The following is a 252453-nucleotide window of genomic DNA, read 5'->3' on the forward strand; positions in this document are numbered from 1 at the left end:
AAAATTGTTTACATACAGGTTTCGTATTTCAGCTCTGGCATCATCTAGTAAACTGTGGCCATAACGTGGAAGCAGACCATGAGGTGGACGAGCACCTATGTCTGCTTCTGCACTCCTGGTGGCTGAAAAGAGTCAGAGGAAAACGCACTTACTAACTTTAGTATTTTGCTCAAGAAATTTCCAAATAATCACAGTGTGACATTGTCAGGTTAGAAGTCATGGTTAAAAATGGTTACAGGTTTACAGGTTCAAGCCTCAGGTGGGAAAGGAAGACTCTCCCTGTGACAGGTCAACGAAACACTGCAATAATTCTGAGGCCATAACATGCACCTCTGGTCAGAGTGTTAGCAGTGTCTTCAGGCATGGCAGGGAAGTCATCCCTCAGCCTGCGGAGGCCTGTGTTGATCCGTGACTGGACGTGGCCATAGGGAGTGGGACGGCGACTCTGCACCTGAAGCTGCTGCTTGGCAGTTAGCAATCGCTGTTTGAGACCCTCATTCTGTTTTTCGAGCTGATGGACCTTCTCCTGAAGCTCCTCAATCATCTCCTCCAACTCAACATCCCGACCTGCAACCACGCCAGAGGACGTCTGCTCCATACGTTTACGGTCCTTTACCAGCCGGATGAGCTTAGTGGCCATTCTATCAGCATTCAATGATGATAAAAACAGACACACACAAGTCCAGACACTAATGCAGAGTTCCAATAACACTTGTCAAGAACAAAATGAAAACGAATGCATAAAACATTAGAATTCTAATAAGTGAACAAGTAATTCTTCACAGGAGAAAAAAAAATCATTGTTTCATATGAACTGAACCTATATAGGCTTTGTTTCATTTCTTTTATTGTTTATGGCTGTAGCCTGCAATGTATGTTTTTAGTTTTTAACACAATAGATGGCCCACAAATCCCACAAATGTGAGATGTTACTTAAAATATAGTAGGTGAAAGTTCAAGATCAGGTTCACAATGAAACAGCACTTCCGTGAATAATTTATCTAACAATCATTAAGACAGCACTTGTTTCACTCTCTAACTGCACTCTCAATTACTACAAACCTTTAAAACTCTAGCTGTTTGGTTGTAAACAGACGAAATTTAGCAGTAAAAAATATCTGCAGAGTAGGCAACCTCCTCAATAGCTTCAAACAACATGTATCCATGTACCTCTTGATCTTGTCCTCCTGTTTGTGGGTGTGCTGTTTGAGCAAAAGGTTTTCATCATGCAGACGGAGGAAGCGATCTTCCAGCTCCTCCCTGCTGACTTTTGAGACTGCTTGCCTTGCCTTGGCATTCTGAGTAGTCAGATATTCTGCGGAGAGGATTTCACTTAAATCAGTCAATCAAGTCTGGTGTGACCTAAGAATCACGTCCATCTACTACACAGAGATCACAACAACCCAGACCTGGCGTCCCAACTCCTGTGAGGTTCAACGACATGTCTCTGACTGGGGCGTCACCTGCCGTTTCATCCGCAAAGCTAGAACGTGACATATTTCTATAAAAAGAACAAAGTAAGTTACGTTACAGTTACATTGTTTCGAGGGGGTAATAGGGTAACTTTAACGCTACAGCACTAAATTAGCTAATTTGACAGGTCACTTGCTTTTCTGCAAATATACACTAACGTTAGGTCTATATAAAGCTACTACAAATACCTACATAATGTTGGTTAACTTACGTGACTTTCTTCTGTGCTGATCGTGAATTCGAATAACATTCAAAACAACATTAAAATCAGCGCATCGTCCTCCTCTCCTACATCAGCTAGCCATGACAACTAGACAGTCCCGAGGAGATTACTCTAAATATAAAAAAAGACACATTTATCAAGATTTAACCCTCCGCTCAGTTAACATTATCACGACAAAAAATCACATAAAAACAAACCAAACCCATACCATATGAGCAGAGAGGGTTAAAGCGGATCTTTGATATGAGTGCAGATCAGAACGCTACCGACCAACCAACAACAACCAGCCAACAACTGGCGCCTGTTATCCACAACAACAGTTGCTAACCAATTCTTCTCATTTTGATTTGCAGCATTTAGATTCTACTCACCGAAGATTACTGCCATCTACTGGCCTGGAGTATAACAAGAAGAAAACATGTTTTCTCATTTATAAAAGCCATCTCAGCATTGCTAGCTTAAATCCGGCCTAAATTTGTGCCTTTCATAAAGTAATGATAAAATGGTTTTGTAATATGCATGCAGATGAATGCACATTACAGATTATAATATATTTATTTTTGACACACCACCATCCACTCTGCATTTCTCAAATCAATCAACAACCCTTTCAACAGCTCACATAGTCTCTACCTGTGCTTGCTGATTTATGCAATTCTGAGTCACTAAGCCTAAAACCTGTGATGTCACTAAACTGGCTTGTTTTTTTTCCCTCCATCACTTTTCTTGCAACAGCAATTTATTTCCTGCCCAGTAGAAACTGTACTTTATGCAACAATTAGGAAGGCTGGTCTGTCACAGAGCTGTTGATCCAGTTCTACCTATCTTTTACTGTCTATTAGTTCTACACTGTGCCCACCCATCACTGTTTGGTGCAGCTACAAAAGAGGATAGGAATAGACTACAGACAGTGGGGAAATTTTGAGATTTGGAGATCTTTTTGAGTTCACACTCACATATACAAGGAATTTGGTTCTGGCTATTGGTGTCACTCTTAACAGTAGGCAATATATAGACAATAGACACCAAAACATTATTATAGACAGGACAACATAGGCCTAGCTACTTATTATAGACAACGTAAAGTAGGCTATGCTAATGTGGTGAGTATTATTAAGGCGAGACACGGCAGTTGAAAACATCGTTTTTTCATATGCACTGGTCAATTTAGAGATTTGGGCTAATTTGCTACCTTAGCATGTATTCTTTCACATTACAACAACAAAGTCCGATTTACACATTTAGGTGTTTATTTCATTACATTGTGTCTACTCGCGCCTGTATATTTCTCCTAAATTCACCAAAGGTTAGCCTTCTAACGTTTCATGCTCTACCGCGACCGTGATACGAAACATATGTAGTGGTAGTACCATGGGTAGTACCAGACATTCTCTGGTAGTACTGTTGGAAAGCTCTGTTTTTCCTGCATGACGTTCTGCAATCCAAATATGGACACTTCCTTTGTATCCGCAACCAATCGCGAAAGTTCAAAGGCGAGTCTAGGCTGAAAACGGAATCTCATATATCTCGCATATGTAGCACCTATTTAGCCTACACCAAACTTTCCAGTTATACACTTACTAGTATTCTGAAGATATTTACAGAGGGATTTGTTAATAAATTATTCCTGGCCTGATTTATGTGACATTTTAATCAAAAAAATATGGCAAAAATCTTTTTTTTAAGGCTATGGACAGTTTATTTTGATTTCCTAGGTAATGAAAGCAGATTTCCTGAAATCCCTCTGTAATCTTGTGTGTAAACAAAATGAAAAAAGAATGTTGTACCTGGCTTTATCAATGTTCAGATCTATCTACCGAAAATATATGCAAAATCGCGCATATTAAATGAGATAATGCCTAATTTGCATAATGAAACATTCGAATTTCAAAAAACTTGTAATACATTTTTTGTTCATACTTGTGTAAGTAATCAACTGAGGATGTTTAATGGTAATGTCTATCATTTTAAAATTGTAGCCTATTCACCTGTAGTGTCTCGCCTTAAAGAATTATTAACTGGGCAACAGCAAACATGAACTAAATTTAAGACACTAAAATGAGAGAAACACATAGGCTTCATTGTCCAAATGCTAGTCCAGTTGGTTAAGTAAGGTAAATAAGTTGTGGCACTGCCCGTCCCGAATTGTCCGGGACATCCCGTATTTTGGTCAGTCTTTCCTTCATGAGGCTATCTCCCCCACCAGGTTTACATCTAAGACACCTTACATTTTTATTCAACCTAGTTAGATAATTCTGCAAGTTAACCAATTATTTTGTGCATTTATTGGAGACGTGTATTTACTCTACTTCAACATCCTACCCAGAAATGCTTAAATGGTAGCCTAAGCCTACTAAAGGTGGGGTACTTCTGACACAAGCACACGTTACATACTCCTTTTACACAACCATCATAGACTTGGAGGATGTATTTGTCATTCCATTGGCTGATAGCGATGTCCTTTGTGGCTCTTACTGTGTAAACTGTACTTGGATTGGCTGTAACACTACATGCCTTATTCCAGAGAAATGATTGGATAAAAATATAGGTTAGTGTTTCGACAGTCATGACGAGGAGAAGAAAGTAGGTCACAGACCGATGCCATTTATGTCACACATTTTTTCAAGTAACGTTAGACTTCGCATCTGGGAAGTGAAAGCTACATGATATGCCCTAAAATCAGAGGCAAGTATGGTTTTTGATTATTGAGAATGTTAATGTGTTCTTGTGTCGTATGAAGTCGATGAACAATGTGTTTTTCCCCCAGTGACATAGCTGCTAGAACTATTGATTTGCAGTAGGAGGGGCATTCTCTTCTTCAGGGTTCTCCCTCTGTAGGTGCAGTAGGACAACTAGCTGAACTGGTATTTGCTGTGGGCTATGTTGCGATTTCTTAAATGATGGATAGGTCATTGTCACGGAAATGAGTACTTTGTCAACTCAGACCTAAGTCGATATAGTATTTATTTGATCCCCTGAAGGGACATACGTTATGGCTAGGGAGCCTTTGCATATCTGATTAGCTTCTATCCGCCTAATTTCTGTCGAACATATTTGTCAGATAGTTTCACAACCAGGTGTCGCTTTATTAACTATATCACGATATTGAAATCTGGCGAAGATCACAGTTTCTTTCCTAGCGGTCTGTTAGATGTATCCTTCATGGCATTCCATTTGATCTAGTCAAGTTGCATTTATTGTGCTTTAGCATCAACGTTAGCTTATGCTACGTTTCTGTTGCGCTGTGCCGAGCTGCCAAAGTCCATACGTAACGCTAGCTGACCGTAGACGGTCTAATCCACCATGGTTTAACTAACAACGTTACATGTCGGTAATGTAAATTCGTTAAGGTTAAATGTGCATCGTAATTTGTGGCGACGAGAATTAACTCAAAAATGTATTTAGTATTGAATGATGCCTCCCTTCCCGTCTGACGTCAGCCTGGAAGAGAGATGGGGGTGAATCATGAGTGATGTGGGTAGGTTATTACAGTCAGACACATTAACGTTATGCGGAAATATTAGCACGCTAACATTTAATGATTTTAATCAGAGCCATCTCTATGGCCCTATGGCTCTTTTAATGTTATGCTGTGAATTTCGAGATGGCTTCCTAGATGTCATCCACAAACGGATTATTAACTAAATTGTTTTTGTTGCAACTCCATGGTCATTACAGACACGTAAAATGTTGAAGATTGAGGGTTTTCATTTTTGTACCTGTCATGGGTGTGCATCGTACGTAGTTTCTTTGGGTAACAAGGACTGTCTTTCATGTGTATCAAACTGGCTTGTTTAGCTAAGACACTGCGGCGCGTGTTTCCATATTCAAATCGTATAGAACAGTATTATTCAAACACATAATGGATGACAAAGTTTTTTTTTGTATCCCTTCTGATATATCCATCAGATTCTCTACGATGCCACCGGCCCTGGCTATACGAGGACACCCCAAGCTTGTGTTTGCTAATTTGACTATAGAGAACTCAATTTTTTCACAAGCCTCGGATATTTAATATGTAACTACAGGTTGAGATAAAGAGTAAAGAATTCATGTTACGGACGTTCGTTTAAAGATGCATGCTGTTGTGGTAATTTGCCCAAGTAAATAAATTTCAAGTGACGTTAATGCTTCCAAAGATGAGGATTGGGTTACGCGTGGGTGTTCCGCTGGTTGGAGTATGTGAGTGAGCACAGCACAGCCGTGTGGGAATATGGCTCAGAGTCAAATAGGAAGATGCCATCTCCAGTAAAATGCACTATAATTCATCTTGCACTAATTTCACTACTGTGCACTTGCTGATAGACGAATAAGGGGCATTTGTACTCTTGATTTTTTCTTTACCCTTATCTATGATCTACACCAAGTAATAAAGGGTTTCCAGGGAACATGCACACTGATGGAAAAATGTAGGCCTATAGCCTATTTGGTGCACCTCAAATATTACATTTAAATTTAAGCTATTGTGAGGCGCTTAAGTGAAAAGTTACAGTATTTGTATGTAGCTTTGGACAAAAGCGTCTGCTAAATACCATAACCCTAAAAGCCTTTGCCTCATAAAAACTTTATGTATTTAAATGGGGTCTGGGGGCTATTGTTTGCCATCCTCTGGATGGCCTTATGATGGCAGGGATAGGTGCATGTGTGATGTTAGGCCCTGACAGTGCTTGAATTTTCCAGCATCTAAGCTACTGTATTTCAGCAGACTGGTGACCTTAAGTGGGATGCAGACTGACCAGCAGGCAGAACGCTCATGCTCAAAACCCACTTTTTGAAAACGTGTCAATTAATGCTGGTGGCAAGTGGTTAAAGTGTGAGGAAAATAGTTTAAATATTGGCTCACTTCCAAAAACAGTCTAAGCAGTGTCAGCTCTCTATAATTTATATAATTAATCTATAGTTTAAAGCATTTACTTTAAAGCAACACCAAAGAGTTTTTTGTACCTTAAAATAATGTTTCGAAAATCGTTTCAGTGGTTCGTCAACTCATAACAGGGTGAACGGCACTTTCTGTATTAAACTTCCAGACCCTCTATCGACTATAACCGCATCTATGTAAGTTTGCGGGATCGGTAGCGGATCTGTAGTTCGATGGAATGAGACATGAGAAACTACAAATTTGACTTGCATCTGATGTCGCAATACATCGTACTTTCATAAAATCATGCAACATATTCTACCTTGTCTGTGGACATTGTTATTTGCAAACAGGTGCTGGATAAACAAATAGTGCGTGCGACAGAGGAAAAGTTATTTGGTGTTGCTTTAAAGTTCTGAGTAAGCTTTCTAACACATCTCTACCCACTCAGCACAGCAGTCCGTACATTCAAAACAACTTTGATGTTTGTTCACAGTCCTAGGTCTGTTAATAGGAAACAAAACAAGCCATAAAGAATCCCAGCTGATCAACGTGATGCTTCAGGAGCACGGAAGGGAGGGGTGTCATTTGATTGGCTGTTGAGCACAAATATCAGCAATCTTTTGCAATACACAAATCGCTGACTGCATCCTTACATATGGATCAAGATAAGATGTGTTTTGTCAAGCTCATATCAACTTGTTGTGCTCCTTGCCTGTGTAACTAAGAACCCTACATAAAAATTAATGTTAACACTATAACTGTGTCACTTGCATCTTAATACATTGATTGGAAGGATTTTTTTTCCTATTCCAAAGCATATTTATCCTAATTTTTAGTCTACAAAGTTATGCATGAGTCAAGTACAAAGTAGTGAGCTAGTGGCTAATGTGCTGAAAAATAGTCAACTGTTGATAATAAAATGAAAAATGACCAAAATAACCAATGACCATTAAGCTAAATGGAAAAATAGAATGTATAGGTTTAGGTTACTAAATAATAACATTCCAGACTTAAAGGCTGCACTCAGTGAACACAGACCTCTGCTAAGGCTTGCCATATCTGAAAATGGGAACAAAAGTGAAAATGAATTCATTCAGGCAGCCCATGAGTCCGATCTGCTTGAACATTCAATGGGTTCTTCATTGGCCCAATTTTCATGAAAATAGAGCCAGTTTTTTTTGTGTAATCCAGCAAACACACAAACCACACCAAACACATAATCTCCTCTGTGGTAGAGGAGAAACATTGAATGTTTCGCTAGGCTACTTTACAAGTCATGGTTCAATTAAATTGTGTTGTCATTACAATCAAACTGCATAAGGGCTTGTTTGGAAGTTGGCAAATGCAATTTAAAAGAATAGATAGAAGAATAATTGCAACATTGCTTATTTAATATAACAACATTGTACTTTACAATAATAGCCAGCATTATCCCTCTGATTTGAATCATGAATTACAATACAACAGGGCGTCTCTCGCCTGACATAGCCAAATTCTAAAGTCTTATCAGAATTCTTAGTCTGGTAATACACATTTGGATTTGATTATGGGACGTGTTTCAACCTAGCCTTATTTGTGTAAAAGCGCTTTGGGTTGCCATTGGTATGAAATGTGCTATATAAATAAAATTGCCTTGCCTTGCCTTGCCTTGCCTTGCCTTGTCTAGCCAGGAAGCCAGCCTGAATGCGATAGTGCAATATCAACATCTCTTTTTCTCTAGTGGCAGCAATGTTGTAAACCAAATCAACTCAAGCACACTCAGGTGATGAGGATGACTGCTTCATTGTTGCTCATATGTCCATCATCGTATAAAGCCTGCCCAAACAATTTGATTGGCACAAATACATCTTAACTGGGCATATAGACTTACCCACAAAATTTGGGGGGTGGGGGGTAAGATAAGTTCTGGCTGGCTTTCAGGATATTAGCCATTAGCGGCGTCTAATAGACCTCTTAAGTTCGCCTACAAAAAGTGCCATCTTTGCCCATATAAGGGTGTTCATCAAAGCTAACTATCTATGGCAAGTTGCACTGAAAATTTGCTCTAAGTTTGCCGTGTTAACGTAAGTTACCGAAGATCACAGTACCTACTTGAAGGCAGAGGACAAAAGTGTGTAGAGCAAAATGTCTGCATTTCAGACTTCTTTGTCCCCGTGAGAGTTTAAAAGGTGAGAATTCAAAATCCCCATGTTATTTTCCCAGAGGAAAAATGGCAAGATTTCGGATCTCCTTATATGGGCAAGCTTTTTTTGTTGGCAAACTTCAGAGGTCTATGCAAAAAGCCTAAGGAGAAATTAGTCAGAGTATGTAATTTTGGGTAAGATTGTTGATATTTGCACTCAACAGCCAATCAAATGACTTGAGTTCCTTCCATGCTTCTTCTATTTACTTCTATGTATATACTACTGTTAATATACGTTTGATGGACGTTTTGTACAATTGTTGCTGTTGTTTTTGTTGTTTGAAGTTGATGGGTAGCTACAGATTAAACCAACACTATTCAACAGTTTGCCACTTTTTGAGGAATGCTTTTATCAGGAAACTAGTTAGTCAAAAGTAATTTTGATGGTATGTCTAAATAGGTCAGATAAATAGGCTGGAACACACTGCAAAAATGAAAGAACTTTTCCCAGCATGACATTGCAGGATAAATCTGAATGACACCAGTTAGCCTGTTAGCAAGTTTCTAGCTGTGGCAACAAGGCTCTGGGTGGTGTTTTAGGTAGCTAGCTAGTTTTAGGCCAGAACCCACATTACCGTCTGTAATAAACCTAATTTCAGCTCGAAGTGCCTAAAAACTATGAACAAATGTTTAAAATGTACACTTCTTTTTGTAGATCACAGACATTTCAGTGGATGGAAGGACATACTTTGATAACCTCGACCTGAATGAATCTCTGTGGTAAGTTTGCATATCTTGTTAACTGCCAAATCTCCTCTTTCCCATTTGATGTCTCTTTCAACTGTGATTCCTGCCTCTCCACAGCAGAAGTAATCCATATAAAGACAAAGTAGGAGATTGTGAGTGTCTGTGCTGCTGTTTCGTTTCAGATCTAATGGCAGACCAAAGAATGGACATTTCCTCAACAATGAATGAGTTCATGTCCCCCAGCTCAACTGATCTAATAAGCAGTTCCATCAGCACACCAGGCATGGACTACAACCGCAAGAGGAAGGGCAGCACCACGGACTACCAGTGAGTAAACACCATACAAAAATCACACACCATGTAGATGCTAACTTCAGTACTACTGTCTTCTGTTAGTGCACATTTTAAGAGTCTGTTTTTGTCTTTGTTTTGCAGAATTGATGGCTTTTCATTTGAGTGAGTATGGATAGTCATGGCACTTTTTATGGGAGGGGGTGTAGTTCTTTTTTATATACACATAGCCTACACACAACCTTAGTACATTTACAACCTTCTACAATTTTGATGTCCTTATGAAAACGTTTCTAAGTTTACGAGTTTAGTTATATAAATTGCTGTCATACTATGACTGCAGACAAAGCACTGGTGTATCTGTTCCCTAGTGTATAGCTCCCTCTAGAGGCTCAGTTTAGTGATGTCTTAATGATAACCTCTCACCCTGGAAATGTCCTCTGTGAGTTGTTTAATGTACCCCTGCAACTCTTAATGACAGTATTGGATTCCTCTAGCACAGTGTTTCCCAAACTGAGAAGGGCTGCGCAGGGAAAATATATATATTTTCTTCTTTGCCCTTAGTAATCATTAACAATTTGCCTGAAATAACAGGCTATTGAAATCTTATTTTATTCAAAGTGGTTCTAAACCTGACTTTAATCTGCTGTTTTGCACATTCACAGCGATGCCATTTATATTGGTCAAGGAATGTTGCACTTGTATTACACTTGCCACTTGCATGTAACTAACAGCCAATCACACCTCAACCACTTCCCAACAACATAACTTCATTCAGAAGTAGCAAAAAGCTGTCTGCTACATTTACAATTACATTTATTAATTTAGCAGAAACTTCTATCCAAAGCAACTTATATATATCAGTTATATTGCAAGAACTATTCTACCTAGAGCAATTTGGGGTTGAATGCCTTGCTCAAGGGCACTGGTGGGAGCCAGGAATTGAACCCACAACTTTTCCGGCTGTTGCATGCTAGCCTCAGGTCCTTAACCACTACTCTACCACTGCCCTATGCTTCATCACGCTGTGTGGATTATGCATCAAAATACAAAAACAAACACGTTTTTTTCGTGGCAGGGGCAATAATCCGCAAAAAAATTGCTTTGTTGTGGCTTTTGTATTCTTAATATCATGGTGGTGTGCATGAGATTTTCTCATGGGAAATAGTGTGTGCCGCAAGATAGAGAAATTTGGGAAACACTGCGCTAGCAGAAATGTATTTTTTGAAAATCAATTCACAAAGAGTTTGCTGGAATTGTGGTTATATCTCTGAATGTGGAATATTTTGGTATTATTATTATTTTTTTATTCCATCAAAAAGTTTGCCATATTTGAGTCTAAATATGGATTAAGAACAGAATAAAAAATGATTGCACAATGTTGAAAAATGAAATACATTTTCATTTTGGGAAAACTGAATAATGGAAAACATACATACATGAACATAAAAAAAACCCGACCTTACAGGAAACATGTTGTTGTTGTTGTTGTTGCCATAGATGTTGTCAAAACTGATAGATGCGTCAAAATGGGGAAATATCGTACACTGGCAATAAGCATGAAATAAACCGTCCTCACAGAATTTGATCAGGCTAGTCTGTGTACATAGTGAGTTCAATTCCTATTCTCAAGCTAATGTGAATGTATGTCTTTTAAGGGATAGCATGGACACAGACAAGGATAAACAGCTTGGGAGGTAAAATCATTAAGACCGTCGTCATTATAGAATACACAGTTATGTGGGAGATTTCAGTCGCAGTATAATGGGTTGACCGTAGTGTGACACTTTTTTTTTTTACATTTTTTAAGGATTAACATTTTTATGTGTTCTCTATTTTGCAGAGACTGTGCTGATCAACAAGGCCGGATTAAAAATGCCAGGTACATGACTGTTAAGGAATTGTCATTTGTGTTTAGGCTCAGCCTGGTTATACCAACAACGTGCTAAACACGCAACAAGTGTGTACAGAAAAGTGACGTGTACTGGAATATATGGAGGACAAAAAATAATATTAAAAGTGAAATCACAGGAATTTGTAGCTGTAATATATCTAAATAGTCAGCATTTCACAGTTACATATATTAGTTACTTATACAGGCAAATATGATCCTGTTGATGATTGCTGTCAGATAGTTTCTGTTGAGACTGTTTGAGAGACGAGCAGTGGTTTGGGAAGGATCGCCTCTTACTTTGTGTTATCCGCCATCTGAACTCAGGGAGGCCCACAGCCAGATTGAGAAACGTCGGAGGGACAAGATGAACAGCTTCATTGATGAACTGGCGTCTTTAGTGCCCACCTGCAATGCCATGTCTCGCAAACTGGACAAGCTGACCGTGCTGCGCATGGCTGTTCAGCACATGAAGACCCTCAGAGGTAAGACGGGTTATTCTTGCAGAGTCCGTGTTAAATATGTCTATCACTTAAAGCCTTTTGTCAAAGTACTACACCCACTGCACTTACAACCAGAGGATGTGCTAGGGTGCAGATATTTACAAAGATGCAGAAAAGTTTTTTTTTTTTTTAATTTCAGTACCAAGTTTACTAAGAAAAAAAATGATGTGTGAAATTAACAAGACCTTGTTTGCTACACTTCAAATGGACACAAAAAAGATTCTGTTGAGAACTTGCCTTGTTGAGTTCCGGCCACGGGTCATGTCATGGGTCATGTCATGAGTCTTCTGTGTCCCATGACCACAGCTGGTCACTGGTTGCTCTACTGTGTATCAGCCTTTGTGACCTTTGTGACCTCCCCGCAGCTCTTAACATTTGATATCCCACTTTCTCCAGGGGCCACCAATCCGTACACTGAGGCCAACTACAAACCTGCATTTCTGTCAGATGACGAACTTAAGCACTTAATACTAAGGGTGAGTTGAATCACCCACCAGTCGTTTTTTGTATGTGTTTCACTTTTGTCACAAGTGAGAAGATGTGACCGTTCCCTCTGTCTTCCCATGCAGGCCGCTGACGGCTTTCTCTTTGTTGTTGGCTGTGACCGTGGGAAGATCCTGTTTGTTTCAGAGAGTGTTTATAAAATCCTCAATTATAGCCAGGTACATATTGCAAAAGCTACAGTTGACCATAGAATGTTGTATAATCATCACGAAGTGTCCGCTCACTACTGTTTCTGTTTTCAGAATGACCTGATTGGCCAGAGTCTGTTTGATTACCTGCATCCTAAAGATATTGCCAAAGTCAAAGAGCAGTTGTCATCATCAGACACCGCACCGCGGGAAAGACTCATCGATGCTAAAAGTAAAGCTCAACAGATCTTCTAATGCTAGCATTAGATGCTCAACATGGTTAAAGGAACTCGACAGCTGTTTGGGAAATTAAGCAGATACATACTCGGAACTATATTCTCATGTTGGCAAAGCACCACTACTTGGGCGCAGTAACACACAATCACTGTGTCCAGGTAGCCGTGCTTTGCCTGCATGAGAATATAGTTCTGACTTTGTATCTGCTTAGAAAATTGCTGTGTCTCATTTTACATTGGCATATCTACATGTGAAAAATACACAAGTCACAACATGTAAATTAAAACATTTTGGAGTTGTTAGGAAGTCTGTTTTGTCACTTTTGGGAGCTATAGGCTAAATCCCACTTCCAGCTAATTATTTTAATCAGATACAGCCATGGGAAAACATTACAATGTCATCTCAACAAAACTGAATGAGACTCTTAGTCAAATGGAAATGTCCCTTGTTCTTAGCCATGCGTTTTGTACATGTAATATAAGCAGTATGGGAAGCAGTGGTGACACTGACTGTAATATAATGGATTCTCTCTCTCTCTCTCTCTCTCTCTCTCTCTCCTATCTCTCCTCTCTCTCAGCTGGCCTTCCTGTGAAGACGGACATCACTCCTGGCCCGTCCAGACTGTGCTCAGGAGCCAGGCGCTCCTTCTTCTGCCGGATGAAGTGCAACAGACCCTCCGTCAAAATGGAGGACAAGGACTTTTCCTCCACCTGTTCAAAAAAGAAAGGTTTGTTGTTGTTGAGTGAAGGGCTGTGTGCTTCTCATTATGAGTATGAATGAGATGCCGTTGTGTATCCCATTGTAGTGTTATGTAAATGAGGACATTACACAGTAATCACTCTTCGCTGAAGGGGACATTGTAGGTCATGCAGAACAGCAGACAAGTGACAGAGGCCTCGTGAAAAATTTAGACTTCATCATTATTCTATTTTGCAAGGCAACAAATAGTGATGTTTCTTCCCCCTTTTGAAAAAGATTAGATTAGATTAGATTAGATTAGATTACTGGTAGATTAGATTTGATTAAACTTTATCGTCATTGTGCGGAGTACAAGTACAGAGACAACGAAATGCAGTTTGTGTCTAACCAGAAGTGCAAAAAAGCAGAAAAGTGCAATGTGATATACACATATACAATATCTATACTCTTGAAAGTTTTAAATGTCTTTCCTATTTTAAACAAGATAATCCCTTTCTCTTTGAACCTTTAGCTGACCGCAAGAGTTTCTGCACCATCCATAGCACAGGATATTTGAAAAGCTGGCCACCCACCAAGATGGGCCTGGACGACGACAACGAGCCTGATAATGAAGGCTGCAACCTGAGCTGCTTGGTGGCCATTGGCCGGCTGCACCCTCACATTGTGCCCCAACCAATGAATGGAGACATTCGCGTTAAACCCACTGAATACGTCTCCCGCCATGCCATAGATGGCAAATTTGTGTTCGTTGACCAGAGGTGAGTGTGAAATGATGTGACATGGTCAGAGGTGGAACAGTTTAGATTTCAGCTTCACATCAGTGAGCCATAAACAGTATAAACAAATGTACTTGAGAGAAATTATTCAATGACAATTTTAATTCAATGGCACATCATTTTCCAAAACTGGCAAATCTAACAAGAATATCAAACAAGGGCATTACATGTCTCTTTTTTTAGGAAAATAAACAAAATAAAATAATTAAGGCATGTTGACCAAACACAAACCAAAACAAAACATGTTGCCACTCTTAAGAGAAGTAACTCTTGACTGAATTAATATGGTATGCTATCAAAACGTCATTTTAAAAGAGAATTGAAGACTCCTGACAAGAAACACCTTCAAATTGTATTAACTTAGATATAAAATATCTTTAACTTCATAATTCAAGTGTAATAAACGTCTTTTCTCTTCTCCACTCTCTCTCCCCTGACCTTCAGTGCAGAGATAGCTGTCAGAATGGTTGCTATCTGGGGCTAAGTCAGAGAAGATCTGTGCCTTATGGTTAAGTGTGTTAGTGTTTTCCATACTGCTGGTACCAGCAATGGTGCCCTCAATGGTGACCAAAGAATATCCTTTACCTTTGTGAAAAGGAGAGGAGAGCAGGAGAGAAGGAGTTGGACTTCAAACATTTAACAAAATCTTGGCTTCAGTTTAGTTGAGAATAGTTCAGTAAATCAAACAAGTTTGAATCCCAAGCAAAAAACAAAAATAATTCTCTTATTGAGAGGAAGCAAAAAAAATAATTCAATACAGTTAACAGTCAGATGCATCTTTCTTATGTGTATTCTCAGTTACAGATATGTGACCTTCATGCATATCAGCTGGCCAACACACACACACACACACACACTCACTCAGGGCTCATGTCGACTGACAGGAAGGAAGACGGACTCCGTCTTTAGTTGCAATACATACAACACATAACATGTAGCCTATAGTCTCCTAATTATTTGTGGTATATTTGATTGGCTGACACACAATGTTAGCAGCACTGGGATGTTTTGAATAGGTGTCCCCACCTTTATCTTAGTTGGGCCCAACTAATGCTGCTGACCATGTGTGGCTGCCACAGACAGACAAAGCTGCCAAGTAAGTTAACTTTCCCTTAACAACGCAGATGAGGCGGAAGTTTTCTTAGATTCAAATAGCTTTGCAGCTCCGAACAAACTATGCCAATTAGTAGTTCAAGCAGGGACAGGTTGACACTCAGACATGTTCGTATCAGAGAGTACCTTTAGCAGACAATTGCAAAGCACACATACACATAAAGTGACTCATGTTCCTGATTGGTTATCTTAAAGTGACTGGTCTCAAAATTTGACAGATAGACTTTCTTTGCCAGAGTCCAATTTCGCAAACCCAGTGATGGTGATCCTTCTCAAACACATAGACCCAGCCCGGAACAACTGACTCCTCCGGAGATTCGTTGACGTAGGCCAATCTGTGTGCGCACATAATCTGTTCCTTCTTTTCACGGGGCCAAAATGCCTGGGCCGGAGCTGCAACTCTTAATAGTCCATGTGACTAAATGGTCCACAACCAATCACAGCTCATCACCTCTCTCTATTTTCACATAAGAAATTCCAAAATAATTTCCAAAAATACCCTTTTAAAATGTGTTTTGATATCAGTTCATTCATATTTGAGTTGACAATAATGCTAATATACAGTCAGTTGTTAATCAAAGTTTTTGTCTTTGTTTAGGGCCACGGCTATACTTGCATATTTACCCCAAGAGCTTCTAGGTACTTCCTTCTATGAGTATTTCCACCAGGATGACATTGGACACCTGGCCGAATGTCACAGACAAGGTATCATTTCATCATTAGCTTAATTTGACAAAGACATGACTAAAACTGTAAGATGGTTTGCAGATAAGTTCTAAGTGGTCATTGTTGGAGTCTGATGAGCTGTCTCATGCATTGTTAGTGCTGCAGATGCGGGAGAAAATCAATACAAACTGTTACAAGTTCAAGATCAAGGACGGCTCCTTCATCACCCTGAGAAGCCGCTGGTTCAGCTTCATGAACCCCTGGACTAAAGAGGTGGAATACATCGTCTCCACAAACACAGTGGTCTCGTAAGTGCAGCCGCATTCTACTCTTCATTGCACATTCATATAAGGATCAGTATGATGTAGCAACTCTATTGTTAAAGGTACAGTGTACATGACCTTTTCCGAGTCGAGTCTAAATTTGTGCTTCCTAGTGGTTAAATATCAAGGATTTGTGAATAGTAAAATAAATAGTAATTGTCAACCAATAAATGGGTTTATGATGTTTGTGTTTGCGTGTCTGTGAATTTCACACCGGTCCTCTCTTCACAGAGGGAGTGTGCTTGATGGAGCCGATCCCAATTACCCCCAGCCAGCGTCATCGCCTCAGAGCATGGACAGTGTGTTAACATCAGAGGGTGAGCTTCATCAGCACCTCTCCTCTCCTCTCTCTTCTCTTTCTCCTCCGCTCTCCTCTCCTCTCCTCTACGTGCTCTCCTTTAGTAGTCTGAGGCTCTTTTGGTGCTCAATCTTGTACTCTGTAAAGGACACGTTCAGGTCAACACTGCTCATGTGACATTAGAGGATATTCTACTTGTTCATCATTAGGTTCAGAGTCAATACAGAATCTGTACATTAAGTACCAACATGAGACCAGTTGTTTAAGGTTTGTGTAGAGACCATAATATCTTTTAATATAGCCACATTGATGTTCTGGCAAACTCCAAAGTGAATGTTGTTGATGCGCAGAGATGTGGGGGTCTGTGGAGGATGGGAATGTGACGTGTTGGTGATGGTGATGAGTTGGTGACTGGCGTGTGTGTCCACAGGAGGAGGGAGGCGTGCACTTCAGACGGTGCCTGGCATTCCTGGGGGCACGCGTGCTGGAGCTGGCAAGATCGGCCGCATGATCGCTGAAGAAGTCATGGAGATCCAGAGGTGAGGGAAAGGGTGTGTGTGTGTGTGTGTGTGTGTGTGTGTGTGTGTGTGTGTGGTGCAGTAAGTATGTTTTGTCCCCTTATCTGGCCCTGATGTTCCTGTGTCCTCCTCCTGTGTGCAGAATTCGAGGCTCGTCTCCCTCCAGCTGCGGCTCCAGCCCTCTGAACATCACCAGCACGCCCCCTCCTGACACCTGCTCGCCCGGGGGGAAGAAGGTCAGAGCCCATGGGAGCTGAGCGGAAGTGTGCTCTGTAGCTCCATCACCACACACACACACACACACACACACACACACACACACACATCGTCAGCACGCTTCACTTCCACACACACACACACCTCGGCACGCTTCACTTCACTCATCAGAATACAACCGTGTCTGCATGATACAAGTGGTGATAGACTCGTGTCTTATGAAAGGATTTGCTGTGTCTTATGCACAACCAAATCTGAAGTGAAATACTCTTTTGGACAACACCAGTGTTCCACAGATAATTGTTCACTCAACAATTTAAAGGAGAATTCCGGTGTGATATTGACCTAAAGTGTGTTGAAACACAAATTACAAAAATAAAAAATAATTCAATGGAAATGCATGGATTCAGTTGCTTCCAGTAGCAGCAACTGGAATCCATGCATTTCCACAGAATTATTTTTGGAATCTGATCCCTTATCATACCTGTTAGTTCGTGCTGCCGCCGAATTTATCGTGATTCAAAGATGCATGCTGAACGCTAAAATTCCATAAGGTACTGTCTGTATAAATCGCCTTGTAAATAAACTACCAGTGCTTTTTCAAAGTTCTCCATGTCTCGCTTTTAAATGTCAAGGCCCCCAAATAAGTCTACCAATGAAGTATGGAGCTACTTTGAGCCTCGTGAATGGTGTAAAACAAATTTATTTGCATGGCTAGGCCGATGCCGAGGCAATCGCGAACGAAAACACTGTTGGTAGCATTGGCTAACTAGCCAGATTTCTGAGTGCAGGGGACAAGCCGAGGTGAGCTATGAGACATACGTTCACACTCGGTATTATGTTTCAACACACTTTAGGTCAAAATCACACCGGAATTATCCTTTAAAGATGCCACCTTTAGGGACATCGGATCACTCACTGTAATTTAAGTGGGTGGTGGAAATGATTTGTGATTTGTAGGATGTTGCCTTCTGTCCTTCTCATGGTTATATTTTTTGTATCGTTTGCAGATTCAGAACGGAGGAACTCCAGATCTTCCCTCTGGAGGAATGGTGTCGGGACCGGATTCGATAGGATACCCATACTCTAACAACTCCATCATGAGTGAGTTACAGCTTTGTGTGTGTGTGTGTGTGTGTGTGTGTGTGTGTGTGTGTGTGTGTAACTCCAACATGATCCTTTATTTCTATTTGTTTCATTCCTACCTCTAGGTGACAACTCCCACCTGAGTATTGACATCATGGACGAGCCCGGGTCCAGCAGCCCCAGCAATGACGAGGCGGCCATGGCGGTGATCATGAGCCTGCTGGAGGCCGACGCTGGCCTGGGAGGCCCGGTGGACTTCAGCGACCTGCCCTGGCCCCTGTGAAGGGGGGGTGGGGAGCTCTGTCGGACTGAAGGGGAAGGGGGTGGGGTGCCTAGACGCTGGTAGGTTATGAAAAACTCCTGGACCTGAGAAGCTGGCACCTATGGAGGCATATCAGCAGGACGCATGCCACTGCCCCTGTGCTGCTGAGAATGAGAGGTGCAGGGCTGTTGTCAAATAGGAACTCGCGCGCGCACACACACACACATGCACAGAACACACATGCTTCAGTTCACACATACGCCTTTCCCTGCCAGACGTACTTCCATACTGCCTGTTCACAACAACATGCAAGTTAAGGCCCTCCTGTCCTCTGTATTTACCAGACCCGTCCCCTTATGCTCTTATCCCTTGAGGAAAGTCTCATTTTTGTTTTAGTGTTTTGATGTTTTTACACTACAAATGGTTTCAATGTTAAATATTCTTTATGTGAATTGTATCAAATCTTGTAATTCTATCATGTAAGAAATATTAATGCAAAGTATATATGGTAAAGTGTATTGTATCAGCAGTGAGATATTTTTAAAATAAAAGATATTTGTTTCTCTTGCTATTGAAATGAAATGTATGTAGTTTTTTGTAGTTTGACGCTGATCTAGTAATTGCAGTGTGACCGAGTAATTTGAAGCTTTATCAAATTGAGCTGTAATGTTGTTCTCAATAACCACTTTAGCATGACCTGGATGATGCAAACCACCCTTCTGCCCAGTTACTACATCATGAGAAAGTGGCTAGTACCCCATTGGTCCCGGGCTGAGATATTTTTGTAATATGTTGCCATCCAGTGGCAGAATGCTAGAAGCCAGTGAATGATGAGAGGTGCATTGCCTTGCAACGTGATGGAGAGTTCCCGCTTTTAGGCCTTTCTCTGTTTTTTTCTGTCAGTTAACATTCTCTGGGTTCATATTTATTGATCTGTGCCCCCTCTTTATCATGACCAGTATGGGGAAGAATACACCTCCAACAAACAGAATGTTATTCAAACACTTGTTGACGGCCTGATGACTTGTAGTTAAATATAGTATGTATGCTGTAAAAAATAATTATAATCTAAAGATATGAAACAAGTGACACCAAGATGATGTTAGATGAAATGCTTCAATGCTCAACTGCACTGATCTCTTAACAATAGGAACAGCACTGCAGGTCTGTCATTTTATGCCCACATACACGTTGGCACATCTGCCAGGAGGAGAAGCCCTGAGTCAGCCTAAGGAGGAAGTGCCCACTCAGTAAACGCTGATGTGATGACTCCCAACTACCGGTTCTCGTTTCTCCGTCCTATGTGTGGTAATAAACTGAACATTGAAACTGCTGTAGCTACAAATGCATTTGAACTTAAGAATGACTGGAAGAAGGTATACAAACTCAATGGTGCGGTTTACAGAGTTAGTGTTTCTCCTCATGGATTGTGGACTGAAAACACGTGTGACAAATATCACCCCTAGGGGACATCTAATGCTTTCTGTGCAAGGCAACATAACAAACCCACAGTAAGGCAATTTAAATATGAAAGGTAAGGTTGTTAATATCAGAAGCTGGTTGTGTGAAAAGATGGTTACACTGGACACTGGTTAGTATGGTTGTGTTGTACAATTTGGAAAACAGGTGCAGTAATTATGAAGAAATAAGTAAGTATAAGTATATATACTCTTGATCCTGTGAGGGAAATTTGGTCTCTGCATTTATTCCAATCCGTGAAACACATTCAGCACACAGTGAACACAGTTGAGGTGAAGCACACACTAATCCCGACGCAGTGAGCTGCCTGCTACATTGGCGCTCAGGGAGCAGTGAGGGGTTAGGTGCCTTGCTCAAGGGCACTTCAGCCGTTCCTACAAGTCGGGGTTCAAACCAGCAACCCTCCGGTTACAAGTCCAAAGCACTAACCAGTAGGCCACAGCTGCCCCAAATAAAAACTGACCACAACTCTGTCAGTTCTGAGGATGCCATGAGCGTCTTTTTAATTACTGCGTTCCAGTCTTCAAAAGAATGCCAGTCTTTCTATAGGCTCATCCTGACCATGTTGGCCAAAGTTAGCACAAAGTTATGTTGTTTCATAGCGAAGTGACAGTTTTATGAGGATAAAATGGTGAAGTTATGCATATAAACTGTTTAGTGGGCTCAATCGTTCATGAGTGGCCAAGTATGGAGGTCAGCACTAAAACTGAGAATATAGTATACCTCGGACACAAAATAGAATTCCCATAAATCAAGTCAATAAGGGTGTTGAACAAATTTAGACCAAGAAAAACTTCCAAAAATAACATGGGAAGTATCATTTCACTGCAACAAAAGAAGGTACTTTATTAAAAGGTGACATCATTTCTGCATGTTGCCTACATGGTGGACATTTTCAGTGGTACTCAGCTGTAGCACTGTGTAGCATGCTTCACAGTGAGGCCACACACATACTAGGTTCCTGTCTGCAGTCAAATTATGCTTTCACAGGAAAAGTGACACACACACACACACACACACACACACACACGGTGCAGCACCACTTGACTAAAGAGCCCAAAAAAAACTCACTGTCTCACAGTAAAAAACAGACACACAAAGCCGTACTAAAAAAAAAAATCAAAAATTTTCCAAACTCAAAATGTTTTAGAATCAAAGGGGGCTGAGGAGTGGGCGTGAGGAGGGCTGTGGGGGCAGTAAGGCCGAAGAGCAGGTGTGAAGGCCACAGTGTCCGAGCTGGCTCCTGGTGGCGCTGCTGATGAGCACGAGGGTCAGGTGGCGGGCGAGGGGGTGTCGGGCTCAGGCTCGTAGTGGTAGCTGGGCTGCAGCTGATGATTGGGCAGGATATCAAGTTCGTCCACCTGGGGCCCAGGGTGCATGACCACCAGCTGGTCCTGAGGAATGTCTGCGGCAGCTGCCGCCAGGTTGGTGATGGATTTGCTCTTGACACACTGGAAGTCCACGTGGCGGCTCTTGCCCTCCTCCTTCTCCCAGGACATGCGGATAAACGGCCGCTGCACATAGTTGTAGATGACCTCAGGACGACCCCCAGGCCGCTTCTTCACCTTCTCCTTGTACGTGGGATAGCCTGCAAGGCATGCGTTCACAAGTGTAAGGGCTGAGCTACACCAGGCACGTAACTGAAGCGTTCCGTTCGTCTGCTGCAACAATTAGCTTCCACTATATTCAATGGAAGTAGCTACACCAGATGTGATAGCGGCGCGTACGTTCGAAAAAAATAGACCATTCATCTAAAATGGATTTTAAGCGTCGCGAACGGAACACTTCAGTTACGCGCCTGGTGTAGCTTCGCTGTTAGTCAACACTTAAATATTTAACGTGCTCATGTCTAATGAGTCTCTATTGACACATATCTGACCAAGCATGTCTTTCAAATGACATACCATCGGACAGAAACAGTATCACTTTCCCTATGCCATATGACCAGACAGAAACCATATTACTTACTGTAAACAGTTATCTTACCTTCAATGCCTAATCGGATTTTCTTCAGTCCTCTCTCCTTTAAGACCGACTTGGCAACATCTCGATTTTCAATGTATTTAAAAAACCTGTATAGTTTTGTGCTGTATATTACTGTAAACAAAGGAGAAAAGGACAAAAACACATCAGCGGGTCTATCTCAACATGAAAGAACCATATCTTTGTTGAACCAACGCTTGTTGATAAGTGTAATGAGAATGCTATGGCATAGGATTGTTTTTCTATCTACACTAACAGAGGTTTGGGGGACCTTACAGGTCAGCTATAAAGAGGTTTGGAGGCTCTAGTGGACACTGACTCTGAGAATACTCCTCTCCCATCTGCGGCGGGTACTCCTCATCCCAGTCCACCACGTCGTCGTCGGTCAGCACCACCACGTGGCACTCCCGCTCGCCGCTCTGCGCGCTGGCCACCATCAGCGGCAGCACCATCTCCTCCAGGTAGAACTCAAACTGCCGCCGCGCTCCGTCGTTGGACAGCTCGTGCATTAGGGCACCTGCAGCCCGCAATAAAGCACAGGACGCCTCGATTAGCTTCCGTCAAAAAACACACGCCTAAAATCAGACTGGCACACTGGACATTAGCTTCCCACTGTGCTAGAGCACTGTCCAGAATAGCCGAAACCAATTAACGCTTTACAGCTGATCAATACTCCGAGCCATGATGCAGACCTTGTTACAGCTGACGAGCAGCCAGACCACTGAAGGCACTGTATCAGAGTTGACCTACTTCCTGAATAGCAACTCACTGAATGACAAACACCAAAAATAAAACCTTTGTCAGTAGGCACTCTCATGCTAGAGAGGAAATGAGGATTAGAACACAGCAACCAAATGAAAATGAATCATCATAACAGCACTAATAAGAACATTCGAGTGACCTGTCTAACTGGGTTAGTGCATCCTACACGTCAGGACTATCTGGTATTTTCTGAGGCCTATAACATTTACTCACTCAGGTCTCTGCACTTGATGGTGCTGCAGTCGAAGGAGATGCAGAGGTAGTCACATGCCTCTCTCAGCTCTGGAATGGAGATCCCATCAGGGCAGCGGATTATCCCCGACTTGTAGTAATCCTGCGTAGGGAAGCGGGTAGGGGGAAAATATAAACAGGCGGCCATTACTTCAACAGCACAGCAGAGCACAGCACACAGCCTGGTAACCAGACCAGGCGTGGAGCGAGCGCCCTTCACCCCTCCCACTCCTCTCCCCATCATGGCAGATCCATTTACAGTGAGGGAGGCAGCCGCTAGCTCACACACAATCGCACGAGAGGCACTTGCCTGCCATCTCGTTGAAAATGCCCGAGGTCTCCTGCGGAGTGTGCGTTCCTCGTTGCCCTGATTCTGATTCTGGTGCTGCCATGGAGCGACAGCACCTGCTGCTCACAAGCAGCGTGATCACAAAATAACCAAGAAGATTCAAAAATTCAAGCACACAAATACATCAGTTTATGCTCGTCGCGAACAAGAACTAGGCGGATAAGTCCAAGACAAAGCCGTGTCCTGTATCCTAGGCAATACAGCACACAAATATAGCAACACCCAGGCTATCAGCCCCAGCGGAAGCACAGTAACAACGGAACAAACACAAGGCAAATTGGACTGGGAGAAACATTGCTCACAGATACCTCACAGCTTCCTCCTGCTCAACAGCCCCAAAGACATGAAGACGTCGAAAAGCGTTGAATGGCACAACTTGTGCATGCAGAAATGAAAGCTCTGGCATGTTGTTCAGTATTAATAGTTGATCCCTGAAAATCTGTGTTATGTAAGACACCACACATAATCTGCTGGCCCGTAAACTCTTGTGTAGCCGGTTGTATCAAATGCAAACAAAAATTCACCATCACAAAAATCCTCTAGGTATGTATGCAAATTCTACCATTGCCAAATACATAAACACAGCATTATAAAAGATACAGGGCATTTCAGGGTCAAAACAAAAAAGCCAATGATCAAAACAACCACAGAGACTAATATGGTTAAAGGCATAAGTCTTTTTGTTTTTTCATAATTTAGTGACTTTCACTTAAGACAATCTATCTGAAGTGTTCTTTGTTTTGGCGATCCTCTTTGTGCAAAATAACACAGAGTCGATGATTGCAGCATTATTTTGTTAATTACAGTAACCTAATCAAATTTCTTGTGGCTTGAACATAACATCATACACTTTCTGTGCCAAACACAATGATCTCATATCATGCGTTATGACACACATTACACTTGACAGTGAGAATTTCCCTTCACTCTTTTGTAAGGTCAGGAGTCACAAATCCTAAAAAAAATTTACTTAGGGAACAGTGTATGCAGGTTAGAAATCAGATCAACATCTAGTTTGTAATCTGGCTGTGTCCGTCATCAGGATTACTAATATAATTTATACTTTATGGACATACATCTCTGGAATTCAGTACTTATTGTCAGTAGTATTCATGTTAATTTATTGTTATTCATTTATTATTCTCCTTTTATCTGTTTCCATCTATTTTATTTATAATCTCTATGAGTTAGCATTTATGTGACAAATAAATCTTGAACTTGCTGCAAAATATTCAAGAACACAGTCAAGCAACAAACTCATGCAAGGAGCTACAGTCAAGCAACCCAAGACTTCCTTTGAGACCATCAATATGACTGAGTATATGCTCTGGCTGCCATACCAACTGGCTAGGTCACTACCGCCTTGCCCTTACGCAACATTAATGTGGATCTCGCAACATTATTGTGGATTCTTTGCTATCTTTGCAATAGGCAGTTATGTTCCACATCCTCTAGCTATGAGCTGTTAATGTTAGAAGTAGGAAACTAGTGGTATAAACCATCAATGACAAACTAACATTAGACTCATATTAGACTATTATAAGTACAAGATTTCCAGTAATCTCAGATTAAAAGTCCAACACATGTAGGCTAATGAAAGTGGTGGAAGCAGGGTCTGTCTTGTCTGTCTAGTGGGTAGAAATGAATCCAAACCTATTTACTACATCTTAAATGAGCTTAAACACAATACAGGAATACCAGACTTGCTTTTGAATTTAGTGATCAAACACACCGTTTCAGTAAAGTGCTGGCTTCATAGCCTGACCACAATAAAAAGTAACATTAACGCAGCTGATGCAAGGCATCAATTGGCCTGTCCCTGCCAAAATTTCAAATGCCCTGAACAGAATTTGCACACACTGACACATAGACAGATGAAACAGCATATAGCGGGCAGAGGCATAATAACAACAATATTTATACTTGCTCATCTATAGCCAATTGTAATATTAAGCCGTGTGTTGTAAAGCATTTTTAAGACCGTAAACCCAAGAGAATGTAAAGCTTATCTTTCATATTTATCAGTCAGACAGTACTCATGATCGGTAAGGGGAGAAAGAAAAACTTGGTGAACTTGTTTTTGACGTTTTAATCATATCAACATAGCATCACTCAAGTTAAAAAGTGAAGTATTCGATGCTCCTATCCTGCTATTTCAATATGGTCATTTACACAAATCTTTATGCTTCTTTGTAAAATAAAGGGATCATCGTTCTAGCTACAGACAGTGTTTGAAATGCTGTTGCTACAGTTTACTGTTAGTCATGTTAAATATTTTCCCTATAGACTATATTATACTTTAGTTTGATTCAAATCAGCCTTTTCACCTTCTCTATGAATTGCACAGCAAAGCAATGCCCTGCACATTGCCATCAGCCCAAACAAGAATCACCACATGATTAATAAACAAGCTCAGACATCTGCAAGTTCAGTGAAAACTCAGTGGTTTCTCCTTTTCTCCCTGTCACTTGCTATCGGCCCAAACAAGAATCACCACATGATTAATAAACAAGCTCAGACATAATTCTATTCCAAAGCCAACAGGAACTGGTCTATGGCTCTGCTGAACGGTAATCTGAGAGGTTGCAGAAGCCTCCTTACCAGAATGGCCCGGAACACCGTGGAGCTGATTCCCTCGGCCACCTCATACTCTCCCTTCTCATTAGGTCTGGTGAAGTTGTACTCCCTTCCAGATCCAAACATTCTACAACAAAGCAAGACAGACACACTCTTTAAGCATGTCAAATTGACCAAGTGTGGGCAAAACGTAGAGTGTGTTGGAGTGAATGGCCGCACCTGCCCAGCATGGTGTTGGGCTGAGCTGTGAAGACGGAGGGGTCAACTACAAAGCGTGTGTTGTCCACGATCAGCGTGACTCGCTCACAGGTTCTGATGCTGCGCAGGCCCTCCTTGGCGCTGTCGTAGATGTAGGTCAGGTCGGTGGGGCTGTGACCCTTACAGGACAAGTCGGCACTCAGCAGGCCACTGGTGGCTGCTCGCAGGGGCCGGGGGCTGGTGGAGTATGGAGGAGGACCAGAGTCACGGTCTGTGGGGATGAACATGCAGGACAACATGTTTAAACCCTTGAGGCATGAGGCCACTGGAAGAGGACTTTTCAGGCCATATGGTCATAAGTAATAATATAATAAGTGCAATATTCAACACAATAATGGTTAAAGTGACAGTGTGTGGAAATGTGTGTGCTAGTTTTGATGTCATCTACAAGTTCATTGTAATGGCATACAGTTATCTAAACCTAAGGGCAGATAAATGTGTTTATCATTCTCACTAGTCACACAGGCTAGGCACTTCCACCATCCCCATGAGAGAAAAGCTTTCATAGCTTAGTTTCCAAAAGACATAAAAAGCAGACCTTTTAGGGAGTTCCCACCCAGACAAAACACTCACTGGTCCTTTAAATAATTTACTTTGTAGAGAAGATGGATCAAAATATCTGGAGAAGAATGAATGGGAATGAGTCTGCACTCCACTCAGCCTGTTCCTGTGTTCATGCTACAATGGTCATTTCAGCACTGAATAAGTACTGCATCATATATTCCATAACTACTGCACAGTCTCACAAAGCTGCTGTGCAGCTGGACCTGAGTGGGCCCTCACCGCTGTGCTGCAGGCGGGTAGGTGAGGTCACATTCCGGATGCAGGGCGTGAGCTGGCCCTCGCCACGCTCATGGGAGGAGTCTCGGGAGCGGTCGCTGGGTCGCCGGTGTTCTCTGGAGTGTTCCGGCCCACCGCTGGCTCCCTGCAGGCTCATGGTCACCAGCTCCGACTCCAGCGTAGAGCCTCGCGACTGGGCACTGAGCAAAGGCAGCAGGAAGGTTAAAATAAAGTCATCTGAGGACCTCTCAGCAGCATGCAGCCCTTTCATTAATACATGATGCAACCTAAAAATGGACATTGTATAGTCAAATCAGGTCATTTTAGACCATTTTATTAGAAAACAGGCAAACATTACACATTTGTTGTTAATATGTTATTACCACTGTATGTCTAACTTTCTGACTGAGCAAACGTAGAACATATACTAAGACTATTTAAACATTTGATCATTGCAAGAACTAGATGGCAACACCTCAGTGCAGCATGCAAGACTTGTCAATGAAATGTCCCTCCTCATTCCACATGGACAAAGTCATGCTCAGAGGAAGAGCCAGGGCACAGAACAAAGAAGCTACATCTCAACTGTTTCTCTTGACAGTTCCAGACCGATCTTAATCCCACAATAATGTGAATCTACTAAAGTATTACAAATATTTAAAATCATAATTACATATTCTTTTAAAAAGGTTAAGTCATTATGATAATGACAGAAAAAGGTGACAGGACTCAACAAGGATGTTCTTGCATTGTTCTATTTGACAGATACTGTAGGTTTAAGTAATACTAATTTTTAAAGATATCTATATAAAGAAAATATATGAAGAAAATATATTAAAAAATAAGTCTTGCCTAGCCAATATATAAAATCCTCCAATACAAATAGATAAAACATTATGCTAAAGCTCATTTCATTCATGGCTCAACATAGACAGAACATGATCTGGCCAAACTGCTGGACCAACGCTTGACATTTGATGTGTTCTGGGACCTCATCATAAGAACTGCTCAAGTCATAAAAACCCTCTTTACTATTGTGTATGCTTATCCCAACTACATTAAAGAGGATGTTGTCACCAGAAAATTAGGTCAGCTAGATAGCTGCCAACATCCAGCACAGAGACGTGCTGAAGTACCCTGAGCCTCAGGGAAGAAACACAATGGAAAAGCATTGTGAGACTATGCATCTCTGAACATGACTTTTGTTTGATGATGAGGGGCACTAGTGAAACTCAGTGTTTCAGACAGATTATTATTATTTATTTATTTTTTATCTACGAAGCAGATGCCCTTTACTTAAAAGAAAGGTTCCAATCAATAATGCACCGCGCTGACACAGGCGGGCTAATGTTACACTGGAATGCGCCTAAAGACTTCAAGGGCAGAAAAGCGAAGTATGTTTTGATTTGACTGCATCAGAATATCACTTCATTGCGATATTATCTTAGATCATTAAAACGTTCAATAATTTGAGTTACTAAAAGCAGATTAAACGACGTGTGGTTTTATGAAAGTCCAAAGCATAATTGCATCGCCAAACAGAAAAAAGAACCCGATCACCTACCCCTCTTTACCACAATGCGCTTTAAAGACAAGGCAGCAACACGGAAAGATCTGGGGGATAAGAGCATAAAAGACTTGCGGTCCTCCAAACAATGCGGGCTTCCCAGCTGGTTTAGCATCCTCTGGCATTACTTTCCAACTTCTGCATATTTCGCATACTCCCTGACAACTTGTAAGGTGTGCATACAGCTAACACTATTCCTTTGTCGACCACAAAGGGAGGGCACGGGGACAGTCATTAAGAATCGTAACAGGAGTGCCGTAAGAAATGAATGGCCGTTTGCTTTATCCAAGACTGACATGTGCGGCAGCCTTGCTGACGTAGACCGACCTTTATCTCTGTATTGTAGCTATTCTGTGACCGCGCAGGATCCTCCTCCAATTGGCAACGACCGTCGTATTCAATGAGGTGATTTGGAGGGGGGTGATTAAATATATGTACAGCACAAGATAGCAAAGATGTTCTTATAGTCTTACACTATCAAGAGGCGTGTCATTCAGGATGTTGCAAGCAACGATGCAGTGATTGTCGGTGCGCTTAGAGTAACCCAATGATTTGAGCGCGTGTATCTGACAAAACGTTTGTAACATGAAGGTGAAACTGCGATGATCACCGATTTATGGGCAGTATTAACAATTTTGGATTCATTAGCCTACGGGGGGGGGTTATACCATATTATTGAACGAGAGAGGAAGTGAAGGTATTCATATTCACCATTTGCTCCAATATAGCAGACACGAACCTTTAACAATTTCAATCACCAACTGCATAAAGCATAAAGGCGTTTCTCAATTGTTTTGGCCCAGAACACCTATAGCACCAAACTGAATTGAGGGTGGCGCTGCAGACCTTCACACAAATGAAAGAGGTTCCTTGCCCCGTTAAGCTTTGAATAAAGTCAGAACAGAAGAAAAAACACAAACATTGGAAACCCAATGGGTCTGGGACATTCTGGTTAAATATATAATGATAAAAAAAAGCATTTCCCAATCAAAATTGAGCATTAGATTGGTAAACATAGCTGAACTCTTCCTCCATCATGTAGGCCTATTATAAAATACTGTGACAAGATTCTCATTCATGGTAAAACTTACAAACGAGATGAATGGTTCCTGCTTCGCAGCCTGTGCATATTCAGGAGAGTGCAAATGTTTAATGCTGAATTTAGGATGCATAGGTTCATTTGATAACTGCAAACTGGACTGGATTTATTCAGAATTTTCATTTTTTGATGTAAACACAACTTGTTAGGGAATTCAATTGACAAAGGATAGCTGCATAGTTGTCTTGTTTGCCAACAGCCCAGGCATGATTGTGCACTTTGCTGCAAAAAGTTCTAAATTTATCTAAATGTTGGTTTTAAACTGTAATGAACATAAAAACAGAAGTGTCTTTTTCATTTCTTAAAACCATTCAGGACATGATTAACATATCCACCCCACTGCAGACCTCAGCTACTTTAGGTTCAAGGAGTCAGATTGGTTTATTTTATATGGACTATTTCAAGAGCATCCTATGTCCCCACACACATTTAGACCATGTTCTCTGATCATTAGCCTACTTCCAGATGGATCATGAGATTCTTCCCAAGACAACAATGAGAGGCTCTGATCTAAATGTATGCTGTAAACTGCATCTGTGTGCTATAATGTAGTTCAGAAAGTATTCACAGCGCTTCACTTTTTCCACTTTTTGTTATGTTACAGCCTTATTCCAAAACGGATTATTCATTTTTTTATATTCTACACATAATACCCCATAATGACAACTTAAGTTTGAGATTTTTGCAAATGTATTAAAAAATAAATCACTTGTATACAAGTGTATACATAAGTATTCACAGCCTTTGCGATCAAGCTCAAAATTGAGCTCAGGTGCATTCTGTTTCCACCGATCATCATTGAGATGTTTCTACAGCTTAATTGGAGTCCACCTGTGGTAAATTCAGTTGATTGGACATGATTTGGAAAGGTACACACGACAGGATTGTCTTGAGGCACAGATCTGGGGAAGGGTACAGAAACTATTTCTGCTGCTTTAAAGGTCCCAATGAGCACAGTGGCCTCCATCATCCATTGAGGGAAAGATGAATGCAGCAATGTACAGACATCCTGGAAGAAAACCTGCTCCAGAGCGCTCTTGACCTCAGACTGGGGCGATGGTTCATCCTTCAACAGGACAATGACCCTAAGCACACAGCCAAGATATCGAAGGAGTGGCTTCAGGACAACTCCGTGAATGTCCTAGAGTGGCCCAGCCAGAGTCCAGACTTCAATTCCATTGAACATCTCTGGAGGGATCTGAAAATGGCTGTGCACCGACGCTCCCCATCCAACCTGATGGAGCTCGAGAGGTTCTGTAAAGAGGAATGGGCGAAACTGCCCAAAGATAGGTGTGCCAAGCTTGTGGCTTCATATTCCAAAAGACTTGAGGCTGGAATTTCCGCCAAAGGTGGCACAACAAAGTATTGAGCAAAGGCTGTGAATACTTATATATATTTTATTTTTGTTCTTTATTTCTAATAAATTTGTGAACATTTAAAAATACTTTTTTCATGCTGTCATTATGGGGTATTGTGTGTAGAATGTTGAGGAAACAAATGAATTGAATCTATTTTGGAATAAGGCTGTAACATAAGAAAATGTGGAAAAAGTAAAGCGCTGTGAATACTTTCCGTATGCACTATATCTGGCTCATCAATAGAATTTACACAAATAATTCATATTTTGAACTTGATTAAGCATAACATTCTTCTACACCAGTGACAATGTGCACAACATTATTCACAGAACTTCCTACACCAGTTCCAGATACATTTTCTCATCTAACCCAGCAATACGGTGACCCAACAAAGGATGGGAACCCTATCATCATCTACATCACTAGCTCCACTGCTCAATAATTAGTAGTCCAAGCTTTCAAGTCTTCAATCCATAAATTCAGGACAAATCATCGCAAATTTCACAAAAGCCAAGTAAACATCATTAAAAAGACAAACAATTACCCACAATTTGCCTTCAACAATGAATTTTAGCAATGTTAAGGTTGTCACCAGGGCTACTTTTAAGCATTTTACCAAAGAACTGTATGAAAACTCAATTGTTTTTTTTTTTTACATTTACCTTGAGTGTTTACAAAGTTTACGAGACCGGCAGTTTGCCTTATGATCCCAGGTTTCATTATCGCTGGAGTTGCTGTCATATGAAAGAGGACATGAAGCCATCACACTTGCCTCTGGGTTAAAAGGCTGGAAACCTCGTCAAAAATAAACATATCCTGCAGAAATCAGTAAAAATGCATCAGCAACATTTCTACCTGGCAAGTTGAATAGTATAAGTAAGCATCATATCCTAATCTAATTCAGCAGCAAAGCATCTTCATTTGGAAATACTGATGCCAACAAACAATGTCAGAAATAAGAGAATGTGTTTACTGAAGCCAACTGAATATTCTCCTTGGATATAATTTTTCAGTGACATTTATTTAAAGCAAGGGGATTGATTCTCAATCGAAAGCTACTGACAGCATCAAGTAGGCAAGCTTGGCTTAATACTAGACAAGGCCTAAGCATCAAATCATAATTCCGTAGATAACAACTTGGCAATTTGGAGAGAAATGTGCTGACATTGTAGCACAGACCTACGGTACATCTCCAATTGAAAACTTTCCTTAGACGCCTCTCGGTGTCGCCAAAGTCCCAAATATGCATGCCAGCAGTGACGCTGCACACCCTTCATTTAACGCTACTTTTCATTAACAACAAATTGTAAGGTGGAGAGAACCATTTTCCAATACTTAATACAGGACATCCATACATCAATCTAAATGTATTCAAGTAGGCTACACATAACATTGCTTTCTGCCATGTTGCACAACTAGGCAGGAACATGTAATGCTGTCTAGCTAACGTTAATGTTACTTTTGCTAAATAAACACTTTATGTAAATGTTGAGAAACTCTGTGTTAACATTTTCCCATTTCTGTAACGTCATTAATACAGAACACATTTTTATATTTTTATTCAGCTAAGGATAGACTAGTTCAAAGTTGGCAAAGTTACAACTTTTTGTAGTTAGCAGACGTAGTCAAAGATAGGCCTAAGCGAATTTACCAATGTAAACATTAGTTTAACGTCAGCGTCAATGTTACTCTCAACGTAATCAGCGTTTCCGTTATTTATTTTATTCTCATGAAACCATCTGAAAGACCTAATATTAACGTAATTTAAGTGGCAAGACCTTTACATTACAGCCTGATTTGGTAGCAAGAATCTAGGATAGCTAAGTTAATGTTTAACAGGTGGATCCAAATAAGGCAACAGTTGGGATCACCAAAGCTAACCAAGCTATGATAAGTTATACGACACCTGCCGACCGACCGCTGCCGCTAGCATAGCTAGGATGGTTTTTGACAGACAACCAACCAAGTAAACTACCGTTAAACATATCAAAACAAAACCTCCGACGTTCCTTTACCTGTCAGTTTAGAATGAAGCTTATTGTTAATGTACAATGTAGCATCGTAGATCTAGATGAATAGCGTATGCGTATGCCCGGTAAAGTTGTAGTTAACGTTAACTGTGTCTAAGCAGCACCCACTGCAACAAACGTTAGCTCTTCATTGCTTTAGGTCTTTGCTTCCGTTAGAGTGTTGGGTAATCACGTAGCATAGTTCTCGCGAGGACATGACGCCATCGCAGTCTTTCTTTTTGTAAGATGAAGATGCTCAGGCTATAATTGGAAGAATAATTTGCATGTTTAAAACACTTGTCAGTATTTCAGGACAGCCTCTTACATTCGTTATTGAAATTGTTTTGCTGATATGTTGACACTGTTATCTCCTCCAGTGGGTTAGACCACTGTAATTCCAAATATAGGCAAAATATAGGCCCTTATAGGTCCAAATATAGAGTGGCCTAGGACTAAGTTTTGCGTTTTGAGACTATTTAACTGTCATAATGTGCACATCACATCATATTTAGCATAGGTTTGTTGTTTAGTTTTGTTTCATTAGTGTAACCCTTATTTATACAGTCTATAGGTGTAACTTGCATAATATATGCATATAAAACAAACTTTGTGGTATGACCTACGATATTTGAGAGTAGACATGCGTTAGTTTTTTTCCTGGATGTAAGCTATTTCCAAGTCCTTTCAATGCCCTTCAGGTCTCATCTACTATACAATTAAACATTCTCAATATTGGAGTGATAATTTGGGAAGACTTCACTTGTGTCCATGCATGCACTGGCTAGAGTAGCCAATTCACATGATTTCTCAACATACAACGTTGGCAACAATTGGTTCTCGAAAGGAGTAATTTAATAAATAGGATTTATCGTCAGTGCTGACATAAGGTTACTCATATATCAAACAGTGAATACAAAATTGATAACGAACATCAACAATTATAATTGATAAATAGCAAATTACAATAAAATAACAAGAGACTATAATTTTGTGAATCTTGTCAAAAACAGTCAAATAAATTCTCAATAATGGGCTACCCATAGACCTTTTGGTGAGATAGCAGTTGCACATTATAAAAAAAATACACTGAAGGCTACAGCCACATCTCAACAGTTCAATTTGCTGGAGGCTCTAGGGTGAAACGTCAATGATGCCTCGAGTAAAACAACTACAATAGGCATTTTCAGAAGTGAAATAAAACAGATATAAAAGTTTGGTCCCGCTCATCTGTTCTTGCTGAATGTCTTGCTGGGGTTTACAAATTAATCAAAAGTGCATGCTGTAATGGCTTTGCACAATTTTCTACATTCAAATACTTTAGAATGAAGGAATATAAATAAAAACAGGACACTTGTATAAATATAAATAAATAAGCAGATTAAAATATCATTATTTCATATTGGAATAGTCAATAAAACCCACAGAACTCCGCTTTCAGGAAAGATTTAACTTTTCTAAAATGTCCATTATGTATTCAACATCACCAGGAGGTAACTGCTCGAGCCCCGGTAAATCTTCTGGAAGCAGCCTCCGCGCTCTCCCTCCGTCTCCTCTCTCAGAGTTCCTGATAGCTGCCGTGTGGATGTCCCGAAGCTTCATTTGGAGCCAGTCCTGTCTCTCCTGGATGTGTTTTTGCACTCCAACGTTGTGCATTAGCTGGACCTCGCTCACAGACCTCTTTCTTAGGTATGAAAAATGAACCATTAGATTTTTTTGCAAATTTCATTACGCACAGAATTTGAAATTGTATTCTCAAGGTGAATATACAATGTTTACTTTGTAAAGACACTGGAAAATAGTACAGTATTGAAATGTAAAAATAAATTAAAAGACCAACCTCACTGGCCTTCCGTCTGATTGAACTAAGTAGTATAACAAACCGAGGATAAGAAATACAGTTCTTCTGGTGGCCAACATTGTGATTTGAAACCTACAAAGTAAAGACATTTTCAGCACAAAATTATCAGCTACATGTTTTATTGTGTGAGCATATTGCAAAAAGTATTAAGTATGTGACTATATAGATGAATTTATCATTCCACTTGCCTCTTGTGGGTCAGCCTTCTCTTGGCAAGTTTTTTTTTGCTGCGCAGATTTTGAGGCTGTAGATGAACAGATCCGATAAGATTAGAAGCCTCGCTGAGTTCCTTTTATAGCCCTCTGCCCATTGATGAGCCGCCTTCATTATTGGTGTTGATGTCACTCCTCCCTTGATAGGGATAACCACGTGTTAAACTTCCACTGACTTGGTCACTGCCGTTTTTTCAACACCCTGCGTGATAGCGCGTAGGTAATAGTCGCCCACTTAATACCTTTATGTCCATAAATGTTGTTTTAGTGGACATAGAGGTATTAAGTTTAGAGGTAGCCTATTCAGTTTTAGTTACAATATCAGTTTGCATCACCAGGACACAAATTATTTAATCGTAGCCTGTTGTTTTCGAGTTGATATAGACGTTTTATATTAAAACAAAGAAAAGAGGTTTTGTGTTAGCCATTGCCAGATGCTCTTTTAAACTCCGGACCGAATTCTTAATGTTTTGGCATTTGCCTAATCACAGTTTCATTCATCTTATTTTGATGCAGTCAATTTCGGGATGTGGGATACATGCATAGGCTACAAGGTGCATATGCTATAGCCTACATGTCACCGTGAAGATGATAGCCTATTGTTATTTTTTGTGTTAGGCTATGAAAAAGACATTCTTAGTCCTTCCTAGTCCTTACCTTCCTAAAATGTAATTTTCCTTTATGAGGATGTCAGCACAATAAACAATTAACATAATAGTCAGATAGAAATTAGCTGGTTAGTTATTAATCATATTGCAATAACAACAACACAACAATGTCTGGCATATATTATATTATTCAGTCTGACCCTTTCACATGTGTTTCTTATCCTCATGCGTGTTGTGTATTGAAGAGTCAGGGCTCCCCTATGTAGCTACAGGTGTCTCAGGGGACCTTGTGGGAGCCGGACAAGCCTGTCCTAGTTTTATGGCCTCAAGATGACACATTAGGTAACTATGACAGAAGTTTTCTAAATGGGGAAGAGGAATGGCTATGTCATGACACAGGGAATACGTCCCAGAGAGGAACCAAACAGATCCGACCTATAGATGTTCCCTTTTGGGCTGGTTAGGGTTTCTGTCAGAGCTGCAAGCATGCCTGCTGCCACTCACATGAAGAAAAAGAAGATGACGGCAGAGAGCAAGCAGTCCATGACGTTACATGAAGACTTCAGCAATTTTCGGCCTGTGGGGCACAGAGGACAAGAGGGTCATCACTGTCATTTAACATAGTCTATGTAATGTTATTTTATCAGATACCCATATGGCACTCAATGATGATATTAGAGATATTAAAGAAGTCTCTCTTTGCACCTGTTGATGTGTTTATTCTTTGATTTACTGTTATTCTGTTAAACAAACTACACAGGTGTTAAGCAATTAAAGTTGTTTACATACCATATGTGCAAGATTTATGATGCTGTGGGTCTGCATGGTAAAGATGTTGACCCCCTCCTCGTTTTAGGTAGTGCTGGTATGGCCTGCAGTGGGCATGGCCTGTTTACATGACACCCACCAAACAAAAAGACCTTTGGCCTTTGCATGTGATCCTAAACCCTGTCAGTACAATCCCAGGCAGTATTTAGCTTCATGGTGCACAGGGACCTTTCAACCTCAAAACTTCAGTTCTCATTACCTCATGTTGGATCAATGTGTGTGCTATGTCACTTAAGATATGTGACACAAATATGTATGTCATTTTGAGATGGAATAAGAATCACAAGTCTGAGAAGATATCTGATACCAGTGAGGGTCTTTAAGTTTTATTAAGCCTTTAAGATTATTCAGTAACTATTTTGGAGTTTCTCCCTGATTTATTGTAATGTAACATATGTTGTGTGAGCTTATTCAAATCAAAATATTAGTATGAAAGAAAATGGCCTCCATTGTTCCATTGTTTAGTGCATCACAAATCCAGCCTGACCTATGACCTCTTCATGATTCATTCAGATTTTAGGACAATATATGAACACATATAAACAAATTATTACATGCTAAATGAGGGTGTGTCAAGGGCAAGTGACTAACTATTACGCATTTACAAACATTTCTAAGTTATTAGACTTTCACTTGCATTACTAAATGAAATGTTGGAGAAAAAACTGCCTTTACGTCAAGCTACCTCTAACCAAACAACAAATCCGTCATAATAGCCTCTTCATGCCGGCAAGAATAAATATAGGAAATGCGTAACTTTCTAAAATGGCGAGAATTCCTAGACCTCTTTTGAAGATGCCGCCTGCAATGAAAATAAGTCTAGCTGTGCAGATATGGAATGACGGAATATCACTGCAGTGTATCACCACCAGGATTCATGCATGAATGAACAGAAACAACATTATTCTGCCTTTGGAAATAAGCAGCTGTAAACCCACACTTCCTTTGACTGAGACTGTCCTGGGCCCAATGGAGGAGAATTCCATTCCAAAAGGCTTTATGGGCCTGATGAAGAAATGTAAAGGATGAACATCTGAGGAGGACAGTTTTTATTCGACATACACTAGAGTGACAACTCTGGAGAGGGGTCCAGACCTCAGTGGTTCAATATATCAAGGATTTCATCATAATTCATCACTACCGAAAAATCATTCGCCACCCACTTTACTCTCACTTGTCGAATTGATGAATGTTTATATGACAGCAAAAGCGTGTGCCATTTCAAAGGCTATTTCAGGGAAACAAGTGCTACTGGAGGTGTTATTTGCAGCCTGCCACGGGCCTAAGACCGTGTTAAGTGTTAAGTGAATAACATGTAGTGGCCGGGCCATTAAAAACACCTTTGCACCTTTACACCAGAGAGAAGCAACAAAAAGACCATGTAGTTAGTTCTGCAACTGAAACAAGTCATGGAAACACAACACTTGTCGCAGATGTGTGGCTGAAATAGGACACAAGAAGATTGTCACTTTAAATATCTAAAATCACCAAAACTCAAATTATATTCAGTTCAGTAAAGTTGGACCATTAGTCTTACTATACTGTAACAATTTATTATTAATCATAGCTAAACTATTACTTCTTATTGTATCTGTTAGGTGAGCCAGAACATTATATTTCTTCTCAATTTCCCTGGTATTTTATAGTGCCTCGCTCTCTTCCCTGTAATGAAAAGCATTCACATGCATGTTGAATGATAAGCAACCAAACAGGCACCAACAGAGGTCACTGGAGTTATAAATACAGACTGTAAAGCTAGCTAGCAAGGTAATAGGTAAATAATTTGTTTTAGCATGGCTCCACCACTTTATAATTATACACAATTATATACAATTGTAATATTAGTGAAATGTTTTCATGGTTGTGGTTTTATCCAACAATTTCTTAAACAAACTTCACAATTTCGGATAGATATCTCTATGTTCATGTAACCTTGGCAGTCTTGAATAATGTAAGGGGATTGTTTTTCACTGTCTTTACATTGAAAACACTAAAACACTCAAACAGCATTTAGCCTTTGTCGGTTGGCACACAACTTTGAGACAAAACAAGTAGGTTACTACAAGTATATAGACAGACTATGTTGATGTGTCTACACAGCGTACAACCTTTTATTGTGCATGATATCTTCATGATCAGATTATATCCAAAGAGGTCTCTAATAACTGTGTTGTATAATCTTAAATCAAAAGAATGTATAACACAGGAGACTCAAAATACCAGTTGATGGAAAGACCCATGATTGAGAGCATTGGATAATAATGCACTGTGACCTTCTACTTAATTCAGGGATTTACAGAGAGCTGTAATGTCCGCTCTACATTGACGCCATCTCGGAAAACACTCAGTAGCATGGTGTTAACCAGTCTGGTCACTACAAGACAACAAGAAGCACAGCATGATCGTGTTGTAATGTGACATTAACAATCTTGCAGATTATCACGTTCTTTTAATAGAAGGGCAGCTTGGTTGGAGGCGCTGATGAGTGAATTATGACTTTTAGTATCCGGGCGCTCTGCTGAGGCAGTGAAAAGCTTGTGGCTACAACCAAGTGTTTTAACACTTAAAGGGTCATGCTGGTTTCCAGAAATAGGTAAGACCTATGGTTTGAAACATTCATCACCCCAGAGCTACAGATAAAACAAATCCTTTGACTGTGCTGGACATTTACAGGCAAAATTAATGTATAGCGCTTACATGAATGGGCTATCAAAAGAGTAAAACAGATGAGAACCTCTTTTGAAGTCATTGTCTCAGTCAAACAATAAAAAATAGGTACATCTTAATATCTGAACATCTGGTTCAATCAAATAAGAATTTATTTCACTGTATATTTACTGTATTATATGGATATTGGATATACTATGGAAGCCAAAACCAACAGGCAGTGTAATTTTGGTGCTATTTGCTAATCTCTCTCATGATTTACTGCATCTGCGTGGTAATGCATCAGCAGGTAAAGCCAAAGCCACTAACAACTGTTGTACTTCACTCCACAAACAGGAAGTGCTTCATTAGGCCTACAGCAGCTCTGACCTCGTGTCGGCTCTGCGTATTACAGTGGCAGCAGGTAAAGCCCATCATGCCTGTAAATCACCCTGACACTACAATGCAGTGCAAAACTGTCTGCCCACATGACATCAGTGCCCTAGCCTCTCTCTCTGATACTCTCCTGTGGGGGGATGACAGGGGACACACTATATTGTCTTACCTAACCTAGTCATTCTAATTTCAACAACCAAATGTTTGTATTTTTTTAATATGAATCTGTGTTTTGGCAACCCTTTACAGATCAAATAAAATAAAAAATAAAAAGAAGATATAAAAATAATACAAAAGCAGTAGGCCTAGCCATATTTTTTCAGTGCTGCAATGGGAAAGACGTGAACAAGTCCGTAATATCAAAGCAATTGTTCACATAATATTTTTTTTTATCATTAATACAATATTATTTCATGAGTAACTAAAGCTACAGACGTCACATTTGTTTTTCTGGGGAATAGGAAACTGCCAGCTATTAAAATAAACTTATAAATCGTGAGGGATTTCCACAGCAGTAACTTGCAAGAAGAGAACCAGGGAATATAAGAATATGACACAGAAATAGGAAAATCAAGGGTCACAGACATCTACACGTCTGGGATCTATGATGCAGATCCGAACAGTGTAGCCCAAAGTTGTATATTAGGCATATCTAGGCCTACTTTAGGCCTATTTGACATTGTGAAGCAGCTATCCCATTTTCCACTGTAAGACGAGCAGGTCAATAAATTAGCCTATGATTTAAAGTCTGCCATCTTTAAAAAAATATATTTTTGGGGGGGTAAGGGGAACGAGGAAGTCCAGGCACACGTCATAGCTTCACTTTTCAGCTCAGTCTCCCGCCACAGACTCACTAGCCTACACAAGTTGACTCAAGAGCTACATGGGACCTCAACAAGGTTAGCCTATTATCAGGTTTTAGCGTAATGCCTGTGTATTAACGTTAACTGAGAATATATTACTATTTAATGCCGCTGTAATGTCGAACCGCATATCTCCCAACATTGTTTTTAGTAGGCCTTGGTATGACATGCTATTTTAGCGTGAAACAATGTAACACAGGACTGACAAGCTAACAGTGGTCAGTCCCAAGAAAGCGGCGTAAAATCCATGCAAAAATATGTCGCATCCTATAAATCTTCCATCGGTTAAGCTTATAAACTAGGCGTTTTATTGTTGCTTTTGGTCTCTTTAGCTGTCGATTGGCAAAACTGCTCAGTTTCCTGGAGTTTGCATTGGGGAAGAGCAGATGGCCTGCGAGTTGTACTTGGTAAGTTATCCCTGGCTTAATTTTGAGTAGGCTATAATTAAAGTCATTGGCCTACTGTTTCCTCTCTATCATCACTGTAGCCATGTATTTTCCCCTACCCTGTTAGCTCGGATATGACTGGGTCATACACGTTTCACACATTGATTCAGTGTCCTTACTGTTTAGAGCGAGATGGCCAACTGTATTGAAGAGAATTCCCTACCACCAAACACCTCAAGGAAGGTGGAAAGTGGGAAAAAAAAGAAATCCAAAAAACGAAAAAATGACAAGGTCAGAAACCAGGGGGAGCCTTCACTCTGTCTCAGCTTCAGTCCAGAACACCACTCAAGGAGCTTAAATGATATGGAGAAAAAGAAAAAGCATAAAAAGAAAAAAAATAAATCAGTTTTAAAAGACAAATTGGCACTGCAACCAAGCAATGTACCTCCCGAGTTAAAAATGTACAAGCCCTCTCATAAGGTAATTGTCAAGAGCAACACAGGTCATCACCCAATAAGGTCCCAAGCACTTGAAGAAATGAGCAAGCGTGCACCAAAGGCTGTGAAATATGTTAGTCACGATCGTGGCAAAGTTCAATCTAAAAAGAGAGTTCTCTTTGATTTGTCACCAAAGGGCTCAGTAGTTAAAACATACCGTGATGCACCACAATTTGCAATTTCCAAGACAACATTTATTTGTCCTGGTGAGGAACATGAAACGTATGCACCTATACTCCAAGGAGCCAAGCACTGTGAGGAATCCCAGGAGAGCGCTGAAGGCATTGATAGCCAGGATCTGTTCATAACACAGAATACATTTTTATCTCCATCACTGTTTCCAGTGCCCAGTGATGATGAATTGACATCAACACCTGAGCTTAAGCTGACGTCACAACAGCAGCCATCTCAAGAGCTACTACAAAATGTTGCCAACAAGTCAACAGTAGAAAAAGCCACTCAGACAGAGAATTTCTTCACATCTCCAGAACGTTCAACCTTCCTCAATTTTCAACTCAATACATTGACCAAATGCACTGAGCAACCTGTTGACCTGAGCTTGCCCCAAAGACAGCGAGGGCAGAAGAGTATGTGCACAATAAGGGAGGAGAGTGACCTGCATCACCATAGCAAAACAGATCTTACCCAGCTCAAAGTTGTGCAAATGCGTCTCAACGAATCATTCTTTTTTAAGATGAAAGGAGAGAAAGAGTCCCCAAAATCACAATGCCCATTAATGAAGCTTGAAGAGGACTATGGAAAGAAACATAAAAAGTGAACATTGACTGTTGTTTATGGATAAGCTTGAAGTCTTAAAGACCAATTCAGTATTTCAGAATCAACATGTTCAGCTTTTGTTTCATGGCCTTCTAAAATAATCTCAAATACAGGGCCTACTTTTAAATGTTAAATCTACCTTGATTTTGAGTCGTTCATCATTCATGTTTATGACGTTATGAGCTAGAAAAGAGTTATCCCTTGCTTACAATTCAAATTTATTTAATGACTTTTGTTCAAAAGTTGGCTGTATGGTATTTGGTACAAATTAATGGTATTTGCTACAGTAATAATAATAAAAGAAAAACATTTATTGTGGTGTAGGTGTGTATTGCAGTAGTCATTACTAGGCTACAATAATCCAGTTAATTGTGTCTGAATAGTTTGATTCCCATCCATTTCCACAGGTGGAAAAACACATAGACAGGGATTGTAACAGGTAATAGAAGACTGTAAAAACACAAACTCCCAGTGCTGGTACAACCCTGGGGGAAATTCTCGTCTATGGTTGCAGAACAAAGAAGTCCCAAAAGGGAAACGACAGGGATGAGAATGGTAATAGTAGATAGAGATGACAACATATTGTATCGTAAATCAAGAGTCAAAACGTAACAACTAAATAGCCAGTTTGTTAAGTTAAGCTTTAGTGGAATTGGCTGGCGCTGATGGTTCTGGGTTCTTTTGAATCAGCCTGGCATCCTGAGGAATCATATTTGGAATTCCATCAATAATGGGGTAAGCGATGCCGAAGTTCCTCATTTACAAGTTCGTTGTTTTTTCCGTCGTATCTGAGAAACAGAAACATTCATGAGAAATGATGTTAATAATTTGCAGTGTTCAGGTTACTCAAAAAAGTAATTAGTTAATTTAGCTACATCTTTAAATTGTAATTAGATTCATCATTACTTCTTTAGAAAAGTAACTACTTAACTCATTACTTAACTTGAATTGGTCTTGTAATCTACCAGTTCCCATATTTACCACATTCAAATACAAGATGAAACAGCCTAGTATCCTTTTGTTACACACTTCTGACCAGTTACAAAAAAAAACTAACCTAGCCTAGGCCTACTAAGCTTAGTTCAAGACTCAAGTCAGCCTACGTTTAATTATTCAACAGAGTAAAAACCAATGTACCGGGAAATGTACCAAGGTACAGGGTCTCAGAAAAGGATATTTCAACAATCCAGTAGACTAATTACGGAGCCCCTAAGGGGACATGAGCAAAGTTTAGTTTCATGTGGGCACATGAAAGTTTCGCGTTGAGCACATATAACGTTTTGCGTGAGCACATGAAACTAAACTTTAGATTTTGTTTTGCTCATGTCCCCTTAGGGGCTCCGTAACTAATAACTAATCATTTAACTGACATTTTAACTCAATGCCCTAATGAAATTCAGAGCTTAAAGAATATGTTAAGCCATTATATGTAGCCTAATTATCGGCCATTACATGGCCTATAATTATCAAATCAGACCGACTGGGTTATTACACACACAGAGAGAAGGGTAAGTATCTGTCTAACTCTTGGGTAGACAGCACAGCTACTTTCTCAAGTTGACGTGTTTATTTTTAAGGGCCCGTGTCTATAATACACACGTTACATTCTTTACTGTTTAAGGTTACATTGTGAGTCGTTACTCCCATCGCTGACAATGAAGAAAAATATAACATCGTTCCCCGATCATATCCTCACCTTAGCTGTTTTTTAGATAGTGGGCATACGAGAATGTCAAGAAGGGACGTGTCGAAACGCTCTGTGTTGACCTTTCCCCCCGCGTTGTCAGTTAACATTTGATATCTTTCTGATGTTGACAGGGGAGTAACGCCACGCAAAAATAAAACCGAATCGCCTGATCCTTGAAGACGGCTAATTTTGTGAAATAATCGCCGATAAACAGCCAGAGACATGACCGAAAGAAATGCCCTCCAACGAAAACTGGTCGTGTAAGAAATACGTGCACCCACGTTTAATTCACTACGTGCAACTGAGTTGAGAAGTTCAGTTCCGACTCAGTTCAGTTTTGTGCGTCAGTTTCTACAAATACAGATAAGAACAAAATGATTCATACCCCAGGCAAATATTGATTCAATGTTAATTTTCTTTTTATCGATATGTTTGTTCTGACTGAAAATAACACTACCACATGTCAAAAGATTGTAAGACAATGTGGTAGAAACATGGAATAAAAAAAAAAGCATTTTCATCTTTTTTAACATTTTTATGAAAAATGGCGTGTCCAAAAGGATTCATACCCTTTTTAAATAATCAATGGAAACATCTTTATTTGCAGCTCTCAAAATGGTTCTTATAATACTTACCAAGCCTCTCCATGTCTCCACAATGATTCTAGACTGCACCTTTTTAACAGCAATCTGGGCTTTGAGTCAAGAGAGATTATTTGCCATCCCTCTGGCCTTGTGCTCACTTCTTTGACGGATTGAGGTCTGGACTATGGCTGGGCCACTCTAAAATGTTGGTATTGTTCTCGGTTAACCATTTCTTGCCTTGTTTAGCTGTATGTTTTGGATTATTGTGTAGTTTAATGGTCCAATGCCGCCTATTGGGGCAGGTCTCTCGGCAGACAGCCTGATCATCTCCTCCAAAATTCTCAATTTGCTTAATTTGTTTACTAAGTTTACTTTGAGAAGTTCACCAGGTCCCATTGTCTGAAAAACACCCAAAACTAATACATTTCTATAGCTATTTTCCATATTGTGGATGGTATTTTGGTGGTTGAAATGTTCACTCCATCTCAAAATTGATCACTTGGTCATCTTGGATGCTGATCATGAATCACTCTTCTCCAAACATGCACAGCTCAGCTAAACCTTTATAAGGACACACCTGGACAAAGAATGTAGCTTTCGCTGAATTTATTTTTTGACCCAGGGACATGGCCTGAAATGGAGATTGGCATAAAAAAAAGAAGCATTAAATTCCAATGACACCATGTCCATTTCAATTGTGGGGGTTAGAAAAGTATTCTTTTGGGATGATTTTCAACCAGGGGGACTTGGTGACCTTCCCAAAGTAAACGGTAACACTAAAGCAAGAGGCTATACTGAGATTCTGGAGGAAAAGATGAGGCAGTGTGCAAAGAGACCTGCCCCAATAGGCATCATTGGACCATTAAATCATACAATGATCCAAAACATACAGCCAAACAAGTCAAGAAATGGTTAACAGAGAACAATGTCATATTTTAGAGTGGCCCAGCCAGAGTCCAGACCTCAATCCGTCAAAAAAGTGAGTACAAGGCCAGAGTGATGGCAAATAATCGTTCCTGCCTCAAAACCCGGATTGCAGCTAAAAACGTGCAGTCTACAATCATTGTGGAGACATGGAGCGGCTTGGTACGTATTATAAGAACCATTTTGATTGCAAATAAAGATGTTTCCAGTGATTATTTTAAAAGGGTATGAATAATTGTAAACATGCCATTTTTCATAAAAATGTTAAAAAAGATAAAAAAAATTATTCCATGTTTCTACCACATTGTCTTACAACCTATTGGCATGTGGCAGTGTCATTTTCAGTCAGAACAAACATATTGGTCAAGAGAAAATCAACATTAAATCAATATTTGCCAGAGGTATGAATAATTTTGTTCTTAACTGTAGCTACCAATTAAATTTAAATATTTAAATAAACAATTAAACTCACTTCTAAAAAGTTGAATGGTAACATTTGCACAACTGGAGGTAGGGGTTTGTGCAACCGTTCCTAAATCTGTTCTGTTCAGCTGAATTTCAATCACCACAGGATGGCAATGTTGTGTAAAGATCTCAGACAAGTAGTCCAGCAGCCATGGGATCAGACCTGGTTTTGTCGGTCAAAGTTTTTTTTTTTTGCAGAATCTTGTAGACTGGCTTCTAAAAAGTTGAATGGTAACATTTGCACAACTGGAGGTAGGGGTTTGTGCAACCGTTCCTAAATCTGTTCTGTCCAGCTGAATTTCAATCACCACAGGATGGCAATGTTGTGTAAAGATCTCAGACCTGTAGTCCAGCAGCCATGTGGTCAGACCTGGTTTTGTTTTTTTTTTTTTTGCAGAATCTTGTAGACTGGGGGTAGATCTTTAAGATTTAGGAGTTTGCTATCCAGTGATATCCCTTGAGCAATTCTCGATATTAAGCCTTTCTTGTTCAATGTGCTGAACCGACAAAACAGGTTCACCTAAATTATGGCATTTGGCTGCCAGACTATTCACATCTTGGTTGATTGTGGCTGCATTCTCTCTACAAAAGGCTGTAGGCTATAAAGTAGCCTATATTGATGCAGCTTGTTACAGTCATGTTCACATGTGAAGTGTAAGTGGGAGTTAGGGGAAAGACCCCCCAAAACTCCACAAAACTCTGGACTCTGAAGTTGCTGCTGTTTTTTGTACAGCATTTGTTTGCACTCTGACAACACATCATAGCCTATACACATTTTGGCTGACTGTGACATTGTTGTGTTCTTGTCTTGTGATATTGTTGCTGCTTATTGTTTAATGTTAGGAAAAATGTCTGTTGAGCACTTCTTTATTACTCTTGTGATAGGAAATGTCTTACCTGTTGCACTTTTTCTTCTTCACCGTGGGATAGAGAAAGGCACTCTTGATTCCTCTGCATGTCTAGTATATGTGCGAAGAAATTGACAATAAAGCTGACTTGACTTGAGATAGAAAACATCAGAGGGACACAGGTGTTCTGTTATGTTGTGTATTGCCCGGTAGTTTGAAGCGATTCATGTCCTTCCCCTCACACATCACAAAGGGATTGCAGGGCACTAGAAAAGCATAACTTCTTTTAGTGTTTATTATATGGCCACTCACTACAGTGTGGAGAAATGTCTTATGGTTTGGGATTATTCTCATATGGCCAAAGATGGCACTCTCATCATTTCAGTTAGTAATGTTCAAAAGTGTGTAGCCACCGACACTAACATGATCTTCATTCTTTTCTCAAGCACCAATAGTCAGTAACATGTCCAGTCAATACATTATCATGTTATACTGTACATAAATCATGATAATTACATCTTTTTATTTTTAAATGTTTTTATATCAAGAGTTTACCAGCAGCATCAAAGTCGATTCAGTTAATAGGAATCCACATGCTGTTAGGTAACTGGTGAAACAGAACCTAAAAAGTTCTTAACAAACCCCACAGCTGTAGATGAAGCTGAATAAACTGAAACTGTGGGTCCATATTGGTTGGCCAAGGTCCTCGTTCCCTTGGTCATGGAGTAACACAGGCTGTTTAGAATAATAATGAACAGTTTTGCTCAGTCAAACCAGTATGTTCTTGATGTCGATGTTGAAGCATTGCCTAAAAGCAGTGTTATGTTGTGTTATTGTGATAGTAAGGTCCATGGCTGTTGTCTCCACTGCTGACACCAAGGAAAAGTCCATTAAGTAGTAGCAGAAAGTATATCTTAACTTGAGTATATTGCTGCACTGATAGAAGTTACCTTTGGCAACACCACTAATCAATTTCTGTTTTGCTACTGACCTCTTTATACTGGAGAGCAGACCTCTCTTATGCTACCCATGCATCAGAAGATTTTGATTTGGGAAAGATTCTTGAAAGATTGGAGTCTTTTAACTAATGGCCAAGCTTTCAAGCTTTTTTCAAGACTACAATCTTTCCCAAACCTTGTTAAAGTCTTCTGGTGTAAGGATTGACGGCTTTACTCATTATCACTTACAAATGTATATTATAACACAAAATAGGTAAGGACTACAATTGACCACTGCAAGCTTATTGTAACATTAGATGTTGCCAATATCATATGAAATCAGTACAGTACATATTGTAAACTACAGTCCTAGAACATCTTAAAATTCAATATTTCTGATTTAGAAAAGTTCTGAATACATTTGTTAAAAAAAATAAAAATAACAATAGACACTGGAAATGTTAAAATCAACAGTATAATATATACCCCAGCCCTCCAAATGGAACACCCAGTCAGTGCTTAATTATATAATTCCTGAAAGAGCAAGATGGAAGAGGGGATTATAGGGATTATTCATGCCATCTTAAATTTAAGTTTATTTGGAGCTTACTATTATTTATTGTGGTCCTCATTTTTTAATGATAATTTAGACAACACTTACATTTGCTGTTTACAATTAGATTGGTGATCATATCAGGTCAGAGAAGCATATGTTATAGTGAAAAGATGTGAAGGTAAGGAATGTAGAAGTCATGAATATAGATGCATCTTTACCAAGGTGAATCCAGAGTGAGGCGAGAGTAAGGTATTCACAATGCAGAGTTGATGCTTGGCATCAGAAATCAAAGAGTGCTGGTACTTTTATGTGAGTTGTGAGGTATAAGAAAAGCAATGCCAACAAAACTATGAAGCTGCTGAAAGCATTTAGCTGTGTAATCTGACACTGCTTGCATACTACCTTGACGATGAAAGCTTCCTAGTGAAGGACTCACTTGTGGCTAGTCTTTTAGTGCCAGCACTGGTTTGAAATAACTACAATACAATGATTTGAAAACATTCCAATCACTGGTCAAAGACTGCAGAGGAAAATGATGGCATATACATTCCACACAAACAAAAAAAACTTCTTATCTTAACATAAAGCACTTGAAAAACAACAGTACAGTACATTCACACATGATAAAAAGTTCCCCTAGAGGTCCAAAATCAGTTAATGTTCATTTAATACTTGAAACGCTGCACTCCCGACAGTGCCTCTCAGAGCGCTAGCTTCCTATCGGTGTGCTCTGCTCGTCCTGTGCGCTGGTGTCGCACCTCCAGGTGTTTGCTCTGGACACGGTCAAAGTGCTGGAGCAGCTCCGTGTAGTCCACATGAGCCTGATTGGAACGTTTGATGTTGCAAGACTTTGAATCATCCCTGGGGAAAAGAAAAGATGACTGATTGCTGAGATTGAGTTGAGATGTCTTCATCAGTTAAGAAGCAGAGGAGGTGTAGAGTACAATAGTGTGGATGAACTTTAAAGGAATGCAGGTCACTGTACACTTTAGAGTACTGGTACATCAAGTGTTGAAGCACTTGGGACATTGGGGTGATTTAATAAGAGGATGGCCTAGTTGGGATGGGTTTTAGCATACATACACGGTCCTCATGAGTTCTGGGTTGGGTACACAGCGCAGTCGATGAGACAGCAGCTGGAAGGCCTGGCTTTGAGGCAGCAGCATCAGAAGCCCATACAGAGCTTTGATTAGGTAAGGGTTGTTTTCCACATCCAGAAGCTGCAAACGCAAGTCTGTAAAACAGTGAGAAAATTACAGACCTGTTTAGAGCACCAATAGATCTCTTTAGTTCACCTACTACAAGTACCCAAAGCTGCCATGTTTGCCCATAGGAGATCCGGGAGCTAATCGAAGCGAACTACCTGTTGAAAGTTGCACTGCAAGTTCGCCATCTTAACATTCCAAATATCACAGAGCCTACTCGAAGGCAGATGACAAAAGTCTGTATGGCAAAACGTTTGCATTTCAGACTTCATTGTCCTCTTGAGAGTGTAACAGGTTGATAATTTAAAATTCACATGTTATTTTCCCATAGGAAAAACCTTATATGGGCAGATTTTTTGTAGGCAAACTTCAGAGGTCTATATGTAACCAGGAGGTACAGAGACAGAAAGTCATACATTAAAACAATCTGGTTCAAACTCACAGGTAAAGATGGGACTCTCAATAAGTTGCACCAGTTTGTCCACTTCCATGAGGAAATCTACAGTCACCTCCAGGTCCCCACTGAGAGACATATCTTAAGGAATCGTTTTATACACTTACTCCAGTACAAAACATGATGTCCCAGTTTCCCAGACATGGATTAAGCCTAGTCCTAGACTAAGAGAGAACTGAAAGATCTCTACTGAAAAGGATTTTAATCTAGGAATACACTTGATCCATGTCTGGGAAAGTGATCCAATGTCTCAGAAACACACATTTGATTTTTTCTTGATAAAACCAAAGTCAGAGTGTTGCATTTCAATTTCAACAAATTGAAACATGAATTCAAGGATACAACTTCTGGATGAGCTCATAGGCATGACGGTAATTCTGTGTCAGGAAGCAGAGGGACACCGTTGCCACGGGATTGTGACACCAGGATCGGTACAGACAGCAAAAGAGAGCGCAACTCTCCTAAAACACATGACATACGAAAGGTGCTTAATGTACTGCAACAACTTCACTGTGGGGGGAAATCAACATTGAAAAAAGTAGACTTTGGGATCTAATCCATCTTCTTTGTCTATGAATAGATATCAATTACACTCACAAAACATTTCTGAGGCCAAAAGCCTCATCAAAGGTATGGGACTAGATCTAACCTGAGTGCGCAAGTCCTTGAGCTGGTTGCGCAGCTGGAACAGCTCGGCTGATGTGAGCAAGATGGTGTTGAGTGTCTGCACCATGGTCGAGGCAAACTTAAGGTCCTCCTCCTTCAGCAAGATATCTGCCATGGAGTGAAAGATGTTCTCTGCGTGCAGAAGCAGACAGAGCTGTCTGCAGAGTACAAAAACACACACATGGGAGCTGTTAAGTCTGCTGTCTGAAAAAACACTTTACCGAAGCACCCTTAAAAGTAGCCTGAGCATCATCTAGCAGATATCTGAGAGAAGGTGCTAGTGTCTGAGCATGATCACCTGATGATGAAGGCCCCCCTGGTCTCCAGCAACTTCCTCTCCAGACTGAAGCGCTTCAGCAAGTTGATCATGAATTTGTAGAAGTAGGAGTTCATGCTGGGGGTGGAGGGAGAGGAATCAGCCATTTTGGAGCCTGCAAGAGTGACAGCTTTAGCTATTAGTCATGGACAGTGGGCAGGTATGCAAATAAATGCAAAATGCTCTTCTAAGGCAAACACACAGCAACTGCTAATGAATTTTTCAAAAAATCAAGATGCTTAACAACACCCAAACCATACTACATGCTATGTCTATATTAATCTATATTATATTACACTGCAGACAAGGTCAACAAGGAGTTTAGTTGAGAAAAGCACAAACGCCTCACCAACCACCAGCTGCTGGCCAATACTGTGCTCAGGAACCTGGAGTTCCGTTTTGTCAGAATTGTCACACATCCCAGAGTTGTACGTCTGTCCGGCCGGTGATGATGCAATCTCGGCAAGCACTTCCAAATCTTTCAGTATTACCTGAGGGTGCAATGATAGAGAGAAAACTTTTCCCACAAATCACTTTGCTGCAGGTATGTAGTGGTCAGTAGTGGACAGTCTGTGGTCCATAGAAAAAACATACCTCATCAGATTCATCAGAAAGAGTCTTCAACAGCATTGGGAACAAACTATCCGTGTGTCTGAACATCTATGAAGATAACACACATAGGAACTCTTTCAGTGAAAGTATAAAAGCAAGGTCATACTAAGAGGAAAAGAGGTCTATATTGCACAGTACAGTGTGAAATGGTAAGGTTTGGCTCACCTTCCGTGGTGTTTTTATGTAGAGATGGTACAACCACTTGAGCACAGCAATCCGAGTCATCATACCAGTGGATGAATCATGCAGGTGCCGATCCAAAACCTGAACTATTCCATCAAGATCCAGAGTAACCTGTGCCCTGTCTAAACTGGGATAGTGACATCACATCTGACAGTAAGTAGAATGCAGTGGCATTTACACAGTTTCCTCTTTAAATGTAAAACTGTGTAACTGCTGTCGTGGGGTGCGTTTCCCAAAACCATAGTTAGCAACTATGGTTTTGGGAAACGCATCCCTGATCCTGAGTTTGTCATTTCAGTCATGCGTGTTCATACAAAATTGCAGATGTAGCCCAAGTGTTAAGAATATGAATATGTAAACAATATCTGGCTCCTTAATCCAGACTGGGGTTTGGATTTGGAATTCAAGCAGTATTAATGGGTGTACGATTAACAAGGTGTCCAAAGGGGAATGAGGAGAGACACAAATTGTTTAGGTATGCTTTGACATTGTAGTCCTTACCTTGCTGGGGTGAAGAAGCTAATTTTGCTAAGACCGATGGACTCCTGAGAGGCATTGAGTGAGTCTAGACACAAAAAAAGAATCATGAATAATATCAGATATCGCAAGAGGCCGCCAGCTGCACAGCAGTGTTTGTCTCAATCTCACATAACCATACATGTTGGCTTCCATTTCAGGCATTAGTCATACCCTGGTTCCTCCATGTTAGTTTCAATAACAGCTCAATTCTCTGTGGTCAACAAATCGAGAACATAGAATACATCTATGTAAAGGCCTTTACTATAAAACACAATTCTTCAGAATATATTTGCTGAAACATAAGGTACATTCTAATTAACCCACAGTTTTAAAAGATGAAAGTTACACTGTAAACCCCCCAAAAATGACAAACCTTTAGGATATTCAAAACATTTTAAAACACAAAAAGTTCAATGTTTGCAGCCACCTTTCATACATATGGCTGTGCCTCAAGCACTACTGCTAGGCTTTCTTGGTGTCAAATCATGACTAGATTAAATATTTCTGAAAGAACAGTGCATAGCTTTCTTTGTAATCAGTCATATTAAAAGTGTGATTTGGTAGATCAAAAGTGATCACACTATCAGAAAATCAATACATGAAGCTTTGCTAACTGAGAGATAGAAACTAACTTCATCACAGATACAGAATTTGCTAGTTGCTACATAATAAATACAAGAATCTAATCAGCTAAACTACGGTCAAAAGAAGGCTGTTTGAAAGTGTTCTTAGTTCTTCATTGAAAGAAGAAAAAAATTACACTGATTTCAACCATGTGCATCTGGGGCACAGACTGACAGGTGTTTCTCAGTACACATGGGGCTCAGAATGAAAACTGATAAACCCTACGTTTGTCAAAGGAACTAATCGTATCTTTCTCCTCATAAACTAAATTGGTGACTGCAAGAACACATCACATGAGAAATACATTTTCATCCTTCAACATGATAAAAAATAACATCAAGAAATGCAACCCCTTCTTACAGCATCTCCTTGTCCTTACGTTCCACATTGCTACGTGACAGGCTATTGCTAAGTGATTTGTTGGGGCAATTTGTTGGTTTTCCTGATTACTTGGATGTTAGTGGACCATGGTAATTATTTTCCCAATTACAGAGGATGCAAGAGGCAGATTCAACTCTCAGGGCCCTTGCTGGCTCCCTTGAAATTTTGCAACAGTCTTATGCAACTGAATCAGATCCACTGAATCAGAAGATTCAGATCCACTGAATCAGAAGATTGATAGCCAGGCTACAGCCCATTGCAAGTGCAACCAATACCAGTTTATTGGATAGGGGTTCTGGAAAGACCAGAGGGCATAAGTTGCTTAATAGCTAAAAAAATAAATGATACGAAATCATGAAGCATGAAATACCTTTACTATACGAGATAAAAAGAAACTATTCAAATGAAACTCAATATCCTCCACATGTATATGCCTAGGATCAAGTGTCAAAGTAGATTTTTACTAATTCAATGTTCATTTCATGCCCTCTGGATGAAGCCTCTTTTACTGATTGAACACACATTGATCAACATGTGCATGGAGTAGCCACTATAGCTCAGCTACGTTGCGTAAATGTGATTAATGTGATGCACTCTCATGCATGCCCTCTCAGTTTGGCGTACACCAAGAATACAGGCTTAATGAAATGTACAGACTGCTTAAAATATCAGATGAAACCAAGCTGCTCTGAGAAGGAAACACAGGACTGGAATACTTTTCAATGCAGGAATGTTTCCCAAGTGTGGCCAGACTGTTGTTATAGTAGATTATTAAGTACGACTGAATTACATTTTTACATACATTACATCATACATTCTCATAAAAGATTCCTTTTGTAATAATAATCTCATTTATTTTATGAGATCCAGTGCTACAGACCTCCCTGTAATGGAGTATAGTATGCCCCATATTTCTACAAGGGAAAATGTACATGTTCATTTTTATTGCTGTAATAAAAAGTATGCATGTCCTGCAAGAACATTTCTTTGTTTTTGCCAACAAGAAATCAGAAGTAAAGACATACCAAAATGTCTCAAATATCTACTAATAAATGGATAGTTCTTCCTCAACTCAGCATTCTTACATGTACTTGTGTTACTCACCATTGAGATCTTCTTGGGACTTAGGCGGGCTGTCCTCTTGGGGAGGGGATGTTTGTGACCGTGTTTCATCTTCCTCCTCATCATCCTCAGGGGTGACCAGTTTCATTAGACTATGATTACACGCACTGGCCACTTCTTTAGTGCCTGAACAACATAGATTAAGGACAGAAATACAGCAAGAAGTTGTTTTGTAGTGTTGTATTTCCATATTCCTTGCATTAGCTGTTGCAGTGGATATTGTACACTACATATTATGTGCTCTCTCTATGCCTATGATTTTTTTTCTACATCGGTAACCATCACTGTCTGCAACATATCTCTCTCTCACACACACACACACACACACACACACACACACACAGTGGCAGAACACATTCACATAAGGATACTTTTCTTGCGGTCATCATAGGAGAGACCAGGCAGCACAGCGGTCAGGATTCCTGAGGAGTAAGGAAGCATCACACGACCAGCCAACTGAATGAACTCCCTCATCCACGTCATGGCTGTCAGCTGGATTAAGTCATTTGCTGAAATAGTACAACGGCACAATGGGTTATTGACTATGAATGACTGATCCAAAGAGAACACATAAAAATGGTGTCACATTTCTACTCAGAAGGTCGTATATATGAATAGCTTGTACTTCTCCATGACAATGTTTTGACCTCAGCATAATACATTTCAGCCATAATATGGTTTATTTTCATTAATGCCTAGGGCATTTTCTATTTATAGACATTTAGCCTAAGGGTATAGGTCCTCATACTAAGTATGTATGTGCACAAATAATTAATCCACTGGAATTTAATGAAACTGATAATTCAAGGTGCTTGATATATCCAAAATTCATACAGAAAAAGGAGTAAACTTGAGTAAGAATTCACGTATAACCAGATCTATACAGACTTTAATGTGAAAGGCCACATGTGTACACCCTACATTTAAAAAGAGAGCATGATGTGATCCATACATTGCCAGTTGAAGGTCACTATATGTTATACGAGTACATCACACTTACTGAGCTTTGACTCGTCTGACACCTGGCAGTGGATGACCAGAATGTTAGCCATCTCGGCAAACTTCACACTAGATGGAGTCTTTTTGATCTCCTTGAGAAACTCCCCTAAGACCACTTCACACCTGAAAAATAAGGAATGGTCATTGTTTTTATCCAGATTTGGCTGTACTAAGAGAGACAGAGACTAAGAGACAGAGATTCAAAGAGAGAGGGATCCTGAGTGAAATAACAAAAGCACTGCAGATACATGTTCCATGTGCTATATAGGCGTTCCTGCTATTCCTCCAGGCTGGGAAGAAAGAGCCCCTTGGGATATTTTATATAGGCCTGTACAGCCTGTCCTGACAATAATAGCATGTCAATCAAAGGTGAACAAGGCTGACGTAGTACCACCCTATAGATGGTGTAAGGATTAACCAGTTATATGTATGAGGGGTTTGGGGCAGGCCAGTGGTGGTCCAGACACCTCCCACATCTACTCCATCTATTGCTACAGACCCCTGCACCCATAGGGCTTCTGGCAGGTTGGCGTGACTTATGGTGGCTGAATATCAAATGACTATTTCATAATATAGGCTTATAAATTAAACATGTCTGATATCCTTGCAACTTTGCATTGGCACTAGTCGTGGTTCATCTCAGACAAATTGGGTTACTCACTCTGGGAGGATACTATTGGTACATGTTGTGCTGCATTAGTATGACGGTCGTGGTGCAACCTGTTGCGTCACAGTCAATATTTCAGGGCATTTCTGTTTGATTACTTGTTACACTGGGAGGCCTGACTGTTGTGGAAGATTCTAATCAACGTGGGTTAACATGTTGTCCTGTGTATAAATTGCTGTGTATAAATTGCAAGGCAGTTTGTTGTTCGTTTGCAAACAACACCCACCAACGTGGAAATTATATAATGACAACAAAATACACAGAATCTGTCTTGAATGGTATAGTATCCCTAAAAGTATTTATCATTAACCTTATGATGATTTTCCAATAATTCTACATTGGAGAATCACAATCCCCACCTTTTATTTAACAGAGAAAACAGTATTTTTATTATTTTAATATGGAATATTTTTTATATTATTTTAAATGGAAAACAGTATGTTAAAAATAGTACAGAAGAAAAATAAACAGGTACTCACGTCCGTCTAATCTCCTTGCTACTGTCTCCCAAAATCTGAAAGAGCCCATCCAGGATTTCTGGCAGGTAGTCGATAAGGTTGATGTCAGGGACTGATTCCAACACCAAAATCTACAAGGCAGTTGTACAGAGAAAAATAGGTCTGAATCCAATTGTAAAAAGATGCAGGTTACCTACACTTGAAACAGTAAATATAGCATTTGCATAATTACTCTAAGAACCCTTAAAATACATACAGAAGCTGATTTAAGATGTATGCATTTTAGATTCAACTTTATTGTCACTGTGCAGAGGACAACTAAATGTAGTTTGCGTCTAACCAGAAGTGCAAAAAAAGCAGAAAAGTGCAATGTGACACAGTATAGACAGGTGGTGCAGTATGAACAGTACAAGACATTTAGTGCAGTGTAGACAGTAGTATACAGTTAAGAAAGTAATTCTGTACTTGTTTTGCAACTTGTATTGAAATGCATTTCAGTACTTTGCTATGTCATGTTGGACTATCTCCATCATGAATCATTTGAAATGTAACAAAACCTGACAGCTTTTAGTTTGTGGGACAAAAAAAGATTACAGTTCTCATCATTAGCATAAAACTAAAACAAAAATAGCTTCTCTTACCCAGGAAATGATAAACTGCCGAGCATATTGGTTGTTGGAATAGATCCGCTCACGCAGCAATGGGACGAATGCTACCAGGTCAAATTTATTACTTTCTGTGACAATGTCCTACAAGAACACACAAAAAATGTTAGTCAGGAGTTACAAACTCTACCTAAGTAATTAGTGTCACCTATTGTAGACTTGAGGCTTTAATAGTCATTTTGTGTATGAAGAAATCAACAGCCCTGTCTTACCTTTAACAGTCTATCAAGGAGCTCAGAGCCACTTTTCACATTAGGATCAGGATCTGCTGCAAGCTGGGAGAGAGAGATAAACACTGTCTCTATGTAGGAGCATTACATATATACATAGGGCTTTCCCCAAACTATTTTCCAATTCTAGTTTATAGAAATAGATCACCTTCATAAATGCATTCTTCAAATTAATAGCTAACATGAATATATGGAATAAGGAAAGTTTGTATTACCTTACTAAGCCCGTCAAAAAGGACATTGAAATGAGGCAACACCGCTCCTCTGGCAACCTTTACGATATTGTATAGGGCCTCACAAGCATAGTATCGTAATCGGCTATCAGAGTCATTGAAGCAGGTAAGCACAGGTTCAATAAGCTCTTTCAGATACAGGCCAGAATCCTGAAAATACAATAAACAAGTCACACTATAGCCATGTCTACGATCATATTTAAATCGCACAATCAGTGGACAGCATATTTGTGCATCGTACAAATGTCATGTCATAGGGACAGTCATGTCCAACATCCTGACTTGCATTCTTCCAATCTCTGGTGGCCCACTTTTCTGTTCCATATAGATGCATTTAGCTAAATTCCGAATTCCAACAATGTGAGTATCAGTACAGGGACAGCATGTCAACAATGCTTTCCACAGTACTAGAGAACTAGGACATGCCTCCAGTCTATGGTAAGTGCATCAGCATGTATAGGCCTACTTGTGATAGAAATGATTTATGGAATAGATAGCCTAAGACAGGGTCTTTCAGACATTTAAGGAAAGATTTCTCCCAGTTGGAGACATAGGCTTGGTCTAACACATCACAAAGCAAATGGATTTCACATTGTTCTCTTACCTTGCCAAGAGCAATTGAGCAAGCTGCCAAGCCAATAAGCCCACCTTTGCGACTGTGGGGGTGTTGGGAGAGGGCAAACTCTGATGCCAGGATTTGAATAACATGCCTGATTTGGGTGGAGTTATTTTGAGCCACAAATTCACGTACAAGTCTGTGTTGAAAGACAAATATTTATTTACTTATACATTCAGAAATGTCCAATTAACAAGAGAACATGACAACTTCAAAGATATGAAGAGACTGTCTGGTCAAAAACATTTAGAAAGGGACACCTCTATGGAAAAGAGTGGAACTGTCATGACTGAGAAGAACTGAGTAGGCTAAGAATTTCTGAGAATGGGCTGTATAGGCTTTATAGACCCTTTCAACAATAAAAACAAAAACAATGCTTGAACGTTCTATTTGGGCCCCAATCTACTTCTTCTGCGTTAAGATATCGGAATGTTAAAAAGGAAGTCTTGTGGGGCCAACTATGATGCTGATAATGGAACTCTCTTGAAAGGGTCTATTAGCGCATTCTTATACACAGTCTTGCAGATCACCTGATGCGTCAGATGACAGGCTATAGTGCATACCATTAGTCGATTAATCATACAAATGATCTAAGTTAAATATGATCATATCAGAAATAAACATGGCAATAGTAAACCTACAGGATGTCAAACTAGAATGTTCAGTAGATAGACAGAAATAATCGTAAATGCACATCGACACTTACTTCTCAATTTCTAGTGCGGCAACTTTCCTCTTCTCGTACAATTTATCATTTAGAGCTCGTACTATGTTTGGGGTCAAAGGCGAAAAGTCCTTCTCTGTATTCATGTTCTTTACTACAATTCACGCTACCAATGACAAAAACACCTCCACGAACTGAGTATTTTCAGTGAGTGGCCTTATGCCACGGATACAAAAAAACACCAAACAATTAAATGTAACAATGTAACCACGAAGTAGGCTCCAATGTGACTGTCTCACATGCTACACACAATCAACTACCCACGCGAGCAGTCAATCGATTTTCACGGGTAAAAGCGATTGTCATCGGTCTTCAAAAACACAGATGAGTTGTTTAACCGTTTATCCAAGCAGTATGCCGGTCTGTGAGCATACACTAAAATCAAATATATAACGGTAGGCTAACGTTATCCTCCACAACCTGATGTGTCCGTAAACGTAAACGGTGATTCTCTCACGAACCGAAAGATCGCTGATGTTACGGCATTCACAATTGAATGTTGAAGACTTGTTATTTCCCTAGCTAGCTATATAGGCTACAGTGATCACACATATCCATTTGTGGCGATCATAACAGAAGTTCCTTCAAAAATGAACTCATTTGTGTAGCCATTTTTCCCGGCTCACATGACTTTCTGCACTTTTCCAGGATAATAAGTCAAACTCCGATCAAGATGTGCCCTGCCCAGGCCCCAGTGCTTGTGGAGTTTCTAGCATAGGCTACTGCAGCCTGCAGACAAATCGATGTTTCCTTTACAATGTAATCGTGTAGCCTAGCCTACTCAATCTAACCCATATGACTAAAGAAGTGCTTTCATTTAGCTACAGAAGTGAAGTGAGCAATGTTATTGATGCAGTTGCTGATTTGTTGCCCTCACCAGTGTCCACATTGCAAGTAAAAATAGCATTTGTTACCACAATGCTACCTTTAAAGGGATGCTTTTAATGCAACGGGTCCACTACTTGGTCTTATAGGATGTGTCTGGCGGACCAGCCTTCTGCCTCATTCTAGTGCTGCTGCAGAATCCCACCTACTTTGGCTACGGGACCTTTGGGAAGCCCCTTCACGTGACTGTCTGAAAAACACATTTTGCCATCTCTTGATCTCAAGACCACAATGAAGTCATTTACATCCTGGCACAAAGCCAATTAACGGGGGTCAGTTAGAATACAGGCATGGGTGGCATCTTTGATTAGGCCTTGCAGCTGCATGTCCAAACGAAATGAGTCGCAGAATATTGGTGGGTGGGCTGGTAACACAGTCCCCCACACATAGGCCTAGATCTTGCACACTTTACATTTATCTGATGCCATGAAAATGTGGATGCGACTTTTAGCCTACCTTGATATCAAACAAGCAGGGACAACTGCAATTATACCGTCCGTTCATAGTTGACGAAATAAACAGGCCATCACAAAAGGTTGCAAAGCATGTCTATAAACATCTATTTCGGCGATAAGATGCATGGAATGTAGGCCATCTCAGAGCAGCTTAACTAATAGGGCATTGCCTGTCAGAATTGAACTGATTATAAATACACCGGTGTCCTTCATTAAGTGCAATCAAGAGAGCAATTTTGAATCGGGTAGTCTGTCTTTAGGTCTGAATTGCGTTCTCAATTTTGAACTTTTGCAGCCTTCCAGTTCGGAAAATATAGGCTAAGCGTGTTCTTTTCCCTAAATGATCCAAATGATCTGTCTTGTAATGCTTCGGCCTGGACATAAGGTGCCCACACATTAATGAGTATGATGTTGACATTGATGGTAGCCTTTAAGACTGTTGGAACAATGAACATAGCCTAATTCTTATTTTTTGTATTTCAGGCAACTGTTGGTTTTGTGGTGTTTTCCCTAAGCCTTTTTGTTGGTGTTGCTGGTGAGCAGTAGCGGTCTAGATTTCATACCATCTCTAGGCCTATATTCTAACAACAGTGTAGCCTACTAACTGTTTAATTTGTTGTAGGACTATGCGACGTTTCACACTGTACCAATACCAGCAACTGTATTCTATCTGCTGATGGACATAGCTGTAAGTGCGCCATGGAATATTATGGAGATCTGTGTGACAAAGGTAGGTAATGCAGGGTTAGGTAATGCAGTATCAGGATGTCAAACAGTGTTAACCTGTAGCCAATGTGGTCCTGCTGTTTTCGCCCCATTTAAGTTGCTTCGATGAAAGTAATGTGCGGAAAGAACTTCATTAGCATCACAGTCATCGAGGATTTTTTCAAGTATTACAACGTGTCAGTGGAATCTCTGCACTTGGCAAACAAAAGCTGCAGGGCACATAAGGAAGTGATCTCTGCTGTTCCACACTACATAGTGCGAACGTCAAAAGACCAGTATGCTGCCTGTGGAGGCAAACCTCTGGAGGTGAGTGAATTCCCTACAGGATTCAGTCCTCAAGTCTGCTTTTGTTTATTCTCTACAGCTGCAGTTTATAGGTCCCGTCTGTATTTGATTAGGTCATGATGGTTTATATTAGCCATAACTTTCCCGTTCTTCCTCCAACAGAAAAATATCACACACATTGCATATTCCCTAACACTGATGTCAGACCCAAATGTACATGAGAATATCATCAGAGATCCAACTGTGAAAATTGATTACACATGTGTGTATCCATATATGCGAGCTGTCAGTCTACCCTTTCCCATTCATCCATTCTCCAGGTACCATTAGGCCTATATTTCATATATGAATGGATTTCTTTATCATAAAGTGTATTTTAATAAACAAGTGTCGTTTTCAGTGAGACAGTGGTGCGGGTTGATGAGTTGGATGCGAAGGTTGAAATGGCCTTGTTTAAAGACCACACCTTCACGGATGCCTTCAGCAGTGCTCCGTCAATTCACCTGAGGGACAAAGTGTATGTGCAGGTGTCTGTCACAGAGCCCAAGGATTTCTTCCTGCTGAACGTGAATGAGTGTTGGGCTTCACAGTCACCAAAGCACAATGAAACAACAGGCTTGACTCATCCATTGCTTCTGAATGGGTTTGTTCACCTATTTAAAGCTCACCATGTATCATAGTATGGACAGATGCATCTTTAAAATTGTATATTGTGGAATCAAACCCGAACCATGTAGAAAAAGTTACATTTTTTTTTTAACCAGGTGTGTCAATGATGAGACTGTAATTTTTGAAACCGGGACTATGAGTGAAATGTTTGGAAATGGCAAGAGTTCCACAGTTCGCTACTCCTTCAGTATGTTCCGCTTTGTAGCTGAGCCGAGTGTTGTCTACCTCCACTGCAAGGTGCACATTTGTGCTCCAGATGAGGATGAACCATGCAGACCAGTAAGTTCTTTGCTCATTTTCAGTAGTCCAATGTGGAAGTTAATGTTTAGTATTCAGCAAAGTAGACAAACCAAAAACACACCTCTCATATTACATTCCGTTTAAAAGAGTTGACCTTCAACAATGGCTCTGCCAGAATGTGTTCTTATAGATGTGTAGTTGTAATTTAACTCTGGGATGACTTCCTCCGAGCATTTCTTTCTTAAAAGTGTTCGATACTTCCTGGTTTGTACTTATGGTCTTTTGTTCATGCTTTCAGAAATGTAAAAGCATCACTAAACGAGAAGCTACAAGGGAAGGCCCAACCCAAGGTCTTCTGTCTTATGGGCCCATTAAAATTGACAAAACAGAAACTTCCACACAAAAATCTAGTATGTGTGTTTGGTACTTTGTAATTTAAAATATTTTAAAATCCAAGTTTGTAGATCTCATCTCCAACCTGTTATTTAAATTTTCACAGACTTGCTGGCCTAGTAGTGTATACAGATGCATTGATAAGAGTGGTATTTCTTGTCTCCTTTCCAGAGCTGGTGCTTATGCTGATGCTTCCTGTGGGTGCAGTCTGGGTCCTGGGTTTGTTTCTCTTAATCCTCATCACCTTTGCCCAGGCTGGAGCCAGAAGAGTGTCTTCAATTTCAACTACAGATGGCTGAAATAAAATATGCATTTACTTTTGCAGTGTCCTAGTTGCAGTCTCTGACATGCTCAGATAGACATTCTAATTAATTTACTCGTAGGCATTCCATACGGGAAAATGGACAACAGTAGCCTAATATTCCAAATCACTAGATGGCAGTGGTTGTTACTTTTGTTAATTTCTGTCATTGATATAATAAGCCTAACAATCACAGTTGTGATTATTAAGCTAATAATAACACGGGATAGTTTTATGCGATGGACACACTGACAGTATTAGGGGGAGTGGTGTGTTTGAGTTAGGCCTAGTATGTAAGCGGGTGGGGCAGCAGCCTAGCTTGAGAGAGTGGGCTACAGTGGAATTAATCTCATAGAACTCTCGCCCGGACGCCATCCAAAACATCTCGTGAAAAGTTATGCAGGATTTTCCCTATCTAGTTCAGTACAAGCCACACCATATGCGTTTCTTCTCAGAGTTTCGATTGGAAAGTTCAAATGCGTGCTAATATATGTCGATAAGACAGTTGCGGCGTAATTTGAGGCGGACGAGCAATAGTCTACATTCAGCTGACAGACGGTCCGAAACTTGATCAAAGTTTTCAAGTATTGGCCGTTCGGCTGTAAATTTGCCATTTTAATGACAAATGCTGTGAAGCAGAGATTTATCGACGCTTGAAGCGCATTTCAGGTCCGCTTTCTTCGGTGAATGATCGCGAATGTAAGGTAATATTTATTAGTTATTGAGTAGCCTATGCTGCCATGAGGGTGGTCTAGCGTGTTTCTTAGTTACTTTGCTTTGTGTTGTCGGCCCGTCCAGGTTTTTAGACGGTCAACGCTATTCTGCAGGCTGGTGAAGAAACGGGGTGCAATGTTATACCGATACGGACGTTTTTCTCCTGGATTGTTCAAATGGATTATTTTCCCTTTGTGGTTGTCACTTATTAGTAACTTCGAGGCATTTGCACAAGATGACCCCTTCAACGCTGAGGTAATCCTCTACAATTTTTAAAAGAATAGCCTATTGTTTTGAGCTGCAAAATCTTATCCCAGGTGTTTTTACTTTCGGCTATGCCTCCGTTCATGGGGTAGGGGGGCTTGCAGGGGCTATTCTATTGTTCCATTGTAGCCTATGACGGGGTAGCCTCACAACAACTGGGGTGCATATCTTTGACTTTGACAAATGAGACTAGTAGCCATTTCAATGCGATGACACAGTGTGCCATATCACACACAGACACATCAATATATCTCAGTGTAGACCGACCCTTGACGTCCTTCCCAGTAGGCTAATTCTTCTAGTTTCCTCCCTCAGTTTTACAGTAATGTTTTGTTTCCCTCTCGCAATCTCAGTCCTGGCTACGGAAGTATGGCTACTTGTCCCAGGCTAGCCAGCAGATGTCCACCATGCAGTCTGCACAAATCCTTTTGAATGCGGTCAGCGAAATGCAGCGGTTTTATGGCCTAGAGGTTACTGGAGTTATGGACCAGGCTACCCTTGGGTATGGATGCCCTTTATTCTGACATTCTGTTTACATTTGGAGGAGCATGTGCTGTAGGCATATAAAACTGGTTATTGATTTATTTATTTTTAGAAACTGAAAAAAAGCTATTTTTAACATTCCATTTGCCAAAACTGGGTAGGCCTATTGCTTTATTTATTTATACATTATTTTTTCTAAACCTGTCTAGGGTAATGATCAACTTACATATATGCTACAGTAAAACAAAACAAAAACAATTTGTAACATTACTCCATTTGCCTTTAAACAATAACAAATTATAATTTATGCCTGGCAGAGACGCCTGTAAATATTTATAATCTAAAGCATTATACCACTTCAGTGCTATGAAAAGGCCTCGATGTGGTGTGCCAGATCGATTTGTGCAGCCAGATGAAGGAAGCACACGAAGAAAGCGATTCGTACTCACTGGCCAAAAATGGGATAAAGATAAATTAACTTACAGGTAAATTGCTATTTCTTAACCCAACATCTGATTATGTTTGACCAATCTTTTTACACAATATCAATTATGTTTTCTGAACTCTTAATTATGGGTTGACATCATGTAGATCTCATGCAACAGATACATTTTGTTTCCTTTTTCTGCTTCTCAGTCTTCTTAACCACACACCCAAAATTGGAGAGCAGAGGTCATTTGAGGCAATTCGTAAGGCCTTTAAGGTGTGGGAAAGGGTGACGCCTCTTACCTTTGTAGAGATCCCTCACAAGGATATAAAAAATGGCACCCAAGGAGAGCCAGACATATTGGTGCTGTTTGCCTCCGGATTCCATGGCGATATGTCTCTGTTTGATGGGGAGGGAGGGTCCCTTGCTCATGCCTTCTTCCCCGGCCCAGGGATGGGTGGAGACACACACTTTGACCTGGATGAACCCTGGACACTTGATAAACATAATGAGCAAGGTGACTAGATTCAAAGATCATCAGACCCAGCAATACTGTACATTTTTCAATGATGAATGTTAGCCTATATGTTGTACTCATCTTTGTGGATATTAATGGGTAGCTCTTTTTTCCTGGCATTTCTTTAAAGTCAGTGGAGGAATATATAAGTATAAAGAGTATATATTTCACATGATCACACCACTGTTGGTTTGTGTTCAGGTGTTGATCTCTTCCTGGTGGCAGTCCATGAGCTTGGCCATGCTCTTGGTCTGGAGCACTCCAACAACCCCTCAGCCATCATGGCTCCTTTCTACCAGTGGATGAAGACGGATGATTTTTCTCTCTACATGAGGATGATCTTAACGGAATTCATGAAATTTATGGTGCATTTCTTCAAATAATTGCATCTCATTTTTAGTCTTCTGCCATCTGGCCTGTCATTGTAGATCTATAGTAAAATATTTGTTCTGACCTGAATGTGAATATGAATGTTTTTAATGTCTTGAAGGACATCCAGTGCATGATCCAACCCAGGCCACCCCTACTCCATCATTTGACATCATCTCTACAGTTGCTAACCGCGTCACCCCAAAACCCAAACCAAGACCTACCAAACCCTGGGTCCCACCGGTAGCTCCAACTAGAAGGACCTATCGACCACGGCCAACACAGCGCTCCGATGGAGCTCCTCCCAATATTTGTGATGGCAACTTTGACACAGTCACTTTGCTGCGGGGAGAGATGTTTGTTTTTAAGGTAAATGAAACACTTCATCTCCAGTGTTTAGTAGCATGTTATGTCCATTTTTTTTAGTTGTTTAGTTAGTTAGCTGCATTGTTATGTAAAATACCATTATATGTGGATGAGAACTGCTATCTTAATGTCTCTTTTAACAACAGGGTCGTTGGTTCTGGAGGGTCCGAAGGAACAAGGTTCTGGACAATTACCCAATGCTTATTTCACTGTTTTGGATGGGACTGCCGGATAACATAGATGCTGCATATGAACGTCATGACGGGAAAATTTGTCTTTTTCAAAGGTATTCCTCTCTTCCTTTAGCAGCATGCCAAGTGCATTCAGTGTACATATTTCAGTTGTGTGTGACTCCTTTCACTGCTTTTCTAACTGCAGGTTTGAGTAAAAACACTGAGTATGCAAAGCTTTGTGGTGCTCTGTCTTTAAGCAGTCTGTTTCTCCCATTGACATTCTTTTTGCCAAATTATGTCACTAGTAAAACACTCTGAAATGTGAATGTGGAAAAAGAGCCTCTTAGTGTTCAGCACCTGGCACAGCTGCTTAACTGTTGATTGCGTCATACACTAGACCAGATGCTGACTGTTCTACTTTCAGTTTGAAACTTTTTTTGGAGGAATCGAATTAGAGAGTGGCCTCAGTATAAAAAGCTAGCTGCCTTTTATGTATGCATGGCTCAGGATGCATTTTTAATAGATAGTTAGTCACATTTTTATTTCATTTTAGTTATGTTGAGGTTGTCGTGTTTGATATTGCAGGGAGTCGGTACTGGGTGTTTCGAGAGGCTGATTTGGAGCCAGGATATCCACAGGAGCTCTTTCACTATGGCCAGGGCATTCCCACAGACAGAATTGAAACAGCCATTTGGTGGGAGCCAGCAGGCCACACATATTTCTTCAGAGGGAATCAGTAAGTACACATGCTTTGTAAAAGTCCATCCTTTGATTGTCTGATGCAACGTTCTGGTGTAATGTACGTGACAATGAGGGTACCAGGAGTAAGTCTCCAAAGTCTACAATAAGTATACATTATTGGACATTTATACATTAGTTACATCTGTTAAATCTGTGCTCCTCAGATATTGGCGCTTCAAGGAAGAAACACGTCTTGTAGACGAAGGCTACCCTAAACCAGTGAGCGTATGGAATGGTATCCCTGCTTCCATCAAAGGAGCATTTCTCAGTGAAGATGGAGGTAAGTGTGATGTTTTCTCCTACACAGAAACCAAATAAAAACGATTTTGACAAGATATTTAATCATCAAAATAATTTAATAAGACATTTAATCATCAAAATGCTCCAGCTTCAACAGGAAACTTTAGTTTGTTTTACTTCTAGTTGTAAACGCAAAGCTAGGGCAGAACAATTGTAACTACATTTGGCATATAAAAACTGCAGGACCCCACAATTATCTGGCTTTGGTGTTCGCTCTCTCATCATTGTTCCTTTTCTACTTACAGAATACACTTACTTCTACAAAGGCACTCAGTACTGGAAACTTGACAACGCAAAGCTGCAAGTGGAGAAGGGATACCCCAAATCTATCGTCAAAGATTTCATGGGCTGCACAGTGTACTGGAGCCCAGATGTGGACACTGATTCCAATCCAGATGGGGGCAAAGGTGCCGATGAAGATCCTACCGTCAACGGAGACTCCAGCCATGAGGATGGAAAGGAAGAGGAGGATGAGGAAAAGGATAAGGAGATAGATGTGGTAGTGAAGGTCAATGACAGGGATGATCATGTTCTAACTCTAGTCCTGATCACTGTGCCTTTGGTCCTGATCCTGTGCATCCTGGGGGTGATCTATGTCATCATTAGCACGCTCCAGAATAAGGAGACGCCAAAACTTCTGGTCCATTGCAAACGATCCCTGCAGGAGTGGGTGTGATCTGCTTAGCAAAGCGGATGGATCTGAACCTCTCTCATCCTAACACACAGCACTGCACTCACCAACATGCCTCACTCTCATGGCACTCTCCACACTAAAATGTCCACCCATACACACACACGTCTCACAGGGGTCTGGATCCTGCTCCTCCTCTGACCATGGTGCTTAACCCTTTCGTAGATATGGTTAAAGAGACTATTTGCACTTTTCTGTACTCGAGTGTATATGTTCTGGGGTTGTTTGTGTTGTGGTTATCTGCTCTCATGGCATACCTGTGTGTCCCTCTCCCACTGAGCTCAGACTCTTGAGTTCTTGCCTTGAACTGAACGAATGTCACATCTGTTATGATGAGCCTTACACCACTATATGTACCCATTTGTCTTTACACGTTGGTCATCGTTAATTCACTGAAGGCCAAACGTACAGACGAAGAATGTGTAGTCGCCTGCACATCTTTAAGAGGCCTTTTCAGTTTCTGTCTGTGCAGAAACACTGGCCTGGCTAATGCAGCCCAGATGTTGCTGATTTAGGAGTTTGCAAGCTGGGGATTTTTGGACTGTCAGTATTTCCTTCGTCTGTCTTTAACAGTCACTGCCAAGGAGGAAGGGGTTGAGGGGTGGGCGGCGCTCCCCTGGCACCCAGCCATCTGACCTACATTAGTGAGCCCCACCACTATTTATGGGCTCTTTCTCTTTCAGAGGTCTGCCTGAAAAATCTTTTTTCTTGTGAGATTTTGGTTGATTTCCCTTCCCCTCCTTGTTTCGCTGTAGGCGCACTCAGTGTGGAGTCATTGTTTAGACATTTGATTCCCTCTCTGCGTGTGCCATTGTTCATGATCTGTGGTGCTTTAAGTGATTTAAAATGAAGGAAAGTGTGGAATTATGTACCTAATTTTTTAACTTTTGACAATTTGCCGCGCTTCCCTGCTGTTTACCAACAATCTGGCTTTTATCTATGTTTTGCCTTTGCACCTTGTGTGGTGACTATGCCTAAGTATTTTTCCTTACGCTTGTCTGCTTGTTTGAAATAACGTTTTGAAGATTTTTTGAAAATGTTGTACTTTAACATTGTTTTCTTGTTGCTAAAAGAATCATGCAGGACATGTATGGCTTTTGCACAGATACATGTAACAATTTGTTGCTTAGTAATAAACACCGCTGTAAGAGTCTTGACTGGTTTTATAGAAATGTTTGGATGCTTGCTTTGCAAAGGCAATTTAATTGAAATTGGCATCTGTGAGGAATGAGAGAGCTATTAAATGTTATGTGCTTGTCAAAAAGCATTTCCAAGTTCACAATTTGCAAACATTTTTGCTCCATGTGTTGGTGTTTTCAAACATCTAGGAGGGTGTGGACAATATCCAGCTTGCTGAATGGGGGAAACAGCTGCAGAAATGCAGGTGCAAGCAACAGTAACCTGGCAACACCTGTCAACAACTTACTTAGTGTCCCTCCTGGACATGGTTACCCTCACACTGCTCTCCACTATCTGGAATCCTGTGTAGAGTAAGATTGTATGGAAGTATTTGTCAGTGTAGTCAAAATACAGTTCTACAATTTTACAGACAATTGTAGTATAAGTATATATGCTCTTGATCTTGTGAGGGAAATTTGGTCTCTGCATTTATCCCAATCCGTGAATTAGTGAAACACACTCAAAACGTGTAATCCCGACGCTCACCTTATCTTGCTCAAGACTTTTACCTGTCATTGAGTCATCCTGTGATTTCCCAAGACAGATGTAAGCCATCTCATGTAATGTTGGTACCACAAGGGAGATCCCTTAACTGCCCCATTGTCAGTCATTATTCTGAAGAGTATCCTGCTAGTCTGAACCCTGAGTTCCATCACCATAGAGATAACAATAGCAGTCAGACAGGCAACTTCAGACCCTCGCGGGGTAGTGAAAACAAATTGGTTGATCGAATTTATTTTATGGTCTAGCAAGAGGACCAAGATATGAAACCCTGTGGCTTGTTTGAAAATGTGAATTCAATTGGACCAGTAGTTTTAGGGCCCATAGGGGGCCCCAATGATGGGTAAAGTGCAAAGTCACTCAATAAAGTATAAGCACAGTATCTTGTGCATTGTTGCATCCCAGTCTAGGGCTTGTGGGACATAAAGTATTTGAATAGTGAAAAAACGGGCAGACAACGGAACATAATATTATGTGTATTTATTCATTTTATTGAAGTATGCAAAACAGACCTAGGCGCAACAGCAAAAAGCAAGGCCTTGAAAGTAGGCCTCAGCAGCCAGGCGCTCACTCCCAGTCTCTCCCCTCGGTGAGTGGAGAATGACGATGGTTGCATGGGTAAGGCCCGAGGCTGGCCCTTGCGATGGCAGCGAAAAGTGATCCCAAAAGCACAAGCAAGAGCGAGAGACCTCCTGAATGATGTCAGCCACTTTTAAAGGGACAGGCTATTATGACATCCAATTGGATCACACCACCACTCAGCTGCCCCAACCTGCCTGTAAGGCACACAACAGAAGGAAAAGACACAAAGGACACGCAGAAGGACCCACAAGGTTGTCACAGCATGAACTAAAGCTATGGGGTGGTGTGGGGGAGTAATGAGCTGATGCACCAGTGTGTGTGCTTAACATGTTGCTCATGGTATACAATTAGCTAATAGATTTGGCCTCATTATTAAATTAGCTTGGGTCAGACTTTGCACTTTGCCCACCATATAAATTAGGGCCCTTAAAGTTATGAGCAGACACAGGCAGGGCTTTAATTACAGTACAGTAATTACAGTCCACTACAGTAAAAATATCCAGAATTTTGATAGTAGGCCACATTCATAAAGGGCCTTGACAAATAATAATATCAACATTGATCAGTCATTGCACTAACGTCTTGTTTTTATTAACCATCACAGAAAGCCTGGTAATACTGCTAAATAAAGAGTGGTTCAAGTCTTGGAGAGTTGGCCCTTTTCCAGGAAGAAACCAGCTGGAATTTTACAACATTAGTGGTCGCAAAAGTTAAACAGAGACAGAAATATACTCAAGCCCATCTGCACCATGAACTTAATTACCAAACTTGTTATCTCAGCTGGGAAGGGGACTCATGCAATCAAAAACAGGAGAAAGCAAGGAGGGCAGCAACTTGTTAAAGAGTGAGAGAGGAGGAGAGACCTGCATTTAAACATGGTAACTGATTCTAATGATGAGATGAGGTTCCTACACGCTCACTAGACATACTGAACTCAACACAACACAAATCGAGCAATTAACAGCCCTACGTGGCTACAGCCCTACAAGGCCTACGTGCGGATTACACAACGGGGTAGTTCAGCTCCTTTAATCAGCCTAGTTTTGATTGCCACATCACATTGTAAGCGGTCAAACATGGTTGAAGTGACACATTAAGGGGCAGAGGAAACATCTCTGGGCAGTGGAATTGTTTCCTTTCTCTTGTATTTTTCTTCGATTCCATCTTTTTTTATGTCTCAGCTGCCATGATCTGTTTCACTATCTTTTGGTGTTTTATTGATTGGACTGTTCAAGTGTCCAATCACATGTGAGGACATTGTTAAGCTATGCTTTAGTGACCTGGCTTAGTTCCACTGGTTGCGTAATTGCCATAGCACCTGAGCTTATCCTTACCTTATCTCATTATGGGATCTCCTGCCTCTGAGCTGTCACAATCCTCCTGCCCACAGGGGCACTGACTCCATGGTTACCTTTGCTGTAGCCTCAGGTGTCATCACATACAGGAAGTTGCTGATGTTGCCTTAAGGTATAGTATATAGGTATTGATATCATAGAAACTGTGCCAATCCTAGACTATGTTATTACCTTAAAGAAAATAGAATCTTATACATTTACTTGTGCATATACATAAGGACACACCACAGGTTTGGCTTTGAATTTGGTCACGTGTAGTCTGGGGGAACTCAGACGAACCTGTAAGCAAATTTGAATTTGCTCTGCAGGTATGTCTGGAAAGGATTCCATTGACGCTCATTTCTGAACTTGCCGTTTTACAACTTCCAGGGATGTAGCAGTGAAATAAAACTTAAATTGGTGCATTAAACTCTTACCAAACTGTTTTCAGAAATGCAGCAAACACATCTTTCTTGTAAACAAAGGTTTTAAAATGCAGTTGTTTACTCAATTCCAAAGAAATAACATGTTCCTGGGCTTTTGGTGATACAGATGTCAATGCCATATGAACATCAGTTAGAAATTGTGTTTATCATCATTGCATATTCCTTGTCTTCAGAGACAACTCAGACAGGGTGAATGAATATGAGTGGGACGTTTGTGATTAGGCCTCACAACTCAGTCCATTCTGTCCTGTTGCTCACATGTGCACATGTGATGCTAACAAACTGACAACAAAACTAATTAGCCACCTGATGAGTGATACTGTAAGAATAGTGATGTCCAGGCATCTTCGCAAGACCTTAAGTGTCCAGAACACGAACTCTAAACTGAACTGAACATTTTGTCACTCTTATGCTTGAAATAATGCATCTGAATTTTTAAGTAGCATCAATGAGCAACCGGGGGTGGGCTCTAATATCAATGTCATATACTGGATATACTTATTGCACTAATCAGATCACTAATATACTGTAAGTGACCTGACAAAAACAAAAGATATGAAGTGTTATATAGAAATATTTCAACAGCTGTTTTGTACAGAGATGCCACCTAAGATGACTATGGCCTTTGCTTAGAGGTTTGGGTGGCCCTCAGAACCTGTGGTATTGGCTGGGATGTTACTTGGCTAATCTCAAATGAATAGTCGTGTACCTCAGGTCTTAATCCTGTTAGTGGAGTCTTCTCTCATCTTAATCCACACAGTCCGCTGCTGCTCCCCCAGGGCTGAGTTAGTCCGACCAACATGCAACATCTCTGCTGATGACAGGTAATGTCGCCCCTCCAACTTATCGTGTTTATCTAATGAACTTTCTACAAATTATGGATTTAAAGTGCTCTGTAGATGTTGGTAGAAGTAGGTTTTTAAAAGTTAATATATCATGACCTTGTGAGCTGAATATATTTTTGGATTTGCAGTGAAGAACACTGAGAAATAGTGCAGTAGTGTACAAGGTATGATGTTCTGTTTGCACTGCTCCTCATGTCTCAGTCCCTTTGAAGGCTTCAGCACAATTGTTGTTTTGGGTCATTTCGAAGAAGCCACATACAGGTCTTATTTGCTTGTGTCTTGTTTTGATTCGTCTCACAGAAGCTGACAGTTAAAGACCTTGAGCTGGGAATACTGCGTTGTTTTCTCTGGACATGTGGGCTGCTACAGCAGGTTCATGTGAGACAGATAGAGAGTAGAAGAGATGGAGGCAAGAGGAGCAAAGGGCAGATGGGATGAGAGAGAGGGTACAAGAGAAATCAGGTGTGATTAGCAGGGTGTTGCTCATACACTTTGTCGTCTGTCTCTTGTGCCTATTGTTTGTGCATAAATATGTTGCCGTTGATTTAGATACCATGTGTTTGTTGTTGGCTATTATTTTGATGAAAGAAAAGGCATAGTGGTACATTGACTACGTACTCTGGTGCGTACTTGTGCTATAGTGTGTTCAGATGGCTGTCCCAGGACTAAAGGGCAATCCTTGAAAAGCCCCTCTTCTCAAGTCTAAGCAGTGACCTGCTTTTGTCTGAGAGGACTGACAGCTGATCTTTCAGCTGATGTTTGTCTCTTCTGTCTGTGTTGTTGTGGATTTCCCAACCATGCTTGTCTATTTAGGCACGTTGCCATTGTTCTGTAGAACAAGTCTAAGAATTAGCAATAGCATCCCATTCCATTCAGATGTTTGCAGCATGTCAGAGTGGCCTTTACGTGTCTGCATAGTGTTGGTATTTGGGTTGGTGACCCCTGCCCCCTTGTGTTTCAGGATGTTCAACTGGGTGGTGAAAGTGGTTCCACAGCCGCCAGAGTCTCTGGGTGAAGAGCAGGTAAACCTACCCTTCCACAACCATATCCTATCCACATCAATTGACCATTTGACCTATATCTTATTAATAGTTGTGTTCTGATGTGTAAATACCATCCTGATTATGACCTCAATCATGTTTTTTTTAATCAGGACAAGAAAGATGGTAATGCAACCCATTTTTACTAGTTGCTAAATTATGCATATTAGATTAGATAAGATTAGCTACATTTTAGTGAATAACAACTACAACAATAATGATAATAACCATAATAATAATAGGCTGTTGTAGTTGTGTAATAGTAGAAGTAGTAGTAGTTGTTGTAGTCCTGATGATGAGTGTCTTTATAATGTATTGTTGTTGAGATATCGACATTGCTGTCATTCACATAATAACATAATTCCCTTTTCAATGTTATAACAGCCAAGAAAACCCCCCTGCAACCCAAAGATGAGGACCAAAACTCACTTGATAGGTGTGTCCTTGGTTAAATCTGCAAGTTGTCTGTAAATTGTACAAACAATAGAATACAATACAACTATCACTATCATTCTGCATTTGTCAATCATTGTCTTCGTAGCAATGCCCAAAATGGGGTGCTGACCTGGCTGTCCAATGGCTTCGTCAGCGCTCTGCCCCAACCTGCCGGGGTGACCTCTGATGCCAAGGTACTCCCTCGTCACTCAATAACACTGACTGCCCCACACTCTATGGGTCATTTATGATCTCTAATAACTTGTTTCTTTATTGTCTGTCTCGGGCTCTCAGTCAATTGCTCCAGAGGATGATTCAAGGTAATGTAGGCTGAGATTTTGTTGTGAACATGAGTAGCTATATAAGCCACAATACACAGCTAAAAATATACAAATGTCCTTTTTGCATGCAGACAAGGTGGGGTGATTGGCTGGATCTCCCAGGGACTGGGGAAAGTCGTGCCACAGCCAGATGACAAGTACAAGGAGGACAACCTAACTGAAGATGTGACAGAGGTTAGAGCTCGTAATGATCTTATCAGCTCTATCACACAGTATGACATCTTAAACAATATATGGTACATGTATTAGATGTTTATTGCACATGCATACAAGTTAGTTATGTACCATTTCTGTGTTCCTCTTCTATTATTTGATCTTATACTTTTGGTGACTTCACTCTGCATTTTCACACTACAGCTAATTGCTGGTGTGGGGGTCTTGTATCCACATGGATAATACATGTGTATCATAAGTTTCATTCAACTCAAAGGTTCAGAAGAATAATGTAGGTTTCAAAGGTTCAGTGATAATGCAGAAATATGATGATGTTGCGATGTATTGGTGAATGATATCAGTATATGGAATGTATATGTATGGCAGGACAAGTTCAAAAACTGTGTGATGTGTATCATATGACTTCAGTATTTAATCTTTTGCCTTTCCCTATAAATTATGGCACCATCTGGTGATGAGGAAATGCATTGCTCTTTCTGATGTTCATCCTGTTGGGATTGTGGAGGCAATGTTGGGAAATTTTGCTAGTGGTTTGAGATTAGAGATTCATTTCTGGAATCGTTTAATGAAATAAATATATTTGGATGGATGGATGGATATATATCTATTTTAGTCAACCAGAATAAAACTAACAAAACAACATGACTAAACTGACAAGAAGAGAATTTCAGCGGAGATCTCAATTTAGAATGGAGGCTTAATCCACAGTAAATCGGCCCTAGGAATTACTTCAGTAAATGATGTCTAGCAGATTAATTGTTCTTTAATCTAACATATTGCATATCACCACTCCCCCAGATCTATGAGGCAAAGGACCTTCCAGGTATGTAATCACTGTTCAATGCATGCGTGTATGTCTTATTATCAGTAAAATGGCTTGCTGTAAACGCCTCGTCTTTGCTTTCTCTAGATGCTGAGCCACTGCCACACATACCAGTTGTGGAGCTTTTTTCTGATGATGAATCTGAAGTTGACAGCATCCCAATTCAGTTCCCTCCCAAGTAAGTAAACTTATGAGCAAACTCACCATTCTAGCACACCTCAAATCCAAAGGATGGGTTATTCACAAGTATCACCAACATCCGAATGTAGGACAATCCTATGGTTCTGTGAGCAAACAATAATTTCTCCCTTTTTCATGCTTCTTGGTTCAGTCCTATACATTTGAACTCTAGGCCTTTAATCTGTATTTACTATTATACCAATGCTCTATATTTAAGGCAAATGTCTACATGATGTGTGTGTCTCTTTGGCTGGATAGAGTGATTGACTGGTTAAAGAACAGTGTTGAGAATGCCATCCCTCAGCATCGGCCTGGCTTCTCGGAGCCTTCCTCAAGAAGGACAACACCCTGTTCTGAAAAAGGTACAGCGGCAGACTCACACCTGCTGGCTTACAGGCTATTCTCCACTCCACAAGGCCTTGGCTTTATTTGGGGAGGTAATGGAGGTATTTTTGTGAGTGGACCTATTTGTGTTAGCTGTACTGGTGTTAGTCAGTGCTCTCGCTGTGAGTGTGGTCAGGTGTTGGTGACCAGTGTCCATAAAAGTGTTTCATGTCCCCGTAGTTTACTCACCGCCTCCAGAGTCCATCACCAGTGCGAATGATGAGGAATCCAAAAACAAGTGAGTGTGATTTCATAGGCCTGTGTGTATGTATCTGTGAGTGGGTGTGCTCCTCATGAAGGACATGTTCTGAGACCAAATGTGTTTGTTGTGTAGTGTGGTCAGCTGGATCATGCAGGGCCTGGGCCGTATAGTGCCACAGCCAGCGCTGAAAGGCAAGGAGGAGAACGGAGTGAGTATGCCAGTGATGGCAAAGTCAAATATTTAACGAGTTTCATCCTGGATCCTCGAGTCCAACTGATTCTCTTTCTCTTTTGTTTTCTCCAGGAGAATGGTGACATTCTGGTGCAAAATGGTAAGTTAATTTTTCTTCCTCTCTCACACAGCATAACTGTAATTCGTTTCAGTCTAATTTCATTTGAAAGAGAGATAACTCTGTAGAAAACAGATCACTGCGTGAACACATTGACCCATAGGGTTACAGCAGGCTTTTCTGCCTCATCTCTCAGTAGTTCTCATGAGACGTTCATCTCTCAGTAGTTCTCATAAGACGCTCACGGTGTTGGTTCGTCAGACTCTAACTCCGTCCATCTCCTTCTGTTTCAGGGGGGAGAGCTCTGAGAGCCCCTTAAACAAAAGGAGAAAGAAGACTGAGGGACTGTCTGTACAAACCACACACGCTTGCATCCCTTACGTTACGGCCATTGTGCTTTTACGTCAGCATACCAGTTTTGCACATTTATTACGTTAAAAGATGTTCCAGCTCGAAGGAACGATCAGGCAGCTGACATTGATGTTCTTAAAATGAACTTTGTTGTATGGAGAAAACATTTATTTTTTCATGAGTTTGATATACTGTGAAATGTGACAGTGGCTGTCAGAACTGTTGTAATTATATAGTTTCACAGCTTGAAACTTTTAAATTTTAGAGTAAAAATGGGTTGTTTTCACAGCAGTGATCATCATTGTAGACATGTTCAACTCAAATAACTACTGGTAGTTGCACACTATGTGGTATTGTGTTTATTGCACTACATAATTTCAACAATTGTAAATGTGAGAAGAAAGAGATCTCTGAACAGGCCAAAATCAACCAAAGAATGTGGTACAAATCACAAACAATTCTGATATTATCAACATTTTGCTCTGGAAATGTGCTCAGAGTGCACCGTTTCTGTTGAGTAATGCGTATTTGTACATTATTTGATTAAATGACCATATTTGACACAACATTGCTGAATTATTTGTGATGTTGGGTCCCATTCTTTGGAATACTGGGCAGAATCAAATTGGGATATAAGTAAAGGGACAAATGACTCCCCTACGCTGATTGATCTGTTGCCTTCATACTCTAACGCCCATACCAGCACAAGCAACAAAACTCACTTGAAAGGATAACTCTCCAGTTTGCACAAGCTTTGTTGTTACAAGCTTATACAATGCAGTGGATGTGCTGTGGGTGTAATGACTAGATTTGCATAGTGTCGTGCATGCGATATGTTGACATAACGTATAATGTATACAATAAACTGATGAACTGAGTCATGTTGTGTTGTACATTGAGATATTTGACAGATTGTTTTAGACATTAAACTGACAAACAAAGTCTTATACAAAGCAATATAAGTCAGCAGAAGTTAACAAAAATATTAGACTGGCTTATGCCAAAATTGAAGAATTACAACCCTATTTTCCAAAAAAGTTGTAAATGTAGTAAAGTAAAAAGTAAAAAAAAAGTAAAATATAAATAAAAACTGAATTCTATTTGCAAATAATCTAAACCCTGTATTTAGTTGAGCATAGTGCAAAGACAACATATCAGTTGCTGAAACAGAATTTTTCTTTTTTGGAAAATATATGTTCATTTTGAATTTGATGCCGTCTGATAGCATATTTTTTACTACCATATTTCTCTGGAGACTCAGTCAGGATGATGGAAAATCAGGATCCATGCTTTTACTCTTTTCAATGAGGGGCCAGTGTCTATCAGGGGACAGGTACATGCAGAGGTGGAAAAAGTATGAAAATATTGTACTCAAGTAAAAGTACCAATACCTTGATGAAATATTACTCAAGTACAAGTTCAAATACCGATCTGAAAATGTACTCAAGTAAAAGTAAAAAGTAGTTAATTTAAAATCTACTTTAAGTAAAAGTTACTTAGTTACTTTTTTTTTTTTGGGGGGGTGGGTACCAGAACAACCAGTTTTACCAAAGACTTTCTAATGAGGAGATACAGCACTCAAAAAATCCTCCATAGTAATGTATGGGGTCATAGTAATGTATGGGGCCAAACGCCAATATGGCAGTTGTCTACACATCATATGTCTACACATATCACAACCCTTCCTTCGGCAAAACGTCGACATGTGACATTGAGCCAATCATGTGGTGTGCTGTGAAGACATCGTGCCAATAATCTGTTGTGATCTCGCTGCTGGAGCAAGATTGGTGTAGTGAAGCCTTACATACACATTTCTGCTGAAATAGATGCACGATAAGTGTTGCAATATGGCCGCCGAGGGCCGCAGTAGTTGATTTTCAAAGTTAGTTGCACTCATCCTTGGGTCGCTTTGCAGTGAACCATAATCCAGCACAACTGAAAAGCCCCTCACAGGAAGCTGAGGCAGGCAGGCCAATATTGAGTTGCAGAGAGTTTTTATATTTGGAAACGAGCAGAAGGTTCAGCAGATTAAAGGGCGTCGTACTGGGGGAAAGTGGGAAGTATAGGGCCCCAATGGAGGAGAGGGCCGTAAAAAGTGGAATACAGGGGCACAACATTTTCACCCAGGCATTAGTAATAACTCAGGTAATCCACACATAAAAATCCAAACAACTCCATAAGTAGAGTCATGTAATAAAGTGGAATAACAAAGGGGGAAAGTATTGAACACGCTAAGAAAAAGCACTAAGGCAAGGAAAGAGAAGGAACAAGCTGGAATCTGTATAGAGAGTAGTTATCCTTTCTATCTGTGCAAATTAATATAAGCTTGGTTAGTAGCCTAAATATTAATGGGCTAGGTTTTTCATTACCAAGGTGTCACACAAGAAACATTTCATGATGGATAAAAGCAAAAAGCTCTCCCAAGACCTTTGCAACCTTATTGTTGCAAAACATATCAATGAAACTGGTTACAAATGCATTTCAAAACATCAGAATCTTCCAGTAAGCAGCATGGGAGCCATTATCTGCAAGTGGAAGAAACATCACTGCATCATCAACCTGCCATGCACAGGAACCACTTTCGGAGAAAGCTCCAGAAAGACTTGAAGGCAGCCAATTCAATTAAATAGTTCTGAAGTAACTAAAGATCAGGATTCACAAGAGGGACCCCTGGAATCTGTTTAGAACAATGGGCCAAAATCACTAATAAGTTTTGTCATATAGGAAATGTCTTGAAGCTGCCTTTACAAATAAAGGCTTTTCCACAAAGAATTGAAGAAATTTCAGTAGGCACGAATACTTTTTTCCTGTGTCATTCCACTTTAATACATAAAACTCTTATGTTTGGATTTTTTATATGTGTGTTAATATAATGTGTGGTGAAAATTTCGAATAGACTCACTGGAAGTTTAGGCTAGTTACTGAAAAAATTAAGCGTTCAATACTTATTTCCACCATATATTTATTTTACCTGAATATTTTAACTTCCAAATTTTGTATACAAAACATAGTGAAAACTGTGTAAGGTCACTCTCACTCTCCCTTGCTTAAGAGCTAAATGGTTTAGTCCGCCTGCACGATTCATAAGGTAGTCTATCTTTTGTTTATTTAGTTGAGCATCGCTAGTAGTGGACCGCTAATTGTTTTGCTGCTGGTGCAATGTCTTTCTCCAAGAAAGCCAAGTCAGGTTACTAAAAACAAAGGCCAAAACAGGAAAAAGAGAGACATCAAAATGAGGGGAAACAACAACTGCTAATAAACTTCTTTCCAAAGAAAGGTGAGCACAAACGTCAAAACACGAAATCCCATGGTGTTTGCTTAAATATCTCCGCAATCATTAGTGCTAAAATGAACTGAGACAACCGATTGGAATAGTGGAAAATACACTTTCATAGGTTAGGCTAATCTGATGCATCTCGTGATCCAGCTCCATCACTTTCAGAAAGACTGCATGGCGCCAGCTTGAGTCACGTCCTGTTGTAGGCTACACGCTGATCATTATCACTAGGCTTGTGGTTTAGGGCGCGATTTTTTTTCTCTCCCTTTCCGTTTTCGTCAGTCTTAACTTTTTTTTTTTTACTCAAGTAACGGATGGGATTTTTGATGTAGCGAAGTACAATACTTCACTCAAAATGTAATCAAGTAAAATTTAAAATACCGATTTTATAAACTACTTAAAAAATACAAAATACACACAAAAACTACTCAATACAGTAACGTGAGTAAATGTATTTCGTTACTTTCCACCTCTGGGTACATGTTTGTGTCACCCCAAGCATGGGTTTCACCAGTATTCTCTGACTCAACAGAGAAATGACCTGAGCTTAAGTATGTGACAACAAAGAGAGGGGGCATGATTTAGAAAAAGCAGAGGGCTTATTCTCCTACACTTTAAATGGTAATGAGTTGTTTTGGGAATGCCATCAAGTCTGGTCACCTTCTATTGCCCTTTAATTACAACTACCCCCTTTCCTGGGAAGTTCTTCAGAGGCCTGGTCCCATACTGTTTTTACAAACATTGCCGTTTCACATCTGGTGATAGGCAAAAGCTCTCTAGACAGGCTTTCATTGAATTCTGACCACAACAAATACACACAGAGAATTATTCTGATTCACAATCCTGTCAGGTCTTAGAAAAGTTGGGATTGGGATATGTTTATCACTGTGTTTCTTCACTCCTTTTAACAACAGGTTGTAAATGTTTGGGAACTAATGAGACCAGTTGGAGTTTTGAGAATTAAATCTTACAGAACTGTAACCACACTGTAATACAATGACAGATTTAGATTTAATGATATGAAAGGACTTTATACCCAAATACACAAACATCAGAGCAGTGAGAGAGAGAGCAGAGAGAGAGAGAGAGAGAGAGAGAGAGCTGAACTCACCTTCTTATTTGAAAATGACCACAACCTTATGGGGAGGTGGGGGAAACAAAGCAACTTACATTCTTTGAAAGGTCTCAAGGTCAAACACCCCACTGAAGTCCAGAGACCAGGAACTCCTAAAATTAGAATAGCCATTGTGTCTTTAGAGTAATCTGAATATCAGTATTGACATGCAGGACTCTCCACAGCTTGGAGCCGTCCAGAACCTGAAGTAGCTCCAAAGGCTCAACCTCAGAAGGAGACCCTCCAGCCTGCCCCCAGAGTACCCTCAACTCACTCAGTAAGAGTAGCGCACTCTGCCCACGCTGAAGCAGGATGCCAGTCTACGCAGCTGGGACAGTCCAGCATCCTGGAGGTGTCTGAGCCTGTGCAGATGGAGGATGCCGAGACGCAGACAGGGAGATGGACGCCCTTCGTAGAGAACATCAAGAGGGAGGCCGAGCACGCAGCCATCATGTCGATGGAGGAACGGTTAGAGATGAAAAACACTGGTCTAACCATTCTGAAATTGCTCGATGGTGATTTAAGCCCCCAAAGTCGTCTTCCAGGCAGCACTGCCATGGTCGACTTAAAGGCACCTAATCTTAATACTAAACCTAACCCTAACCCTAACCTTAGCTCATGCCTTACCCTAGCACCTTCCAGGCAGCGCTGCCTTTAAGACAACGTTGGGGGCTTAAAACACCAAGAAACCTGATGCTCATGAATAGTCAATTGTTATTAAATTCATATAAATGACTTCTCTTGTCACAATAGCTGCCAAATTCTGCCAAAACAATTAACTATATGAACCTTTGAAATATGAACTATATGAACTAACTATATGAACCTTTGAAATATGAACTTATATGAACTAACAATTAACTATATGAACCTTATAATAAAAATAGCGGTTTGCCCTGTATTGTATGTTGTGGATAACACAAACTGCCACCATAGTACTGTAGGTAGATACAATTCAACCATACCATATCTATATGGGAAAAGTCTATAAAACTTGTCATGTACAATACTTCTGTGTATGTCTTGCATATATATTTCCCACTAAAATGGCATAATTTGCTTCAACATGGTAAGGTAAGTCTGTACAGTATATATGTTAACGAATGGTTATTGGATTGTTTTTTAGATTAAAAATGAAAACACACTTTTCCCGTAACCAACTAGGCCAGCCTGATGTTTGGGATAGCAGAGGAAGCACATGACCTGACTAATGTTCTCCGTGTCCCCCCAGCCTGCGTTTGGAGCGTCTGGAGACCACACGGCTGGCCGAGGAGGTTGCTCGTCACGCCGCTGAGATGACCATCAGGCAACTAGCAGAGGAGAAAGAGATGAGACTGGCTATGCCAACACAGCCCCAACTGGAGGAAGAACTGGAGCCAGAGTAAGTGGGGCTCTCCGACATCTCCCTGTCAAACTAAGCTCACAACGTACACACACACACACACATACACACACACACACACACACACACACACACACACAGATTGGAATGAATCAAACCAGCAACTACTGTCCAGATTGTCCAGGTATTTGGTTTTGGACTTGCAGCATCTGTCTGATGTAGTTGTGGGATGTGTGGGCTGCCTGCTGTCTCTCAGCCGTGTCCCTGTCACGCTCTGCACAGGTTACAGGTGCTGCAGCTGGAGGAGAGTGAGGGGGCAACCTCACAGAGTCTAATAACAGAGTAAGACTCCACGTGAAACTGACACAAGTTTTATCATACGAGTGCACTCTTCTCATATGATACTCTCCCTGTTCAGAATATCTAGTGCTATTGTGTACATACCAGAGCTGTAGTCAAGACCACGAGTACAACCTCGAGTCCAAGACAAGTCCAAGACCAGGACTAATCGAGACCAAGTCAGGATGAGTCAAAAGAGGTTTGAATCTAAGACAAGACCCAGTACAAAGTCATTCAAGTCAAAGTCAAGGCCAACTGATATAGCATTTTCACTTAAAAGCTGAGTTTTGGAAGGCATTTGATTGGCTAATAGGTGGCCAATGTCAATTCCCATCCATTATAGATGGATTTTGAACAGATTAAACATTGAACTGCTCACTGGTCACTTAATCAATGATTTTGTTTTTAAAGGAGGAGATCATTTAGAATAAAAAGTAAATATTTTTTTTAGCCCGCTGGACTCAGTCAAGACCAACTAGAATATTTGGCGAGACACAATGGCCCGAGACCAAGACAAGTCCAAGTCCAAATACCAGCGAGTCTAAGACAAGTCCAAGACCATAAAAAGAAACATCTCGAGTCCAAGACCACAGACTGTTCTGCTCCTGAAGTTTGGAGGCACAGCCCTGATGTACATTCTACAATGTACAGTAGCTCTTAATGAAGGTAAACTATCTGTAAAATGATTTTAACTGTACAGTCAGTTGGCAAAGAGACAGACCAGGTTTGAATCTAAGACAAGAAACAGTACAAAGTAATTCAAGTCAAAGTTGCAAGGCCAGGGCCAAAATGATGGAGACAAAGTGGGAGACCGAAACTGAAAAAAAAATGAATTCTTTACACCATACTTATTCTTATCGATGTACAATTTTTCTGTGATGCTAGAAACATTGTTTATCTGCTTCGTTTTACACTATTAGGTCATACTGATTACCCTGGAAAAACATTGAGTTCTTTACACTATTAGGTCATAGATTACACAATTTGAATTGTGCCCATAAAGATACTCTGGCCACGCAGCAATGATCCAAATTTCTTCTATCTCTCGAAATGAAAGGGGACCAATCAAATCGGTGTAGGCGGGACAAAGGCGAGCTACACTGATGACTGACACTGATGAATTGTTGTGATTGGTCGTAGCGTTATCCAACTGCGTGCAGTGAGAGTTTCAAATGCATGCTTGGTGCCGCCCCTCGAATTGGGCCATTTTCATTACTCGTGGCCAGACCCTTAATCTGAAAGATTCCAGGGTCTGGTTTACCAGGCTACATACTGATAGCATTTTCACTTAAAAGCTGAGTTTTGGAAGGCATTTGATTGGCTAATAGGTGGCCAATGTCAATTCCCATCCATTATAGATGGATTTTGAACAGATTAAACATTGAACTGCTCACTGGTCACTTAATCAATGATTTTGTTTTTAAAGGAGGAGATCATTTAGAATAAAAAGTAAATATTTTTTTTAGCCCGTTGGACTCGGTCAAGACCAACTAGAATATTTGGCGAGACACAATGGCCCGAGACAGAGACAAGTCCAAGTCCAAATACCAGCGAGTCTAAGACAAGTCCAAGTCCAAATGCCAGCGAGTCTAAGACAAGTCCAAGACCATAAAAAGAAACATCTCGAGTCCAAGACCACAGACTTGAGTACTACAGCCCTGGTACATACAGTACAGTAGCTCTGTTCTGCTCCTGAGTATGCATTGCTAGACATTTAGATGCAGATCAAAGTCTCAGATGTCAAGGTGAGCTGCTGATTATATTTGCCATGTCCCTGTCACGCTCTGCACAGGTTACAGGTGCTGCAGCTGGAGGAGAGTGAGGGGGCAACCTCACAGAGTCTAATAACAGAGTAAGACTCCACGTGAAACTGACACAAGTTTTATCATACGAGTGCACTCTTCTCATATGATACTCTCCCTATTCAGAATATCTAGTGCTATTGTGTACATACCAGAGCTGTAGTCAAGACCACGAGTACAACCTCGAGTCCAAGACAAGTCCAAGACCAGGACTAATCGAGACCAAGTCAGGATGAGTCAAAAGAGGTTTGAATCTAAGACAAGACCCAGTACAAAGTCATTCAAGTCAAAGTCAAGGCCAACTGATATAGCATTTTCACTTAAAACCTGAGTTATGGAAGGCATTTGATTGGCTAATAGGTGGCCAATGTCAATTCCCATCCATTATAGATGGATTTTGAACAGATTAAACATTGAACTGCTCATTGGTCACTTAATCAATGATTTTGTTTTTAAAGGAGGAGATCATTTAGAATAAAAAGTAAATATTTTTTTTAGCCCGTTGGACTCGGTCAAGACCAACTAGAATATTTGGCGAGACACAATGGCCCGAGACCAAGACAAGTCCAAGACCATAAAAAGAAACATCTCGAGTCCAAGACCATAAAAAGAAACATCTCGAGTCCAAGACCAGACTTGAGTACTACAGCCCTGATACAGTTGCTCTGTTCTGCTCCTGAAGTTTGGAGGCATCAGTAATGATGAGCAAAAACTTAATTGATGTTATGGACATTCTAAAATGTATTAAATTGATTGCCCTTTAACCCAAGGCAATATTCACAAATCTTAATGAAGGTAAACTATCTGTAAAATGATTTCAACTGTACAGCATTGTTGAGTTGGCAAAGAGACAGACCAGGGCAGTATGCATTGCTAGACATTTAGTTGCAGATCAAAGTCTCAGATGTCAAGGTGAGCTGCTGATTATATTTGCCATGTCCCTGTCACGCTCTGCACAGGTTACAGGTGCTGCAGCTGGAGGAGAGTGAGGGGGCAACCTCACAGAGTCTAATAACAGAGTAAGACTCCATGTGAAACCGACACAAGTTTTATCATATGAGTGCACTCTTCTCATATGATACTCTCCCTATTTAGAATATCTAGTGCTATTGTGTACATACCAGAGCTGATACTCTCCCTATCCACTATAGAATAAATGCACTGATCTAGCTCTCTTCTCATTTGGAAGTTTAAAGGCATCATAACAACAGACAAAAAGGTCTTCAATGTTACTTTAGTGCGCATTCTTAAAACTTGAGATTGGTTGTCTTTTAGTGTTGAGTTGGCAAAGAGACAGACCAGGGCAGTATGCATTGCTAGACATTTAGTTTCAGATCAAAGTCTCAGATGTCAAGGTGAGCTGCTGATTATATTTGCCATGTCCCTGTCACGCTCTGCACAGGTTACAGGTGCTGCAGCTGGAGGAGAGTGAGGGGGCAACCTCACAGAGTCTAATAACAGAGTAAGACTCCACGTGAAACTGACACAAGTTTTATCATATGAGTGCACTCTTCTCATATGATACTCTCCCTATTCAGAATATCTAGTGCTATTGTGTACATACAGTACCAGAGCTGTAGTCAAGACCACGAGTACAACCTCGAGTCCAAGACAAGTCCAAGACCAGGACTAATCGAGATCAAGTCAGGATGAGTCAAAAGAGGTTTGAATCTAAGACAAGAAACAGTACAAAGTAATTCAAGTCAAAGTCAAGGCCGAGGCCAAAATGATGGAGACAAAGTGGAGACCGAGAAGAAAAAAAAAGAATTCTTTACACCACTTACTTATCGATGTACAATTTTTCTGTGATGCTAGAAACATTGTTTATCTGCTTCGTTTTACACTATTAGAAACATTGTTTATCAATTTGAATTGTGCCCGCAAGATACTCTGGCCACGGTTTCCAAATTTCTTCTATCACTAAATTAGGCGGGACAAAGGTCATATGACTGATGATGAATTGTTGTGATTGGTCGAATTTCCAACTTATGCTTGGTGTCAAATTGGGCCATTTTCATTACTTCATGGAGTTTTGGAAGGCTACATTTGATTTTCACTAAAAGCTAGGTTTGATTGGCTAATGTCAATTCCCATCCATTATAGATGGATTTTGAACAGATTAAACATTGAACTGCTCACTGGTCACTTAATCAATGATTTTGTTTTTTAAGGAGGAGATCATTTAGAATAAAAAGTAAATATTTTTTTTAGCCCGTTGGACTCGGTCAAGACCAACTAGAATATTTGGAGAGACACAATGGCCTGAGACCAAGACAAGTCCAAGTCCAAATACCAGCGAGTCTAAGACAAGTCCAAGACCATAAAAAGAAACATCTCGAGTCCAAGACCAGACTTGAGTACTACAGCCCTGATACAGTAGCTCTGTTCTGCTCCTGAAGTTTGGAGGCATCAGTAATGATGAGCAAAAACTTAATTGATGTTATGGACATTCTAAAATGTATTAAATTGATTGCCCTTTAACCCAAAGCAATATTCACAAATCTTAATGAAGGTAAACTATCTGTAAAATGATTTCAACTGTACAGCATTGTTGAGTTGGCTAAGAGACAGACCAGGGCAGTATGCATTGCTAGACATTTAGTTGCAGATCAAAGTCTCAGATGTCAAGGTGAGCTGCTGATTATATTGGCCGTGTCCCTGTCACGCTCTGCACAGGTTACAGGTGCTGCAGCTGGAGGAGAGTGAGGGGGCAACCTCACAGAGTCTAATAACAGAGTAAGACTCCACGTGAAACTGACACAAGTTTTATCATACGAGTGCACTCTTCTCATATGATACTCTCTCCATGATGAATAGTCCTCCTCTACAATCTCTTACTGTAAGAGCTTTACTTTTACAATGTTGAGATTAAGGCTAGTCGGGGCTCCTGAATTAGGCATAGGCTCAGGAAATGCTGATAACGTTAAGTATTAGGATTCTTTTAGAAAAATAGTACAGCAGCACATGGACTACGGGGCTCTCCTGGCCTTGCCTAACCCCTTCCCTCATGTCCCTCATGTCACGCTCTGCACAGGTTACAGGTGCTGCACCAGGAGGAGAGTGAGGTGCAGTTCACAGAAAATGTTATCACAGAGTAAGAATCCATGTCTGTGCAACTGGTTGGTTAGCTGCCCATATTAAAGAGATCCAGGGTTGTTCTCAAACATCAGCAAGTATATCATTTGGATGCTTTGAATACATTTTGCAGTCAATCAAGCATCTTTTATTTTATATTTACAATATGGTGTAATTTAAATAATCTTTAATATGGGTGGCCCTAATTTCACTAGCTGTGTAATGATTCCATTATTTATTTATTTTTAAATTTCCATTCATCTTTCATGATGAATGTATCACTAGTATTTTACTGCTTGTAATTGTTCCATTCGGTGTGTGTTTCAAATGACCATTAAAGCTACAGAATACAGTTCCCAGGTAATCAAGGGAGAGGCATCCAATCATGTTCTTTAAAGAGATGTCATGACAAATCAATCCATGAGCTTTTTCTGGCTTTCTGAGCCCATGCCAAACGTCTGTAGCTTTAATGGCAGGTTGTCATTGTGTTCCACTCTGCTGCTATTTCACTGGACTGGAACAGTAATTGTTTTAATAACTGAATTTTAAAAACGGGACTGAACCACTCACCACTGATTACTCATAGTTGGTCTGTAGTCCGAGTGAACACAGAGCTTGGGGTGGGGGGTTAGGATGTCTTCAAATAACCATCATGAATTTAAAGCACTTTAAAAGGGAATCTTTGTAATGTTGCCCAGGCTGTTCAATGAGCCTGACTTCCAAAACTGCCATGGAGCACACAAACAAACTGATGTTTGAACAAACCGATGAAACATAAAATCATGACTGAATCATTGAATTGTGTCCTTGGACTCAACCGTAGCAAGCCACAAGCTCTCTCCTGAATCACTCTGAGCTTTTCGCCATGAGAGATTCATAGCCCCTAATTAATTTTGCAGCCATGGCAACATGTTACTCATCATAGCAACTGCATCACCATCATAGTTACCACGGATTCCCTCTTGACGGTTGCCTTAGTTACTAATCGTGCCTCAGGTCGTATTTGTCTGGTTTGGCTGTTGAAGGAAGGTGCAGGTAAGATCCTGTGAGTATTTTGTTATTTAGTTATCTACTATTTTTAATCAAATGTAGCTTCCCTGTTTAAATAATGTACAATGTTATGTACAACATAGCTTTTTTAAAGATTGCAGGGCATGTTATTCACATAACTGATTCTGATTTCTGTATGTGTTCTGAATTCAGTTTTGTAAGTTCTCCTTCAGGCTCCACCTGTTGCTCTTTATTTATCCAATGAGGATTTCATGTTTATGAGGTGATATATTCACGTTGACATGGTTGTATTCCTTTTCCTGTAGGTGCCAGGAAGTGTGCTACGTTGAAGAATTTCAACAAATAGAGGAGGAGCTAGAGGAAGTGATAGAACCCCCACCTGAACCAAAGCAGTCCGTAGAGCAGGCCGAGGATGTTCCATCACGTAGTGGCCAGGCCTCCCCTCAGCAGGAGGAGCTAGAGCCAGAGGAGCAACCAGAGGAGGAGGAGCCTTCAGCTCAGACACAGGAAGTCCCCTCACCTGTCAAAGTCGCGTCTCCTGTCCGATCCCCATCGCCTGAGCAGGAGCCTGACCCAGAGCAGGAGAAGAACGCTGAGCAGGCAGCACCAGAGTCCGGTCCAGTAACAGAGCAGCCACAGGCAGCACCAGAGTCCGGTCCAGTAACAGAGCAGCCACAGGCAGCAGCGGCCACCTCCTCTCCTCAGACCATCACTCAGGTAGGACACACTGCAGCCTGACAGATCCAGCCCAACTCAGCGCAAGTGCATCTCACTGCCATAATGGTTCTTTTCTACTCACCGTCCTTGTGTTTCCAGGAAGTAGTTTTAGCCTGTGAATTTTTTTAAATAAGATATCTACTTTTTATTCAGATACCGATTTTGTGGTCCTAGTCTATGTAAAGATCCAATCAGCTGCTATGGCATACTGATCCTGCTGATCTTTGTAATGTGTGTTTGTAATATGTGTTTATAATGTGTGTTTGTAATGTGTGTTTGTGTTTATAATGTGTGTTTGTAATGTGTGTTTGTAATATGTGTTTGTAATGTGTGTTTGTAATGTGTGTTTGTAATGTGTGTTTGTAATGTGTGTTTGTAATGTGTGTTTGTAATATGTGTTTATAATGTGTGTTTGTAATGTGTGTTTGTAATATGTGTTTATAATGTGTGTTTGTAATGTGTGTTTGTAATGTGTGTTTATAATGTGTGTTTATAATGTGTGTTTGTAATGTGTGTTTGTAATATGTGTTTGTAATGTGTGTTTGTGTGCAGGAGGACGCACCTGTGGGGGAGGAGGAAGCTGGTGGTGAGGACTTATTCCTTACATGTCATTACAGGCTCTGCCACAGGGTTCAGAGAGTCAAATGCAATGATGACTTTGACACTTTGACTTTGATTTTCTAATAACAAGGTTAATTGATTAAATGCTGTAATGTCACACATTCTTTAAAATGGTGCTGTGCTAAGTGATGTGTTCTGCTGCAGTGTGACTGCCTCTCTAGTGTGTTTGGAGAGCTCAGATGACTTTCACATGATGGCCTCTTGACTCCGCATGCTCTTCTTTCAGTGTCCGTGTTCTGTGACACACTGAGGAGCTTTCTGGTGCACGTCCCTTATGGAGCGCAGTGTCTCAGCAGAGTGGAGCAGCTGATGCAGGAGAACAACATCACTCCTCCGACGCTGCCCCACATCCCCTGCTCTGTGGCGGAGCTGCAGCAACAGCTGACCAAGCAGTGTCCTGGCGCCCAGCAGCTCTCGCAGGAGCTCTCCGAGCTGCCCCACAATCTGTCCCATCAGGTCTCCCAGCTCCAGCAGCTGCCCCAGCAGTGCTCCCAGCAGGTCTCTCAGGCCACTCAACGGGTCACTCAACGGGTCACTCAGCTGACCCAACGGGTCTCCAACCTGCCTCAGCAGATATCTACTTTACCACAGCAGATTCCCACTCTGCCGCCACAGCTGACCAACATATCCCAGCAACTCTCCAGCCTGACCCAGACGCTGTCCAGTCTGCCGGCACAGGCCTCCTCCTTGTCACAGCGTGCCCAACAATACTACTCGAATGTGGCCAACCGCCTGAACAGCCTTAAGCCCCAGTAGGATGCCTAAACAACAGCAGCAGCAGACGCGAGATGTGGAGCTGGACAGGCTTGTCCGCCAGTCCCCCCTCCACCACCCACGCACCCCCTCCCCCTCGTCCCCCAGTAGTGCCCTTGAGTTGCCCAACATCCCCTCCTACCATCGGCTACCCCCTATTGCCCTCCCTAGGCAGCTATCCGGAGTGTCCAACCCTGCCTTCCATATTGAGGATGACCTTACCTCAGCACACCACTCAGGTGACTTAAATGTTCACTACGGTGCTGCCCTGCATTGTTTTACAGCTGTTGAGTCATTCACATTTGGTTCAGAAATGTGTGTAGGTATCCCACACCAGAGTAAGTAACAGATTGCTCCTCTCGTTTTACCCTAGAGAGTTCTAGGCTTAGTTTGCACCCTGCTGTCAATGTTGAAGATGTAGATTCAGAAGGAGTGCTGGCCAACCGATCTCACAGCATGCCCCGAGTGGTCAACCACCAGGGCCCAAACCTGAAAACTCTTACAGTGCCTGGACCCTCCAAAACTAACCACTCAAGGTAAGCTTTAATTACATACAATACAATCAAATGCAGAGTATTCAAATTAAACGTTAAACCATTAAACTATAAAGTTAATGCATTAATCACAACTTCAGTCTTAAATGAAATCCTTTTCTGCAAGTCATTTAAACACCTAGAAGACAGAGGAGTCACAGTCGCGGAGCAGCTTGCTGCTTGCAATGCTAAAATGTTATGGAAACTGTGCTTGTTTGTCCATGCATATATCATATGATTTTATTGCTTGTGGCTCTGAAATATTATTTCACTATTCACTTGATCAGTAAAACTTGTTTTCCCCACTGCACATCAATTTAGTTTTATACTTTGATAGTTTTACTTTTATTTTGCTTAACAGATCTTTTTAGTCGCATGACTGCTTTTTCTGATTATTTTTTCCTTCTTTTTCTTCATCTAACAAAAACTCACATGACCAACATTGCATACACATAAATGCAACCACACTTTACTATGGTGGTGCACTGTGTTGGGCAGAGAGAGGAAGCAGCACAATATCTGGAATAAAATGTAAGACCTTTTCCTGTTGGTCAGAATTCATCAGCCAGTCATTTCCCATTATGTCGAAATCTGCTTCTCATAAAGCTTCATCAGTTTCAGTGTGTTTGTACTGTCTCCCTGGGATGGAAGAGCTAGCTGAAAGTGTAAGGGGGAGAATATGGAGGATGGGTGAGTGGGCTCAAGGCTGCAATTGAGGCGGAGATCACCATTTTAATCTTTCCCACTGAAACCTTCCCATTTGGACACAGCTTATTCAGGGTTCAAATGTTTCCTATAAAACACTTAATATGAAGTATGGAAAAGGCCTGTATGCCTAAAATTATTTTGGTGGATTGCTGATTGCTAATAGCAAACTAAATGGTCATGATGTCATCATCATGTTACATCATCAGCCACAGGTAGGTTACTGATTTCACTTTGGCCTACTATTGGCAAAGTCAAAACTGTATTTCCATACTTTGATCTTAATGTTCAACTGTATGGCTTAGGAAAGTCACAGACAGCAAATACCAAGAACCTTTCCCCTCCCCCTGTTCTGCATGACTGGCTGTCTGCACATTTTTGTTGTTTGTTGTTCATCAAACAGTTCAAATCATAAATCTTTTGCATCTGTCCTGGCAAAATGAACACCCATAACATCACTAGCCTGACTTGTGTATAAGATAATGTGCTGAAACACTGCTCTCAATCTATTCAGAAAAAAGCTCTACTCTCAAGACAATGAGGATGAAGACAAGAGAGAGACAGCTGTCCATGCATGGCCCAGTCAGAGCAGCCTGCTCAGTGTGGACGAAGGGTTAGTGAATGGCACTTTCTACCATTTCACATGGTTTTACTCAGGCAAAAACAAGACTTCTAAAGGGCCATTTCAAAGCCTATATGCATGCTATGCAGATGCAGTTGTAAACACCAGGCCAATGTATGCATGAGCCTCCTGCTTTGTTTGCCCTCAGGTTAAAAGAGCGACCAGCCTCCTCTGCCAGCCAGACCAGCACTGTGGTTAATGAGCGCTTGCAGGAGCTGGTGAAGCTGTTCAAAGAGAGAACCGAGCGTGCTAAGGAGAAGCTCATTGACCCGGATGACTCGGATGAAGATACACCTCCTGCGTGTGAGTATGACAACAGAAGAGGCCAACACAAACTATGAGGAGCATGATTCCGTAACTCCAGCAGCATCTCTCTGTTCCCTTTGATATTCCCACATATGTTCTGCACCACTGATTTTTAGCCTCTGTCGTGGCCTACAGTCTGATGCTCAGGGCTCTGTGTCTGTCTCCAGCCCCTGCCAAAGCTGCTGCTGCGGCTCCTCCAGAGAAGAAGGACGAGGCACCTCCACCCCCACCACCACAGGAGGAGCAGGAGGAGCAGGAGACCGCTCAGCCTTGCTGCAAAGGGAGGCTGGCATCTTGCTGCACAAGACTGCTGCAGTACCGATTCCCAATCAGCATCGACCCCTTCACGAGTGAGTGGGCTCCTCAGCAGGGTTGGCTAGACTGTCTCCTTCAACTTTTCTTGCTCTATGCCAAGCGCTCCCTTGATATAAATATTAACTAACAGGAAGTTCATTAACTAACATTAAGTTAGTTAATCAGTACAATTAAGTGAACTTTAGAAGAAATAAGCCATATTAAATTCAAATGAATGCCGTTTATTATTGACTAAACATTCAGATGATTGTAGACCCTTACCTCTACTATTTGTCAGTAAAGAAACTTTTTTTACAGTCACCACTACCTCTCTGCCCCCTACTGAGGATGAGGGTAATAATTGGGATCTAGCTGGCTAACTGTTGTACCATGTTTTCTTTCCATAGATCTGGTATATGTCCTGTGGCTGCTCTTTGTGACTTTGGCGTGGAACTGGAATATGTGGCTGATCCCGGTCCGCTGGGCTTTCCCCTATCAGACGCCAGATAACATCTACCTGTGGTTGGTAACAGACTACCTGTGTGACACCATCTACATCCTGGACATCTTAGTCTTTCAACCCCGGCTACAGTTTATACGTGGCGGAGACATAGTGGTAAGAGAGAAGTTTTATGGTGTAATAATACAGAATGAAAGCAGATGTACTACCATAGAGAGAATGTGGGCCGATTATATGATGCAGCATACAGTATGGGCACACAAGCTATCTCCTCTTTTTTCTGTAGTGTGATAAAACAGAGATGCGGAAGAACTACATGAAAACCTATCGGTTCAAGGTAAAAACTCTTACACCATGCCAAGCTATTTTTCTCTGCTTCTGAGGCACACTTGCAATTTGATGAAACTTAACTTAAGTAACTTATGTAATTCATGTAAGAACTATAATTAATAGTATGTAATATCATACTCATCTACTCTAATACTCTCTGTTACAGATGGATGTCATTAGCCTCCTGCCCCTTGAGTTATTCTACTTCAAAACTGGTATCAATCCTCTGTTACGTTTCCCCCGACTACTGAAGGCAAGTCACACATTTTATTAACCGTTAAGGAAAAGAACCAGATTCACCTTTATACTATATATACTACATATACCTGAGTACTATATACTCCAGAATGTAGGTGACCCCTCACACCACCTCTCCACCTTTTCTCTCCAGATCATGTCTTTCTTTGAGTTCAACGAACGTCTAGAGGCTATCTTGACCAAACCTTACTTTTACAGGTAAACACAGTCACAGTCACAAAACACTGAGTTTAATCTTGCAATTCTGGCATGTTTGGCCATCAGTAAAACGTATACATAGAAGACACTATTCTGGAATATAGATCCAGTGTATCCAGATATAGATATATATCCAGTGATATATATAGATCATATATCCAGTGTTTGTACTGTTTTGTAGGTAAACACATACATGGATATTTGTGGGTGATTAGACTGGTCTCTTTTTGTGTGTATACATTTTATTCTGACATGTTTGTGGTAATTTGTTTCTTAACTACCACTACCATCATACTAAAATAAATTCATTAGCTAAAGTAAAAGTAAACATTTCAGTCATGAAGACCTTGAGAGAGATGTGCATTTGGGAATGTGTCTTTTTAGAGTCATCCGCACCACTACATATTTGCTGTACTCGTTGCACTGCAACGCCTGCCTGTTCTACTGGGGCTCTGCTTACGAGGGCCTCGGCTCCACCCAGTGGGTGTATGATGGGAAGGGAAACAGGTGTGTAAACCTTCATAAGCAAAAATTACATCATGTGACATTTTGACGAAACTGTGCTCAAACTAACAGGTCAAAAGTAATCATGACAGTTAATGTCCAGTAACAGTGTCTTATTGACCATTACCACCAACAACTGACTGACTGCCATGATGTTTGATGCTATCCACACTATGTAAAACACACCATTGTGGTATAACAATTACTGATAATAGAAACATAACACTGTAATACAAATAGTACGTAGAGTTATAGTCAGGGGTGTAGTGCTAAAATAAGAGGTGGGTAAACTCTGAATGCTGTGATCTCGGTGAGGTGGACTGCGCCATGCGGTATTGGATTTTTAAAAAAGGCATTCAGAACATGTTTGATGATGGTGGAGGTTATTGTCCAATGTTTATAACAATACCAGTGGTATTAAACGGTTCTTAGAGTGTTGATGAGTGTACATATTGTGAATGTGGACAATACAGTGTGATTTTTGAATGTTGCAATTGGTGGATAAACTCGTTTGAGAGGTGGATAAACTCTAATAAGAGGTGGATTAACTCTATTTCTGACATTTCAGAGGTGGATAAACTGTGTTTACTTGCGTTTAGCCTCCACTACATCCCTGGTCATAGTCACTAATGGCAGTATAAGGTATCTGTCATCACATGTTTTGACAATGTTGGCATCCTTTGTATATTTCAGCTACATTCGCTGCTACTACTTTGCAGTGAAGACTCTGATCACTATTGGTGGACTGCCAGACCCCACAAATCTTTTTGAGATTGTGTTTCAGCTCATCAATTACTTTGTTGGGGTTTTTGTGTTCTCCATCATGATTGGGCAGGTGTGTCAATTGTTATATTTACTTGATTGAGAAAATGCATTACATATTTAGATAGCTTGATCACATCCAAAAATGTTCACCTCTATAAACGAATTATTATTTTATTGATCACAGCTAGATCACAAAAATCTAGTGATGCCTATTATGTTGGTCTTTAATAAGTGAGATGGTGTGTGAGAATGTCTTTGTTTGCTGTTGTGCCATTAGATGAGGGATGTGGTGGGGGCAGCGACAGCAGGGAAAACCTACTACAGATCCTGCATGGACAACACAGTGAAATACATGGGTGCGTACCGTATACCCAAAGAGGTCCAGAACCGTGTAAAGACCTGGTATGAGTACACGTGGCAGTCTCAAGGAATGCTCGGTAAGGCTTGGTGATTTATGTGGCTCTAGTTATCCACTACAGATGGCATAATTCAAACGGTTTCAACTCTTTTTCTCTGACGTCCATTCAGATGAACAAGAGCTACTCGTCCAGTTACCTGACAAGATGAGACTGGACATCGCTGTGGATGTCAACTATTCCATTGTCAGTAAAGTTGCTCTTTTCCAGGTGAGACTAATTATTATCACACTATTTAGTACTGCTGTATCAACCTTACATGGGACTGGTTTTTATTCCTACCTGCCACTGATGATGTGCATGTTTTTGTTGTTGTTGTGTTCAGGGTTGTGACCGCCAGATGATCTTTGACATGCTGAAGAGCCTCAGATCTGTTGTCTACTTGCCAGGGGACTATGTGTGTAAAAAGGTGATGACATCTCAGGTCAGATGCTGAAATTCTGGTAGTTGTCTATTATATGCTATGTTAGACGTATCTCTTACCTGCCCCTGTTAGGGAGAAGTGGGTCGAGAGATGTACATCATCAAAGCTGGGGAGGTGCAGGTTGTTGGTGGTCCAGATGGGAAGACAGTCTTTGTCACTCTGAAAGCAGGCTCTGTGTTTGGGGAGATCAGGTGAATATGTGCATTAGGAGGAGCATGTGCTCTAAGCTCATTCACAGTCCATAGGGTGGGTATTGGTTGTAGTGTTAATTTCTTCATACTTTTCCCCATTGTTTTGGAAATGTTTTTTCCCATCTAGTTTACTGGCAATAGGTGGAGGGAACCGGCGTACAGCTAATGTCGTTGCTCATGGTTTCGCTAATCTCTTCATTTTGGACAAAAAGGACCTTAATGAGATTCTGGTGCATTACCCTGAATCTCAGAAGTTGCTTCGTAGAAAAGCCAAGTAAGTGATTCACAAGTTACAACAGGTCTGATACACCAGTCTGAGAGATTCATATGCAATACTGTGCAATGATGAACCTTTTAATAATTAATCTATGTGTGTTTGAGCTTGTCCTGGAATGTGGGAATAATTGGATACTGCGCTGTTAATCACAGGAAGATGCTGGCCAAAGACAAAAAGCCTGATGCAAAGAAGGAAGAAATAAAAGAGAGAGCCCAGGTCATCCCTCCGCGAGCTGAAACGCCCAAACTGTTGAAAGCTGCTCTTGAGATGACTGAGAAATCAGGCCTCAAAGGTGCACTTTCCAAACTGAAAGAGAAGGCATATAAGTCCAACGTATCACTTCAGGTGCCAAAATATAACTAGTAGATTCTAATAAAATAATCCACCAAACACTGTTGCTGTATACTCATTTCTCATTATTTTACAGCCATCGCTGGCATCGACTCTCCTGACCCCCTCCCCCACCCCAGGGCAGCCTCCGGAACAAGAGCCTGATATCCTGTCTCAAAACTCAGACAGCTCCACAGCCAGTCGCAGGACAGGGACATGTGAAAGAGAGAGTGCTATCTCTTCCCAAGAGAGAGAGGGTGTGCAAGAGGACAAAGAGAACAAAGGGAAGGAGGAAGAAGGATGAGATAATTGGACTTGCCAGGAAATCATCCCTCCTTTGATCCAAAGACATAATCCTCTCCTCTCTCCTCCACAGAATGGTGACGTCAACGTACAAGTTTCTAAGGACAACACTGTCTTGTACTTTTGTCTGAGTAATGGCCTCCTTCATAAAACAGAGATATGGCTTCATGTCGTTGGGTCTCAAGATATTCCCTGAAATGATAATGATTACCTGTAGTGCAATGTTTACAGTACTGAACTGAAAATATTTCTATCAAACAGAATAATCCAAGGCAGAGATGTTGTTGTGTGTTAAGCTACATGGCCCTGCCATCTCCACATTCCTTATTGTGTCTGCTCTTGCTGTTGAACAAATGCCTTAACTTGAACCATATATATCTAGACTGTCATCGTAGTAAGCTGCTTCTTTGCTCTCCACTCCCCCACTCTTTTCAATTCTCCCCTTCCTTTTCACCATTACAGAGGCACACGCACACCATTCTATTTATTGTGGTGTGTTAGCTGTGAGGGAGAATGCTTAAGAAGTTTTAGACACTTTAATGCAGTTGTGTAGTTAGATAGTGAGAAACGTGGCAAGGAGTGACAGTGTAAATAAAACACAATATGCTTCTCCCACACAACCAGATGTTGATGCAAATGTTATGTAGAATGATGAACCCTGAAGGGTGTTACAGAATGCAATACGATACCTCAGTCAATTGCCTTTTTATTTATGGAGGTTTTGTAGTCTTTGGTTTTGTTTTTGCCATTTTTCCTAGGAACTGATTTTAATAAATAACTAAAATCTCATTCTTTTTTTAACTTATGGACATTGTTTTCTCTTACATTAGGCCATGTGCTTGGTGTACATCACTTCCAGTACAGATTTTATACTAGGCTTACACGTTTACAAATGTATCAAATAGGCCTATGTATAAAGAGAGACATTTTACTCTCTTGGTTTATGTTATTTTAGGATGAGCAAATGGTTTAATAATAAACCAAACAGGTGGGTGATGTGCCCAGGTGGGTGATGTGCCCATGTGATGTATAGTTGGCTGCTGAATGTTTTTGTTTGTTTGTTTGTTTATTTATTCCTCCTTATGTAGGTTTATTTGGTTTCTTTGGTGTATTTTTGGCCATGTTCCTGGATCTCACCATAGGCCTGAGTCATTTCACTAATTTCCTATGTAAAACAAGTTATGAAGGCCATTTAAGCCTATAGCCTATAGATGGAGGATGTCTCAACAGCAAATCACAAGGCAACAATTCCTAAAGCCTGAGTTGAAAAAGTATGATTGTTTATCGTTAAATTGTTGAATTTCCTTTAATAAACATCATCTGATAACATGTGCCAGTGAGTTTTATGACATTTAATCTTATAACAGATATGCCTAATCTAGGCCTGAAGGCCTAGCCCTTACGTTACCCTCTACAGCAAGGATCTATTCTAGACAGGCCTAAGGCCCCCCCAGATGTTTTGGGCTGGAAGTGAGAAAAAGTAGGCTAGATATTCACATCCAGTTGTCATGGACTATGTGTAGGCTAAGCGATATCTCTAGTCATGGACTATGTGTAGGCTAATAACTAAGCGATATCTCTAGTCATGGACTATGTGTAGGCGAATAACTAAGCGATATCTCTAGTCATGGACTATGTGTAGGCTAATAACTAAGCAATATCTCTAGTCATGGACTATGTAGGCTATAACTAAGCAATATCTCTAGTCATGGACTATGTGTAGGCTAATAACTAAGCAATATCTCTAGTCATGGACTATGTGTAGGCGAATAACTAAGCGATATCTCTCTGATTAAACGAGCACTACAAACCATCCTCAGGAAGAAAGATGCAGAATAGGAAACTGTTGGTTTTGCTGCACCAACTATCCTACTCTATGCTGGTAAAAATGGAAAGACAGTGGCACGTGATAAATCTTAGCTTGCTCATAAGTGAGTGTAGTAAAAGAGTAGCCTAGATAATCAAACAACAATCTGACACCCATGCAGAAAAATTATACTGCCCATAAGAATGATTATGTCAGGTTCATTTCAATCAAGGTTATAGTTAAATAAAACTAAAATGAAATTAAATGAAAATGAAAACGATAGTTTTCCAAAATATGAGAACTAAATAAAAACTACAGTGAACAATGCAAAACTAAATAAAACTACAAAATATGACCGCCACTCAGTTCTGTACATCCTAAATAAAGCTAACGCATAGCGTTACAAAATATGACCGCCATTCAGTCTTGTACATCCTCTCAGCAAAAAAATAAATCACGCTTGTTGTTTAATTTGTCTCCGTCTCCTACTCTTGCAACTTGTAGGCTATATTCGCGTGCCTGTGTGTGCTATGACCGCAGCTCAGTCCCTCATTCTCGATAGATCAAAATGAAAAGCAATGGTTTCGTGTCATCCCTGCCCACCAAGTTTCATACATCCCGGTCTTTCAGTGTCCCGGCCGGGATAGTAAAAATCCGGAAGAAAAAAAAACTCTGTAGTCATAACTAGGCATAAACTAAAACTAGAACATTCTGGAGAACTAAAACTAGCCTACCAAAACTACGATTTCACTTATAAAACCAACTAAAACTAAACTAAAATCAGAAACCAAACTGAAAGACTAATTAAACGAATCAAAATAGAAACTAACGAAAATGTCAAAACTAATAACTCTGAATCCGGAGACACTCCCCTTTCCGATCTAAAGTTGACGCAGGTGTCTGTTGAAATATCACGCCCTAACTACGTTTCCCTTGTATCACTGCGAAGCTGCTCATGTGACAGTCAAATGACCCGTAGGCTACAGCTGAAATCCGTAAACATTAACGCTATGGATCCTTCTGCTGCTGTGTTGACTCTTGCTAGCGAGCCTCAATGTTATTATCTCAGGGCTTAAAATACATTGTGGGCCTAACAAATGTCGATGATGTGCTGCGATGGCTATGTTGTTATTGTAATAGACGAAATGTCGGAGACGGGTGTAAAATGAGGACGAGGTTTCTAAGATCAAACTACACTGTGTGGTTGTATGTATGTGGCTAGGTGACGTTAAAGTGGAGAGAAACCGAGCGATTACGTCAACTGGCAAACGCTGTCTTGTGCTGTGTGTGGTATCTCGTTATACAGCACAACCACTTCACCCTATCAGCACAGTAGGCTAACGTTAATGTTCCAAAGGAGCATGGAGGCACCAGAGTTACCTGTGGAGGTGAGTCCCCTGTAGCTAAGCTACTACAGCCACTAACGTTAGTCTTTTAGCTAACGTTAAATATTTAGCATCAGCCAGTAGTCTCAAGCATATCCTTGTAAATTTAAATCGCAGTTGGAGATACCGCTCTTGTGTGCAGTGTTGTTTTAGCCATGAGTGTTGGCGAAGATGTGTCAATGATGCAGACATAATGACAGCTAGCCTTACTGCCAAGCTTGTTGTACTCAACTGTCTCATACTATTGGCTGCTAGGCTACTACTATTTTGACAATTTGGATGTCTTCCGGTTAAACGAACAGAAGTCTGTGCTAAGTGAATGATGCTTTGTCCAAATAAGTCTGGGTTTAATATTTAAGAATAGGAGTACCAATTGCACACTGCCCTCTCCCCACATACACAGCACACTATCCCATCTCCTTTGTAATCCCCCCGCAACACACACACCAAGACCCCTGGCAGCTGGGTTAGCCCCTTGAGCCGTGGATCTGCCCAAGGTTTCTTCCTTGGTAAGGGAGTTTTTCCTTGCCCCTGTTGCTCTTGGGTGCTCCTTGTCGGTGCCCCCCACCCCACAATCCCAATATCCCAATATCCCAATCCTCCCCACCTTTCTTATGCAGCTGCCACTTAATCAAAAAGCCTTGCCTAGTTAATTGATGGGCAGGTCAGATGATGTTCTAACCTCTGTACCACATCCATCACTTTTGGAGAGCAGGTTTGGATTGTGCTTTCAGATTAACCACCCTGAGCTACTGTCCAGCAAGTTTGCATTAGTTCATGTGCATGTATGTTTGTGATTTTAAGGAAATCTGTTAAATACTGATGTCACCTTAAACATTATCCAGCTGAATAAGCCATGTTCTGTTTCTCCAGATAATTACCTACATCTTCAGTTTCCTTCATGTGTCGGACAGAAAAGAGGCTTCATTGGTTTGCAGAAGCTGGTATGAAGCAAGCCAAGACTATCAGTTTCAGGTACATGTATAGGATGTCTCATAAGCCTAGTAATATTTGGGGAAGATCACGTGGTAACGGAGTTACACTCCCACTAGATGTTTTGGTGCCACTCAGCAATTAATGAACCAATATTTAAGACCGATATGTCAGTTTGTATGTGCCTACATGTACTTAAATAGTAGCACAAAATGGTCTGGTGAAATTAAATCTTCATATGATTTTAAAGCCAGAAAGTGCTCGGTAACAGAGTTACAGAAAATTAACATTCATTTCTTAGCATAAAAGTCAACATCATCAAACATGCGGTTCTCAAAATATAACATTAAAAAAAAAAACTCCTACAGAAGTGTTTCTACACTAATTGTTTCCTATAATATGACCAAAAATGTTGTAGTTTTGACGTGCTTCTAAGACATGTATGTTTCATAAGTCATGGTAACAGAGTTACATGGTAACGGAGTTACAAATGTTCCTATTGTTAAAACAAGATCTAATAGTGTAAATTGTTCCCAAAATTATCATGTATTCATTAGTTATAGTATGTTCCATCATAATGAAAGAAGCGGTTGCATGTGTATGTAATGGTATGTGTTAGTGGTTGTATGTGTATGTAATGGTATGTGTGAGTGGGGGGACTTATGTGTAGGGGGGTATGGTGTAATGGGTGTGTGTGTGTGCAGGGCTGAATCGCGCAGGTTCAACACAACGCAGGTTACATTGGGTAATTTGAACGCAGGTTCAATTTGGGGCAATTGAGCTAAAAGCCCAGCCGAAGATATAGAAAGAATTCTGTGATTTTGCTGTAACTCCGTTACCATATTGATCTTTTCAAGAGCACAAATCTATACTGCCTGACACTCCACTTGTCATTATCTTCAGAATGCTGTAACCTTTGATCTAGGGCACATAAAAACAAACTTGAACAACTGATTGGTAATCATACCAGATGTGTTTGTAGAGATGTATCTAGATGTTAACATGTACGTGATCTTCCCCATTTCTATAAAAAAGAACTGATTAGATGATGCTGCTCTTTGAGAGTCATATTGTTCCAGTTAGTGCAGTGGTGTACCCTCAACTCAGTAAGAATGCATGTTGCAACTGTGATGTTTTGAATAGCTTGTAGAATAGCTACAGCCACTAGCTTGCTTTGTCTACACATAACATCACTCTTACGTTTCCATGTGCTCCCTTACAGAAGAATGTAACCTTTAAGTTGCCCGCCTGCTCTTCCTCCTTGGAGGTAATTCGGGGACTCGGTAAGCGGTCCCGCTGTGGCCTCGTCATTAGTCACCTGGATGGGTCCAGTTTGTCCAGAGCTCTTCTGATGGAGGTGGCCATGCACTTAGGGCCCAGTCTGGAGACGCTGTCGTTGCCAGGTAGCAGCATCACTGAGTCCTCCCTTCTTGACCTCCTGCCACACCTCACTGGCCTGCGCAAGCTGGACCTCCGAGGCCTGGACAGCCTCTTCATGTCAGGAGCTTTCCTGTCTCGAGAGGAACATCGTCACCAGGTAGCTTCACATTCCTAAATGGTTAACTTAACACTGGCATTGAACATTATGCTCATTTACACAGCTTTTAGGTCATTCTGCCATGGAATACAACATGCATGCAACCATGAAAACTGGGTTTTTATTTGCCACAGCTGTGGCCGTTGTCAAGGTCTGTACTATCACATCAGTGGAAAAAGTAGGAATGCATGGCTCTTATGGAGGAAGTTACTCTGAGTTAACTTACCCTTGGTTTGTCACTAATACACCCCTGTCAACCAGGACTTGTGTATTATAGTAAGAGAAGGAGAGGGTACTGTCATAAATGCCATACTGCTGTACTACTTACTGCATCTGACTTTTCTGTTAAGATCAGTTTACAGTACAGTATCCCATTTCAGAAACAGACGGTGGTTCAGGGACAGAAGATTGCACATGCAAATGCACATGCAAAGTCTGTCATAGCCAGTAGATGTTAGAATCGTTTGTTATGGCTTTATTTGGGCTTGCCTTCACATTCTCTCAAGTTCCTACACCCAAGTAGGTGTCTACCTCTGTTGACAGTGTTTGTTGTCTCTCTCACAGTATGGCGCATGGATAACTATAACTAAAGTTAAGTTTGAAAATCACATAAATATCACTTTAGCTCTAGCAGAATCTTCAGAGGTTTCTTAGTTAGATTGCTTTCATTTCACAATACCTTCAGGGTTGGCTGTCTAAAGCCCTTTTCTATTTTCAAGAGCCTTTGTACTGTCAAAGATCCATTTGCACCATGAAAGCTTTCATTGTGTTGAAAATATTGATTTTGAGTCATTTTGTGATCATGCCTACCCTGCCAGTGGCACTTCTGGAACAATGTTACTGCAGGGCCAGTGTTTTGAGGGGCACGTTCAACCCAGGATGAAAAAGGCAAAGACAATCTTTAAGCGATCAAAACTTTTAGTTCTGTTCCTTTGAGCATAAAAAAAACTACATAAATTGTTTTTGTACAATGAGACTTTTGTTTTCTGTACAAAGAACTGTTGGGACCTTGAAAAAGAAAATAGCCTTCAGTGGTGTCAGAACTGTTTAACTATAGAGTTACCCTAACAGTATTTGGAAGAGTACTATTGGGTGAAGCTGCTTATTTAGCTCTGTACTGTCATAATATAAATGTAGGACTCTCAAGTTTCATGAACGTTTCATGAAGGTAACCTTGCATCACTACTTTCTAATGAGTATTTTACTATCCCTAAGGTACGAAAGGCCTTGGAGGGTCTTGAGGAGTTGAACCTGTCAGACCTGAGGTACCTCTCAGACCTTTCCTTCAATCGGCTCACAGGCTGCACCCCGAGACTGAGGAGGCTGGCTCTCTCTGGCTGCCACATTGCCTTTGAGTTCGACCCGTACCGGGGGTGTCCTGTTGGGCCCGACTCCTCCGCCCTGCTCTCGCTGAGAAACCTCCGCCGGCTCCTTCAGCAGCAGGCCAGTACGGTGCGAGCTCTGGACCTGAGCCGGACCAGCATCACCCCGGAGTCGCTGCGCACGGTGGCCCAGGTGCCGGGCCTGGCTCTGGAGGAGCTGTGTCTGCGCGGCTGTAAGGAGCTGTCTGACCACGCTGTGGAGGTGCTGTGCCGCCACCAGCCCGCCATCCGGAGTCTGGACCTCAGCTCCTGCACCGAGCTCACCAGCCGCGCTGTGCAGGCCGTCACCTCGGGCCTGAAGGGGCTGCAGGTCCTCTCGCTGTCGCGGGATTGGCGAGTGACCGATAAGGGTCTAGCAGAGCTCATGAAACTGCCAAGCCTGCAGAGGCTGGACCTCTCGGAGTGCTTGCATGTCAGTGGTGCTGAGATGATCAAGGGACTCTCATCTCCACCGCCCAGGGCCCAACTGGAGAGCCTCAGCCTCAGGAGCTGCACCTATATCAGGGTCAGTCCCCACAGCCCCCCTTTGGGCATGAAGATTGTATACTCTCTCTCTCTCTCGCTGAGCTGTTGTTAAACTAACATTCTGCCTTCCTTCCTCTGGTAAAACTCAGACTCCTGCCCTCTTGTGTCTTTACAGGACATTGCAATTTTCTCACTCAGTCAGCTGCTAGGCCTGAGCTTGAGAGTGCTCGACCTCACTTCCTGTGTCTACCTCACTGATCTAAGTGTGCGGTCCATTGCCACGTATATGCCGGGGCTGCTGGTGCTGCGCCTGGGCTGGTGTAAGGAGATCACGGACTGGGGGCTGCTGGGAATGGTGGAGCCCACTAAGGAGTGTGAACCCAGCACTGAGAAGGTGAGAGAGGAGACTCAACTGTCACTGACACTGTCCATCTGAAAAGGAAAACAAGCATATTTTTGTGTGTATTAAAGTGTACAATAAAGTGATGAACTGAAAAGAACCTAAACAATTCCCCACCCCAACAGGAAGACAAAGGGCCAAGCTTTACACGCACATTTGGTAACATGGGCTTCTTTCAGCCTCCCAGCCTGCCCTTTCAGGAGAAACCGCGGCTGGTGACTGATGAGGACCTGGGGGCTTTCCGAGAACAGATGGGGGCCTCTCTGCTTGCCATCAGGGGGATCCAGGAGCTCGACCTGTCGGCCTGCTCCAAGATCACAGACAGCAGCATCACGCAGGTAGGTGTTTGGGTGGGACAGGTAGAATCACGCAGGTAGGTGTTTTGGTGGCACAAGCAGTAGTGAAGAGCAGAGTCTCTCCATCAGGACATTCCCTCATGGCGTTCCCTCTCCTGTGCAGGTGGTGCGCTTCCCAGACCTGCAGCGCCTGTCTCTCTCCATGCTGCCCGAGATAAGTGATGAGAGTTTGGCGTCGGTGGCCTTCTACTGCCGGAGCCTCACCAGCCTGGCACTCAACCACTGTCCTCAGATCAGCGACCAGGGAATCGCCAGAGCGGCGCCGCTGCTCCCCAGGCTGCAGCACCTGCAACTGGCCTGCTGCGATGCCGTCACTGACCGGTGAGACCTTAGAGCCGTCGTCACAAAATAGCTTCAGCTCAGCACCTACGAACTGAATCCAGTGATTGATTGATCTTCTCTCCTACATGCTGTCTATGGCTTTTTTACTTACATGAACTGAAGGATACAAACTTTATTTTGAGGTTATTGATATTCAGTACTGTGTGTTTGTATGTTGCAGGTCTCTGTCTGTCTTGGCAAAGCACTGCAAAAGGCTCCAGACATTGGACATTTCCATGTGTAAAGACATTACCATAACAAAAGTGGACTTCCTGCAATCCCAACTGCCCTACCTGGAGAATGTCCAGTGTCGCTTTGTGGGTGGAGCAGACTTGACCATAACTCTTTAATGGAAATAGAGAAACAAATGAATAAATACTTCCTTTAGTATGTTGAGGAGAGGATGTTAAGAAGAGATGGTATTTTTACATTCCAGAAGAGCATATCCTAAAGAGCATACATTGGCTCATTTTTTGCACTAGGCTTCAGTGAAACACACTGAAAAGAATGCCACATTTTCCTTTTTTCCTCTTAGCCATGAGGTTGTAATCTGTTCTATTTTGTCATAGTCTATTTTGGGTTCAGTTTGACTATTATAATTTATCCATGTGCAAGTCTGTGCAAGAGGAATATTTTAGGAATATGTTATGATTTCTAAATTATTTAATTTATTATTATGTGATTGATTATATAGAAACTGTACAGCAACAGTTATTGCTGCATATAGATGGCAATTTAATTTTGAGTTTAATCAATTGCAAACCTCAATTTCCTTTAAGACTGTAATATCTTTATTAGTAGAGTTACGGTTGGTATGTTGAGTATGTTGTATATCATTCCTGAAGATTTTTGACTGTGGTTAAGCACTGTAGATAGAGGGCCTCTATCTTGGCAATCTAAAACGCATGGTCATTGGCAAATAGGGTTTGTCCAGTCCACATTGGGGGTGGTTTTGTTATCAAACGTCGGACGCCTTACGCAACAAGGCGGTTTTTTATATTTTTTAATCAGTCATGGGTGTGTTTTGGGCGTAACATCCTTTAAACCAATGAAAATGACATCTCTCATTCCCTTTGACAGCAAGCAGTACAACGTCAAACAGCGCATCAGTATTTTGATAGTCAGCAGCGCAGTTGAAAGAATTTGCTTGACCGTATGAAACAGTTATTCCACTAAACCATGCTTTACTATAGCAGGAGTATAGCCTACATGCATCTGCACTCGTCTTATTTGAACTCATTGGCAAAGTGAAACTAACTTCACTATTGACTGACAATGGGTTACCATTGAAAACATAGCCTGAAAAAAGCAACAGATACCCTAATAATACTCAAATGACTGAATAAAAACATTTATCCTGCAGAGGAGTTGCTGCTTACATCTTGTGACATCTCTTCAGCTGTGCTTCACATGCGTCTTTCGCTATAAACCAGTTTTTTCTTGGTCAGTGGTGTAATGATTTTGAGGAATAGGCTTTTTTTTAGATAATGCGCCAAGACCAGACCTTAGGCCATCAATTGCCATAACCCTGAATATGTTTTTAAAAGAGACTTGAGTTTTAGAATAGGCTTTATCACAATAACAAGATAGAGCCCATAAACTTTTAGAAGAAAAATGGCTCATATGAAAAGGTCTAACCCAGTCCAGCAGCAAACATTTTCAAACATTCAAATGGCACAATATCTTATTTTTTGGAAATACCAGTGTTCTCAAATAATCTAATCTAATTTTCCCTTTAATGTGATATTAAATTGTTTTTTTTCTTCATTCAAGAATTGCTTGTAGTAAGTCAAAATAAATAAGAATGACAAGAATACTCAAATCAGCTGTGCATGTTACCTCCATCTCATGCCTTTAGTACCGAATCATACCATGACCTAACTGAACTAATTCTTGAACTGATTTCACCAAAGTGGAAGCCATTCCACTCCTAATCTGCATACTGAGCATATTCACACACAAGGCAAAACCAAGGCCTGGATATTCTGCAAACCAAAAGTGAAGTAGATGATTAGATTTATTATGAGTTTTTTTGTATCCTAGTTTCATAGGATTTGGAGTTCAAATGGTTTCTTGATCATTAAAGCAAATAGTCAGTGAACTGAATTCAAAAATCTGAATTACAAAAAGAGCTAAATAAATACAAAATCAGACAGTGCAGGTGTATGGAGTCTGGACATTCCCAATAACATCTGACAACATTTACATTCAACAATCCTTCTTGGGGAAATGATGATAAAAAGAAAAGAACATCAATGTATAAAGAAAGAATGTATGAAGAAAAAACATACATGTCACTGTAGACTTAAAGATGCAGTGTAGCATTAGATGTTATAGCAATTAGCACCACAACACAAGGGGACATATTCATTTCTACATTAAACAATGTAGAAATTAGGTTAGTGGTAGAAACATAGGTTAGTGTCACATCATAAAGTGAAAGATGCTTCGATTGTTTTCCATAATCTATTTAGGATTAAGTCATTGTGTTTTTGAAATGCGACAAAAAGGCATTTTAATGTAGGTAGAAATGGTTAAGTGATTAAATGACAAAGTGAGGTTGAAACTATTTTCCCATAAGTTATACTGATACAAATCACCAATGTTTGGGACCAATATTAATTAGCTGTAAAAATGAACATTTCAGTGTAAGAATATACAATGATTTACAAAGTCAAATAAAACAATTTGTAAATGAATATGTTAAAAATATTCCAGGTTTAACAACTGTGGTACAAATTGAACGCCACTGATGTCACATTTCAAGTGTGACATGATTGAAAAGATATTCAACTTAAGAATGACAGTCGTGGTGAATGGCATCACAGGGCTGTTTGTGCTCATGAGTTGCTCCCAGACATAATTTACTCATCACAAGTATTATCTGGCCAAGACTCTGGGTTCTGAAATGTAAGGACTGGAATAGGTCTTTGTCATACAGTATATAATACAATATCTTGTAAGTTCTCCACAGTTACATAAAAGTAAAATACATTCTCTACCTATTTTTACATATTGACAATCTCTGATATCCTAAGAGAGGATGGCAATTTAAAATGCGCAATATCTACAATATTCCCCAACTTTACTTTATAGGACCTTTTTGGAAAGAGAAATAGAATATTTCTAGAAGTGAAAAATACATTTTCTGAAGTATAAGAAGAGGGTCTTTTTTGGCCACCTAGCAGTTCCTGGAACCTATCCAGTTAAGCAACATGCATCATATGTGTAGCATTACCCTAATATCTGTATCTACTTGGAATAAAAAACAACAGCCAACCATTAGACACTGTAGAGGAATTCATTGAAATCCTGTCCTCAATCATCATGCTTGTAGACCAAAGCTCAGTTGTCATGGCATAGAAAGGCAAACTATCTATAAAATTAGGGGGCAACCTACAAGCAGCAGCTTAGGCTACACCCCAGAATATTTAGTACCTAAGATCACCATATCAGTTCAGCAGCTAGTGACCATACAGTATTTAGTGCTCCAGTTCAGCACTGTTTCAGGTCTCACAATGACTTGCTATTGCTACTCAAGTACCGGTGACATTAACTCAATTAAATTAGGCTGAAAAAAACAAAGGCAAGTACCAAGAGTTCTCCCATCCACACCTGTGAAAAGTGCTCTGCCTACAGCTGCCTATCTACGAATCACTTGAAATACAGAAACATAAGAGTGCTACAGAAAGCGGAACGATGGCAATTAATCAAGTCAATACTACGTGAATGTAAAAAAAATAACAATAAAGAATTTGGACAGATGAGGGAAAGCAGAAAATAAAAATAATTATTACAAGACCTCAAGCTTTCAAAATGAATGCCTCTTTTCCAGGTACCATGGCTATACAAAGTGTCATCCAGTCTAGCATGTTAATGTCAACATGTGGGTCCACTCATCTTAAAGAGCAACACAGACTCCAAAGCAGTATCTTCACTCTCTATATCTCTGCTCACTCATACTAAGCCAGGCGGTCTATAAGGACAGGCAGCTCCTTCCCCTTACACCCACTGACCAGTACACTGCGTGAGGCTACTGCTCAGCCTGGCTGAAGTCGTAGCAGAAGTTGAAGTTGCTCGGGGGGTTGGGGACGGCCGGGGCGCGTTCGGGGATGGGCACATTCTCCAGGTCCAGGAGGCGCAGCTTGATCTCCATGGACAGGAGGATCTCCAGTTCACTGCGCATGCACTCGCTGCTCATGTCGCGGCCCAGGAGCACATTCAAGCCGTCTGTCCACAGGCAGAACTGAGGGACACCCAGAACATGGTCAAACACAGGCTTACGCAAGGAAGTGAAATATCTACCAACAAAGAAATGAAAGCTATCTTACATCTGTCCTGGATGAGGCGATGAAATTCAGGCTATACTCCTCTACGTCGTATGTTATGCTGAATGCAAGATCCAGCACTTCCTACGAAGAGATGTAACACCCTGATTAGATGTTATTGTAAGATGTTAAGACAAAACACCACAGACACAGTTGACAAGCCAGTGTCCTGGGATTACTGATGAACTACCTATAATCAGAAATATGGGTGAGGTTTGAGTGTTTGAAAGCAACTGCATCTAGCATACTGTATTGACAATAGATATGGACTACGTTCGTTATTGCAGCGATTGAGACCTTTGTCTGTTTGCCTTTGTTCTCCTTCATGTGAGGACAGTCCTTCCCGGTCAGCAAACCTTTGATGTCAGCCACAGGAACTAAGAGAAGAATTGGTAACCATATTCAGTACTGTTGATGCATTTACACAAGAACAGAGTATCAGAAGACATGGACAGCTACAGATACAGGCCCCATCACACTCACTCTTCTCCTGAAGTGCCTCAATAGAAGGCATCTCTGCTTCTTCCTCCACATCACCATAGTGAAGCATTTTGTGATTGGGTGAGAGGCGGCAGTACCACAATTTGTCTAAAAATAAAAAACACAACAAAGGTATAGCTCCAAGTAGAACTAAGGACATAGGTTTTTTTCTGTGTTGAACTAAGGAAAGGTTTTTCTGTGCTTCCTTGATTTCCTTCACTGCACTACCCTCCACAGACATAAGCTTTTGGGGATCAGTAAAATCCATAAAAACCTTGACAAAATAAGTCATGTTTTGGAGAGTCGTGCCAAAACTCGTTTGTGTTAAAGTTAAAAATTGACTAAAAGTTGACCACAGCCTGAAGCTGCAGTGTGTCTGGCCCATGGCATGGGACTCACCCTGTCTCCGGCGGCTGCTGATCTTGCGGAACAGTGTGCCGTGGCAAAGGCGGTGGAGTCTCTGCTGGCGGATCAGCTCCAAGAGTTCAGGTTTCAGACGCTCCTTCAGCTCACTGATACACAGCACAGCACAGCACACAAGGTGACACACGATCACTCGTCAAGGATACACGTGTGTAAACATGCCTTCATCCAAGTGAAAGATGCACTTTGCTATGTATCAATAAAGCAGACAGGGCCCCAAGACATTTATTTTTGTTTAGTGACAAATACTGACTAAGCAGGGCAGCATAGCATACAGGGGTGGAAGAAAGGATCTACACACAGACGGGCCTCAACCGCATAAGGACACATAAACATGAGGTACACTCCTGACATCTAACAATAACAATGATAAACATGAGGTACACTCCTGACATCTAACAATAATAATGATAAACATGAGGTACACTCCTGACATCTAACAATAATAATGATAAACATGAGGTGTGCTCCTGACATCACACTTCTGCCTACGAACAATAATAATTAAAAAACAGCAGATGCAGTGGACTCACAGGACAGGGGGAGCAAGAGTCTCCTCCTGGTGCAGTCGCTCGGTCTGACGCAGCTTAAGGATCTCACTGTAGTTGAGCGCATTCACTTTATTCTTAAACAGCTCCAGAGAGGTAGGCTTACTGGACAGAGTCCTTGTAATTTGCTCTCGTACAACTTGCATAACCTGGACAGAAAGCAGGTGTGGATGTTATGGAAACTAAAATGATCAGTTGTGAAGAAGGCTTTGTTCTTAGCACAGGGCTTCTCAAACGTTTTGGTTCCAAGGAACCCTTGTGGGGGAAAACATTTCTGAGGACCCCCATCCTGATCGGAACAATTAGGCATGATGCCATTTGTATTCTCTGAAGTTATGGCCAGGTTCACTATCCCATGTTTTCTGCAACCTCTTCCACGTCATCAAGTGATGCAAAATCCACATTTCTCCATATTCATCAGCGAGCTAGCGACTTGAGTGAAGTGATTCAAGTTCAATGTTAATGTGGGTGGGAGCGAATACACACAACTTAACTTATTGGTGAAAAGGGTTGTCATCTGTAGCTACAGTATCAATTTTAAAATGATAAACCACAACTTTAAAGCAAATTATTTTGCAGACCCCTTTTGTTTAGACAAATGCAATACTATGTTCTCGGAGTGTTAAATGCAAAATATCAAGGCAACCTCACAGCCAAAAGGTCTTGCACCTGTTGGTGTTTTTGTGTGACCAAGATCCAACCACATCATAGGGTTGTCAACTTCTGAATGAAACATGTCTAGACTGAAGCGGTTCATCTCAGAGGTCCAACTGACCAGCCATCTGACACTGATGTAGTCTGACTCAGGGTGACCATGCCCCCACTCCCCTGCCCTTGAGGCAAGGACACTGAACATGTGTCCCCTCCCCTGTTATGAGCAAAGCGGTTTTAAAACAATAAGCCCTCCCAGATAGAAAAAGACACAATGACTCATTTTCATATTGTCACTATAAATTCTATATAAAATGCATAGTCTTCAGTAATGCAATAAAAGCCCCCCTCTCTGATGGCAACTCTCACATCTGCTCTCAGACACACACTATAACTGTTCTGGTATGGAAGTCAGTCCTAGAATAAAACAACAGAACTAGAACCTATGCTGTACAAATACAACTGGCATTTTAGAATATCCATGCATTATTCCCATACAACTTTCAAATGTACACTATTGTAAATAATCATATCAAATCAAATTATGAACGACAGTCCTATTTACAAAATATTTTTACATAGCAATACAGGCAAAACAATGTATCTGAAAAAATAGAACTGACCTCCATGTGTTAGTCTTTCATAAAATCCCTGTATGCAGAAGATGAACCAGAAACTGGAGAACATTCAGAACAGACTGACGAGCTCACGGTCATGACACAAGTCGTCCCCAGCTGAGAGTATTTTGTAAATAGACACTTGGGTAGCCACTCCACCTTCTTCTTCTAGTTCTGTTTTCTTTTGCTTTACCTCTCTATCCCTTTCTTCCTTTCAGTACATCAACCCTCCACAGCAGACAGACGCATAGGAGAGTATCCGCTGTTCTACCTCAGCCATGAACAACTGCAGCAGACCCAATTCCATCATGACAGTATGTGTGGCTGTGACTGCCCACTGACACACACACACACACACACACACACACACACACACACACACACACACACACACACACACACACACACACACACACACGCACACACACACACACACTGACCTCAGGCAACTAGCTTCCAGAAGCACATTGCCAGGGTCGATTAACAGTAGGTCTTGTGACTTGTCAGAAATCCAGAATGCTGGAAATCGGTAGGGCAGCAGCAAACAGATGTCAGTGGAACTGAAGGACATGCAGTACAGTACAATACTAGAAATAACATTCCAATTAGGCCAACATCTCAATCGGTTTTTCACACAGCCCCTATTCAGTCCTCTACTCAGCCTTTGTGCAGATCCATGACAACTCTTCTTCCTGACTTCATTTACACAATTCATTTTCTTTCAAATCAACCAAATAAAAATTAAAAAAATATCCACAAAAAAAACTTGATAAACAAAGCATTGTTGCATTATAGTATGCACTGGTTGCATTATAGTATGCACTGGTTGTACAATATGTGCTTTTGATCATGACAAAACAAGGCTGTGTTCAGTGCACTCTCCTGAGCTCTGTTGTGTTGGTGTTGTCTGTGTGCAGGTCTATGTGGGGGTAAATGCTGATGGAACTAACTGATTGTTTGGAGTGCTTGTGTTCCTCCCGCTGCATTTCTGCCTCGGCCTGGCTTTCTTTTTGTGTCTCTAATACCCTCGTAAAAAGATGTGACCTGATTATACTGCCCAGGAGGATTGTGGGAGAGCATGTGTGAGTGTGAACAATAAAGGTCTGCTGGCCAGACACTTGTCACTGCCAAAAGGTCAAAAGGTCAGGATTTATGACTAAACACACTTTTAAAATGCAACCTTATTCGTGACAACATTCCTGTATTGTGCCATCTAGATGTGCCAGTATTTTTAACCATTAGGGGCTCTCCATCATCATAACTAGTACAGTATAGCCTATTGTCTCCATCATAACTAGTACAGTACAGCCTATTGTCTCTCCTAATGCTTTAATAATCATAACTAGTACAGTATAGCATATTGTCTCCATCATAACTAGTACAGTACAGCCTATTGTCTCTCCTAATGCTTTAATAATCATAACTAGTACAGTATAGCCTATTGTCTCTCCTAAGGCTTTAGTATAGTATAAGTATAAGTATATATACTCTTTTGATCCCGTGAGGGAAATTTGGTCTCTATTTATCCCAATCTGTGAATTAGTGAAACACCCTCAGCACACAGTGAACACACAGTGAGGTGAAGCACACACTAATCCCGGCCCAGTGAGCTGCCTGCAACAACAGCGGCGCTCGGGGAGCAGTGAGGGGTTAGGTGCCTTGCTCAAGGGCTAACCAGTAGGCCACGGCTGCCGCTTTAATAATCATAACTAGTACACTACAGCCTATTGTTACTCCTAATGCTTTGTTCCCACAACAGGCTCCAGCAGCCTCTACCTGGATGTCCAACTCAAGTGGTGACGTAGCATGTGGAGGCGGGCGGGGATCAGAGGGATGCTGTGCGTCACAGTCTGTGTTTGCATTACAGTCTGCCTTTGGAATGACCACTGACAAACGCTCTCCTTATTTAACAAAGCAAAGGTAGAAATAGTGTTCCATTCTAGATCATCTTCAAATAGAGACATGGCATAGTCCTTAGATTCTAATTGCTCATTATGGTCGTCTAGTAGTCTGTTCTGGCTTTGCCTAAATGCAAAACTCTGCACAGTCCTGGGTATGAGAATAAGGGCCACGGACAGAGCCATACACAATTCTAACCAATCAACTACAATCAACATGTTTCTTCAAAAGTACAGAATGGAGGGCCATCATTTAATTGTTGAGCTGAAATATCAGCAGCCTTTCAACAGACTAGTGGACTCTAGCTTTCAAATGCATGTGCAGGGAAATTCAGTCTAGCATGGATCAACAATGACACAAAAGACCAATTCTGCCCAGTTCTAGTCAGAATAAAATCGATTTAAACACTGAAGAACAAGATGATTCAGTTCTATGATTTAAACACTGAAGAACAAGATGATTCAGTTCTATGATTTAAACACTGAAGAACAACATGATTCAGTTCTATGATTTAAACACTGAAGAACAACATGATTCAGTTATATGATTTTGATACAACCCATGTGTATGCTTACTAACCCAAATAATAAAATATTAACAAACTCTTTGGGTATACATGTGTGGCACTGACGTGCTAACATAATGTAATGCCTCTGACACTAGTGCAAGGAGTCAGATTTAAGGAAGACAAAGCACCTTATCAAAGTCCTCCTGGGTGGCCCGCATCTCCTTCCAGGTTTTGTTGAGCAGCTGGATGCAGATGCAGAAGAGTTCATCCAGCAGCCGGTCCTGGGAGAAGAAGACCGGGTGGTAGTGCGAGCCCGTCTCAGACGCTAGCAGATGGGCAGAGAGGAGGATGAAGGTCACGCTTCACAAGGGTCACAAAAATCACACACCCCCCCCCCCACACACACACACACACACACACACACACACAATGTACTCACGTGGTTCTCCAATGCGTAAGATTTCGCAGAGGATAAGTGTGAGCTGGATACTGCTGCGGGCAAATGGACACTCGTGCTTGTCCTCCCGACTGCTGTTCTCCAGAACAAACTGATGGAGGGAACAAGAGGCCGAGAAAAAGAAGAAAACAAAGTTACGCAACATTGATGTAGTGCTTTTGGCACAGTGATACACCACCTCATGGTCTTAATATTGCAACTGTAAATTCTTTCCTGACATAGCACCTCTAAAATAAACTGATTTGTGGAAGTTTTGTGAAGCTCTCAAACAACATTTGTCATAAACAAGTGGTGTGCTCACCCTGCTGAAAGCGTCAGGATTGCGGGAGGCAAAGTAGCCCATAGTGTCCAAAGCCAGGAGACCTGGAGGTGTGCGGTTCAGATCCTGCCCTGGGTTGCTATTGTTCTGTCAGAGAAATACAACAATTCCTCCTCAAGTCTATAAATAAAAATATGAATGCACCAAACATGTGGACATGGACATGAAACTTTGAGTTTGAAAAAGTTTGAAACTCACTGAATAAACGTCTTATGATTATGACCTTCTAGTGATTAAAAACAACAAGAATTGGTAATGAGGTGAGGTTTTTGCTCACAGAAAAGCCCAGCTTTTTAAACTCCTTTGCACAGAGGGAGCGCCGGCGCTCAGTACTCAAGCTGTTCTCGCTCTCCGTCTCGAATGCAGCCTGTCTCAGGGCATGCAGTATCTCCCTCTGATCCTGTAGGCGCACACACACACACACACACACACACACACACACACACACACACACACACACACACACACACACACACACACACACACACACACACACACACACACACACACACACACAAGCAGGGAGTGGGTACAGAGGCTAAACTGTGTGGACACTGCTGGAACATGAATGTAAATGTAAAATCAGGTTTCTAGGCCAAATATACTTGCATATACAAGGAATTTGGTCTCTGCATTCATCCCATCCGTGAATTAGTGACACACTCAGCACACAGTGAACACACAGTGAGGTGAAGCACACACTAACCCAGAGCAGTGAGCTGCCTTGCCATAGTGGCGCTCGGGGAGCAGTGAGGTGTTAGGTGCCTTGCTCAAGGGCACTTCAGCCGTTCCCACTGGTCAGGAATCGAACCGGCAACCCTTCGGTTCCAAACCCGAAGCCCTAACCAGTAAGCCACGACTGAGCTATGGGCCTATTGTGATTATGGACACAGTATTGAGATTACAGAAAAACAGTGACAGTTTGGTAAGGGAGTGACAATGGGAGAAGATCAGAGCTCATCTGATTTGGGTAAGAGTGACACGTAGGTGCTAGGTGGTCATCACAGTAGCTGATGATGTATTTCTGGACAGGGCAAGCAGGGCCCACCTGACTGTAGGAGTCGAGAGGCGTCCTCATGCGCGGCTCCAGCTGGTTAAGGGAGAGGGACTGCAGGACATACAGGTAGTGGGCCATTTCGTCCCCCACTGGACCCGAGCTGTGGATGATGTTCTGGACAGAGAAACAGAAGGCCAGCAAAGCTCAATAGATCACCATAAGAGCATTGGGACATTTCAGTGAAGAGTCTCCTTGGAAACGGAGGCCATCACATCTCTACAATCATGGTTTTGACGTGATTGAGGTTAGAGATAGTGTAAGCCTCACTTCCTAATGCCGTGAATGGAACAGCTGCGAAATGTTTAAATCCTGCTTGCCAGTCCCAGTGGTGATGCGAGTGGTAATGAGCTGAATTATAGGATTCAAATATTGCATCAATCTTTTTTACATGTGACACTCATGCTCAAATGAGGAGTTTACCTTGTAAATGTATTGGCGAAGGTTTTTCTTAGCAAGGAAATCAAACAGCTCCTGAAATCAGAGTAGAGGACACACACGGTCATACAGATGTACAATTCTACACTACAGGACTTTCAACATTGAGAAGACCACTGACCCGTCTTTTTTCTTCCCCAGCTGTTTGGAGCAATGCCATCAACAGGGCCATGGCTTTTGTCTGAATCTGCTGGTTTGTCCTGAGAGTAGGTCAAGAGAGACAGAGAGAGAGAGGGAGCAGGGAGCAAAGAGAGTATGTGTGTGTGTTTTGAGCGAGAGGTCAAAAGGCTAAGAAGCATCTAGAGTGCAGAGGCGCTTGCTGCTTACACCTGCAGGTGTAATATGAGCCTCTCCAGGGTGACCTCCTGCATGATGTGGTGGAAGAGGCTGCTGCTGCTCTGGACCATGCTCTCCAGGATGGCCAGTGAGACCTGTTGGATGGACGCGTCCAACGCCTTCGCATTCACAAAACTGGCGATCTGAACAGGGACACACAAGATGGAACAAAGGCATTCAACCAGGGTGCTGAAGGTACAACAGAGCAGCCCAAAACACAGAAGAGAAGAGACACTGAACACCTCAACATTTATAGCCACTTCCCACCTTCTTTATGAAGATTAAGGACAGGTTCTCCCATGATACAATCCCATGGTCCATCAGTTCCATGAAGCCCATCAGAGTATGAGTCATAATGACAGCAGACCTTCAAAAGACACAGTTGACCGTCTGGTGTTAGAGAGTCAGGCAAGTCTACTGTGCCATCTTGTGGCAACAACATGTATTGATATGCCACATCTGATCTTTTCATAGAGTGCTCTGTCATAAAATGAACACAACTGAACTGAACAGAGTTAACACACTTCCAAGTACATTAAAAGATTTGACTAAACTCACTCATTATGGTCTTCCACAATCTTCACCAACAGGGAGTGTCCATCACGATTGATAAATTCCTGGGCAAACGTGACGTCCGTTGACAAGGAGGCCAGCTGCTTCAGCGAATCACAGCGCACTCCTGAGTCTGAGCTCTGTATGCCCTTAAACAAGTCTTCAGCACAGCGGCTCTAACACACACACACACACACACACACACACACACACACACACACACACACACACAAGAATCAGGAGTTTATCCTCAATGAAAGGGGTAAACTACAAAACATGGTTAGTGCCCCAGAGCCTGAAAGTGCTCAAATTTGGCAAACATTTTTGTTGAATGTGCTTTCTTTTAACTTTTTTTGGTAAACATTTCATATTATTTGCTTGAAACTGTAAATAAAACAGATGAGACAACTGCCACAAACATCCTCTGTTCACCAAATCTGAATGCACCTCTTGCTCAATATACTTTAAACCAAGCTTCCATGACATTTCAAGCTATTCTATTCCCCATTTGCTTAATTTAGCTCATCCTGAAAATGTGCAGGCCATGAAAACATGCATACATGCAGCATGTTTGTACCCATGACAACATAAAACAACCGGCATACAGTTATACAGTTGTATGATAAATACTGTATTGATGGGACTTCAGTGTTATGTTCCTGTATTAGAAGACTTACAGGGGCCTTGGTCAAGCGTAGAATGCTGCCATTCTTAATGTCCAGACGATTCTAGAAGAAACACACGGTTGCAACATGGTTGAGCAAAAAACAAACAAAATGTCAAGAGCACCCAAATGGACACAACAGCATCTATGGTCAAGATATCCGGAGGAGGACAGCAAATACAACAAAGTGAAAATGAGAACAAAAGGGAGAAATAGGACAGAGGTAACACCCATACCCAAGTTCCTGTGACTTTGGAATGCCTCCAACGTTGCTTAAAGAACCAACACTATTTTCCTCTGATTTCTTTAACTACACCTTAGTTCTACACCTTGCCACCAACTTACATAACAATTGGGTTGACATTTGTTGTGTAATTCCTGCTTACAGATAGACAAACAAAGACAAACAACCCAACAAAGTGCACTGAAAACAGCAGCTCCTTGGTGGAGGGGGCAGGGAAAGAGCCATGACTTACAGACTCAGTGATGTAGGTCTGGACACCGTCTGCATACTGAAGGGCATAGTTGTCTGGGCCCTGCAGATTCCACCTACAGGAGTGCATATTGACAGGCATTTCTATTACATATACTGAACAAAAAAACAATAGTTTTTCATGAGTAGAGGTAAAAGATAGAAGACTACTTCCATGTACACAAGGTTTAGTTCTCTCAATTTTTGTTCAGAAAGTTTACTTTACTTTACACTTTAGCCCAGAGGCAACTGTTGGACCTTCCTGCAGTGTGCATGCCACCTGTACACTCCTCCCAATCTTTGGGTGACACTGTGATGTGTGATAAAACAGCACATTGTGGAGTGGACTTTTATTATGACTAGTCCAAGGCACATCTGTGGAAAGCTCTGCAATGATTCTTAATCAGACTCTTGATATGCCACACCTGTCAGGTGCTGTATTATCTTAGCAAAGGTGAAGTGCCCACAAACACAGAGTTCAACAAATTTGTGTACAACATTTGAGAGAAATAAACCTTTTGTGTGCCAAAACAAATCATACCTTTTACTACAATTTGTGAAAAATAAGTGCAAAAACAGTGAAAAAAAGTGCTGCGTTTATATTTTTGTTCAGTCTAAAATTAACCAGTGTCCATTACATAACTCACTACATTAGGCTAAAGAATAAGACATGAATATTAACGCTCAAAGTGCTGTATAAATGGCGCATATCACAGCAATCACACACGCCATGCACTCACCGATCACAGACTTCTTTAATGACAGCACTAAGGGGCTTTTTCTGGTGGGAGAGAAACAGTACAACACTGATTTGGACCATATAAAGCACCCGCTCATATAGACAACAAGCCTTTAAATAGATCCTGGCTGAATCATGACTTCAACTGGGAATGTACACAGTCGCGGAAGGAAACAGCATAAAGGACAAGCTACTCCCATGTCTGCAACTGAGCTACCCTTTCATTTGTGGTCAAACCTCTGGTCAACCAATCTTAGATTTTTAGTGTACTGTGGTACACCAATCAATGCTCTATAATTTGTGGTCTGACGAGCGGTCATCAAATTATAAGGTTTATGGTAAAGTTAGTGTGTGGACTGGGGATGTTGAATAAAATATGTGAGATAATTATTGTTTACCCAACAGTAATAACACCCACATCATAATAAATAAATTGCATTATCTCCTTTGTGGAAACAGCAAGAGGAAAAGGTGATGACAGGGATCAATTACCAAGGTAAACTGCAAAAAGTAGTTCATCATAAAACATTGTTCATTAGCTTCATTTCATCTGAATGGGATTTTTCAGAGATATACACAACCCAAGACTCTTTCAAAAAACCCTGCTATTACAAGTTTACAGCATTAACTTGTGTGGAGGTATGGCAACAATAGTGCTCTTAGGCGACATAAAACAAACACATAATATGCACTATCCATATAATTAATACCAATGGAATACGCATCATAATCAACTAAACATGGTTATGCGTTTGCTCAAAAACTATCTACAACTGCTTACCAAAGGTCTTCCTACAAAGGGGATAATTAACACATGAAGCTTAGCTTTGTGTTCTACATCATTTTGGCCCTTTGAAGGGCCAACTAGATCACAATAATCAAAAGCTCACCTGGTCCAACTGAATAAGTTGAGGGTAGGCCCCTGGCATTTGAATCGCGATCTTCACTATGTCTTTCTGCTGAGGCATCCTGATGGCAATGGTCTTATTATGTTTGAGCCCTGGGTAATAACACATTCACAAACAGATTCTCAACAGATTTCAGTTGTAATTGAATAATTGAATATATATATATGTGTGTGTGTGTGTGTAATATATAATACACAACACAAATGGATGAAGTACATGAAATCTAAATTCATCAATTTCAATTTACAATTACTCTGAGATAACATGACTTGAGTAAATGATGTGCTAAGCAATAAGACAACTAAACTAATCAGAACAGATGAACACTGGGCATGAGCCCCTATTACAGAAAAAACTAAATATGGACCTTTGAATTTGAACGGAGCTTGACTTGGTAAATCTACCAGAGGGGTGTATAATCCTTCACCTAATATGGTAGAGGGACCAGCATATCAGCTCTGTCAGATGCAACTTCATGTTAATCTTCTGTGCTTTTTACTTTTACAAATTTAAAATAGGGGAAATATTTTCATTAGCATTAAGTCCTTAATATTATATTTGTCAATGCACTAGGCTAAATATTAACCTTTCCTGGCAGTATAGCACCTTAGGCAAGGTTATTTATTGGTTTAGATGTTATTATGCAAAGATATTTATGAAATAGAATATAACCAGGGGTGTCACAAATATTTTAAACAATCTGGGTGATTTCTCCATGTGATAATCCGAGAGATTGTTTGTCACTGATTACATTTTAAGTAATCTACTGATTAATCCAATTTTTCAGGCTGTGCTGCAGTAGGCCAACTACCTAAAGTAATCCTTTCAACACTGACAACCCTCACACTCCAGCATCTACACCAAAACCTACACACTCTTTCACTTTCCAAAATGAACTGCAATTTGTCTCTGTTAAACAATCTCAACACCTAATTTTAAGAATGACTGGACCTGAGTGTGTACTTCCTCATCATGGAGGAAGTAACAGTGTAGCCTAATGATTGCCAAACAAACCTCCAGGGTTGCATGTCTCAAGTCTCAACTCAAGTCTTTCCATATGTTTGGATATAGTGCAGTGAGAATGATCGTCATGTCTCAGCAAGCTATAAAGAGGAAACTTAAGGGTGTAAACTACATGTGAGAGAGAGAGAGAAAAGAGTAGGCTACTGACCACAACCAGCTAGAACTTCCAGTTTCTGAAATACTTGCATGCATGCATTTAACACTCACCACTGCTCAAGAGTTACCCAATAAGGGTGTTTGTTTACGGTGGAGACAACAGAGAAAAGCCTAGTTACTAGTAGTAACCCATAAAGTATAACTTTGTGCAGACTCCCATTCCTGGCATGTTCCAACAAGTAGCACTAGCACAATGACGCCAAGATCGAAGATCAAGTCCTACATAATGTGCGTTTCTGTCTTTGAGTCACTGTATTTCTCCACCTAAGACACACATGCAGGCCAATGGTGGATATCATATTTTTTATGCTGACGAACAGAATTTTTTTGACGCAGGGATATCCAAAAACTGCTGGAGGAATCCCAGCTCTGGCCTGGCCTAACTTATTAAAGCGTACAGGTCAGGCAACGGACTAATTAACTTCCCCCCGTGCCCTTATAGAAGCCAACAGTTATGTCCCGAGACTTTTACAGTCTACGGTTTAAAATGTATTAATACGAATTAATATAAATCTGGGGAACTAAAATATGCGTCACCCTGAATAACGTTAACGCATGGAAAGCCGCTGTGCTGCTGAGTTTCACTGCAAGTTCTCGTAGGTCACCGACAAAAACAGAAAACTTAAAACAATACGTTTTAACTGTAGGCTACTAAGGGGTGGTATTATGCTCAAATTCATGCCATTTTTTGCGGCAAAAAGCCGATGACGCGAAATTATGGGGATAGCATACAACGAATTTCACAGTGGTATTTAGGCTAACGTTGGCTACTCCGCGTTTCTTTGAAACCTACCTGTTCAAACTTTTCCCGAAGAAGTGCGCGTTGTAAAGTCAAGCCGCATTCGTATCCTTCAATGTAAGTAATGAACGACGATCTTACCGTTAACGTACCGTATCCAAATATTGTTGTGATGTACAGTATATTTACAATTTAGAAGAGTAATTGATTGTTTTCGCAGTTCCGGGTTGAGTGGGAGTTTTACCCGCCCCCAATAAGTGCAGCAGGGAGGGACCGAAGAAAATGCTCGGCTTGCCATTCTTGGAAATAGTTCTCTGGACTGAAAGGAGCAGGCCTTTCATTCTTTAACAGAATATTAGGCCCTACATGAGTTTATAGGATGAAAGTGATAGCCAAGGCCACAATATGTCAATAGCAACCCCGTCCGTCCAGATTCTGTGATTGTCAATTTCTGAGAAGTACGTGTTTGATTCTCAGAATATCTGAAGTAAAACCAGCATGCAACTGGCATAGGGACACAGATCCAAAGAGATCATAACTTTCAATAAAATAAAAAAAACTTGCTAAGCCAGGCTTCATTGTCTGTAATACATCTGATTAGCCTTCACTGCCCATCCTACAGAGAAATTGTCTATGGTAGCCTACTGTGAAAACATAGCCAGTCAGTTGTCAGTGGTTCTTAACCTTTTTCCAGTGATGTACCCCCTGTGAAATATTTTTTTCCGCCAAGTACCCCCTAACCAGAGCAAAGCATTTTAAGTTGAGAAAAAAAGACTTAAAACCGAGTACTATACGGAGCCCCTAAGGGGACATGAGCAAAAAAAAAAATCTAAAGTTTAGTTTCATGTGCTCACGTGAAACTTTCATGTGCGCACCTTAGGGGCTCCGTAGCACTGTGCCACCAGTGTCTAATTTATTAAACGTTGGAACTGATAAACACCAAAAAAATCAAACATTTGGGAAAAAACTATTTTCAACATTTTAAATTTTAATAGTCCATGACTACATTTATTGCAAATGATTCAAACTAATGTAGTGAAAACAGTGACCATATAACCATTTAAAACTCCAACATGAACCATTTAAAACTTCATAAATATGCAAAACATATGCAACATTCTCTTGAACTATAAATATGATTTAATATTTATTAATTGTTTTTAGTATTTCTGCATGGATTCTACTTTTTAAATATGTATATTTTAAAATGTCATGTACCCCCAGGGGTACGCGTCCCCCATTTGAGAACCACCAAGTTAAATTACAGTAATATTCTAACCTTACCATTGCCATTGTGGCCCTTGAAGAGAGTTGCTTCATGGTGCACAAGGAATAGGCAGGATTCCCCATAGTTTTCAGTTTGGTTGTCAGGTAAGTTTCATTCTCATTGCTTGTTAAATCTTTCATTAGAACCCAAGAGATGCTCAGCACACCACTGCGATTCATCCAAGCAATAACAGTGGGCCAAGGGGCACGATCTTGCACCATACATTACGTAGTACTGAGCGTAGACTGTAGTGCTGTGGGGTCTAACATGCAGTCCTGAGATCTGAAGCAGTCATGGCAGGTGTGACCCAACCGTGAGGCCAGCACACAAACACACTTAATCAACATAAACATAAGTGTTATGTCCCCAAGATGCAGGTGGAAATCATTAAGGGGGAAATTTGGAACCCACCAGCAAGTCTGGCATTTTCAGTCCATATGGTTTTGCTGCTCCAACTAAAATCAGGGCTGCAGAGTTCTGGGATGAAATAATGACATAAGGGGCTGGCCTAACATACTTCTTTCTACTTGTTATATAATACGAAACACTGTTATGTCCCAAAAAATATTACATTTACTTTTGTGAAACATCTTAGGTTTAGGTAATTTTGACTGAACTAGACTATTTAACTTTCATGACCTGCAATAGAATGTTTTGGCTTAGGCAACAATCTCAGGCGCAAAACCACATGTACCACCAACACATGTTTAGTGAACCTCTCCCCCAAATGTAACATGCTGATGCCAAGCACAAAAGCGTCACACTTAATAGTAAGCCGCAAATTAGTTGAGCTCAGATCAGATTGATCACGATAACTGTTTAACTTTAAATTTAACAGCGATTTCATTCATTCTTTCATTAAAATCCTCAATTTTCCTTAAAACTACAACAGAAAACAAAGGACAGCGGTGCAGTTCAAGTGTTTAATGCGTTAACTACAGAATGCATACATACAGGAAATAAGTAGCAAGAACTAAAGGCAACTATAAAGTACTACAAAATACAACACTCGGACCAATACATTTACAAAACATTCAAAATCCTTACAAAATGGGCTGTATTGGTCCATCTTTTGTTCAGCAATTTGGATCTTTGTACAAATTCAAGATTCAAATTACCATCAAATTTCTGAGTATTCCACAATTTTACACGTGCCTGGGAGAACCTATAATTCCCGCATTTTAAAACGGTGCTACCTTTACCCCAATCCAGCACTCTAAAATCACACCTGTCCAGCTTCGTTGAGATCTCTACACTGCCTGCTCTCCAAGAACAATAACCAAACAGAAATTAGGCAGCTTTCATAAAGTACCACCATAAAGTTTCAAAACAAAAACAAATCAGTCTTGAAGACAAAAAAACCTAAAATCAATGGTTGGGGGTCTGGGAGAAAGTCAATATTGTATTGGTGCATGCTGATGTTTTCTCTGTCATGTAAAAATTAAAGTCTATCAGATGGCTTGGGCAAAAATCATCCTTCGTAGTCCCTTTTAATATTTACAATGTGGCTTCAAAACTTTATTTAACAGCATGGCCTCATGACATAAATAAAAGAAACTTTCGTTTTTTTTTTCTGTCCAAAAACAAACAAAAAAAACCTTTGATCTAAATGGGGGAAGAGGGAGAAAAAAAAAAGTCCCAGTTTAATTCAGTGCTGACAGTGATGATGACGGCATCAGTGTGAGAGTTAGTGGGTTGGGGTTGGTTCTCTTCGACCTCAGAGATGGTGGCTGTACAGCCTAGCTGGCCCCTGTGCCCTCCATCACCTGCTGGGCCTGCTTCTGCCCCATACAGCACTGAGCCACCGACTGGAACAACCTGTAGAGTGAGGACATGAGCATGAGCATGATAGACCTCTAGGAAAGTAGGTTTCAAGATAGAAGAATGACCATTATGCTTAAGTGTGGTCAAGTCAGATGTTATGCGTGCCCCTCATTCCATCTCTATCTGTGTTCTAACATTCTAATGTTGTGAAGGACACTTCCTCAATTTTTAACACTGTGGTTAAGTCAGACATATGACTCCTCCTCAGTCTCACACAGGAGTTATTAACGGCACCTACTTCTCGATCTCTGGAGCGCAGTGGACAAAGTCGTGGCTCCAGAACTTAAAGGCCGGGTTCTTGATGAGCTCAATGAAGGTGATGAGCAATCCCCATGGATGCGGCCTGTTCACAATCAGCCTCTCCAGCAGGACCCTGCACAGGACAGGAAGACAGTCATGTCTCTGCTTACTGGAATGATCTCTCTCACACACACACACACACACACACAGGCATAGACAGACATAGACAGACATACACAGACGCGCACACTACCTGGTGATTTGCTCCTGAATAGCCTCTGTGTTAGCTTCAGCAAACAAGTAAAGCATGGTGCAGCTGAAGTAATGTGTGTGGCTGTTCGGGTAGCGGAGCTGGTTGGCAATTGCGTTCAGGAACAGATAGCGGCCTGTAAAATAAGGATATGGGTCCAGGTGAGAGACGTGGTGGCCAGTGACAATCCATCAGAACATCACCTTACTGGAGACACTTAGTATGAGCACAGCCGGAGACCTACCCTCAGTGTCCAGGTCCACAGCAAGGTTCTGGAAGATGTCCATGTGTGCAGAGTGTGTGATGGTGCTCATAGAGGGGGTGCTGCCCTTGTTGTGAATGTGAGCGATGGCCTGAGTGCCCACATACAACACCAGCGCATTGATCAGCTGAATATTGTAGCGATTGCCAGGCTCATTGGACACCTGTGTAGAGGTACAAAAACATGAGAGCTAAAGCATGCCCAAAGCCAAAAAAAGATGTACTCCTTTCTCACAATACATTCACACACTCAAACAAGACAGTCTACTTCTACAACACAAACAAAGAACACTTGCCCAAAGAGTAAAAAATTTAACCTGGTCTAAGGATGTGTCGCTTTGCTGTAAGTGCTTCCAGGGACCCAGAGTGGCGCCCCCTACCTGCAGGTTGCTGCGCAGCTCAGAGAGGAAGGTGACAGGAGAGCGCGTCTTCAGGTAGGAGTCCAGATCCTTCTTAAATTGGGAGGGCATCACTCCAGTAAAGTTAGTGAGGATGCGTGGAGCAATGTTAATTTCACTCAACATGTCCACCTAGTAGGGAGAAAGGGGGATTGAGAATGTGAATCCACTCATACCGGCCACTTCATCATTTTTATGGGCACTAAAGTGACCACACAGATTCCTTTGGAACGAGCAGATGCTAAGCTGTACAGGTCATACCTTCAGATTGGGGGTGAAGGGGTCTGGAAGTCTCATGTTGCGAGGGAAGGCACTCAGGATCAGGTTTCGCAGCTGGATGCAGTTGGGAGGGATGACGTCACAGAAGCCATAATGGTAGTCACACAGAAATTCTGGGAAATCATGGAGCAGGACCAGAAGCACACGGAGAGTGCCCTACGAGTACAGAGCAGACATGGCTCCATGTTAAATCACAGCTTATCACGAACACAAAGCCCATTGCTGTCCTTAACAAGCATGTATTCAAGGAAGTGTGTATATTTAAAAGATGTTAATGTGACAATTTGGGTTGTACCTTGTACAGGATTTGCATAGGTTTGTTGAGCTCGACATTCCTCAGGAAGGGGGCTAAGTACTTGAACAGATCAATGAGCAGCTGGGCATACATAGGCCAACCCTGAAAAACACAACACAAATGATGTAGTGGAGGAAGAGAACACATTTATTACTATGAAAGAATTCATGTTAACCAGCACTGAAAATGTACCTTCTGCTGTGGGGTGTGTGCTAGCATTCTGGCAATGAAGATTCTGTGAGAAATCAGCTCCAGCCATGCGTAGACAAAGCCAGGGGCTTTTGTAGGCCTCAAGATGTGAAAGGTATTGCTGTGGAGTAAAGCACACACACATATTAGTCATGTGGCCCAACCTGTAACTGTGGGCTGGTATGTGCTGGTGTGTGGGGTGCAGCATGGTGCTCACCAGAAGGCAGTGAGGGTCTGGAAGTTGATGGTCTCCAGGACGTGCTCAGGGGCATTGAGCTCCAGCAGCAGCATGATGAAGATGCGGTGGTAAGGCAGCTGCTGGAACTCCGTCTGTCTCACATCATGGTCCTGGATCAGAACACCGACCACAATGCCGAGCACCTGCAAACCACACACAGCACAGTCAGGACACATCCGGCTGCAGCCTCCGCAAGCGCCTACATTTGCATCAATCACTGCACGACTGATTTGGAATATCAACAAACTTGTATGTAACATTTCTAAGGAATCTATTGTTGTGCTTGGAGTGCTATTTTCTGCCTTTCTATATTCTGTTGTTGCCAATACCTACTGTATATTTCTCATTCCCTTTTATGTCAAAACTATGCAATACTTAAACAGTGGGCACTTTTTACCCCGCAAAAGATGGTCCTTTACCTGCATACAAAACATCTAAATAATTGAAACATCACACCCCTCCCCCCCTTACTTTGTTGAGCAGGTTGATCTTGGTGACCGTGTTGGTGGCCTCTCCAGAGTGTTTGACCAGAAGAGCGATGAGGCGCACAAAGGCATCCAGGTTGTGGTAGCATTTGGCTCTGATGATGGCTGCGCTGGCAGCAGGGTTGTGCTGCTGCTCTGCTTGCGCCCGGTAGCTGATCTCCACACACATCTCAGTGCAGAGACGGAAGAAGCGCGTGATCAAGTCATCCGTCTTGAGAATGCCCTGCTGGTGCATCTGGGGGACGCAAGAGGCAATCGTTAAAAAAAAAAAAAGCCTTCTGATGGGCATCATCAGCAGGTCACGGACAAACAGTCAATACATGTAACTTGTATTCTTGTACTCTAGTCAGTGTTCATGATTAATTTAAAACCTTATACACGTCATACTAAAATAGATATTCTTTTGGGATTTCACAAGCAGTGTACCTGGCCCACAAAAGCAGAGAAGGCTTTGGTACTGTCCCGGCCGGCGGCTGCAGAATGGTACAGGTTGACCCACTCCCTCAGCAGGTACTCGGCCTTCTCTCGGAGGCCTGGAGGGTCATCGTACTCAGATGCCTGGGAGATCCCAGAGTGCATCATGAAGTTGGGACCGCCGTGAGCACGGTCAATCATGGCTTCATAGTTGGAGCGGACCACATCCATCAGCTGGGGCAGCCTGGGATACAAGACACCCTTTAACCTCATGACAACTCTTAAAAGGTCATGTGAGCATTATGTGGATGTGCTTGTATGTGCAATGCAGGTTCATCTGTGTGTGTGTGTGTGTGTGTGTGTGTGTGTGTGCGCACGCGCGTGTGTGTGTGTGTGTGCGCTCACCCTTCTGGGGCATTAGCTCTGGAGTGGGCGCTGGTCCTCATCAGGGTCTCGATGGTGTGAAAGAGGTCGGCCTCTGTGATGTGGCTCACGCTGCGCTCATCTACGAGCAGCAACTTGACCAGCTGCATGGCGAATGCCACTGCCATGTAATGCAGCCCGTTCTCCATCGACTACAACACACAAAAGGACACGGTATCAGTCATCAACATGAGCACAAATGCACTCTGTGCCACTCAACATCCCTCATGAATATTTGCTATGGTGCTGAATTCAATGAGGAGTTTCACCTGTGCCAGATGCAGGTCATACTGCTGCATGTTCACCAGGTGATTCCTGATCAGCAGCTCCACTGCCTCCACATTGTATTTGTACTCGTCACGGCATTCAATCAGGCATCTGTTATTGGGATGGGGACAGAGGCAGTTAAAACAGGCGCACTGTAGCACGACAAAGATTGCGGTCAGGCAGGCCTTCAACCACTTATCAACTGGACTGACAAAAATCAACTACAAAAACAGTCAAAACAAGTTGGTTACGTCATGAAGCATGCTTGTTTGCAATAACTAGCCGATTCAATATAGAAACATTCTTTCTAGATTCATGGAGTAGCTTTTTGTGTGATGGGGTAAAACCAGCACAAATGAACAACTCTGCATCATTGCAATGTAGGTTGCAAGCAGAGACCAGTGTGGAAGCACATCTTCTGTATGCAGGCATGTGGAAAGGAAATGAGTGGAAGGAAACTCGGCCTTGTTCACAAAACTAAATTAACCATGAGCTGCGGCTGTTTAACAGTCTAAAATTAGCTCATTTCCTTCCAACTGAAATTCAAGTTTAGTTGAAACGCAAAATATTCTATTACTTAACTATTCAACACATTGACTAATAGAAAAAAAATCATATTGATCGATCATCTAAGTCATCTAATAGTTAGGGTTCCAACACGTGTCAAAAGATACAATTAACATTCAGTATTGGCCAATACGAGCTCTGCTACAAATGCCACCCACCTGGTGATCTGCTTGTTGCACCACTGTGGGCCGTAGGCCCGTCCATCCTGGAGTGCTTTGAGCACCAGCAGGTGGCATTCTCTGTAGCGCAGGAGCAGGTCTGGATCTGCACCACTGGTGGCATCCAGCAAGCCCTCCACAGCCTGAGAGGAACACACAAACCCAATGAGACACTACTCTCATATATATGAGACTACACTTTTAAATGACATCAAACAGGAAATTACACAAGGCATCAGGATGGCCATATCAAATAAGGCAAAAGCATGGTCATATCAAATTAAACACCTAACTTATATGTAGGCTATATGACAATATGCTTTATAAAGGGCCCGTTCACACCGGGAATAATAACTATAACAGTAATAACAGGGCAAAAACAACAGTTATTGTTCCTAGTGTGATTTTTTAAGACTTCAGCATTCTTGACTGTCTCATACACCAGGCCCTGCTCACTGCATTACTGTTCTGAAGCACCAAACGCGCCTCATTTGATGTAATATACGTCTCTGACTCACACCCGTATTTACAACAGTTCCAAGAGAGCTTTCCATCGTTAATTACAAAGTTAAGGCCGTTTTCATGTGCACAGACACCTTAAAAAAAGACTGCCTTTGTAGACCTGTTCAAATAAAGGCTGACCTTCTGGAGCAGGCCCAGGGCGGCGATGCCATCACGGGAGTTGCGTGCGAGCACCACGGCCTCCAGCAGGCTGCGCAGAGCCTGGGTCTGTGGGTTCATGGCCAGGGCTGGGGGGATGGCATGCAAGTGCTGCTCCAGATCTGCAATGCACTTGTCATAGATCTGAGCCACGTCATCAGTGGCCCATGCCTGCTGCTGTAGGACACAAGCAGACAGAGACAGCATTATGGATGGATCATTTTCAAACTTAGTAGTGAATTGTAAAACAAATCTTAAAGGGAAACTTTGCAGGATTAGCTATATTTCCCCCTCTGCTGGAGAAATTGTGCATTATGCTATTTCAAACTGTGGAAAAAGGTAACGATAAAGCACATGGATTTGTTTACAAGCTAGCGAAACGGTTAGCATAAGTTCGGCAGAACAATGTGGATGTTACAAGGTAAGAAACACGATTTAAAACGAGTTTCTTGTTTCTCACTTCTCTTTCCGGGACGGTAGCCTCAATGTTGCAAGGTTGGTTTTCCGCCTGGGGACGCTAGGGGCAGCGGGGAAAGTCATTTTCACCGGAACAGGTCATTTAACCATCCAAAATATTTTTAAACGGGTTTATTACGTTGAAATACATGCCAAGTTCCCCTTTAACTAAAAAAACATTAACTTGTTTTTATCAGTAGTCTACATGGCAGTATGTAACATGCTACCAGAATATGTTGGTAATGCACTAAAAGTGGTTTGCAAGCCACAATTAAACAACAAAAGATTAATTAAATTATCGAATAATTCCCAGTATAAACTCTTATTTTTGATTAAAATACCCATTCATGGTTAGTACCACTTCTCAACTGAAAGATTCAACACATGACATGATTGGGTCTCTTAGCATGGAGTGACAGGGACGTGAAGAGCAGCTACCTTCATTGGTTGGGCCAGGAATCCTGTGGGCTGAGACAGATCATTGCTTGGGAGGAAGCCAGGGACATTTCGGGCAAACTCCTCATAAACAGCCAGCTGCTTTGGGTCCACACCACCCACCTGAGGTAGAGAAGGCACAGAGACCACTGAGTATGTCACAGCCTACAGAGGGACCGTTTAGGACTCCAAAACCAGTGGAAAGAATGAAAAAGCAAGGATGGCAAACAATCAACAGACTAAAAACAATTAGGTATATATAAAAGAACTTGCTTAATCATATCAGAATTATTGGTCAGTATTGTTGAAAAAGCTTGACCATTGAAGTTACTGCATTAACTTTTTGGTGGCCATTTTATATTGAGCTATTTAAGCTTGATTTCTGAATAATATAATATAATATAAATCCAGGAATAAATAGGCAAATATGATGAAATGTAATCAAATAAAAATCTAAAATAGGGCATGTAAGTACTGCTGTTTCCTGCACTGTGTAAATGTTGTGCATGATGCTGCTGAGCGTGTGCTGCTCACCTTCAGTCTGATCTGCTCGGGCATGCGCTCGGCCTGGTAGGTGAGCACCACGGGGTCGCAGTAGCGCCGGCCCTCCTGGCGGGCATGCTTCCTTAATTCAAACTCCTGCTCAAGTACAGAGGCAACAGCACATAAGACATCGCCACGATTTCAAATGGGACACACACGTTCAGACCGTTTGGAAGGCTCGAGAGCACTCACTGTGGCCAGCCGTTTGTCCATCTCGGGACCGGCCTTCTCCACGGCTGTCTTCTGAATGAAGCAACAAGCCAGCTCGCAGTTGTCCTGGGCAATGCGAGCGGCCGCCTCCTCCATCATCTCTCTCTGCTGAGGGGTGGGAGCCTGGGGACAAGAGGGTAGCCATTAAACAGGCAGAACATTCTAGAAAACAGCCCAAAAACTATGGCTGTTTAAGTATATAGTGCAGATAACGCAAAAACTCAGTGCACTGAAAATACCCGGATGACGCCCTAGTAACAGTAAAAGAAGTTCATTGTGGAACAATGGACACTACCCACACTAAACAGGTGTCCTTTTCGGTAAGTGTATAAATAAATAACATAAAATGTTCCTTTTCGGACAACACTAACCATTGAAATGTGGGCACTACGAAGTAAGTGCTCAGTGCACACTAGAAGTACTGGCGGAAGTATGCGGTTTGAGACACATCCTATATCTTCCTGTGTGCGCTGTGTTTGTGTGTGTGTGTGTGTGTGTGTGTGTGTGTGTTTAACACACCCTAAGTGCTGCAGCAAAGCTGTTCTTGAGGTTGGTGGCGATGCTCATGAGGAGTGGCTCTCTACAGGTGATCATAGCCATGCCGGCGGTCAGGTTGCGCATCATGTGATGGGCAGCCACCCGCATGCGGGACTCCTCCGAGTCCAGTGCAAAGTCCTTCCTGACGATCTGCTCGCAGGTGGTCATGGCGATCTTAATGGAGCGGTCCACCACAGGGTGCACCAGCTCCTGCACAGCGCGCTCGATGGACTGCCGCACACACTGCTTCAGCTGAGGGTGGGCCTGCAACAGGGGGATCTGGGAAACACAAACATGGAACATGCAACTCACACCCGACATCGCTTTTGCACTTTAAGTGAGCATGATTGCTAATTAAAACTATACTGCTCAAAAAAATTAAGGGAACACTTACATTTTTCCACAATTGTTAAAACCTTCCACCCTTTTCTCCATTCTCAAACTACATTCACAGAGTGTCTGACAGTTCTTGCAAAATGAAACAATCGCCTCAAAAGTTTTACTTGTGCTCAGAACCAAACAGTGTCAGAGTACCTATCCAGTGTATGATTGAAGTGTTCCCTTAATTTTTTTGAGCAGTATAGTTTAAACACGTGTTTATTTCAAGCCACCATTCTGGTTTCTCCGGCAACTAATGCTGTATAACTATGACACTCATATTGACTGGAGCAGTCAGTGTGTAGGTGCTCACATTGATGTTGATGTTTATGTGCGGGGCCAGCCCTGCTAGGGCATACACATTGATGTCATGGTAGCTAAACTGAGGCGTGGGGGGACCGGTAGCGGTGCAGGCTGTGGTAGTGGCCGGAGCTGAGGGAGCAGCTGCAAACAGAAGAGATTCTGCGGTTACAAAAACACAAAGAAGAACACTATCAAGGTTAATACAGAAACAGGGCAACAATGTACAACAGACAAGAGAGAAAAAGATGTAGGTAGCAACAGATATCAAATATCATAATGGACATTCCCAGAGCATTCCAAATTAAATGAACAGGTCAGAGTGACTTAGAGCAGTTGGATATTGTTGCTTACCTGTAGTACCTCCTACAGGCAACATCTCTTCAGGCGGCTTGGTCTCCTTCTTTGGTGCAGACAGCTGCTCCTCCAGGTTCTTCAGTGTGTCCTTGTCCTTCAGCAGGTTCCCCGGCTTCAGGTCGTTGATGTCCAGTGACAAGTTCTTACACAGAACCTCAATTTCAAACTTCAGGTTCAACTGAGGGGGGGAGAGAGAGAGAGAGAGAGACAATACAGATGAGCTTCACCTGCCCTGTGATAAGGGAACCCAGCATGTGTGTGTGTGCAAAACTCAAAGCTGTAAAACCTTTAAGTCGTGTTCCTGATGCAGCTCTGCCAGTACATTCATAATGGCCATTGTCCAAGGATTCAGGGGTCTGAAGACCTTCAAGAGAGAACAGATGGGTTAAACTCTGCTTAATGCTCATTGGATCATTCCAAATACACACACTGCATGACTGGAACTGTGGGAAATGCCTTACCACGCTGCGGAGGCTGGACTCAAGGACTTTGGCAACAAATGGTACCACATACAGCAGCTCCTGCTGGCCTTTGACATAGGCCTCAAGCAGCAGTGATTTCAATTCCAGATCCTATAAGAGAAAATAAACATTAGATCACCTATCTTACAGCAATACAGAGGGAGTTCCTTGCCTTTCATGTACAAGCAGGCTTCAGTGACATGCCCACCTGATATAAGATGGGCTTGTTTTTTGCAAGAGTAATCATCCCCAGCCAGTGTCCCAAGTTCTTCAGCAGGGAGCGATCAGAAAAGTTAGCAGCTGCCTTGTCAGAGGTAAGAAGGACCTGAAAGGCAAAGCAAGGTTGAATGAGCATTTCCATTTCAATATCCTTAAAAGGCACACATGCAAAAACAGAATAAAAGAAAAAGGATTTGCCTATAACAACATGGCTCACCTTGATGTTCCGGTAAGTCTCATTCAGAACCATCTTCACAAACTCTGGGTTCTTCAGTGTATCCAGGAAGTTAGAATACAAGCTGTGGAAATTTGGCTCAATGCTGACCCTCTTCATGACTAGGTACTGAGATACCCAGGGCATGAACTCCTCCTTTACGGTCTCCTTTAGCTCCTCAACCTGCAATATGGGGAACGATAAAGTAGCTTAAGAACCATGCAAAACAAGCAAACATCCTTATCTTAATGGAAACCAATACTGTATGGCAGAAGCACCTTTTGGGACATGTTGGATTGAGAGAGGTTGTTGAAGATGAAGGCAATTTTCTCTTGCACATTCTCAGGTGGCTCTACAATCCTCTCTGTTTGATCAGTGGCCACCAGCAGTGTGTCAATGTTTGTTGTATTTATAGAGGGCTGAAAAAAAAGAACAAAAACAGAGTTCATACAGTCACCTAGCAACGGGGACGCTGGCTGCTCAAGCCACTCCGTCTGACTTGTTTTTGTTTGGATTGTTTATTTACCATTTTATTGTTGATTATTTTTCCTTAATTCTTGTACACTCGTCTAGTTTAGCTGCCCAGTTATAGATAGCCTTTTTATTTCAATTGTTTATTACTTTGGCTGTGTTTTCACCTGAAGTCTGCCTGGTGATCAGCTGTTTTTTGTTTTCTGCCAATTGCCATCAGGAAGATATCTTTTAAATGGTCTACACTGTTGACGCTAGGCACTTAGGCCTGATAGACAGTCGAACAACTTACTGCCTGCTAGTGTCTCTCTCTCTTTCCATCCTGTCTGCGCTGGGTTCCTAGTCGGTTGACTGTCCAGCTGGGAGATTGAGGCTTTGTGCTAGCTAGGCTAGGCTTGGTTGTGTTTGGATATGATGGCCTTACGGTAGACTGCCGCTGAACTCTTGCAATTTTGCTCCTGTAAAGCCAGCATCTGCCCGGAGGCTCGCAGTGTTTGTCAAGCAATGGGGATTTCTAGCCTGGAGATTCCAGACCCTGGTAATCTAGAAAGATTAAGGGTCTGGCCATGACTAATGTAATGACCCAACTCAAGGGGTGGCACCAAGCATGCATTTGAAAATCTCACTGCAAGCAATTGGATTAAACTACGAGCAATGTTTACTGACTGATTCCGGACTTCGATGCAATTGGATAACACTACGACCAATGTTTACTGACTGATTAGTTTCAGATGTCGTCATCGCCTATAGCCCGCCTATATCAGATACACCGATGTAATTGATTCCTCGCGATGCAAGGGGTGAAAGTAACGTGCATCATTACTCATTGCCAGAGTGTCTCAGAGACAATTCAAATTGTGCTCTTGCGAGAACTCTGGATTTCCAGGGTAGGGGATTTCCTATCGGAAGCCTTCGCGGCTCTGGTCGCATCTCCCGGAGGGCTACAGACACTGGCTCTGCTCGCTGCCTACCATGGCCTTCTACACAGCACAGCTCCTTCTAGCAGTCTGCTCAAGCATCGCTCTCAACTCCCGCAGAGAAATAGTGTCACCTGGCGTGTCCTGCTTCATCACACACCAACTCCCTACTCTCCGGACTGAATGGCGCTGGAATTAATGCTGCTAATCTCAGACAACGTCAGGTGTTTGGTACGCCATCCCAGGGAGCTTTGCAGCACATCCAGCTCTCCCGCAGTCCAAGCTACTGTAATGAATGTGAGGTCTCTTTCGAAAAAGACCTTCATTCTCCAGGTCAACTTTACATCTCGTCAGCTGGACTTTCTATTCATCACGTTACCAGTTACCACATTACAGCTGTGCGCAGTTTCACGCAAGCAATCATTGCCCTTTTTTCAGCCGGTTAGAAATTGGACTAATTTAACATAAAAATTTTCTTTTTTACTTTTTATTATTTGTTTGTTGTCTGTCTTGGTGTCATGGGTACGCTGGCGACTACGCCACTCCGTCCGGCATCTTTTGACTTGTGTTTGTCATTGTTATTTTGTAAATATATTAGTCATGTCTTGGTGTCACAGATACGCTGGCAACTAGGCCGCTACGTCTGGCATCTTTTGTTCTGTGTCAACAGTAACAGGGACGCTGGCCAGATGTGCCGCTCCTTTTGGCCTATTTTTGTTTGTCGTTTAATTTGTTTGTTCGTCTGTCTGTGCTAGGCTTGAGTACGCTGCCGAGTCACGCCGCACCGGTCCAGCAATGGTTTTTGTTTGATTCTTTGTTTGTAAACTCAGGGCATTGATGTAAAGAGTTTAATGCTCAGTCAATTTCCCCTGAATAAACAACGGTTGATGATGTGTTCAATGCTAATTTTCCTGCATCAATTCCAGCAATTATGTCAATTCAATAGCATTAGCAATCACACGCACTTGCTTCCTACACTACTTGGATCACAACCATTGTAATGTCTTGATGTTATTGTATGTTCATCACCCATTTTATTAATTTCAAAACCCATTTGTGTATATAGCCTGCTATGCTAGACAGTACTTTACTTCGGTCAAACGAGGACATATCATTACTGTGGGGCAGGCTGCCCATACACATGCAATATGGGGATATTACTAAATAAATTTAAATCAGTTTAAGAAGGTCAAAGAAATAAACATGGGATTGTGCATTTCAACTCCTTCTCACTCATACTCACTGGCACATCTTTCTTAAAGTTGACAGCAGTGGGCCTGGTGATGGTGGTGGTTTTGGCAGCGGTGGTGGTGGTGGTAGCAGTGGTGACAAGGGTGCTGGCCTGCCCAGCCTGAGGTGCTTTGGGGGCCTGGGACTGGGCCTGAGCCAGCGCTACACTGCCTGGTGTGGTGATGGTGCCCTGCATCTTCACAGGGGGGTCCCGTGACTGCTGTCCATACTCGATATACTGCACACACCGGATATGGAAAACACATGACGGCAGACTTATTCATCTCGAAAGTAGGATCCACAACCCTCTCACAGCAGGAGCAGAGGACTCATCTTAGTGTGCAGAGAGCTGCACAATAATAAACGTTTAATAACAAAATACAAGAAACCTGTTTACCTCTTGTAAATGATGGGGGAATTGGAGAAAATGAGCTATGGATGCCAAGTGCTGACAATACTGTGGATAATCCTTTAGCCTGCAAGAAAAAGGATTTACTTAAAACTCAAGTATTTCTGATTAGGTCAGTTAAGGAAAGAACTTTTTGTACAGAATACAAAGGTCTAGGAGTCCTACCTATTTTTAAACCTATCTAGTGCAGCAATCCCAAAGTAATACATTTTGGATCCAAAGGGTTTTCTTAAGGCTTCAAGAACATATCTCAGTGCCAGCCCCAGAGCCATGTATGTGACTAGGCCCTTCTCAATGATGCCCCCAAACAGACAAGCTGTGATGTGCAACTCTTTGTCTGGGTACTGTGGGAAGAAGCGATACTCCTCAAACAGGTTCCTCAGCATACAGTTGAACACTTCACGCTCACGTTTGATACTGGAGTCCTTAAACCTCTGCAGCATCTCCAACACCTGTGAGTGGATCAGAGTAGAAAGGGTGGTAAAACAGCCTTCAATCATTCATGTGTATCTGAGTGCTGTCTGCAAGTTGTGTCAATATCAAACTGATATTTCAGTGCAATTTCAGAACCCTAATGTAAAATTAAGTCACTAGCATTATCTCATCCAAATAATGGATTCCCAAAACCTCTGTAGAAGGAAATTAAGCAAAACCCACCTCATCAACAGACATGGTGGGGTGTGGGGGATGGTTATAGATGCGCTGGAAGTAGCTGTTGGCCTCATCATCAATTTCCTTGCTAAAGTGCTGGTTAGCCTCAGGCCAAACCTGAGATAGGTCAGCTGTAAACATATAAAATGAACATTAATGCAAACATCCCAGAATGTTTTTTAATACACCTGCCCAATAGAATTAATCAAGAATCCATATTAGTAAGGGATAATGGACGACACAGCAGACGTCACATTGTCGCTACAGGTCAGGAGTATGTAAAGGGCTTAACGGAAAATTAAACGTGCCGATTTTCGAGGATGATTTGACATGGAACTATACTCTCATTCCGGTGTAATAATCAAGGAACGTTGTGAACGTACAATGGACGCAGCAGCACAATATCACACAGCACCTGAAAATAGTCCCCGCAGGCTGTAACTTCCAGCAACAAGTTTGAGCTGGAAGCAGCAGATTATTACACTTTCTAACTTCAGAAGAGACTAGTTTTAAAAAGGAAAATTACTGGAAAGCTTAGTCACTTTTAAGTATGATGCTAGCAGGCGAGATGCTAATGGTCTAATCCAATTCAATGATCTATGCTAGGCTGGAGCTAAAAGTGTTATCGCCAGACTCACAGCGGCTGGATGAACTGGAGAAATGTAAAGATCAATTATTTAACTCGAGGGGAGGTGGAAAATTAGCACAATTACCCAAATGGTTGAATATCCCTTTAACTATGTAAAATCACTGTTTGACTTAGCCTACTGCAGTGCAATTGAGCTAAATGGTAGGGATGCACCGATATCGGCATTGGGGATCAGGCTGATACTGTGCTCATATACTCATAAAAATTCCACGCACCTATACCATTTAATTACACTGCTTCCCCTAAAGCATAGTAGCTTAGCCACTGCCCTTAAGAAACTGCCACTATTCTTTCGTGAAGCCTACACGCTGCGCTTATTTCAGTCTTGCACCGCTGACATCAAAAACGTAAAATTCATGGATTTGCCTTTAATCTATGAAACCCTCGCACAAATGGTTCTCCGTTTAAACTATAGCTCACCTAACCTATGCAAGTGGCATACACTTTGTTGAGTTTGTTGTGCGTGGCTGGTGCAGCTCTGTTTGGGGAAAACAAATACAGTGGAGAGACGTTTTGGTAGATAAATCTAATTTATATAGCGTTTTGTTAGCTTAAATTTTGTACATTTTACTGAGAAATATGTAAGCTTCTCTGCTTCGGCTCCAGACCATAGTCGGATCACTATAAAATGCTCCAAGACCGAAGTCAGAGTCCAATTCACTTCAACTGTAGCTCGTTAGCAACAGGCAGATGTGACATAACTTCAGCGCAAGAAATAGCCGCTTTATTTAATGGTCAATAGTTTGAACTAGAGAGAAAAGGAGATGATCTGCACGCTGTATGTGGGCTCCAAGCAATACTTCATTTACTCTAATAAAGCAATATTTCGATCTCCACAGATCTTCATCAGGCCATAGTTTAAACTATGCACAAGTCTCCTTCACTGACTCTGCTTTGGTCCCAATCTTCTCTCTTTCACTCGCTCTATGAAATCACACTCTACGCTCTTAAAGGAGCCACACAACATTTACAACGGTCTACAGTCTAGGGTGACTTGTTTTGTTGCCCTATCAAATGTTATTGAGAGATGGTGCAAAATAATCTGGTTGAGAATTTGTTTAATTAAAATGTGGAGAAAGTGCCAGTGTGGAGGCTTGTTTAACACAGATTTTCTTCTTTATTTTTGCTTTGAAATAGCCTGCTATTAAATATCTTATTTGATACTTATTTTATTTTTAGGCTTATTGTAACAACCAGAGCAGAGAAAATTAAACCTGTGTTCCAATCATTGCATTTTTATGCTAGTCTAATAGTTATTTTTGTGGTAGAATTATCAATATTGCCATCGTTATCGACAAGTAGACAAATGTAAATACTTGTACTCGTTTTGAATTTTTTCCAGATCACTAATTTATAGCTCTGATGCAATGTGACTGTTCATTAAAATTTCACAACGACTTTGGCGAATTATTATAGAAGCGTAATGTTGCCAAACACTGGAACTACTTCGTAGGTGTGTAAATATCTGAAAAATAATTTACGTTCTAAAGAGTGCATCACAATATGAAATTCAACCAAACAGTGGTATAAGCACTGATAATCTGTTAAAGATACAATTTCATATATGTTCATGTTCAAGAGAGATGCAGTTCACACAAATCACACTTACTCTGTTGAAAGGTGGGTGGGTTCAGACCCGGGGTGCTCTTCCTAGTGCCAAATGGGTCACTGTTGACTGCTGGCATCCCAAGTGTAGAGCCAATACCAAGTGGAGCTGCACAGGGAACATCATGGACACATTATCAATACAGCCTAAAATCTTCTCTATAGCACTTTCCTGTTGCAGAACACAACTGAAAAGGAAGCTACGGAAATAGGTCGTTTTACCTTTTTTTGGTCACTGTATTTTCCCAGTTATTCATTGCCATTTATACATTGATTTTGTAAACTCTCTGCAGCCTTGCATCGAATACTGTGGTGCGACCTATATATTAGGGATTACTATGGCCGAACTCTGGGCACACTGTACCTCTGCATACCTACTATACAACTCTTTTGCATTACCTCATCATTATACCACCTCTGCATCCCTACTATACGACTCTTTTGCATGACATCATTACGACACTGCTTGTCTACATCTACAACAACTTTTATGCTAAGACACACTCAACAACACTGCCATATGTTACCCCAAAAATCTGCTGACAATGGAGAAAACACTTATCAGGGTTTTCTATACAGAAAATCCATTTCAGTAAATGGTTATCATTTAATTTCCTTTCCGGATATTGCATTAGATATTGGCCCATTATTGTGTTGTGTCCCCAACACTCACATCAAGAGAAATGTGCAAGGCTAGTTTTCCCCTTGTGCACAGTATAGAAATGTTTCATTTTTATTATATTTCTGTTGACCATTTGCTGTTTGGTATGAGTTCTTGCTGTGTGTTAGTCCTGTGCAACTCTCCTAATGTGCATGTGCAACCACTGCCACAGAAATGGTGATGCTGGATGACATACCTGGAAGTTGTTGTGTGGAGAGACCACCTATTCCAAAAGTGGCACTGGGGTTTGGGTTGAGAGAAGGAAAGCCCTTGGCTGGAGACTGGGGGTTGCTGAAAGCAGAGCCCCCCAGTGGGGTGGGGAAGCCTGGCATGCTCGGGGTGTGGGAGGTGGCTGATGGGCCCAGATTCAGGCCGGTCATGGAAATTTCTATATTCTACAGAAACAACGAAAGGGTCGGACTCAACAATGCAACACCTCAGGCTCACACAGACAAATTAAATGCACAATTAATGTACAAACAATTCTGTATGTATCTCTCAAGATAACATATTCCATTAGTCAATCTTTTCTGCCTGTACTAGAGGCTGAGATTACTCAAAATTGATTGATGTAGGCCAGGCAGTCATTGCAAATGCATCCCCTACAGGCTGATGTGGTTAAAATAAACACTGCAAAATTATTAGATACCGGCTGGCTATCTAATTAGGTCAACACCAACATACAAAAAGAACTTTCAAAGACCCTAATTAAAAATGGTGATCAGCCATAATAACGATTGCATACTGCTACAGACGGCTTCCATTTGACATTATAAGTCAGAAATGTTGAGGTAAACTGGTTCTTAATGGATAACACCACATAATGAGAATGCACATACCTGGACTGGAGAGATGGCATCTAGACTGCTGGTGCTTGGAGCGCGGCCCTTTGGCATAACTCCGGGTGGTGGCTGGCGTGCTTTGTTCATTACATTACTACAGTTAGCCACCATGGTCAGAATGGTTTCAGAAAGCTCCTGGGACACACTGCTATTCAAAGAAGGGCAAAAAGATTTAGTTTACATGCCATGTCTGCATTAGATCATATTCCACTTTGCACATTCAACATTGACATTTATAAAGGTGGAGGAACATGGGGGTCTATAAAGCTCAGCAGCAACACATGACTTGTTAAGAGAAATCTGCATTTTGGAACACAAAACTTGCCAAAACGGTCCCATCTACAGATCTATACTGCGTAAAAAATATAGTGATGACGGAACGGAACGGACCCCCCCCCAAACATAGAGTAAAGCTGGCAAAGGTGGAGATCACCTTTGCTCAATGAAAACTGGTCAATAGTGACAAAACATCAGTCAATAATCAAAAGTAGAGGAAGCCTCACCCAGCACAAGACTGCAGACACGCCAACATGGTAGCCAGTGTTTCAGGAGGAAGCTGAGCACTTTTGGGCTGGTCCTTGTCAGGTGCTAGACCCCCCATGATGGAGGGGCAGCGTCTCTTTAGAAATGTCACACAGGCTTGGATGAAGGGCTCCTATTTAACAAAAAAAGTATACACACATTAACATAGAGCATATATAAAACATAACAACCCCTAGTCCCACTTCACTCAACACAGCAACGGGTTTTGTGCTAAACCCTTGACCAATCTGCAAACCTACCCCGTGCTCTCGGATTTTATCGGTCAGCCATTTGTCAAGTTTGAGGTATTCACGGCGAGAGGCAAGTGCAGCAAGGTCAATTACAAAGGCAAATGGAGTACCATTTAGCAGCATGGAGAGAGACTAGGGACAAAAAGACAGAATGGGTTGAAACAGGCAAATCTCACAGGTTCCATGAGTTTGTTTAAGGTGATCAGGTGATCAGGCTACCTTTAAGTCCTGAGCCACATCTAATATGCGTGAAAGCTTGGCTTGGTCATACTGCTCCCCTCTCATGTACCACTCTGCCATTGAGTGCATGATGAGCTGGCGGATAGAAGGGGACTGGCCCTGAGGACACAGAAGCACATTTTGGATTGTTAAAGGGTGATCAAAGGGTTTAAGAAGTGGGCTGAACAAGAACACGGCGTCTGCCTTCCTACCTGTCCATGCCAGGCGTAGTGCAGGATGATGGCAGAGTTGGGATGGTTTCCCAGGAAGATGGGCATGAGGGTGGAGATGAGCTCATGCCGCAGCGTGTGCCAGGACGTGCTGATCTGCAGCAGGGCAAGCACCAGCATGTCTGGGCAGTGCTTGATGGGAAAGCTGAAGAGCTGCTTCACCTGGTCATACTGGCCCACCTCAGACAGTCGCAGGAGACTCTCCACCAGGTCCAGACTTTTCCTGTAGAGGGGAGAAAGGGGCAAACCACACAATGTCTGTCACACCTCTCTTCAGGTCAATCACAGAATACATCTTCAACTGTTTCCAATGTCAGTTCCTTTATCACTATTGAGAACAGTCATCATGAGTTCTACTAAATCACAGAAAGCACAGGCGCCTTTCGACTGCAGGACTTGCAACTTCAAATTCAAGGAGTTTTCAAGGCCAATTCCCTCAAATTCTAAGGGCCAACAAAACATTGGTTAATGGCTGTTACATTACTGAGATTATTTTTATAGTAAGAACTATCAGGAATTACAAAAGCTCCTAGACAATTAAAAAGAGAGACCGGCTTTTAAATATTCCACATTCCAACTTTTCTCAATGTGCTATGCTACAGTGATGATAGAGTATGTAGAACTTAAACCTAAGAATGCTGTTGAAAAACATACCAGCACCACTATGACTAAAGACTCTTCATTCAGCAACTAACCTTGACAAGCAAACTATGCAAGCTAAGTTTTGCTGTATTCCACTCATTAATAAGCGTAAACCACAAGTGCAGTTTCAGGGGCACCCAGAAATACCTCTTCTGGGGCTGATAATTTATTTAGGCCCCAAAATGAAGGGTCGGTTTCAGCAGTGGAAACACGCACATCGATACACTGGGACTTCCTGCAGTGAAAAAGCACCCTTATGTTGTGCTTAGTGAGAGCATAAGGTCATGACAGCCCGGGGATGAGGTTTATAATCACCAGGTAGCTATCTCCCGGTTATCGTCTTCAGGGGGAGCCTTCAAGATGTCAATGGCGACGGTGTGACAGGGATAATCAGCAAAGCAGAACACATCAGGATTCATCAAGGAGTGCTGGATGAATGACAACTGTGAAGAGAAAGTAAAAAGTTGAAGTACTCCAAACAAGAACGATGCAGTGAGGTAATTCTGATTAAGTAGGAGACACTCTTTGGGCAAATTCATGCAATTGGATTAAAACAAACTAATAGGTCATCATGTGATGGCTGTATTGAGTACATACCTGCCCTTCTGCATGCTTCCAGGGTCTATAAATGAGATCCACAGGGAAGACCTCCATGCCAAGTCCCCTCTGAATCCCATAGACCACAATCTGTAATCCCTTGCTGTCCCGGATCATAAACCCAGGGTGGTCCAGCTCATACGTCACCTCTTTGAAGTTCAAATTAGGATTCTAAAAGGGAAGAGATACAGCATTTATAAAAATGCAATTCAACTCCAAATGCATAAGGAACTAATTATAATCATGCTTAACTATGACATCAATTAATTCAACATGGGAGAATAATAATCATCTATTATACTATCCATAGAAAAGGAATACGTTTCACTTACAACTTCCTTGACAACATCTATCAGAACTTCAACATTCCAAGTGTGAGCCTGAGAGCCGTCGCTCTTGTCCTTCCCATCGCTCCATATGCCACTACCAGGTGTGGAAATGGACTGAGTAGCAAACAAGAAAACACCGTTCAAAATGGGACAAAATGACTCATCGTGGGACTCACTAGAAAAAAGGAAATCAGACGAGATGAAGCTTTCTTCATAACGCTAAAAACGAAGGCTTATAGAAAACAAGAGACATGTAAACCTGTAGAGGAATCCCATCAGATAGACCAGAATGTGTGCGGGCCATCATGCCCAGCACTCTGGCCACCTGACTTGCAGTGACCTCCCTCACTCCATATTGCAGGATAATGTTTCGGCATTCATCGACACTGCGGGGAGTAAAAAACAGAAGAGTCAGTGATTTAACAGGATGCAGCATTTACTTCAGAAATAGATCCATATTTTGAAAACATTGGTATTTTTATTGTTTGGTGAGGTCCTCAACCTTATCGAGAGGTTATTTATGATGTTCTGAAAAAAGAGCTACATCATCTGCTAACTATGATCAAGAACACTTCTCCACCCCCTTAGGGATTAGGGTGCTTCAGTGATGTTATTTAATGGCCTGACAGGCCTCCAAGGCTGTGTCCACTGTGTTTTCCTTTTTAAACATTTAATTTTCTCTCTGTTTACACCTGGTGTCAGTACTAATCCAGAGTTTCATGCTTTCATGAGTCATGCTACTAGGATGTAACCCTTGTCTGGATGAAAACAAATATCCAGTGTAGGTAAAAGGTAATGTGACCTTTCAGGTATGTAAATATGGAAAGAACATTTCTGATACAAGCTATAATTTTGACATTTTTAATTTACAACACATTAAAGATGACATGGATGAACAGCGTAAATGCAACTTTGGTCAGTCAAAAACATGCTCAGATGCTATTTTACAAGCCCATTTACAACCCTAAAATTAGGCTGGGGAATAAAATGGCCAATTTAGCAGATATCTAGTGCCTCATGCTTATGTGAGCCATTGTGCCATTGTGAGCTTTATGCTGATTGTCTGACTATGCTTTTATGCTGATTCAACAAAGCCAGGGTAAAAATGGGCTTCCATTCTGTCATCTTTAAAGGAGCTATGTGGACTCGCTTAAAAAAAAAAAGAGAAACAGATTCAACAGGATCCTCAAAAACTCCTTTCTTACCTTGCACAGAAGCCATAACCAACTTCCTGCATAAACTCAGCAAGCGAACTTTCCATCATGGTCTTGGTTAACTCTCCAGAGTCTGGCAAGATCCTATCCATGAGAATGTCCCGTTTCTCAGGGTACAGAAGTGGTGCGAGCACCACAGGACAGCGCTCCTGCGGAAAATCTAAGACACACGCCCAAAGGCTCATTAAAACAAAGCAAAACAATCATCTTCATTCCCAGATTACCTTCTCAAACCTTTTTATCTCACCTCTGAACACCATTTTGGATGACAGAGTGACAGAGTGAATGGTACATAATAGAATTTACGGGATGGTATTTAGAAGCTGGAACAACGTTTATTACATGTACTTGTTTACTACAGTGTCCCCCAAGCCTGCATCAGCCAGTCATTGAGTGAGGCCCCTCTATTTTGAGGATAAAATACAAAGTGACTTAAGCTCCTCACCTCTGCACAGTGTTTTGAGAAATACGTCGATTTGCTCTTGTCCAACCCCACTAAAGCCCTTCTGCCCGAACAGAAGATGGGAAAGAAGCAGGTGCAGAACCTCTATTGCTATGTCCTGGAAGCCACCTTCCTGGTTGCCCCCAAGGTCGGCGTCTACGTATGAGCGAAGGAGGTCTGGAAGCTTCTGCTTCACAAACTGGGCAGCTAAAAAGCAAAATAACTGTTTATTTCCATTTTTGTACACAGCAACAATCGTCATGCAACTGCAATTCAAAATTACGGTGTTTATATAGTATGTTAATGCTATGACAAATCCTAGGTAGCAATAATGCCCTTGACTATTGGGCGTGCAGCCAAAGTGAAGTCCACAATGGTTATGGAGCAAGTAAGGGATAATGTATTCCTGCCGTTCATTATTGAAAAATAAGTACCGACAGGGCGAACAGCACCCTGACTTAAACCGGATCGGAGCTTACTTAGTCAGATAACGACCGGCCGGCAGACAATACATTATCCCACTACTTGCCAAAACTTCACACAATGGGTCTTTTAAAACTATTTTGTTACCGTTTTGTAGGTTCCACTGAGAAAGCAACTAGTTCACCACACAAAATAGAACTTGAACGTTTTAGATGTTGCAATGGCAACGCATTACTTTCTGACTTTCATATCATTCTGCGAGTTTTCTCAATAAAACATGTAAATCAGAAGCACAAAACCCGACAGTGACTATTACATATTTTGCAGCAGTCATTATACGGATTTGAGAGACCTCAGAACATTAGGAAGGCCCACTCATGTGAATGGAACTTTCTGCAGCACTGAAGAGCCGTTTAATAAAAAAAAGAACATTGCAACATTGTATAATCCCAGCTTTGTTCATGCATTTCATCTAATGCATATTTGTATATTCAGTGCGTTTAATGCATTGTACCATTGCATATTGCAAAAGGCTTTTTATCCTGTGCCAGTGGCCTATAGTAGACATTTCAACACTGACTCACTCCATGATACACTTACCAAAGCCTCGGAGGTCTGAGCTGCTGGAGTTAAGGAGAGCGAGGCCAAATATAACCTGCAATAAAAAAAAAAAAAAACAAAAAAAAAAAAACACATTTCACATTTTCGGTCTTTTCACCAAGTATGCAACAATATGTAGTGGACTTTCTTAAACTCACACTTACCTCCTGAACCTTTGTAAGCTTGAGGACTTTACTCAACTGAGTAAACAAATGGGATGATGGTTTTAAGCTCTGTAAAATGAAATCAGAACCATTCTGAGATTCAGCTCAATGGTTAAACAACTGAAGCCATGCTCTTCAAGAAAATGAAAGGCTTCACCAGATAGCAAATCACAATAAACACAATTGAAATTACCTTCTGATAGTGCAGGGGATTGTCAATGGCGTAACAGAGTGTTGAAATAAAGTTTGGCTTTGTGATCAGACACACACACTCCTGGATCAAAAACTGTGTCTTCAAGAAATGCAGGTACACAAGGAGAGAAAATGTAAGAAAAGATAAGCAATACAGTTCACAAGGAAACATTTTTACGGTCAAAAAATCTTTTAACAGCCTAATTCTTATACTTTAGTTTTGGAATAATCTACTTTTAAAAGTAGAGTGTTATCTGCTTTCAAAATAAAACACAAGATCACAAAACAAAGGGATCACATTTTGTTTTTAAAATCCGGTTTAAAATGCCATTAGTGTGCAAGTGTATATAATCACATTTTTATCCAATTAACGTTTTTCATGTGACGTATTTTAGGTTCTATAGCTTTGTTTACATCCACCTGGTAGGCAAGGGACAAGTTGAACCCATTGAACATAGTTGTCTGCAGCTGCCTCTCAGTAGGCTACATCTCTGTATTTCAGCAATGTCAACATTTCAGGCATCAATAAAGGTGATGATGAAACGTTATCCCATTGTTCAATATTTGATAGCCTGTCACAGGAACGTTATTTCACTAAAATCGCCCTGAATTTGGTGCATTGATCTGTATCGATAACGTTATGGGAGAACCTGCATGTAGCCTAATGGTAGATCTAGCCTAACTTTTTTCTCTGTTCAAAACTCGGCTTACACGAAGACGACAGATTTTCTTAGAAGCTGTGAAATTTGGCCAGAAAGGAACGTCTTCCCTCTGAAAGTTGACAATATTTATATATATATATAACAATATTTGATCATTTAACTTCAAATGAACAGCGACAGGTTTTGGTAGGCAGTAGACTCTAAACGGTAGGCTACGTTAAATCGGTAGCCTACAGTTATAGCCAGCATCAGTCAGCATCATGTAGGCCTAACATTAATGCCGTTAAAGTCACGAATCCTGTAACATATTCTAACATATAACAGCGATGGCTTATTCGAAGACGATCTGCATAGATATATAACCACCCAGAAAAACTCATTAATTCATTAATTGTATGAAACTTTTTATTAGTTATCCATTGCAGCATCGGCTATATTAGGCTGTTATGCTAGCGCAGCCTTTAAATATGCTGTTATTTTGGTAATGTGGACTTGATTAAACGGGTAAAGATAATTCATAACCTGCTTATTTCTTACATGACTGAAGCAGTAGCAGCTAGCCTATACTAGGTTCAACAGCAGTGGTGTTTGAGGTTGTTGTGTGTGATCGCTAAACAATTCATGGGATCAAATCAGTTTATTTTGACATACGGGAGTTAGCCTGAACTGACATGTAGGCTATAGCACATGAGCCTATTCTGTTTTCATTTATTAGCATTTGTTGTGATTATATAATAAAATGACAATCATGACAACTTGAAATAGAAGGACAGAAGGTGAATGATGTCCACAAGCATGAATTTCACGAGACAAATTAGAACAAACTGTTCGGTAAAAATATTCTTGCCATATGTTTAAAATGCTGCACTTTTTCCCTTCATAGCCTATCTCTGGCAATTTATTTTTGGAGGACTGTAGATAGTTGTATTTTAGCCTACGTCTTTTAGTAGAGAGTAGCCTAGGCTACACCATTAGGCCATCTTGAGAATAAAAGACTTCACAGCTGCTAACGATCATCCTCCACAACCATGAGGATAGGTAGGCTAAACGGTCGTTCGTCACCTTTTTGCTTCTTATTGTAAAACCAACTGTTAGGGCCTACACAAGTGGTCGGCATCCCGGTCAATATTTGATAATCAAAATTTCCATTTTGAAGCTATTTGTAACTATGTGTAGCCTATGCAACCCGACTGTTGTAGGCTTGCCTACCACTCTGCAGTGCCTTGCCTACCACGCTTGCCTACCACTCCAGTTGTAAACAAACGGTCACATGACATTATGACGTAGGTGCAAAACCTTAATATGTTGTAAGTATAACCAGATAGTGGCAACACTGATGATCAATGACAATAGTGGAGATACAGAAAAACATTTTTTTTTTTTCTTAAAAGGAGTATTGGATGTACAAAGTTACCTGGTGGAAGTCTTTGCCACTACTTTTACCATCGCCACTGAAATCGACATGCGAGAAGAGACAGCGTAGTAGATGCCTGTCTGCCTCAGGGCCGTGACGATTCACAATCTGTGTGGTGTAATAGATGCATACACTTTTGAAACATTGATATCAGTGATTTAAGGTAAACAATTACACACATCTAACCAACAACAAGGACATAAACTTCATGCAACACCAGTGGTACAGATTTAGCCTGTTAGGTTACTTATTAGACTTTACTATAAATATGACTGTCAAGGGTAGTAATATTTACAAATACATTTAGATTAATAATTAAATAAATGAGCAACAAACAAAAATATGTAGTTCAACACCAACAAAAGTAATCTAATCTGGGCGACTCAATTCCAGTTCTGGCATAATCAAATAATCGTTTTCCACAATCGTTTTTCACAATCCATTAGGCCTAGCACTGGTGCCGCTGCTGCAATGGGTCTGTCCATCGAGTTCCTGCTTAGCTGCCATGCTAACGTTACTGTTTGCTGCCCGGTGCCTGGACTGGGAGATTGGTGGGGAAACTCTGAACTAACGTTACGTTGAAACGCGAACTGAGACAAGCTCGTCTGACTGAGAGATCGCTTGTGGCTAAAGACTGCACTGCCTTCCAGAGCTATCCAGACGGCCAGCAAAACTACCGGTGTCTTGTGTTGCACTGTGTTACTAACGGAGGTCAGATCCATGAGCTGCTGATCTGCGGCCTGACTTTTCGGCATCTGCATGGAGAAACTGAGGAGGACAGCTGACCTGGGCTTCCACCGCGCTTTATTGACTGTTCAAGAGCACCATCAATTTTATGTTGTGTGTTTTTCACAGAACACGAGTCATCACTGCTCAACACCCATGTGTTGCTAAGCCTATTTGTTTGTTTAACGTTATGTCTTGATATTGTATCATTATTATTAATAAATCTTTTATTCTTTTCACTAATTTGTTTGTTTATGTCTTGGTGTCCCAGGTATGCTGGCGACTACCCCACTCCGTCCGACATCATTTGTCTTGTGTGTCAATGTCTTGTATGTGGAGCGCTTTGTGTTGCTCTCTGTGCATCAAAAATGCACTATATGAATAAATACTTACACCCAGTCATAACTCAGTACTGACTATACATCCTCAAGGATCCAACGCTGAAGGGGAATAGCCTAATCTCACAAGCATCTCATCCAAAAATATATGCTATATATGCTCATCCAAAAATATATGCTTGCATATCACCAACTCCCAGTTCAAGCAAATAAGAAAATGTACTCTCTCCTTTCAGGATGCCCAAACATAAAACTCATGCAACTGAGGGTAGTAGAGCATAATGGTGTACAGTACTGGCCCATCAAAGAATTTGATGGACGTCATGCTGGGATTCCATTCACAGGCCAAGCCTGACGATCATGTTTGGAGGGCTAATTACAGATCAAATTGCATTGTTTAAGGCATTGCTTTCCTGGGGGTGGGGGGTTGTACACATATCAAAAGCCAACAATACTTACATGTTGTATTTCCTGCTGGCTGGCTCTGTAGTTTTTCTTAGTTAAATTGTCCACCAGGTAGCTGATTTGAGACAAAGCCAGCGAGAGCGAGTCAAGATTCATTGCTGGTTGGGGCGGAAGCAGGCGGCCGAGCCCGGCGCAAAATCACCATTATTCCCCTTTAGTCACTGCAGTGATAGGTTACTTTTGCTCCCCCCCCCCTGAAGAAATGTTTTGTTTCCAAATAAACGTATCTTCTAAGTGTATCAATGCAAGGCAGTGTCCCTCAGGGCAACTGGAAATGTGACATCTGAAAAAAATAGGAGATACAAAAAAGAACACATTACAACAAGATTGAAGATTCACATGTCTACTGACAGATATTACAACCATTCAGTTTTTAATGCATACCAATAACTATCATCAACATCATCCAAATGTATTAAAGACAAAACAAAAAAATACACAATATGAATGCAGTTTTGTCAAAGTACACTGAATTTCTAATAAGTCATCATCTCATTTATGTACAAGAAAACAAACTAGGGTGACAACATTAGGCATGCAGCTCTTTTGTGTATACAAACAGATACAAGGCTATTGAACACCCTCTAACAATCGCATGCCAATAAAAATAAGACCGTAGAGTTGTTTCTACTTTCAACACAGTCAGTTCGTAGTAATTTCTTTGAACGTGAGAAAATGCAACAAAACCTGTTAAGGTTTTATTATTGACGACTACTAGAGGGGTGGCCATGTTTACTAGGCCCAGCGCCCTTTTCAAGGTAGCTTTACCGGAAAGTACATATCCACTAACAAACCAACAAAAACAAAAAGAAATGAATGGATGGATCACTTAAAAGTACTTAAATTAACGTTGCGTCAAAAATTCGATTGAATATATGCCCACAATCTGGTCAGCAAAACTAAAAAACACGGTTGCCGCAACACTGCTCATTTAGGTAGGTAAGTAGGTAACGCTTGCATAGTTACTCCAACACTTTCCGTTGCACTTAAGAATCAAATAAGGCTCATTTCACACTAATTGTTCTAGTAAATATGCAACCGTTATCGGCGAAGTTTGTAAACTGACCTTACAACTAATGGTTCCAGCGACATAGCTAAAGCTAGCTGATGCATCTACAGTCAAATCAAGGACCTAGCTAATGTTAGTGTGTTTGAACAAGACGTTACACAATTCACGTTGTTTATAAGGATTCACGATTTAATATTTGATCCAATAATTATATATTGTTACTTTAACAAACATGAGCGCCTTCGATAGGTCGATTTCCGAATGAGGACTTGCAAGTTAGTTCAAAGTTAGCTAACTAAAATATGATTAACTACAACCAAGTTAGCCCGCTCCATGGCTAGGAATGCTAGCTACGTAGGGTAAATAATGCACATCATTCTGGCGTTTCCTGACGAAAACCGTAACAGCTTTAGCTAATTTAGCTATTAGGTGTTCAGCAGCCAAGTCATTCATTGAAACTGGAAGTGATGGTACACGCATAGCACCTATATCAGTTCTAGTATCCAACTGACGACTATTTTAAGCGTTTCTTTAGATGACGTTAACGTTATCCAACGTCAAGCCAAAAGTCAAACAATATTTAAAATGTGAGCCAATACGTTGCTAATGTTACTGAGCAATTTTACACCGACCAAAATGTTTATTCTGACCTCTCTCACCAAACGATAAGGCTCTCCACCTTAAGGTGGCTGTGTACAACCCCAACAACAATTCAACTGAAAATCCATATAGCCGTTGAAGCTAACCGTGTTCCTGGCTCGCTGCTAACGTTAGACGGTCTCTCCTTTGTCCATCTGCAGCTTACGTTAGCTAGGTTCGGTTACATAGCTACATCATGGCACAGGATATGAACCTATGCAGCTCAAGCTAGCAATAAGCAGTTGGATATAACGAACAGAATGGGTCTCTTAGAAAACAGAAACCAGGCAGGACATGTAATGTTAAATAGCAACTGACAACATGGGCCCTGCCAGCGACCACATTACACAAGGAAACTTGGGACACAGTTAAGCGACATGGTTACATCCGACGTTATCGTAGTTAGCGACAGCTAACTAACAGTTAGCTATCCAAGTTATGGCTAACGTTACGTCAACGTTAGCTGCCTAACGTTAAGAAGTAAATATAGCCTTACTAACTAACAGGGAACATTGGCATTAATAATCCGTCTCAATTGAACAGCCCTGGTTTTACATTCATTCAAATAACATTAACGTTACTGTTTAAGAACCCATTTCAACTCATCGTAGGCCTTAACGTGAACACTGCAGCTGATGCACTGTCGATAACGTTAATGTGTCAGTCGCAGGGTAAGCAAGGGCTAACGTTAATGTTATCTGTGCTGGCTAACGTTACATACAACATGTAACGGCATGGCAGTTGTCACGCTAGCTAGGTAAGAACTAGGTAGAACAAATCAAGACCAATGTGCGTTAGCTCACCTAGTCAGCGATCTCCCTTAGCGCTACTTTGATTACAAAAACATAGATAAATTACGACTATGATAATTTACCAATTTGATTGCCAATGTAACGTAACCTAACAGTGATTTAGCTGGCTAGATCATGGCTAAGGCTTGGTGACTTAGCTACTCCATTAACCGATGGTAACTAGCAGATAATTAAACACGCTAACTTCAACAATTAACTAGACATCTATGAATACAAACGTTATCCAGTCACGAACACTCCATTAAAATCCGAATTCTGATTTGGCCACAATTACATTTGAATGAAATAACCTTAAAGTACACCGGACATACTTTCCGCTCGTCAACGTTTAGATGTACACGTTAGCTAAATGTCTGCGTTTCCACGATAGTTAGCGCTAGCTATCGCTATAGCTAGCTATTGCTATCGCTAGCCACCTACTTAGCTCTCACAGTAGACAGCTAGCTAGCGTAACGACCAGTCAGCAATGGCATTGAATATCATAATGCATTATTTGGAATTAAAACAGTCTTAACACAAGGCAGTCACGATTTGTCAGGTCTTTACCTCGCTTACAGGAATTATGTGCTGATGACCATTTTCTTTCTTTTCACCACACAATATTCACAATTAAAAGGTCGCTTTCTCCCTGATGCAGTTTGATTTTCAAAATAAAATGGCGACTGTCAACTTGCGCGCGTACCCTATGCGGCTCGACCCCGCGCTCGCGACACCGCAGTAAATCGAGTGATGCACCCGGAAAATAGCAATGTGGCGTGCAAACGGCGCCCATGTATAACTGCAAGCCTGACCACATTAACAATATGTATGACATCTGAGCTAGTATCAATTAAAAATGAAGAGGCCTAACTCAGCACAATTCGCGATTGTGTCTGTATGAGCCATGGCATTTTTTAAAAGAGGTGATATTCGAATCATGCCGAAAAGTCGTTGCTGCCCCAAACTGAATCGTGTGGGTTTGGGTTTTTAAAAATATAACGTTAACATTATAGTAGAATATTAAATCTGTAATGTCGAGTAGGCTACATCTACATCCTGTTGTTGCACATAATAAGCTATTCGCCTACAACTCCCAGCGACTCGAGCAGTTTGGCGTTAACAGAGCCTACAGAATCGTTCTACTTGCTAGCGCCGTAGAATGATTAGGCAGAGGCCCAGTTGCGAAATTTCGCTTCTTTAGTTTTATGATAACTTAAATCTAACAGTTAGCGCTACAGTCGATTTGAACAGAGGTAATGTCTGGCTTGACTGGTCCACTTGCCTGGGTTGGTTTAACCTATTCAACTTCTACATGAGGCTACCTCTGCAGGTTTGGTTTAACTTTGGTTTCTAACAAACTTCACTTCCCTGTTGTTTGGGGCTGTTCGCCTCCCCCTACTGGTCAAAGTGTGGAAATGAATACTGTCAAAAATAAATAATATCTAGGCCTACAAGTGAAACAAAGATTGATAAGGCGGAGCTCCGAAACTTTGAAATTTTCCATTTTCTGAGTACTTACGTACCCAATGATGACTTGCTTTAGCCTAATTTAGTCAGTTTCAAAATATGTCTCAAATTGTTGTAGAGTGCATCTGGTTTTGTGCTGGTTAAACATAATCACCTGGACTTTTTATTTATTTATTTACTTTTTATCATGATTAATTAATTAAAAAAAAATGGATGCAGACTTATTGTCAAGAGCAGGGGTCTCAAACTCAAATGAGCTGGGGGCCACTTCCGCCAGTGTCATCTGATTGGAGGGCCACATCAGTGTTAAAGAACAATACAAAAAAGAACGGCTATTTCCTAAAATGTAATGCTTTTTTCAAATACTGTATTTTCAAACACAAAACTACAAACAGAAAGTGCAAGTATTTTATCTATTTTTAGACACCTGTGCTAGCAACATTGTAGCTTATAAATAAAATAATGATAAAATAAATATTAATACAAATGATAAAAACAAACAAAAAAGCATAAAAACAGGTAGGCCTATGTGTGTGTTTCACACCAAATAAAAATATTTTCCTCTCATAACTTTTTTAAACCTGGTAATAGGCGTCAGGGTTAAGAAAGCAACACCATTGGATTTTTATATAAAAATTTCAAAAGGCCATGGCTTGAAAGTGGTCAGAGATAAAGTCCTACTGTAAATGTAAAAATCTTTGAGTATAAACAAAAGTTTATGAAGAGGGTACATGAAGGGTGACTTTGTAGTTCTTCAGAGCCCTATTTCTACTAGCCCTGCTGTCTGTACCACGTCCATTACGGACACTATCATCACGATTACCACTGCATCCTTCGACTCCGTCTCCTTCTGCAGCGATTTTGGGTTTGAATCAAGCTCTGCATGTCTAGCAAATAGTGGAGGAGAGTAGCCTACAAATGAGATTTGTCACCGTACTTGGATCTTCTATCGTCTATTTTAATCAGTATCGTTGTTTGTCGCAAAATACCCTCAAGGGCCGGATTGCATTATTATTTTGACATACGTCGCGGGCCAGAATTGAGCCGGACGCGGGCCGGGAGTTTGAGACCCCTGGTCCAGAGGCTGCCCACTCCAGTTAGAGTTCCATTTGAATGCACAGGTGGTGGTGGCGCTTCAGTGCAGCACAGCAGGTCAACCTATTTGCATCAAAAAAGACCGCCCAGTGTGAGCTGTGGTTCTCAGCTCACAAGCACAGGGCTCGATATGAGACCCGCCGGCCGAGAGCTGGTGTCAAACAGCTTTGTTCCTGAACAGGGCGAGACTATGACTATTTGCAAGAGTGCCTTCTACACTGTCTCTTTACTGTTTAAAATGACAGGTGTTTGCCGACTGGTGTACCGACAACAAGTGAGACCCATTATCTTGTCCCATCCAATCAGTGCTCATGTTCTTACAGCATCTGCATGAGCAGTAACACTACCTCCACCCTCAAAGTGCACCTGGTGACCATCTCTGCCTGACTCTCAGGTTGGTCTGGTGTGACACTCCTAAAAGACCACCGTTGACAGTGTCAGTGTTCCTGACGGCCCTATCACTAAAGCCTGTATGCAGTTTGCTGAAGGTGATTCGAAGGTCATCTTACATCCGATCCCTTTTTACCAACCAGAGGTGTTGATCTCAGCTCATAGGAGAGTCTTGAGCTGCCCACCTTTCGCCCTGACATCCAGCAGGAGGAGATATGTTACACAAACTCTGCCCGGTGTGAGCACTGCGTGCTTACACTGACTGAACACACGCCCTAAGCAAGACCGAACAGCTGTTCATTTGTTATAGGGCTTAGAAGGTAGGCTGCGTGCTATCAAAGTAGAGGATCTCCAACTGGTTGGGAGGCCATCACTCTAGCGTGTGAAGCCTACGGTATACTTCCCCCTGAACGCTTGCTGGGCCACTCCACACGGAGCGTATAGCTGCCTCTTGGGCAGCCTGAAAAGGTGTCTCTATTGAACTGATTTGCTTAAGCTTCGACTTCATGCCTGCGTCCCTCCCGTGTAGGTGAGCTACCACTTTTCATTGACCCAACACTCATCAGTGCCCTGCTTGTGCTGTGGTGTCGGCTTGTGCTCGCAAACCTGCATGCACTGTGGTGGCAACTCTCATATGGCAACGCTTGTCCGCCATCGCCAATGAGGCACTGTGGGTCCCATTGATTAACGTTGAGAAAACTCTACTGAAAGAGAAAGTATGACTAACTATAACCTCGGTTCCACAATTTCTTTGGTCAAATTCAGCTGTTTGTTCAATTTTAGAATTCAGTTGTAGCTGTCCATTCCGTGTGATGCACTCAAAACAAACAAAAGTTACACATTCCATGGGAAAGAAACATCAGACTGAGCCAATCAACATGCAATGTCACTTCTAATTGAAATGAAAAAAACATGTTAAAGGATATATAAAACACACTCATCCTTTTTTAAAGCACAGTAAGTGACCTTTATTGAAGTTCATTACAAAAATAACCACAAGATGGTTTCAGAATTCAATGAAATTGATGAGCAGCTGAAAACATAGATGTCTAGCGTTTCCCTTAAGAATTTCATTGTGTAACAATGACATATTCTAACTCAATAAATTCCTCCATCAACATCTTACCTGTTTTCTCACACGTCGGACAACTGGACACATAAGTATGGTGGAGAATATAAAATGAATACTTTACACCAGGTCAAGAGTTTATTTGACAGTATTTCAGAATATCATACAGTAAACAAGATCTTAGCAAAAATGTATATCCACACTGTACCATTTCATAAAAATATTTGCTCACTTAGTGTTTGAAACTATCAGTAATACATTAAATCATATGTATAGGAATACAGCTGTACAAGTTAAATACACATCTAACACTACACAGTAATATCGATCTGAGTGGGCCTCGGTAGCGTGCCATCTTTCACAGATTCAATATTTTCTGAGAATAAAAAAACTTTTCACAGCAGGCAGGAAACAGCTTCAACAGTAAAAGCTATGAGCTGTGCAATATATGCTTTTCTCTGTCCCTTGTAAACAGCGATAATGAGCATATGTCTACCACATTGCACTGAATCTAGTACCTATGACTGGAGTATACTGGATGTCTTTGTGCTGGGGGATCAACAGGAATTTATTGACAGGGAAAATATAGCTTTCAAGTATTCTGTGTAAATACTGTCATGGATGTTTGTTATTTTCTGCATCCTTGGCACTCTAATACAACTTATTTAAAACTGATGTCAACTCTGTCAGTTACCAAAATATGATAATACATATATATTTCTCAGCTTGCACTACCTGTAAATTCTGTATATACTACAATGACAGAATAATTGGCACCTTGATTATGAACAATGGTTGCTGGGGAGCAGCAGTTGTTTCTTTTTTGTGATGAACAGAATTCAGGGTTCAGCAAGAATTAGCATCCCGAATCTTTCAATACGGACTTGGAAAAGCAGCAATGATTTCCTTTAGAGTCATGCTAAAAATGGCAACACTAAACAAAACCTTTTCCCATCACTGAACTAATGCAATACAAATAATATGTGTACGTGTTGTTAACAGCATCCATCAAAATCCAATTCAATACATATGTTTAGGAACACTGATGGGGCATATGTCGGGCACAGTGTAATTGGTACGCTGTATGTTTGACCTGTTTGCCACCCACACTGTTACAGTGCTCCTCCCACAACCCTATCTGACAAAGTCTTCAGCAGTGTCGGTCAGTACAGTACCCACTGGGGCCCTAGGGCCAAAGGCACCATTATCAGCCTAAGTTCAGCGCAAGCAGCAGCTTCACTGGCCTCTGTTCGAACAGGTAGAACAGTGTTGCTGGGTGATGTGGCTTTAGGCATTAACACAGCCTAACCTTAACATATATTAGGCTGGGGAGTAGAGGGATAATGTTGTAACAATACGATCAACAAAGTCAGACAAGGGAATCTATTTTATATGGTAGGGAAAGTTCAATCAGTGAAGTCCAATGTGGCTCATCTCAGGAGTCATGACACACACATGCAGTGTTATGAAGTGAATTTCTGTTCAGTCAGTTGAAAAAAAGAGAGTACAGGTAAGCTGAGTGAACACGGTCCTGAATGTGAGTGAATGTGGTCCTGTTGCTTTAATGTGACCTTGTGTTCAGTCTGCTCGTGGCCACCCTCTGTAGTGGCTTCTCAACACTCCTGTCTGCTCTAGATCTGGCTCCTAAGGCACTCGGCTCTGTCAAGTGCTTCTCTGAGCTCAACACAAGTATGCACCAAAATAACAACTCCTAGCCTGCTTCCATTCTTTATGTTTTCTCATCTCTTTGTTTGGTCTTTGGGAACGATGAGAAGAAAAAACAACAAAGAACACATTTTGGTTCACTACTGCAGAGCAACCACAATTTACAGCTCAGAAGTGACACACAAGTAAAACGTAAAGGAGAATGGAGTAACTCAGCACCTGCATGTGGCTCCATGGAGCCATCTCTTCTTAACAACACGACACAATACCATTAGGTGGGTCAACAAATTAAGGAGATTTGTAAGATTGGGCCATCTCAGAGTATTCAGAACAGTGGCTTTGGCCCTCAGAGTGGCTTGGTACATAGAGCACAATTGAGAAAGAACTCCACAATTCCTTCTCACACTCAAAAAGTGAGCACAGGAGAGCCCATTTGCAGTTTAGTCTTGAATTAATCCAAGGACTTTTGATATGTAATCAAAGATGAGTCTCTATATGCTTTAACAATTGATTTATATGTAATAATTTACAACCTAAGAAGTCAAAAGTCTGTGTGGCATGTTTTTTTTTTTTTTCTTCCAGTTTTGTATGTTTGCCTTTTCACACAGAAATGATAAAAAAAAAAAGAATTCACAGCAACTCTATGAATATCCGATATACACGGTACTAACACTTGAGTCAACTCGAGGAGTTCCTTTTAAGGCAGAGCTGTTGATATATCTCAAAATGGATTTGTAACACAATTCAACATTCATTCTCTGCTAGCACGCTACTCTGCTCTCCATATTGTAGGACTGCAACAATGACCTTACTTATGGTTCCCCCGGAATCAGGCGCACACAAATATCTTTACACTCATTACATCATTTGCATTTTGTCCACTGGGATTCTTGACTGGCCTTTCATGCTACACTGCATGTATTGTCTCCTTTCTGGAGAGAATACAGTCTTTTTTTGAAATGGCTAGAGTGAACATCTAGTATAGAAAGCAATCCATAACAGAAACATGAAGAGAGAGGTGGAAATGAAGGATTTCCTCCTCTAGGTTGCACAAAAGGGACACCGAAAGCAAAATCCCATGTCCTGTCAGACTGAGGGAGTTTGTTTTTGTTTGTTTTTGTTTTCTTCCCACACTGCATATCAACTCCCTTTCGAGGGATTTCTTTGTGTCCTCCATAACCTCAAGAAGAGTTTGTCCCGCTCGCTGGGTTGCCATGCCCTCATCTCAGGTTTGTTTACCCCTGTGGTTGGCATGCGCCTGAGGTCCAGGAACCTGCCCACTCCACGCTGAATAACATCCACACTGAAGCAAGTCTGCAGGTGTGCGGACTGAAGGCCCCAAACACAGTGCTCAGCTCATTTTCTCCTCTTGTCCCGTGGACTCCACAAAGCTGTCTCTGGCTGCAGCTGGGGGGCCGGGAGCCACATCCCTCTCGCACGCTGCAGCTCAGGGACCCGCGGGTGGGCCTGCCACCCTGAGTAGAGCAACCCCTCCGCTTTTCGGCAATATGTGACTAACAAAGGAACACACACACACACATATACATACATACACACACACACACACACACACTCTCATTCAAAGGCACACATGGACACAGTCACACTTACACACCGAAAATGTCATTGCTTGCAGAGGAGAGGTCAGGGGCGTGCGCTGGAATGAGATGAGGGCTGAGTCCTGGGCGTGTGGTGTGGCGCTACTTCCGGCAGGGTAAGGACGGCTGGAGGGACAGCATCCCAGGTGGCGGCACCGTCTGAGGGGGGAAACAAATAGCTAGTTAGTGGCCGGATGGTAATCAGTTCTAATCACCGCCTCATCATACTCATTGAAAAACAGCACAGTGATGACGTGCAGTCTAGCACAGGTGTGAGAAAGAGGAATTAGATGGGAAATGTTAAGAAACAGAAAATCATGCAGCGTTTTCACAAACCGTATCTTTTGAGTGTCCCATTATGAAGAAATAGGGAGAGCCTAGAGTTTCACTTTTCATGCACATGGAGAGGTTGGAAGGTACCAATCCTACAGGGAGAGGGAGTAAAACCCTAGACTATGATTAGAGTTACAAAAGAGGGAGCATCATATAATTACGCAGTGATGGTTACATAGTTAGTTCAGAGAAGGAGTGTTTCCTACAGATGACAGCTGATAGAACCAGAGAAAATTCAACTCTGAAGAAAGGCATGAGAATTAGTGAGACAGGTTATCCACAGACATTATTTACAATAATACTAACACACGACAACAGAATTCACTATGGTGAGATTGCTTCCTGGAATTACACTGTGGTGCTGTTGTATCTGTCAGTGAAATTCCCCACTTGGTATATTCATATTTACGACCAATGTTATCTGTTTTAATGTTAACACGTGGCTGATGCACTTGTGTAGCCTGCTGTTATATGGGAGGAGTTGGGCACCCACCATACTCTGGCACCTGGCCTGTGCCCCTCTTCAATAGCAGACGCACGCGCCGCCCCCCGGCCTTGATCAGCTCAATGGCACGGGCGTGGCTCATGTCCCTGGTGCTTTCCCCGTTGATCTCAATAATCTGGTCTCCAACCTACACAGAGGAGAACATCATTGCACAGTCAGGTATCAACATGATCCTCATTTTATCCAGTAGTATTCCCTTAGCTCTTATGCCCTTCCTCAAGAACAAGATTAAATGTAACAATTGTCTTGTAACAATAACAATTGTAACAATACAAAGCTGTCCTTAGGTTTGAAGTGGAATGTGGTAATGAGGAATTCTGCACAATCTATGTTTTTAACATTGCGGTCATATAATATGAACATATAGCTTACTATCAACTGTTGTATAATATTGTATAATATAAAGTACTGTATATTAACATCACCTAATGACGAAAACTGGTTATCTAAGTCTGTAACATTCACAGCTGGCAGACACCGACTTTTATGTTAGTGTGGGATTTTTAAGTGTGTGTGTGTTTTTGTTTGTTTTGTTTTGTTTTTTGTGCTATTTTTCTGACATCTGGTCCAACGTTGCATCTGCAGACATTTGACAAAAGAATGTCTAATGGAGGAAGAACGTCTCTGGGCAAAGAACTCACCCTCATCCTTCCACTGCGTATGGCAGGCCCATCTTCCGCCAGCCTCAGCACAAACAGGTCCATTTTGTACTCCCTTCCTCCCCGAATGCTGAAGCCAAACCCTTTCACACTCTTCTCCAGGTCCACAGTGAAGTAATCAAAGTCCTGAGCAGTAAAGAAATACAATCCACACATCACACGCATGCCCAAAGGATGGCATAGTGTACTGTATGTGTGCTATAGCACACTAAGAGCTGGAGAGGTACCCAACTGAGCCCACTGTGTTTTTCATTTCATCACATTTGCCTCTCCTCCAATCTACAACAAGTATACCAATTTAGCACTGAAGTTCTGTCACGGTTTGGTTCCCAAATTCAGCAGCACATGAGAGGCCTACATCCCTCAGATAATCAAGGACATGAGAGGCCTTTGGCTGCTCTTACCTGTGGCAGCACCTGTGGCCTGTAGTCTGGGACTGCATGCTGCCTGTAGTCGATGAGAGGGGGGTGGCGGTACTCCAATGTGGGAGGCTGGCGGTAGTCTGCCACTGGAGGGTGTCTGTAGTCTACTGGAGGCTGCCGGTAGTCTGTGTATGGAGGCTGACATATATCTGGTTTCACATCTTGCCGCGCTTTTACCTCTGACCTGTAAATACCAGACAATCACCAACATTAGGAAGGCTCAGCACTCCTGTCAGAAGACTGCCAACACTGAGATAATTGAGACTATTTGTTGGAGGTCAAAATCCAATATACTGTATAGTAATAAAAAGGCATAACACTTGACATAAACATTCTTGGTCAAAAGAAAAGAAAATCTATACAGTAGAGAGACTGGCATAACAATGTCAACCTACATTACAAACTAATCAAGATGCAGGAGAATATAAAGTATTCTGGACAATAGTGCAAACGTCTGTGCAAATGTGTGGATGACTTCGGTCAAGTTGGAAAGAAATGAACAAATTTGAACAAAGTAGGCTATGGGATTATGACTTCACGTTAAAACCGAAGATAGGCCAACACAGTTGGTAAGCTCCAATATCCAAAGTGGGTGATTATATAGGGGATGTCCCTATTTAACAATGTAGCCTCATAGATAAAGTAATGTGCTTGATACCTGAAGACCTCTGGTCGAAACGTTGTAGCCTGATAAAACACTCTGGGAGCTTATATCAGTGTGCGGGTATCTCTTTATTTTTTCATATGTTGGCTCAACCTTATAGTTTCCTACCCTACCGACCTGTTTCGTTTTTTTGTAGATGTGCGTGCACTTTCATTTAATGAATATCGGGAAATATGCCACCGTGTGACACTGAAATGGAGGAAAACCTAAGGCCGTATCAGCATATTAAGCACCGAATTTGATACTGTAATGTTAATTTGTAACTTTCTGTTCGAGCAATGTGCTGTTTTGTGCTGAAATCAGTGGCAGAATGCGCGTAAGAGTTGCTCCTCCCAAAATGCATTTACTTTTAAAACATTTTTTACTTGGCACCCTTACGCACATGTGAGAATTTGCCCCAAAGTGCACCAGACTGATACATTTTACCTTTAAAGGTACCCCAGTAACGTCTTAAGTCTAGTGATGCCTCTGGTGTGTGGTCACTTGATTTACTTCCACCCCACTGAGTATAAATTACATGGATGTTGCCTTCTATAACCTTCAATAAAAACACTTGGAGATTGTGGCTTATATTATGCCATACGAAATGTACCAATGGAAACTCAGCAACTCTGTCAAATCAATATTTGTTTGATTTCTGAGTGCCATATATTTGCAGAATTAATATAAGAGGAATTATTATTCTGTTTCATTAGCCTTCTGTCAGGCCAGGAAAATACTCATAATTCTTCAACTCATGTCATTGCATGGAAATTCAGAGGGTCTCTTCAGTGTCCTGAATATATAGGCAGTGCTCTCTGAACCTCCCCTTAAAATAAACTTATAATGCTCAAGTGGAGCATCCACTTTTAGATCCACTATGGCAAGCCATTTTGGAAAATCACAGAAGGTAGACAAAGCTCACTTGCTAAATCTCATTCTGTGTGTGATATCCCACCGTCATCCTTTCAAAGATGTATGAATCAAAGCTGAGCCTCCTGAGGCCTAACATCTGAGTGGAACATGTCCCCTTCAGGCTTAGTGCTATGCATTATTGAGCAGATATCCACAGGTAAATAATTAACCAAGAGAAGGTAAGTGATGTTACACAACCCGGCTGAAGCTTTTTGGCACAGGGTTGGATAGCCCCAGGCCCTGTGGGTTATTAAACTAAACACTCTCAATCAGAGCACACTGAATGCCATAACTGACAGCAGGAACCACACGGGCAGCCACACTCCAGAAAACTATTTATAGTTAGAAATGAGTCCTTAAGAAGGACAGTGAAATAGCTACGTACTTCATGAACATTATAGAATCAAAACTGTTAATGCTTTACTTATGTTCATCCAATGTGACGATATAGAAAACCTTAGAGATCTTCTTCACAGATTTCCAATGTGACATTTGATACAGTTTATTGTTAACCCATATATCAGACAATGTGCATGAGTCCATGAACATAATCTATCTCTTTACAAGGCCTGCCCTGATAGGTATTTTCAAGATAAGTAAGGATGTGCAAAGTCAAGGTTTAAGAGCACACACACAGACAGCTGAAACTGTGCAAGCATTGTGCAGTAAGTCAACAAACCAAACTTTAAGGCTGAGGTTGGCTTGGTCAACATTCCAGTGTAGTGTAGTAGACATGTGACATATGGGAGGGAATGCCCCCAGCAACATGCTTACAGCATGAGTCCTGTAGCCCTGTTAGACAGACGCTTGCATCATACCAGTCCAGTTGGACACCAAAGTAGATGTTCTGAATAAGTAGTAGTGTACCACAAATCCAAGTGAAAACTAAGTAAATGCATCTCCCCCAGCAACTTTTGTCAGGAATGACTACACTACTGCCATACTATATTACATACTACATCATACAGGTGAGAAAAACAGAGATCCCCTCACACCACATGGATACTTCTGCCACTGGTTTGCATTGTACAAACTATATTGTATTTGATTTTCAATGTGCTACATATTGGAGACTAATCTGCCTTACTGTTGGCAGTTTTAACAGGGCTTCTTCAGTTGTGTCTGATTGCTGTCGAAATGCCTCAAGTAATCACCAAGCAGTCAGTTTATGATCAGCAGGGGGCATCACTACACGCACAGTCAGAAACAGTGGGTTGGGACATTAGCGTAGTATGATGGGCATTGCTCTGTGTGAGAAAAGTCCTAACTTCAACCTCATCGAACATCTTAGGGATAAGGGATTAGACATTAGACATTTTAGGGATTAGCCTGGCCTTGCCTCTAGGTACACTATGCAGGTTTAGGTATTTTTGGCGGTTGTAGAGCTCCCTCTAGAGACGGGGGAAGCCGTGGCCTACTGGTTAGCGCTTCGGACTTGTAACCGGAGGGTTGACGGTTCAAACCCTGACCAGTAGGAAAGGCTGAAGTGCCCTTGAGCAAGGCACCTAACCCCTCACTGCTTTCCGAGTACTGTGTGTTCAGAGAGATTTATTTCACTGTGTGCTGAATGTGTTTCACTAATTCACGGATTGGGATAAATGCAGAGACCAAATTTCCCTCACGGGATCAAAAGAGTATATATACTTAGAGATTTTTTGTGGAGGTGAAGGATTAATAACAGGCAAAAATCTCTACTATACCTACTGAACTGTACCTACTGACAAGGTAATATCAGTAGATGTCTTGAATGTTCAATGTCTTCAGGTTGCATGGCTGGTTTTCTCGGTAGCAACTCGCTAAATCTATGCTGTATAGCTATGCTAGGTAAAGCCTATTACAAGTTCATTTACCATCAAATTGGCTTCGTAAAGGTGAAAATCTTGCATAGTGTACCTTTAATATCAGTGAGAGACTTTCTTTCTCAAAAAAAGATTCAGATAAATTATTTACATGTTTCTGGATTCTGGAATGATTCAGAGGTGATTCCAGAGAGGTTATGGGCACTCAGGAATGTAAGCCACCACGAGAGTGAGAGCAGCTTCAGTCAAACAAAGGAACACGTGAGATCCTTGACTATGAGCTAGTAATACCTGCTGTCATGGAGGTATAGCTGTGGGGGGACTGGCACTGAGGTGACCTGGCAAGGAGCAGCCATGGAGATGCAGGGCTCCACCACCGAGACAGGATGAGAGGCTGTGGGAGTGGGCTGGAGGCCCTCCATGCTGGGCTGAGGTGCAGCTGGGCTGGGCTGTGTGACCACCATTGGGCTGCTCTGGGCCACGGTGGGGCTGGCCTCTGTGACCAGTGGACTGGGCTGGCTGGTGGCTAGGGGCGGCTGGGTGCTGGAGGGGCTCTGGTGGGCCGCTGGGCTGGACTGGGCCTGTGGACTGTGTTTCTGGGCCATGGGGCTTTGCTTCTCTGACGTGGGTGCAGAGTGTGGTCCATTTCCATCTGTCAGAGATAAACAACTGTAATGCTGATCAAAGAATAAACAAATGTTGTTAAAGATGAGACATATATTGGAGAGTATTGAACAGTACCGTAAGTTGTATTTTCTGTACTTTAAGTCTTTTGTATTTTTGAACTCACCGGATAAGAATTGGTTTCTTATAGCCCAGAGGAAAATGTCTTTTCTTTGTCTCACAAGAAATAAATCAGCGCTTATTGAGATCTCACCCATTTCCCCTAAACCCCCCTTAGGAGACATAAGGAGCAATAAGAATAGATTGAGAAGGAAAAAAGGAGTATTTTGAGATCTTAAATTAGACTTGGGCTCAGACAAGAGAAGGGCTAATTCTCAGGAGCTCAAATTAAGAAATATGAGAAATGGCCAATATTTCATATTGATGTTACATTTAGCTCAATTATGTCTGGGAAAAGTAGAATAGACAAAGGAGAGATCTCATTTCAAATGTTCCTTTCCTATGAAAGAACACAGGGAAAGGGAAGGGAGGAATATAGCAACACAGGTAGACAACTCACTGATACTAAAAATAACTAAATAGCTACATAATTCACTCACTGCAGGGAAGTAAATGCATACCATATGATTAATTTATACATATATTCAAATGCATTTAAGAAAACACATGCAATTTCTCCCCTTGGCCCTCTTTCACTCTCAAACCCACACACACGCACGCACGTGCGTATTGCACACACACACACACACACATATACACACACAGGTATTTTAAATATTGCATACCTTCTTCAGGGATGATGTGGAGAGTAACAGAGAGGCCAGCATCCTTTATTAGTTTGACAATGTCAGCATGTGGCATGTTGATAATGGACTGTCCATTGACGGCCATGATGCGGTCCCCAACCTTGAGTTTTCCACAACGGTCGGCTGGACTACCTTCAATGATGCGGCCAATCTTGTGTGGCACTGCTACAAACACACACATACAATAATGAATGAACTGGATAGTTCTGCTAAAAAATATATATACAGATAATAATAATTATAATTATAACAGAAACTACAAAATCATGAAGTGACTGCTTGACCAGATGCTCAGAAAAAATGTACTTAAAAGTATGAGGTTATCTGTAGCAGCAGGACACATTCACTTAGCAATCTGGCATCCATATATCAATGACACAACTCAACTAGCCAATCCTAAGACTATCTAAATACAGATTTTTGGACGACAAGCTTTGAATTAGAACAAGTTTTGGACAAGCTTTTAGGAAATACAGTAGTAGGAGCAGGCTCATTCATTTCTAAGAGTGCTGGACCAATCTTGTAACGAAGTAAAGAGGGGAGAAAAGGCAGTTAGCATAAATTAAGTGCAATAAAAATTAACTTATGCAAAGTGTGGCCTTTTCGCCCTTCTTTTACATGATTTAAATTACACATAAATATCGCTAGATATAGTCTAGTCGTTGCCACTATTAGCATCACCAATTAGCAATAAATTAGCAACACTTTATTTCATGACATGTAAAATGCATTATATTTTCTAGCAGCTTAGCTTGTTGGACAGTTAAGCTCCACCGTGCTAGCGTACCCTAAACCTATCCTCTAAGAGGGGAGTTCAAAGTACCCATCCAACTGTACACTTTGTCCCAAGGAATGCAGTCTGCAGTACATTGAGCAGCAGTCTGCTGAACTAGCAAAGTTTTGCCTCTGGTCCCACAACAGATAGCCCCTGCTGTAGCCACTGCAGACCATAAATATTCAGCACAACCATGAATAAAAAAGGAATAGTGGTAGAGTGGTATGATAGGATAGCACAAGAGAAACAGTCTTGAAGAGCTGATTGCAACAATAAGCATGACATGAAACAGAGATGCACCCATCTGGGCACTCACTGATGGTGGCACTGTTCTCAGGCCTGTTGAGGGAGCTGATGATGACGAAGCCGAAGCCCTCGCTCTCCTTGCGGTGGATGAGCACATCAGTGGTCGGGGGCAGGTTGACTGGGCAGCCATGTCCTCGTGGGCTGTGCTGGGCCAAGCCAGAGACAGGAGCAGCCGCAGCGCCGTTTTCTGGACATAGTTCACCTGAAGATGCCAGAATACAGCAGCACAGTCAACCAACACTGAGCACTCTCTTCTCCTGCCTACTGGACACCCTCCCAACACTGAGCACTCCCTTGTCCTGCCTACAGGACACCCTCCCAACACTGAGCACTCCCTTGTCCTGCCTACAGGACACCCTCCCAACACTGAGCACTCTCTTCTCCTTCCTACTGGACACCCTCCCAACACTGAGCACTCCCTTGTCCTGCCTACAGGACACCCTCCCAACACTGAGTACTCTCTTCTCTTGCCTACTGGACACCCTCCCAACACTGAGCACTCCCTTGTCCTGCCTACAGGACACCCTCCCAACACTGAGCACTCTCTTCTCCTGCCTACTGGACACCCTCCCAACATGTGCCCTCAAAACATGTTGTTCTATAGAAACCTACCTTGTTTCATTGATGCATCAACATACAGGAGTTGTTTTAAAACACCATCCACTTTAGTAGTGAAGTATTAGTGAAGTATTAGTGAATTATTAGTGGGCAGCCGCGGCCTACTGGTTAGCACTTCGGACCTGTAACCGGAGGGTTGCCGGTTCGAACCCCGACCAGTAGGCACGGCTGAAGTGCCCTTGAGCAAGGCACCTAACCCCTCACTGCTCCCCGAGCGCCGCTGTTGTTGCAGGCCAACTGCGTCACTGCGTCGGGATTAGTGTGTGCTTCACCTCACTGTGTGTACACTGTGTGCTTTCACTAATTCACGGATTGGGATAAATGCAGAGACCAAATTTCCCTCACGGGATCAAAAGAGTATATATACTTATACTTATATTACATCAACATTATCCTTCAAAACTCTATTACAACTCTGTTGGCTTCAAGAGCCAATTCAGTTAACCAAGTAACAGTGCATAGATGTAGGTCACATATGACCTTTCATGTCAAAATGAAAGTCATATAATACAGGTAATGGATTTGTTATATTCTAATAACACATCTACCAAAATCTACCGAGCTCACCTAGTGGTTGGACTGATCTCCTGACAGTAAGTGTAACTTGACCGTTGCGAGCAGCTGCGTGCATGAGGTCAATGACGTATCGGTGGGGTCTCCCCGCCACAGGCATGTGGTCCACGGACACCAGCTCATCCCCTGGCCGCAGGCGGCCATCCCGCTCTGCAGGGCTGTTCTCTATTATGGCCCCGATTACAATCTGCTCGTGGGCAAATCACACTGGCATCAGCTACATCCAGCAAAGATTTGGAAAGATTCTGCAACCTACATTTCATCCATGCTGATTTATTCATACTAACAATTACTGTAGAAGTAAGTCTATTGCAGATGATTATATATGGAGAGAGTGTAGAATATGGCAAAATATCAATATTTGTTTAACATGAGTTGCATGTCCTCAGTTTTTCTGTAGGATAATCCACATATATAAAACAAAGAATAAACAGAGTATAGCTAGAAATCACATAAAAATAATTGAGTGCTCTAGTAAAATTAATGAGGACAATATAGAAGGAGGACAAAATATAAAAGCATTATGAGCAAAAAATACAGAATGCACTTTAGAAAGAGTGGAGGCCTGGATGGGACATTCAACCACCATGATGACCATCCCTGACCATCTAGGGAGCTGGCCACAATTTAGTAGAATTTGCTGTCCCTGCAACTGAACTTTGGAATATCCAATTATCTGATTTGATAGAAACAAATATGGAGTGTAAGAAGCCAATTCCCTGTCCTGCTTTGAGGAGAATTTCAAATTTCATCAGCTCTCCCACCTCCCCCTCTGTATATAATAATTTGCATCTCTCTCACTACCACCCCTCCACCCTTTATGTTCTTGTTTTGGCATGAGATGGAGTAGTGGCGACGCTAGCTGATGGTGGTTTGTCCAGCCCGCCCCATACGAGCCTTGTCACGGGCGTCCGGACTCACAGCCTGCACCGCCTCGTCTCCGCCCAGGATCCGAAAGCCGAAGCCGGTCTTCTCCCGCAGCAAGTGGACCTCCACCTCCTGGTACTCGGGTCCTACAATTACACAGGATGGAAGTACACTGGTTTAGAAGATTAGTGTTCAGACAACCACGTTGTGCTACATGTGTTACACATACCCACAACTCTGTAGCAAGCCACTCCATAATAAATTGCATCATTTGATATCTGGCAGTTCACAGTAAAGTGTGTGATTTAAGCTGTGTCAGCATGACCAAGGCCATGGGGCATGAAGTGGAGAATGTGCAAGTCAGGTGTGGTGACAGGCAGGCTACACCAGGCACAGAACTGAAGCGTATGCTGCAACAATTAGCTTCCACTTTAATCAATAATCAATGGAAATGGCTACACCAGACGTGATCGCAGCGTGTACATTCAAAACCAAATTAGACCAGTCTTCTAAAACTACTGTTACACTCTGCAAGCGGAGCGCTTCTTGTGCACTTGGTGGGGCCTGGCTGTAAGGAGTGAACATGATGACAGATTTATACTCACCTGTTGCATCTGAAAGGAAATGAAACCGCGATATAATTGGCTCTGGGATGAAAGAATGAAATTGGTCAGCAATGTATAATACTTACTTATATAACAATAATCATTAATGCTCCATACTAAGCAGAGGAATTAAGACTTGTGCTTGCATAAATGATGGGATATGTATGTGACGCTACTCACGCCGGCTCTCGTAGATGGCCCGGGACTTTTCGTACAGGTCGTACGGGTCGGGCTTGCTGAGGTGGAAGGCCTCCGAATCTGGCACAGAGGAGCGGTGGAGGGTGTGGGAGGGGTGGGGGGCACCGTGGGGCAACCCTGGAGCCGACAGGCTCGTCTGGGGGCTACACTGGGGGTCCCACTGGTGCAGAGGAAACAAACATATACAATACAGTTACTCTACCATTGGAGTGGAGGGAACGGATCATTCAAATGGATCAACTGCTGATCAAGTACTTATGATCGACAAATACAACACTAGTAGGGCTGCACAATTATCGTAATCGCAATATGAACCAACGCATTTACTTAATCGCAAAAGCTACAAATAATCCTGCACAGTTCATTTTGTCACATTTATGACTTTTATATTCATGTCATCTTCTTTGACTGTGCCACTTCTGGTTGGTGTATGTGTAGTGCGTGAGGGGCACAGACATTCTGATTGGTGAGCTTCACAGTCGGTCGGCGGTGCTTTGCTTCTTGTGCACTGGGCGTGCTCACCAAGCAGGGGTGGGACAATTTAAAAAGACACTTGGAATATTGAACCGAATCAATTCATTGACATTGAAAAAACATATGGTAAATTGCAATCGCAATTGCAATATCTGTCTGAAAAATTCTAATGAGATATTTCCCCCAAATCGTGCAGCCCTAAAGCCACATTTGCAGAACCAAACCAAATCTGGACTCAAAGGTGAATATTTTCTAAAAGAGCACAGTGAGGTAGCATGTAGATAATATGAATCGAAAATAAGCCTGTCCATGCTGAAATGTTTCACCTTGCATAATGTTCAAAGTCGTTAACACTTAAAGTAAAGTGTAAATGTAAAAGTAAAAGTAAAAGTTGGATTATCTGGCTAAACTAATTTAACAGGAAAGTGTCTCATACATTCTGTCAGCAACATCTCTACTTTGATAATACCTTGAGATGAAGCTAACCTCTCCTGATGTGATTTGCAGGTGATGCGGGGTCCGGTTCCTAAGAGTGGTGAGCTCTGTGCTGCTGATGGTCCCCCTTCCCTCTCAGCACTTTCCTTTTAGGCCCTACGAATCGAAGCTAACGCTAATCCTGCTACATGGTGTCAGTGAAAGTGGTCTGTCAGCTAAAGGCCTGCACTAAATCACTCCAATGTAGGCCAGCGAGATGGAGTCATAAATGCCAATTTATCTACTGTAGCAAGTGCACAATGTAGTTTGAGCACAGTAATGCACTGACTGAAACAAGTTTACTTTGAGCAAAGGGGTACAGGGGTAAACAGAATTCCTGCTCTCACTGTGTGTTTTAATGTACTCGTTTGTTGAGATATTGAAAGAAATTAGGTGAATACAGTGTTTCCCACAGAACTGAATTCTATTTGTGGGGGTAGGTTTGCAGAATTAACTTGGAACAGTTTTTAACAAATTAGCGTAGCGTGGTTATGATGAACCAGATTTAAGCACAATTTAGTACAACCTGGAAAATCATTGTGTGGTTGATGTTGATATTGTGGTGGGCCGCCACAAATAAGTCAATGTATGGGAAACACTGGAATATTAGTGACCGACAGACATCTTCATAAAGCAATGTACAGAAAACCTCCAACCATGGAAGAAATCCTATTTACCTGTTTAGAGCCCTCCCACGGAGAAAAGTGACCTGAAAGAGATAAAGATGAATAAATCAGATAAGGGGGACAAACACAAGACAAACACATTCCAACATTACTTGGTCCAGGAGGCTTGACTATTTGCAGCACTTCATGCATGGAGACGGTTTCCATATTCACAGAATTATGCATTAGCTACCCTTTACATCTTTGAACATACAATTATATCAAAAATACAATTACAGTAAAAAGAAAAGTCTCAAATAACCTCAAGTAAAAATCCAAATTCTTTTGAGCTCAAAATAAAATGGAATAAAAACATTCAAACTAAACTTAGACACAAAATGGCTGCTGTCATTCATCCTTAATAGACAGAATTCTAAGCAACTCTCCAAGTAAAATAGTTCACAAAGCATTTTATAATCAGGCCAGTATATCCAATAATATGTTGTATTCTTGTCTGTGAAGTGGGCCCAAGAGAAGTGTGGTTGTTTCCTTCTTTTTCAACCTAATTACATCATTAGCTGCAGGCAGTAGTCACGCTTCCATTTAATCCAACAATTCCAAATTGGCCTGTGCATATTTCCGACGGGCTCAATCTGATTCCAAACAGCTGCGGTGCATTCTCTCCTACTGTTTCAGCTCAAATCCTCTCTCCTCTCACACACTGTGGCAAGGAGCAGTGCAATGAAATGAACGTGAAAAACATAAACGACTGAGAGGAAATTCCCATTCAGCTGTACAACTAGCTGCTTTCAATCACCTCCACGTACATAACGATAGCTGATGGCAAGATTGAGATTTATTCTTCTTTGTGATAGAGATACACATATCTTGACATGCAATTTTGATCAGGGGAAGGAAATGAGTAGCATGTTAACTTCAAAGTCCTGCTTAGCAAGTGAAGGATTAAAATGCGATCTAAACATGCGGTGAGTGTGCAGTATAAATGGGCGCTAAGCTAGAGAAAGCCTAATGGATGGCTTCTGTCATGAAAGGAGCCCATCTCACTCTGTCTTTGACAAGCAGTGATGTCTCCCAACAAATTCCCTCCAAGTCCTCCAAGATCAAAAGTGTGAGAATGTGTGCCTGTCTGCCTTCTTAAGCTGATGGGGTTACATCAGTGGAAAAGCAAGCTGGAGCTTAACTTGAGGCCACATTAAATGCAGCCATTGCGGCATGTTACAAATTGGAAAGACTCTTGTTTCTCTTTACTCTGGATCCAGCATGCCAGCAATGTTTGGAAGCTCTCTTCTCTCTCCAAACAGATGAATACATTTCCAAACAGATGAATGTGTATATCTACAAACACAACAAAAGAGGGAGTGGATAATAGTGTCTGTAGTGCTGAACTGTTGGGGTGATCTGAAAGTAAGGTTACAGTGATGCATGAGCTGTCCGTGGTGCTGAGGGCCTGAGTTGCCATTACAGTCTCATTTCTAGCTGCCATTTCAAGCATTACAAAGTGACTAGTGCAACTGCAAAATGACCTCTAAATGTAACACTGCTAAGGTCAAGGATTGAATTCTCAGGGGAAACATGCTGACTATGAAAATACCAAATGAATGACCACCTCATGAGTCCCTTCATTCACAAAATACCTTAATGTAAATGCCCTGACCACATATACACTCTGCCATTTCTAACTGGCACGTAATTCTGCAGCCCTTCAGGTGGCATAATGAGCATCCTGATTGGCCCAGCAAGCTGTCTGTCATGTTCCTGCTGGCCCAGCTTGAGCAACATGCACTAAGCGGAGTGCTGAGGGACAGAGCTGTGAACATGGCCGGTGCTCAGCGGGACTCTGGCATGGTGCCGCCACTTGAATGGAGCAGTCTCACGTTTTATGGCAGAACCTCCCATTTCTCTTGCCCTCACTCTCTCTCTCTCTCTCTCTCTTCCTTACTGCAGGATAGCAGAGGTAGGTCACTGTTCCATTTGGGTTGGCTGCTTTATATTAGAATTACGTTCTTAAACAGTAATTTCATGTGTATTAGCCGCATTGTGTATAAGCCGCAGGACAGTGTTTTATGCAAGTTAAAAGAAACGAAACCACATATACCATATTAACTGCCCCCGTGTATTAACCTTATAGCTGAAGAAATTTTGCAAAATCAATGTATAAGCCGCAGCTAATAGTTGGGAAATTATGGTAAGTAAAACCTTAAACTAAATTTGAGTTAGTAGCTAATTTTAGGTCTTAGTAGCTGTCTTAAATGTAAAGAATATTGAATGTTGAAAGTCCATATTTGTACTTTAAGCTATATTGATAATAAAACGTTCTTCATATTTTTTGCCCTTTGTGCATAATGTTGTCTGTTGCTTGTAGAGATACAGTACAGTCTATTTCATCTAGGAGAAGCCAGTCCAAAGTATACACAGATTACTGACAGATTCTTGCTCAACATGTTCTAAAATCTCCAGCAACAACAGAGCCTCAATGACTGTGGGCAAGCAGCTAGACAAGATGACAGCCACCAGTTCCCCTGCTCACAGATGCCCTCCCACATGGGACCGACACCCTGTGAGCCGTGGGATCAGAGCTGTTGTAGGCGCTGCCAGCAGCTGCTACAGTCTGATTTGCAGCCTGAGTTGTGACACTCAGTAGTGGCTACCTGCAGCCTGCGGCTGCCACTGAGTGATGACCGGCATAATCTGCAGTGGACACCCACCCCCACCCCACCCCGGCTCACACACTCTACGTCCACCATGTGTGGAGCAGGCACACGCGTGTGTGTCGTCATGACACTCTTGGGCAGCTCAGCTCAGCTGAGCGATACGTCACACTCATCCCTCCACACCTGGCCTTGTCACACTGCCCACAGTGACGCCCCGGCAGACTGACCCACGCTGCTATGCTGCTGCAGGCTGGCTGCGACCTTGAGCACACTCACATGGCATCAGAGACGAGGCGCAGGCCGTGATGTGCGCGGTCACTGGCCCCTGGTGCTGCCCTGTGGTGGCCACGCACGCCGCTGACTAGGACGCCACTGCTGCCACGTCAGTTTATGGCACAATGACATCAACTGACAAAATCACAGCAAGATCAACTGAACCGACGGAAAAAATAAACTAAAGCGGTCAATATTTCTGATGCTTGTCATTTTGCCATATTGACCACTGGGAACCTGGATTTTTCTTCAACTCAAAATGTTTTTCTTCTGACTATAGAGTGTTGATGCAACCTGTGTGTAAGGATCAAAACACTATGACCACTGCCATGCTGAAGTGAACTTACCACACAGCTACAGTCTTTGCTTTTCAAGTGTCAGTTTTGTGTTGGGCTGCAACACTTGAACTTGATCTTAACCTTTAAGATTCATTGCATCCTCTGTTAGGACCATAGGAATCAGGTCTACGAACATAACATAACAGAGAGCTCAGCATGCAATGCTAGCACTGAAAGCTCAGATCCAACAGGGTCTTTCCCAGGTCCAAAACGGTGCTGCAGATGGCAGCAGCTTCTTACCTGCTGCTGGGGCTGCCCTCTGGATGACCAGGGTGGCCTCCGTTCCCACTGGACAGTCCTTCAGCAGCTGCACCACCTGGTTGTGGTTGAGGCCCTGCAGGCCCTGCTGGTTGAACTCCACCATCAGGTCCCCCTCGCACAGCCCCGGGCAGCCCTGGGCCTCCAGCACCTGCTTGACCCGCTGACCCGTGGAGCTGTCCGCGATGGTGAACCCGAAGCCCTCCGCACCCTTCACCATGGTCAGACTCAGCAGCTCCACCCCTTGTCCAGCCCCTGCCCCCGCCGCCGTCCCCGACGACGCCATGGACACGGCGTCCTCGTGCCCCATGGCTCCGGAGCTGCCCGGCGCGCTGAGGGAGGGGGGCTGGGAGCCGTCCAGGTGCGTGTCCCCGGGGTGGGGGATGGGCGTCTGCTGGTCAGGCAGGCGGCCGGTCAGGGACATGTACTCCATGTAGTTGTCGTAGCTGCTGCGGCCGTTGAGCAGCAGCGGGTGCTCCACCAGGCCCATGGGCTGCAGCGTGTTGCTGGCCGACGGGTCCTCGGGGTCGTAGGGCAGTGGGTAGCCTCGGCACAGCATGAGGGTGACGCTCTGACCAATGGGCACCGACTGGAAGAGCTTGACCACGTCGGCATGGGTGGTGCCAAGCACGCAAATGTCATTTATGTAGACGATGACATCACCTAGACAGAATGGAGAATGAGACGGTTACATATGACGCTCACACAGATGTAACGCTCACATATCCCTTCACTCATCCACAGACCATCTCTCCCAGCTGCCCTCCAGATGGACACCCCTAAACCCATCAGAGACCACCGCTGCACTGTAAACCTGAACCGTCAAACTAAATAAAAACATGTTCGGAAACTAATGACCTAATTCATTTACTCAATCCATTTTAGTTCAAAGAAGTATTTTATTTGAGTACCAACAGTAACTGAAGCGTTTATAAGATGTCTTAAGGCAATTAAAGGAGATTTTTTTTCACAAAGATCACTATTTTCTCAAGGTCACCGAGTAATGTCGGTAAGAAAAACCTAGCTTGAGTTGCTACACCCAACAGCTAGGGCTGTCAGGCAGCTACTGTGCTACACTCTGGGGGCATGTTCATGAGCCCCCATGTTCAGCTACAGTACTACACTCTGGGGGCAAGTTCATGAGCCCCCATGTTCAGCTACAGTGCTACACTCTGAGGCATGTTCATGAGCCACCATGTTCAGCTACAGTGCTACACTCTGGGGGCATGTTCGTGAGCCACCATGTTCAGCTACAGTGCTACACTTTGGGGGCATGTTCGTGAGCCACCATGTTCAGCTACAGTGCTACACTCTGGGGCATGTTCGTGAGCCACCATGTTCAGCTACAGTGCTACACTCTGGGGGCATGTTCATGAGCCCCCATGTTCAAAACATTTGAAAACATTTATAGTTAAGTTTGATGATCTTAATGTTGTTGCAAAGGATCATGAGAATCTAGGTAACCCTCAAAACAGTTGAGCTGCTCTTTAAACAATATACTTTTGAATTAGAAATAAATTATTATCAACTACTTTCGTTTTTCAATGCTGACCACTAATGCACTGCAGAAACAGTGTCATCATTAGCCAAACAGAGAGGTGTGGGTAAGGGTATGTCTGGCTGATTACACCAGCCAAGAGCAAACAGCAGAGGGCAGGAAGAAAGGACAAAGAGAACAGAGAGATTACAGAGAGAGGGAGAGAGCATTTCTGCATTTCAAATTTACTCTGGATGAAGATAAAATCCTGCAGAAAAAAAAGGGAATTTGCATCTAAATTAGGTCTGTACTGTGGCGTGTGACAACATTAGTCTGATTTGTGATTAAACAACTGTTCCACCAGTAAAGCTGCACATTATAAAATAGCCGCATAAAATACAACAATCAGTCAAATGTAGCTAAGCAGTGTCACAATTGTACATTTCCACAATGCTTTCAGCCACAATGTTCCTAATTAACCTCTCAACAATGGTAAACAATTACCAGTATTTACAAGCTGATGATTTAATTCGGACATTAAAAGCCCTGTGCATACGAGTTACGACTGTATACGCTCAATTTGAGTCTGAGTCCATGAGCATGCCCATAATGTCAGGAACAGTGTGATATATATGGGCCTGGTGGCATGGTCATATAGTGACTGAGTTCTAATCATATAGTCATATATGGGCCTGGTGGCATGGTCATATAGTGACTGAGTTCTAATCATATAGTCATATATGGGCCTGGTGGCATGGTCATATAGTGACTGAGTTCTAATCATATAGTGACTGAGTTCTAATCATATAGTCATATATGGGCCTGGTGGCATAGTCATATAGTGACTGACTGAGTAGTACTCTCTAGAGCAGTGTTTCTCAAAGTGTGGTTCGGGGACCACTGGTGGTCCGCAAGCTATCCCAAGTGGTCCGTGAGCAGACGTGGTAAAATATAATATTAATGTATATTGTTTGTAATATTGAACCAACTTGAACCAACTTGTATCCAAACAGTTCTGCAACACTAGCTATGTAAGCTATGCCAGTTTAAATCATATGAATTCTCTGACACAATAAGCAAGGTGCAAAGACAATAATCAAGGTTGTTCAGTGAGTAGGTGTATTGTGTAATATACTGTTGTAGTCTACTGTTTTTTTTTTAGCTAGGTGGTCATTGAGGCTTTTTTTATTGGTTATGGTTATATATTGATCTGAAAAAGTTTGATAAACACTGCTCTAGAGGACATTATGTGAAATTATGTGTTTTTGACCAATGAGACGTCTGGATCAGGGCTACACAGTACAGTAGATCAGCTGAGGTGGGAATGATGCAGCCCATTCTGAAGAACTCACCGGTGTCCATCTTGCTGTCCTGTGCGGCCGGACCGTCGGGAATGACACTTTTGACCTGTAGGAACTCGTCAGGCTCGTCGCCGCCGATGATGGTGAAGCCAAAGCCCATGTTGCTCTTCTGCAGCGATGTGGACAGGAAGGTGCCCTTCAGCTGGGTGGGGTCGCGCGTGAAGGGAGGTTTCTCTGCAGAAAAGAGGTGGACAATGCACACGTGCACACGTGTACACACACACACACACACACACACACACACACACACACACACACACACACACACACACACACACACACACACACACACAGGTCAGGGGGATGCACTTTAAACAGCAACAATCACACCATCAACAGCAATAAAACACACAGCACACTTGTGAAGACCAGGATGACTAGAAGCTACCACTCAGCAGAGTGATCCAGATGCAGAGGAACAGTCACTTGGCATGCCAGACCTTTCCCAGGGCTTTCCCAGGGCTTTACATTCTTACTGATACTTTCATAATAACATCATGAGTGATCTAAGAATCCATATGGTCAGTATTTCCAGTTGATTGTGAGAAGTACAGAGAATTCATGTATTTTAGTCACACGCACGCACGCACGCACGCACGCACGCACGCACGCACGCACGCACACACACAGGGTGATAGATGCAGCCAAAGGTGCAGTGTACGAGTGTGTGTCAGTTTGTTTTTTTCAGGAGGAAGAAAAGTAGAGATGTGGGGCCCAGACCGAGCTCAACCTTGTGACTCATCACCTTGTACCAAATACACAAACATGGCCATGTTCCTATGTGTATGCTGGTGAGGCTGTGGAGCGCCGGGTCACCTCTGTATATGGTGGGCAGGGGCAGCGCTGACAGGCCCTGGCTCTGCATCTGCTGCTGCTGCTGCTGGCGTCGCTTGGCCTCCAGGACGGGGTTCTCAAACTGGGTCCTTCTGTTGATGTGGCTGAGGGGGAGCAGGAGGAGGAGGAAACTCATTAGCGTTAGCGGGCTAATCTCAGAGGCTCACCTCTGGGGGGACCAGATACAGCCGCCTCATCATCTGCTGTTTGGGATTAAATATTGAAATAGCAACATTGCAACAAGACCCTAAGAGCATTTTCATATGACAAACTAATCAAAACACTGATGTCTCATTAAGCATGCAAAAAAACACAGCAAATTCAGTTTCAGGATTATGAGGAGACATTGTTTTCACCCACTTAGTACCCAATGCCGAATTCCCAAAACATGGAGACAAATAACTTTCTTGACAGCACAAAGTGCTGTTTTTCTTACACAAATGAATTTACAGCCATAATTTGTATGATTTTTCCAAGAGATCTGTGTGAACATATACTGGTATTGTTACATACATTGGCTAAATACATATAGAGAATCTACACAAACAGTACAGTATACAATCTATGAATGCACTAATAACATCAACAGACAACATATATGTGCAACAGACATGGTAGCACGCTTAAAGCGAGACTCAAGACTATCAAATACACCAACAAAGGTAAAAAATACAACTTACTCCACATAGTAACTGCCATATATAGGGTCATCAATCTTCTCCCAGCCGTATGGAAGCTCTGATGCAACATAAATCATACAGTGAGTCAATATTCAGCATAACTATGGGAGTCTATAGATACATATACAACATTCTAGTCAATTGGTTGCATGTCTGTATATTATACCATACTTCTTATGTCTGCTCTAATGGAACACATTCCTGGGAGCAATACTATTTGCTTTAATATGCATAATGATGACAGGGACAGGATATGGCAGCAGCACTGTGACAACACAGGACTGTTACTGAAAGGTCAACTCAACGCACAGCACTCACACAGAGTGCATAGGTTGCCTGGAAACAACTGCTTCTCAGTAAAGATATATTATTATATCTAATATCATAAAATAAGAAATGTTTTTGAAAGGAATGAAACTGACAAACTGACTATTGCTCTGTGTTTTCATTTGTTTGATGCTGTAGTAGCGTCACATAGCAAGTACCCTAGCATAAGGCCCCCTACCGTATCCCAGCTGTGGGCTATATTGCGGTGCGTTCAAATTCACAAACATAGGTGAACGTTTGCAAACAGTTTTCTGTCTCCCTCTTCCCATCTCTGTGAATGTGATGCGAACACTCATAGACACATAGTTTGAGGAAGTATTTCTCTGAGAACATACAGTGGAGCTGGATGGGAGCTGGATGAACGGTTACAGTTAAAATGGAATTTTTACACCAAATCGTTCAAATTTAACTGTTCAGAGAAAACATATTTGCTATGAACATTCACTCTCTGTTTGCTGAATTTGAACGCACCTCACATTGTGTTTTTTTCTGTTCTGTTTTCTCGCTAATGTGGCTATATTAGTCTTGGAATCATGTCAAATCACAAATGTGACACCACAGTCATTGTTTCATTCATAGGCACTGCTGGCAAAGCTGAAACAGCATTTAAGCTAAGAGACGGAACAGAAAAGTTGGCGTGCAGGACGAGCGAGCCGAGCAAGCGAAGGTGTGAGGAAGAGGAAGAGGGACACACAGGAGGAGCCGGTGGGAGGAAGTGGAGCACCAAAGCAAGACAGCCCCAAAAACAGGAGAAAGTAGGACACAGGAGAGAACAGGAAACCATAGGAAGATAAGTGAGGGGAGGCTGCTGTCTCTGGTATGTATGTGTGTGTGTGTGTGTGTGTGTGTGTGTGTGTGTGTGTGTGTGTGTGTGTGTGTGTGTGTGTGTGTTTCACTGCCTCAGGCAAAAAGTGTAAAAAAAGACCAAATGTCTAAGTTTAGCAGGGTATATTTCATCAATAAGGGGCAAGGGAGTTCATCCAACACAGGACGATGACATAGACACACCTGTAAGCGCAATGGACCTGATAACGCCTAATAAGGAGTTTTATCATCAGGACGAGAGGGCCTGCTGTGTGCAGGTTAGCACACTCCCACTTTAATGAAATTCAGTACAGCTGAGATATGTTGCACTAAAGAGGGCCGGAAAGTCTCCATGACAACAATGCAGGCCAATCAGCACTTGCAACATTCAAGATAGGGTTTTTTTTTCCCTTTCAGCTTTTAGGGCAAACAGCCATTGGTGAACTATCAGGAGGCCTTCACCAGCACATATACACCGGAAACTTTGTGATTATTATTTCAAACATCCTGAACAGAAAACATCCCTGAGGCATTATGCAGCGATGCAGATAACTCCCCATGACATATACACACACAGTTCTCTATGCATGCATTTTAAATACACAGCCACTCGCACACAGCTAAGCCTGCATATGAAAAGGAGACACAGTAATAATTAGAACAATTTCCATTTCCATTCCATTTTGTCTTATTACTGCCGGCTATCAATATCATAGGTACTGAAAAGTAGAAAAAGAAAATCAAGAAACCAACCAAAAAACACTAAATCTCTCTTGCACTTTTGTTGACTTTGTAACCACACACAATTCCCACTCTGCACTATTCTACAGGAGGCTTCCCAAACCGTAGGGTTTCCAATATCAAATAAATAACTGTGACTAACTACACATGACCGTTGGGGACTCCTGCAAATGTGTGTGGGCCAGAAGATCTCAATCTCAGTCCAGCCTCTGTGTCGCACTGACAAAACAAGTACCAAGGTCACAGAATGATCTGAAATGAGTTTGTACAAGTGTGTATCAGGGTGGTGAGGGCAAATTCAGTTGAGCTCATGGCACACATCAAGTGCAAGAGCTGATGGCTAGGGCCTGGGAAAGCAGCTATGATGTCTGAATGGGTCTGTTTCTCTCACACACACATACACACACACACACACAGACTGAAATAAAATGCATGTATATAAGCATTCATATTTCATATTGTTATTCTAAAAATACAAGACCTAATTCCGTTTCATTCTAAATTAAGTTCATATCAAGGCTCAGCTGTTTCTTGAACACAAAGCACAGAGCATGGGACTAGCAGGCCATCTTCCACCTTAAATACGAGCCTTTCACATCAGGCTGCTACCTTAAATAATTGGTCCTCCTCCTCTAGTTTCTATGGCAACCACATAAGAAGTCTCTTTTTTCCTCTGCTGTGGGCTCATTTGTCTCTCCCTGTGTGTGTCGAGATGTGTTTGAGAGCGCACACATGTCAACATTTTACTATGTGTGTTCACGTTTCTCTGGCGGTGTGTGTATGTGTGAGTGTGTGCTTCACAGTGTATTTGTGCACGCCTGGGCTCTTGGTTAATGAAGTGCTCAGAGGGTGCCTATGCTAGATGACTCACTAGCCTTTGATGAGTACAATCCCACAGCAGTGTTCCTGTGGAGCCACTTGTAAAGACCTAGACCAAGGACACAGGGCTGATTCCCAGAAAGCGTGCATACCGGTAGAACAGATGCCTCACCTGTGCTGCAAACAGCTCTTAAATAAATGTGCAGATGCCACTGGACACACATTACCTATCTACAACCACTAATTGCCATTAGCCATTTTCCACCTCTGAGATTAGTTATTGGATTTTACCCACTGAGTATTGCTCTAGGGATGGTTTGGCACCAAATTCTTTGCAGGGACGAGCGAGTGTTTGCCGGGACAGGGACTGTTTGCACAAGGGCTCATGCCATGCTGCCTGTAATGTCATCAATCAATGCGGCTGAGCCAGACATGCAGCAGGTCAATAGAGCCCCATGTCAGAGACTCCAGAGAGGTTACAGATCTAGAGACTTTAGGTAGCACACACAGTTTGGAAGTTAGCTCTTAAGGGAATTAGTCTACTGCTTGCCAAAAGAGTGGGATATGCTGAAGCTGTAGGCAGGGAAGAAACAAAATGATTTTGGGGCCAAATGACGACCACCACTTCTTATTCCTCCTTCACATTCGCTGAACACATACCAAGTTTTGTGACATTTTGTCCATAGAGGGTGCTGCAACTGACTTCATTATCTGAATCGCGCAAACAAGAATACAAAAAATGGTGCTTTAGTCTATTGTTGCCATAAAAATAAATTACCTTGGCATGTAAAGTCTCTCTCCTGTTTCCTTCACTTCTCACTCTCTCACTGCACCACTAGCGTTATGCAGCGTGTCATGCTTTTGTAGGCCAAATGAAGCACCTTCCACTGCACTGCACTGCACTGCTCTCTCACGCTTGGAGGTGAAAATGACTTTGTTTTTGTTAATCACTGACACTACTATTATCTATCATTCGATAGTTAACAATGATATCATAAGATGACAGCGATGTGCCCTACAAGTGCTTTACAACAATTAGTTCATCTGTCACAACCTGACATCAGCTACAGTAAAGCCCACATGAGGCTGATAAACATATGCCCCAAGGACAACTGGGGGGAGGTTTGAGAAGAGTCACAGAAGCAAGTGTGGTGTTTTGTACCGCCATGGTGCCTCCAGCACGGCACAATAGAACCGATGGCTTTAGAAAGCAAACAATTGTCTCCTGCAGCAGTGAGCACGGCACATTAAAGCAAGGCACACTTACCATCCTCCTCGCATTCCTCTGGTGGCTTGGCCTTCTTAGCAAGCCGAGGATCCAGCCACGACGTCGTTTTGGTGTTATGACTAAAAGGGAACGGAGAGAGAAGTGACAGCCTCGAGCACACTCCTCTCTACATGTCTTAGGTGCTAAGGCAGAGCAAACCGAGTGTGTAAATTGAAGCATGCCCGGGTGAAAGACTACAGGCTCTAAAATGGCAGTCGAGGCTGGCTTTTTAAAGGGACTGGGAGGAGAGAAGACACTGTGTCCCTCTATTTCACCCCCTCTGCACCCACTCTTCCAATCTGTCATTTCTCAGGTTACGTGACATATTCCGCTAAATAAATCAGATAATGCACTGGGAGGGGGTTTATTGGCTCAAACTACATCAGAACTCTGTAATAACTTAATCTGGAGCCGTGTGGTGATGATTTGTCTCTCATGGGAGACCACTGAATACAGTCAGACACTGCCAGCCATGAGGTCCAGATGGCACCACAGGTCATCATGGTGCTATATTTAACAGTGTCTCGTCATACTAACATCATTACACTAGCTAACATTATCAATGCAGCAAATAGGTCATGAAATAGGCCACATACAACTGACAGTACAGGGGCACAGAGCCATCAGAACACAGGCCAAAATGGAAGGTCTGGTAACAACATTTGACCACTTACTCTATGAAGTAGACCTCCCCCTTTTCTGTGTAGGCCATTTCCCAGTTGTCAGGCAGTGGACCCAACTCATCGTTATCTTGCGAGTCAGCGGGAGATTTGGGGGCCTCTCCCTCCTCCTCCTCTTCCTCCTCCTCGGGGGCGTCGGTGGTGGCGAGGGTGGGCGTCTCGGGCGGGCAGGACTGGGGGGGCACGCCCCCGAGGCGTCAGTGCTCTTGTCCTCATGCTCGCTGGACTCTGTGGGCAGAGCGGGCGAAATGGTGAGTCATGACTGACCTTCCAACTGTACCGCTGCCGTGTCCTCAGAACAGGGGTCAGAACGGCAGACACAGAGCTGCAGCAGCGGAGCGGGAGGGAATGGACGAGAGAGACGTCCACTCAGACCCAAAGCAGACAGTCACAGATGTGTCATCTTTTAGAGAAGCTTAACAGGAGGCTGCTGAGACACAAGTGGCTGTGGCATCCGTACCACAATCGGGCCAAGTGACCACAGGGACCCGGGCCAAGTGACCAGAGACCCGTGAACCCCAGAGGGTTCCAATCTGACCCGTGGTCTCACCACATCCCTCTCCCCCACTTGCTTCCTGTCACTCTTCACTGTCCTATCTGAAAAAATACATTTTAAAAAGCTTACTAGGATTATAAACATGGATATATGTTTCCTTATTGAAATGAAACCTCACAAAAAAATTACATAATTTTAGCACAACTAAAATATGATCAGCAGTCTATGGCAGTAATTGGATTTTCTGCTTGCTATGCACACTACGTTTGCCATGCAAAGACAAAATGTTAATTAGACCGTAAACTAGTCTCACTGACAGTAATTAATTACCAAAGCACGGTGCAAACTGTGCATGCACAGCACATACTTCACGCACCCCTGGTTTGAGGATTACTAATGGAAATGTTGACATGAAATCAGAACTTCATGGTATCACAGAAGTATATGGCCTAATCTGCTTTTGGCATCATTGGCAGCTCACAGGGTCTATTATCTAGCTGACCTGGGGTAATGGCGATGCCGTTGCCGTTGACGACGGGGCTCTCCTCCTCCTCCTCCTCGGGCGGCTCGATGCTCTCCTTCTCCATGTTGCTGACGGACTTGTTCCTCTTCCTCTTCCCCTCGGCGCTGGGTCGGGCTCCGGGCAGAAGCTGGTCCGTCACATTAAAGAGCATGGGAGAGGGCTCGGCTGGGGGCTTGGGCGTGCCATAGAAGTTATCTGCAACCCAACGAGAGGCCACGGGGAGAGGTCAGCAGGCTTCTGTGGTAGCCCCCTGAGGCTGCTTTACATGTGCCGTTTTACTTTCATTTATTCCTGTCATCATCTTTTGGTCTAGTGGTTTTAAATGAACTTTTCAATACTTTTTTGACTCCTAGGGTTTGCCAAACTGCGATTCTTTCACAGCATCTCACCCAGCACTTGGGAAATCCACTTAATTTAGGTTCATCTCACTTAATTTCATGCTTTTGATTTCTTTTATATGTCTGGAAAGTAAAAGGCACTGAAACATTGCATAGAAATTTATGAACAGTCTGATTTCCATAACGGGGTGACCCAGAATCAGAGAAACAGCTGGGTGTGACTACAAAATGCAGGCTATTTCATTAAAAAAAACTGAGGAAGAAATCACCCCTTAAGGTAGTCCTAACAGCAGATAGAATGACTGACTGTACACAATGTTCAAAAACAAAGTGCAGTTCCACTGCCACAGAAAAAGGATGCAGCATTTAGTGACTTGTTGTATGTCAATAACGTACTGTAGGTCATTGTTAACAGTTTTACCCAAGACAAGACGACTCAAACTCTTACTGCACTACATACAGTATAAATATTAAGCTTCATACATTATGCTAATTGTAGTGAAATATATTTTGCAAGAACACCAGTCTAGAAATGTATTGCATATGGGTTTATATAAAGATGTGTGCAAAATTATGCTTACCTTCATATGTTCCACTTTCAAGTAAAGCTCCACTTTTCTCCAATTCCATAAACCGGTCAACACTTACAAAGTTGTAGTCCAGCCCTGGAACCTCTCCCTCCTTAGGCTGTCTTGTAGTACCTGAAACAACAAGAATCAAGAGCTTGTCAGAGTGCCATAACTCCAATAAATTAGGAATGAATTCACCACCATGACAGGACACCCCTTGGAGCATGGCACTGAGAGAAAACAATCACTGTAATTAATCTCTTTGTCACGGCTAGATTCAAACAAGAATTGCCTGAAAATCCCTCACAGACAGAATGACTGAAACTATTCAAGAATGCAGTGCAATCAACAATAGCCATTGTGTTCTGAAAATATCTTACCAAAGTTAGAAATTACTAAGATGAAACAATATATAATATATAATTGGAAACAATATATTATATATAATGATTAAATGAAACGGCTTAGTATTTGTTTGAGTATTCATTTTAGAGACTTGGCCGGCATAAATGCTCTGTACAGTGTCCTTCAACAATGCCATCTGTTAAACTGTAGCATTCAGGGTCTCAACTCTTCTAAAAGCTAGTTGACAAGCAGCTTTTATAACGGAAAGTCTCAAACCATACTAAAACCTTTTTAAACTCGGTAAATTAAATTACATTATTATTTCAATGCTGAACAACAACTTAAAAGGGAGCTCTGAATCACACAGACCACTGGGGCACCATCCTAATGGGCAGCAGAATCTCTAGTCTGAGGAGAAGAACAGACACAAAAGCAGACAGACTCAGCAAGACTGCAAGTTTAAAGTTCAATCTGAAGTAGTAAGAGTTGGCCTCCAGATATAACAACGGTTGCACAGTGCAAAATGACAATGTTCAGGGTATGATGTCAGCCATACTACTGGCAGAGCAGCACAGTTGCTCTTAAGCCTCAGATGTGATTACCGTGACATCACACAATGCAAGAGGTTTTGGAGCAGAAGCTCTCTTCTCCAAGAGGGAAACGAAGTCACAAGGCAGAACATAGTCACATGTACTGCCTTTATTTACATGTGATCTGTTACATGAGTACAAGAGCACAGCATGGCCAAGTGCAATGTGTCATAAGTACCCATCCCATAATATCCATTTTATGTCATTTCTCAGAGGGCAAATGCTGTTGCTTTTCCTCTAAGGATTGACACAAAATTGTCCACTGGTGCCACTACAAATAACTCATATTCACATGAACCTTTTCTCTGTGCACATCATTTCATCCCAAGGAAATAGATTCTGCTGAAAACGTAAACCTAATCTCAAGCAAATAAATGAGAATCCCACTAGGCGAAGGGAGGTCTTCCAAATCATAGCAGGGTGTGTTCCTGCCCCCCTATAGAGGCCTGCCCAGTGCCCACACAGGGCCTCCACAAGAGACAGGCCTGGGGACTAAATTAGGGGTTTCAACTGCTGCTGGTTCAATGTGCTGTGGTGATGGAATTCCATCCATTCTGAATAAATGTAGCATTTGTCTATTGCAACATAATGCACAGACAGGCAAAGTAACGTACAGTATAATGGCCTGCTTCATGGAGTCAGTCATTTGTTGTTTGGAATATGCACCAGCTGGTTAGTTGTTAATTAGTTAATTAGCATACTGTTGTGTTAACATTATGTTTATGTTTACAGTTCTTAACATACCATTTTGTCCAAAAGGACTTACAATGACATCAATAAACATTACATTAACATTCAAATTAACAATTGAAAGTAAAGTCATATATAGCCTGAATAAAAAGCATTAGCAATGGACTAAATAAAATTCAACAGAAAAATAACAATGAACATAAGCATACACAAACAGTGACTCTACAAGAATGAATTATTAGATACAAGCAAATCAGTCTGTGGATGCTTCTTGAATTACTAATTAATACATTGAATTAAATTAAATCATCCCCAAATACAAGGCCAAATGTACATAAATGACAGAGTACAGTTCGCAAGCAGCTAGAAATAATTGTCAAATGTACGGCCCCTAGCTGTAGTCAGTACGGGGAGTATTAGGATGCCTACCAATCAGATTCTAAGCATGGGGCAAAGTTTAAAAGGTGCAGCAGAAAAGTGCAAAATATCCATACTGCTGAAATTGCACAATATTGTATTAGCTCAATATATTCACTGTGCAACACACAGCACCATACATTTACAAAATACAGTCATTCAAATGATTAACTCATTACAACTTCAACAGAAGTGACACACTGTGGTCCAACTGAGATGCTGAATAATTCAGAGGTCAATCCCAGCTCCAGGATGGCATGTAGTGGAGGTGTTCTACGTTAGCTGATATGAAACCTTTGGAAATACTCCCAAATGGTAAGCAGTGGAGATGAGATTCCAGATCAGGTGCTTGTCTCCTGTAGCATAATGAAACCCCAACAAGATAATTCCATTTGGATTGTGAGGTAAAAATAACAGCATGTGTATGTGAGGCCTCTAGCAGGCTGAGCAGGTATGAATAATGGAACAGTATAGATGAACATACACTTAAAATGAGCTGAACAACATGAAGAAAGGCAAGTCCAGAAGGCAAGTCCAATTATTGTCATGAGCATTCTCTCTCCCTGGTAACAACCTTAATTGATTCAATTCTCTGCCACTCTGCTCACTCTCTCTCTACTCTGCCTAACGAGCTCCACCTGGCTCCGCCCTGCTCTGCTCTTTTGTTACCTGGCCAGCTGCTGCATTTCCCACTCACCATCCTCACCTTGCCCCACTCTGCTCTAATTACTCTGCCAGCTGCACTGCATTTCTCCACTAACCTCTCCCAGTATATAAAGCCCTGTTTTTCAGCCAAGCCCTGTCAGATTGTCTTCAAACCTGGACCAGTAACCTGCCTGCCTGTCTACGCTCTGTGATTCGGATCCTTTCTTGACTGCCTCCCTGTTCTACTGCCCCGGTTATCCCGACCTGCCTTCCGGATCTTCTCGACACTCTCCGATCTTCAGCCCCCCGGTAACTCGAATCTGCCTTCTGTCTCACCACATTTAGTGCCTAGCCCTGGTCTGTACTACTGCCTGCTGTTCACCTTGCTGTTGTGTGTGTGTGTGTTCCCCCAGGCCTCCGACCACCAGACGAGCGAGCCCCGCCGCTGTCACCACCCTCAGCCCGAGGCGCCCGCTCGATCACTGGGGATACACACACTCAGCACCTTGGACTGGAACCCCCGAAACTTGAAAACCCAGAGCCCCGAGAACCCCTGACACCCTGGCACTCCTAGCACCCCTGGAACCGAACCTCCAAGACCTCACGCTCTCCCTCCTCTTCCCCCTGAACCCTTCAATAAAAGACTCTGAATTTGAACTTGCGCTTTGGGTCGCCTTTCTGTCCGTGACAGAACGATCTGACCATCATGGACCCAGCGCACCCTGACCACTATGGAGGAAGAGCCCGAGATGACTGCCCTACAGCCACTGGAACGCACTGAGGGAGACATCAATCGGATGGCTGGTGACATTGCTTCCCTTCTCCAGCTAGGCAACCAACAACAGCAATCCAACCAGCAGCAACAACAGATCCAGCAGCAACAGCAACAGCTTCAACAGCAGCAGCAACAGTTTCAGCTACAACAGCAACAGTTCCAACTGCAGCAACAACTGCTAGCCCAAGCCCTGCAACTACTCTCAAACCCGCTACTCCACCTGCACTCCACCCCTGGTTCTTCTGTTCCTGTACCACCGCTGTGTTGCCACCAGATCCCCACGCCCTGAACCAAAGATTGGGAACCCGAACGCTTAGATGGAAACCAAAAAAGCAAGTAAGACCATTCTTGAGCAGCTGCGAATCCAGTTCGCACTACAGCCCAGGACCTTCAACGGAGGGAGCCAAGGTGGGTATGTCATCACCCATCATCTCACCGCCGAGCTCGGTTGTGGGGAACGGCGAATTCGACCGCAAAACCCCAGCCTGTGCCTCCTTCAGTGCCTTTGAGGAGGAGATGTTAAAGGTCTTTGATCTAGGCTCGCCAACAGCCGAAGCGTCACAAGCTCTGCTCACCATCCGTCAGGGCAATCGGACAGTGGCAGACTTCTCCATTGACTTTCGTACCCTGGCCAGTCAAAGCTCGTTTAACTCTGAGGCACTGGTGCAAGCCTTCCTCCACAGCTTGGAGGACTATATCAAAGACGAAGCTTGTTTCTCATGACCCGCCCCCAACGCTTGATGCCGCCATTGACCTTGCCGTCCCCGCATTGACCGGGCCAGATACAGACCCGAGGAGGGAGAAGGGGCGTCTCAGTCAACCTGCCATCCGCACTCGGGTCGATACCTCCTCTGTCCAGCCCCTGCCTGTCAAGTCCCAAGGCCAACTCAATCAGCCTGAGGCCATGGAGATTGGCCGCGTCTCTGACTCCCCGAGGAGCCAGCGCCTCAACCTCCAACCTTTCCTCTACTGTGGTGGTGAAAATCACCGGGTCGCCACCTGTCCGGCAAAAGCCGCAGCTCACCAGGTGTAGGGGAGATCCGGTGAGCTCAACAAGTCTTCAGTCTCCCCTCCATCCGAAAACCCCTGCTTCATCTCCGCCTTCAGCTTCCCGGACACGCACTCACACGCTATCAGCCTTTTTGTGGATTCTGGAGCCGACGCGAACATCATGGACCCTGAGCTTGCACGGCAACTGGACGGAACCATCAACTGGCACAACCCATTCCTGCACGATCCCTGGATGGACATCATCATCTGGCACGGTCACTACATCTCAGCCCCTGTGACAATTCTGCTGTCAGGAAACCACCAAGAGTCCATCCAGTTTCACCTCCTACACTCACCTGGCCAACCACTCATTCTCGGATGTACCGCGGGTTCCTCATTAGCACAACCCCACATCGACTGGGAGACAGGAACAACAGTCCGCGTGGGGAAGGAGTTGTCACCAGACCTGTTTAAGGGGCCACCCTGCTGTCACACCGGGAAAATATCTAGCTACTACCCGGCCATATCCAATGTTCGACCTGTTACCACAGCCTGAAAGAGTGTTCAAACAAATCCAAGGCGAGCATCTCTACCCCCCCACAGACCCTATGACTGGGCACATTGATCTCCTGCCTGGCACAGCACCTCCCAAAGGGTCGCTCTGGTTCACCGTCAGCCCTGGAAAGAAAGGCCATGGAGGACTACATTAATGACTCTCTTGCCGCCGGGATAATCAGACTGTCTTCTTCCCCGCAGGAGCGATTCTTCTTCGCGGTAAGAAGGACGGGTTCTCTTCGCCCATGCATAGATTACCGATCTGAACGACATCACGGTTAAGAATCGCTACCACTGCCCTTACTTTCGCCTGCCTTCAACTGTTGCAGGGAGCCAGAATCGTATTCACGGCTGGACCTTCAATGCCTACCATCTGGTGCGGGAGAGAGGAGACGAAAGTGGAAGACGGATTCAACACACCAACCGCCACTATGAATACTGGCCATGCCAATCGCCCTCACCAATGCCCCAGCAGCTTTTCAAGCCCTAGTGAATGATATCCTCAGGGACATGCTAAATACATTCGTTTTGTGTACCTTGACGATATTTTAATATTCTCAAAGACTCTGTCAGAACACACGCTACCATGTCCAGTTGGTCCTGCCGCTGCTGGAGAAACTCTCTTTTCGCGGAAGGCAGAAGTGCGAAGTTCCATGCCAAGACCAAGCTTTCATTCCTGGGGTATGTGATCAACGAGGGCAGCATTCAGATGGATCTCACTAAGGTGTCGGCTGTCACGCCCTGGCCAGTCCCTGAGTCTCGGAAAAAGTTGCAACAGTTCCTGGGCTTTGCAAACTTTATAGGAGGTTCATCCAAACTATAGCACAGTGGCTGCACCACTCACGGGCGCTAACCAGCACTAAAACAGCCGCACCAATATAAGGTAAGGAGGCCTTCAATAGCCTCAAGACACGCTTTCACTTCCTCCCCATCCTCCAGATGCCAGATGCAGCAAGGCAGTTTGTGGTGGAGGTAGATGCTTCGGACGGGGAGTGGGTGCAGTGCTTTCTCAGAGCAGCCGAGGATGGGCAAGATGCACCCCCTGTGCCTTTCTACTCCCCGGCCGGGCTAACCCCAGCTGAATGCAACTACGATTGGGAACCGCGAGCTGCTGGCCGCCAAGCTCGCCCTTGAAGAATGGCGGCACTGGTTAGAGGGGTCAAAGGAACCATTCGTAGTGTGGACAGACCACAAGAACCTGGAGTATATCCAAACAGCCAGGAGGCTGAACTCCCCCAACAGCGGTGGTCTCTGTTCTTACCCGCTTAATTCCCTCACGCCTACCGCCTCGATCTCGAGAACATCAAACCTGATGCCCTTTCCCCGATGTTTCAGAAGGACGAGATCACCCCGCCATGCCAGCTCCCATTCTTCCCAGCCACTTTGTCGGCCCCTCACCTGGGAGATCGAGAAGCAGGTCATGGAGGCTCTTCTGAACCAGCCAGGCCCAACACCAATCGCCCCTCAACCGGCTGTTTGTTCCAGCAAATCTCAGGTCACCTGTGATCCAGTGGGGGGGCGAATCCCGTCCTGGCTTGTCATCCCTGCATCACTGCATCTTTCATCTGGTCCGCCAGCGTTCTGGTGGCAGCGATGAGACGGGATGTCCAAGAATTCATCCAGCTTGTCCCACTTGTAACCGGAAACAGACCCCCAACCAGCCTCCTGCTGGGTTGCTGCAACCCCTACTGCACTCCCAGCGGCCCTGGTCCCCGCTTCACTGGACTTTGGGGTCCAGTGACGGTCTTCCGCCCTCTGACACAGTCATCCTTACCATTGTTGACCGCTTTTAGTAAGATGACCCACTTCGTGCTTCTTTCCTAAACTACCCTCTGCTAAGGAGACCGCCCCAGGTGGTCCTGGAACATGTGTTTAGGATCCATGGCCTACCCAGGATATAGTGTCAGACCGGGGCCGCAATTCTCAGCAACCTTTTGAAGGAGTTCTGTCATCTCCTTGGGGCCACCGCCAGCCTATCATCTGGATTCCACCCGCAGTCAAACGCCAAACTGAACGCATAAACCAGGAGCTGGAGAAGGCACTGAGGTGTGTGGCCTCCCCAAAATCCGGGCCTGGGCTCAACACCTGCTCTGGGTGGAATATGCCCATAATTCACTCACCAGTTCCGCCACCGGGCTCTCCCCTTTCAGTGTGTTCACGGTATCAACCCCACTGTTTGCCAGCCAGGAAGCGGATGCCACCTGTCCGCCTGCTCTTGGCGTATGCCTGCGCTGCCGCCGCGCGGGCCCAGGCTCGCTATGCTCCTGAAGTCAGGGAACCAGCTGCCGCCGGTGCCAACCGACGGAGGGCCCCAGCACCCATTTTACCGGGTTGGTCAGAAGGTCTGGCTGTCTGCCCGGGATCTGCGGCGGGTTGAATCCACGAAAGCTGGCCCTCTTCATTGGTCCTTTTCCTGTGCAGAAAGTCATCAGTCCAACGGGGTTTGGGCTTCAGTTGCCCACTTCCATGCGGGTCCATCCCACCTTCCACGCTCCAAGGTCAAGCCGGTCCATGAAAGTCCCTGGTCCCTGCGGCTCGCCGCCCTCCAGCGCCCTCTTAGATGGCGGTCCCAGTCTCACCGTCCGGCTGCTGCTCCGCTCTAGGGTGACGGGGTAGGGGTCTCCAGTACCTGGGATTGACTGGGAGGGATATGGTCCGAGGAGAGACCTGGATCCCGGCCAGAGGATGGTGGACTGGACCCTCATCACTGACTTCCCCATCCTGATCGGCCTGATCAGCCTGTAATCCTGGGGGGCCGCCCCAGAGGTCCCTAGCCGTCCCTCTGCCCGGGCTCGGCTTCCTGTCCTGTGCCTGACCCTGATCCTGTCTCAGTACCTGTCCTGTCTCCCGGCCGTGACCCTCCAGCTCCTTCTGAGGATGAGGATGCTCACACGGACCGCCGGAGGAGTTCTGACCGCCCGCCTGCTCCCCTCCACCCTCCCGGCATGATGTTGTTCTTGGGACTTCTGGGGCCGTCCTTGGGGGTCCTGTCATGAGCATTCTCTCCCCTGGTAACAACCTTAATTGATTCAATTCTCTGCCACTCTGCTCACTCTCTTACTCCTGCCTAACGAAGCTCCACCTGGCTCCCCTGCTCTGCTCTTGTTACCTGGCCAGCTGCGCTGCATTTCCCACTCACTATCCCTCACCTTGCCCCACTCTGCTCTAATTACTCTGCCAGCTGCACTGCATTTCTCCACTAACCTCTCCCAGCCCTGTTTTTCAGCCCCCCGTCAGATCGTTTTCTCAAACCTGGACCAGTAACCTGCCTGCCTGTCTACTCTCTGACTCCTACCTGTGATTCGGATCCTTTCTTGACTGCCTCCCCTGTTCTACTGCCCGGTTATCCCGACCTGACTTCGGGATCTTCTCGATTACTCTCTGATCTTCAGCCCCCTGTAACTTCGAATCTGCCTTCTGTCTCACCACGCTTAGTGCCTAGCCCTGGTCTGTACTACTGCCTGCTGTTCTGTGTGTGTGTGTGTGTGTGTGTGTGTGTGTGTGTGTGTCCCCAGGCCTCCGACCACCAGACGAGTGAGCCCCGACGCATCACCACCCTCAGCCCGAGACGCCATTTCGATCACTGGGATACACACACTCAGCACCTTGGACTGGAACCCCGAAAACTTGGAAAACCCCAGAGCCCCGGGGAACCCTGGCACCCTAGCACCCCTGGAACCGAACCTCCAAGACCTCACGTTTCTCTCACTCCTCTTCCCCCCTGAACCCTTCAATAAAAGACTCTGAATTTGAACATGCGCTCTTGGGTCGTCTTCTGTCTGTGACAATTATGCATGCTTGGATTATATCACATGCAGAAAGTATTTAAAGCATGCTGCGCTATCATTTATTGTATTAGCACAAAATGAATGTAATACATAACAGATTGAAAACCTGTGGAAATAATGTGACTTTGCATTTTCAAAAAATGAGAACACATTACTCATGCATATATTGGTATTAAGTTACAGCCCTTGCCTTGGCTGTGGCATCATTTGAATGCATTACTGACAAAAAACAATGTACTCCTCCAAATGTCTAATGTCCATTAATCTTGCTGTTACAGCGCTGTCTGTATACATACTGTAATGGATAACTAAATCGCTCCACTCATCTACATACTATTGCCTATCTTGTCATACTTGGTCCCTCTCCAGCGTTTGGTCAGGTATGCATTTGTTTTTATCATTCCATTTCCATAACCAGTCATTGAACAGGCAATGCTGTAGTCTGGTTGGATGCAAACCCAGCTGAGGCTTTGTATCTCTGAAGTGATTCAAGCAACCCAACTACATCTACTGCAACCAATCCAAAAGCTCCCGGGGAAACAAAGAACTACAGTATGAAACTGATCCTCTCAAAGACTGGTACATCTAGCATCTATCAACATCACAGTGACTTCCAGCTGCAGCCGTACATATGGTTGGCAAATCTCCAAAGTGTCCCCCAACTTTGAGTGTAAAACCAAAAGAGAATGGTTTCAAACCTGTGACTTCAGTCTATTCACAGATCATCAGTGTCAAAGGCTAATACATAATCCTTCTGACAGTGACTAAATTTAGCTCCTTCATTCTATACTGTACTCACCCAGGAGGAACACGGCATAAAAAAGATGATTCATCCCTCGAGATGAAAGCTGTTATCTCTTTTCTGATAATGCGATTTACCGGGGGGGGAACATCCCGGAATACAGAATGAAGAATTGGCTCTCCACAAGGTTCAGCACACTCTGCAGGCCATGTCCCCCTCTCCCCTCCCCTCTCCATTGGCGCTGTGGCCCTGGGAAGACACAGAGGGTCGCCAGGGCCCAGCACAGAGAGATGGAGAGGGCATTACTGATGCTCCACTGGCACATTCAGCACAGGTTCATACTGAGGCCTCCTAATCTGAACATCTCAGGATCTCAGCCTCCAATCAGGCTCCAGAGGGGACTCAAGGAGAGGCATGATAGAGGGACAGACAGACCTGTTGAATGTGCAGTGACATCAGTAGTGCAATGGTGCAATGTCTAAAGCTTTTCTCTATGCTTGTGTGTGTGTGTGTGTGTGTGTGTGTGTGTGTTCAAACCGGGATGGTTTCCGGGATGTTTTTTAAACAAAACAGTTTGTATGTGCATAAAACATTTTATCTACTGAAAGCAAGCGCAAAGTCTAGTAAGCATTGAAAAATGTACAGTCATTCGATTTTACCCCCACCCCCACCCCTCGCCCGCCAAATCTGCTGTGATACAACAAGGTGGTTTGATTAAATGGAGCCAGAAATAAATCTGATTACAATAGGAAAGACTCTGGCTGAGCACACATGGACATACACACACTCACATTCACACATATACACCCACGACTGCATACAACATCACACACTCTTGTGCACACGTACACACCTGTGCAGAGACACACAAGCGGAAGATTATTTCTGATCTGCTTAAGGGGACAGATCCGTCCAGAATCTGCATCTCTTTCACCTGTGCTCATCTCTCTCTGCAGGAGATCACGCCATTACAAAGGCTTTAGATTGGATTTTGCTCTGACAGTTATAGACCAGGTTTCAAATTCTACTGTGGTAAAAGGTTTTCTAGCATTGCAACTTTAGTTCACAAAATTAGTGATGTACAATCTATTGATTGACAGTTATAAAAAATACAAATGAATCACTCATGCAAAAAGATATGACTCCACTCCACACACACTATATACTGTGACCTATTCAAGACCCTGTTGAACCCAATCAGAGGGAAATACATCTGCAAACATACTGTATGGTGATAAAACACATACTTCACAACAAACGACTGAATCAGATTTGACCAACAAGGCTTCAGCTAGAAAGAGTGTGATGGTAAAATCAACTCTTACAAAAGCTTAAGTTAAATAAATGATAGAGAATTGTTAAGAATAGGCAGAACGTGCATAGGTTGTAACCAAAGACAAGCAAGCTGGAACATTTTGGTAGAAAGAAAGAATTTCAGACTTTCCTATGATATGTTCACAAACCTTTAATCTACAGTATCTCCTCCTTCTTCTCATGCCCTTGTGCACCTCTTATTCCAATATACCAAAGTAGGCATCAAAGGAAGAGTAAACATGCCTGCTATGTAAGATGCTGTTAGCATCGCATAAGTAGCAAAAATCTGGCAAAGATGATCTGAGGCAGACATAAAAGACTCTAGAGGTCTTGACTGTGCATTTCATTTGAAATCATAGACACATGAGTATAAGCGTATTAGATAATAATAAGCAGAACATATTTTTTTGCATAAGGTTTACAAATAAAAGGTGTTGAAGATGAAGATGAACTACTCCAGATACCTAGGAACTGTTTGCTATTAAGGAGAACAGGCTTACACTGCTATGGCTACCCTCTCAGCCGCTACGTTCCTCCAAGGAACATCGTCTGGCACTGCCACACCTATACACACTGCAATCCAGACTATCTTCATTAGTAGTGACCCGATGGTGAAACAAGCTAGCAAGTGCATCCCTCTCTATCTTCAAAAAACTATTGAAGACCCAACCTACAGTAACTATACCTCCTTCTTCTACCACTTTCTTCTTCAACTACACTTTGACTAGTACTTAAACCTTCTGGTCTCTCATCCTGTGGTAATAGTGGTGATTGATGTAGTAAGGTCTCCTCTGCATTGTAGCTTGAATGTTATTACTCATTTTGTCCAAATCACTTTGGATAAAAGCATCTTCTAAATTAATAAATGTAGATGTACAGTACGGTATATTTGACCATATCTCTATTTTAGTTGTAGTTGTAGTGTTTTGGGGTTGTCTCACCTGTACCTCTCTGCTTTTGTATTTCTGCCTGTAAAGTGTATCTCTTCCCATCTTCTGTCTGATTCTTCATGGAGCTATGAAAGAGGGGATCATTCTGTCTGCCACGAGAGTCCTTAATCACCTGTTCATCTACACTACAAAGCCCAGACAAGATATTTAAGACAAATCTGTCTGAATCTACTTCAAAAACCTGGCATGTACTCACAATATAAAGCAATTCCTGTGAGTTGCACACTTAACAACATGTCTAGGCACTATTTGTACAAGCTGTACACTATGTGTCACTCAAAACACAAACAATGTTTTTTCCCTTTTCCTTTTGCTTTCTCTGTCAGCTTTTGCTATGAAGCTATAATCCAAACTACCCATATCAAATCCTTCTTGCAGAACAAAGACATCAGGATCTTATCATTAACTTTAACTACATTAGCATTTAAGTATATAAATGCAGCTGATATACAATATATACATTGTATACATTGCTATAGATAATTCAAATGATTTACAAATCTCTGCTTGTTCACCATTAAATCAGCAATCAAATGGATTGCTGACAATGAGGTGCTAAACTGACAGAGAGAGTGTCTGCTGCACTGGGCTGAGAACCTGATACGTGATTTTATTAGAATGCGAGTGTCCCAGCGTGTCACACAAGGACAGGGGTGCCTGCACACTTCTCAGTCTACGGTCACTCCAACCTTGAAGCAGTTGGGGCGCCTCCATAAAATGACTGCTCCACAAATGGAGTAATCAGCCTCAGAGGCTGCCACTTTGGAGGTGATGGTGCCACTCTTTCCTAAATGAAGGCATGGCTTTATTAAAGCTCAGGGGTCACTGGATTAAGCCTGACAACAAAGTACACTTACAGCATTTTTTGGGTTTCTATTTTCTTCTTCTTCCATAACATGATTCCTATCTCCCTGTAAAAACTGTACTTACACACTGTGCTTTGATTTTTCACCATTGTTGCACCATTGTTGCTTACCCTAATGGATAAATTTTTTTATAGATGTTTTGTTTTGACATGCAAGTTAATTGTTTTGAAATCCCAATTGTATCCAACATATAAACTCAGGCATTGTATGATCTGTAGCTACTTAAAAAAAAATTTATTAAGTTATATCATTTGTATTAAAATATAAAAAATAACAGGCCGCAGCTCATTAAAGAACGTGACAGAAAACAGAGGGCAGATTATTTCATATGTCTCCAATTATCAATCTTCCAGTCCTTTGGCCAAATTTCAGTGAATTCAAGACAGAAGCAAAACACCTCAGACAGGATTTTTTCTCCGCAAAAAGCTGCACAGGACTCAGCGCTATGCTGCACCTAAATCTGTGGAGAGGATTTCTGGCTGTCTTGTAGGATGAGGCTGCTCATAGATCACTGTGACGTCAAGGCAGAGACAAGGAGAGGCGGGAGAGGCGAGGGCATAGTCGGTCCTCTCAGAGAGAGAGGCTATTAAAGAGTTTTATGCTGTCAGCCACTGAAGTGTAAGCCTGCACATCCCTGCCAGCCGCACACCAAGAGAAGAAGCGTCTTAGTGCTCAGTTCATAGTCCTGCTTCAGAGGTAACCCATGCCACATTTAAACATCTGTCAGATACGCCTCGATCTTTATCTATTTCACATTATACTATATGCATATGAATACTTGGAGCTCAACTAGGTGTATGTCTTAGGTGACATACACATCTGCTTTGAGAGGGAAGTGTAGGATATGAACGTTATTTATAGACATGATGGCTCCTTAATGAACCACTATGAAACACAACCTCTTTATATTTCAGTGCTTTACTTGCAGCTTGTTGGTTATAGGTGGATTTCTGAGATGCACCAGAAAAGTCATTTCACAACCTGATCACAGCCCGCAGGGGCATGTTTAGAATACTAACAATGCTAGAGGGACAGGTCAGGTTATATAGGGAAATGTTATCAACCAAAATTGAAAACTGTCTCTGATGATTCCCCATTTAATTTACAAAGTCTGTGCTGTGTCAATCTGGAAGATGGATTTGATTGTGCTTTTGCTTAATTTGCCTTAATCGTATACATAACCTGGTCATTACAACCTCAATCTCTGTCTAGTTTGCATATCCCCTGTAAGACATGCATGAATAAGCACACTAGCCTGACTAATGTGTTTTTGATGTATTTGTATGTATTTTGTATGTATTTACCTCATCACACCAAAACAACAGGCACAAACCGTTTCAAATCGGCTAAATTTAGACACCACTTGCCCATCACACTGGCGGATTTTAAGCAAACACATCAAAGCTATGTCAGACATGCTATCCTTATAACAAGCCGTAGCAAGGAGGCAGCTTCTAAAACACTCATCATACATATTTCAGTGCAACACACCAAAATACGGCTCAGCATAAAAAGAATAATCAACATGACTGTTGTGTCTCCAGCAGGGTAGACCCCCCCTATCTGAGGCACTACTTTGCGGTTGTTTGTCTTGACAGTTCAGCTCAAGCAAAATTATATTATTCAGTCTTTATTATAACAGCAACAGAAAATGTTGAGTACAGTACACTGTGAGTAACACACAAGTGATCTCCATAGAGGTGAAATAATGTCAACAATATCTCTGTGTGATTCACGCAGTATAAAGCCCTCTGTTTTTCCACACATACAGTACTTTCAATGTATGTGCAAATGGATAAACAACATTTGCTATTCACTTGGTTGGTAGCTTACATATGCCAATACTATATTACAGTTTCTTATCTGCTTTGGTTCATTTCTCAAATCAGAATCCTCCACACCTGTTCAGCCTCCACATCATCTAGTCACTTGTGCACATCATAACCTCATCTTTTCCAAATTCATGCAAGGATATCTAAAATTGCTGTTTGGTCTTACCCTGCATAACAGTTCAGTAATGTATAAGTTATGACATCCAAATGGATTACATCAGGAATCTTTATGCGTTAACCATATGCTTCATCAGTGTCAATGGCATGGTATTTTTTTAACATCTGGTAAATTATTTGTCTTATTTGTCCATTTATCTTTAACTGAGAGTTAAACCTCTGGATGTGCCAGGCCAGGATTAGGGACAACCAGTAACATTGTGTGCCTCTATATCAGACAACAAAGTGCTCAATAATATTTTCCCCATTGGATTTTACACAACACATTCCCCCTTCCTCAAAATCACCCCATGGATCTCATTCATGAGAATGAGAGGAGGTTTGTGAAAAGTAGCATGCCAGATTACATTCTGTATGTGGTCATTTCTCCACAAAAAATAGGGATTGGTTTGGTGGACTCTAACAAATGCTGAATAAAATCAAGTCCATTTTACTCAGCACTTTATCCAGTGGTGAAGCTGAATAAAGGTTATTTGTCTTTGATCAATACTGTCAAAAAATGTATTTGCTTCGCCAGGTGGCTCCATTGTTTCTCGACAGGTTGTATTTGAACTATCCGATCTATCAAGTGAGTTTTTCTGCATCATGCTATGACATTCTTCAACAATGATTTGTTGCCTGGTTCTACTGTAAACTGTTGTTAGTGACATGAATCATATTTGACAGTTGGAGACCTAGTAGGGTGATACATTATTGAAAGAGATACAGTAAAAAAAGCTCATCATCCAGGGTATAATCCTGTGTGTGTGTGTGTGTGTGTGTGTGTGTGTGTGTGTGTGTGTGTGTGTGTTCACCCTCTGTACTGCTACTATATTACATATAGCGGAGCTGCTTGTTACATGCCCAAACCCTGGCTACAGTTAAAAGCTCAGAATACTCAGAATGCTTTAGTTTCCTTCTTTTAAATCAACAGAATCAATGAAGTCTGATTGAAATTGCCTAGTATAAAAAGCATTTTTCCAATATTGTATAAACTTACAGCAAAAGGGATTTTTTATAAAACATTAGTACCAGCCTTTTTCCTGAAAGCTAGAAAAACCTAGTCTCTATATGTAAGAGTGGTCAGAATAGTCATCCACTACGCAATCTGTGTCTGGTAGCTTCGTCCATTCCATTTTTAATGTTCTGACGTTAGAAGGCTTATCTATAGCCTAAGTGATTCAAACCACATCAGCCAATTTATGAGTCATGTGTGAATGTGAAAGTATGGCTTTTAATCAGCTACTGTTATGGGATGCCATCTGAGATCTACTTGATTGATGATCTCTATCCACATGGCCTGATCAGCATCATTCTCAGAAACGTGGATAAATATTCTTAGGATGGTGATGGGTTCTAGTAGCCTGGCGGGCCATCCTATATCATTGAAATGTATAGTCTGGAATTGACCCATTCACCTCGCTTAATCAAACTGCCTAGGCATGCAATAGGCCAGCGCTATGACCATCCGTATCCGGTCTGCAAAACAGCAAATACATCTTTCTTCGAACGGAATGACTTAAGTGCATTGTGTTGCTCAACTTTCAAAGAAAAGCACAAGTCTAACTCCTCCAAAGTTGACGCCAACGCCGATTCAAACAACCGCTCTTCGTTCGCCATAGCCACCTTCCTTGTTGTTTACCATAGCAGGACTGTCGTCATCCTGTTAAGCCCGCCTTAAGACTCTCTAACAAAATAGAGCGCTGTGATTGGATGACGTCCACTGCGTCAGCCAATAGAAATCCCTATGGTTTGCTACTAGACGTACAGGCTGAGCAAATTAATTTGCCGCCGTCTAGATTTCTAGGCTAGGGTTCTAGCATAACTCAATAAACACTCTTAGACTAATAGCATGCCCTCCAACACAACACATACACCTCAACAAACAAAGTAGAGAGCAGCAAGTAATGTGTACTTCTAGTTCTACCATACCTCCACTATAACATTAACATAATGCAAAGTGCCAAGAAAGCAAAGCAGAGGCAACAGGCTACTGGCAGCTCTAACCTACTGACCTGATGCGCAATCTAAAGGTTCACTTTATATTATACTATACTGTAGGTTCATGATGCATTATAATGGTTTTCCAAAAGGACTGTAGCTTATACCCATGTGCACATCTGGACATAACTGAAAACTTTACTATCTTGACTTGATCAGTCCTGCAACTCTATGAGGGACTCGATGAAACACCAGCACATTATCAATAACATGAATGACCATATTTGACTGACTTACAGTCAGAGATCCTCTGAAAAGGAAGATTCCAATCTTTGAGTGAAAAAGCATAACAGCTGTAAAGTCTGGCCACAAGAGGCATTTTATTTCCAATTAGCCTAGTAAATTATGACAGCATCTGCTAAGATCCCAAACAAAAACAAATGAATAATTTTGTGTGACAATTTACAGTTTTAATCTCATGCATGTAAATGAGAATTATTCATACTAAGATAAAGTCAGAATAATGTTTTGTGACGTACGTCTGAGAACGGTGAATATGCCTGTGTCCAGCATTTTCAGCATCAGTTGGACATTTGTTGGCTTTGCAAGTACCTGATCCAACACTGTGGTCACTCAATACCCCATGCTTCATTTCACTCAGTAAAAGCATCCTAATTCCCTACTGACAATATTTGTGGTCCCTCAACTCACATCAAACACAATAAAGAACATCCTGCTATCTATTATCTAAAAAATACAGGTTCAGGGTGTACATAGAGGTTAGAGCAGAAAAGCAGAGAGGGAGTGTTTAGTTCAGTTTGAACATGGGGAATACAGAAGTTTGCAACTAAACACAAAAACACTAGTGCCAGCCTTCAACTGTTGTTTGCATGACGCCTCTGGGTGCGGGAGCAGGCAGAGAGGCTAGTACGGCGTGTCTGTCTCTTTCCCCCGACAGCCTGTTGGACTGGCGGTGCATGTTAATTCGTCTTGATGTGTGCTCATGCTCCTGACTGACACAACATGACAGGCGCACAGCCCAGGGCCTGAGGAAAGCCTGACTTTGCACAGTCACAGTAACCTCACTCTCACGCAGCCAATCACAGCTGTGGCGGAACAGCAAGAATATCCTTGCCGCACAAGTGGACAACAAAGCCAGCCAGTGGAGGACGGACAAGCGCTCTCATAGTGCCCCAGAGTCACTGGCCTCTGAAAAAAAAACCACATGTCTGTATCTGATATGCACAGATACTAGTCTACTGAGTGTCCAACCACATGCCTGCATCTGATACTGTATGCACAGATACTAGTCTACTGAGTGTCCAACCACATGCCTGCATCTGATACTGTATGCACAGATACTAGTCTACTGAGTGTCCAACACAGTGACATACAGTAAAGACAGAATAAAACAACATGGATTGCAGATGTAAAGGTATACGTCACTAAAGATAGGGAATATTGCATCTACTATAAATGGAGTTGTGCAGAATGTCCACACACATGAGTTCACATGAATATTATGCACATCCTGTCTTTGGTTCCTCTTTGAAAGCATTAAGAAAGTGACACAATCCCCTCAGCAACTTGTTGAACACACAGCTGATTAATAAGAGGAGGTCAGGTGTCTGACCATGATGAAGGTCATTCCACTGGACTACTTTTGGATAATTTGATGATTCTGCCGTGATATCCAAATTACCTTGTTTTTATCTGTAGGGAACCGGAAGGCTCTAATATCTGAACTACAATTCCTTGTCAAAAATAAATGACGAATAACACAAGCATGCCTATTTCTGTGTAATAATCCCATTATTACGCCGTACTTACATGACTGCAAATCACAGTGGTGCCTTTGCATGTGAGATGCAGCTAAAATTTAGGTCAACAAGGATTTTTACATTGAGAAACTGCTCTACACCAGGGAAAGATGGAACTGTATAAAGGTAATGTATTTATATACACAAGACAGTAATTCGGTTACACAACAAATGTTGGCACAGAAATAAATGCATAACAAACCTAATGAGCACACATTAGCAGCTGTGTTAAGTAACTGCTACAGGACTTGAGATGATGCAAATGCAGCAGTGAGGAGTGGCAAATGACCTGTTTGTGCCCACTCAGGCTTCTCTACAGCTCCCATGGCTGGTGTGCATCTCTCCACAGCTGCTAGACTCACAGAGGTTTTCTAGGTGTTCCCTGTGCACACATAACGCCGCCTCAGTAATGTAATAATGTTCACCGGCAATAGTGGGGACTGCATATAAATCAAAGGGCTCATTTTAATCCGGTCGTTGGGTAATTGTGATGTGTTTGCGCTTTATGTGATAGAGGGGGAGGGGGAGCAGGCCTGGAGAGGAGATGCTGGTTTCTATGGAAACCCCAGGCGTGGAGCTCACTGACTGTGCAACCGAGGGACTGACTTAAGGTTAGCTACCCAACCCAGAGGACACCTACTAGATGCTAACAGAGGCGTGGAGGCAGCTCATCGGAGCAGAGAAAAGAAAAGAAATACATTAACAGTCAAATAGAGGAAATGTATGGGAATATCAAGCAGAAGCTAGTAATAGCAAGCAGAGCAGTTGCTTCTACCAAAGACCGAACGAATGTGGTACAAGGTTAATTCTATGAAACTGTATAATTGAACAGCAACTTCAGTTATACACAGAAAGAGATGGAAAATTCCTGTAGCTTGTAGTAATTCTATGAATCAAATGCTAAATTTGAAAAATCAAATGTGCTTTTAGTACAGGCTGATAATAACAACACGAAAGCAAGAAATGTTGAGTCATGATTCTTACATAATTACAGAGTATGACCCAATTCATAATATAAAACGCTTAAAAATGCTGATACAGCTTCACTAACAACAGAAACCTCTAATTAGCCAATAAAAATAAATAATTTCCATTGAAACAGAGTGAGTCAGGAATGCACTGTGTGCAAGTGTGAATGCATTCATTTCATCAGATGTCACACTGATGTGTCATTATGCCACAAATGGGCTGAGGGATGCACCAGATCGCAGCGCAGTCACCAATTTCTCCCCCAACAAATAACTTAAGCCTAAGATTGCCAAGGTCAGCGGCAGAACACTGCACTGAGTCTCCACCATTCATGTGATGGATGACATATGCAGTCTATGCACAGAGTATAAACACTCTGCTTGCTGTCGCATCTGCTTCTCTGACATAAGGACAAGCTCTCTGATGTGGTGGAGGTAAATGGGACCCGTTGATGAATACAGATAACATTGATACCACCCATTTATTTATTATCTAATTAGATTAATCTGTGTTGATGTGCCTTACATTGGTAGAAATACTCTCTCAAGAGGGTGGCTGCAAAGACGTCTAACATGGTAATTCAGTTGACATACACCTTTACTCTAAGGAAACAACAAAATCTCCCTCTTTAGGGTTGAGGTTAATCAAACTGAACCAGCAAAATGTGTATTAAAATATAATATAATAAAAATGTTGCACAATATCTCATTATTTCTCAGCGCATGGCACATGATATTCTTGTTTAATAAAGCTAAAATCGGCACCACCCGTAATACATTGTTGCACTGTATTGCAATGTATAGACTTGTATAAGTCAATGTATAAGTCAAATTAGAAGTCAATTTCAGTTTTCAATCACATTATTGCCAACAACATAAAACTCTACAATATGGAAGCTGCTCATGTTAATGTGTGCATACAGGTTTTAGGTCCCTCTTCCCTGGTAGCTAAGAATTTTTTTGTCACCTAGCTCAACATTTATTTTTTTTGCTAAAAGTTCTACATTCTAAAGCTCTGCAGCCCTGCAAAACAATTATTCTGATGGATTGGTGGACTGGCACACTGGAATAAAAATGAAATCACATTCCGCAGGATCAGAAAAACTGTACTCACACGGCACAGTCCGGAGGTAGAGGTTGTCTCGGATGATCTGTTGAAGTTCGTGGTCCACAGAACCCTTCTGAAAGCGGAGGTTTAGATAATGACGGAGATCCTTGTCTACAACACCTCCTGAAAACAAAAACAGGGCAAAATTACATACAGACAATGCCTGTGAACTAAAAATGTCTCTCTGATTAAAACAAGCAACTATTTTAGCTGCAATGATTCCCACGGACTAAGAACGACATAGCATAAGGTCGAGCTGCATTTCACAAGAGTAAAGTATTCCTTTCTGACACACTATGGGCTCCTTTTACAGTGCACGTGTCAGTCTTGTCAGAGGAGGTGGCTGATGGTACATTAGGATGAGACATTGCTTTTATGATTGAATATAAAAGTGAACACAAACAGTCAGAAATGGTAGGCTATGAAATGGTAAGAGCCTGCACTACAAAAACAAATAAGGCTTCCTTTTATAGTACAGTTTATTCAGTAAAAATGTCATATATGGTAGTATAGTCTGGGCTGTTACAGACACAAACCCTGGATAACTACAATTAATGGAACTGGAATTGATAGTGTTACAGAAAGTGTTTCTAAGAATGACTTCCCTACTTTCATGGAAAGTACGCAATTCTATCTTGAGTCATTAAAAGGCTGAAACGCTTTTTTTTTTTTTTTTTTATTTCCGCTGTAGTTTCTCTGTATCTATCTACATACAACCTGTAGTAATTACCCAATAATGCACTACAGTGTACTGGTAATAGTTGAGGTGTAATTACCCATAATGCACAGTGTAATGGTAATAGTTGAGGTGTTTCTTAGTATTTCATGTATAGTTTCTCTGTATTTGCATTCATGTTATGTTGTAATTACCAAATTACATACTATAATTTACTAAATTATAATATTTAGTAATTAGAGGACTGTAAAAGGAAGGATTATTATTTTACTCACTATTAAGTTGTTCAAACAATCAGTTGCATCTCTCACTGTGATATCTGAGTCAGTTCAGCAATTCATACACTGAGGCTTTACCTAGAAAACATCTTATCCCTGTTTCTTCACTACTTGGTCAACATTATGTGGAACAATCACAAGTTGATTCCACATAATGCAGCCTTCAAGTACTGTTGGAAATATCATAAATATGAATTCCAAGCACATGAATGCCCCAACAAAGTCGTAATCACGGGTGAGAAACTAAAGTTTTTATATGATACCCAACTTTGTTGTAACATGCAGTTCAATTGCAGTTAAATATGGACTTTGGTAACTAGGCATGTTTGTGAACAAATATTACAGTTTTGTCACTAGCAATCTGCTTGACGTGCAAACAATGGAGACAGCACTCGCTGTAGTGTTTAAACACTCTGAGCAATACATCTTATTTGGGATATTTATGCAGTTTCCTCATCCTGACTTAAAACACATAAACACACAAAAGTCAACAGAACGACTTCTCAACTAGGACACATGGACCTTCCAAGAAGGAGCACATGAAGGCAGCATGAGACTTCGAGAAAAATTATGTCTAAACTCCAAGCAACTTCTAAACGTTGTGTTGATAGGTGCTGTCTTAGACCTAAGAAGGCTTGCATTAATTGGTTCAAATATCACTTGTGAAATGAGCATTGTATCTTTGTCAATTAAGACAGTTTTGCTTAAATCCTGTAACATTTGGTAATTCCATACTCATAACAATTTAATAATGGAGCCTTTAACAACACACCTATGCTCAGATTATGAATTTCCTAAAAAATAGCTTTGACACAATTTCATCACTTAAGTCTACAATTTGTATTTCACCTCATTCAACCCATGCGTGCTCAAAAATAGCAGTTCTCCTTGACCCGCTCAATGACATAGCGCTTAAGAGGGCTTGTGCTGCCAGTGCAATACCTTGACCCATTAGAATGGGGCCCTCAGTGCTAGATGCTGAGATCTCTAAAATGTTAAACATCAGTAAAATATATACTTTATAATTGACTGTAGTGATTCTGTTAAACGTAATCAAATAAATGATGCAGTGGTTGCCTTTTCAATAATATTGGTTTTCACTTCAAACAATCAACTAAAAGTCATTCATCTGTTCAAACGATAGTAATGATAATAAATTATTCATACAGCCAATGTCAACCATTCATACAGCAAATAAAGCGATACCAACAACTGGCTTCTAGTCGCTGCAAGATGTTACTATGAACTGGATGTGTAAAATACATTTTCCACATTTCAAAAATATCAAAATGTAACATGATGCTCATCATCTGTACGGTATCTCATCCATACAAAACACTCATTCATTGCAGTGTATCTGTAGGTCACTGCAAAATTAATTGATGAAATACCTATAAGGCTGAAAAGGCTATGTAAACTGGGAATATTGTCAGGAATACAAACTAACTTAGAGGTTAGCTTGCAATGCCCCCTCTCTGTCCTTGACAACTGATTTGAGATCAACTCATCTTATCACAGTTCTAATAGTCACTGACTTCCGACAGCAGCAAATCCACATCTCACTCACTTTCGTCTTCATGGCATCAAATGAAATGAAAAGATTGGCCTGCACTGCAGGGAAACAACTATTTTTTTCAATAACATGCAAAATAGGGGCACCTTGAATAAACCCGATCTCTCAAGGAGAAAGGATTTCTGTGAGAGTGAAAAGCATGAATATGGCTCAAACCCTTAGAAAAAACCCACAAATACTACCAACACACAAATTTACATATGAAAAAAGAACTGATTTTGTGATGTCCATCACGGCTCACAGACAATTATGGTATTGCCGGCACCATCTTGTCCTACCTCAGTAATAGCATACTGAGATCCACAAACTGAAACTTGCATTGGTGAAAGAACAATGGCTATGTATGGAACCCTCTTGACTGAGGTGCCTTAACACCTTATGAACATCCTATTCCATCTATGAGAGGAGCATGACTAATGCTGAGAGGCAGACAGTAGGCACGGTAAAAGCACCTCATTCGAAGATTTCCTCAGTGAGAGGTCCAATATCCTTTTATCACAATCCTGTCTTCAAAAATGTGCAGCCTCCTCCGAGCACTCTGTGCCAATCCTCGGAATCCTTTTTCTCCTCTCTCTACCGAGCAGGTTCCAGGCCACCGATTCAGAGCAGCGCACAGTTCTCCTGGTGGTTCATGGCTCAGAACGCTCCGTTTGCCTTCCTCTCTACGACCGAGGACTGATCTAACTCAAAGCTGCCAGGGTTACCCAATTTTTCATGGGTATTTCAACGTTTGGTATAGATGTTATCTTCTGCAAACCAATAGATCCAAATAACAGAATGGCAAATCCAGATGAGAGACTGAGGAAACAGGGCAGACAAGAGAGCTGTCGATGGATATGGGCGAGCAGAGCAGAGCTCATTCTGCTTGGGGAGAGCCTATCACATCAAAGCCTGCTTTCTCATTGGTTCATCATATCCCTGCACTCATTATGCATCCTATAGCTCCCTCTGTCTGCTAGGCCAGCAACTACTAAGAGCAATTCTATGTAAACTGTCTCTTTCTCTCCCTCTCTCTCTTTATGTATGTATGTGTGTGTGTGAGAAGGAGAGAGAGAGAATGAGAAAGACAGAGAGAGACAGCTTTGTCATGCCAAATGTCTTCCACAGACAAAAGGGACATCACAGAAATCGCATATGACGAAAGCAATCCCAAAAGAAATTCATTTTTGAGGTCACGTTTTTTATCTGATGAAAATGTAATAATACTATTAATACTACTAGGGAAATAAGGATGTTGAACCTGAATTCCATTTCTCATATTTACTTAAGCTGTTGTTTCTTACTTCCAATAGTCTTTCATCCAGTCCAGGCAAATGAGAAGCAGAATGGTTCAGACCTAGCCATTAACCAATCCAACCAACCAGCATGTTGCTTTGGCAGCACAGAAATGAGGGGTGTATTTTGACAGGCTTTTGAGCTCAGAATATCAGCATACTTGAACAAGAATCAATGTAACGCTGTCATTTAGTTAGTTACTTAACTCAAACATCTCAGTTTAAATGCCAAATATGTTCAATTTTTATCCTTCCTTAAAGTAGGAAGTTGTCAACAGCAGGCATGCTGATTTTGTTTGAAGGACCATATTTATAACAGACCTTAGTGTGGAAAGGTTGAACTTCAAATGTTGTTGGTGAAATTTCTGCTTTCCATGCCATTGTTCTGATGTTAAATAACAGTTGGAAGAGAAAGCTTTTGTATTTTCACATATCTCATCCTGAGAATGTTATAGTCACATCTGAAAGTCTTGTAGTCTTGAATAGTACAGTAAACTACTGTACATAGTTGAACATTACAATGATGGCATTAGTTCAGGGTCATTCCAGATGCCAGTTAGTGTTAACTTTAATTATAGCTACTCATTTAAAGGTTCTAAAACCTTTAGCGGGTTACGTTTATCAAATTAAAAAAGTAATATGCTGTTCATAACATTACAGACATGATTGTAAAATTAATCAGTTGTTGAAACTTAAAACATTTTTTAAATCTTTTGAGATGTTTGTAAATATTATCTTCTAAATGACATAGTAAGACATATTTTATGGCAGTTAACAACATAACCAACATCATATGATTGTAAAATCTACTTTTTTTACCTGGACAAATATTTTTTAATAATTTATATGTTATCTGTTACAAAATATGTTCAAAATTTGATAAAATACTGTCATAAATAACTCTTTTTAAAAAAAATAAGTCTTTGTAATGTTGCATAACATCTTCAGAATATCCTTCTGTGCCATTAAAATCATTACTGTTATGATGTACTTGAAAAAACTGTTGTTTTTTTGCATTAAAGTCACATAATGGTCCATATTTTCTGTCATTACTCTTTATTATTTTTTACCCCATTGTTGCGCACTGTCCACATACGTGGACAGTAAAATAACTTCTATAGAAAATCATATTTTTAAAAATTCAAAATGATTTTCAGTTTTAGGCTCATATAGAGTAATAAAATCAATATTAAAAAAATCTAGACAATTTTTTTCATAATGCGTGCATGAAAGGGTTAAATAGCACTCTTTCTTTATCCAAGCTTGTGAAGACTGACACCTCATTATTTTTTCCTAGCCTGTCCACTGGGGTTAATAGCAATAGCAAGGGGTTTTGTTGACTTGAGAGGCAGTCATGCCTGAAAATGCTGCACTGTTTCAGGAGGATACGTCTTCTACACTGTGTAGAGATTTGCTGAACAGATGTTGTTCTTGACAAAACAGACTGTAGTATAAAACTAGCGGACAAAGGCAGATGCTCACCTTAAGTCACCCTCAGCATCTACGTTCTCTGGAGGGCCTTCATTGTGCATCGGCTACAAAATGTGCCAAATATGACATAGATACAGTTCTCATTTACAAAATGTGCCAACTACAGTATAACAGAGATACATATTTTGGTGCATTCATATTTGTCTTTGCTGTATTTTACCTTATTTTTTGTGTGTACATACAGGTGTGCATGAATGGGTGCAATTTGGCACGCAGAATGCTCTGTTTAACCTGATGACTTAATTTATTGTTAATCTTAGCTTGTGCAGAAAACATGTCCATTTAAGTGACTTTAGCTAATCTTCGGCCCCTCTCTGGAAAAGCAAACACAACACATCTAATGGGAGCCTGGCACAACACTGATGGAGCTACTGTGCATTGTTTACTGCTTAGCTATAGAACTCATGGGAGATCACACTGTGGCCCCTATTTTGCACCCTGGCGCATGGCGTAAAACTCGTTTTCCACCCGGCGCAAAGTTTATTTTCTGATTTTGCACGTCTATTTTTTAAACAATGCGCCCAGGGGTGTGGTAATTAACAACTAGGGAGTGGCCTAGCATTGTCTAAAAATCGCTATTGTACACTACCTAAAAGGCATTACGCCACTGACCTAGAGAAACCTGGTCAGAAGTCTATGGCAAGTTGTTAATATGTTATTTTAAGAGCACAGTCATATGGGCGGGTGCACAACGCACCATCCTTCTATCATCCATGAACGCGCACCAGCGCACGTCCATGCAACACATTACAAATTACACGATTACAATGGGAAACATAATTAGAATAAAGATATTACGAAATACATCTCACGATGAGTAGTTATTCACCAACATTTGCAAATTGGTAATGACGGTTAAAAGTGATTCAGGGTATCTGCACATTTTTTCAAGTGCAAGACTTTTAAGACCTTTTCAAGGCATTTAAATGGAAAAATTAAGACTGTACCATGGCGAAAAAGATAAATACGACAACTTAAAAACTGTTTTATGCAATAGGTTTTTTTTTCCACTAACTAAACACCCACCCCATTTTGGATGTCTACAGAAGTTACCAAATATAGTATTTTGGGGAAAGAAAAATAATTGTGTGTGAATCACCTTTACAGCTATAAATGCCCAATTTTAGGGTCTGGGCTGCTTCTTTTGAAGCTGGCTGTACATATCTGGTTGTGCTACTGGCTGAGGCTGACTGTTCTTCACCTGTGTCTGTAGAAGCCTAGGCTACTTGCCAAAGACATGTGGATTCCCTTCAATGTTTTTTTCAAAGGTAAACTAAGCTATTTAAATATTTTAATAGGCCTACTTTATATAATTTACTACGTGCATCTATTGTCCCATATGCAGCACAGCAAAACATGTTACATGTTCTGAATGCCCTTTTTAAAAATCCGCTACCTTACCGTGACCACAGAATTGATAGTTTACACCTCTTATTTGATCACTACAACCCTGCTTAGGTTGAGCTGCCGCTGAGTGCCTCACATTGAGCAGGTGAAATCTGATTTCTCCTGATAGGCCTGGACTGGAAAACTGACATACAGTAGCAACAGGAGATAAAGAAAATGGTCAATGCCATTCTCTGCTTATTATTGTCACAATCACACACCCCAATATCAACCAATAAGCTAATTGTTTTTGTTTTTTTCACTTTTCAAAAATACTTAACAACTTCCAGTCAACATATTCAACACCAGAGCATCCTCAAGCCTAAGCTTGCCGACCAAAGGCGTAATGCACACTTTAATGAAAATGACAATCCCTTAGGTTCAGGGATGTGTTGGAGGCTAAACGCAAGTAAACTCAGTTTATCCACCTCTAAAATTTCTGAAATAGAGTTTATCCACTTCTTATTAGAGTATATCCACCTCTCAAAAGAGTTTATTCACCAATTGCAACTTTTAACATTGAAAAATCACACTGTATTATCCACCTTCACAATATGTACACTCATCAACACTCTATGAACCATTTGTTACCACTAGTATTCTTTCCGAGCAAAGATTCTAAAAAGCCCGGCGCAACTCCAAAAAGGAGGACAAATTAATGTCCGGCTTGAGGCTGGTGGACAGGGCGTCTCAAATCTGGACTGTCTGGCCTAAATCAGGACGTATGGCCACCCTATATTGCTAACTGGCTTACCAACTCTTTCTCCCGCTCACTCTACCGCTCGCGTATAGTAGGGTGGTCCTTATCAAGTACATTTTTTTTTTTTTTTGCAAAATGTTAGTGTCTTAACCTCTTAAACTGTTCATTTTAACTTCAAAATTAGAAATATGCAAACATTTTGACAAAAAAATTATATTTAGAGGTAGCTCAATCATGTGGAAGATTGCCTATTTAATTAGTAGGGGGCCTATGTGTCTAATTTGGGGGCTTGTGGCATGTCTCTTTTTTTTGAAGGACCCAAATCAAAGGTCAAATTCAGAAAAGGTCAAATTTGGTATTTTGTCCATAAACCTCACATTGCTGGTATTATAGCATAGGGGTTGGTGCCAAAAAGCAAAGATATTCTTCAAGGTAGTGTGCAAAAGTGGACCACATAAACAATACAACATTATAAAACATTTTTAGGCTGATGATTGATCTCTTGTAGAACTCTTGAAGAAATGGTGCCTAAAATGCTCAAAATTGTCTGCTTAAAAAATATTTCAATACCAATACTATCAATTCATGCCTATTAGTGTGCTTGAGTGTAGGCCTAGCCTGCTCTGCCAGTTCTTGTCTACACCCATTCAGAGCACAAAGATCTCTGAGCAGAGATCTCTGTTAAATCAAGTTTAATAGACTTTTACATAGCTAGTACCAGAGCCATATAAAGGCAGAGACTGCGTGTAGCCTACAAAAGCGCATGGAGCTCCTGTGAAATTTTGATTGTAACGAGAAACTGTAACACAGCTAGTCTAACATTACTTGTTTGAGCTTTCTACCCCGCGTTTCCTCTGGTAGTCACTGATCTGAGCTAATGAGCGAATTACCTAGCCAAGCCTAGCCTATCGTCGCGGCAGAATAAAAAAAGTTTAAAAGTTTTTTAACATCTCCAGTGTAATTGTGGGCATTCTAAGTTAACCGTAACATTAGACCTACCTATTTAGTAACCCCATGGTAATGCGAGTGATCATAATAAAATATAAAACGTGACATGTAAGTCCTTCGATAAATAACCAGGATATGAACTCATAAACATGAACAGCATTTTGTCATCGTTTGTCATTCACCGTGCTGTGAACAGCAGATGCTAGGCTAAAGAGCTTGAGATTCAGACAGGTGAGCACCTGGAAATGGTGTGCATTGTGTCAGAAAATAGCAATTTGATCAGTGATCATGCATCATCAGCGCAAGCTTGGTTTGAAACTTTCTGGGGATGGGGATTTTACACGATCCTTCATCACTGGGCTAGCCATCACTGGGCTAGTGTGCCCTGCTGTGTTAATATGACCTGCAGATGCTAACAGCTGCAGCTCCCTCAAATCTAGGTTCTCTCATGCATAGGCTAGCTTTTGGCAATGAAAATGAATGCAAAATAAAAAAAAAAACAGTCCTGCTCCTAACTGAAGAAACGTTTACGTTACCAACAATGTTAACAACAAACTCAGTTTCACTGCTGCAAGTAGGCCTACAAAGTTGGCTGTAAATATGCTTCGCCATATTTAACGAACCAGCTAGCTTTGTGATAACAAAATCTTACCTTTTATGTGTTTAGTCCACTGAAAGTTATCCACATATCAAACGATTAAATCCACAGTTATGGAGGAATTGTTTTGGGGAAGTAGTTGCACTTTATCCCACTTTTGCTGCCCTTTTTAAAATTAAACCACTTAAATCCATAGCCTAGATGAGCATTGCATAACGTTACAACTATGTTGACATGATGGTAAAGCTAAATGCCCAAGACACGTCAAGTCATAAAAGTTGTAAGCTACAAACGCAAAAACTTAATGACGGCTCGTTAGTGGTGTTGCCTAGTGCTGCCTAATTGAAATGGTATAGGCAAGGTTTATCTTATATTAGGTTATTATGTGTGGCACATATATTGGGCTTTAGCCTCTTTTAATTTATTTGATAAGGAACTGATAAAAACTGAGCAGCAGAAAAGCTGTCATAGTCGATACATAAATAGTTTATTATTATAATTAGGCTATTAATACTATTACTTTACTACTATTACTGTTGTTACTGTTATTATTATTATTATTCGGATGAGTCAATAATGTAAATCTGAGTCTGAAATGTTGGCTACAAACAGTCTGTAACTGCACTGCTGCTATTATAAGTTGTTAACTTTCGGGAATGGAACATTAGCGTCAATGGAGTTGTCGCAACTCTACCTTTATATGGCTCTGGCTAGTACCAGCTGAAGTCTGTAAGGCCTTCCGTAGCCTATGTAAGTGTGAAGAAAAGAAAGGGTTAAAGGATCAGATAGACAAACAGACAGGTGAGTGTGTGTGTCTGTGTGTGTGTATATGTGTAAGAGAGAGAAAGAGAGACACTAGCAGTGACAGTTGGCTGTTGATAGCTGGCAGTTATAGAATTTAGAATATCGAATAACCTGAAGCACATGGTGCTCTGTTCTTCATGGTTGGTGATGTTAGTGACCTTCTAGCCTTCTACATTTGAGCAAGCACATTTTCATAGTTCATGATGGCACAGTCTAGTTAGGTTATATTCTGAGGTGTGTCTTTCTGTTAGTCAGGTGATGACACACATATTCTCTACAGCAAAATAAACAGATTTTGGGCTATGTATCCAGTGGCAGATATGTGTGGACTGGTGAATGACCCATCACTAGAGACATATGCCAAATTTCTTGTTTTTGTCCATGAGAGAGTGTGGAGATGGTGATCACAGATCAGCCAACGATTACAATGTTACAGTGCAGTTATTTTACAACAGAACAAAGCAGTTTGGCACAGGAACTGCTACAAATCCACCTGTAACAGTGAGCATCTGCAGCATGCTAAGATTCGCTACTACAGTAGAAATCATGTGAAGCAGGATTCAGAAAAGACGTGGTAGACCATCTTCTGAACCTGCAGCAACACCTGCAACTGTATCAAGTCCATCTAGATAAGTGCTTCTTCTGTCAGAAGCAGACAAAAGAGCGTCTTCATGAGGTGTCCTCTTTCAATGCAGGCAACCAACCAAGAGATATAAGTAATATTTTGAAGTCAATTACTTTTAACAGGTAGCCAGTGTAAAGATGCTAGGATGGGGGAAATATGTTAATAATTTTTGTTTGTGTTAGCAGCTGCATTTTGTATAAGCAAGCTCTTTAGACAGGTATTACTACAGCCAGCGTATAGAGCATTGCAATAGTCTATCCTTGAGGTGACAAAAGCATGTATTAATTCCTCGGCATCTGGTAAGGATAAGGACTTCCTTTTCTTTGAAATGTTCCTTGAATGGTAAAATTAAGTTTTAGTGATCTGTTTTATGTGATTATTTAGTGCTAGGTCCTGGTCAATTATAACTCCTAGGTTTTTAACACTTGTGGATGAGGTCAGTGGAAGATCACTATATGTAGCCTGTGATGTGGATAGAATATCCCTCATCTTTTTAGAACCTAAAACCATGACTTTTGTTTTATCTGAGTTCAAAAGCAGGAAATTATTCGTCATCCATGTCTTTTTATACATGTGCCAAGTTTGGCTAACGGGGTTAATTCATCAGTTCATTTTATGGAGAGGTATAGTTGTGTATCATCTGCATAAGAATAATAAAAACAACAGGGGCACCAGTATACTGAGCCTTGAAGCACTCCATATTTTATCATAGTCTGGGTAGATGGTTTATTATGGACCTGTACAAATTTTTGACAGTTAGGAAGGTATGATCTAAACCAAGCGAGTGCTGTCAAATTTTCAAGCCTAAGTAGTATGTCATGGTCTATGGTGTCAAAGGCAGCGCTGAGGTCCAGGAGGACCAGTATTGATACAAGGCTAGGTTTTTTGAGGGAGGGCTTAATAACAGATGTCTTAAACGACTGTGGTACATGCCTTGATAGCATTGAATTATTATAGCGCAAAACATTATCCAGGAAGGGGAGAGCAGTCTTTAGAAGGTGAGTACGAATAGGGTCTAGTTGACTAGTTGTAGATTTTAATGAGGAAATTGTGGAGGTGAGATCTAATATGTTGTGTATATGTAAATTAATTAAATGTTGTTTGAGGTCTCATCTGTGATTCTGTTATGTTTTCGCTATCTTTCAGCAATGGAGTATGTGTATTTGGTCATTTTCATAATACTGACATACAATCATACTGTTGAAAATAACTGTTTTGTGAACTTTATTCAACATAGCCAGTGATTTAGGCGAAATGTATGGTGTTAATTACAGTGAAATATACAATTTTAGAAAAATGGGGTTGAAACAGGTAAAAGAAATGGAGACATCATTTTTCTCCATGTTCAATGACCTCTAGAGACAGTCCAACCACTCTCCAAAAATTAACATTTCAAACCCACAGAAACCACATAGGCCCCCTGACTATATATTAAGCTGTGCTGCGTTATAGTGATATGCAAGTAATATTAAAAGTTGCTGCAAATGAACCACATTTTATTGAAATCAGAGCAACACTGACATGACAACAATGACAACAATCTCAAAAAAAGCACAAAGTTTTCAACAATCACTCATTTCTGATGCTCAGCAGCCAGTGTTGACTTTTTGCAGTCTGGATAGATCCGTCAGTGATCTTCCATTCTAATAGATGGCAGATTTGATCCAACTAATTCTGGTATGGTGGAACCAATCAAATAAACTTCACTTCTTGTTTTTGCCATGATTTTGCTCTTGGTACACAACACAACTGCAAGCAAAGCTGAGCAAGGAATGGTGAAGGTGCCTTTTCCTTATACAGTTTTGTGGCACATATTTGGGGTTCCGTGGATACAATTGTTTGAATGAAGACCAAAAAAATGTGCTCTAAACCCAAACAATAACCAAGGTGATTATCAATAGAAATATGTATTGATTCCACCAGGAAAGGTAAATCTGCTAAACCGGGTCATGGATGGATTAATTTGGATTTAGTTTCTACAATAAGTAAACCGAGATATGTATCTAAAATATGTATCTAAAATACATATTTACATATTTAGAAATATATGGTGCATTAGATGCTTTTATGGAGATTGTTTTGGTATTTTACTAGCCAGTTACAACACCAATTCAAATGATCTGTTTTTATGAAAATCATCAAACAGAAAATCATCTCAAAGTTTATAGCTATTGAGCTACCAGTAATTATTATGTTATTGCCATAAAAATTGGCATGCTGTATTTTCTTATATAAAGGAACAATTTGAAGGGTTAAGAGCATGACAATTGGAGACTTTAAAAATAAGGACCACCCTAGCGTATAGGCTACCTGTGTATCTCTCAAACCTATGCTACACGAGAACGATAGGCATATTTTTTCTTACCGATTTCACACCTTTAAGGACACCTGTGAAAAACATCTTCACTCTGCAACCACTACACTTCCTCCAGTAGCCTTCTAGTTCTTGATCTACGGAATGCAGATGACACCCGCTCAGAACAAATGCTTCCCAAAAGGTACACTGGTCACTTAGAAAATTGCGGTTAAAAAAATACACTAAACCAAATAGAGACATTTCACTCTCTCATGGTCCCATACAAAAATGTAATACCTCCCTTTTGAAAATTCAAGACATTCCAGAAAATGTAAGACTTTTTTAGGCCTTAAAAACCGAAAGTTGTATTTAAGAGTTTTTAAGGATCCGCGGGGACCCTGAGTGATTAGGGGAGAGGCGAGAGACATGTATGGAGCACAACTGAAGGCGCACTGTCACGAGATATAAGCAACTCCTCTGCAGGATAAACATTGTTTTATTCAGTCATTTGAACAATATTAGGGTAAGTGTTGCTTTTTCCAGCCTATGTTTTCGATGGTAACCCATTGTCAGTCAATAGTGAAAGTAACTTACTGTGTATAACTGTTTTGTCTTTGACTGACACCACAGTGAAGTTATTTTCACTTTGCCAATGAGTTCAAATAATAGACGAGTGCAAATGCCTGAAGGCTATTCTATGCTAGGTTTTAGTAAAGCATGGTTTAGTGGAATGACTGTTCCATACGGTCTCGCAAGCAGACTCCTTCAAATGCGCCGCTGACTGTCAAAATACCGATGCATTTTTTGACGTCACGCTTCGCGCTGTTAAAGGAAATGACAGATGTCATTCTCATTGGTTTAAATGATGTTATGCCCCAAACACCCATGACTGATTGAGAAACCTAGGAACGCCTTAGTTGCGCCATCCGCCCGACGTTTGATAACGAAAACACTCCCAATGTGGACTGGACATCCTACTAAATTTGAATAAGCTTTTGACTAGTGACCATGAGCTTTAGACTGTCACAATAGGGCCCTGTGTCCCAAATTTTGTCAGATCTTACAAACGAGCACACTTAATTACAGATTTTATGCTGTATCAATGAATATCTGAAAAATACACACACATTGCAAATACAATGGCAAAATCATATCCAAATGAACCTTTTTTGTAAGTGAAATCATCCTGTAAGTGATGAAGGGTGAGATATGGGCTGAAATATCACCATTTCAGATAAACAGCTAAATATAGATGTGCTTAAACATATTTATGCTTTGATGACTTAGTTAGTAAACCAGTGTTTCAAGGCTCTCCTTTAACAAAAATAATATGGGATTAATGGCTGAGAAGAGATAATGTAGTTAAAAAAGATGCGGGCCAGTTTTCAGTAGCACAATTTATAATTAAATCCCACCCAGACTAAAACCATTAACTCAAAATATGACCATGAATTTTGTATAAGACTTCTATAATATGTGCACAAATACACACACTCACAAAAAATTGATTTACTTTATTACATCTAAAGAAATAATGTTTTTTAGACACTCACAATGAATGGCCTAATACGCCTCTAGAACATGACAACGTGTCTAGATGTGTCACTCCCTCTGTGCTTTAATGAGATCATAATTAATACTAAGATTTGTAACTCTCAATGGCCAAATCACTGTTCACAGAGTCTCCAAAGAGCAGACTACCTTCATGGGAGATAAACTTCAAAGCCTGTACAAGGCTCAGAACAGATGGACTCCTAAGTAGAGCAGAAAAGTTCTATTTATGACGCTTAGAGACTCCATCTAACCTGTTTTGTCAATGCTCCCTTGTGGATATGCTCTCAAAACAAAGGTAAAGCGCTTGCTAATTTTTATTTCACATTTAGACATACGGGACAGCATATTGCTTATTTACTGACACATTTGATATCAACTGTTATTCCAGTTGGTAAAATCCTATATTACAAGCTCAGAACGTTCCTGACTTTGCGCTATATTTTAATATTCAAAAATAAACAGGACAAGCTTGCAACCATGTGTGCATGCATTCAGATTCACAATGATGTTAATCTACATGAACCTACAGGAAATAGGCAACTAGGACAACCCCAGCAGTCTATGGTTATCAGGTCATGAGCTCCTAAATACAAATGATTTGTGTTCAATCACACCTATCCAAATGATACATGTTCCTAAATACACCTATCCAAATGATACCTTTTTCTACCTTTTTGATTTTGAACAATCAAAATGAATCAAGTGATCATAGCAAAGATGGTGTTCAGCACTACTGCATCTAGGGATGTAACGGTATGAAAATTTAACCTCACGGTTATAGTGACCAAAATTATCACGGTTTTCGGTATTATCACTGTATTTCTAAAAGTGTGTTCAATATGTTCAGAAAGCACTGATAGGCCTACACAAGCTGAAATAGTTTCAAAAAGTGTCCTGTTCACTTTTTTCTTCATGTTTAAGCTATGTGCTTATAGCTTAACTTACCCTACCATAACTTGCAGTTTGCTATTTCTGTTATTTGAATCCAATGAGTGAGACCAAAGTAAGTGTTCTAAATAAAACTTTAGGCTACTGTATTCTCCTGACAACGTGAGTGGAATGGATTTAATGTGGACGCGAACATAAAAAGACGCAGAGTGGCTACATGATACAGTGCACATTTTGTGGTGAAAATGTTCCGCCTTTTAAAATCAGGGGTAGCCTAATCCGAATCGTAGTTAAAACCATCAATTAGACAACAGAATCAGTAGGGTACCAGTTTTATTTCATTGTACCAGGCCTACTGTATGTCAAAAGCAGGCTCGGATGTAGCTGGGAAGGATTAAACACACTGTTTCCACACCGCGGTAATCAACCGTGATAATCATGATATTTGAAAAGAAAGCGGTAATTGTTATCGTCAACATTTTATCGCGGTTTACCATTATACCGGTAATCATTACATCCCTAACTGCATCATACAGGATCACAAAAAAACATTCACAAAATCCAAAGGCAAATTTTCCACCACTGAAGATGTGGAAAAGCTCCCAGACAATCCTCCAACGAACATCAATGTAAAAAGGAGCACTCACAGTCAGATTAACTCCTGATGCGTATACCACCTCACTGTATAACAGACAACAGCAATCAGGTTGTACATTCAAAAAATGACCTAATTGGCCCTTTTCAATTTTCACAGGAAGGTAAGAGGACAGCTTACAGTACACAAGTTTAATGCTGTTGTTCAAAAGATATGTTGTTCAAAAGATATTGTTCACTTAAATAAAAAAAATAATCCCAAGCGAGTCTCACCAGTTAGTCCCTTGAGATGTAGTCCTACTGTAGATACTCTTTCGCTGCATATGTTACCATCCACCATCGTTTGCTATTCATCCCTTATTTGGGGAAATCAAACTGCTGGTGGATTTTGCCCTAGTTTGATATAAATGACATACTTCCAACTCCTGCTTCCCCCATACCAAGCCCCTTTTTACCACTACTGTGCCTTACAACTGATGGGAATGTAAACCTTTTTCTGAAATTCATCCTTAAGACCTGATATTCATTATATGATCAACTTTGTAGAAGAATTACGATGTGGCACTCTTTATTGTGATGCTTTAGGGTGATATAAGTAAGACGTTTAGTTTAAAATATATATTTTTTAAAAAAACAGTTATCATTGGTCTAGCCTCTCTCATAATAGGACTATGTAGCCTAACTCAAAATACTACAGTGAAACTTAGCAAAAACAGCAAGATATAAGCCAGCACTGTTTTGATTGTACCCTGTGACATGTCAATATATGAGTAAATATTAGCATCACTGCCTGTTCTACTTGTGTGGTTTCTGCAACACAGAGGTGTATTTGCAATGCACCTTGAGGTTTCAAGTTAGAGTCCCCTATAGGTTTGAATATAGCAAGCCCATAAGTTGATATAGCCTAGATAGATAGATAGACAGATAGATAGATAGATAGATACTTTATTGATCCCCAAGGGGAAATTCAAGAAGCCTAACAGTAAGCATAAAATCTTGAGTGTGTCACTGAAGATCTACAAGATGTATTTGCTTTGACTATGTTAAAGGAGAATTCCGGCAATGTTACTGCATTAAATCAGAAAGGCTAACAATTTCGCAGAAATTTTAATGCCAACCATTACAAAACAGAGTTTTGCCAATAGTACGTAATTTCTTTATAACGTAAGAGCATGACACCATGCGTTTCATGCTTTTTATAGTCATTGATTAGACCTAGTTGTGAGTCAGGTCTACAATGCAATGTCGTGTAATCCTGAATGACCTCATTTACATCAAACCCCTGTGTCTTCATGCAACCACATCTACTCACACAATCTCACAACTGTAAAGCTACTTGAAGATAGTGAGTCTCATAGACAGACCTTGTTACACCCACAAAAGTAAGACCCCAAGTGTTCTCCTATATTCAAATAGCTGACTTCAGAGAATGCACTTCCACAGATAATGTAACACCAATATAAATCTCTTGTATCCTTCCCTAAATTATCAGTCTGTAAAGAAATCAGTAAAGTTTCAATGTCACCTTCCAATCTGATCCCCAAATATCAACTCACTCTGAAGGCAGTCTGGCCCAGAGAGTACAATTTCTCCATTGACTTCACAATACACAAGCCAGGGCCCATGCATGCACAACCTATGGGTCCTTTAGCTGACACTAAACAGTCTAACACACACACACACACACACACATACACACAGGTCTTTTGGTAGGTCTTGACCATCTGTGATTGCTTACAGCAATTGTACTGTGATCTTAGGGATGTATTCCAGATGCAATACAGAGTGGGGTGTCAGGACCCAGGTGTAGGCTACATCATCCTGATCAGAACACCGCTATCTGAATCTGTACTCAATCTCTGCTGAGCTACCCTTATAGTTGATGGAACAACATTGCAATTCTGACCGTGTATGATGTTTCTGACTATTTCTCTAGTCAGTATGGCCAATGTGAAGATTCCCTGACGCCAAGCAATGTAGGCCTACTGGATCAATGAAAATAGCAAACAAATGTGGATAGCACGCCTCTGGCATTTCCACTAGGCATGTATCTCTTCCAGTTGAACACACCTCCAGTGCGTAATGACATGAGAGCTCTGCAATTCAACAACCAAAAGCTTATTCCAACGGTAGCCTACCCACTGACAAAAATGCAAATGTGATTCAGCAAAGACTAGCCCCTTACTCGTAAATATATTCATTGAAATGTATCTTGAATGTGCTGGTTCACATCATTTGTATCAGCTGCCTAACACATCCTCCCTAATAAACATCTCATCAATCGCCGTGACCGTAACGATAGCTAGCTTCTGTGTTCTGTATTCTACAACAGCAGCTCAGTAGGCTACACAGTCAGGTCAGACATGCATACAGCCGAGCGGCGGCGCAGTAATGTTTACGCTGTTTTGCCACCTCACCTTGCCTCACACACTTCAGACGTACGGGATCTTTGCAGTGCTTGATTACGGCATGTACATCCCTGAGGGTGAGCCCGGCCACCGGCGTGTCGTTGACCTCCAGAAGAAGCTCGTCCTGGGACAGTTTACCGCTCTGGATGCCCACCTTACCTTGTTTCACTTCACCCAAAAATGGAAACTGCCCATTCTCCGCGCCCCCTTTCAAATCAAACCCCAGCTCTCCCTCTTTACTTCTGGACAGGACCGTCTCGTGGACTTTGTTGGTCCAGTGATTTTTCTTCTTCAGGCTCTTTGACATCGCTAAAAATGACTAGCCTATAAACATGCGCCCATAGGACCGTCGCTCATGCCCGCCTAAGCGTTGCTGGTCTGGTCTGTCACCAGTCCAGGGCCCTTCAGTTCCAGTACGCTGCCGCTGGACACCAGTGATAGTAGGCTGTCCATGAAACATGCAGCCTGCGCAGATGACTTGGGGCTGCAATACGCCACGGTATGGTGGACCAGCTTCACACGCGCAGAAACTAGCCAGTGACCCGGATATGATGTCTGGAGGAGGGGGGAAAGCACGTTCAAGCAAAAACGAAAAGCAGAGGATGAAGTCAAATTGTACCACGTCTATGACACAACCACATGCAAGAAGGTCTTTGACGTAAATTATAATCATTTGCGCAACATCATCTCCACTGATCCCGACTCTGAGCCCCCTGATCATCCCCCAACACACACACACACACACACACACAGACACACACTCTCTCTCTCACACACGCGCACACACACAATTTTTCTGAAAATTTTGTATTTAATTATTTTGTTCAAGTAGCCTTTACTGGCTAAATTAATTTCCTTCCTCATCATCTATCCTTAATCTATTTAATTCATCTATTCAGTTCAATATGCCATGGCTCTCCCTGCATCACACCAGTGAAACCAAAGAAATGATTTCAGTAATTTCAATGAAAGCTCTTAAAAAGGACTTTCATCTACATTTTATCAGTGACAGTTAATTCTGAAAACTCTAAATACAATGCTGCCTTATTGGTGCTGATACCCTGTTAAGGACAAAAGAACACATCACAACAAATGACAATATTACTGCATGGTATATTTGCCTTATTATGCTTATGTCACAAATAATAAAATTGACAGAACATGACAAGTCACTGACTGACTACATTTCTGGTGTAATGTTGTAGCACTGTTTTTTTATGTACAGAATAGCATCGTAAACATCTTTATTCACTACTGGGACTCATTACAATACACAGGGACGTCATCCACACCCTAATGAGCTGTGTGTGCTTATATGACAACAATAAGATTCATTTATATCAATTGATTACCAAAAATATAATGTGAAATAGTGTTCTGCACCAACCCTCTTTTGATACACTGACCAACAGGTATTGTGCTCAATTGTGGCTGTCAATAGGCTAGTAGACTATAATAACAAACAAGCTCACTCACTGCACAGAACTGCAGTCTGCTCCACTGAGTTGCACCACTCTGAATTACAGTGTGACTGCAGCTGTGCCATTTCAGCCGAGCTCTTGACCCAGTGTTTGTTGGCATGAGGCAGGTGAGAACACAGCAATGAAACTCTTGTATGAACCAAAACAACTGGTCCCAGGTGGCGAGGGAGAGGTGATCTAAGTCAGCTTCCAAGTGAACCCCAAGGTAGATCAACTGTATAAACCAGGTGTTGGAACAGAATTCAACACACTTTATGTGGGTCATGACTGGACTGGAGAGCCTAGAATTGTAGAAACAAGATGAAGACACTGACATTTAAACCGATGTTTCAATTGGACATATTACGTAATGCTCCCAGCGTTATTTTTAGATATGTTTTTAAATTTGCACTCAGTCCAAAATTCAGAGAATGGGGAACCTAAACAAGCATCCTGTTGCAATGGTATTTGTACTTACAGCATGGAACCACATGTAATGCAAATGCAATTTCAGCTTTCTCTTGACAGCTGCCCTGTGCCACCAGCTATATATCCAAGCATAATGAGGCTATTAACTAGCTACCTCCCCAATTGTGACTTTGTTTGTTGCACTAACATGGACATACATTTGAAACCCTGTTGATTTCATTCAAATTGTACATAAATAGCTAGAATTGAAGGAGAGTCAATCCACTATTACTGATGGATAATGGAATGCTAAAAAACATGTGACAGATGTGTGTATTGATCATGTCCTTTTGTAGTCCTTTTGGTTCCATTTAATAATTTCATGTGCAGCACAAGCATAGAAGCACAAAGTGCTTTACAGCAGGACACAACAGGACTACTCAAAGCCAGGCACAGAAACAACAGACTACATTAAAAACCAAAAAAACAACTTAAGTCAAAAGCACACAAAAAAGATAAAAGCATGGTAAAAAAATAACAAAAGTTTATAAAACGGTAGAGCTATAGAGGTAGGCATTGCATGCACATGGGTTTTAGGCTGTGCTTTGTGATCATTATGTGTGAACTGGGGGGATCTTCCACACAATTATAATAAAAGAGGGGAAACTCGTTATGCATTTCTTTTGCATGTATGTGCATACAGACAATACATTCTGCCCTTCCATGCGTATAATTTGTTTACCAAATCATCTAATTAATTAGGCTACTGAATGAAAGACCTATTTTATATAATCAACTTTTGTCAACCTCCAATGATTTTGCTGTTTCGGCAAACTAAGTCAGAGAAATTGCTGTGGGAGAGATTTAACCAGAAGAGGGCAGTGACATCCTTAGATTGTACTGATGGGATTTAGATTTGAATATGTGAGCTGTCCCTTGGAGCACAATATCAAACCTAAGTTCAATCCTGTGCACAGATCATTGTAAAGCAAAATATTCAGCTATACATGTGTTTTTCAGTGTACAAAGATAGACAACTATTAAACAAAGACAGAGGCGATACAGTATTTGCCTATTGTCGATTTGGTTATATTGTATCATTAAACCCCACTTTTACTTTTTAATTTATCAAACCAATAACATCGCATCAACAATGGTGTTTTAATGACTATCATTTGGAGTGCCAAGGGGAATTGATAACAGCCCACTTCTTTACAACTATTGTCCTCTTTTCTAAAACTATGCACTTTCACCTGTAATATTGCTGTGTTGTCACACAAATCTATGAGACTGTGGGCTTTATCTCCTGAAAACATGGTTGAAGCTTAATGACCTGCATGACCTGCACAGTGAGGCGATATAACTGCACAAGACTGCAGCTATGGGAGAGTTTAGATTGCTTCTCTGTCTCAGCTGAGCGTCTGGTTCGTTAGCACACCCTGGTGACCCTGTGTGGAACTGCAGCTGCACTGAGCTTTGCAGCCTTCCCATAGTCAGCCAGTAACATCTATGGTAGGCCAGCAGAGGGTTTTCATGGTTCACGCAACTCATGAGTGTGTTTACAGGCCATGAGTACCTAGGTGGTACATGTTGATATTCACAGACACGGCAGTCACCAACTACCATTTTCAGGACCAACTGCTGAGGTACTTTATCCTTGGAGGCTTGGTCACCTCCCCTTCCCTGTGGATTCCACAGATCGGAATCAAAGTGTGGACAAAAAAAATATAAATGGCACAGCCCAATAATGTTCAACAACTGCATGAGTTTCTTTATAGACAAGTGTGTTTGGTTATACAACGGTGGTAGATGTTTAGATGGAGGCGACAGCACAGTACTATAAATTTGCCACTAACTGTAGCTGTGCGGTCTTTGCCAAAGTGAGAAGAAAGCTTACATCAACTAGTGTAAGAAACATGATGTAATTATCTAATTATAAAATATATCACAAGGCATTGTGATGTATACTATGCTAATGTTAGCATCTCTTCCATCAAAAAACATACCAGTATGTGATGGTTACACACAAGGATGATGAGGCAATTGTCAACACACATGATTTCACCACCATCAGATGGACATATCGGACAAGAAATTGAGATTAATTTTCTTATGTGCGTCTCCTAAGGCAAATGTGAATTCTAGTTTTGCTTGGAGTCAAACAAAGTTAACTCTTTGGGTCAGTAGAAATAATCTAATGACCAGTCTCTCCATCTAATGTCCTGTACATGAAAAGACAACACTACAATGCACAATATAAAAGACCTTAACTATAGGGGCCCAAACCCTAACCCAAAATCTAATATTAACCCTAGTGTTACGGAAGTAGTAGAAAGTAGAATGTTCATCATTATTTGGTTCCTCTTAAGAGCACTCACCATAAGATGACTAAATCTAGAAGAGACCACAATCTTTTAAGTTGTTCTTGATGATAACATCAGTGACAGCATCAAAGACAAACTGCACATTTTTGGTATCTGTTGCACAAGTAAAGTGACTGTAAATCTCTTTAGTGTCTTTCCTTTTGTTTAAGTCCTCAAACTGAGACTGGATAAAAGCAGCGGCCTCCTCATATGTGTTCCCTCCTGAAAAGCACAAGATGGTGGCATGTTTAGCAATGCTAGCTAGCACAGTATGTTGACATGACACAGACTATTGCTTATTCAAATTCAGAGAGACACACAATGTGTCACATAATAATAATAATACAGTAATGGCAGTTTGGATTGAATACCCATCAAATACACATGTTCTAAGTTGATGTTAAAACTGTCAATTTTATGTCAGTGTGACATATGTCAAACATCTGAATGACATTCTTTGGAAGAAAGCCCCTTCTCATTAATATAAAATTACATCATAGCCTAGATATTTCAAGGGTATTTGGGTTTTCTTGTTATCTGATAATAACCTGACTGGATGACAGGTGGTGTCAAAGTGTGGCAACTGCATGAGTGTGGCTCCAAGAGGCCGTAGGTTCCAGTGACTTCAGAACAGCTAAGGGGCTTTAATTGTAGTAGTACTGTATATTATATGCAACTCAAAATTAGCATATTCTTAAAACCTGTGGGTTATGAGGGTCATACAACAGACATGTTTTTGCATTTTCCTTTACTGTCAATTTATAATTTTCACAAAACAATGTCAAGCTTTTTTTCCCCATCTTGAATATATTTAATTTATTCACAAAGTAGAGCTCTAAAACTCTGATCACTGGGAAATGAGTCTTCTCTGATCTCCATTGCTGCAATGCTCTACAACTAATCTACTACTGAACTATGGCTATAGAGCAAAGCCATGTTCTTGGGTTGGATACGAGTAAATGCTTTAGCTTACCTGTGTACTCTGGGTAACAGATAGTGAGAGGACTCCTTTTGATCTTTACTTCAAACAGGTCCTTCTTATTGAGAAACTGGATTATGGAGGTCTCAGTGAACCACTTGTTGTTGCAAATGCTTTCGAACAGCTTCATGCTCTCGTGCATCCGGTTCTAACAAGGTCAAAATGAGGAAGATCAAGTCAGCATAGTTATAAGTTGCTGCTGCATTACAAATAGCTATCTAAACTAATTATATCTATCTATAAAAGCTATTATATCTTGTTAAAAAAAACACTGTAAATGCAAAGTGTCTTCATTTACTAATACTAACATATTAACATAGTGACAAGCTCATGGAATGTTTACCATTTCCTCATCTTCAGCCAACATCAGGTCATAATCACTCAGAGACACACAGAAGATGATGGCAGTCACTCCCTCAAAGCAGTGAATCCACTTCTTCCTCTCAGACCTCTGGCCCCCCACATCAAACATTCTACAAGAGTGGACAAGGGAGGTGTTATACTACAGACACATGTGCAGCCCCTGCCTACTCCAACCCAGTCTCACTCTGAGGAGTGTACTGTACCGTACTGTGTACTGAGGACTGTACAGTCCTACCTAATAGGCCTACTCGAAGCAGATAGCGTTGTCTGACAGTCGAGTGGGTTAATGCACATATTTCCAGAACAGGTCTGCAACTTTCAGGCAGTTCTGAGTTCGAATCTAGGCGGGAGCAGAGCCTATTATAATGAGCGCATACGGGGAGTAAAACGACTGTTACACGCTGTTACAACTGTAGGCTACAATGGTCACAATACAGAAATATGCACGTGTTAGTTTAGTTAGAGATTATTGTTACTATTATTATTATTATTATTTTACCTTACGTTACCTACACTAAAGCTGAATAAAATTATGCAAGATCAAAGTAACCTAAGGTAGCCTATGGCTCTGATGGTCTGTGATTTTTGTTTTTAGATCATTTCAAACAAATCATTAGTCTAACGTGACGGCATCACCTTTGATGGACATTTATTTCCTTTCGTCTATATTTGATGATGAGAGATTAACATGAATGTCTATCTGACGGACCCCCACGTCGGAAAACAACGCAGAAGGTACACCTTTCTCGTTGGAATTTGACACCAAGAACCCTTGACCATGCGTCAGACCTTTGATGAGTAGAGAGTGAGACTGTGTACCAACCATTCATACAATACAAGCAACACATTAAAGGTGACCAGTTGCATTTCACTACCAGATGTAGTATGTGGGCAAAAAAGTCCATAGACTTCAAAATGATCTGTGACTGCATCTACTGCAACTATTCAAATGTGCAGGCTCGAGACTGAAGAGTAATACTCCTCTAACTTCCTCTATCAGGGGTTGGAAACATTTTTCCTATAAAGGGCCATTCTAATGTTCAATAACATCATCAAAGTGTCATTTACATTTTTTGAACACATACTGTATCAGACTGACTGCTCTAATGAAATGTCTGGAACTGCTTCTCTTGCAAGGCTTCTGATGTCAAAAGACAGCTTACATAACAATAACATTGTCTCTGTCAGAATGCAGTCTTGTGAAAGCTGTTTGTTATGTACCCAAACTCTGTTGAAGAGTGTTTATACAAGCACACTGACTTTGCAACTCATTGAGTTTAGAATGTTTTAAGCTGTGTTCAAGCTCAAGATTGGCCTTTTCCATCACTGCTCATCAGTGCATCTCCACAAACTAGGAACACTGGTTTGCCCCTTACTTCAACAAAATATGTCACCTGACTGTACTATTATGTGTAATTTTCCTTCATATCAGGCAAAAAAGTAATTGTTGTTTAAAGACTTTACTTGACAGTATCGACATAAGAGTGACATGACACCTTATGTCATGTCATGACACCTAACCCTAACCCTAACCCTAACCCTAATCCTAACCTCTAACCCTAATCCTAACCCTAACTTGTTATGACAAAAACCGAATGACACTTAATGACAGAAGCGTTATGTCATAAACGTTTATGACTTGTTTATGACATGTTCATGACAGTGTCATGTCACTCTTATGTCGATACTGTCAAGTAAAGTGTAACCAAAGAGTTTTATGTTTTTTCTAAGCTGCTTTTTTGTATTTATGAATCGAACCAGAGGCCAACTGTCTTGCAAAAGTTGTCATCATCATAAGTCATCTTGAATTTCCCCTTGGGGATCAATAAAGTATCTATCTATCTATCTATCTATCTATCTATCTATCTATCTATCTATCTAAGTACATTTAGATCAGAGTGGGGACCCTGTAGGACATTCTGTAGGATGGGGACCCTGATCTAAATGTACTTCTGATGATGACAGCTTTTCAGCCGTGTGGGTCTCTTGTCATTCCCTTGTTCCCATTAGGCACCAGGTGCATGCTGGACAGGAAAATAAGCCCCTGTGCTCATGAGCTCACTTGAAGTGCAGATCCTTGAAAGTAAAGTGAGTCTCCACGATGCCAGTAGTCTTCACCCTGCTCCGCAGAACATCCTGCTGTGTGGGGACGTAGCTGCCACTGGATATCCTGTCCAAGTCATTCAGGTAGCTAGAGAGGGTGGGCAGGGAGGAATTAGAGAGGAACAGAGAGGAGACATAATAGTGGGTGATGAGAGGGGGGTTGAAAAACTGGAGAACGTGAAGTACACACACACTGTTCTGTTCCTTTCAGATATTACTGTAAGAGTTGAAATGTTATGTTTTGAGTTTGATTTTTATCTTGTTCTAGTACAGCTCACTGACATGAATTAGCCAAAGAAGAGAAGTCACATGCAGTAAGAGAGACAGCGATGACATGGGCCTGAGCCCATCAGCACAGCACCTAAAACTCACTAGCTGGCCGAGTCATTGAGCTGGTACTCCCTTGAGCGGAGGAAGCAGGACTGCACCCCTCCATCGTTCCACAGGCGGCGGATGATCCCAGCCAGCTCTCCAGTCATGTAGCCTTCATCTGCGGAGCCCGCCAGCACACACAGCTGCTGAGCATCATCCTGGACACAATGGCGCCACAGTCACATCTCTTCATGATACCAAGTTGGACAAATAGCACATTTTAGATGTGTGAATTCCCCATCAATTTTAACACAATACATTTTTAATACAATTGTACATGCATAACTAATAAAAAAAAACACTAATCCTTAACATGTATCACCCTCTCTTGCTGTGCAGAAGGCCTACTCACGTCTCTGGCTGGGTCAGCAAAGTCTATCTTCAGCCGCTCCATGGCTCTGACTACGGCTATGATGGACTGGATGGTGTTGCTGTAGACAACTGCTTTGTACTGTTTGCACTCCTCCTCTGAGTAGCCCGACTCATGAATGATTCTATCCGAGACACATGACACAAACACAGTGAAACTAGATGTACCGCACACAATAAGTATAAGTATAAATACTCTTTTGATCCCGTGAGGGAAATTTGGTATCTGCATTTATCCCAATCTGTGAATTAGTGAAACACACTCAGCACACAGTGAGGAGAAGCACACATTAATCCCAGCGCAGTGAGCTGCCTGCAACAACAGCGGTGTTCGGGGAGCAGTGAGGTTAGGGGCCTTGCTCAAGGGCACTTCAGCCGTGCCTACTGGTCGGAGTTCGAACCGGCAACCCTCCCGTTACAAGTCCGAAGCGCTAACCAGTAGGCCACGGCTGCTCCTAAATATATGATCGCCGCGCAGTCCTTCTCATTCTCTCCGCAAAAATAAATCATGCTAGTCAATTTGTCTCCATCTCCTACTCTTGCAACTTTTGTGTGAGTGGGTGTGCTTTTGTGTATATGTGTGCTTCTGTGTGTGTGTTCGCTTGTGAGTGTGTATGTGTGGGTAATGGGGTGTGTGTGTGTGTGTGTGTGTGTGTGTGTGTGTGTGTGTGTGTGTGTGTGTGTGTGTGTGTGTGTGTGTGTGTGTGTTTGTGTGTGGCGTGTGTGTGTGTGCGTGCCTCTGTGTGTGTGCGTGCGAGTGCGTGTGTTTGTACATGTGTGTGTCTGTGTGTGTGTGTGTGTGTGTGTGTGTGTGTGTGCGTGTGTGTATCTGTGCATGCCACAAAATTGACACAAAATTACTGAATAAATAAATAAATAGATAAATCCGAAAAGGAAAAAACTCTGACTAAACCTATATGACCGCCACTTCTCTTGTGCGGCAGTCATAGTAAGAGAACCACATGCTTGACAGCAATGTAATAATAAAGTAACAAACACAAACTGCTTTTGCAAATAGAACAGGGGGTGTTTTAATTAGGCTACTAGCCAATGGCTCTGCAAGTAATCCTAGGTATGCCATCTTTGAATTATCAAGTTGATAAATGTTGAACTTACTTCATCTGTTTTACAATGGTACTTTTTCCTGATTCACCCGAACCTGGGAAACAAACAAAAAGAGGAACAAAGATGCTAAAATAACAGATATCCAAATAATTCTAAGAAATTACAGAAATTCTGACAGATACAACAACAACAATGTCTGGGGAGCCAAAAACTCAAGGCACTGTGGCACTGATCCCTGGCAAACGTAAACTCCTGTCTGCCACAGGGGAACACTGTAACAAATGATTGCACCTTTTGGCTTAAATCTCAGAAATGATTTAAAATCAAGATATATTATTTCTTGCACATTCATCAACTCCACCCAGATCTAATTGATTGACCCACCTAGTTTTATCCGCATTTTTCATTGTTTTGATTTTTTTTGCATAAAATATAGATTGGTAACATCTTCAGAACCTGCTAATCACAATTATTCAAATAATTCTGATATGTCAAAGTGGTTCTAGGACATGAGCTGACTGAATTTGACTGTACAGCTGATATCTTGAGCCAAACGTTGGTCCTAAATTTTCATTCTCGATGTTCAGAGTTTTATTGCTTGACTCATCCTTGTATGTATAATGTATACCTTTTATGACAGTGTTGTCCTTGAGTGTATAAATGCTGCATGGCTGCTTACTCTGCTAATATGTTTTTTTGTATCCTCACAGATGTATGTATAAATGTATCTGCCTGCCTGATTCTCCTACTGTAGCTTCTCCTCCCCTCCTGACAGGTGTTGTCCTTTTATGTGTGATTGATAGACAGAGAGAAGGGGAGAGGGAGGAAGAGGAAGTATTTGTTTGTGCTTGTTGAGGGCTGGGAGACAACAGCATAACGGAACTTCTTAGATATTGAACTCACTGAACCTATCCTGCTGGAACACTGTGTGTGTGTGTGTGTGTGTGTGTGTGTGTGTGTGTGTGTGTGTGTGTGTGTGTGTGTGTGTGTGTGTGTGTGTGGTTGGTTGGTTGGTTTATTACTCTTTTCTCCTTTTGGCAGCCCTGTTTGATTTACCTTGTGTAAATGTGTGATGTGTGCAATTCAGGTGTTCTGTTTTGTTCTGGTGTGCATAATGGAAAAGGTCTGGCTCTTGCGTCTATCAACCGACGAACATTGTGCTGCATCAGTAATTCAACTTTTCTGGCTTTAAACCCAACAGTCCTTACTTTATTGTTGGAGATGTTTTGGAGCAGTCTCCATGGCAGCAGAATGCACCATTTCATCTGAGCATGCACCATTTCAATTACCCATCTCCACTGAGGCATCTCATTCCTTAGAGGAATCAACGAGGCTGCCATTTAGAATCTCACAGGACAAACACATATGCATATACACACCAGGACTGCCTTGCCTAAGCAACTCTGCAGGGTAACACACATTACATGACACAAAGCTCCCACACAACAGAGGTCAAACATGCATCTTAATAGGCCTGAGGGGGAACGGGTTTCTGCTGAGGCCAGAGCTCCAGCTCCACCTCCCACAGGCTGCTGTTACAGCAACACACACAACATTTCTGCACCAGAACCAGCTACTAAAGCCCATACAGCACACAAAGATGTCAGCTAAAACAAAAACTGTCAATTGTGTGATCAAAGAAAGAAAATTGAAGGAAAAAAGGCTATATGCCTCTTTCATTGCAGAGGTCATGTTCTAAGTTCCCACAAACTAGAGATGCTACAGAAACACACGTTCAGGTCTGCTCTTATTTCACAGTTATCAAGATGAAAACTGATCATTATTAATGCATTCTTTCCTTTTATTGATCAATTAGGACTTAGGACAATTACATTGAACCACCTTACAGACAAAACCTTCTACCTCCTGTAAAACAAAAAAATACTTTTCACTCTTTTTGCATCAAATGAATTATTTAAATAGGATGATTTTCAAAACCCAAACATACTACATTAAAAATAATCAAAGGAAATCGAACTTTAGTCAGCAGATTCATTTTCCCTTTTTGTTGTTACACTGCACTTTTGACGTTTGGGAGTAAAAAAAAAAATGAACAAATGCAGAAGTTTAGTAACCTGCTTTACCAATAGTTTTCCAAAACACAGCAGGCCCATGTATTAGCACTTTCTGATGCAATGAGATGTATGACCAATATGGAATCTAGGCCTATTTAACAAATCATGGGGATTAGTATTGTAATGTTATTTTACAGTCCTTTTCCAACACAGAATCTCAAAGTGTAGGCCTACATAAAGCACGTATTACAATCTGCAGTAGGGAAGATATACATAAACAAAAAATAACATCCCTATCTATAGGGCTGTATGAGATGTAAAGATGATCTATTCATCTAGGCTATACAGATATCAAATCATTGTTTCAGTGTCACCATTTATGTATTATTTATTTATTTATTTTCAGATTTCCAGAACATTGGGTAGCATTGGTAAGCTACAGTTTTGTGTTAGGAACATCTTGGTGACACAGAACATTTAAACTTACCGGATATTGGCTACTTGAACGCATGTCGATTTTTTGTAATATAAGATACTGTAATATAAGATAACTGTTGACCAGCCACAGCCAATTAGGCCTACCACACAACCATAAAAAATCAAACATCGTAGACTACTCGATTCTTACCCAGGAGAAGCAATTTAACTTCTCTCGATGCCTTGTCTCCGGCGTCCCGTAAATTTTTGTCAATCATTTTACTCCTCTCCTGTGCCACCTTGTCCTGCACCGTCAAGGTACACCCCATCCTCAATTGGTTTCTAGGGTTGCAGGATTTATGAAGTTTGGAGGTAACTTCGACAATCGTGCTAGCAATTGGACCTTCTTAAGTAGCCTACTGTACACCGGTGTTCAAATGCGTTCTTTATGGAAGCCAGAACAGTAATGTCATCTGTCTCTGATGTAGCCTAGATAGAACACTAACGCGAGTTTCAATCATAATTTCAAAACATGAACGGTCCCTTATAGCCAAGCCACAATATCGACTGCACCACGCAAATACAACCTCCTCCACCTATACCGCCAAACCCCGCGTCGGATCTAGGATATAAGGATGGCACTAACCAGCAATTAGACCGTTGCCCCTGGGACATCGTGCGTTGGTCATAAGTTGCTTTCACCTGCCTGGCAGGTCTACAAACAAACTCAAATTTTGGTGACACTTTACAAATTGCACACAAGAAAGTCAACACAATACTATGTGATAATTTCTGCCAGGGTGTTGGGGGATGGGGGTATCAATTCAATCAACAGCCTAATAAAGTAAACAATAAAAATGAAGGAAAATAGCAATAATAAACAATAATGCCCATTCAATCAATAATATAATATCAATAACAATAGCATGGTAAGACTACATTAAGGAGAATATCAATAAAAACAACAATGTCAATCAAATGATGAAATTTGATTCTAATGAAAATAAACAATACTACACAAACCATAACGCATAAGAAACGCTTAGCCTACATGTTGAACAGATATGCCTTTAGACACCGTGGTAAAGTTGGTTTTATATTGGACATTCGACACATTCGAAAAATCTATATAGCACTGACTACGAGGGTCGAGTTTGTGTCAAACCAACTTTAATATGTTTAAACAAGGCCTGCCTATATTACACAAAGCTTCTTTTGTCAAAAAACCCATGTTTTGATTTTATGAATTTTTTATGCTGATAAAAGATTTCATTATGGCTTCACCTTTTGACTTACCCATACTAAAACACATCTCCTGAACTCAGATTACTGCCCTTTCTAGTACACAAAGCTTCTTTTCCCCTAAAACCTAGTCTTTGATTTTATAAACATTTTTAATGTTAAATATTTCAAATCTATTATGCGGCTTGCCCTTTTGACCTACCCATGTCAAAACACATCTGGTGAACTCGTATTACTACTCTATATAGTACACAAAGCTTCTTTTTACCAAAAACTCATTCTTTGATTTTATAAATATTTTTTAATGTAAAAAATGCTTTAAATGCTTTAAATTTAAATTTAAAATTATATGCATGCAGCCCCTTCCACTCTGAAATCACTTGATGCCGTTTACCACAGTTCACTACGTTTTATAACTGGAGATGGGTTTAAAACTCATCACTGTAAATTATACCAACATGTAGGATGGTCTTCCCTCTATGATAGGAGGGAAAGGCACTGCCTCCTTTTTGTTTATAAGGCATTACTGGGAAAGTTACCTTTTTACCTTCTCTTCTGAACATAAAATCAATCTGCCACAATACACGCTCACAGGGTTTTGTATCTCTTCAAACTCCTCAAATTAAATCTGAATTTGGTAAATTAGCTTTTACATTTTTTGCATCTAATAAATGGACCAAATTGCAAGAGTTATTGAAATTAGATAGGTTTTTGTCACTAGACCAATTAAAGGGTATGATTGATGATATGGCTGTTGCACAATGTTCTTTTGCACAATGTTCTTTGACTGATATTTTTCTAGACCTTTTATATCATTATTATTATTTATACATTCCCCTTCTTTTCTTTCTATTTATTATTATTATTTGTATTTGATTTTTGTTATTATTATTAATATTATTATTATTTGCCTTTTGTATCTTTTATTGCTCTTGTTTTGTTGTTTTGATTATTGTTGTTGTTTTGTAACTCAGGGCATTGCTGTAAAAGAGCTTGATGCTCAGTCAATTTCTCCCTGAATAAAAAACGGTTGATGATGATGATGATGATGAAATCTATTATGCGGCTTGACCTTTTGACCTACCCATGTCAAAATACATCTGCTGCACTCAGCTAACTGCCCTACATAGTGCACAAAGCTTCTTTCTTTCAAAAACTCACTCTTTGATTTTATATAAATTTTTTACTATTAAAAAATGCTATAAATCTATTATGCGGATTGACCTTTTGACCTACCCATGTAAAACACATCTGCTGCACTCAGCTAACTGCCCTACATAGTACACAAAGCTTCTTTTTTCCAAAAACTCAACTTTGATTTTATAGAATTTTTTTATTATCAAAAAATGCTTTAAATCTATTATGTGCCTTCACCTTTTGACCTACCCATGTCAAAACACATCTGCTGCACTCAGCTAACTGCCCTACATAGCACACAAAGCTTATTTTTTCCAAAAACTCACTCTTTGATTTTATATAAATTTTGTACTATTACAAAAATGCTATAAATCTATTATGCGGCTTTACCTTTTGACCTACACATGTCAAAACACATCTTCTGCACTCAGCTAACTGCCGTACATAGTACACAAAGCTTCTTTTTTCCAATAACCCACTCTTGGGTCATTCCATGTGAAAACAGACAATATCGGGGTATCATGTACATGGTATCTTTCAGATTTCACTGAAAATATGCCTTATGTTACCAAACGAGGGAATCTGATGTTTCAGGTCAATATCTCAAACGGTTTGCCTGTGGTGTCCATTTGAATTTCGGGTGCCACTGCCCTAATTGACACATTGGAATTTGGCAGTTAGCTGAGTGCAGCAGATGTGTTTTGACATAGGTCGAGAAGGGAAGGCGCATAATAGATTTATAGCATTTTTAATAGTAAAAAGTTAATATAAAATCTAAAAGTGAGTTTTTGGAAAAAGGAAGCTTTGTGCACCATGTAGGGCAGTTAGCTGAGTGCAGCAGATGTGTTTTGACATGGGTAGGTCGAAAGATGTAGGTGCATAATAGATTTATGGCATTTTTGAATAGTAAAAAAATAATATAAAATCAAAGAGTGAGTTTTTTGAAAAAAGAAGCTTTGTGTACTATGTAGGGTAGTTAGATGAGTGCAGATGTGTTTTGACATGGGTAGTTCAAAAGGTGAATGCACAAAATAGATTTATAGCATTTTTTAATAGTAAAAAAATAATATAAAATCTAAAAGTGAGTTTTTGGAAAAAAGAAGCTTTGTGTACCATGTAAGGCAGTTAGCTGAGTGCAGCAGATGTGTTTTGACATGGGTAGGTCAAAAGGTCAAGCCGCATAATAGATTTATAGCATTTTTTAATAGTAAAAAATGTATATAAAATCAAAAAGTGAGTTTTTGAAAAAAAGAAGCTTTGTGTACTATGTAGGGCAGTTAGCTGAGTGCAGCAGATGTGTTTTGACATGGGTAGGTCAAAAGGTCAAGCCGCATAATAGATTTATAGCATTGTTTAATAGTAAAAAATGTATATACAGTAAAATCAAAGAGTGAGTTTTTTAAAAAAAAAGAAGCTTTGTGGACTATGTAGGGCAGTTAGCTGAGTGCAGCAGATGTGTTTTGACATGGGTAGGTCAAAACGTCAAGCCGCATAATAGATTTAAAGCATTTAAAGCATTTTTTTATATTAAAAATATTTATAAAATCAAAGAGTGGGTTTTTGGGAAAAATAAGCTTTGTGCACTATATAGAGCAGTAATCCGAGTTCACCAGATTTGTTTTGACATGGGTAGGTCGAAAGGGCAAGCCGCATAATAGATTTGAAACATTTAAAATTGTATAAAATCAAAGAGTAGGTTTTAGGGAAAAAGCTTTGTGTACTAGAAAGGGCAGTAAGCCGAGTTCAGGAGATGTGTTTTAGTATGGGTAAGTCAAAAGGTGAAGTCGCATAATAGATTGAAATCTTTTATTAGCATAAAAATTTCATAAAATCAAAACATGGGTTTTTTGACAAAAGAAGCTTTGTGTAATATAGGCAGGCCTTGTTTCTACATATTAAAGTTGGTTTGACACAAACTCGACCCTCGTAGTCAGTGCTAAATAGATTTTTCGAATGTGTCGAATATCCAACGTCCAATATAAAACCAACTTAGACCTTCTCTTGAAAGACCCAAAACTATCACAGGAACGGAGAGCACTGGACAACTCATTCCACTAACATGGAACCACTGAGGAGTTTTGAATTTGAATTTGATCAGAAAATAAAGTTCTGGTGAAAACTTAAAAGCTAGTAATTCTTGCAAATACCACCAAGAGCCTGACTGGCACTGTTAAAAGTTTGCTGGTGAAAGACATGGGGAAACATGGCACTTCAATGGCCAATATACAAACACACACAATTTGACAAGTACTGTAGGATCACTACCTCTGGACACATATGCACAACTGATCCTAGCACTTACCAGCCGTCTTGAACTGACACGTAACTGTTAAAAGCAGCACTTACTGATGCACTTATTCTTACTGTACTCTACCGTTTTTTTAAATTATCCTAAAATTGTTGAGAATTGCTTTTAAAACTTAAACTGTTTACCATGTTGTTAGTTGCTTTGGCTAAAAATGTGTCAGCCAAATGTAATGTAATGTAATATGGGTACCCACAATTGGGAAATGTTTCCAACCCTAGCATCATAATAGGTATTTACCTTGCGTTAACTTTGAAATCAGCAGTCCAACCTAACCAATAACATTGATCAGGGATTCCTATTGTTACTCTCAACTTCACCTAATCTTTACAAACTGGTTATAAATGGCATCAGAAGTCAGGAAGCAATGTTTACTTTTGCTGTATAAATGTACACATTGTTTTGACTGCAATTTTTTGATGTTGATGTTGCTGTCATTCATGCATTTATCTCCAGAAGGGTTGATTACTGCAATGGACTGTTCACAGGCCTTCCTATTAAACAGCTTCAGGTGATACAAAATGCAGCAGCTAGGATTCTAACAAAAACTTAAAGAACTGACCACATTACTCCAATTCTTAAGTCCTTTCACTGGCTTCCAGTAAGTCACAAAATTGACTTTAAAGCACTATTGCTTGTTTATAAATCAGTAAATGGAGCTGATCCTCTCTCGTCCTCTCAGGTCCCAGGTGAAAAACCTGCTAGTAAAACCTACTGGTGAAGCAGCTTTTGCTATGCGGCTCAGCTGTGTAACCAACTTTCGGATGACATCAAAAAGGCCCCAACTGTAGCCAGTTTTAAATCTAGACTTAAGATCAAACTGTTCTCAGATGCTTTCTGCTAACTGTGCCAAATTCTGAATCTGCCTTGATAATTATTCTACCTTGTCTTTTATTACTTTTTTACTACTTTTGCCTTTGTTTTTGCTTACTAATTATTCTTTATTTTTAAATGATTTTAACTTGTGTTTTATGTTTTCTTTTTATTATGATCTTTACCTTTGAACTATTCTTTGACTATATTGCCCTTCTATGCTTTTATTTATTAATAATTATTGTTTGGTTTTGTTTATGTAAAGCACATTGAATGACCTCTGTGTATGAAATGTGCTATATAAATAAACTTGACTTGACTTGTTACTGTTTACCATTTATTAATTATAATAATTATTAAATATTCATAATTATTTATTCATTTATTCATTATAATAATTATTTATTTAAATATTCATAATTATGAATTAATAATAATAATTATTATAATAATTAAATTCATTTATTTATGTATACTCTTGGTGGCTGCTGCTGTCATATTAACTGGCCTGTGTGACCACGTTCTGGACAGCGAGGCGGAGGGTTGCGGCCCTCACACACAAAACTTGCAAAGAGGTTGATCTCGTTCTCGCTCGAAACCATGCCACAGATACCCTTAGCAGTCATGCCTCTCCATGTATCTGACCACTACTTCATCTGGTTCAATATGTGTATCTATGGTCTAATTCCACCGCAACCTCCAAAACCTGTCTCCAACCCACTTCTCCTGTTGCCTCCGCTCTACCTCCACCTAGCACATCCTCCTCTCTAGAGATGACTGATTCCACAGAGTCACTCTGCTCCACACTCACTGAGCTCATCTCTGGATCCCCTCAGACCTGCTTGACTGAACCATCCTCACCCTTGGTTGAATACCAGAGCTGCAGAGAATAAAAGTCTCAAATCCAAAGACTGTTTTTTACAATGATGAGATCAACAGTGTCACTGACACCCAGTTAATGTTTCTCCACCTTCAAAACACTACTCATGGCTTCCGGTTTGGGACATGTAGGAACAAGACGTGCGAATGAGAGTCTCCTGAGAACTTTGTCATAACTATTCACTTAAAAGACTCGTTTCATTGGTTTATTTTGACATTTGCCACTATTTTTGTTGTTGCTGGAACATGCCAAAGGAAGATACTGAGCCGAAAAAGCCCAACCTAAGACCAAGTGGCAAGATAGCTAACATGGCGACTGCTGCTAAGGCTAATGACCTGGCTACGATGTTGGCGACAGAAATGGAAAAACAACGCGAACATCTGAAAGAGGATATGGCAGGTTTGATTAAAACGTCTCTGGCGCCTATCCAAGCATCCATAGCGAACTTCCACGAAATGGTGAATACATTGGGAAGGAGAGTCACCGCGGTGGAGACTTCAACAGGCGAAAACTTTGACGCCCTGTTCAAGGCAGAGAAAGTCATCACGGAATTGCAAGCTCTAAATGCTATGCTGGTTGATCGCGTTGATGACCTTGAAAACCGGTCTAGAAGGGTAAATCTTCGTATTATAAGTGTGCCAGAGGATAGTGAAACAGGGGACGACATGGCTACTTTTGTATCCACACTTTTGAAAGACACCATGGAGAACCTATTCTCTACACCGCCTGAACTGGACCGCGCGCATCGGGCTCTGATTAAGAAACCTAAAAAGGGTCAGTCACCCAGACCTATAATCGTAGCCTTCCACAGATATCAAGACCGAGAGCGAGTTCTGCGTTGGTCAAGGCAGAAAGACGCAATATACGAGGGTAATACACTGAGGTTTTACCCTGACCTTAGCTATAATCTCTCCAAGAAGCGTGCAGCCTTCAAGAACGTCAAAGCGGCTCTCTATCGGAAGGGAGTTCAATTCAGGCTACTCTACCCTGCGCGTTTACGCGTGACCCATGGAGGGGAAACTTTTATGTTTGAAACACCAGCGGATGCCGAGACCTTCTACTCCCAAAAAGTTGAGAGAGACCTCAACACCTCGGCCTCTATCGAACAGGAGGACTAACGCAACATCCATTCACCAACACCGGGTAAAGTAAGCTAATGGCTACATCTGAGACGAACTAGCACTAAGTCGCCTACTGCGGGGCTAGGCTCCACTTATGGTATGCCGTGGACTGTTAAGGCATGTTTCAGTTTGTTATTTTTATTTTATTATTATGTATTCTTAGTTTTGTTCTTGTTCATAAGTACTTTGAGTTTTCTTCACTATTATGTTGACTCAGGGGCTCTCTAGAGAGTAAGTTTTTTGATAACGTGTTTAGAAAAGGGACGAATCCTGCGTGCTGCTAATTTAGCAGAGATAGGAGGGGTTGGGTTTATTGGGGATAATGGGGTAGGCTGGACTTTACATTCTAGTTCTGTTTGTCATTGTCAACTTGTTGGATTTCACTGTGTATTATTACTGACTTTAATGGTGTTAGATCAAGGCATGACACACGTTTTGTATGTAAAAGGTGGAATGATCACTAGCAAATCTGTAGGACTTATGTGTGGCTATGGCTGATAGGGTAAATGTTGGCGGGTCAACCGTCAGGTTTACATCGTGGAACGTTAAAGGTCTTAATGGCCCTGTTAAAAGAGGTAAAATACTCTCTCACATAAAAAATCTGAAAACTGATATTGCATTTCTCCAAGAAACGCACTTACGTAATGCAGATCAACTACGCTTAAAGAGACATTGGGTGGGGCAAATATTTCATTCTAGCTTTAACACCAAAGCAAGAGGTACAGCAATAATAATACATAAAAGAATTCAGTTCACTTCATCTATCTATATATCTGATCCACAAGGCCGTTATGTTATAGTATCTGGGCAACTCTTTCATATACCTGTATTACTGGTGAATATATATGCTCCTAATTGGGATGATGCTAGATTTGTGCAAATGGTTGTTTGTCAGCTACCAGACCTTAACACCCAGCTGTTGATTTTAGGGGGAGATTTTAACTGTGTTATGGATCCAAACTTGGACAGGTCCAAACCTAAAGTGCAAACTCTCTCTAAAATGGCTTGTACATTTTCAGAAATTTTCAGCCATGCAGGATGTGTGGATCCTTGGCGCTATTTTAATCCTCAGAGTAAAACGTTTTCATTTTTTTCTAACGTGCATCACACATATTCCAGAATAGATTATTTTTACATAGATAAGAAACTTTTGAATTCAGTGGAGAAGGTTGAGTATTCCACTATTGTAGAATCAGATCATGCCCCCATACTAATGGATCTTCATTTTCAACAAAACTACAGTAGTCGTCCACAGTGGCGATTTAACACCACATTACTGTCAGATAACACATTCTGCACTTCAATAGGTATAGCCATCAATACTTTTTTGGAAACTAACAAAATGGATTCTGTATCCCCATCATTGCTATGGGAGACACTTAAAGCCTATCTTAGGGGAGAAATAATAGCTTATTCTTCTCATCGTAATAGGGAAAGAAAGAAACAAAAACAGCAGCTAATGGATGCCATATCTGATTTAGATAGTAAATATTCTTCCTCTCCAAGTCCATCTCTTTATAAAGAGAGAATATCATTACAAACTCAGTTTAACTTAATTTCTACCTCTGAAACGGAACGACTTATTATGAGATCGCGTGGATTGCATTATGAACATGGAGAAAAATCAGGGCGTCTTTTGGCACATCAACTTAAATCTAGGTCAGCAGCACAGATTATATCGAAAATTGAAGATGCAACCGGTGGAATCACAACAGACCCCCTAAAAATAAATGCTACTTTTAAGGACTTATATTTATATAACTCACAATCACTGAAAGATACATCACTGTTTCAGACTTTTTTTAAAACCTTTAAAGTCCCCACACTATCTGCTAATCACAAGGAGTATCTAGATCAACCGATGGCACTTGAGGAGGTTAGATCTGCCATCTCAGCCATGCAAAATGAAAAATCCCCAGGGCCAGATGGCTTTCCAATTGATTTCTATAAGAAATTCTCTGATCAGCTAACCCCCCTACTATTAGATATGTTTATTGATGCATTGTCACAGGGCAAATTGCCTGACTCCCTTAATGAAGCATCCATAACTCTTCTGTTAAAGCCGGGTAGGGATGCTTCAAAATGTGGATCATACCGACCAGTATCACTTTTAAACACTGATATTAAAATACTGTCCAAATTATTGGCTACACGTTTGGAAACACCATTACCACATATAATATCAACTGACCAAACAGGTTTCATCAAAGGGCGGCATTTATTTTCCAACATTAGATGGCTTATGAATGTGTTGTATAGTCCCTCATCTGATGATTCCCAGAAGTTGTGGTTTCATTAGATGGAGAAGGCTTTTCGCTTGAATGGGATTTTCTTTTTTTTTTGTTTTAAAGAAATTTGGTTTTGGGAAAACATTTACCAACTGGATCCAACTGCTCTATTCCTCCCCTAAAGCCTCAGTTATTACAAATCAAAAGTAAGCCCCAATGTTTCTCTCTGTCTAGAGGTACCAGACAGGGTTGTCCATTGAGCCCTTTATTATTCACATTAGCAATAGAACCATTAGCCCTGGTCCTCAAATCAACACCCTCAATACGTGGTACAAGTAGATGGGGACTGGAAATGAAGTTATCATTATATGCAGATGATATGTTGCTTTACATATCAGATCCAATGCAAAGTATCAATACAATTATTTCAGTGTTACATACTTTTGGTCAGATCTCAGGCTATAAACTTAACTTATCAAAAAGTGAATGTTTACCTATAAACAAATCAGCTATGCAAATCCCAGATCATGCTCTGCCATTTCATATTTCTAGATCAGGATTCAAATATTTGGGTATTAACATAACCCCTGCATTTAAAAACCTCTTTGATGGGAATTTTGCCCCACTCATGTCTAAACTTAAATCAGACTTACAAAAATGGGACATTTTGCATCTGACTTTAGCAGGCAGAGTGAATTGTGTTAAAATGAACGTTCTGCCAAGATTTTTTATTTCTGTTTCAATGTATTCCCATCTTCTTATCCAAATCATTTTTCTGTCAGCTTGACAAAATAATATCTAAATGTATATGGAGTGGTCAGAACCCTAGAATTAGTAAAGATTTCTTACAACGTCCAAGAGCTGGAGGCGGGTTGGCTCTGCCAAATTTTAGAAGCTACTACTGGGCAGCAAATGTCCACAAAATAGCGTACTGGATTCAATCTCCAGGTATAGACTGGTGTGAAATGGAGGGCATGTCATGCATATCATCATCTCTCCTTGCCCTGGTTTCGTCTAATCTTCCTATGAAGATATCACATTTTACATCCAACCCCTTGGTAATATCTACTCTCAAAATATGGTCTCAGTTTAGGAGGCAGAACAACCTGAGGGAAACTGTTCTGACTTATACTCCGCTGTGTAACAATCACAACTTCTTACCCGCCAAATGGGATCACACCTTTATAGCATGGTATAGAAAAGGGATCATGAGGTTTAGTGATCTATATGTGGATGGAACCTTCTCTAGTTTCAATGATTTACGTTCCAAATATGACCTCCAACAAAATGACCTATTTCGCTATTTTCAAACGCGTCAATTTGCTAAGAGCCATAGCCCGCAGTTTCCTAGCCTTCCTAATGAGTCACTTGTTGATTCAGTTTTGAAAGTTCCTTTTTGGTTGAGGGGTTTTACTGCACACTCTTACACAATGATCATGTCAATGGACAATGCCAAGCTGGTCAGGATCAAACTTAAATGGGAGAAAGAACTTGGCACTGAAATCTCTGAAGATACTTGGACTGAAGCTCTGAAAAGAGTGAACAATAGTACTTCTTGTGCAAGGCTTAGTCTAATCCAGTTTAAGGTGGTTCACCACTTGCATTGGAGTAGAGCGAAGATTTCTTCATTTTATCCAAATGTTGATAGTAGCTGTGTCAGGTGTCATGTTAATGTGGCAGATTTGACACACATGTTTTGGTCGTTCCATTTGCTAACAGGGTACTGGTCTGAAATATTTGATGTGCTGTCTAAAGTCCTTGGAGTCACTTTACAACCTTGTGCAATGATAGCATTATTTGGTGTAGTATATGAGGAAACGAGCATGACCAAGATACAACTCAACATCATAGCATTTGTTTCTTTGCTGGCACGAAGGCAAATTCTGCTTCATTGGAAATCTAATATACCACCCACAGCAGCACAATGGTTGAAAGATGTAATGCTATTCTTACATTTGGAGAAGATAAAATTTGCGATAAGATGCTCAGACAAATTTCAGTTAGTCTGGGAACCTCTTTTGACATACTTTGGTAATCTTCAAGAGCTTCCCAACACATTGATGGACTAAATACTGTAAGAGTTCAGAGATAAAGATTAAGGCATAATTTAATAAGTCATACAGAGCTTTGAAGTCATGTTGTCCCTCATTGAAACCCTATTCATGTATCTGTGTTTTAATTTTACTTAGGTGTGTCTATTCATAGACATTTGTAACTAAACATTTCCTTTTCCTTTATTATTTTCATTGTTGTTGTGTTGGTCCAGTCGGGGTGGGTGGGTGGATGGGTGGGGGGTGTTTTGTGTGTATAAAAAGGGAAAAAAAGAAGAAAAATCTTTTGTAACTTTGCTGATAAGTCATTGTAAATACTCATGGTTTTTCAATAAAAAAAATTATATAAAAAAAACAAAAAACACTACTCATCTCATCTCCTCATCTTCATCTCCTCCTGCTACACCCTTACAGCCGATACCATTGTCTCATCTTTCACTAAAAAGTATCCAACACCTGACATGTAGCCATCCTACTAATGCTTGTCTCAACCTCTTTAAC

The 252453-nt window shown here is 41.5% G+C and overlaps 13 protein-coding genes across 33 annotated transcripts in view; 5 read left to right on the forward strand and 8 right to left on the reverse strand.

Annotated features, from left to right (window-relative positions):
• Positions 1-2012, reverse strand: part of rpgrip1l (RPGRIP1 like) — a 14743-nt gene extending 12731 nt beyond the window's left edge. Inside the window, exons 1-6 of the mRNA XM_048257195.1 lie at positions 1905-2012; positions 1685-1807; positions 1410-1501; positions 1171-1315; positions 331-641; positions 17-122 (exon numbers count right to left, since the gene is read on the reverse strand). Coding sequence (XP_048113152.1) covers positions 17-122; positions 331-641; positions 1171-1315; positions 1410-1497 — 650 coding nt within the window. The 5' untranslated portion in view covers positions 1498-1501; positions 1685-1807; positions 1905-2012. The remainder of the gene's footprint in view (positions 1-16; positions 123-330; positions 642-1170; positions 1316-1409; positions 1502-1684; positions 1808-1904) is intronic.
• A 2245-nt stretch (positions 2013-4257) lies between these two features.
• arntl1a (aryl hydrocarbon receptor nuclear translocator-like 1a) lies at positions 4258-19514 on the forward strand. 3 transcript variants are annotated; one of them, XM_048256429.1, is made up of 19 exons: positions 4258-4381; positions 9395-9459; positions 9609-9753; positions 9862-9882; positions 11376-11414; positions 11561-11599; positions 11936-12093; positions 12508-12587; positions 12681-12773; positions 12858-12975; positions 13558-13707; positions 14191-14437; positions 16167-16273; positions 16392-16542; positions 16789-16874; positions 17286-17394; positions 17516-17609; positions 18600-18693; positions 18801-19514. In XM_048256429.1, exons 2-19 carry the CDS (start codon positions 9447-9449, stop codon positions 18956-18958), a joined length of 1902 nt encoding a protein of 633 aa, XP_048112386.1. In that variant the 5' UTR covers positions 4258-4381; positions 9395-9446; the 3' UTR covers positions 18959-19514. The 3 variants fall into 3 exon arrangements, with proteins under 3 accessions (XP_048112386.1, XP_048112388.1, XP_048112387.1); XM_048256430.1 differs by lacking the exon at positions 4258-4381 and adding an exon at positions 4517-5174; XM_048256431.1 differs by lacking the exon at positions 11376-11414.
• On the reverse strand, positions 17719-33567 carry btbd10a (BTB (POZ) domain containing 10a). 4 transcript variants are annotated; one of them, XR_007194998.1, is made up of 9 exons: positions 28921-29236; positions 27360-27556; positions 26538-26787; positions 26343-26445; positions 23375-23495; positions 22719-22916; positions 22403-22513; positions 21417-22004; positions 17719-17733 (listed from the first exon to the last, which is right to left on the reverse strand). XR_007194998.1 is itself a non-coding variant. In XM_048256434.1 (9 exons), exons 2-9 carry the CDS (start codon positions 32141-32143, stop codon positions 21688-21690), a joined length of 1398 nt encoding a protein of 465 aa, XP_048112391.1. In that variant the 5' UTR covers positions 32144-32196; positions 33396-33567; the 3' UTR covers positions 21237-21687. The 4 variants fall into 4 exon arrangements, 3 of the variants coding, with proteins under 3 accessions (XP_048112391.1, XP_048112392.1, XP_048112390.1); XM_048256434.1 differs by lacking the exons at positions 17719-17733; positions 28921-29236 and adding exons at positions 32043-32196; positions 33396-33567 and having other exon boundaries at positions 21237-22004; XM_048256435.1 differs by lacking the exons at positions 17719-17733; positions 28921-29236 and adding an exon at positions 33396-33566 and having other exon boundaries at positions 21237-22004.
• Positions 33568-42665: 9098 nt separating this feature from the next.
• zgc:162634 (uncharacterized protein LOC555881 homolog) lies at positions 42666-44439 on the reverse strand. Its single transcript, XM_048256103.1, has 2 exons — positions 44157-44439; positions 42666-43248 (listed from the first exon to the last, which is right to left on the reverse strand). The coding sequence occupies exon 2, from the start codon at positions 43039-43041 to the stop codon at positions 42826-42828; it is 216 nt and encodes a 71-aa protein (XP_048112060.1). The 5' UTR covers positions 43042-43248; positions 44157-44439; the 3' UTR covers positions 42666-42825.
• Positions 44440-48485: 4046 nt separating this feature from the next.
• On the reverse strand, positions 48486-59783 carry vac14 (vac14 homolog (S. cerevisiae)). Its single transcript, XM_048257834.1, has 19 exons — positions 59119-59783; positions 58401-58551; positions 57779-57946; positions 57546-57608; positions 57310-57417; positions 56690-56799; positions 55545-55666; positions 54916-55053; positions 54527-54670; positions 52400-52463; positions 51881-52025; positions 51698-51763; positions 51453-51594; positions 51086-51218; positions 50771-50945; positions 50464-50582; positions 50110-50189; positions 49546-49696; positions 48486-49323 (listed from the first exon to the last, which is right to left on the reverse strand). Exons 1-19 carry the CDS (start codon positions 59220-59222, stop codon positions 49164-49166), a joined length of 2343 nt encoding a protein of 780 aa, XP_048113791.1. The 5' UTR covers positions 59223-59783; the 3' UTR covers positions 48486-49163.
• An 886-nt stretch (positions 59784-60669) lies between these two features.
• Positions 60670-63113, forward strand: zpd (zona pellucida glycoprotein d). Its single transcript, XM_048257713.1, has 9 exons — positions 60670-60861; positions 60960-61011; positions 61099-61206; positions 61300-61508; positions 61650-61807; positions 61888-62130; positions 62252-62435; positions 62695-62806; positions 62961-63113. Exons 1-9 carry the CDS (start codon positions 60817-60819, stop codon positions 63086-63088), a joined length of 1239 nt encoding a protein of 412 aa, XP_048113670.1. The 5' UTR covers positions 60670-60816; the 3' UTR covers positions 63089-63113.
• Positions 63114-63220: 107 nt separating this feature from the next.
• mmp15a (matrix metallopeptidase 15a) lies at positions 63221-69288 on the forward strand. Its single transcript, XM_048257714.1, is given in 13 exon segments — positions 63221-63789; positions 63889-64059; positions 64422-64570; positions 64914-65036; positions 65188-65495; positions 65697-65812; positions 65815-65860; positions 65986-66233; positions 66377-66493; positions 66495-66516; positions 66989-67139; positions 67309-67424; positions 67690-69288. Coding segments are annotated over 13 exon segments (2010 nt in total). The 5' UTR covers positions 63221-63777; the 3' UTR covers positions 68121-69288.
• A 3674-nt stretch (positions 69289-72962) lies between these two features.
• LOC125303435 (cyclic nucleotide-gated cation channel beta-1-like) lies at positions 72963-99535 on the forward strand. Its single transcript, XM_048257196.1, has 40 exons — positions 72963-73001; positions 73151-73186; positions 73323-73484; positions 73984-74044; positions 74176-74188; positions 74447-74498; positions 74604-74691; positions 74792-74817; positions 74910-75012; positions 75811-75835; positions 75923-76013; positions 76274-76452; positions 76580-76637; positions 76734-76809; positions 76905-76932; positions 81818-82100; positions 82864-83013; positions 88150-88209; positions 89507-89918; positions 90471-90504; positions 90766-91236; positions 91280-91531; positions 91666-91821; positions 92302-92356; positions 93045-93143; positions 93301-93455; positions 93626-93808; positions 94160-94368; positions 94499-94549; positions 94709-94795; positions 94934-94998; positions 95383-95505; positions 96196-96337; positions 96545-96704; positions 96796-96893; positions 97009-97092; positions 97180-97298; positions 97426-97572; positions 97728-97920; positions 98003-99535. The coding sequence occupies exons 3-40, from the start codon at positions 73426-73428 to the stop codon at positions 98207-98209; spliced, it is 4854 nt and encodes a 1617-aa protein (XP_048113153.1). The 5' UTR covers positions 72963-73001; positions 73151-73186; positions 73323-73425; the 3' UTR covers positions 98210-99535.
• A 1427-nt stretch (positions 99536-100962) lies between these two features.
• Positions 100963-107207, forward strand: lrrc29 (leucine rich repeat containing 29). 2 transcript variants are annotated; one of them, XM_048258076.1, is made up of 8 exons: positions 100963-101403; positions 102274-102375; positions 103556-103870; positions 105086-105757; positions 105893-106111; positions 106243-106455; positions 106577-106794; positions 106976-107207. In XM_048258076.1, the coding sequence occupies exons 1-8, from the start codon at positions 101362-101364 to the stop codon at positions 107142-107144; spliced, it is 1950 nt and encodes a 649-aa protein (XP_048114033.1). In that variant the 5' UTR covers positions 100963-101361; the 3' UTR covers positions 107145-107207. The 2 variants fall into 2 exon arrangements, with proteins under 2 accessions (XP_048114033.1, XP_048114034.1); XM_048258077.1 differs by having other exon boundaries at positions 106297-106455.
• A 2897-nt stretch (positions 107208-110104) lies between these two features.
• elmo3 (engulfment and cell motility 3) lies at positions 110105-124516 on the reverse strand. Of its 3 annotated transcripts, none has more exons than XM_048257740.1 (21): positions 124247-124516; positions 122170-122279; positions 121281-121321; positions 120545-120617; positions 120082-120132; positions 119411-119580; positions 119120-119219; positions 118844-118995; positions 118638-118716; positions 118502-118552; positions 118073-118195; positions 117302-117424; positions 117007-117111; positions 116688-116796; positions 116437-116573; positions 112559-112722; positions 112002-112114; positions 111606-111710; positions 111420-111499; positions 111126-111206; positions 110105-111040 (listed from the first exon to the last, which is right to left on the reverse strand). In XM_048257740.1, the coding sequence occupies exons 1-21, from the start codon at positions 124401-124403 to the stop codon at positions 110828-110830; spliced, it is 2337 nt and encodes a 778-aa protein (XP_048113697.1). In that variant the 5' UTR covers positions 124404-124516; the 3' UTR covers positions 110105-110827. The 3 variants fall into 3 exon arrangements, with proteins under 3 accessions (XP_048113697.1, XP_048113698.1, XP_048113699.1); XM_048257741.1 differs by having other exon boundaries at positions 124160-124516; XM_048257742.1 differs by lacking the exons at positions 116437-116573; positions 116688-116796; positions 117007-117111; ... (10 more) ...; positions 122170-122279; positions 124247-124516 and adding an exon at positions 113848-114131.
• A 1765-nt stretch (positions 124517-126281) lies between these two features.
• On the reverse strand, positions 126282-156584 carry cnot1 (CCR4-NOT transcription complex, subunit 1). Of its 13 annotated transcripts, none has more exons than XM_048256881.1 (50): positions 156302-156584; positions 153290-153578; positions 151767-151874; positions 149692-149784; positions 149499-149567; positions 149335-149389; positions 148315-148518; positions 147861-148029; positions 146915-147041; positions 146659-146769; positions 146327-146497; positions 146045-146172; positions 145070-145310; positions 144858-144977; positions 144648-144770; positions 144369-144520; positions 143863-144013; positions 143220-143418; positions 142367-142471; positions 140115-140239; positions 139623-139909; positions 139446-139524; positions 139062-139286; positions 136709-136849; positions 136434-136613; positions 136206-136322; positions 135998-136108; positions 135823-135900; positions 135534-135714; positions 135193-135323; positions 134484-134780; positions 133947-134087; positions 133746-133850; positions 133215-133334; positions 132781-132837; positions 132303-132497; positions 131661-131803; positions 130938-131046; positions 130651-130820; positions 130258-130489; positions 129818-130066; positions 129326-129489; positions 129112-129229; positions 128920-129021; positions 128607-128780; positions 128328-128477; positions 127931-128111; positions 127690-127822; positions 127435-127569; positions 126282-127190 (listed from the first exon to the last, which is right to left on the reverse strand). In XM_048256881.1, the coding sequence occupies exons 2-50, from the start codon at positions 153389-153391 to the stop codon at positions 127112-127114; spliced, it is 7137 nt and encodes a 2378-aa protein (XP_048112838.1). In that variant the 5' UTR covers positions 153392-153578; positions 156302-156584; the 3' UTR covers positions 126282-127111. The 13 variants fall into 13 exon arrangements, with proteins under 13 accessions (XP_048112838.1, XP_048112837.1, XP_048112834.1 ...); XM_048256880.1 differs by having other exon boundaries at positions 149692-149790; positions 156302-156583; XM_048256877.1 differs by having other exon boundaries at positions 135193-135341; positions 139062-139295; positions 149692-149790; positions 156302-156582.
• Positions 156585-161257: 4673 nt separating this feature from the next.
• Positions 161258-228787, reverse strand: magi2b (membrane associated guanylate kinase, WW and PDZ domain containing 2b). The gene is given in 24 exon segments (XM_048256883.1): positions 161258-163177; positions 163355-163443; positions 163845-163983; positions 164498-164641; positions 164920-165121; positions 168586-168946; positions 169704-169889; positions 170816-171007; positions 171991-172183; positions 172894-173009; positions 173469-173510; positions 173649-173826; positions 175292-175323; positions 178743-179423; positions 181590-181772; positions 182415-182536; positions 183113-183170; positions 187071-187150; positions 187745-187943; positions 187946-187978; positions 188749-188964; positions 189689-189808; positions 210175-210291; positions 228271-228787. Coding segments are annotated over 24 exon segments (4038 nt in total). The 5' UTR covers positions 228569-228787; the 3' UTR covers positions 161258-163120.
• Positions 228788-232381: 3594 nt separating this feature from the next.
• Positions 232382-240504, reverse strand: gnaia (guanine nucleotide binding protein (G protein), alpha inhibiting activity polypeptide a). Its single transcript, XM_048256884.1, has 8 exons — positions 240387-240504; positions 237795-237837; positions 236662-236803; positions 236310-236467; positions 235897-236025; positions 233815-233944; positions 233466-233619; positions 232382-232714 (listed from the first exon to the last, which is right to left on the reverse strand). Exons 1-8 carry the CDS (start codon positions 240502-240504, stop codon positions 232524-232526), a joined length of 1065 nt encoding a protein of 354 aa, XP_048112841.1. The 3' UTR covers positions 232382-232523.
• Between the last annotated feature and the right edge of the window lie 11949 nt (positions 240505-252453).

The sequence above is a fragment of the Alosa alosa genome, chromosome 11 (genome assembly GCF_017589495.1).
Source record: "Alosa alosa isolate M-15738 ecotype Scorff River chromosome 11, AALO_Geno_1.1, whole genome shotgun sequence".
NCBI lineage: Eukaryota > Metazoa > Chordata > Actinopteri > Clupeiformes > Clupeidae > Alosa > Alosa alosa.

Coding starts and splice junctions, on each gene's coding strand:
- btbd10a (XM_048256433.1), bottom strand. CDS start 29,048: ATGCCAGAGGATGCTAAACCAGCTGGGAAGCCCGCATTGTTTGGAGGA. Junction 27,557..28,920: donor GCGCATTGTGGTAAAGAGGG/GTAGGTGATCGG, acceptor GCCTTTGCTCAG/TGCCCAGTCGCGAGGCTCTA. Junction 26,788..27,359: donor TACCCGCCTGCAGCACAGCG/GTGAGGGCCCAC, acceptor TCATCCCCACAG/ACCGTGACTCTGGTCCTCCT.
- vac14 (XM_048257834.1), bottom strand. CDS start 59,222: ATGAATACAGAGAAGGACTTTTCGCCTTTGACCCCAAACATAGTACGA. Junction 55,054..55,544: donor GTCAGACGAGTCAAAGCTCA/GTAAGTGTGATG, acceptor GTACTATTTCAG/CAAATGACTTAATCCAGCTG. Junction 52,464..54,526: donor GTCCCAAGAAGATCTCAATG/GTGAGTAACACA, acceptor TTTTGTGTCTAG/ACTCACTCAATGCCTCTCAG.
- gnaia (XM_048256884.1), bottom strand. CDS start 240,504: ATGGGGTGTACCTTGACGGTGCAGGACAAGGTGGCACAGGAGAGGAGT. Junction 237,838..240,386: donor AGTTAAATTGCTTCTCCTGG/GTAAGAATCGAG, acceptor TTTGTTTCCCAG/GTTCGGGTGAATCAGGAAAA. Junction 236,026..236,309: donor CTCAATGACTCGGCCAGCTA/GTGAGTTTTAGG, acceptor CACCCTCTCTAG/CTACCTGAATGACTTGGACA.
- zpd (XM_048257713.1), top strand. CDS start 60,817: ATGATCCAAATGATCTGTCTTGTAATGCTTCGGCCTGGACATAAG. Junction 62,436..62,694: donor AGGATGAACCATGCAGACCA/GTAAGTTCTTTG, acceptor TCATGCTTTCAG/AAATGTAAAAGCATCACTAA. Junction 62,807..62,960: donor AACTTCCACACAAAAATCTA/GTATGTGTGTTT, acceptor TCTCCTTTCCAG/AGCTGGTGCTTATGCTGATG.
- elmo3 (XM_048257740.1), bottom strand. CDS start 124,403: ATGGCAAGCCGAGCATTTTCTTCGGTCCCTCCCTGCTGCACTTATTGG. Junction 120,618..121,280: donor ATTAAAGAAGTCTGTGATCG/GTGAGTGCATGG, acceptor GCACTCCTGTAG/GTGGAATCTGCAGGGCCCAG. Junction 111,041..111,125: donor TCGCCTCATCCAGGACAGAT/GTAAGATAGCTT, acceptor GGTGTCCCTCAG/TTCTGCCTGTGGACAGACGG.
- lrrc29 (XM_048258076.1), top strand. CDS start 101,362: ATGTTCCAAAGGAGCATGGAGGCACCAGAGTTACCTGTGGAG. Junction 106,456..106,576: donor CAGACAGCAGCATCACGCAG/GTAGGTGTTTGG, acceptor TCTCCTGTGCAG/GTGGTGCGCTTCCCAGACCT. Junction 106,795..106,975: donor TGCGATGCCGTCACTGACCG/GTGAGACCTTAG, acceptor TGTATGTTGCAG/GTCTCTGTCTGTCTTGGCAA.
- LOC125303435 (XM_048257196.1), top strand. CDS start 73,426: ATGGAGGCAAGAGGAGCAAAGGGCAGATGGGATGAGAGAGAGGGTACA. Junction 75,013..75,810: donor TAACTGAAGATGTGACAGAG/GTTAGAGCTCGT, acceptor CCACTCCCCCAG/ATCTATGAGGCAAAGGACCT. Junction 76,014..76,273: donor CCAATTCAGTTCCCTCCCAA/GTAAGTAAACTT, acceptor TTGGCTGGATAG/AGTGATTGACTGGTTAAAGA.
- zgc:162634 (XM_048256103.1), bottom strand. CDS start 43,041: ATGTTGTCATCTCTATCTACTATTACCATTCTCATCCCTGTCGTTTCC.
- arntl1a (XM_048256429.1), top strand. Junction 16,875..17,285: donor CAGTGTGTTAACATCAGAGG/GTGAGCTTCATC, acceptor GTGTGTCCACAG/GAGGAGGGAGGCGTGCACTT. Junction 17,395..17,515: donor GAAGTCATGGAGATCCAGAG/GTGAGGGAAAGG, acceptor TCCTGTGTGCAG/AATTCGAGGCTCGTCTCCCT.
- cnot1 (XM_048256870.1), bottom strand. CDS start 153,391: ATGAATCTTGACTCGCTCTCGCTGGCTTTGTCTCAAATCAGCTACCTG. Junction 151,875..153,289: donor GCCAGCAGGAAATACAACAT/GTAAGTATTGTT, acceptor TACACCACACAG/ATTGTGAATCGTCACGGCCC. Junction 147,042..147,860: donor GGTTATGGCTTCTGTGCAAG/GTAAGAAAGGAG, acceptor TACTCCCCGCAG/TGTCGATGAATGCCGAAACA.